Source organism: Podarcis bocagei, assembly GCF_964188305.1.
Source record: "Podarcis bocagei genome assembly, chromosome: 15".
In the NCBI taxonomy this organism is placed as follows: Eukaryota; Metazoa; Chordata; class Lepidosauria; order Squamata; family Lacertidae; genus Podarcis; species Podarcis bocagei.
In genome coordinates, this window is record NC_138141.1 from 46,217,603 (window position 1) to 46,496,493 (window position 278,891).

Consider the following 278,891-nt stretch of genomic DNA (forward strand, 5'->3'; position numbering starts at 1 on the left):
CCTACCTCACAGGGCTGTTGTGGGGATTAAACAAGGGTGGGGAGAACCAAGGACGCCATGCAGAAAAAGATGGACATAAATTCCTGCATTGCAGGGGGTTTGACTAGATGACCCCTGGGGTCCATTTCCAGCTCTAGAATTCTATGAAATGCAATCAGTAAATAAAATAAAAACCACACACACACACACACACACACACACACACACCCTCATTCCTTCCCTCTCTCATTCCTATGGATCCAGGAGGCCTTTCGCACACAGCCTGGCTGGCCATGATTCTGTTGAGGGTGGGAGCTGTCCACCCAAGAGGGCGCCAGGTTGGGAAAGGCTGAGCCAGGGAAACAGGGGTGTGTGTTCAAGGGACAGTAGAAATAAATGGAACAGAAGAGCCTGCTGGATCAGGCCAAGAGCCCACCTAGTCCAGCATCCTGTTCCCACAGCGGCCGACAAGATGCCCATTGTGGGAAACAGACCCCCAGCTGTTGTTCCCCATCCTCTGGTATTCAGAGATAGACTGTCCCAGGGCATGGAGGTTCTGCTATCACAATAGACCTTTGTAAGAAGAGCCCTGCTTGGTCAGGTCAAAGGGGGCCCGTCTAGTCCAGCATCCAGTGGCTGAACAGATGCTCATTATGGGATGCTCGCAAGCAGGATTCAAGCACAAGAGCTCGAACTCTCCCCTCCCGCGATTTCCAGCAACTGGGATTCAGAAGCATCGCTGCCTCCGACTGCGGGGGCAGAGCGAGCCATGAATGAATCTGTTGCTCATTCTTAAAAACGAATAACTAAACCCCACAAAAGCGCAGGGCGTTAGAGAAGGCAGGTGTCTCGAACTCTTCGCTTCCGGTTGTGTGTGTGTGTGTGGGGGGAGAGCCGGGGGGGGTATCAAAGGAAGGGAGAGGTCCCTCTCCTTCTTCCACCCCCAGATCTTCCTCTTATATTCAACACCCACCCCATCAACAGCCCCCCGTTGAGGAGATTCTCTCTTCCTGCTTTCTCGTTGGGCATCTCGGAGTGGAAAGGGAGGGCGAAGAAAGAGATTTTTTGGGAGGTGGGGGTCTGGTCTGACGGATGCTTATGCCTAGGGAGTTGGGGGGGGGAGAGAAAGGCAGGTCGCTGCCGCCCTGCGCCAAGCCAGCCCTCCTCTTCAGCCAAGCGGACACGGGCGGGGGGAGGTAGAGAAGCGGCTGGCTGGCTGGCGCTCCCCCCCGCCCATCGCTTCCGGCGGCGCAGCAGCCCCTTCCAGCCAGTTCTTGTTCCGGCTCAAGGTGAATGGAGCGGCAGGTAGGCTGGTGGGGGCGGAAAAGAGAGGGAGGGGGGAGAGAGAGAGAGCTGCAGCAACGTCTCTCCCGCCCCCCCCCCCGCAGGAAAAAGAGAGGAGCGAACGCCAAGCAGACGCAATGCAACAGGTGGCGGATCCGCAGGAGGAAGAAATGGGGGGGGGGGGGAGTCAGAGGCATCATCTAACCAGCTCCAAGCTCATTTACGTGGAGGGGGGGCGATAGGGATGAGCCAGCCTCCTCTGCGCGCCCCGCATCCAGGCGCTCCTCATCCGTCCCCCCCTTCAATGCCAGCAGCTTCCCCTTAGCTGGGCTTTTTGCGGGAGAAGGGAAGTTGGCAAGGCACAAGGTGGGGGGGGCAACGCCCGAAACTCTGCCGTGTCCCCCCCCCCCGCCCGCTTATTATAATGGCCAATGCCTCTCTGGTCCCATTCACGTAGGAGGGGGGTCTCTGTTCCCTCTGTGCCCCCCCACCCACTGAAAAGAGACGCCCCCGACACATCCCTGGTGGGGAAAGTCGGTCCCGATTCAATACCTACTTCCTCTCCTTTGATGGGGTGGGGGGGGAGGTAGGCAGTCCCTGTCCGGACAAGCGCCACGTGTTTGGCACGGGAACCAATCGACTCCGGGCGAGTCACGCTGCGGGACCCCCGCGCACCTCTCCCCACAAACCGCCTGGGACGGGACTCTGTTGGAGGCGAATCTACGTCGCGGAGCAGAGAGAGAATAAGTGGGGACCTCCTGACACACACACCCCACTCTTGAAAGCGGCGATTAGCCCGTCTTGCAATGGGGAGAGAGGGGCAGAGCTGGATTGGTAGGGGGCAGCCCATTCTCCGCTTACCTGTGCCTCGACGGGGCGTCCTTCTCGTCCATCCGCCCGCCGGCCCTTCTCCCCTCCATCCCTCCGCGCCGGAGCCCCCTTTTTCTCTCCCGGCTTTTGGGGGAGAAGCGCCGGACTCCGTCGGCGGTGCAGGTTCCGGAGCGGTGTCTGCAGCCGTCGGGCTTTTTATAGAGTCCGGCTCGTAGTAACGGGGACCTCGCGGCTCATTCATAGAAAAGAATCAACCTACACAATGACGTGAGCACGACGTCAGCGGGAAATTTAGGGAACGGGCAGAGGCAGCTATTTATATCACGGGGAGGGGGGGAGAGAGAGAGAAAGGGAGAGAAAGAGGGGCGGGGGAGAGAAACTAGCCAGCCAGAGAGGGGGGATTTATGGGGGGGACGACTCTAAGTGGGTCTCCTTAGCATCAGTTTGCTACATGACACTCCTGATGCCCATCGAAACGACGGGGGGGGGGAGAGAAAGCGAGAGCTTTATAGACCTCTGAAACTGCCCGATTCCCCGGTCTTGGCACACACACACACTCTCCAGGGGGGCATCCACCCCCCCTGGCATGTGCCAAGATGTACCCGAGTGGCAAAAAACTCACGAAGTCTTCACTCAGATCTAGGAACACAGGAAGCTGGCGGAGGCTGAGTCACCAACTGGTCTATTAAACTCCATATCGTCAACACGGACTGGCGGTGTCTCCCCGGGGGTCTCCAGAAAGCGGAGGTCTTACCGCCAGCTAAGCAAAGATTGAATCTGGGAAAGGAGGTGCCGGGACAGTAAGCTGCAGCCCATCCCCTAAAAATAAGGTAAGTTTTTGATCTTCATGACTCTAAATAAAGGGCTGGTTTATTGCAAACCGCCTCATATACTGAGTCCAATCAGTCGGCTCAGTATTGCCAGCACAGACTGGCAGCAATCAGTCAATCGATCGTTTTATTTTTAGGCCGCCTTTCCAAAGTTAAAGCTATGCTCAAGGTGGTCGACAACATATAAAAATCACATAATTATGAACATAACAAAAGTAGTCTGTGAACAATGAATAAAACATCAGAAAGCACGTAGCCAAATTGAACAACTTCCACATAAATCATAAGAAGATGGAAAATAAAGATACAAGAAGAAGAAGAAGAGTTTGGATTTGATATCCAGCTTTATCACTACCCAAAGGAGTCTCAAAGCGGCTCACATTCTCCTTTCCCTTCCTCCCTCACAACAAACACTCTGTGAGGTGAGGGAGGCTGAGAGACTTCAAAGAAGTGTGACTAGCCCAAGGTCACCCAGCAGCTGCATGTGGAGGAGCGGAGACGCGAACCCGGTTCCCCAGATTATGAGTCCACCGCTCTTAACCACTACACCACACTGGCTCTCTACAAAAAGTATCAGTAACAACAACACACACACCCCAACCCCCCCTAAACAACCTTCCAGCCCAAGAGTCTGTTCGGCATTCTCAGCTTTTGCAGCTGGAGTCAGTCCAAGGGCTGCCCTCCCAGGCCTGGTAGGAAAAGGCTTGCAAGGCAGAGAGCAGGTCTCCCAGGACTCGCAGCCAAGAGCAGCCGCTCTTCAGGGTTCCGGGCAGGGGGGGGGGACTCTCCCCTGGCCCTGCCTGGAGATGCCACTGGGAGCTGAATGTGGACCCTTCTGCATGCGAAGCAGGTGTTCTGCACCCCTAAACTACAGCCCCTCCCTACGTCAACACAGGAAGTTGTGTTGTGCTCAGCCTGACTACTAGTCCATCTAGCTCAGCACTGCCAGCACTGATCGGCAGCAGCTCTCCAGCGTTTCAGACTGAAGTATTTCTGCAGACCTACCGGGGGATATTGGGGTTTGCAGTGCATGGTGAAGCTGTGGAACTCCCTCCCACAGGATGTGGAGGAGATGGCTTTAGAACAAATTCATGGGGGAAGCGAGGGCTGTGGAGGGCTCCTCCTAGCCAGGCTGGCTCTGCTCCTCCATGGTCTAAGGCAGGCACCCCCAACCTGCGGCCCGCCAGATGTTTTGGCCTACAACTCCCATGATCCCTAGCTAACAGGACTAATGGTCAGGGGTGATGGGAATTGTAGGGCCAAAGGTTGGGGATGCCTGGTCTGAGGCAGCAGCGCTTCTGCATCCCAGTGGCTGAAACCCACAGGAGGGGAGGGGGTTCCTGGGCTTGAGTCTTGCTTGGGGGGGTTTCCCTTGGTGGCATCTGGCTGGCCCCTGAGCCGTGGAGAGGGGCATGGGGGCACTGGTGGGGCAGGAGAAGAAATGCCCTGCCACACGAAGGGCACAGACATTTTGGGCAAAAGATTCCCGTGCTGCAGGAGGTTGGACTAGATGGCTCTTGTGGGCCCTCCCAACTCTACCAGTCTATGATTCCAGCCTCCCCCCATTTCCTCCGCTCAGGATCACACAGCTGAACAGCACTGGGGGCATGGAGACTCCAGGAAGCCGCCCAGGAAGCCGGCTGCAGCAACCCAGCCAGATGGGCGGGGGATAACTAATAAAATTATTATTATTATAAGCAGCCCTATACCAAGTCGGGACGCGGGTTAAACCACAGAGCCTAGGACTTGCCGATCAGAAGGTTGGCGGTTCGAATCCCCGCGACGGGGTGAGCTCCCGTTGCTCAGTCCCTGCTCCTGCCAACAGTTTGAAAGAACGCCAAAGTGCAAGTAGAGAAATAGGTACTGCTCCAGCGGGAAGGTGAACGGTGTTTCCGTGCGCTGCTCTGGTTTCGCCAGAAGCGGCTCAGTCCTGCTGGCCACATGACCTAGAAGCTGTACGCCGGCTCCCTCGGCCAATAAAGTGAGATGAGCGCCGCAACCCCAGAGTCGGCCACGACTGGACCTAATGCTCAGGGGTCCCTTTACCTTTACCTTTATACCAAGTCAGCCCATTGGTCCTTCTCACTCACTGCCTGCACGAACTGGCAGCAACTCTCCAGGGTTCTAACCCTACCTGCAGATGCCATTGGGGATTGAACCAGGACCTTCTGCATGCAAAACAACTGCTCTCCCACTGATGTGATGCAATGGATCATCTAGGTAAGCTTTCTCTATATTATGTCTGGGGCTCATGGGAGTTGTGGTTCAAAACCTCTGGAAGCCAGTCGGTTGGCCAAGGCTGATTTTGGTCCACCTCAGTCTGTTTCCAGGCCAAGAAACCGCCTGAGTCATCCGAGTGGGTGATCAAGACTCCCAGCCCTTCTGTAGGTTCTGGATAGCTCCTCCAAGATGGGAGCTGGAGGGGTCATGTTTGGGTGTGGCTCTGCTCCTACTTGCCGGGGGTTCCAGAAAGTGGTGCTGGGCCTGGTCTTGCTGCTGCTGCTCACCCCCAAGGACCTGTTGCTATGGACCTCTGCAGGATGCCACCCCCCCCTACATGTGCATGAGACCTTGTGGAGTGCCTGTCCAGTGTTTGCGGCTGAGCCATCAGCATTTCCTGCACTCCCACACCTAAAGGATCAGATCCGCCATCTGGAGGCACCCCTACATCAGAGGTGGGAAACCGCCTCTGATGTCGGTTCGGAAACTTCAGCTGGTGCAGAATTTGGCAGCCAGGTTGCCCACCAGGGCGAAACGGTTTGAGCATATGACCCCATTGCTGGCCTGGCTGCACTGGCTGCACGTCAGTTACTGGCCCCCATTCAAAGTGCTGGTTTTGACCTATAAAGCCTTAAAGGGTTCAGGACGGCAATACCTCAAGGGCCACCTCTCTTCCATATGAAACGCCCTGGACCATGAGATCATCTTCTGAGGCCCTTCTCCATGTGCCTCTGCCACAAGAGGTCCAGAGGGTGGCAACACAAGAACGGGGCCTTTTGTGTGGTGGCTCCCCCTTTGTGGAATGCTGACCCCCCTTTGGCTGATTAAACTGTCTATGAACTTTTAAACGGGTGGGTATTGTTTCTGTTTGTTGCTATTGTATGTATTTTTGTGTTTTTATATTGTAAGCCACCTCAGATGAAGAGCGGTATAGAAATTTAATAAAACAAAAATAAAAATCTGGCCTCCAGATGTTGTGGGAGTTTGAGAGGAACTGGAGGCAGCCACAGGTCCCGCGACCCCCGTCCTTCATCACTGGAGACAAGAGCAGCCTCTGTGGCATCCAGGAGCATTTGTCAGATAGGACAGCATGGTGTAGTGGTTAGAATGTCAGAATAGTACCTGGGAGACCAGAGTTCAAATCCCCTGGGTGTGGCCTTGGGGAAACAGGCACTGCTTCTCAGCCAAACCAACCTTGCAGGATTGCTGTGGGATTAAATGAGGAGAACCATGTACACCATTTTGAGCTCCCGTCAGGGTGGAAATGTGGGATATAAATGCAATCAATCAATCAATCAATCAATCAATCAATCAATCCAAGATGAGGCCAGTGCAGCTGTTGCGGCCCTTTTGGGACAGCGATAGCCTGACCACAGTAATCCAGACTACTGCAATGCATGTCATGTGGGGCTGCCCTTGAAGACTGCCTGGAAACTGTCACGAGTTCAAAACACAGCTGCTGGACTTCCAGCTGGGAATGGACTGAGTGGGAAGGTGGGAGGCTGTGCTCAAAAAACTGCACTGGGTTCTTGCCCGTGGCAATAATAATAATAAATTTTATTTATACCCTGCCCTCCCCAGCCAAGACCGGGCTCAGGGTGGCTAACACCAGGTATAAAAACAATTGATTAAAATACAACTTAAAAACAACATTAAAATGCAGCCTCATTTCAGTTGAAACTCAAATAAAAAACTTTTGGGGGATGAAAACGTCAAATCTTCACCAAGGCCAACTATCCAGACTGGTCCTACGTGGGCCAGAAAAAAGCCAGGGAAGTCCCCAAATAGGAGTTCCAACACAGAAGGAGAAAGGGGAAGAGGATCAAGTTGATTCCAAGCCAAAGGCCAGGCGGAACAACTCTGTCTTACAGGCCCTGCGGAAAGAAGTCAGATCCCACAGGGCCCTGGTCTCATGAGACACAGCGTTCCACCAGGCCAGAGCCACAGTTGAGAAGGCCCTGGCTCTGGTTGAGGCTAATCTGACTTCCTTAGGGACCTCTAGGGTGTTGCTAGTTATGGCCCTTTTGGTTCTCCATGGGGCAGACCAGGAGAGGCGGTCCCGTAGGTACGAGGGTCCTAGGCTGTGAAGGGCTAGATGTTGGTGCTTTTAAGCCCCCACACAGCTTGGGGTCATTGTACCAGAATGGAGATCTGCCACTCCCAGCTCAACCCAGGTCTTGTGGAAGTGCTGTGCTGCTGCCCCAGTTGCCATGGGTGTGTGAGAGGCAGAGCGAGGGGTACCTGGAGAGAAGGTGTTTTGGGTGACGATGCTACCTGGTTTATGGGCTCTCAGCCTGGGTGCCTGCAATGTCACTATCCGGCCACCAGGCGATGAGTTCAGAAACTCCTTTAGAACAATGCATTTACGCTGCTGAGTAGTAATCCTTGTACTGCGTTCATTCACTTACGTATTTATTTAAAACACAGCATGCTGGAAGGTTCCGGAAGCACTTTTTTTTTACACAAACTCTGGAACTCCCTCCCTCAGGAGCCAGTGATGGTCAGAGGCAGAAATGCTGCTGAATGCCCATTTCTGGAAGCCACAGGTGGAGAGAAAGTTGGTGGGCTTGGTCTCCTACTTGCAAGTTTCCCATTAAAGGCCTCTGGTTGGCCACTGCGGGAAGAGGATGGTGGACAAACAGGGCTCTTCTGAAGTCCCTCTGCCCATCTTTCCTTCAAAGGCCTGGAGGGCTAAAGGAGCCCGAAAGCGACAGCAAAACATGGTAAGGGTTTGTATTTTATTACAGACATAGTCCACCCATCCTGCCTCCCTGAGTGAGACTCAGTTTTACTATGCTGAGAAAGGGACTTAAACCTCCCTATCCTCACACAGTCCAAGGCCCTATCCCTGTCTCTCCCAACATCCCAGTTCATCTCTTCCAGAAGTGGAAGGTTCCCAGAGAGACAGGCCTTTAATCCTGGTCCTTCTCCTGCCCACCATAAATTCATAGGATTGCAGAGTGGGACCATGAGGGCCATCTAGTCCAGCCCCTTGAAACACAGGAATCTTTGGCCCAACATGAGGTTCCAACCCACAGTCCTGAGATTAAGAGTCTCGTGCTGTACCATGTGCCTCTGCATGGCAAGCATGCCTCTGAGAATGTGTCAAGTGCAGTTTCTGTGCCACGAGGAAAACGTGACTAGCTCTCACTTCAGAAGTGGGGTGTTTGGGGGCAGGAAACGTGGCTCGTAAGATGCTTTAACCCCCAAACCTCTTCTCCTCCCGTTCAACCCTGACGGAGCCTCTGAAGAATTGCCAGCTGCAAGGCATTTGCAAACATGGAAGCCGCTTGGTATAAACCAAACAGAGCGCCATTCTCAGGGCTGGGGAACACCTGCTCCCCTAGATGTTGCTGGACGACGACATGGATGGGCAGCATCTCTGGCTTGCCAGATGTTTCTGGAGTCCCATCATCCCCCTGGCCAGCTGTTGGGAGTTGGAGTCTAACGAGATCTGGAGACCCCACTTGTGTTCCCCATCCTAAGACTACAATGCCCATCATCCCTGGCTATTGGCCATGCTGGCTGGCACTGACTGATGGGAGTCGGAGTCCATCAACAACATCTGGAGGGGGAGGCATGAACTCACCACCCCCTGTTATATATGGACCTTCTCTCCTCTTGTCTACCCCCGCCTCCCCTTCTCCTCGCCTCAGCTCTTCCTTTCCTGTTGGCCTCTGAAGTGGTTCTGTAAGACGCATTATGTGGGAGGCAGAGCCCATTATCTCTCAGATAAATGCAAGGCTCAGAGGCGGGAGAAGACAGTGATAGGCAGCAGGGAGGTGCCCTCCCCCCAGCCGCCTATTGAGAGAGGCAGAGAGGAACACTGGAATCTGCACCCAGGCATCTCTTCTCTCACGCTTTCGGCTTGCTTGGCAATATCTGAGCCTGCCTCTTCACAAAGACTTCTTTTGCAGGAGGAAATGCTTCCCATTTTAAAGATGGGGAAGTGGAGGCCGAGGCCGAGGGATGGACCCAAGGCCACAAAACGAGGCCGTGTCCATGGTGGGGGGCATAGCTGAGTGGTAGAGCACCTGCCCGCATGCAGAAGGTACGAGGTTCAAAGCAGGAATTGTCAGACAGCAAGTTCAGGCCTACCTGGAAGCTGCGTGTAATTTATTTCTGCAAAATTCTGAAAGAGCCCACATGGAAATAAAATGTGAGAACATGAGGATTTCTGGGTGGTCTCTCCCCACACCCTGTGAGATGTTTGCCCTCCTGCAATTTCTTGTGGAACCTCCAGGTCCAGAAGCAGTCTATCTAAATTCCTAGGTTATATGCAATATTTGGCCACTATGAGGAGACTGGACTAGATGGGCCTAAACCAGTAGGCTCTTCTGACATTCCTATGGAACCTCCAGTTTCAGAGGCAGTCTATCGAGATTCCTAGTTTCTTAGGGGCAGTTGGCCCCTGTGAGAAGAGGGTGCCGGGCTAGAGGGGCCCCCCCCAGGTCCTGATCCAGGTGCTGCAAGGCTCTGCTCTGATGTTCCCGCTGTTATTTCTTAGTGAGCCTAAGGGGGGGGGGAGCCTGCCTTGGGGCTTCTGGAATGGAAGGAGTCTGTGGGACATGCATTGTGTGCTGGGAGTTGTCATGTGGGCTGGAGGTTCAGGTGTGGGACTAGGACCAGGGAGAGCCAGGATCAGGACCCCACCAGGTGGCCTTGGACATTCCTAGTCCTGCTTAGAGATGCTGTCAGGGGGCGAACCTGGAACCTTCTGTGTGCAAAGCAGGTGCCTGAATTCCAGTTCTCGTGGCTTTGAATAAGGGGGTTATTTAAACAGGAACTTAGAAAGTCACATCTAGCTCAGTTGTGCACACACTGACTGGCAGAGGCCCTCCTGGCATCTTCTGCACTCAGGTCCTGCTTGCGGGTTTCCTACAGGACGTTGGGCTTCCTCAGAAGGTGGCGGACTTCACTGCTTCACTGGAGCAGAGATTGGATGGCCATCCCTCAGGGATGCTTTTACTGTGATTCCTGCATTGCAGGGGGTTGGACTAGATGACCTTTGGGGGACCTCCTTCCAACTCTGCAGTTCTAGGATTCTGCGATTCTACCAGCTGCTGCAAACTGCAGGAGGAGAGAGGGCTCCCATGCTCAAATCCTGCCACAGGCAACTGTTCAGCCCCTGAGAGATGGGGATGCTGGACTACATGGGCCCCTTTGTCCTGACCCAGCAGCCAGGCTCTTGTTCTCACGTGTGTGTGTGTGTGTGTGTGTGTGTGTGTGTGTAGTGGGAGTTCTGTTAATAAAATCGAACAGACCTCCCCTCATCACCTCCTACTTCCCTTCCAGCCACAGCGTGACCCTTGGGTAAATACAGTTGCTAATGGGCGCCCAGCAAAACAGAGACTCGGGCTTTAATCTGGGATTAATATATTCTCTTTTCTCCAAGTTACACGTGCCAACTCAACAAGGTGAGCGCTTCCTGCCTCTGGCAAAAGCTGCATCAACCCACCCACTGAAACCCCCCCGCCAAAAGATACCGGTTCAGCGGAATGGTTTGTATGGCACTGTTACCGGCTTGGCTCCAAATGCAGCCAGGCGGCTGCTTTTCTCAATCTGGATCGAAGCCAGTTTGCATGCAGGGTGCGGGGGAAGGCATCGAAATGCAACGTTTCGGAAGAGCCGGCAGGGGAGGTACGGGATACATGCGAGTCGTGCTTAAAGCCGTGTGCCCAAACCAGCGGCGGATGCGGAATAAACCCGAGTGCGCGCGTGTGTTTGTGTCTACACGGTCGAAGAGGACTCTCTCCTTTTGGGGTTTGACTTCGCTTAGCCAATGACAGGCTGGGACAGGATTCTGAGGACAGAGTAAAAGGGGTTACTGATATCTAGATGACACCCCCCCCCCCACACACACACCCAGCCTGATCCTAAGGAAGAGGCTCTTTTGAGGAAGGGCGGGGGGGCAGAGTACTTAGAAGTAGATTAAGATGCCGTGGGGGGTGCGTTACGTTGCTAGCCTCTCATTATGCCTCATTCTTCACCCCCCCCCCCTTCTACTCTGCATGAAACACGCACAGCGGTTCTGAAAGGGGACTTTGGAGGGTGGCGGCAGATATTCCAGGAATCTTTTCTCTCTCCAGACACAACATCTTCTCCTTCCCCACCCAGGGTGGGGCGCCCACCCACAGCCCCGGGCAAAGCGGCAGCAGGAAGAAAGGGGCCGAGGTGGAGCACTAGCGCCCCCCCCCCATAATCCTTAAATCGGAGAGCACACACCGTGGGGATAAGTCAGCGTGGGAGAAGGTGGATGGGCAGCAGGGCGAGGAACTGTCAGCGCCACCCGAGGGCCATCGCCGGCTGACTGACTGTGGGAGGGGGGTCATCACAAGCCAGCCCCCTCCTGAGAAAAACTGGCGCTTTCTTCTCCCCACACCCAGCTCCAAGGGAAGCGTTAAAAATGCGCCCTGGGCTCTTAAAGTCGTGCCAAGGTGCTAGTCCGTAGGGGGGCTAAAAGTGCTATTTTACTCCAGCTCTGTTAACCCAGAGCGTGGGATGAGGGGGGGGGAGGCTTTGTCAGCGGGCTGTGACCTCCGCTCCCCACAGATAACACCGAAAAGGACAAATCACAAATTCCTGCCGTCGTCCCCCAGCGCCACAAGGGTTCACCTTCCCAATTCCAGCTTCATTCTCATACTGCAATCTGCAAAAAGAAGCACCCCACCCCCCATTCCCGGCGTATTTACTGCCTGGAAACCATATCCGAGCGCCGCCGCCCCCCCCCCGGCAATTGCCTTCTCCCCCTCCCGATCTTGTTTGTGTTGGAAGCTGCTCGTCCTCCTCCCACCCCTCTCCCCTGACCTCACATTCTGCCCTGGAAAAGCATCATTGTAGTCTCCATGGCAACCAGGGATGAAGGCTGCTGCTGATGCAGGGAAGATGCCTGGGTCCCTCGCCTCGGGCCAAGGTGGGGAGGGCCCCCCGCTGAGCTGGTCCACCCCTCCTTGTCGGGCTTTGGGCTCCGAGTCCAAACCCGCTCCCCAGGTGAAGGCTCCAGCTCACCCCTCTCTCTGCCCATGCCCCGGAACTGCTGCAGCGCTAGGAAGAGAAAAGTCTGGAAGAAACGGGTGGATGGAGAGAGAAATAGAGAGAGGGATGCGCGAGGCGTGGGGAGTGGGGAAAGGAAGCGTGGGGTGGGTGGGTGGGCGCAGAGATCAGGTTAGTCACCTCTTCCTCTTCCTCCCCCGCAGCAGCCCACACACCCAAGGACGCCCCCTCCCAACACTCTGCGCCAGCTTTGCAGGCGCTTCAACCCCTTACAGGTATTCCCATCGCGCTCTCGAGCTCTCAGAGAGGCTCATCTCTCTCGCCCGGGACTGAAACAGTCATTTTGCCACCGCAACTGCTGCCAGAGCTGAGCGTTGGGAGGTGTCCTCTGAGCATGTGCAAAGCGCATTTTCCTTCCTCTACTCGTGAGGGACGCAGGAGTAGCCGGACTCCTCGCTTTCTCTCGGGGTGCGGGTGGGTGTAAAGAAAGAGTAAGTGTGTGTGTGTGTGTCACACACACACACACAGAGAGAGAGAGAGAGAGAGAGAGAGAGAGAGAGAGAGAGAGAGAGAGAGAGATCATGGAAAGCAAAGCCAGAGGTTGCTGGACCACATCTTCGTGGTGGTAATATCACAGGAACCAAACAATTTTGCGGATCACAGAGAAACCTCAGCATCCCTCGCGCCCAAGACTACCCCCTCCTTCCACCCTGTGCCAGACAGTCGGGAACCCCTTCTCATTTCCACTCTATAGGAATCCCCAAGGTTCTAGTCCTCATGGCTTTCAGAGGAGCATTTGAGGGTCGGTGAGGATTGGCTAAACCAAACAGCTGCTCGTCTCAGGAGAAGCAGCTTCTCTCAGGCCCTTCCCACGCCCCTTTGAGGAGGCTCAGACCACCACCCCATTTTCTCGCTCTTTATGGTGGTCCTCGCCACCAGCTCTGCGAGGTCCATTTTACTTCCCATGAAGCGGATTGAAGCTCCTGAAGGTCTCGCGTCTGGAAATTCGGGGGGGGGGGCTGATCCTGAGCGCAGTCCCTGCAGAGTTAGCACCCTTTTGCTCAGCTGGGCTTCCTTCTGGGTAAACTGTTGTTGGAAGAAGAAAGTTAAATTTATTATAGGAAATGCGTATTTGGATAGGAAAATAGTTCCCAGTTCTGGATGATTTGGCAATACAAGGAAGCCACGTTTGCCGCCTTTGTTCTCCCCGCAGGGATAGAGCCCAAAAGGCAAGAACTCCCCCCAAGAGAAAGGAGGGGGAGGCAGGAAGGGAGAGCTGCAACCCGAGAGTATCAGTCTAGCGTTAAAGGAGAGGTCAGCACGGAGATCAAAGGACAAGAAGACAGTTTAGGAATTTGGGAGTTCCCTTCTCTGTCTGCTTTAACCCTTTGCAAACCGCTGTACGCCAACACATGCAAGGCAAAGATTCCTAGGTTTGGACTGCGCATTATCCAGGGCCCAGCAGGGGGTCGTTAACATGGGAGGGGGGGCATCGGTTGCCATTCACGAGATGTTGTTGGTCCCCAACTCCCAGCAGCCAGAGAGGATGATGGGAGTTGCAGTCCAGCAGCGTCTAGAGAAGACATGCGGGGGAATGTTTGTTCCAGCCAGTCGAAAACTTCCTGTTTCCTCCTGACTGGAGCAGCCTTCCTTTGCATGTCACCAGAGGTGGGCGTGACCTTACCTGTCCAGGTAACAGAAGGACAAGGCATGCTGCCACACTGTCTCTTTTTCACTTCCTCTGTCGCTGGACCAGCTTCTTAGCTAGAAATGCTCTGGGATCAAATCTCCCATATGGGGTAGATGCATATGTATATACTTGTAACTAAATCTGCCATCAGGGATCCAATTGTGAACTGATGTGAATAAACAACTTTTATTGACTTTAAGATTGTCATGTCTTTATTCTTTTAAGAGGGATAAAAGGGAACTTACCAGGAATATACAATTCAATATTGAATTGTATAAAACAGTGAGAGGCTTACACAAGCCTGCAACCAGCTATCTGCTGTGCATGCAAAAGGGGAATGTAAACTCTGCTAAGTAAAGGAACTTGCTAGCACAAAGTTAGGAAGGATATTAATAAACAATATATCCTCTCCTGCCTCCCTGAACATTCCATATATATATAATAGCTCACCATCTTACTTTAAAAAGTGTGAGATAGGAAGTGCAATGGGCAAGGTCATGGAAAGGGAGACAGCATGGTGCAGTGGTTAGGGTGTCGGACCAAGGTTCAAATCCCCACTCAGACATGAAGCTCTCTCTGGGTGACCTTGGACCAGTCACAGTCTCTCGGCTTAACCTACCTTGCAGGGTTGTTGTGAGGGAAAAATGGCCCACTGAAGATTTGGTCGCTTCAAGCAAACTTATGCGCTGCTGGGATCTGAAAGCCCAGGTTGGATTTTAAAATTTTCTGGCGCATTTTATTTATTGCTTGCCATGTTTTGCTATGTTGAGTTTAGCGCTTACATTTTTGGTTATAGATCTGATTTGTTTCATAAAATGTATTATATGCCGCTTGACTGTAAAAACAACCTTCAAAGCACTTTACAAAAGCTATCAGTTAAAAAGCAATTAAGAACAACTATTTGAAACCTTCAAAAACAGTTAAAATAATGTCTAGGTAAAAACCAGATTAACAGAATCACGGGACTGTAGAGTTAGAAGGGATCCCTAGAGTCATCTAGACCAACCCCCTGCGATACAGAAGTCTCAACTAAAACATCCATGCCTAAAGCACCTCTCAACAGTTCATGTCTGGAGAAGCTCTGCCTAAACAAAATTGCTTTGAGCAGGTCCTGAGCTGTTAAGGGCTTGACTGAATGATCGGTTGGTCGCATTTATATTCCCCCTATCCCTCAAGGACTTGGGGCGAAGTACACAGTTATCCTCGCCACAACCCTGTGAGGTAGGGTCTGGTCCTAGCAGTCCATACCGGCTCCTTATAATTAAACACACATTAGTGATGCAAGATTAGGAGGTCAGGAACAGGAAGCCGCCCACGTGTCCTAGCCAAGGTTTTGGGTACACAGTAGGTGGAAAACCAACAGGTGTAGCTTGCTGCGATCAGCACAGCGCCCCCTGTTGGATATCTGCCTGTCATGCAGCTGGCAAAGGCGGAAGAGCTCCTGCTTCTGTCTTTGCAACGAGGCTGGGAGCTGCCAGCTGCCTGCCCCCGAGGTGAAGGGGGCCAGTGTTTGTGGGGCTCCGTGGCATTCGGGGCACGTCCTTCCCGACCCACCGGGCAAGGCAAAGCCAAGCCAAGCCAAGCTAACCCCCCAGATCCTGAACACCCCCCACCTCGCCCCGGCTGCTACCTTCGTCACTCGCTGAGCAGCGTCAGCAAGCGTCGCTGCTGCTCCGGCAACGGGCGCGCTAGCAGGGGCAGGTGCTGCCACCCGGTGGCCACAGGAAGGTACTGCAGGGCCAGCGCGGGCGTGACGCAAACACGCGGCAATTATCACGCCAGCAGCACCAAGACTAGCCGGGCACACTCAGCCCTCCAGAGGGATGGCGAAGAGGCCTTTTCCTTATCGGGGGTGCCAGCAGGATCTCTGCTGTACCCACAGAGGATGGCCCTTTGGGAATGGGTGGGATGGTTTTATTACGCGGGGGGGGGGGAATTGGGGGGGGGGTTACCCAGCCAACACATCAGAAGCGTTGGCCTCCTGATCTCGTGTGAATTTGACAACATCCATTTCCAGAGCAGAGGAGCTCGTTCCGCCGCACGGCGTCACATGCAAATACCACCACTGATTTCAATACATTCCCCTCCATTGGACAACCTGCCCTGGGCAAGGAGACCCCGTTCCCAAACATAGAAATTCACCAAAGAAATAGCCCAATAGATGGTTTCATTTAGTTCCAAAGGGTAATAAAAATTGTGGTCCAGGAATGGAGGGGAGGGGACCTGACTCATGGAACGAATGGAACTGGGACGCCCACGCACACCTAGGATATGGAGATATTTTCATTAACTCGCGTGAAGTGTGCCCTTGAACCACGCATGATGGACAGGGGCATGTCTGGATCTCAAGGTTTCTGCCTGGCGCCACAGCTTTTTCCGTGACATACCGATGATGTTTTGATGCTGCTGTGTTAAATGTATCATGGGGAAATGTGGGAACTCTTGTGGGAATTTTTCGAGGATAGTAGGGGAGGATATATTGATTAAATACTATCCTTCCTCACTCACGCGAGTGAGCTAGTAGCAGAGCACATTCCCTTGCACATTGCAGGAAGCTAGTGGATGGATTCATGAGAATCGTTTGCTTTAAGCAATCCAGTCTGGCTTGTCCAGATTGGATTGCTCCTGGTAAATCCCCTTTAGTTCCCTCTTAAAAACAATAATGACACAACAGTCTTCTTTTAAAAGTAATGATAAGGTTTACTTGCATTCAGTTCACAGTATGAAGGCAGGCTTTAGCTCAGGGGTCAGCAACCTTTTTCAGCCGTGGGCTTGTCCACCGTCCCTCAGACCATGTGGGGGGCTGGACTATATTTGGGGGTGGGGAATGAAAGAATTCCTATGCCCCACGAATAACCCAGAGATGCATTTTAAATAAAAGCACACATTCTACTCATACGCTGATTCCCAGACCGTCCAGGGGCTGGATTTAGAAAGCAGTTGGGCCAGATTTGGCCCCCGGGCCTTAGGTTGCCTACCCCTGCTTTAGCTTGTAGTTACAGTTACAGAGAAAAGTGTGGGTTCCTCCTCTGTGAGGGATGAGCCCATGTGCTGCTGGCTGAGAGCCCGCAGACAGCAAAAGGAAAAATGGAGAGAAAGGATCAAGAGAGAACAATGGCTGCGTGACTGGCCCTTTTGTAGGGTCTGCCAGCGTCCCGCCCATCTACCTGGTCACACGCAGGGGGAGGATGCTCCAGGTGTGACAGGAAGTCCTCCTGGCTGGAGCAACATTCCCCTGTGTGTACACTCTGGGCAAAAAGGAAATGTTGTATTTGACTGTTTCCGTGATATTATATCCCACAACTCTTAAGAGCCCGTATGCCCTTTGTTCTGGGCTTTTTCTTCCCTGTTTTTGCTTGGGAATTGGGAACCTTATTGCAACAATAAAATGATCAAGGCTTCCTAGCTGCTGTTTTGCTTTGATTTGCCGGGCTGAGGTCTCCTGCTTGAACCTGATCAGTTCTGAACCCGCAGGTCTCTAGACCCTGGAGAAGTTGGGAAACGGTTTAAGTACCATACCCCAATATTTTGTCCTTATCAGCCTTTCTGGGATCCTTTCCAACCTCACAATTCTAGGATTCTTTGCTTCATTGGAGGTTTTTAAACATAAGGTGGGTGGCCACCTGTCAGGGATCCATTAGCTGCATTTCCTGTATTTCAGGGGTTGGGCTAGATGACCATTGGGGGACCCTTCAAGCTCCAAAGGTCTATGATTTTGTGTGCACACAAGGGGGCACCCCTTCTCTCGCTTCCTCGCAGCCCTTGTCCCTCCTGGCTGTTTCCCACCCATCATAAGCCGCCCATCTGCCAGACCTTGGCCAGAGCCTCCCTCTCCGGCTCCAGTTCTCCTTTGTCAGTCTCCTTTGCCCAGTGAGATGGGCCTCTCTCTCCCTGGAGAAACTGGAGGGGTCTGGCATCACGGCAGGGAACGTCCCGTCCCCCCTTCCTTCCTTCCTCCCCTCCTCCCAGACCCAAAGGAGACTTTACGGTCCCCCCACTTTCCTCAAATCCAGAGCCACTTGCAAAAGGATTAAGTCACAATTATGGGGAGGGAGGAGAGCAGGATGAGGCCTGAAGGTGCGAATGGGCTGAGAGGAGGGACCCCTCAGATGAAGAGGCTGGAAGTGGGGGGCGAGGGCTCTCTGGGTTCTCGAGGAGGGGGGATAGGAAGGCTTCTTACCACACCCCACCCTCCGAAGCCCGGGTGGGGATGTTGCCAGGGAGCTTGGGAGAGGGAGAGAAACCAGGGCAGGGTAGCTGGGCCTTGGCCCCCCATCTCCCCAGGAAGGGATTCCTTCGGCCCGGGTCCTCTGGCCTGGCACGGGGGAGCGAGGAGGAGGATTAACAGTTCCCTGCGCCTCCAGCGTGGCGTCGCGCTGAGAGTGGTTTGGAGCGGGCAGCCAAGGCGCTGCTAATCGAAGCCAGGTGTGGGGGGCTTTTTTGAGGGGGGGAGGCTCGGAAATGGGGGCTTGTATCCTGTCCAAGTCAGGCCGGTCCTGGGCCCACCGCTGAGCATGCGCCAAAGCCGCAGCTGCTGCTGCTGCTGCTGGAGGAGGAGGGAGAGAGGCGCTGGCTCCCCGCATCTGGCCTGCCTCTGCCTGCGTCGCCTCCTCGCGCGGTGATTAATGGCGGGGAAGGGAGGGGGCACCCAGACCCCCCCCCCTGCCGCGCCAATGAGTTCACCAGAGCCTCGCTCCAATGTGCGGAACTCGTTGAAAGGAAAGGCGACCTCTCCGCGCGCGCGCGCGCGCCACCCCGAAATGCGCCTCGCGATGCCCGCGCGCAGCCAGCAAGGGGCCACGAAACCAGTTTCTCGCCCTTCCTCCCCGGTTCCCGCTTGGGCACGGCGTGGAGAGCCACCCGGAGAGCCCTGTAGAAGCAGGATCAGGCCAGAGGGGGCCCGTCTAGTCCAGCCTCCTGTCCTTGCCAAGTGCCCCCGAGATAAAGTGCCTTTGGAGGTTCCATAAGCAGAGCCTGGGGGAGCTGGAATCGGGCAAAAAGTGGCCCCTCTAGTCTTGTATCCTGCATCCAACCAGATGCCTCAAACGGGAAACCCACAAGCCAGACATGGAGGCAACAGCGCTCTCCCAGCTTGCAGTTTGGAGGTAGGCTGCCCCTGTGCCTGGAGGTTCTGTTATCACCAAAGGGACCTGAGCAACTCTCAACTGTTTGTTCCCCATTGCCTGGTATACAGAGGTAGACTGCCTTTGGGCGTGGAGGTTCTGCTATCACAGCAGGCCTCCGATTGGAGGTTCTCTTTTACAATCCTGAAGCCTCCCTGAGTCCAAATTCCTGTTCTCTCAGTGGCCCAACTGGGGCAAGAAAGGAGGCCTGCAAGCAGGACGTGAGTGTGCCAGCTCTCCCCAGCCCAGTTGGACTGGCATGCAGATACATTCACTGCCTCCGCCAGGGCGGGGAGAACAGAGCCATAGCAGTTACAAGCCACTGACAGCCTTACCTTCCACTGTGAATTTTCATAATTCTTTACAAGAGCCTTGGAAGAGCCTGGCTGCAGCTGGGTCAGGCCAGTGGGGCCCATTCAACCCACCTGAGGGATGTGGCCCTCCAGACCTCCCTTATCTGGCCCTTGGAAATCTCCCCAGGGTGGCGAGAGGGGTGTGTGTGTGTAGAAAGCAACCTATCCTGGGAAGGCAAAATTTGCATATGTTGCCCCACCCACTTTTGCCTCTGGCCCCACCCACCACTGGCATGCGGCCCCCAGCAGCTGCCACAGAGGAGAATGTGGCCCTCAGCTGGAAAAGGTTAAAGCAGCACACCTTGACCTCAGATCTCAGAAAGGTTTCCCAACTGAGAACAGGATGTTGGCCTAGAGGGGCCGTTGGCTTGATCCAGCAGGGCTATCCATATGGATGTCTACTGTGATAGCAGAACCTCCATGGCCAGGAGCAGTCTACCTCTGAATACCTGATGATGGGGAACAACAATTAGATGGGTGGTGTTGTGCTCAGGGACTGCTTGGGGGGCTTCCCAGTGGGGCATCAGGTTGGCTCCTGTGAGAACAGGATGCTGGACTAGTTGGGGCCCCCACCCAGGCCTGATCCTGCAGGCTTTTCCATTCTTATGTTCCTGCAAAACACCACCTGTTGATTATTGCCGATCAGGCTGCCGATGAAAGCAGACGATGTTTTCCTGCCTAGCTGATTTCACAAACCTTACTTTGTGCTTGTTAGGAGTGGGGTGTGTGTGTGTGAGAGAGAGAGAGAGAGTGGGGGTCTTTGCCCCACACCTTGTGGCAATGTTCTCTCCCCCCTCCCCCTGCCCCTTTCCTCTCCAGGAGGGGGCAACCTCAGATGTCAGTCAACACAAGGCCTCAGGGACTCAGCGGCTTGTCTTCAGGTTGCCTGGAGGTGGGGAGGGGGCTGCCTGTGTGATTTATACATAACAGACCAATAAATTACCTGGATGAGGCCTGGGGGACCCATTCCTCACACCAGCCGTGCAGAGTCTGATGCCAGAACCTCTCCAAAAAAAAAGAGAGAGAGAAAAGGAATTGTTTCCAACAATTAGCTGAAGATGAGGCAAAGAGGAGAGAGGAGAGTTAATTCTGGGGGGATGGGTAGGGGGGTCTCAGTACCCCCCACCCAACCCCACACTCCTTCTTACTTAAGTTTGTGCCTTTTGGGGTCTCTGATGGTGCCCCCTTTTGTAAGTTTGGTCAGGAAGGAAATGCAATACGAGGGGAGCCTTTCTTTGCAATGCACGGTATTTATTCGTTTTGTTTTGAAATTCATTTATTTATAAGTTCAATGGGACACAGATACTTCTTTGTCTCACCATTTGCTCCTCAGAGCAATCCTACAAGGTAGGTTAGAAGAGTAAGAATTGTTGGAAGGGGGTCCCCCAAGGGCCATCTAGTCTGACCCCCTGCGTTGCAAGAATCACAGCCAAAGGATCCCTGGCAGGTGGCCACCCAGCCTCTGTTTAGAGACCTCCAGGAAGCAGAGCCCACCCACTTCCAAGCGAGTTTGTCCCACTGACTGTCAGAAGGTTCTTCCCGATGTTGAGTCGGGCCAGGATGAGAGATGGCAACTGGCCCAAGGTCACCCCAGTGAGCCTCTTGGCTGAGCAGGGACTTGAACCCAGGGCCTCCCAGGTTCTAGGCTGGCACTCTGACCGCTACACTGCCACTGCCTCTTTGCCTGGCATCCTGACTCAGAAGTATGAGTCAAGTTTTGTGTCTGTGACGCTGCCTCGCCAAGTCCCGGGCCGTTTTGTCCTGCTGGCTCAAGCGGCTGCTTCTTTGTTTTTGGAAATGTGGGAATGGAACCAGGGAACTTCTGGATGCAGGACCAGACTCCTTGCTTACCCAACCCAGTACTGTCGGCTCTGACCGGCAGAGGCTCTCCAAGCTCTCAGGGCAGAGATGTCTGCCTTTTGCAGCACCTGTTGCTCCTTGAGCCTTTATAACTGGAGACACCACTGGGGATTGGACCCGGGATCTTCTGTCTGCAAAGAGGGTCCATGCAACGCAATGCAATGCAATGCAGGAACAGGGCCTTGTGTGTGGTGGCACCTCCTCCTTGCAATATTAGACATCTCTGTTGCCATTTTGCTGCCTCCTGAAGGTCTCCATCTGCACTGGAACAAATTTCAGACTGTTTTCATACGTGATATTTTTTGGTAAAAAGGTTTGTATCATTTTCTATATATGGAATCATTACGGAAGTGGTTTTAATTGGATCTAAACACTTGTTTTACATTTGTGCCTTTTTTCTGTTTTACAGTTGCATGCTTTATTGTTGTCGCCCATCCCTGGGACCTTGGGGGTAAAGGTGAGAAAGCAAATAAAAGTAAATTAAGAGCAGCTTCTCCACTACTGAGATGTGGCTCCGTCCCCAACAGCATCTTCAGGTAGGGCTGCGAGCGTCCCCTGCCTTAAATCCTGGAGAGCCATTGCTGCCGATCACTGTAGGCAATACTGAGTTAGGTGGACCAGTGGTCTGATTCAGTATAAGGCAGCTTCCTCATAGAATCAAAGGAATGCAGAGTTGGAAGGGATACCCAAAGGTCATCTAGCCCAACCCGCCACAATTGCAGGAATCTCAGCTAAAGCATCCAAGACTCTGCTTTAAAACCTCCAAGGAAGGACTTGGGAGGGAGTCCGTTCCACTGTCAAACAGCTCTTACTGCCAGAAAGTTCTTCCTATGTTTCTATTGAACTCAGTCCTTCATTAGGAACCATGAAGAGTGGAAGCCTACCTTGTTCTGAAGGAAAGGAGTGTTGCCTAGTGGTAGGAGGTCTCAAGTTCAGTTCCTGGCAGCATCCCCAAGTGGTGTGGGATGTAACATAAGCCGTCAAGTACAACGCTTCCTGTTTGCCTAGAGTGGACACAGATAGGGGGGTGTTGATCCAGCCAGTTGAACTTCCTGTTCCACCTGGAGCATCCTCTCTCTTCATGTGACCAGGTAGGTGGGCGTGACTTCTTATTACTTTTAAAAGAAGCTTGTTTTGTCTTTATTCTTTTTAGGAGGGACATGAGAGGTCTTCCCAGGAACAGAACCCAATCTGAACAAAGCCATATTGGATTACTTAAGAGATTCAAACGAATCTACCAACTCGCTTCCTGCTGTATATTGGGGAATGCACTCTGCCGTTGACTCACAAGCGTGAGCTAGGAAGGATACTATTACATCAATATATCCTCTCCTAGTATCTACAACATTCCCACAGGTAGGACTGGGAATGTACCCTGCCTGAATTTCTGGAAAGCCACTCAGGGGCAGTACTGAGTTACACGGACACAAGGACCTGATTCGTATAGACCAGCTATTCTGATTTAAACCCCGCCTTTATTTGGAATTGCGACTCGCTTCCTATGCTCCAGACGAAACCAGCCCTTCATTAAGAACCAGGAGGACTGGAATATAACTACGGAAAGGGACGTTGCTCAGAGGCCTCAGTCTCAACCCCTGGACTCTCCCGAGTGCAGCTCTGCTGAAACTCTGGAGACTTGAACTCTGGATAACGCAGCTTCCTCTGATCAGCCGCCCTGGTTCCCAGCCATGCATACAGAACCAACAGTGAGATCATCGGATGCCTTCAAAGCTGGGTTCTGCCTCCTGCCAAATAACGTTCCTCCTCTCTGCATATTTGGCAAACTCCTCGCTTTGCACCCATTGCTGAGCATGGGGGGGGGGAGTGGGGGGAGCATCCCATAATCTCTGGTTCGGAAAAGGACTTTGCCTCCAACCTGTCCTCTCCAGGTGGCCCAAAGGAAATGGAGCATCATTTGGAAAAAACCTCTTCCTCCATCTCCTTCCATCATCCCAGAGAGATTATCACAAAAGGCGGTCGTAGCCAGAGAGGAAGAGGGCCAGCTCTGCCTGGTGAGGTGGTCCACAATTCAGTCTCTGGCAGGTAAGGTTGGGGAAGAATAGCAGAAGAGCCTGCTGGTCCATTCAGTCCTATTCTCACAGCTGCCAACCAGGTGCCCACCTGGGAAACCCCACCTGCAAGCAGGATTTGAGTGGTTTCCATAACTGGTACTCAGAAGTGTGGCTGCCTCCATCCAGATCAGTGGCCATCACTGCTTCCTGTGGCAGGGAGTTCCACAGTTCAACTCTAAAACTGCCCTGAATTTTCCAACATTCCATTTCACTGGATGACCCTGCTGAGTTTTAGTATTACAGTGAGAAGTCTATGCACTTTCTCTACGCTCTGCAAAGTTTTATATTTCAACTAAACATCCGGAAGAACTTTCTGCCATTAAGAGCTGTTTGACAGTGGAACGGGCTCTCACGAGAGATGGTGAACTCTCCTTCCTTGTGGGTTTTTAAGCAGAGGTTGGACGGCCATCTTTCCTGAATGCTTTAGCTGAGATTCCTGCATTTCAGGGGGTCAGACTAGATGAGGCTTGGGTCCCTTCCAGTTCTACAGTTCTCGGATTCTAGGATTCAACAGGTACAAATATTATCACATTTATTATTATTAACATGAAATTAAGACCACACATTCATTTCATACCCTGTGTAAAGGTTTTCAGCCGGTTTGCCCCTTGCTGGGGGGCCCAGAAAAAAAATTCACTGGGACTCGAGCCGACCCTTGTTGGCCTGGGAGCGCCTTCCTTTTAATGAAGGGGGCATTGGGTCAGAACAAAACGTCATTGAAGATCTCTCCATTGCAACAAGATGAAGAGGAGGAGGGTGGAGGTCCTCCTTGCGGAAGGCTCAGTGAGAAAGGGAAATGCAAGAATCTGAGATCTGTCCTGGAAACCTCACCGGCATCAGAGCCCTGCTGGGTCAGGCCAAAAGGCCCCTGAGGCAAACTTCCTGTTTCTCACCAGACGCCACAACAGGAAGTCCAGCAAGCAGGACAGGCAAGGCCTCCTCACGTCACCCGTCCCTAGAAAGCGCAAAGCCCGCTTTCAAAGCCATCATGTGGCAGTGAATTCCATAAGTTGGCTATGCAATGGGGACAGGAAGACATCCTTTGGCCTGTCACAAGAAAAAAAAACCCTACCATTGTTTCACAACAACATTATAGCACTGGCTGACCGTCAGGCAAATAAATTCGGCCACCATCTGTTTGGCAGTATGCTGAAGATGCAGTCTCTCTAATGGGGTCTCTTTAACAGAGGCCAGATTTGCCCAAAATTGAGGAGGAGGGCTATTAGTCCAGAAGTGGGGGGGGGGGGCTGGCTGCCTTCCCTTCTAGGTCCCCTCCCAGGGGCCCATATGTCAGTGGTGGGCGGGACGACAAAGGCACATTTCACTCTTTAAAAAATGCATTTTCATGTTTTACTTTAAATAATCTCGACAATGCATCAACAATCAACATAATACACAAATAAGTGGGTGTCACAACTGGAACATAAGTACAAAAACAGGTTTGAGATTGTCTGTTGGTTTTTTACAATCAGAAGGTGCTAAGTGCCTTGCTCTGCTTTCCTTTGGACCATATCAGCCAGGCCGAGGGGGGGTCTTGTCGTCTGAGCAGCCCAGGACCTCCAGACACACTGGCCAGGCTTGTGCCTCAAGGAGGTCACTGCGCTGCAGTTTGACCCTTGGAGGTGCACTCCGTTGTCTCTCGAGACAGATGGGTGTCATCAAGGTGCATAAATGTTATAGAATGATAATTAAAAATCAAATAAGTGTCCCAGAGCAAATTTTACCTCTGTACAGCAGGCAAGTTTCTACCCCCACTCACCCACCCACCTGTCTCTCTCCATCCTCCTTCCAGAGAAGAAAAGGATCAGAGTCCAAGGAGGGGAGTGGCCTGGGGAGGGTTCCGAGGGCCGGAGAGAGAGGCCTCTGGAGGGCCGCATTGGGGCTCTGCCCTGGAGGCTCCCTGGCTCAGTGGGTGGGCGCCAAGCAGGGGCATAGGAAGGGGGCGGGCGGCCCCGGGTGCCATCATGGAGGGGGGGGGACGACAAATTATCAAGGAACAATTACTGCCCTACTAGGGCAGTTCATAAAAACTTTTTTTTTTAAAAAAAAAAAAGCCTGCTCCAAAGGTCTTCTCTTACTACACTAGGGATTACATAGCTATATATGAAATTTCATGCATATCAGTTAATATCTTGACCCTCCTCCACGAAAATAGCTGCTTACTTGGCCGTTTTCCTATGTCATGAAGGCTGAAATTTCAGTTCAGTGGAGCACTTACTGTTCCCAACCCTAACCCTGCAGAAAGCCATCTAATTAGACTTTAATTTGATTTTGACATGTTTTTAGGATTAATTTAATTATTGTTTGATTTTATACCAATGTTATGTATCTGATGTTAGCCGCCCTGAGCCCGACTTTGGCCGGGGAGGGCAGGATATAAATAAAAGTTGTTTATTATTATTATTATTATTATTATTATTATTATTATTATTATTATTATTTCCTTTGTAAGAAAATATGACATAACGTAAAACCATTTTTGCAGGCAAAAAAAATAAATAAATCAATGGGGGGGGTGTGACAAGAAATTTTCCGCACTGGGCACCACCTGACCTTCCTACGCCTCTGGCACCAAAAAGTGCAGGTCTGGGTCTTCTATATACCAGTTTGTATGCAGGTGGGTGGTAGAGCCCTCTAGAAGCAGGGTTGGCAGTTAGCAGAGCACCAGGCACATTTTGCACCTAAAGATTCTCCATTTGTGAGCACCTCAAAGAGTCTGAGTGCCATTTTTTATTTTTTTTTTGGACCTGGCTGACACTCAAGGATTCCCGAAATGTATGTGCTTTGAAGCCTCAAAGTATATGCTAAAGATAGACAATATGTTAAGGAATGTAACAATAAAGAGTAGAGTGTTTTGAAAACTGAAGTATGGTACCAATATTTTTATTGTCAACACCAAATTAAACATGTATTAACAATTTCTGCTAAAAATGTGATATTAACAATGTGTTACTTATGTGAATTGCATATTACGGTAATTCATGCTTATCAAAAGTAATAAATAAGAAGTGGCAACTAGACATTCTCTTTTGGTGTCCACAACCAGCACCCAGGAGCCATTCGGCTCCTAGTTTTTCTATCCCAGTTCCTAACGCTGCCTGGAGAGGGTTACCTGGGGGGCTGCTAAGAGGCAGGGGGGCTGGAGGTGTTAGTGACTATCAGACTTTGAAAAGTTGGACCGATTTCACCTGCTGTGTTGAATTAATCAAACTAAATAGTTCTCATTGGCTTTTGAATAAACGTTCAATTAATTGTTACTGTTCTGATTTTTACAGCATTCTGGTCTTTCCTCCGTGGGTCTTGCAAACCACTATTCTGAATAATTCTTTTAAGAAGGCAGGGGATGAAGAACTTAGGCAACCAAGTGGGTGGGGTGGGGGGAGTGTGGCCCATCACAAAATTTGGGAACCACTGGTTCTCAAAGGACATGCAGGCTGCAGTCTCCGAACCAGAGGAGCAGACGTTCTTGCGCTCAAATGCTGCTTGTGGGTTTCTAAAAGAGGCACCTAGGCGGCTACTGTGAGGGCAGGATCCTGGACTAGATGGGCCCCCTCTGGCCTGATCCAGCAGCCATGATCTTCTGAGGTTCTTAACTTCTTAAGCAGGGTGCAAACCATGGTGTCAGGTTAAGTCCTGCAGCCTCACAGCCTCGCAGGGACTTCAGGGCCCTTGTGGGCTTGGAGACCTGTTTTTTGTGCTTTGTTTCCCCTTAAGAAGCAGCCCTGCAGGGGTGCGACTCTGCACAGAGGCAGGGGGAGCTTGGACAAGGCTGCAGTCGCGTGTGGCGCAGTGGGAAAGGGGAAACGAAAGCTGTCAGCCTCCACACATTCTTTCTCTCTCGGTCCAGACCCCACTCCGTTTCCACAACAGGAGAAAAAGCCAGCCTGACCTTACCTTGGGCCAAAGCCACCCCCAGCCTCATTTGTGGCACTTCTGGGCAGGCAACCAACAAGGGCTCATCCACAGTGGCGTAGCGTGGGGGGTGCAGGGGGGGCCGGCCGCACCGGGCGCAACATCTGGGGGTTAGGGTTAGGGGGCGCAAATCCACGGGTTAGGGGGCACAAATTACTTGCCTTGCCCCGGGTGCTGACAACCCACGCTACGCCACTGCTCATCCAGCCTTGTTCCTGACCAGGAAACTACGAGGGAAGCGTGGGGAGTTGTTTAGGATGGATGTGTGTCAGGAAGGATTCAGCAGGACAAGGGTCATGGGGTGGGGGGTTTTCAGACTGAGGGCCACACTGCCTCGCTGGCAACCTTCTGGGGGCCACATGGCAGCAGTGGGTGGGGCCAGAGGGAAAAGAGGGAGGAGCCACAGGTGTGATTTGTACTTTTGTATACAAAAACAGAGGTCCTGCACATAAAACTCTCCATCTTCAATTCAGGCAAGCGAGTGAGAAGCAGAATCAGAACTGTAGACTTGGGAGGGACCCCCAAAGGCCATCCAAACCCTGCAATGCAGGGCCAATCAGAGGCTAGGGAAAGAGGGTGTGGCCTGGGGCAAGTCCCAAGGGCTTGATGGGAAGCCCTTGGGGGCCGAATTTCTCCTCTGGGTCTGAGGTTTGCTCTCCCTCCTAGATAAAAGTTTTATAAACATATGTATATTTTTCTCTCCTAATATTTGAACTTTGGGATTGTGTGGCTGACAGGGGATTTTAAATGGATCTGAGGAACTCCCTGCTTATACAGCCCAGAATAACACAACCATGTGATAGTCTTAGGTGCCTCTGAAAGGGGGATTAGGCACATTTGTGGTGGAGAGTTCTGTCAAGGACTATTAGACGGCACGGCTAAATCTGGCTGATGAGAGTTGCAGTCCCAGAGGGCAGCAGCTTGAAGAAAGCTCCCATATAGGAAGATAGGAGGGTCAACGTTTCCCTCATACCTTGGCATTTTAAGGTGCAAGCTTCTGAGTCACACAGGACCCTATTTCTCTCTTTTGAGGACTCATCCTGAAGCAAGAGTCCTATGTGACTCCAAAGCTTGCATCTGGCAATTTTATGTCTTTATTTCTTTATATACAGCTTGGTTGTCAACAACCTTGAAGTGGTTTACGTTTAGGTACTCTGGGGACATTTCCGCCTGCCAAGATGAAGCCAAGTGACCTGAGCTATTATGGGTTGCAGGGAGCCCATTTTGAAACGGGTAGAGCCTCTTCCTTAAACTGAGGCAGCAGTCAACAATGGGCATTTGAAAAGACAGCAAAATGAGAGTAGGGAAGGCAAGCTACGGTTCATAAAGAACCATCTGTATTTTTGCTTGTCTGCAAAAGTCGCCAAGCCGGAGCCACCACAGGGGAGGCCACGCTCCTTTTCTGGGGTATGAAGATGTTGGGACTTTCCCTTCTGTCCCCAAGAGACAGGCAGGTGCCCAGACCTAAGTCTCCAAGTTCCTCTTGGCCTCTCCTGCTATTGTAGACCTGCCCATGTCTGCCTGATGGTGGCTTAGACCAGCATTTCCCAGAAAGGACAGTAGCACCTTGGGGGGGGGGGTGGCAGTGAGATCGTGTGTGTGTGTGTGTGTGTGTGTGTGTGTGTGTGCGCGCTAAGAGGCAAGGGGGGCACCGGAGATGACAATCAGACTTTGAAATGCTGCTGTCACTGTATCAGGCTCATCCATTTTGTAGCATTGATTAAACAAAATTTAATTGGATTTTGACTAAACGTGCAATTGATTGTTACTGTTTTTCATTGCATTATGTCAGCCTGGACACACCGTTTCTCCGGACGTACCTCTGAAAGCCTACCGAAGGCATCAGAGAACCCCGAATTAAAATAAGCCGGACCCCCACTAAAAGTGGGTGGGGGCGCCGAGGAGGATAGTGAATCGGGTTTAGCAGTTTTTAATAACAGAAGCAGGGCCACGAGGAGTGATCCCCAACTCAGCTCTAGCCACTGCAATCATTAGACCTAAGTTATTCATGCCAGGTAATACGTCTACTCCGAGTAGGACTAGCCCCGCCTGCAGACTCCGTTTCTGTTCCTTCCTGCCTCCTTTCGTTGTGGGTACGTGAGTGCTGCTTTTGCTTTCGAGCAGCTGTGTCACACACCTCAGACTTTCATATTTGCTAAGCTTCTTATTTGCGAATCTTCCGGGCGGGGGACAGGCGGGGGAAGGGGAGCGGAGCCCTTTCAAAGCGGGATAAAAGCGAACTTCGTCTCCCCTCGTCCCGGGGCGGGGCAGCTCCCCTAGGGCAGACAAGTTACCTCGCTTTCCGGGTTTCTTCTCATTTCTCTCCCCCCCCCACCGCGAGATGGGAAGGGGTCCGCGGGCCGGGTGGTGTGGCCCCTGGGCGCCTTTCGGCAAAGGGAGCGGGCGCCAGAGCAAGGCGTTCTATCCCACGGAAATAATCAATTAATATTATTCATTGGAAACATTCTGAAGTCGCGAAGAGGTAGCATAAAAATAAATAAATAAAACAAATACGACCTAGATTCCTGTTGGTGTTATTAATAGCAACAGCAACGGTTATTACAATAACTAAATTAAATTCGCATTTAATAAAATAGTAATAATAGCAATAATAATTATAAACTGGAGTGTGGGGATTTTCACATGCTATTCCTGAAATGCAATTGTTATTCTCGCTCAAAAACCGGGAGAAATCCACGGTAACGACCTCGAAATTCGCCTCGCAAAGCGGCAAGCACGCCAGACTTTTAAAGCCCCGGAGGAGATGAAGGCTGGGCGTGCGCCCTTGTGGGGGGAGGGGAGAGGGATATTTTCAAAAGTTGAGTGGGGGGAATCTCCTAAACAGCGATGGAAAGGAGAGCCGTCCGCCTGGGCTTGCGACGCAAGAGAGGCGAAAATGAAACCAGCCTCCGGCGCGCATCCCCGGGGCGGCGGGCCTGCGATCTCCAAACGCCTAAAAAAGGGCCTCTTCTCCCTCTCCAAAGTTGGGCGCGCCTGGGAGGCTTCCAGCAGAATCCATCGATCCTTCCCCAAAATCCCCTTTCGGGCGTTTTTGTTGCGGTTGTAAATTCAATTGCGTTGTGTTGTTTTAAGTTGAGAAGTTTTTGTTATTAATTCGTTAACGCGTTTCTTGTCGTTTTCAAGCCTTTGAAAAGGCGGAGAAAAACCGTCTCGCTCCTCCAGCCAAGGAAGCAAACGATCCCATTCGGTTTAAATCCTTTTTTGGAAGAAGAGGCGCAATAAAAAAAAATATATTGCCTTATATTCCTCGGGTCCATTTTTGTTCCTTAATCGAAATCGCCGGCGGCTAAGCTTAACCCTCGATTTAACCCGGGGGGGGGCAGAGCCGGAGAATCTCTTTCGATCAAGCGTTTTATAAATCTTCGAAATAAATGAAAGAAGCAAGTAGTTTCACCCGTCCAACCTTTTGTCAATCGGCGACGAGGGGGCGGGTTCGCCTGCAGGGAATATTAGTAGAGATCCCCTCTCCCAAAAAAATCCAGTCTCCAAGTCCTAACCCGTGTTCAGAGAGTGGAGGGATATGGTATTTAGAGCGCTACTCATGCTGGTTTTTATGCCGTGGTCGTCTGAACACGGACTCCTGTATAATATTTTTATTCCTCGCCCGCCTAGAGAAATGCACTGAGGTTTCGAAGGCGCGGGGAATAAAACACGGATCTTAACATCTCTTTCTCTCTTACATGCACGCTTCTGGGTCTGGGTCTCGTGTGGACGATCCCTCCCCCTGCTCTCCCGGTTCAAAATCATATCGCGCCTGAACTCCGTTGTCAAACCGCTTTGGGATGTGACCCCTCTCTACTCGAAAAGCGGTCTAAATCCCACCCCCCGCCCCCCAAATAATGAAGAAATGGGAGAAATGCCCTTCAGGGCCCAGAAATGGATTTCACATAATTTGTGAAGTGGGTCTGATGGCCTGGAGCGAGTCAGAAGGGACCAAAATGGAAGACATAGAGGAGCGGGAAGCAGGGAGAAGGAAGGAGGGCCCCGTCGATAAGATTCTGAATTACTTTATTGTAACTTGTCAAAGAGAATTCATTTTGTTTATTTACTTATTGCATTTCAATCCCACCTTTTTTCTCCAAGGAGCTCTAGGTGGCTCTCTTCCCCCGATTTAATCCACCCAGCAACCCTGCGAGGTAGGCTAGGCGGAGAGTGACTGACGGGCCCCGGGTCACCTGGTGAGCTTCATGGCCGAGTGAGGGATTTGAACCCTGGTCTCTCCCAGGTCCTAGTCCGACACTCTAACCACTAGGCAACACTGGGTCACTGGAAATGGAGGGGGCGGGAAAGGAGCGGGGGGGGGGTTAGCGCGGGAAGCAACTAAGGAGAAAACAGGACTCTGGTCCCAGTCTCCTTTCGAAATCTCATCGTGCAAAAACAAGGTGCTCGCTCTCTCACACACGCACGCACGCACGCACGCACACACACACACACATGCACACGCATGCACACATGGATAAACATCACTTTCTCTTTCACACACTTTCCCTGGCCGGTTCCTGCCCCCGGCTGAGGACCACAGCCGTCGCTTTGATAGCAACGGGGGTCCGAGTTGGTTTTGGCTGCAGGAGAAGACCCGACGCGGCGGAGGCTCTTTCCCAAATTTGAGAGAGGCTGCAGAGAAAGAACCCGAGGAAGCAGGAAGGGAGACCCACTGTCCGTGCAAAACTCCCGGTTTCTTTGGCTTCCCAAGCCCTCGCCCCCCCCAAGCCACTGAAAACATGCGAAGAGAAGATCACCCGAAGGACCCTGCAGTGCAGGACTGGGCCGAATGACTTCGCAGCGCCCGCCTCGATGCCCCAAATGGGAAGTCCCCGAGCAGGACTTGAGCGACTGACTGTGCGACTTCTGAGTGAGGAACTGGGTAGAATCCTGCTTGCCTGCTCAGTTCAGAGCGGCTGGGGATTTGGGTGTTGTGTTTTAAAAGAGTGAAAACTGGACATTGGTGGAGAGGGGGGCTACCATAAGGATCGGGCCGGGCGGGGCATCGAGCCCAGTACCCAGTTCTCACAGTGGCCAACCGGACACCCCCAAAGCGAAGCCCCCAAGCAGTACCTGAGCGCACAACAGCAACCCTCTCTGGTATAAAAACATATCTCTGTAACGAAAGAGACGCTATTTATTCAGATTGGGAGTGCTACTGGAAGAGTTCAGGATCCCAACTCCTCCGCTGCGAACTCCCCGTTTGGACTCCTCTCCCCCGGCCCTTCAAAGCGGTCCCAGGCCTCCAAAAAAGCGCCCGACGGGACCCCCGGAGCCGCGCGCCTGAATGAAGCGGAGCGCCGCTTTGTCGTTCCCGCGGCGACCGCCAGGTGTCGCCAGCCCAGCAGGCTCCTTCAGCACCCGCGGAGAGGAATTGGGTCCGTGTGTGCGCGGGCGCGCGCGCGTGTGTTGGGGGGCAGCGCGGGATTCCTGGAGGAGGAGAGGAGAGGGGGCTGTGGCCAGGGGGCAGGAGAGCGGCTGGGGAGCGAAGTGCGAGGAAGGGCTATTTACCCCTAGGATCCCCCCCCCCATCACCATATCCCGCGGAGACATGGGGGCGGTGCGGGTGGGGGGCAGAGGAGAAGCAGAAGTGGGGCAGGGGAGGCGCAAGGAGGGGCGGGCGCTGGCCGCCTGGCCCCCAAACCCGCAGCACCCACCTCTTGGACGAGAAGCGCTCCCGGGGCCGGACGGGGAAGGGGGCGCTCGCCAAGGGCCAAAGACGGAGCTCCCTCGACGGCGGCGGCGCTCCCTCTTCTCCTTCCCCTCGGGGTAGCCGGAGCCGAGGAGATCCCCGGCAGCGTGCAGCGGCGAGGGACCCGCCCCGGCCTGAAGGTCCTCCCTCCCACCCCATCCCACGGCGGGTGGGGGGGGGGGCGCGGCCGCTGCTTCTCCTCCTACCTGGGGCGATTCCTGCGGGAGCCCCGTCGGCGCGGCGGCTCCTCCTCCTCCTCTTTCTCTGCCCCATCCGTCCCGCCCGCCCCGTCCTGCTCCGCTTGCTTCTCTCTGGCCAGGAGGAGGAGGAGGAGGAAGCCGCGGCGGCTCCTTGAACACGCCCGAGTTCAGCTCGGGGTCAGGCGGAGTTCGCGGCCCGGCCTTTACCTTTTCCGCCGCCGCCGCCGCTGCGCTCCCGGCACATGGGGCTCAAGCGCAGCAGCAGCAGCAGCAGCAAGAGCGAGCAGCGGCGGCCAAGAGGTCTGAGGCGCCGGTGAGGGGCGGGCGCCGCCGCCGCCACGGCAGTAGCGCAGCCCGCTAAGCCATGCGCGTCCACACGGACCTCGCCTGCCTGGCTGACTCGACGGGGCTCCCGGGTAAGACGGCGCGGCGGGCTGGCGGGAGGCACTCCAGATTGCGCGCCCTTTCCGAAGAGACCCAGCGAAAATACTTCACTGTCCCGTCCCCCCCAGGAAAAGAAAAGTCCTTTCTTGCCGCCCCCTCCCCCAGTCCCAGGCGCGGCGCTTTTTCGCGCGCCCGATCCTCAGCTTGAGCTGCGCAGCGGCTCTCCCTGTTCGCTCCGCCAAGCTAGCCTGCCCTGCCCGACATGTCAACCCGGAGCGGGAGGCACAACCGAAGGCGACTTTCCTTCGGAAGAACTTGGAAAGCAGAGGATGGCTTTTGCCCCGCGACCGGGGGCGCCTTGGAAATTTTTTCGGGGGGCTCTTACGTCCTTTCTCGGTCCTCTACTGAACCCCACTTCCTCTCCCGAGCTCGCTCTTCGCTCCGCAGTCGGTGCTGGGGCGGAAGATCCCCCTTCGGCCGGCCGAGCGGCCTTCCCTCCTGTCTCCTCCGAGGCCAGCGGCTTTGGAAGCGCTTTTCCCGGCTGCGGAGCGGGCTCTGTCGGGCTGTCAACTCTGCAGCCCAGAGAGCGTGGCGGGCGGCTCCTTCTTCTCTCCCCGTCAAATCTCTCAGCTTTCTCTTTCTCCTCCCGCCACTCTCCTGCACATTTTGGAATTTGTTTTTGTTTTTAAACTTTCCCGAAAGGCATTTTTGACATTTCCGTGGCCTTCACCAGATCGCACATAATGTCTCCCCTTTTTTTGGCAGGGACCTGTGACTAACAAACACCACAACTTAGGCATGGTTCACCCTGCCCTCAGCTCCGCTTATGCACCCCGCACCTCACCCCGGGGACGGAGCTGACCCTCCTAACTGGGGCTGGTGAGGAGTTGGAAGAGGCAGACCAGGCCTCGCCCTGTTCGCGGCTGGAAGGGAGCGCAGGGCCGCTTTCGCTTCGGCCTGTGCGCTCCCTGCAGATGGTGCCTCGGATCCCAGCACCAAAGTGGAGCAAGGGGAACAGTTTCCTGGGCCCAGAAGGCTCCCCAAAACCTCTCAGTTTTGTTTTGCCGGACCGCTAGCTGGGTGCAAGCGGTGCCTTCTGCTCCCGGGGCCCGGACGGATCCCCGCGAGGCGCGCTTGGAGAGACGGTTGGAAGAAGGGCAGGGACGTTGCAGGGCTTACTCGGAAGCCGGTCCCGCTGCATGAAACGGGGCTGACTCTCTAGTAACGAGGCTCGCTTAGGATCGCAGCCTTTAAGGCTCAGGGCTAGAAAGCGCGCAGAGAAAAGGAAGGGGTGGGGACTGCGTTTTGACGCTTAGGGCAGCCGCCTCTTGGGGACCTCCGGAGGGCAGAAGACCGGGGCTCGCTGTGCTCTCTGGGGTCTCCGAGGCGGCATCCAGAAAGCGAGCCTTCTGAAAGCCGGATCGTGGCCAGAGGGAGACGAGTAGAGACGGAGAGGCCGGCGGCTGCATCAGTGCTTTTGGCCGGTTGGCTCCGCAGGGTGGTTACACTGGGCGAGGGGAGAGACGTGGAGAGGCGCTGCCCCCTCCAGGTGTGAACGTTTAGCCCTGCCCCCCCTCCCCACCCGGAGGGGGGCGTGGGATGCGATCGGCAACGGCGGAGATACCGGGGGGCTGAACATCCCCTCTTTCCGCCGCCGCCTCCTCCTTCCTTGAGAGGGAAACCCCTCTATAAGGGCAGACTGGCGGGGAAGGAGTCCAGAGTGCCCTGCGAGGAGCCCGGGGCCGAGGCAGAGTCACACACGTTCCGAGGGGGCGTCCGCGCCGTCGTGGGACAGGAGAGGGCAGCGGTGCGGGCAGGCTGGGCCCCCCGCGCTGACGCTGCCCGCCGGGCTCTCTCTCTCTCTTTCCGTGCGTGTCTTTCTGCAGGAGAGCGCGGCGCAGCGATGCTGGACGCCTCGTCGGAGTCGGCGGGCCACTCCCGGCAGCTGCTGCTGCAGCTCAACGCGCAGCGCACCAAGGGCTTCCTGTGCGACGTGATCCTGGTGGTGCAGAACGCGCTCTTCCGCGCGCACAAGAACGTGCTGGCGGCCAGCAGCGCCTACCTCAAGGCCCTGGTGGTCCACGACAACCTCATCAACCTGGACCAGGAGATGGTCAGCCCGGGCGTCTTCCGCGCCGTCCTCGACTTCATCTACACGGGCCGCCTGGGCGACTCTGACAGCGGCGGCGGAGAGGGAGAGCCCAGCCTGGGCGCCGTGTTGGCCGCCGCGAGCTACCTGCAGATCCCAGACTTGGTGGCCTTGTGCAAGAAGAAGCTCAAGCGCTCGGGCAAGTACTGCCAGCTCCGCGGCGGCTACTCGCCCTTCGGCAAGCTGGCGCGCGGCCTGCGCGCAGCCACGCCCGTCATCCAGAGCTGCTACGCGCCCCCGGGGCTGCCGCCGCGCCCCTCCGAGCCACTCAGCACCCACTGCGGGGAGCTGTACGCCGCAGCCTCCGCGCACCCTCATGGGGCCGGTCTGTGCCCCCCGGAGCGCCTCTGCTCCCCACTCTGCGGCCTCGACCTCTCCAAAAAGAGCCCCAACGGGCCCTCGCCGCAGCTGCCCGCCCCGCCGCCGCCGCCGGAGAGCCGCCTGCGGGCCACCATGGAGGGTCGCGAGAACGCCAGGCCCGAGAGCCCCGCCATGCTGCCCAACCACTCGGCCTTCGGGGAGGCGGCCCCTTCGCAGCTGCAGGCGCCCTTCCACCACCTCCTGCACCACCACCGCGGAGGCAGCCCCGGGTCGGAGCCGTCGGGGCGCGCCGGCGAGGTGGCGCCGCCGGAGTTCTTCTACCGCTGGATGAAGCACGAGCCGCTGGTGGGCGGCTACGTGGAGGACGACGAGGACGACGACGACGAGGGCGGGGGCGATTGCCGGGGAGGGCGGCGGGACAAGGAGGGCGAGCTGGACCACAAGCCCGAGTCGCCCTCCTCGCAGGAGCAGCCGCCGCGGCGCTACCCGAGCTTGGAGAGCGGCGGTGCAGGCGAGCCCGACGGGGAGGACCTGGAGAACGACAAGAGCACTAGCGAGGAGACGGGCTGCAGCAGCGGAGGGCCTTCCCCGGCCGGCGGCAGCCTGGAGCGGTACCTGGGCTACGAGCCGGAGAGCTTCGGCGGCGACAACCTGTACGTGTGCATCCCCTGCGGGAAGGGCTTCCCGTCGTCGGAGCAGCTGAACGCGCACGTCGAGGCGCACAACGAGGAAGAGGAGGTGTACCGCAAGGAGGCCGCCGAGGCGGCTGCCGCCGCCGGGCAAGGCTCTCCTTTTCTGGACAAACCTCTTCCGCCGTCGTCGCTGCCGCAGCAGCAGGGGCCTCCGCCACCGCCGGTGCCGTCGGGGGCGTGCGACCTGCTGCGCCCTTACCGCTGCTCGTCGTGCGACAAGGCCTACAAGGACCCGGCCACGCTGCGGCAGCACGAGAAGACGCACTGGCTGACGCGGCCCTACCCCTGCTCCATCTGCGGCAAGAAGTTCACGCAGCGCGGCACCATGACCCGCCACATGCGGAGCCACCTGGGCCTCAAGCCCTTCGCGTGCGAGGCCTGCGGGATGCGCTTCACGCGCCAGTACCGCCTGACGGAGCACATGCGCATCCACTCCGGAGAGAAGCCCTACGAGTGCCAGGTGTGCGGGGGCAAGTTCGCCCAGCAGAGGAACCTGCTCAGCCACATGAAGATGCACGCGGCGGCTGCGGCGGCGGCTGCAGCGGCGGCAGCGGCGGGCCCCGACGGCAAGCTCAAGCTGGACTTCCCCGAGGGCGTGCTGGCCATGGCGCGCCTGGCGCAACAGCAGCAACACGACAAGGAGCTGCTCAGCCACACCTCGCACTTCCTGGCCGCCGCCGCCGACCCCAAGGCCGCCATGGAGGGCCTCTACCTCGGGCTCAGCCCCGACAAGGCGGCCGAGGTGCTCGCCCAGGGAGCCGCGGCCGCTGCAGCTGCTGCCGCCGCCGCCGCCGCCCACCTGCACAACGACCACCACGCCCGGACCATAGAGCGCTTTTCACCCCCCTGACGACCCCCGCATCACCCCCCTCACGCTCTCACGCTCTCCCTCCACAGACCGGGGCTTGTGGGGGAGGGAAGGGGGCTCCCCCAAGTTGTTTGGGGTGTGAGAGTGCCTTTGTGTTCTGCCCAGGAGAGGGGGTGACTCTTGCCCCCACTGCGGGGGGAAAGGACAGCTTCCTCCCCAAAAGTGACCAGCGCAGGGCCCCCCCCAGGGAACAGTTCAGCCCCCTCTTATTTGTGACGAGGGAGGGGACGTCATGGAGTCGTCGTCCTCTCCCCACAACCTCTCGTGAAGCCAGAGCTCACCCCTCTCTCTGTTCTCTATTTCTGTTCTCTGCCAAGCTGTGGAGCTGCCCCCAAAGCGGAATTGTGAATTTGTCCCTACCTCAGATACACCCCCCCCACCCGTAGAGTTGGAAGGACCCAAAGATTAATCGAGTCCAGCCTCATTGCTGTTTTTTTCTTCTTGTGGGGAGGGTGAGAATAGTCTCCCCCTCCCAATGGCCTCTGTCACCTGTCACCTGATCTCGCCATTGGGCAAAAGGAACAGGTGTCCTGTTGGGGCCTGACAGCCTCTGCAAGTCTCAGTGCTCTACCAGAAAGGAGCCTCGCAGGGGTGGAAAACTAGCGCAGCGGGGAAAAGGGCTTTCTCCTAGTTTTCTATGTGCAGGGAGATTATAATTTGACACGCTTGTGGGTTTTTTTGGGTGGCCTAGAAATGTTCCCCCCACCCTTAAATTTGAAGTGGTGCAATTCAGCTTTTTTGGGGGGAAATATGGAAGAGCTCTCTCCTCAAGGAGAGAAGGGAATCTTGCCTGCCCAAACTGCAAAAGAGCTCCAGTTGTCTGACTTGTAGGGATCTGCTCATGAAAGGGGCCTTGGTGCAATTCTCAGGAATTGGGACATGTGGGGGTGTGTTTTTTGCAAACCCTGACTCCAGCTCTTAAAAGCTTTAACAACAAAGCAACAGTCAGTGATGCTCCCCCCCCCTTGAGTGCCCAGGGTTTTGAGTTGGAAGGAAAAGAAGCAGGCTAATAAAGTCTATCCAGAGAGCACCTTGAGGACTGTCCCCCTTGCTTGGGAGGTGAGGCCTGTGTGTCATGGGCCTGATCCCACCAACTCCATTCCTACTTCCCTTTCAGGAGTCAAACCTCGAGGCTGCCCTCTGGCCCTCCAGAAATGGCCGCAAGGTTGTGCTCCTGACTGCCTCTCCCTCCGCCCCAAGCTTTTCCTGTGGGGCAGACCCACATTTCTACCTGCCTCAATTGGGGGAAGCCCCAGAGGCGTCCTCTGGGCAGGTCTGGGCTTTAGCAAAGAGGGCAGCAGCTCTGTTGGGTCTACAGGGACAGCTGAAGAGTCTTGTGGCCCCCAGAAACCTTGGTGGACTCTGGTTCCCAGTGCTCAGTGGGGTATCAGTGGCCAGAGAAAGGAGGGTGAGAGGGACTGCCCACAGAATGCACAGAGAACCATATCGGTGGTCTCTGCTTATGCTGCGTACATTTCAGCTGCCCACAGACAGTCCTTTTTGCATCTTATAGACATCTGTCCCTCTATACCCAGATATCTTGATGCACTGAATTGTCATCCTATGCCTTCAAACCCCCACACATGTTGATTTTCTGCCTGTCACAATGGGTGACAGGCAGGACAACAGGTGTGGAAGCCTTAAATCTTGGCATGGGACCCAACCCCTTCAGGTTCAAGGTTTACACAGAGCTCCACAATGTGCCTTCCTGCAGAACTAGGGAGTGAGAAACTCCTGGCTCTACAGATGTCGCTGGACACCCAACTCCCCTCATCCCTTTCCAGGCTGGCTGCTGTGCAGTGACTTTGGGAAGGTGGTGAAGCTCCCAGTGCAGCCTGGCTCACTGGCACGAGCTGAGCACGAGTCCAAGTGTCCGGAGGTTTTTTTCACAAATCCTGTGTGGTGACTGTGGGGGCAGAGCAAGGGGCACGGTGTCCTTAAGTTTCCTGCATCCCTTTTGCCACAGAGATAACAGGTGAGTGGATGCCCTGGGACTCACCTGAGCAAGCACTTAACTCTCCCCTCAACCTCTTTTGCAATGTGAATAGGAGGGGGCCCTCACTCCCCCTACTAAAGACTCCACACGGCTGTGACCAAGGGGTGGCGATGGGTGTGTGTGTGTTCCTTCTTACCACAACGGGGTCCCTCTCCCTTTGAATCAGCTCCATCCCAGTCTTCCAACCCCAAGTCCCATCTTCCACTTTCTCACTTTGAGCCAAAGATTATTTTGGGGTATTTGTGTGTGGTTTGGGGGATGCCCTCCTTCTCCCTGCTTGTCCCTCCTCCCCAAGGACTGTTTGACAAAGACAAAACACTCCCCAGATTGTCAGCTCTGTTGGGGGTGAGATGGGCATCCCCACGGGGTGAAAGAGGGCAACCCAAGCTTTGACCAGTGCACGTATTGCCAGACTCTTTGCACTTATGGGGAGAGGGTGGGGTGGGGGCTGTGGGGCAAGATGTGCCCTTTGCCTTCAGGCCCTGCCAGAACAGCTGCCCCCCCTTTCCCTCCAACTCTTTTTTAACCAAAGGTCAGGTTAAGATGTGAATCTTCCTTTTACCTCTTTTTGCACACACAACCTCCCACCTGCCCCCCCCCCCAAGCGTGGGGCTGGGCCTTCTTTGTCTGAGCCAGCTGCCCCCCAACCCACCCACCCTACCAAGTCCTGGGAGGACACAGCAAGACACCCCCCCAACATAAAGTATTCAAAAGGGGGGCAGCCTGCTGTGCCCACCGTAGCATTTTGTACATGGGATGTGCCTTTCCCCCTTTCGTTTTATACCGGAAATAAAAAATAAATAAACATGGGGGAAAAACCTCAACAGCAATAAAAGTTTTCTTTTGACATCACAAGGCTGCTTCTGCTTCCTGGGGGGGGGGTCTGGAGTGTGTGTTTGATTGAGGTGTTGCAGACTGGACTTTTGGGAGACTCAAACCTGCCCCCCCAAAAGAGCTCTTGATAGCCACACCACTTGGGGAGGGTAAAAGCAGCAATAGTGGCAACCTGGGGGTGGTAGTGGAGAGAGCAACTTGCGGGTGACTTGCGGCCAAGATTTAGTGTCTGTGCAGAGGAGAACCAGTTTAAAACAGGCCTTACTGGGTGCCTGGCCATTCAACATGATGAACATGGAACCAACAGAAGGGCCTGCTGGATCAGGCCAAAGGGGCCCCACCTTGGGGCCCACGATGGGAAACCTGCAAGCAGGACTCAAAACACAAGAGCCCTCTCCTCCATTAATTTCTCTCATCTTCTTTGGAGCTGTTATGACACCATTTATTGGCCTCCTGTATTTTTGTTTATTTTTAAAAACGTGAAATGACTGTGGAAAACTAGTGTTAAACTGGCTCAGTGAAATCTTGCCCCCCCCTCCAAATATGATCTATGGCTGGGCCGGAATGAGGCCAACTGAGCTGTGGGTGCCCCCCCAATGTCCTGAGCCCTGGTGGTCGGTGGTCAGGGAGATGGGAACTGGAAGGCCAGCAACCTTGGGAGGGCACCGCATTGGAGACTCTGGCCATAGACCTCCGCTTCCCCGCCCTGATTCCTCAAAACCTGACCCGCTTCTCCAGCCATGGTCCCGGCCAAATTCTAACCCCACTGAATTCAGGGGCACTTACTTCTGGGTAGCGAGATTCCTGCCTTGCAGGGGGTTCGTCTAGATGGGGTCCCTTCCAACTCCACAGTTCTATGACACAAACCATTATGGGCATAATGGGTGTCCTGAAAAGAGATGGGTCATTTAGCTACCACTCTGCCCAAATCAGTGCCATCTACACCCCTCCTCAGAAACCCCATTCCAGGCTGATGGTTCCCCAGACCACCTTCTCCCCGACCCCACAAAATGAGGCAGCACAGAACAGCATTTCCCTACTAAAATTTTTATTAAGAAAACAAAGGAACATTTTTTTTTTTTTACTTTGTCTGTCACAAGCCCTCCATCAAACCCAGGCAGGCCAAAAAGCAGAACAAAAGGGGTGGGGGAAGAGACACACCTGCCTGTGGGAGGGCCGCCCCTCCCCATATCCATGGGGCTGGGTCCACGCCTGTTTGGCGGGCAGGTGGGGCTGACGATCTTGAGTGCAGAAGACCCCAAAGGTGGAGGCGGGAGAGGTGATTCCCCCTCTCCAGACCAAGAAAGGCAGAATTGTGCCCCCAAACCATCTGGCGTGACCCCCTCCAGAAGCAAAGGGTTTTATCTAAAAAGCGTCCTTCGAATGCAGGACAAGTCCATTTCCATGGCTGGCTCTTTTGGTTTTCTGTTTTTGTTCCCAATCCTGCCCCCCCCCCCGCCTGCCACTGACCCAAAGGGCCTGGGGATGGCCAACGATGCAACTGACTGGGGCCAGTTAAGGCTCCCCCCCATTTAAATACAAGCTCCCAAGGGGACAATTCTTCTTTTTCACGGCAGCCATTCTCTGTGTGAGCTCCAACTGCCCTCAGAGCTCCTTCACGGGGGAACCTGCTTGCCTGTTCTCTCCACCCCCCAGCCCTGACACCGCACTCCCCAAACCCTGCAGCTTAAAGGTCTGATCCCAATGCCCAGGCCTCCCTCTGCAACCCACACCACTGGACCAGGAGAGTGTGTGTGTCTGGGAGTGATGAAAATGGATGGGTGCAAGCTCAAGAAATCTGTGACGCAGGTGTCAGGGTGGCAAAAGGGAAGGATGAGGGTCCAGGAGGGGGCTGGAAGAGAGAGGATGTCAATGTGGGGGGCAGCAGGGAGTGGATCGGGGCTCACACACTTCCACACAAAGGGTCCTCCCCTCGCCCCACCTGGCCAAGTAAAAGGAATATGGGGGTGCCCACTTGAGACCTCTCTGGCTGTCCTATCCTCCCCCCTCGGCGGGGGAACACGACACGCACCTATTCCGCCCCCCCTCCCCGGTGGCCTGTGCGGACACAACACTTCCCTCTCTCTCTCACACCCACAGCACGGCCATTCTGGGCGGGTTGGAGACACGTTTATTGTTCATTGGTGGGTGTCAGCCGGGACCGTTGGTGCGGGCGGCAGTGGCTTGGCGCAAGGGCCCCCCCTCCGCGTCAAGGCTGCCCCCTGCTGGTGGCACAGAGCGGCACAGCTTCCTGGGGACGGCGCCCCCTGCAGGCTGCCTGGCTCAGCCCTCCTGCGCCCATCGCAGGAAGGTGGGGATGTCCCGGACGGGGACGTTGCGGGTCAGCGCCTTCACCCGCAGGTTGCGGTCGTCCGTCAGCAGCACCACCTCGCGCAGCAGCCGGATCGGGTCGTCTGCAGGGAGCGAGAGGAGGCGGGAGTCAAGAGCGGCTCAGAAGAGGGCGGGTGCCTGCGTCCGTAACAATAACCATCCCCTTGCTGCGCTCAGGGCCAGGCGACTGTTACAAACCAGAGGCTGTCACGTTTGTCAGGCCTCATCCGCCATAATCCCCTGATCGCCTGGACTGCACCCCAGGCGAGGCATAAACACTCCGGGAACGCCTCCCTCCGTCAAGATGACAAGTTAAGCTGAGGAGGATTTGGCCCAAGGAAGATGGAAACCGGGGCCTTGGTGGTGGGTGGGGTGGGGGAGATGGCCTGTGCGCCTCCCTGCCAGGAGAGCTGGTTGGGGGGGGTGGAGGAGGAGGAGAGGCCCCCAGGCGATGCAGGAAGGCAGGGCAGGAGGCGGCCCGGCACTTTCTGGAGGGACGAAGGAAGGGGTGTGCCCGCGTGTTCCCTGCCGTGGCTTTCATACTCTGAAAGGTACTCCAGGTGAGATGGCCGTTTTTTGCTTTCTTTGCATCGGGCGACGGAGTGAATATTTGCCCGTTCTTGCTTGGGAATGAAACGGTCCTACAATCCTAAGGACGTTTACTAGGGAGTAAGCCCCACCCCTGATAATACAGGAGGACTTACTGCAGAGTAAACATGGAGAGTGTTGGGGACGACTGCAAGGAGGGTCTCCTCCCTGGCACGGCAGACCCCCCTGCCCGCCCAGGAGGGGCATCTTAGTGCCTCCCCGAAACATACCTTTGTTGGCCGGCATGAAGTCCTTGGCCTTGTCGTTGCAGTAGTGGAGGCAGCAGGAGAGGATCAGGTCGTCGTTGTTTCCCTGAGGAGGAAGGAGAGTGAGTCCGGGAAAAGGAAAAGCTCAGCTTGCCCTCTCTCAGCCCCAGGGGGTCTTTTGAAAATACAGGCTGCCTATTTGCCTCCTCTTGGTGTTATGGGTGCAGGTGGGTGTTTTGTGTGTGTATCTATATTCCTGCACTGCAGGGGGTTGGACTAGACAACCTGTGGGGGTCCCTTGCAACTCTACAATTCTATGGGATGAATCTGATGGATGGCATAAGGTATTCACGTTCATGTTTCTATCTGTGTTCTAAGAAGTTGCTTGGAGATCTTTGGCTAATGAGCCAAATATGAGCCCGACAAGTCTAAATATTGGGAATTAAGAAAATAATAATAATAAGGTTGCATCCAATTAGGTTCTACTCAGTGCACAGGCATTGAAATTAGTGGATCCAAGTTAGGTATGTTCTTTCATTTCAGTGGGTCTACAGTGAGCAGGCCAAATGTTGGATACGCTAAAGAGCTCTCTGTCAGAGGAAATGTAGAGGTCACAGCAGCTGCTGTCGCCAGGCAGAGACCCCTCGGGGAAACCCCAAGCCAGGAATATGAAGGCGATACCCACCCCTGGCATGTAGGCATGCCGCAGGTAGACTGCCCTTCGAAGTGGAGGATCCCATCGAGCCATTGCGGCTCAAGGCAGATGATAAGGACCCCCAAACCCTTTGGAAAAGCGAAGGATGCTCAGCGCCTTCCCAGGCAGAGATGGGGCTGATGTCCTCTGGGGTCTCAACCCAGAACCTTCTGCACACCAAGCAGCTGTCCTGCTAAGCCCCTCAAAGGCTGTAAAGCTTGAACCCAGGACCTCCCTGTTGCCCCACTGGAAAGTGGGAGCCCCCTCCCCTCCACCTGTTGCCTGGAGATGTCCTCGCTGCGGAAGGAGATGGACTCCAGCTCGTTGCCGCGGCTGGTGAGGGCTCGCATGTAGCTGTCCCGCTTCTCAAAGCGCGCCTCCAGGAACTCCACCGCCTTGCGGGCCCGCTCCTGCAGCAGCCGCGCGTAGCCGCCCCCGCGGTGCTCCGACTCGGGGCCCTTGGCCAGCCCGTCCAGCTCGTTGATGACTGGCAGGGAGGAAGGAGAGAGAAGAATGTGAGAGGAGCCTGGGGGATTGTGCCGATGGCGCTTTGAGTCCAGCAATCAGGATAGACTGCCTCTGGGCCTGGGGGCTCCGTAAGAAGCAGAGTCTCCTTGGCCAACCAAGTCCAGCCTCCTGTTCTCACAGGGGGTGAGCAGGTGCCCATTATGGGAAACCTTCAAGCAGGACCCAAATGCAACAGGGGCATCCTTCCCAGCACCCGCCACTGCTGCCTGACTGTGGGGGCAGAGTACGGCCACCCTGGCTAGTAGCCATTGGCAGCCTGCTCCTGCTCCATGTGTTTGACCCACCCTCTGTTAAAGCCTTCCAAGCTGGCATTGGCGGTATGATTCCTGGGTGGGAGGTTTCTGCCTTGGGAGACCCCTGCGCCTGAGGCTGGCCGTTTCCTCTGGGCTTGGGGGCAGCAGGTTCTGACTCTGGCTATGAGCGGAGAGAGAGGAACCCAGAGGAGGGAGGGGCAGCACTGGTCTGTCTTGCCTGGCTAGAAGCAGCCAACGCAGCTCCTCTCCCTGCCTCAGAGGGAGCCAGGCAGAAGCTGCCAGAGGTCCCTGGGAACGGCTTTTTCTTTCTTTGCAGCGGGCAGGGTGACAAATATGTCTGGGAGCCCCAGGAGAGCCCGAGGGGGCCTGGCAGCACCCCCAGCAGACATATGCGAGGCCACGAGCGCAAGGGAAGTCCCGGAGCCAATGTGGAACCTAGGAACCTAGAGTGAAGTAGCTTCATGCTGTCTGCACTGACTGGCAGCAGCGTTCTAGCATTTCCAGCAGCGTCTCTCCCCACCCTACCTGGAGATGCCGCTGGGACCTTCTGCATGAACCCCCTTCCGCTAAAATCGAAGCAGGAGTCCAGCTCTTACGGTTCTGAATCAAGGGGCTGATTTTAAACAGGAGCATAGGAGCCAGACTTTGGGCCCACCTGGCTTTGTGCTGCCTGCACTGGCTGGCAGCAGCTCTCCGGGGTTTTGAAAGAGGGGCTTTTCCCAGCTCCCTTGGCAGATGGATGGCACTGGGGGGCTGAGCCTGAGGCCTCCTGCGGTGCCCTAATCTACTGCAATTCCTGCCCTGGAGGGGGGCCAGGCTAGATGCGCCTTGAGGGTCCCTTCCACTCTCCACTTCTAGGATTCTATGGGGCTATGGCCCTTCCCGCGTTGGCGGGCACCTCTTCCCAGGCACCCAGCCCCACCGGCTCCCTGAGACGGTTAATCTGGCTGCTCTTTTTGGCTTTCCTCGCCAAGAGCTGAGATCAAGTGGGAAGTATGCATTCCTCAGAGAGGCTGGGGGGTTGGATGTGCAGAGGGAGAGACAGAGGGGGACTGTGGGGTGAGGCCTCTCCCCGCCGCTATGAGCCCCCCTGGCTTTTCCAGCGCTGGTGGCAATTCTGGCCCTTCCTGGGACATCCGGCCTGGTACAGTCCCCATCTGGGCCAAGGCCTGCTCTCCCCCCTCCCCCGTTGCTTTGCTCTGGGGAGGATGGCCTGGGAGGGGGAGAGAAGAGCCCAGCGCAGGGAACATCAAACAGGAGGAGAGCGGCTGGTACTCCGGGCCGAAATCCGCCGCTCGCAGCCGCTTCCAAGCAAAACAGCCTTCAAAGAGGAAGCTTGTTTGCGCTCCTGCCCAAGCTGCCTGGCTGCTTCTCCCCACGCGGGTCGGGTTCAAGGAGCCGGGCGCAAGAGGGGGAGCTTTAACCCCTTCCCTGCTCCATAACAAGTGCCTGCTGGTTATTGCAGGGAGCAACTCAGGAGGAGCCGTGAGGGCAAGTCTGGGACTTCAGTCTGGGACTTGGGTTCAAATCCCCCACTCGGCCACCAAACTCTCTTCTCTCAGCCTAACCTACCTCGCAGGGTTGTGGTGGGGATTTACAGGAGGAGGAGAACCGTTCACACACCACAGTGAGCTCCTTGGAGGAAAAGGTGGGATATAAATGCAGGAAGTAAACGCTCTTCTTCTCCTCCCTGGTCTCTGGCTGATTGAACAGCCTATATGGCCTTTAAAACTGGGCGTTTGGGTGCTGTTATTGCTTGTTGTTATGTATTTTTGTGTTTTTACACCGTAAACTGCCCTGCGATCCTCAGTGAGGAATACCCTCAGTGGAAGAAGCTCAGGCGGTGTTCCCAGGGGAGCTGGGCTGCCGTCTGAGCTGCAGCAGCACACCTCGCTTTACCCCCAGGAGAGGGGTGGGAGGGCGATGCTACACTGACTGGCAGCAGTGGCATTTGGGGATTTCAGTCTCTCCGCCGCCCTTGCAGACCCCACAGGCGATGGGACCCAGGACCTTCTGCCTGCAAGCAGGATGCCCTCCCCCCCCAAGCTGCTTCGGTCCTTCCGTGAGGGAGGGGGACGTGAGTGCCCAGCGCCTCCACCCTCCTGCTGGCCCGGCCAGACCACCCAGCAGCAGCAGCAGCAGCAGCAGCCGCCGCCTGTTATCTGCCAGGGCCGAGTGTTTACCAATAACAGGAACCAGCTTTGCTGAGTCGCCGGACTGCAGCTTTATAAGGAGAAAAGGGAGAGCCAGGGCCAGGCAGCTGGGACAAGCGCCCTGGCTCAAGACCTCGCCCCCCCCCAGTACAGAAGTGCTGGCTGCCCTCCCGGGTCAGACCCCCACCTCCCTCACCCCAGAAGGCCTCTGTGAAGGCCAGATGCAGGATGCCAGGGCCATGGGACCTCATCCCCCTGCCTGCTTCTGCCTCCCTGCGCCTCGGAGGTAGACTGCCCTTGAGTGTGGAGGCTCCACTGATGCCTGCTGCTTTGCTGGAGCCCTGGGAGGTGGCAGCTCAAAACAGGGCAGTCCATTGGGAGGAGAGGAGAGGAGAGAGCCTCTCCTGGAAGGGATGAGTGGCAGGCTTCTCTGGCAAGGAGTTCCAGCGGTGAATGATGCACCGCCTGAAGAAGAGGCTGTATGCTTTTGAGGGAACATGCTCAGGAGGTCCCCAAACCCACTGCCTTAGTTGGACGGAGGGAATATAAATCAAATCAATATACCCAAGCGTTTCCTTTGGGTCCCAAAGGATGCAGAGAACAGGTGGGGCTAAGCAAGCCCTTCTTGTGGGCCCTGTGATGTTTGCAGCCTTTATTTGTAAGGTGGGGGAGGGACGTGGCTGCTCCCCGCTTGGAGACAGCGCACCGGGTCCATCTCTGTGTCCGTGAGCGCACACACGCAAGCGCACACTCACCAATCAGGGGCACCACAAGGATGAACTGCCGGCAGTCCAGGAGCTTGGCCAGGCTGCCCAGATGGTCAATGAAGCCGTTGGTGTCCGGCACCAGGAAGACGGGGCGGATCTCCAGCTCCATCTGCCGCACTTGGGCCTGGTCCTTCAGCACCGCCTAGCACACAAAAATCCCCGCCTTTGAGCCGAGGGGAGATTCTCCCAGCATGCACCAGGGGGTCCCCCCTCCCCAAATTCTGCACAGCCTGAAGCATGATGGAAACCAAGCAGCTTGGTGCTGAATCCTTTCCCTCCCGCACAGACCTGCCTGGGCCTTTCAATCAGCCTCAGAGATGTCAAAGTAGAATTGGAAGGGACCCCAGGGGTCATCTAGTCCAACCCCCCCTGCAGTGCAGGAATCACAACTAAGCTTGCCCCAGGGCCATCGCCTCAAGCTCTCAGGTGAGTGAGGGGCCCTTTCAGTGGAGCCCCCTCCCAGAAGAGACATTTGTATGTGCGTGTGGGTTGCCACTGGTTAGAAACATTTATGTTTTGAGGGCCTTCTGGCGGTTCCCTCCCTGCGAGAAGCCAAGTTACAGGGAACCAGGCAGAGGGCCTTCTCGGTAGTGGCGCCCACCCTGTGGAACTCCCTCCCACCAGATACAACTACCAGACTTTTAGAAGGCATCTGAAGGCAGCCCTGTTTAGGGAAGTTTTTAATGTCTGATGTTTTATTGTATTTTTAATATTTTGTTGGAAGCTGCCCAAAGTGGCTGGGGAAACCCAGCCAGATGGGTGAGGTATAAATAAATAAAATAATATAAGAGAGTCTCATGCTTCTGTGATGCACTTCTAAGAGGTGACCTGACTGCAGTTTATGAAATGATGCCTGGCCTGGAGAGAGCGGATAAAGGAAAGTTTCCCTCCCTCTCTCCTAACACTAGAACTGCTGGACGTGTGGAGTGTCGGGAGATTCAGGGCAGATACAAGAAAGTCCTTTTCATGCAGGAGGGAGCGATGGCCGCTACCTGGGATGGCTTTAGAAGAGCATTTGACAAATTCACGGAGGAGGAGGAGGAGAGGGCTACGGAGGGTGGCTAGCCACAAGGGCTGTGCTCTCTCGCCACAGTCGGAGCCTGAATCCCAGCTGCTGGAAATCGCAGGAGGGGAGAGCTGTGCTCAGGCCTTGCTTGCTGGGGCATCTGACTGGCCACTGCGAGACCAGGAGGCCAGAGAGGATGGGCCGCTGGCCTGATGCAGCAGGCCCTGCTCAGGTTCTTCCGCTTTTTATTTTTATGTCACGGGAGCCGAGGAGGCGGCACTTGCAAACCCACCCACCCTGAACTGCTCCGTCAGCCCTGTCCGCATTTAGCTTTGCAGGAACGGCACAGCGAGGAATGTAAAAATACTGCCACGACGTCACGCATGTTCCCGGTGGGAGGAGCTGCTCCTGCAGTGCCCCTGACATGCGCATCCGGTGCCCAGGAGGTGCCGCCCTCCCTCCCCAGGCTCCTTGGCCCAGACTCCCGGGCTCCTGGCAAGGCTGAGCGAGGCCTGTGCCGGCCGTCACGTCCCATCCTGCCCCCCTGGGCTGGCCAGGGAGAGGACGACAGGATGCGCATGGTGGTGGTGCTGGGGAGGGTGCCAAGTCCCCCCTCCCCTGCGTTCAAGGAGCTGGAGGGGAACTCGCCTCAGCAGGGTTCAGAGGCCAGGAGGAGGTTTGTTTGTGTTTGACAGGGGCTGGCCGAGGGGGTACGGGGGGGGGGGGGGAGCGGCGACATCCGGCTGGGCCAGAGAGAGGGGCGTCTGCAAGAGGGGTGGAAAAGGCTGTGGAAATGCGGGCAGGTGGCTGCAGGGGCACCCAGAGGCAGCCGGGTGCCCCCTCTGCTAGAACCCGTCCCCAAAAGGCTTCCTTGAGAAGAATGGCAACTGAGGGCGTGCAAAGCTGCTCTGCCCTTCCTGCTGCAGGTTGGGGAAGAGGGAAAACAGTTTCCTGGGGAAGACTGTCCCTGAGCGCGTGCAAAGTTGCAGGCGTCGCTGGGGAAGAGAGGGAAGGGGCGCAGAGGAGGCCAAAACTTCAACGCCATGGGAGAGGCTTGGCAACTGGCGAGGGGCAGGTTCCGCCGCCCTGCCAGACGCCCCGTGGCGCTTGTCGTCACTGCGCCCGCCCTGGAGCCGCCTGGGTGGGGGTTGCCCTTCCGCCGCTGGCAGGTGCCTGGCTGTCCGTCCGCGTGCGCACGTGCTGGACGACTCGGAGGAGGGCTAAATATAGGCAGAGCGTCTCCCCGCAGCCCACCCGCCCCACCCGCCCGCAGCTGGACCTGGCGAGGGGGGCGGGAGCGCGGCTATTCCGGGCAGCCCCCCTGGGGAGAGCGGCTGCCCTGCTCCGCAGTGCCCAGAGGAAGAGCTTGTTATGGTTCAGGTGGGAATGTTTCAGCTGGGCAGGAAATGCCTCCACTCCAGGCAGACAAAGGACCGGGCAGAGGGGTGGGGGGCAGAAAGAGTGCAAAGCGCTCCTTCTGTTGGCTAAATGACCCCCCCCCCACCCAGTCTGAGACAGGTTTGGATGGCCAAGATTCTGGCTCAGAACGCATGGGAAAGACTCACACGGTGCCTCTGAGCTTATGGGGAGTTGAGTGTCCTCCCACGGCACAAGAATATCAAAACAGCCTGGATTAGAGCGGGGGGGGGGGGCATACTACTCCAAAATCCTGTTCTCAGAGTAGCCAAGCAGATGCCCCACAGCGAAGCCCATAAGCAAGCAGGACCTGAGTGCAAGATCAGCTGCTCTCCCCATTTAAAGGTAAAGGGACCCCTGACCATTAGGTCCAGTCGTGGCCGACTCTGGGGTTGTGGCGCTCATCTCACTTTACTGGCCGAGGGAGCCGGCGTACAGCTTCCAGGTCATGTAGCCAGCAGGACTAAGCCGCTTCTGGCGAACCAGAGCAGTGCATGGAAACGCCGTTTACCTTCCCGCCGGAGCGGTACCTATTTATCTACTTGCACTTTGAGGTGCTTTTGAACTGCTAGGTTGGCAGGAGCAGGGACCGAGCAACGGAGCTCATCCCGTCACGGGGATTTGAACCGCCAACCTTCTGAACAGCAAGCCCTAGGCTCTGTGGTTTAACCCCCAGCGCCACCCGCGTCCCAAATGCTCTCCCCATTTACAAATCCCAAAAACTATTATCCGAAAGCATTTACTGCCTCCGACAGTTGCCTGGATTTGGGGCCAAACTCTGGCCTTTTTGGCCTGGCCACCAGCCCTGCTGCTGCTGCTGCCTCTCCTTCCGTGGCCTTCGCTGACCTGGCAGTGGTCTTTACGTAGAGAATGCTCCCCCCGCCCCGCTTGCTGTGCCGCTCTCATTTGGGTAAGGAGGAGAAACCTGCGTGGCATTTCTGCTTTCTCCTGCTTCCTGCTGCGGAGACGAAGCGGAGCCACTGCGGTTAGGAGCCATCGGCAGACCTCTCCTCCGGCACGAATCTATCCTGCCCTCTTTTAAAGCCAGCCAAGTTGGGGGCCATCCTGCAGGAAGGAGTTCCACAATTTTAACTAGGCACTGCGTGGCTTGCCACCTTGGGTGCCCTCCTTGCCTTGCCTGTGCCAGGTCCTGCTGCCCTCCCAATCTCTTGCTGCTTTTGGAGTGGCCCAGGATGGCAGAGCCACCCACCCAGAGGACGCACGGCTCCCTGCCGGCTCTCCTTGCTGCCTTGGCTCCAGCCAAGCGAGCTTCACGCTCTCTCTCCCCTGTGCCTCATGTGCTGGGTCGCTCTGGCTTGCCAGAACGCAGGGCCCTTTCTTCCTCTCCTCTCCTCCTGGCAGGCAGGCAGGCAGGCAGGCAGAGCGGCTGGCTGGCTGCAGCCTCAGCCATTGGGCCACGGTGGGCCTGGAGAGGAGAGAAAGAGAGAGCACAAGAGAGAGCGCTGGTGGTTCTGGGCCCGCAGCCAACAGCCGGCGGGTACACATGTGCGCTGCTCTCCCAGTAGGGCCTTCAGCGGCCCTGTTTTACAACCACCTCGGCACAGACTCTAGAGTTCACGCATATGGCTAGACAGATGTGTTTGGCTGGCGTTCAAGGCTGGGAAATGAAGAGTTATGGAAGTGAAGAGGGCCCTGGGCACTGCAAGGAGAGAGAATTTGGGGCGGGGGGAGAGAGAAAGGAGAGAGAGAAAGAGAGAGAGAGAGAGAGAGAGAGAGAAGGAGGGAGGAGGAATTTCCCTTGGCTGTAGGGAGCCAGCCAGCCAGCCCGCCTGCAGGCTCGAGAGGCAAGCCAGCCAACGCCCTAGGGCACACACACACTCTCTCTCCCCTGCAGTTGGCACAGTGGTGCTTCGAGCTGCTGTCTATTTCATTCTATTAATTAATGAATGAATTAAATTTGCCCACCACCCTTCATCTGTAGAGGTCGGTTTACAGCAGAATCAACAGGACTACGAATGGGGGGGATGTCGTGGTGAGCTCTGCTGCGGTTTGGGGGATGTGGGACTCAGGCGCAGCAAAGCCATCCAGTTCAGGTCCTGTCCCACGTGAGATTTACGATGCAGAGGCGGTTAGGGACTTTAGGAATGCCACCTTGGTCCTGAAGGCTGCTGCCCCCACTTGCCCAATGATCCGCCTGGCCCAGCAAGGGGGGAGGGTGTGCCGCCCTGATGGTTCCTGGGACTGCGCTCCCAAAAGCTTCCCAGAGATGTGCGCTTGGCATCATCACTGAGGCTGATCTACCCATTTGTCTAATTCTCTTTTAAAGCCATCCAGGTTGGTGGCCATCGCTGTCTCCTGCAGGAGAGAGTTCCACAATTTAACTTTGCATTGTGTGAAGGAGGAGTTTCCCCCCAGTGTCCTGAATCTCCCCACATTCAGCTTCTCTGGATGCTCACGAGATGCAGTGTTAGGAGAAAGGAAGGAAAGCTTATTTCTAGCCGCACCTCGTGTATTTTATGTTTTTTGTTCACAGCTTATTTTTGCTGTACGTTTGTTAAACTCATCTGTTGGGTTTTTTTAAAAAAAGAATTCCACTTATATGTTGCATGAAACATGTGATAGGCCACCTTGGAACATTTTCAATGAAAGGCTGTTAGGAAATATTTAAAGCCAGGGGCAGGGAACCTTTTGCTCAGGCCTTAGGGCCACATTCCCCTCCAGGGGCCTCATGTGCAGGGCCAGAGGCAAGGGCAAATTATGCACATTTAATTTAGCTTTCTACACTAGGCTAGCTTCTGCAGACACTCAGACACCTCCCCAAACCACGTGAAGTATTAAGCAGACCTAGAAAGGGGCTTGGGAGATTTCCAAGGGCCGGGCGCTGAGGCTTGGAGGGCCGAATTTGGAGCTTGAAGCTTCCTACCTCTGCTATAAGTAAATGGATACAGGCATACAAGCTGAGATTCCTGTGCTGCAGGGGTTGGACTAGATGACTCTGGGGACCCCTTCCAGCTTTACAATTCGACCACACGCCCCAATGCAAACCTGGATCTTGTCTTGCCGGCGCTGCTGTTCGGCCACTTTCCTGGTCAGCGCTTGCTTCTTGGCCCGCAGCTCCCTGATGTCCAGCTCTCCGCCGCTGCCGTCGGCCTCCGAGTCATCCTCAAAAGCCTCGATCCGGACATCGTCCTCCTTGTCACCAGCCAGGAGGAGGGGAGGAAGAAGAAGAAAAGAAAGGGTGGTTGGGAAGGACAATTGTAACAAAGGAAAGCTAGCAAGCTATATGCAGCGCTTTTGGTCCCCCCTCCCTGTTCCGTCTTCCCACCATGAACACTGGGAATTGCACGGCTGATCTCACTGCAGGAGGATGGGAGCCCCTGTAGGGAACTACAATTCCCAGGGATCCTTGGGAGCAGGCGCTGCACCGTGGCTCACCCCTGCAAGAAACTCCTCCTGCTGCTACTGCTGGGGAAGGGGTGGAGAGGACCAAGGGCGGGGAGACGTTGCCCATCACAGAACTGCAGAGTTGGAAGGGACCCTGAGGGTCATCTAGCAATCGCAGCTGAAGGATTCCTGACAGACTCCACCACCTCCCAGCCCCTGGGCTCCTGCACACAGGGACACACAAGATATTCTGCTCCAAACCCCTTTTGAAAAAGGGGAAAGGAAGCAGCAGCAGCAGCTGATTGGAGGTCCTTGGCTCCTCGGCCCAAGGCTGGGCAAAAGGGTCTCCCCAGCCTCAGAATCCGAAGCCTCTCCTCCTCTATCCTGCACAAGAAGCTCAGAAGAGCCAGATGGATCAGGCCAGGGGCCCCTCCAGTCCAGCCTGCTGTCCCCACAAGCAGGATCTGAGCACTAGAGCCTTCTCCCCTCCTGCAGTTTCCAGCAACTGGGATTCAGAAGTATTGCTGCCTCTGACCGTGGAGGCAGAGCCAAGCCCCTGGGCTAGTAGCCACTGACAGCCCTCTCCTCCTCTTTGAATCTGTCTGATCCTCTTTTTAAACCTATCCATGTTGGCGGCCATCCCTGCCTCCAGTGGGAGGGAGTTCCAGAGTTCAACTCAGCACTGCGTGAAGGACTCTCTTTTATCCACCCTCAATTTCCCAACGTTCAGCTTCAACACATATCCTTGAGTTCTCACGTTATGAGTGACTTTTCTTTATCTGCTTTCTCTATGCCATGCGTGACTTTTATAAACTTCTATTGTGTTGCCTCTCACTCGCCTTTTCTCTAAAGTAATCCTCAAAGCTGCAACCTTCCTTCACGGGGGAGTCTCTCAATTCCCTCAATTATTTGGGCTGCCCTTTTCTGATCTTTCTCCCTGCTCTACAAGAACGGTCCTCCTCTGTGGATTTTATCTGTAAGCCGCCTTGTGTCCCGGTCAGGGAAGAAGGAGGGGTGTAAATAAACAAATCTGCCCCATCCTCTTTTAAAGCCACCTAGGCTGGTGGCTGCTTCCTGTGGGAGCGAGTTCCGCAGTTTAACCCTGTGGAGAACGAAGGAGGGCTTTCTTCTGCCTGCCACCCGCTTCCCGCTCTCTGACCCCCTGCGAGATCCTCCTCAAGGCAAGCGCAGCCTTGCAGAGCAGCTGGCAGGGATGCTGAACGAACACCAAGCGCTCACACACTCTCACACACGGACGGCCTGCAGAGAACCCCGGGCTACAGGAACAAGCCGGGGCAGAAAAACAAGAGGAGAAATTCCTTAATCACATCAGGATGTGTGTGTGAAAGAGAGAGCGCGAGAGGCAAAGGGAGGGCAGGGGAGAGAAGAGCCAGCACCAAGCCCCTCTCTTCCTGTACGTGGGCTGCTGCTCAGCGCTGCTTCTCACCCCCCCTCCACCGCCCCAATAAACTCGATCCTGAGCCTGAACCCTCACCCTGCTCTGCCTCCCACCCCCAAACCCTTTCCTGCTGGGCCTGAGCTGCACGTTATTAAAGCTGTGCCCCCCCACCCTGAAAGGAATCGTTATTTGGAAAGCGCATCTGGAACTCATCGCTGTTGCCAGAGAGAGAGAGAGAGAGAGACAGAGAAATAAAGGCTGCTGGCAGGAAGGGGCACATATGAGTGCAGCGGCGGCAGCAGCAGCAGGACCCCCCCAAAGGCTGGTCTTCCTCCTCCTCCTCCTGGCCAGCTATAAATAGCGGGGAGCGCGGCCAGCCCAGGCCCCGCTGGGGCAATTGCTCCTGCTGCTGCCTGCGCTGATCTCTCCCCCCCCCCCCGCCCTCCGGTACCTGATCTTCCAGTTGTTTTCCCTCTTGGCTGGCTGCTTCCTTTCCCATGGCGTCTGGGACGGGGGCCACTGACACATACTTTCCACCCTTGAATGCCAGCAATGGCTCTTCTTGGCCACAGAGGGCTTCCAGGAAATACTTCAGCACAGTGACCCGCTTGCAGTCCGCCGCAATGACCTATGGAGGAGCCAGGATGAGAGAGATGGAGGGGGTGGGGACACACAACAAGATACAGAGGTCAGAGGGCATTGTCTGGGCAGGGGGGGGGGCGGGACAGGGCGCAGGCACGTAGCAGATCCAGAGGGAGACCCGGGTTTGAGTCCTGCTGGCAACACGGGAGCAACCAACCTCTCTGACACTAAACAGGCTGCTGGGCCGTTGGCCAGGAGAGGGGAGGGCATCTGTGGCTAAGGAGAGAAGCAGTGGGGTGTAGTGGTTAGTGTGCTGAGCGAAGGCCTGGGATCAAATCCCTGCTCAGCCAGGAAGCTCACCAGCCGACTTTGCCCTGGTCACTTGTCTCTCAGGCTCACACTCTACAGGGTCGTTGTGGAGATTGAAGGGAGAGAGGGAGAAGGCGCACACCATTGTGGGCTCCTTGGAGGAACAGCGGGATATCCTGTTCTCCAGATCCTCAGAGCTTTAAGTTGGAGATGCCAAACCTCCGATGGAGGGGGCGGCTCTTGTGGCATTATGAGAACATGATCCGAGAGACTTCTCTGCCCGCTGTGACTGCTCACGACAGCAAATGGGCTTCCGAGCTGGACTCCGCTCTGGGACCTTCCCGTTTATGCATCTATATTTAAACCATCATATCTCTCTTTATCAATTTCTATTTTTGAACCATCATATCTATATCAATCTCTAAACCTGGCAAACCTTTGAAGCAGTTGAAACAATAAAAGAGTTCAATACAACAACAGGTGTGAATGTAGATACAGAAAAGGGGAGCGTTTTAGGGTGCTCCAGCATGAGGGCCAGTTCCAGCCACATGTTGGATCCGCCCAGGAAAGAGGCTTTCCAGGTCTGGCAGGGCAAGCCGCCAAGGTGCCCCACTCCTGCAACCCGCAGGAGAGCCTCTGATGGGCACCAGGATGGCCAAGGCTGGCCAAAACTGTGCCACCCTTTTCCTACTTGCGGGTTTCCCTTTGGGCATCTAGGTGGCCACTGTGAGGAAAGGATGAGGGGACAGATGGGCCACTGGCCTGATCCAGGAGGCTCTTGGACCAGACCAGCACCCTGCTTTCCACAGTGGCCAAGAAGACACCCACAGCAGGGTTCGAAAGGGACGCCCCTTTCCTGCTGCAGCTGCCCAGTGAACGGTGCTCAAGAGGGTAGACCGGGTGCCAGCAACCTTTATCAGCCGTGGGCCACTCCACTGTCCCTCAGACCATGTGGAGGGCCAGATTATTATTAATTTTTTTTGGAGGGGGGGAAATGAACAAATTCCTGTGCCCCACATATAACCCAGAGATGCATTAGAAATAAAAGGACACATTCTACTTATGTAAAAACACGCTGATTCCAGGACTGTCCACAGGCCGGATTGAGAAGGCGATTGGGCCACATCCGGCCCACGGGCCTTAGGCTGCCTACCCCTGGGGTAGACTGTGCCTGGATGTGGAAGCTCCATGTGCCCATCAAGATCAGCAGCCCCTGCCAGCCCTCTCCTCCTCCTCCTCGGATATGTCCAATCCTCTCCAAAGCCTCTTACACCAGCAGCCATCACTGCCCCATGTTCCAAGTCAGTGACGCACCCGGGTGAAGAAATCCTTCCTTCTCTCGCCAGCCTGGGAGGGCTGCGATCCTTGACAGGCTCGGCTCTGATGGACAGGGCTGCCGGCAAGCTTCCGAGAGAGAGCCTGTAGGGCGGTCGAGCCAACATCCCTCATTGCTGAGGGAAGTGTGAGGAGGGAACCTGGGCTGGGGAGGGAGAGAAGGGAGGGCAGGCATCCCAGCATTGCTGGCGCAGACTCCTGCTCCTCCATGCCCATTTCAAAGGCACAAAAAAGCTGCCCTCCTTCACTTCAGGGAATTGGTGCTTCTGCTGTGGCCAGGTCCCCCCAGAAGGGATTTCAAGGTGAAAATGTAGACCCACCCACCCCACATGGCAAGTGCCCACGCTGGCTGACTGCAATGGCAGCCAGACAAAGGAGTCACAGAACTGTAAAACTGGAAAATACCCCCAAAGGTCATCCAGTCCAATCCCCTGCCATGTAGGAGTCACAGAAGCCCCAAGAGTCTGAGAAAAAAACGAGATGGGAAGCCGCAGGATGGAAGACGGCTGCCGGACAGCTGTTCCCTCTGTGTCCTCAGCTCCTCCCGTCTTGTCCCATTCTGCGCTGCATCCTTCACTGAGCTACAGACCTTTCCGTGAAACTAAAGGAAGATTCTAGTCCTCATGGCTCTCAATAAAAGGCTGAAACAGGAACCTAGGAAGTGGCCTTATACCCAGTCAAACCAATGACTGTTTCCTGCTTGGCACTCGATGGCCCTTGTGGTCTCTTCCAACTCTATGATTCTATGGTTCATTTAACACAATAGTGTCTACACTGACTGGCAGCAGCTCTCCAGGGTTTCAGGCAGGAGTCTCTCCCAGTCTAGGAAATAAAACAACTATTTGACTTTTAGAAGACGCGTGAAGGCAGTCCTGTACAGGGAGGTTTTAAATGTTTGATGTTTTATTGTGTTTTTAATATTTTGTTGGGAGCTGCCCAGAGTGGCTGGGACAACCTAGTCAGATGGGTGGCATATAAACAATAAAGTTATTATTATTATGACCTGGAGATGCCTTTGGGGGTTGAACCAGGAACCTGCTGCCTGCAAGACAGATGCTGTACGGCCCTCCCCTGCCTGCAGAGAAGACGGTGAGCCCTTTGGGCACAGCTGCCCTTGACCGTGAGCACTGGAGGCCTGGCCTGCGAGAGGGGATGCCTGCTGGCCAGGAGAAGGATCAAGGGGGAAGAAGCGTGCCCCACAAGCAGCACCAGCAGGGAGGCCCCCAGCACTCTCTGGGCCAAGAGGGAGGGGGTGAGGGGTGCTGGCCTAGCCCAGGTGGCTCCCTGTGGAGGCTGACTCAGAGCTGCCTGGGCTGGTGGGGAAAGGCAGCTCTGCTCTGCCCGGGAGAGAGGAAGTGCTTGCACTTCCCCTGCCCCCTCGAGCTGCCAGCTTCCTCTCTGCCGCAGGGTAATCGGAGTCCCCTGGCGCATGGGCCATCAGCTGCCTCACCCCGCCGTGACCTCCATGGCCTGACATTGCCCTCCACCCGGCAGGAAGCAGGGAACAGGCTGCAATGGGGGGGGAGGGAGGAGCTGCTCACCCTCCCCAACAAGCGTGGGTCTGCCGGTGTGGGCAGAGAGCGAGCAAGAGGGGGTGTCTGTGGGACGCAGCTGAGGCGGGGAGGCCTCGGACGTGCCACAACTGGCCAGCACCCCACCTGGCCCGCCTTAAAGGGTTGGGGTATGGGAGCACCCTCTGAGCATCCAAGTCTGGGCACGGGCCTTGCATGAAGGAGATGCCAGGTTCAATCCCCAAGGGCATCTGTCGGCAGGGGAAAAAACCACTCCTGTCTGAAAAGTCGCCCTGTGAAAGGGATCCTAGAAACAGAGCTCAGAGGGAACCGTGTGGGGTGCTCAGGATGGAACTGGTGCTGCCAAGGTCCTCTGAGAGTTCACTCCCCTTCTGGATCACTCTGGGTTTTGGGCAGGGACTGCGGCCCACCAGTTCTGGTGCTGGCCCTTTGTGGCTCCTGGCTTCTCCCCCTCCGCCCTTGCGAGCCGAAGCCCAGCTCCTAAAGTTTCGATCCTGCGACTGGAAATGTTTCCCCTGCCCCACCCAGTGGACCTGACAGGAGACGGGTCTGGATGGGGGACAGAGTGCTGACTGGATGCTGGCAGGCCTGAGCCCCTGGCAAGACAGCGTGGCTCGCCCTGGCCTACCTTGTGGCGCGGCCGTGAGGGTGCGAAGGACGATAATGCACTCTTTGGCACCAGGTGCGTCATAAATCCCGCGACTGGGTTTGTGGGACGTACGAACATGAGAAGAGGCTGCTGGATCAGGCCAGTGGGGGCCCCTCGAGTGCAGCGTCCTCTTCCCAGAGTGATCACCCAGGTGCCTCTTGTGGGAATAACCTGTGTTCAAGGGGTTTCTCTGGGTCCAGGGAAGCATTGGGGTGTTGCTGCAGAGAGAAGGCTGCGCTGGGAGAATCTGTGCATGGGGGGAAAGAGGTGGCAGGATCCGGCCAAGACTTGGGGCTCTGTGCCACAACCCCAGAGGCACAAACTTCCCCTGCAGCTCACATTCCCTGGACCACCTCGAAAGGAGGCTTGATTTACTGATCGCCTCCCCTCTGCTAATTCCTGACACCTTTTGGCTGGCTTTCACAGTTTGTCTGAAGCGCTTGGGAGCGAGAGAGCCAGCCCAGGGTTGACACCAGCCTTGACTGGGAAAGGTCAACCTCGCCAGCCCCTTGGCAGCTGCAGCACAGGACCCGGTGGGGGCAGGAGATGAGGTGGGGCTCAGGAGAAGGGCCAAAAGCTCTCCTGGCAAGGAGCTGGTGAAAGTGGCTGCCAGAGCCTCCCTTCCTCCTTTGCTGGCAGAGGCTCCTCGGAGCACCTAACAGGTGATTAAAACATCAGGACAGGAGAGACCCTGAGCCAAGCGCTCCACTTGGCCACACTTGCACACCAGGGGAAACTGGAGGCAGCCCCATCTCTCTGCTCCCCTGACCATGCAGCTGCCCCTGTGGTTCCCAAAGTGGGTGGTGTCACCCCTTGGGGGCAGTGAAGTTTCCTGGCAAGGGGGCAGCAGGGGGGCACTGGAGGTGCAAAGGACTGTCGGACTGGGAAAGCTGGTTTCACTGCATCAATTTCACCTGTTTTGTTGAATTAAGTTACAATAGTTCCAACCGGATTTTGAATAAATGTGCAACCAATTGTTCCTGTTATGAATTTCATTGTGTTCGGGAAGACCACTATGCTGAATAATGCTTTTTACAGGGTAGGGGGCTCTGGGGAGGAGTTTGTGGAAACAAGGGGGTGGGGGCCTGAAAAAGTTTGGGAACCCCTGAGCAATAGGCCTATTTGCCGCCCACTCCTGGCTGGAGGTCTGGCCCCTGAGGTCATGGCAGGGCTTCGGGGCTCTGCGGCAGGAGTGGCGCAGGGGCTGGCAAGCTGGCCACCCTGAGCTGCAGGGCTGGGCTGAATCCCACCTGCAGGAGGAGCACCAGGCAGCTGCTCTGTCCCTGGGGGAGGAGAACGTGGGTGCAAGCCTGGCAAAAGAGGTGGGCAGGATGATCTGGGAAGCAGGAGAGCGGCCTCATCCCCACTGGCGCTCTGGCTCGCCCACTTCCAGGGCAAGTCCCTGCCAGAGAGGGCACCAGAAGGTGCAGGCTCAGCAGAAGGGGTGGAGGCGTGGCATTTGGGGGCAGCGTTCCGCTGAGCTACCAACAAGTCATCAAAATGCTGTTCTGCAAAAAAAGGCTGAATCCTCTGCAACCGTTTTCGAGTCACGCAAACAAAGCAGCACTTGCACAATATGCAATGGTGGGGGAGGGCCAAAGAGCCACTGCAGGCAAGCACAGGCTCCCCAGCCCAGCCACAAAAGCCTCGCTGTTTTCCACGACTGTGGTGGCTGCTGCCCACATGCTGTCAAACCTCCTTGGCAGACTGAAACAAACCCAAGCTTCTAATTCTGCTGCTGCCAAAACCTGAAACAGATGCAGAATCCTGCAGTGGCAGGAAGTGCTTGCGGCAGACATGGAGCAGCACCCACCTGAAAATGTGAGAACCTAAGAAGAAAGAGCCTGCTGGATCAGGCCAGTGACCCATCTAGTCCAGCATCCTGTTCTCGCAGGGGCTGACCAGATGCCTGGGAGAAACCTGCAAGCAAGATTCGAACACAGGAGCCTTCTCCCCTCCTGCCTGCTGTTTTCAGCAACTGGCATTCAGAAGCATCGCTGCCTCTGGCTGTGCAGAGCTGAGCCCTGGGGGCTAGTAGCCTCCTCCAGGAATGTGTCTACTCCTCTCTGAAAGCCATTCAAGTTGGTGGCCATCTTTGCCTCCTGAGGGAGTGAGTTCCGCAGTTTAACTGGGCACTGCGTGAAAAAGGACTTTCTTTTATCTGTCCCAAATCTTGCAACTATGGACAACCTCGGCAGAACAGGAAGAGTCGAGGGTGACCTGGGGAGGCTTTACAAGGGCAGAGAGAGAGAGACCGAGGGAGCTTTCACTTCCTGTCCGGACACTACAAAAGTGCCTCGCTGCTGCTCCAGCCTTGGGCAAGCGGCACGTCCTAATCTGGGCCCTTGCTCTGCCTCCCTCCTATTCACAGGCGCTGGGACGTGTCTTTTTCAAGGGCTGAAAGCCTTCCGAAGGTGGCCGGGGCCTGTCCAGGGGCCTGGATCCATCCCTTCTGCGCCTGTTCTTCCTCCTCCCTGGTTCCTCCGGAGGAGGAGAGGGTCGGAGGGGAGGAAGCCCCCGTCCTTCCCCTCCCTCCCCTCCACGCCCTCAACATGATCTAGCTCTTGGCGGAACCGCTGGCCAGACATTACCCGTGCTGGTGGAGCAGGAGCAGGAGCGTTCCAAGGAGTTGCTGCAGGGACCCAGAGAGGAGGAGGCGGGGGCACCAGGAGGGTGGGGGGAGCAGGCCAGAGAAACGGGGAGAGGCTCAGCTCTGGGAGTTCAAGGCAGGGTTGATGGGCTCTCTCGCTGGCTCTCTGGCTTGAGAGGGACATCCCACATTTCAGGGAGCTGTGACTCCGCAATCCATCTCCAATCTGCAGAGAGCCCAGCTGGGCAGGCACCTCTCCACGTCCTCTTCCCCCCGCCCTGCACCTTCAGCAACAAATCTCAAGCCTTGATCGGAGTTAGCTCAGCGTTTCCGAGCCTCTGACAGGAGATGGGAGGTGGGGATGGGCCACAGCTGGCCAGCTGCAAACCTGGGCGTAGTTTGTTCCGCTGCCCGTGGGCCAGGCAAGACCTCTCTCTCTCTCCAGATGAGGCTTCTCCTACCGGCTGCCTCCCCAGGCAGGTCCTCCTGCCAGCAAAGAGCAGGAAAGATTTTCCAGCCCATTGTCTTATCCGCCCCAAGATGCACATTTCTCCCCACTCGCTGCTGCCAGCTGCGTCTCTTCCCCAGGCACGGGGCGTCCTGGAAAGAGAGATACTTGCCAGGGGAGGAATGTTCTGCAACTCTGCTTCTTCTCCATGTCACCCCACAACAGGGCACCCCAGATGAAGGGGTGGGGAGGCAGCAATGCTACCGAATGCCAACTGCTGGAAACCACAGGAGCGGAAAGGACTCTGCCTGTGGGTTTTCCATTCAGGCATCTGGTTGGCCAGTGTGAGAGCAGGATGTTGGACTAGGTAGGCCGCTGGCAAGGTCCAGAGAGCGAGCAGAGAACCAGGCTCAAGCCCCATCTTGGAGGGACTATTGTGGGGCAGATCTGTGGAGCCAGAAGGAGCCAAGCGTGCCACCCTGGCCCTGAGAGAAAGGTGCCCCCAAGCATCCCCGGCAGACGTCCTTTGAGGAGGGAACTGTGGCTCAGGGGTAAGGCACCCTCCTCTCCTCCCACCCCAACGGAGAGGGACTCTACCTCCATGCAGAAGGGTGTGAAAAAGGGAGCCTTTGCCAGGAGGAAGAAGAGGCGCTCACTCCTGGCTTGACGGCTCATTCATTACAACAGGGAGAACCACCACCACCACCAGCAGCAGTGCTATAGAGCAAGTCCCTGCACAAAGCCCAGGGAAGAAAGGGGGGGCTGTAAGGGGGCTGAAAAGAAATAACAGAATCATAGAGTTGGAAAGGATCCCCAAGGGTCATCTAGTCCAGCCCCCTGCCATCACAGCTAAAGATTCACAGAATTGGAAGGGGGTTCCTGCAGGGATTGGGGCTGCTCTGGGTTGCTTCTGCCCCCGGGAGAGAGAGACAGTTCCCCTGGATGTAGGAGGGAGGCCCAACTTGCGGATGCCCCTGGAGGACTGAGCCTGGGACCTCCTTCTGCATACCAAGCAGGAGTACTCCGCGGCACCTTCCTGCACCCTACACCCCAGTTCACCTTGAATCTTGGGGGAGAGGCGTTACCAGAAACCATTTCCTTTTCCAGAAGCCAACCATAGGAAGGGAGGAATTTGGAGGACAAACCAGGTCACAGTCCTGGATGCTCTGCGTGGGCTCACGAGCGTTGCCACAAATGGCGTTGGGCGTTCCACCTTTCTACACCTCATGTTCATAATATTCTGGAGAGGGAGGGAGGTCAGGTGTTTGTGCAGAGTCAGTGGCAGGGTCAATGGCCCACCTGGTCCAGCATCCTTTTCTCATGGATGGCAGCCAACCAGATGCCCCCAAGGGAAACTCACAAGCAGGATCTGAGCCCAAGAGGCGCACTCTCTCCTCCTGAGGTTTCCAGCCACTGGCACTCAGAAGCATGGCTGCCTCTGACCGGGCAGTCAGAGCAGAGCCACCACAGCGAGGGAATATCAACAGCCCTCTCCTCCTCCATGAATATCTCCAATCCTCTTTAAAGCCATTCAGACTGGTGGCTTTGACTGTTTCTTGAGGGAGGGAGTTCCACAGTTTGCCTGTGCCGCGTGAAGCAGTCCTTTATCTGACCGGAATTTGCTCAGAGAAAAGCTGAGGAGGTTTGGGCCCAGGGCCTGCAATAAGCCCTGTCCTCCTCCTGCTCCTCCATGCTGACAGGGTTGTTCCCCCCAGCAAGAGGCCAGCCCTCATGGAGGTGCCGGCTTCTCCCTCTCTGCAGAGGGAAGCTCACACCTTCTGCCTGGAGGGCTGCCTCTCTCTCCCCCCAGTTGCCTCCTGGTGACCCTGCTCTTGACACCCCGGCAACCAGGTGCAAATATTTCCCCACCAAGCCAGAGGCTCTGCTTTTCTCCCCTCGGGAGGCTCCTTGATGTAGATCCAAGGGAGGTGAGGACATCAAAGGGACTGTGCAGGTTCCCTCAAGAGAATCAGAGGGGGACTCACGCCAGCTTTCAAATGCAAATTTGCTCCAATTTCAGTACTTTTTTTAAAAAAGCAAACCCCAAACCAGCACCACCACCAGCTTATAGATGCTGCTGGAATCTAAAGGAAGCCAAGCTTGCCTGGAGGCACCTCTTTTGAGACAAAGCCGTGCAAACTCTCAGGAGGGGTCATCCGAATGGGGGATGTTGGGCACCTTCGCCCACCCTATGCAGACCTCGTGCAACTTGCCCATTGCACAACAGAGCTTGCTGCCCCTGGATATATTGTCAATGCTGTAAGGGGGCGTATTATAAATGAACAGTAACATTTCATGTCCCCAGCCCAAGAGCATTCTCCCCTTCTGTGGCTTCCATAAGAAGAGCTTGCTGGTTCAGGCCCATTGAGTCCGGCATCCTGTTCTCAGAGGATTATGAGGACTAGGAACTTGCCTCTTAAAAACAGCCCAAGAGGAGACTGCTGGGTCAGGCCAATGGCCCGTCTTGTCCAGCATCCTGTTCTCACTGTGGACAACCAGATGCTCATTATGGGAAACCTGCAAGCAGGATTGGAGCACAAGAGAAACTCTCTGCTCCTGTGGTTTCCAGCAACTGGTATTTAGAAGCCTTGCTAGCTCTGACTGCAACACCTCTCTCCTCCAAGAGGACACTTCAAGAGCAGTGGCTCTTGCCCTCTGCAAACCCAGGGACTGTCTTCAGCCCAGATGTGCAGTTCGGCAACCACTTCTTAATTATTCTTTTTCAAACACAACGATTCTCCCACCTTCAGAGGTGGGGAACACCAGCCTAGGAGAGGGGCTTTCTCTGCAGGACCCCCTAAATTCTGGAAGTCCCTCTCTGCAGAGATCTACCTAACCATTGGTGGTTGGACCTTCTGAGGGACTCAACTCTATGGGTGCAATTTAGATGCTGCTCTAATCTATTTCGCTTGTTCTCTAATTGTAACGGCTTCATAAACGTTTTGGTAATTGCATAAATATAGGGTTGAAACCTGCCCCGGGACCTTATGGTAAGAAATCCTATTAGCAAACAAATGTATTTGGATGGAGGTTAAGTGCTGCTGTTAAAAAGCCACCTCAGGTGACTCTGCAACCTGAAGGCTGCAGGCAGGGACTCTGGAGCAGGGGCAGCCAACGGGGCACCCTCCGGGACTACAACTCCCAACTCCATCCCTGCCCGAGGCCGTGCTGCCTGCCAGGGCTGGTGGCCCACTCTGGAGTCTGACAGTATAGTCATGCAGTGCACACCCCAAGGCACCTCCAGAGGTCTTCTGTCCAGCAGTGCCAGCACAAAGGGAGGCTCCTTCCTGGTCCTGAGCAAGGACTGAGAGAGGATGCAGAGGCCGGTGGTCAGGATGGGCATAAGAGGGGAAGCCGGGACGTCCCACACACGGTCCAAAGTTGTCCAGGCCACTCTCTCTCTGGGCAGGAAGTTGGCCCTGCCTTGAGCCTCCAAAGAGGCATGGCTTGCAAGCCCAAAAACCAACTGCTTCCTGCTGGAAGGACCAGGGAGGGGTGGTCCTGATCCTTGTGCCCCCCTCCAAAAGCATAGGTGGGGTGCGCCATCACTTCCGGGGAGAAGCTGCATCCCCAACCTTGAGCACATGCCCCCCACAATTGTGGCCACTCCATCAGCTCTCCTGGGGGTGGGGGCACCTCTGGCTGTGCCTTCCCAGCTCGGCCCTCGGATCCTTGCCACGGAGCCGCATATTTTTTAAATTTGATGTTAATTATCTCCTCGGAATTACCGTACGCAGCCTCTCTCTGGGGATCCGAGGCAATTAAGGGGAGATAAATTTCGTTCCGCGGAGCGAGCTGTCAAGCGGATGAAGCAATTCCATTCCCCCATTTGAAGTGGGAGCTCTGGGTCATGCCTGGTTTATTTGAAACGGTGCCATCACCTCAAGCGGCTGATCTTATCTCGCGCCTCCCCCCCCCAACGGCAGGGGCACTGCCGCAAGTGATGACACCTGGCCGGCCGCCAGCTCCTCCCAAGATGCAGCTGACACAAGAGAGGGGCCGCTGGGTGCTCCGATCCAAAGGAGGTTGGGGGGTGGGAGGAGCGCTGGGAAGGCTCAGGGCCTGAGTAAGAAAGAGTCTGCTGGATCAGGGCAATGGCCCACCGAGCCCAGCCTCCTGTCCTCACAGGGGCCAGCCAGATAGATGCCTGGAAATCTGTGAGCAGGACCAGAGCCCCAGAGCCCTCTTCCCTTCTGAGATTTCCAGCGACTGGTTTTCTGAAGCATGGCTGCTTCCAACCATGGTGGCAAAGCCTAGGCACAATGGCCAGTGGCCATCCATAGCCCTCTTGTCCTCCATGAATTTGTTGAATGCCATCCCAGTTGGTGGCCATCCCTGCCTCCGGTGGGAGGGAGTTCCACAGATTAACCGTGCCCTGCTGCATGAGGAAGCTCTTCCTTCTATTTGTCCTGAATGTTCCAACTTTCCGCTCCTTGGATTTTCGCGAGTCATGAGAAGAGCAAAACTTTCCCCTGCCACTTTCCTCATGCCTGGCATAATTCAATGCACTTCTGTCATGTCAGCTCTTGCCTTTCCTCTAAATTAAAAAGCTGACCTTTCCTCCCAGGGGAACCGCTACATCCCCTTGATAGTTTCAGTTGCTTTTTTCCTGAAGCGTCTCCTTGGAGGTTTTTAAGCAGTGGGTGGATGGCCCTCTGTCTTGGATGCTTCAGCTGAGATTCCCTTCCAACTCTATGATTCTTTGATTCTGTGAGGGGCCAAGCAGACGACCCAACGGGAAGCCCGAGAGCCACCAGGACCAGAGCTTAAGAGCAGGGCTCTCCTGCTAGGGATTCCCCAGCAACAGGCATTCAGAGGAATGGGGCCTCTGGTGCTGGAGACAGTATGCAGACAGCACAAGAAGAGCCTGGCTGCTGGATCAGGCCAGAGAGCCCATCTAATCCACCATTGCCATGGCCAACAGGATTCCCCCATGGGAAGCCCGCAAGCAAGCAGGACCTGAGCGCAACAGCAGTCCCCACTTGGGTGTCCCAGAGGCATTTACATCATCTGGCGCTGGAGGGAGAAGAGAGCCCTTGGGGCTTGGGGCCGCTGAGAGCCTTCCTCACCTCCATGAGTGTGCCTGGGGATCTGCCCTCTGTGAGGGATGCCTAAAGGCCTTTGGAAGGGAAGTCGATCCCTTGGCTCCTTTGCTCCCTGCAAGGAGGGCGAGTGTCTGAGCAGCGCCTAATCCTGCTCCTCTCCACCTGCCCCTCACTGGTGCTCACTGCCCCTCCCCTTTCACCACTTCATTAAGCACTCTGGGATCCCCTAATGATCTTTCCAGAGGACCAGCAGCCCCTGGAAGGGAGAGGGCAGAAAAGCTGCTGAGTCCAGCATCATTCTTGGCCAAGAGGCTTGCTGGGATCCAAGCTGGCAAGGTGAGCGAGCTTTCGTGGGGTGGGATGCCACACTTTGCTAGTCCTCAATGACATTCCCTCCTGCCAGATTAATGCCAGCTTGGGCACCCATATGTCCCCAGTTGCTTCTACTTAAAGACACCTGAGTTTGAAGTTTCAATCTGTATATACCTGCAGAGCCTCTCCACCTGCCTTGCGGAAAGCAGGACCAGAGCCCCAGAGCCCTCTTCCCTTGGCCTCCTCGTTTTCTTGAAATCTCTCCATTCCAGCTGGCCATGACATAAATTCTGTAACTTTAAGGCACAGTGCCTGGTGCCTGCTTTTTCCCTCCTCCCTTCTGACAGCTTTTCCTTTCATGCTGTGACTTTTTAGATTGTAAGCCTGAGCGGAGGGACCATCTTATCACTGACATCTGCAAGGTTGCTCTGGTGGTTTCTATGAAGTAATGTGCATTTGTTGCCTGATTAACCAGGGGCGCCTTTTTAAAAGCGCATTATGGGGCTTTTGTTTTAGATTAAGCAACCAAACATCCCAGCCCTACAGTGTTCCCTCTGTATGCTAACTATGCCAATAGCAACCTGCCCTTAGATGGCCAAGACAGGACCAGGCAAAGCGAAGAGGGAGGGGGGATGTCAGCCGGCTCAGACAGACCAAGGCTTGCAGGGGTACCAAAGCCAACAGAATTTCCCATACGAGGCATCTGGTTGCCCACTGTCAGGACAGAATGCTGGCCTAGATGGGCTCCCTTTGGCCTGATCCAGAAGCTAGACTCTTCTTTGGTTCTTAAGAAGTCAGCAGGTGAGGCTCCGGAGAGCCACCGCAAGGCTGGGATAGAAAGAGGAGTCCACAGCCTGCAAGGTGGGCAAACTGGAGGGGGACTCAGCCCCTCCTCGCCACCCCACAATTCCTCACAGTGCAAGGGGGCTCTTCCTCGTGGGCGCATGCCTGGCTGGGTGCCCCCTGGCAGGCACCCAGCCATGTGTCATCGCACCTGGGTGCAAGAAGCACTCCGTTGCCGCTGGGCCGTTTCCTCCCCCCCTCCCCGTCGTCTTCCCGTCTTTCTACCTGCACAGCTGTTTCCTTCCTGGAGGCTGGAGCAGACCCCCCCCTGCCTCAGTGGGACGCGAGAGGCTTCTGTAGGTGCTTGGGAACAAGACGGAACAGAAATCGCTTCACACCTGGCTCCGAAATTACAGAACGCTGGCGCCCGGCCAACGCAAGCCTGGCAGAGCCCCAGCTCCAGCGGACATCAATTACGAGGGGCCGACAGAGCCTCTGCTTCCCGCAAATCTGGGGCGCCCCAGAAAGGGAAGCTTCGGCAGCCGCCCGAGACTTCCAGGTGGGAGCCTTTTCCCTCAGATTCCGCACCCGAGATTTATGGCTCAGTTCAGTCTGCCCCCCCACCCCAATCCCAGCTCCTCTTTCTCCTCCAAGTCAGAGACGCTCCTGCGGGTTTTCTCCAGGGCTCGCCTCTCCTTCGTCTCAATGCAAGGCTGGCCTCAGATTTTAAAAATTTAATTTTCATAGAATCACAGAATTGTCGAGTTGCAAAGTATGTCAAGGGACATCCAGGACCACCGCCTGCAATGCTGGAATCCCAGCTAAAACATCCATGATTTTGATGGAAATGATAAATATTACAAAACAAACGATTGTCATCCAGAATTAATATTGCTGAACACTGTCAAAAGAATTGATCTCGGCAGCTGAAACAGTCATTGCAACTCAACAGAAAGCAGCCCAAAATCTTATATTTGGTACCCTCTGGAACAAAGCTGGAATGGAGAAAATTAGGCACAGTTTGAGTTTTTGAGAAAGGCTAGAACCTCTAGATGCTTTGAATATGGTTTGGAATTCCATTGTTACATATACAAGGGAAGTATCACTTTCAGGACAACTCTTGGTCCAAGCCTGGCAAATCTAGAAGATCAGACAAAACTGATATTCTTTACTTGGGACTGTGCAATTTTCACCCATGTGCAACTGTACTCATTCAAAGTGCCTGTTTCATAGTTTTGTTTTTCATTTTTTCATCTTTACCCATTGTTGTAACTGTTCTCTGTCTTATATACATTATATAAATAAATTAAAGCTTTACAAAAAAAAAAAAGGTTCCACTTGCCACAAGTCACCCCTTGCTGAGTGCACAAGAAGTATTTGCCAGGGGTGTCATCCTGCCTCCCCCAAGCCGAAAGCAGGGACAGCGCACTCAGAGGCTGCAGCATTCCCTGTAAGGGACACCTGCATCACAGAGGCAGAAAGGGCACCCCAGAGTTCATTTAGTCCAACCCGCTGCTGGAGAGAGGGACCATATGCAAGGCGCTTTACAAGCCGCAGAAACAGCGAAATACACAACACAGGTTGTGTACCAGTCTGATCCAACTAAGTCATAATTTAAAAAGGTAACATTAAAATAAACAACTTCATATCAAATAAATGTAATATTCCATAATCCATTCAGGATATAATATTGCACAGGCCAAAAAATAAAAGCAGAGAGAGAGGAACTCTTGCTTCCACCCTGGATCTGAAGGAGGCAACCCCATCCCTGGGCGCATTGCTTGCGACTGCACAACGAAAGGGGCCTGGTGCATGAAAAGGAGACCCCCCCCCGTTGCCCCCCGTAGCAGATACAGCAGGAGAAACAGGCTGCTGCAAGGATATAGGGAGGGGGAGGAGGGGGGAACTCTCCTCTCTGGCTGGTCCTGCAAATGAGAAAAACACAGCCTGGTTTCTGCTGGGGGCCTTTGCTGGGACCTCGGGGTGGGGTGGGGGGAGGGGCTCCTGGCCTTTTTTATTATGGGTATTTAAAAACCTCTCTTTCCTTTCTTCTTCCTTTTTTTTGCTATTAACATGTGACATGCTTAGGGGATGGTTCGGGTTTCAAGACCCCCTGTGCTCCAGTGTGCAAAAGGCATTAGGCCTTCCCGTTCCCCCGCACCTTGCCAGCTGGACTCTCGGTAGCCAAAGCCAGGGGTCTGCAGCCCAGAACGGGGCAACCGCCACTGGCTTAGCCTCCTGCCCAAAGGCTAGGATTCGAGGGGTAAAGCTCTTGGGGGCAGCATATTTTTTTTACGTACAGAAGGCAGGGACATGTGATGAAGTTGAGAGCTGGAAGATTCAGGGCAGATGAAAGCAAGTTCTTCTTCATGAGCTATGGACCTCTCTTCCACAGGAGGCAGAGATGGCCACCTGCTTGGATGGCATTATAAGAGGATAGGACAAATCCATGGAGGAGGATAAAACTATTGATGGTTATTCACCCTAATGGCTCTGATCTGATTCCACGGTCACAGGCGGTGATGCTTCTCAGTCTCAGGGTTTGCCTTTAGGGCATCTTATGAGTGAGAAGAGGGTGCTGGGCCAGATGGGCAATGGGCTTGATCCAGAAGGCTCTCCTTTTGTTCCTATCCAAGGTCCAAAGAGGAGAGCTCCCAATCCCAACTCAGGAGGTGTCATCTTCATAGGACGTGGGTGCTAAGAGAGGCCCAGTAGTGATGTATGGAAGTGAGAGCTGGACCATAAAGAAGGCAGATCGCCAAAGAATGGATGCTTTTGAATTCTGGTGCTGGAGGAGACTCTTGAGAGTCCCATGGACTGCAAGAAGATCAAACCTCTCCATTCTTAATGAAATCAGCCCTGAGTGCTCACTGGAAGGACAGATCCTGAAGTTGAGGCTCCAAGACTTTGGCCACCTCATGAGAAGAGAAGACTCCCTGGAAAAGACCCTGATGTTGGGAAAGATGGAGGGCCCAAGGAGAAGGGGACGACAGAGGACGAGATGGTGGGACAGTGTTCTCCAAGCTACGAACAGGAGTTTGACCAAACTGCGGGAGGCAGTAGAAGATAGGAGTGCCTGGTGTGCTCTGGTCTAGGGGGTCACAAAGAGTCGGACATGACTAAACGACTAAACAAGAAGGAACAAAGGTGCTGGACACCACAAGAGGGGAGGGGGGCTGCTCTCGTGCTCAAGCCCTGCTTGAGGGTTTCCTATTGGGGAATCTGGTTTGCCGACATGACAACAAGATGCTGGACGAGATCAGGCCCCTTTTATGTTCTACAAAAGAGGAAAGGGAGAGGTGACACGAGAGCCAGCTTCAAATAAGGAAGGGCTGTCACATGGAAGATGGAGCAAGCTTGTATTCTGCTGCTCCAGAGGCGAGGACGAGTGACAAGGAAGGAGATTCTGACCAAACACCAGGAAGAACTTTCTGAAGTGAAGAGCCATTCAGCAGTGGCTGAAGGTCATGGGCTCTCCTTCCTCGGAGGCCTTTAGATGGAGGTTGGGTGGCCACCTGCCAGCGATTCTTCAGCCGTGATTCCTGCTTTGCAGGGGGTGGGCTAGAGGACCTTTGGGGATCCCTTTCAACTCTACAATTCTATGAACCCCAGAGAGCTGCTGCTGGTGGGGCAAGGGAAGCTGCAGGAGATCTGGCAGCCCCCCCCCCAATAACCCTCACTGGGTGCTTCTTTTCACTTCCCCGCCAACCTTCTTTATCGCCCGGTCTTTAGAGGAAGAGAGATAGATCTGGCCGGCTTCCTCCTCACGCAGGGCTCTGTAGTCGGGGCGGGGAGGGGGGAGAGGAGGAGGCTGCTCGGAGGAGCGTGATGCAAGCCATTTGGAGGAACTGCAGAGAGCTGCCAACGCAAGCTGCGCTCTTTAAACAAGGGAGGAAATGACCGTATCTACGGCATGCCAGCGAGCGCACTCACAGACACACTCTCTCACACACACTCTCTCTTACACACACACACACACACACACACACACACACACACACACACACACACAGCAAAAGGAAGTCAAGAGGGTTTTTCATGACACAGAGCGGGATGTCAGCGGCTAAAAGGTCGATATTTTCCCTTAACACCCTTTTCTCAATGACTTAATCGTGTTTCGTTTGCACAAAAATGCTTCCCAAGAAGAAACGGCCTGGAGGGTTGTGGAGGGGGGAGACAGAGAGGAGGAGGAGGAGGAGGGGCGTCGTGCCCCGGCCCTGACCTTGTCCGAGGATTTCTCCACGTAGCAGGGCTCCTGGGGGGCGACCAGCAGTGGGACGAAACCCGAGAGCAGGCGGTCCTCCTCCAGGCTGAGCAGGGCCAGGTCCTCGTCCGGGTCCTTGTAGAGCGGCACCTCCGACTGGTTCACGGCCGTCAGGATGTTGCAGAAGTCGGCCAGGGTGGCCCACACGTCCACCGAGACCCTGCAGGGTGGGGAGAAGGAGGGGGGAGCTGAGCAAGGCAGGAGAGACCCCCATCCCCAGGACACCGCAGACACTCTTGCTCAGGAGATGCAACTTCCCTGCAGGGCTGGGCACTCTGTTGCAGGCAAGGCGTGGGCACCCCTTCCCCTTCCCCTAAAAGATGCCTGCCCCCCATGTCACATAGGCTGGAGAGGCCTCTATTGCCTTTCTACCCCACTGTCTTCTCCAATGAGCTCAAGGGGATACATGCCATTCTCCTCTGTCCCAGAAAGGTGGCTCAGGATGAGAGGCAAGAGGGGCTGGCCTCCAAGGTCACCCTGTGAGCTTCATGGCCGAGCGGAGATTTGAACCCTGGTCTCTCCCAGGCCCCAGTGCTGGACTCTAACCACTACACCACCACTGTCTCTCAACTATTGAGCTCAACATGGACTCTACAGAAGACAGCAGAGAGGAAAGGGGGAGGCCCAGGGACACAAGGGGCACACACACACGCACACCTTTAAGGCTAAAGGGGCCAAAACTAACAGGCTTTGTCCGGTTGGGGAAGGATCTCCCACAGAGAGCAAAGGGAAAGCACAGCGAAAGGAAGGGTAAGTTACTCCGAGTCTGGTGGAGAGTGCCAGGCTCTTGGGCACCCACTGGGTGCCCACTCTCACTTGCTATTGGAGCCACGCTGGCTCCTGGGGGAAGCATGAGGACAGCTGTGGGAGGGCCAAACTGGGCCGGCCGTGGCCCCCGAGTACCTGCTCTGCATGCAGAAGGCTCCAGCTTCAAACCCCAACTGCATCATCCCTGGGGAGGGCTGGGAAAGACACCTCCAGGGGATGCTGCCAGTCCGTGTAGGCAAAACTGACCTGGATGGTAGCTTCCTATATCCAGCTTCAACTCCTGGAAGCATCCCCATTAAACTGTGGGTAGCAGTAGCCAGCAACCAGCATTAGGAAGCACCAGTTTCTGACGATGGAGGCAGAGCACAGCCACCTTGGCAAGGAGCCTTCCAAAGCCGCCTCCTCCTCTTCCTCCATGTGTTTGTGCAATGCTCTTTTAAGGCCATCCAGGTTGGTAGCCATCACTGCCTCCTGTGGCAGGGAGTTCCACAGTTCAACCCTGAAGAAGGGCTTTCTTTCGTCTGCCCTGACTCTCCCGACATTCAGCTTCAGGTATGTTGTGAGAGAGAGACACGAAAGGCGGGGTGGGGGTGTTTGCTGGCATCCTGACACCAGTTTCGCTTCTGGCCGCAGCTTCACCCTCAAAGGCACCCTGGGGAGGAGGGTGTGTAGCGTGTGGGTGGCTCTCACACCCCGCAGAGCCGAGGGTGAGAACAGAGAGTGCCATTTGGGAGCTCTTTCAAGTGGTGCAAAGAGGGGCCTGGAAGAGCATGTCACCATGGCTGGGGAAACCTCAGAAGCCAGGCTGGGCAGGGGAAGAGGAAGCAGAAAAAATGATGCAAAGCAGTCAAAAAGGGTGGAAATGGGCCAAGCAAGTGGTGCTCCCTTTGCAGCACTTTTCGCAGAATTGTGGTGTTGGAAGGGACCCCCGAGGATCATCCAGCACAACCCGCTGCAACACAGGAATCACCGCTGATGCAAGCTCTGTTTAAAAGCCCCTAGGGAATCCAAGGGTCGTGAAGGACCCCAAGGGTCCTCTAGACCATCCCCCTGCAAGGCAGGAATTGCAGCTAAAGAACCCCAAGCAACAGACAGCCATTTTTTATCCCAATTCTCAAAGCAATCTCGCCTGGTTGCACAACGCCGGTGGTGTCACCTGCAGCTGCCATCTTGGGCTCCAGAGGGAGCTGGCACAGGAGCTCAATTTGAGGGCTTGCTCCCCAGCATTAAGGATTGCAGCCCCAAGAGGGAGTTGTGGACGATACTGACACCCTGCCCAATGACAAAACGTTAACTGGGTGCCTTGTAAAGAACTGTATTCTTGAGGGGCAGAAATGAAGTGATGAAAAGCAGGAGGAGTCTCAGTGGTGCAGGACATGGCAGTCATTCCTAAGGTGTAGCTGTGCTTGGGGGTGGGTGAGCAGGGAGAGGAAAGGGGCACAGCTGGGCATGACCTTGGGGGCCGGTCACTGCCTCTCTCAGCTCAACCCACCTTGCAGGGTTGTTGCCAGGATTAAAATGAGGAGGGGGAGAACCAGGGACGCTCCTCAGAGAAAAAGGTGGACCAGAAATGCCAAAAATGAATGAGTAAATAAATATTGTTGGAAGCAGCTGGCCAAGGACAATGAGGGTCAGTTTGCAGAAGCAGGGGGTCATGTTCTCATGCTCACTCCTCAAACCTCTTTTCAAAAAGTGTTCGCTTTCAAGAGGGACGTTTTTCGCCGTGGGACCAGAGAAAAGGGTCACTCCAGTGGTGGCAGGGAAAGGGAACCCCTTCCTTGCCCTCTCTCTCTGTGCCCGCTCACCCTGGGACCAGGGAAGGTCTTCCATCCTCGGGGCCTACGACAAGCCCCCTACCCCAACACCTCTCCCCCCCCCCAGCAAGTGGCTCCAGGTGGACAATCTGCACTCATTTATTTGCTGGAATCAACATGCGGGGAGGGGGGAGGAGAGAGAAAAGCCTTGCATTGAAACGAAACATCTTGTTTTCAAGAGTGTCCTGGGAGCTGGGCGGAATGAGCTGCCATTAATCAAAGCCCAGCACACCATCAGCGCCTGCCTGCGCCCCCAGAGCCTTGGTCGGAGGGAGGGAGGCAGGGAGGAGGGGGCCCCCAGATCGTGGCTCCCCCTCCCCACTTTGCCCCGGCCAGGTCTGGCTGTCAGAAACATTTAAAAGGTGGAAAAGGCACACAGAGAGAAACAGGAGTAAATATGTCGGGCTTTTGGGGGGGGGCGTGCGCGGGCGGACGATGTCCAAGGGTCCCCCATGATGTAATGGGAAAAGGCTTGGCTTGCGCTACCAGCTTGAAAATAAACAGAGCCTGGAGGGTTAAAAGGAACTGAACTTTCCACGAACTGCCCCCCCTCCAGATCCGCACCAGAGGAAACGTATATGAGCAACGGTGCTGCCCCCCCGCCCTGCGCTGCCCCACGGCCCTGAGCTTATCCTCGGGGCCTTGGCTGCAGAGACAAGGGCCGGATGCAAGAGGACAGCTCTGGGCCACCTCCGACGTGCGACGCTGCTGCCCATGGGCCGCGGGGAGGAAGGATTTGGCCAGGCTTTAGGCGGCCTGATGCTCCCATCTCCGCTGGCAGCCCCCACCAGCAGTGTGAGTCACCCACCTGGGGCAGGAGGCTGGGAGGCGGCAGCAGAGGGAGGCAGAGACCCCAGGCTACTTCCGAGGCTCCTGGGCTCAGATCCTGCTTTCGGATTCCTCCCTGAGACGTCTGGTTGGCCATTGGGAGGGCAGGAGGCTGGGCCAGGTGAGCCACTGGCCTGATCCGGCAGGGCTCCTCCTATGCTGTCATTGCCTATATGGACTGGCAGAAGTGCCTTTCCAGGGGTCTCTGGCAGGGGCACCCCCAGCCCTTCCCAAAGCAGACTCCTCCGTGCAATTCAGGCGCTTCGTTCCTGAGCTGCACCTCCTTCCCTCAAAAGCAAGGTTCCGGGCCTGACGGTCCTGAATTCAGGGTGGATTTCACAAGAACAGCTGCTTGACCCCCGGCTGGACTGGACTGCCCCACCGAGCGCAGTACTTTGGCTGGCAGCAATGGCTCTCCAGGGGTTCGGGGGGGGGGATACTCCACTAGCCCTTCCCGGAGCTGCCCCGGGGGCTGAGCCTTGGGCCTTCTGCGCACAAAGCGGGAGCTCTGTCCCCTGGGCCCCTGCTCACCACCTGACCTTGAGAAGGGTGTGAGAGCAAGGAAGGGCCCCCAAGAGCAATGCTCTAGGCCACAGGGCAGTTCTCCTTGGGGGAGGATGCTGGGCAACCCCAAACCAGGCAGGGAGAATAGCCGCCTTCTCCCCAAAGCACGCCCTCCTGGACAGAGCAGCAAAGACCCCATTTGCTGGGATTGCCAGGCTGCAGGAGGAAGGGCCCGGGTGGGGCGAGGACTGCCCACCTTTATCTGCCGCCCTTCTCCCAGCAAAGCCAGGCAATGTCTTTCCTTCCTTCGTCTTCCTGAACTCCTGGGCTCCAAGGGCAGGGAGACTGCCCAGCCAGAGCAGGTCAGGGTGACCGGGAGGCTGAAATGGGGGCACAGCCTGGAGACGAAGGAAGCAGGGCATGGATGGTCGGGGTGGGGGTAGGGGGAAGGACTCTCTTCCAAAACTAACCTGAGTTGGGGGTGAGGCCTGGGCTCCGGAGGCTTGCAGGAAGGGACCCCCGAGTGCCGTGGGGCTGCCTGGGGCCTCCCCGCACGCACCCCCCTTCCCACGCGCTGAACGCCAAACACAATGACCCCATGTTCCAGGCCTGCGGGGGCCCCACGGAGGTGGCCGTTTCCTGTGTAATACCAGCCTGTTTAAACACTCGCACTCACCAGCCCCACAGCTGCAGCTCAAACCCGGAAGGAGTGCGGTGGAAGGCGCCCAGGGCTGCGCTCCAGATGGCAAACCGCTCAGGCCTTTTGCTCTTGCTTTGGGGGGGGGGAGGGAAGGCAGCTCAGCCCAGCCGCCTCTCCCAGCAACTTATTGCCAAGCCCCCATCCTGCTAAAAGCAGCCCCTACAGACAGGTTCCCGCCTCCCAAAAGATGGCAAAGGTCAAAGAGCAGGAGGTGGCAACTGGGGGTCCTCCCTCCCCACAGCTCTCCTGGGGGCTTGTTCCTTGGGCCACAGGCAAGTCCAAGGCGGAAGGGAGAGAGAGCTCTTCTGAGTGGGGCAAGGCTGTATGGGGGGGTGTGTTTCTTATCCCTTCTTATCCCTTCCTTATATTATCCCTTCCACCTCTCCATCTCCCTGGCGCATCTCCTCCTCAAATTACGTCCAAATAGTCAGTGGTGCCCCGCAAGATGAATGCCTCGCAAGACGGAAAACTCGCTAGACGAAAGGGTTTTCCGTTTTTTGAGCTGCTTCGCAAGACGAATTTCCTTATGGGCTTGCTTCGCAGGACGAAAAACGAAAACGTCTTGCAAGTTTGTTTCCTTTTTCTTAACACCGTTAATACAGTTGCGACTCGACTTCGAGGAGCAACTCATAGAACGCGGTGTGGTAGCCTTTTTTGAGGTTTTTGAAGACTGGTGATTTTTGAAGCTTTTCCAAAACTTCTTTTAAACTTTTAAAACTTTTTTGGGGGGGGGGGTTGGATTTTGGGTTGGGGTGTTTGGAATTCAAGGACTTGGTGTTGGGGAGGGGTTTGCAAGAATCTGGAAGCTTGTGTGGTTTTTTTCTGCATTTTTATGATTTTCTGTGACAATTGGGCCACTCTGCTGTTTTTTAAAAAAAATTCTGTATTTGAATTTCTGTGTGGTGGGTGGCTGGGGGAACAGTTGAGGAGGGGATTCTTCAGCAAGAAGCAAAGAGTGGACGAGGAACCTTCTTCGAGTTGTCCCCCAGAGTCTTAGAAAATGTACTGTACACTTTGTTGATTTTTAAATGTTTTTCTGTCATGTTTAGAAACTTAATTTATTGTTCCTTCAATTTTTGAAATGCTCTTTACAGTATGTGTGACTTTAAAGAGCACTTAATAAACTCTTGTTGTACCAAATTTGGCTTTGTTTGGACTTTTTTTGACCATAGGAACGCATTAATTGGATTTCAATGCATTCCTATGGGATTTCGTGCTTCGCAAGACGAAAAATTCGCTAGACGAAAAAACTCGCGGAACGAATTAATTTCGTCTTGCGAGGCACCACTATACCTGCATTGTTCTAACCTTTGATAATAAACAAAAATATCAACAAATACTACGGACCGGCAGCAAAAGATCCGTTTTAGCAAGCAGTCTTGTTCAAGCAGTTGTTTCATCGGACGGCTCACTCCCAAAGTAAGTCATCACTTGATGCCAGCCATCACTTGATGCATTCCAGCACTGCAGTGCGCTGGACTAGATGAGCCTGGGGGTCTCTTCCAACCTTACAATTCTCTGGTAAGAACGCAAGAGGGGTCTGCTGGATCTGGCCAAAGGGGTCCTTCGAGTCCCACCTGCTCTCACAGTGGCCAAGCAAATGCCCCAACGCTCAAGCAGCATTCGAATTCAGGGCCACTCTTCCTCTTCCCCCAGGGAGCTTTGGCCAGGGCAGGAGGCATCCCTGAACGCTGACCATCCCTCTGGGTTACCTGGGTGAGGAGGGTGCATCCCTGTCAAGTATCCTTTCACTGTGATTCTTGCACTACAGGGGGCTGGATTGGATGACCCTCGCATGCCCCTTCCGACTCTACCATTCTATGTGCATCCGAACAACCCCCTGGCTGAAATGTCACTGTACCAAAAAGCCACATCTATTGCTCTGGCCACGCCTGCCATGAAACCCCACCGCATGGGGACCGTATGTGGGATGTGACATGGCGCTCCAGTCTTCCCTCTGCCCCCCACCCCAAGAAAAAGCCACTGCCGCCCTTGGGCACAAAGGAGGCGTCCTTTCCTCTTTTTTCCTAAAGGGGTAAAAACAGTTCCCGGCTCTGGGCTAAGCGAAACACTGGCTGCCGGACACCGGCTTCCTTCCTAGGCCCTAGGAAATGCCTGCTTCCCCCCAGCGCGTTCTCCCCCCACCTGGCCCGAGCGCCAATGCCACATCCTCTGTCCCTGCTCCCCCCTCCCTGCAAGAGGGGAAGAGGAGAACGCCGTCCCGGTTTCCACTCGGAGGACTCTGGCGTAAAAGCTCCAAGCGGGTGATAAATGCATCTGAGGGCCAATTAGGAAGATATATGGCGGCAGAGGCAGCGGCAGGAGCGCAGGGGAATGGGCCTGGGCAGCCTGGCGAGGAAGAGGAGGGGGCAGGCGGAGGGGGGGGGGAGGCGCGGAGGGCTCTCCAGAGTCCCAGCTATGTTTCCCATTATGTAACCCTGGTCATGGGCAGGCCGCCAGGCGCTCCAAATGAAAAAGAGACTCTGGCTTGGCACCCGTTCTATTTTCCTATCCTCATTCAGGGTCAGCGGAGTGTCATACAGCTGCGGAGAAAGCTCCGGGGATTAAGCCTGGGAAGGGCTCCAAAGCCCGGGACCCGGGTTCAAGTACCAGCTGAAAGCAATAAACCAACTGCCGCAGCTGGGCTGAGTTTAGCCGGCCTCGGAGCCTGCGCTGGCTCCCTGGGAAACAGGCCGCCTGCCTGCTGGGGGGCAGAAAAGAGGGGTACCGGGGTGGAAACAACAGAGGTTGCCACAGCTTGGGCCTGGGGGGCAGCGGCTGGAGGGTAGCAGGGACCTGATCCTCCTTTAGGGCCCTGTTCCTGTGCATCAGAAAAGGGGTGTGCATGCTCAGACTCCCCCCGGTCAGCAAAGACAAGTTGTTTGCGTCCAAATTGTTTGGGAATCTGGATGTTTCAGGGTATGTGTGTGTGTGTGTGCGTGCGTAAGGTGCCATAAGTCACACCCTGGCAGATTTTGGCAGGGGGAGCGTCAATCCTGTGCTCAACTGGAGCTTCCTTTACCAGAAAGGCCCCGCAAACAAGTCCTGGGACGTGAAGCCCAGCCCTGTCCACCCCCATGAGGCTGACGCATGGTCAGTGGTCCTGCCACTCGCCTAAGTCCATTAGCTTCACCACCTGGATGGGGCTCCTCCCACCTGCGCTCCTGAGCAAAGTGAGGAGGATGGCCTGTCAGTGTCCTGGGGGGCCTCCCTGAGAGGAGACGGGACAAGGGGCCCTCCACCACCCATTGGCCATGTGTGGAGAAGCAGGGGCCAGAAGGGAGGAGGTGTCTCTGGGATCTGCCCCTGCTGCAAAGTCACGGGGAGGCAAGCCTCAAGTTCTATGCTTTGAAAAAATTGGGATTCCCTCGTGGGGCTGGTGCCCCCCTTGCCCCAAAGAGGTCAGGCACAGGCTAACATACCGCCCCAAACAATGCTGTTTCCTGCACTGCAGGGCATCGGGCTAGATGACTGTTGGGATCCCTTTCGACTCTACAATTATATGATTAGGCACACAGGGAGCTGCCTTATATGGAGCCGCACCACTGGTCTACCCAGTACTGTCTACACTGACTGGCAGCAGCTCTGTAGGGCGTCAAGCAAAGAGGCAGAGGGGTGTCCTTAGCCCGACTTGTGGATTCCAGCAAGGATTGAACCAGGGACCTTCTGCTTGCAAGGGAAGCTCCACCACTGAGCTATGGCCCTTTTAGTGACCAGGGATCCTACTGTGTTGAAGGGAGAGCAGCGAGGCTGGAAGAGGAAGAGGAGGAGTGGATTCCCACTGGGAAAGGAGTCGGGACTGGCAGGAGGTGGGCTCCTGTGAGTGCCCTCTCTGGGGGTCTGAGCTGCTGTCCAAAGATGGGCAACAGTTCACATAGACAGGCAAGCGCCCCCTCCCCCCGCCAGCCTACCAGCCAGCAAGCCAGCCGGCCCCAAGCAGGCAGCAAACAGAAAACAGACTCTTTTTCCCACTCCCCCAAAATGGGGCCCGGCACTTCCTGTGTGAGATTTCCATTTCCTCGGCCAAAATGAAGCAAAAAAAGAGAGAGAGAGAGAGAGTAGTAGCCATAAACGAGGGAAGAGGCTGGAGATGGACGGACATCCTGCCTCCTTCTGCCCCTGTGCAGCAGGAGTGCTGGGGAGCCATCTTTGAGCTGCAGCCTCTTTGCAGGATGGAGCCCCCCTCCGCTCCCGGGAGCCTCGTCTTCCCCATCATCACCCTCAGCCCTGGCTCTGACAGATTAATAGGACTGGGGAGGAGGGGGAAGAGGCCGAGGGGATCCGGATCTGGGCGCAAAGGCCTGCAGGGAAGGGCGGAAGGGGAAGAGCATGCTGGGAGAAAGGCCTCTGGCCCCACCAAGAGCCTGGCTCCCCAAAGATGGGGCAAGAGTGGCTCAGAAAGATGCAAGCAAAATGTGCATGGAGCTGCCTAGGGGGTCGCAGCTCAGGGAAACGGGTGCCAAGGGGTGGGGCTGGGGGGGTCAAAACAGCACACGCCCCCAGGTCCTGCTTGCTTCTGGCTTCTTTCCATTGGGGCACCTGATTAGCGGCTGTGAGGACAGGATATGCTGGGCTACATGGGCCCCCTTGGGGTCTGATCCAGCTACAGGGCTCTTATGGAACCTCCAGCTCCAGAGGCAGTCTATCTAGACTCCCAGATTCTTAGTGGTGTTTGGCCACTGTGAGCTCAGGATGCTGGACGAGATGGGCCCCCTTTGGCCTGATCCGGCAGCCAGGCTGTTCTGATAAAGGATTAATTCATAATTCAGTTAGTGGGCGCCCTCTGGATGATGCCAGGATCTGCCAGCCTCCATCTGCTCCAGGGACTGTGGCCGATGGAAAGGCGGTGGGAGTTGTAGCCCAGAACTTCCAGGGTGACATCGTGCTGGGTGACATGCCAAAGTAAGACTGAGGAGACCTGGGTTCAAATCCCCACCCACTGTTAAGCTCATTGGGTAGTCTTGGGCCACCCACTGACTCTCAGCTCAACCTGCCTTGCAGAGTTGCTGGGGGGGGGGGGCAGAATTGGGGAGAGCATAAGCCCCACCCAGGGCTCCTTGGAGGAATGGCAGCAAGCAAAGGTCATAGGTAAGATAAACGGAGGCTGAAGGTGCTTAGTGACTTACAGCCACCCGCATACATGGCAGAGGGCAGAGGGCAAGTCCCTGCCTGGGTGAGGAGAGGAGAGAGGAGAAAGGGGCGCATAGCCCCCCAAGGGTGCTGACGTACAATCTGGGCAGCTCCAGGGTGCTGGGCGGGGGGTTCCAGGTGTCCGAGTGGCCCAGCATCCAATCCGACCAGACCTTGATGCTGGGCAGCAGTTCCTTCAGGTCCTGCGGCAAGGAGGAGACTTTGATGTCATCGTCCTCAGAGCCTTCCTGGCCCTGAGCAGCTGCTGAGAGAGAAAGAAACGCAGAGTGGGCTGGGCAGCTCCTCTCAAGAACGCCCCTCGCCTGCTCCTCTGCCACCACCCCCTCTCTTGGCCCTCTGAAAATCCTCTGGGAAGGAGCCAGATCTGAACCAGGGACAGAATCTTTGCTGGAAGATTCAGGGCAGGTAAAAGAGGGCTTCCTCTCGCAGTGCACAGCAAAACTATGCAACTCCCTCCTGGACACCAACCTAGATGGATCGGCTTAAAGGGAGGACTAGACAAATTCAGGACAAGGCTATCGGTGGCTACTAGGCAGGATGGCTCTGCCGCCGCAGTCCAAGGAAGTACATGCCTCTGAATATCAGTTGCTAGGAAGGTTTGACCATGGAACGGACTCCCTTGAGAGGTCGAGGTCTCTCCTTCCTTGGAGGTTTTTAAGCAGAGGTTGGATGGCCATCTGTCTTTGGGTGCTTTAGTTGAGATTCTTGCATTGCAGGGGGTTGGACTAGATGACCCCTGGGGTGCCTTCCAACTACACACGATTATGTGAATCTCATAGGAGAGTTGCGGCTGCTGGTGGCCACTGCAAGGACAGAATCCTTAGGGCTGATCCAGCGCCAGGCTCTCTTCTGGTGGTCTCTGCCCTTCAGAGCTTCAGCCTGGCCTTGCTCCTTCCTCTCTCAACTTGCAGAAACCATCCCAAGGACAGTCTAAGGACGCTCTGGGTTTCCTTGATGCAGCTGTGACTGCAGCTGAAAGGGGAGGGGGAACGGCAGAAGGGCCCCACAAAGGACAGGGACAAAGGACCTGGGCTATCTACCAGGTGGGCAGAGGGCACCTGCTTTGTATGGCGATGGTCCCAGGTTCAGTCCCCAACTGCCCCTCCAGGCAGGGCTGGGAGAGGTCCCTGCCCAAAGCCCTGGAGAGCTGCTGCCCATTAGAGAAGACAATATGGAGTCGGCTGGAGAAAGCCCCCTGGCGTAAGGGAGCTTCCCACCAGCATAGCCAGGAAACAGTTCCTAAATAGAGGCTGAGCGTCAACTCCAAATCCGGGCGCTAAGAGCTGCGAAATTCCACAGACAGCGTAAAATCAGGCACACGTGCTGCGTCTTTTCTTAGTTTCACCCAGTGGATTCTGCCTCAGCTGGTCGCAGGGAGAGGCAGAGCGCTGAAGCCTCTGCCCCGCCAATGAACAGCAAATCTCCTCCTCTCCACCATCTGCCTTCTGCCAGTCCATTAGGCTTCTTCACAGCCATGTGGGCTGGGAACTTCTACATTTTAAAAAATGAAAATTTAAGGCTTCCCGATGCCAAAATGGGGGGAAGAGGGTCCCTGAACACTCTAGGAAGACTGCAAGCTGCCTTGGGTCCCTCTGATGCAGCGCTGTCTACTCTGACTGGCAGCAATGGCTCTCCAGGGCTTCAGAGAGGGAGTCTCTCCCCACCCTACCTGGAGATGCCTCTGGGGACTGAGGCTGAGACTGTCTCCACCACAGAGCTATGGTCCTTTTCTCTGAAAAGAAGAAGATTCAAGCCTCATGTTTCTAAATACAGGGACAGCTTAAATGGGAGCAGAGGAAGGTGCCTTCTACCGAGTCACACTGTTGATCCACCTGGCCTAGTACTTCCTGCACTGACTGGCAGGGAATCTTTCCCAGCTCGATGCTCTCCCAGGAGTGAACCTGGGGTCTTCTGCCCTCCCCCGAGCTCTCCTGACCCTCCAAGGCAGTTGCTGGGGAAGCCCTGTTCCATTAGCAAGAGTCCTTGCACTGACTTCTGCTAGTGCCCTGGGTTCCCTGAATCTAGCCTGATTTCCCGTGGGTCTCCTCAAAGGCGTGTCGAGGGAGGGAAACGAGGAAAAAGCAGCCCTCCTTGGCAAGGGAAATATATGCCTGCTTCTGCTCACCTGGGGAGACGTCCCGCAGCAGAGCAGTGCAGCGCTTGACCAGCATGGCAAACATGGAGAGCCCCAGGGCCGTGGCCTGCTCCTGGATCACCGAGCGACAGTCTTCAGAGAGGCACTCTACAGGGAAAAGGGGAAACGAAAGGAAACACGGTCAGCGCCCTCCCGTGAAACCTCGGACAAAACCCCCACCAAGGTAGCAGCGACAGAAGTGCTTGTCCAGGGGGCAGTCTGGAAACCAAGCCTTATGAGGAACGGTTGAGGGAGCAGGGGGTGTTGAGCATGGAGAAGAGGAGCTCGAGAGGAGAGATGAGTCACCTTCAGATATATCAAGGGCTGTCAAATGCGGGAGGGAGCAAGGGGAGAGGACACAAACCAATGGATCCAAATGACAAGGAAGGATATTCTGACCCAACATTAGGAAGAGCTGTTCAACAGTGGAACAGACCACCTCAGAAGGCGGCAAACTCTCTTTCCTTGGAGGTTTTTAAGCAGAGGTTGGATGGCCATCTGTCAGGGATGCTTAGTTGAGATTCCTGTGTTGCCAGGGGTTGGGTGAGATGACCCCTGGGTTCCCTTCCAACTCTACCATTCCGTGTTTCTATGAACCTCACGCCTGACTGATCCACCAAGGGAGCCCTGGAGAGTTGGCGCCAGACCACCACCATTGCCACCAAGCACGCTCTGGTTGCAGGGATGCAGAGCAATGATGTGGGCTAGGAGCGGGGGTGGCATTGCCTGACCTGGACAGGAGGGCTCATCTGAGGCTCTCAAACATAATCAGGCCAAAGGGGGCAAATTTAGTTCAGCATCCTGCTCTCACAGGGTCCAAAGATGCCTGAACGCAAAACCCGCAAGCCCAAGAGCCCTCTCTCCTCCTGCGGTTTCCAGCAACTAGCATCCAGAAGCACGGCTGTCTCTGACCGTGAAGGCCAAGCCGAGCCATTGTGGTTAATAGGTATCAATTTGTCCTCTTTTAAAGGACAACTGGTGACCACTGCTGCCCCCTCTCCTCCATGCCCCTCTGCAAATCTGACAGAGGCCAGTCTGGGCTGCCATGGAGAGTCTGGTGAAAAGGCAGAGAGTCTTAATAGACTGACCCATCCCGCTTTGCCACCCAGGCCCTGGTGCGCCAGCGGGGAAGGGCGGCCACTCAGCCCGGCCCCTTCCCCTCATGCCAAGAGGAGCTCTGCCGAGTGTCAGAGGGATAATTAGCGGCGCAGCCTGGCTCCGTCTCAAGTCACAGCTGCCAAGGCGGGAGGGGCAGCTCCTTCACAGCTGGACTTGACCAACGCAGATGCCAGGCAGCTTGGGCACTTCTGGAGGGAGGAGGGCAGGGAATCACCCCGCTCCGTCCCCCAGAAGCTGACAGAGGTGATGAGGGGGAGGATGCCATGACTCTGAAGCCGTGAGTGGAGGGCAAGAGCCCAGCAGTATCTTCGGAAGTGTCCAAATGCACAGCGGATAGGCAACTTTACAAAAGGCACAGCAGGCAGCATGGTCTGTCCTGTTTACGATACGATATCTTTATTGTCACTGTCCCATGAAATTGAAAAATCTACATAAGACATTCAAAAACCCCTAAAAATTCTGAAACCCCATTTTAAAATACAATATACTATAGAGACTCTTTATACTGCATTTAGAACCAGAATTGCATTTGGGTAGAAACTGTTTCTCAGGCGGCTAGTCCTAGTCTTTATAACCCTGGACCTTCTTCCAGAAGGCAGAAGCTGAAGGAGATCATTTCAGGGGTGCGTACTATCCTGCGCTATCTCTGCAGCTTTCTTATGGCACCTGACAGTTTGTCACTGAGAGCCAGGCAGGGCTTAGCTACGCAGGTCCTTAATGGCTAGTAATCCACGGAGTCTTCTAAGACCCACCAGGTTTTAGGCCGACCAGTCTCACTTCGCAGCAACAGGGTCTAGGCACTTGCTGCTTTCTCTCTCGCACTCGCTCTGAGGAAACTGAACTTGGGTGTTCAGATTCCACTGACCCTGCAGTTTTGTGCAGGAATCGCAGGACCCCCGCAGAGCGATGCAGGGGGGCGGCCTTTGCTCTGAAGCTGCTGCTCAGCCCAGAAATCTCTTCTCCTTTGCTAAGCGATTCTAAAGGTGGTGCCTGAATTTCTCACGCCTACGAACTGAAGGGGCGGCCAGGGAAGCCAAGCTGGGTGGGTGGCTGCCATTTATTTCCCTTAGGCACTAAAGCTCACCAATAATATCCCAATAAAGTGAGGCGGGGGAACCAGACATTGCTTGCTCCCAACAGGCGGAGATGATGGGAGCTGTAGTCCGACAACAACCTCTTGTCCAGTGTTCTAAAGTGAGGCTCATTTGTAGCACAACTCTGAATATTTATTTATTTAAAAAGTAAAGGACCCCTGACAGTTAAGTCCAGTCGCGAACGACTCTGGGGTTGTGGCGCTCGTCTCCCTTTACTGGCCAAGGGAGCCGACATTTTGTCCGCAGACAGTTTTTCCGGGTCATGTGGCCAGCATGACTAAGCCGCTTCTGGCGAAACCAGAGCAGCACATGGAAACGCCGTTTACCGTCCCACCGGAGCAGTACCTATTTATCTACTTGCACTTTGATGTGCTTTTGAACTGCTTGGTTGGCAGGAGCTGGGACCAAATAATGGGAGATCACCCCGTTGCAGGGATTTGAACCACTGACCTTCCAATCAGCAAGCCCTAGGCTCAGTAGTTTATAGACCACAGCGCCACCTGCGTCCCCTATTTATTTATTACTTTACATTTATATCCCACTTTCCCTCCACAGAGTTCAAGGTGGCTTCCATGCCCCCCCCCCATTTAATCCCCACAACAACCCCGCAAGGCAGGTTAGGCTGAGGGGGAGGGATGGGAGCAAGGTCTCCCCGTGGGTTTCATGGCCAAGTGAGGCTTGGACCCCTGGTCTCCCCCAGGTCCTAGTCTGTTGCTCTAACTACTGCACAACTTTACACTGCCCCTCGCCTAGCACTGAAGGTCCCACTTGCCAGGCCTAGGGGGTTGCAGGGTCCAGAAGCAGCCTGAGATCAGCTGGGCAGAGGGGCAGCTGTGAGGACATCCTTCTAGCACCCATAGAGCTGGTCTCTCTGGGGTGCCAAGATAGAAAGAGAAGACAACCAGGTGACCCAAGAAGAGAGACCAAGAAGGGGCAACAGATCAAAGGATAGTCCTTCTTCACGCAGAATGGAGTTAAATGGTGGAACTCGCTCTACCAGGAGGTAGTGACAGCCACCCACTTGGATGATGATGATAACAGTAATAGTAAATAATAATAATAATAATAATAATAATAATAATAATAATAATAATACACCGCCCATCTGACTGGGTTTCCCCAGCCAATCTGTGCAGCTTCCACCAGATATAAGAACACAACGAAACATCAAACATTAAAAACCTTCCCTTTCCACGGCTTCCTTCAGATGTCTTCCAAAGATTGTATAGTTACTTATCTCCTTGACACCTGATGGGAGGGCGTTCCACAGGGTGGGTGCCACTACCGAGAAGGCACTCTGTCTGATTCCCTGTAGCTTCACTCCTTGCAGGTGACTTTTGAAAGAGGATTAAACAAATTTGGGGAGGAGAGGGCCATGGATGGCTACTAGCCACGCTAGCTGCACTCTGGCTCCACGGTCAGAGGCAGCCAGGCTTCTGAAGCCACAGGAGCGAGGAGTGTTGCTCTTGGGCTCAAATCCTGCTTGCAGGTTTCCCATAGGCATCTGTTCAGCCGCTGGGAGAAGAGGAGGCTGGACTAGACGGGCCCCCTTTGGCCTGATCCAGCAGACTCTCCTTATGTTCTCAAGTGGCAGAGGGGGCCTTGTGGGCGCTCCTCTCCCAGGTTCGCCCCGGCCAGTCTGCTCTCCAGAGCACAGGGGATGCTCTGGCACTCACACGCACGCCCTGGTGTCCGTCTACCTGGGAGCTGCCTCCCACTTGGCCGGGAAGGCCGCTTTCGTTTCCCAGAGAACAAAATATTCGTGGAAAACATAAACCAACTGTCGTCAAAGTTGTCGAGGCTCAGGAAGCGGAGAGGGGCTGCCATGTGGCCGGATGTTATGCCTTTCCAATTAGCGCTATACATCTTTCAGCGGCGGGAGAGTGTCCCCTTTTTCTGTGCTGGGAAACCGAGAGCGCGGCCCTTGTTATTGTAACTGTCAAGGAGTGCTTAAAACAGATAATCTCCAGGAAAAGTGATAAACACCCAGCGCTCCCCGCCAGGGTGTGCTGGACACCATCGGCCAGGCCTGAAGGGCAGCGAGAGAGGAAGGAGGTGGCCATGGAGGAGGGAGCCAGAGGAAGAGCCTGGGAAGAAGAAGCAGGAGAAAGCAGAAAGTGCCAGCTTCCTCCTCAAGGCCCGGATGGGAGCAGCAAAGCAAGACGAGGGAGCTACGTGAAGGCCACTGCCAGGTCAGGGGAGCCAGTGGAAGGAGCGAGAGCAGCAGCAGGGCTAATGCCCAGGCAGAAGGGGCCAAATGGCCCCAGATGGAGACAACTGCGCAGTTAACCTATGGAACTTGCTCTCACGGGAGGCAAGGGAGGGCCACCAAGCGAAATGGCTTTAAAACAGGGTTGGACAAATCCACGGAGGAGAAAAAGGCTACGGAGGACTAAGAGGCACAATGGCTCTGTCCTGCCTCCACGGTCAGAGGCAGTGATGCTTCTGAATCCCAGTTGCTGGAAACCACAAGAGGAGAGAGGGCTCTTGGGCTCTGGTCCTGCTTATGGGGCTGCCTCTGGGGCATCTCATTGGCCACCGTGAGAAGAGGAGGCTGGACCAGATGAGCCACAGGCCTCATCCAGCAGGCTCTCCTTCGAGAGTCCAAAGAGGAGAGTTCCCAACGCAGGAGGCATCATCATCATCTACCTGACAAAACACACAGGACGTGGGTGTTAAGAGAGACCCTGATTTCGGGCCAAGGGAGGCCAGTGTTGGCGGGCTGTGAAAGGGTCCAAAATTGCACCAGACCATTTGCCAAGACAGAAAAACCTTCACCCAGTAAAAAAGAGGATGGTGGCCTAGATGGGCCACTGGCCAGATCCAGAGTCTTGCACAGCCCAGGCTGAATGAGACACACCTTTCCAGATGTGATGCCAGAGAGCTTGGCCTTTGAGAGCAGAAGGCAGCAGCAGCACTCTGTTCCCAAAAGCCAAAAGTGGATGTGTCCGGATGGCCAGCCAGGGTGGGGGAGTCACCCCAGGAGGCAACCTCTTGATGTCTCATCGACTGACTCTGCGGCCGCCACCACCACCAGACCCCTCTCCACCAGCTGGCTGGCAGGAAGGCTGTGGGGCTGGCTCCCCCCCCATCTCCCTCCCAGCTGACACCACCTGGAGGCGATCATCATTTGCCTCTTCCCTTATCACTGCTGCTCAGACACTCGCTGAGTTGTTGCCTTCTGAGTCACCCTCAGCCAGACAGTCCTGGCACCGCACCCTCCGCCTCCCCCCTTCCCAGCCCCACGGCTGGCCTTCTTGCAGGAAGTGGGCAGCCAGAGAGGAGGCAAGCACCCAGGAGCGCCTGCGGATGCTTCTAAGCCCCCACTGGGATGCAGAGGGATGGGGCGGCGGGGAGGGGTGAGAGGCTGGTATGTCAACCAGACAGGAATGCAAATCTCTGGGGTGGGATGTTGGGGGGGGAGGAGGAGGAAGAGTCCCAGCTGGGGGGCATTCCTCCAAAGCCCTAGCTTAATGTGTGCCTGACACATGGCTCCCTCCCACCTCCTCCCAAATGACAGTCTCCTGCCAGACTCAAGCAGCATGCGCACACGTTGGCTGGAGCCAGGAATACCCATTGAATGCAAAAGTCTTGTAGCCCCACTGTCCAAAGAGGGGAGGGAAAGAGGAGTGGAAAGGGAAATAGCGCCTGCATGGGGTGTGTGTGTGTGGGGGGGGGTATGTGTGTGTGTGTGTGTGTGTGCAAAAGCCTTCACCAAAGATTCCCAGTCCCACTAAGTTCACCTGGCTAAGTTACTCTTAGAGGGAGGAGGGAAGAGAGAGAGAAAGACAGGATCCTTGGAAGTTCAGCTGAGCCCCTTCTCAATCTATTAAGACTTGAATAGGTCTTCCAACTGGTGGCCCAGGGCCTGATCCAAGGTGGGCCACAACAGGAGCACCACCGCCCAGCAAATATATGGGATAAGACCAATAAATGGGTCCCCAAATGCATGTCTGGGTGAGAAGTGGGTCCTGGGTCTGAAAAGGTTGAAGGTACCTGATCTATCAAGAGCAGAGGGGGTCTACTTATCATAGAATCATAGAGTTGGAAGAGACCACAAGGGCCATCGAGTCCAACCCCCTGCCAAGCAGGAAACACCATCAGAACACTCCTGACATATGGCTGTCAAGCCTCTGCTTAAAGACCTCCAAAGAAGGAGACTCCACCACACTCCTTGGCAGCAAATGTCAGTGTCCTTCTTGAACTGTGCTGCCCAGAACTGGACACAGTACTCCAGCTGAGGTCTGACCAGAGCAGAATACTGTGGCACTATTACTTCCCTTGATCTAGATGCTATACTCCTATTGATGCAGCCCAGAATTGCATTGGCTTTTTTAGCTGCCGCGTCACACTGTTGGCTCATGTCAAGTTTGTGGTCAACCAAGACTCCTAGATCCTTTTCACATGTACTGCTCTCAAGCCAGGTGTCACCCATCTTGTATTTGTGCCTCTCATTTTTTTTGCCTCATTTTTAAGAGCCTTCCTCGCCAGCCTGGATCACTGGCCTTAGAACAGAATGATAATATTATTATTATTAATACGTTACACATCTGACTAGGTTGTCCCAGCCACTCTGGGCAGCTCAGAAACAAAATATTAAAAACACAGAATGGATCCTGGTGGATCCACAGAATCTCCCCTCCTGTAACTTTCTAGTCCTCTGGGGCATCAGAGGACAAAAGCTCTTCTCTGCTGGGCATCAGGAGATTGGGAAAAGGGCCTCGGTTTTCTGCGCTGGATTTGCACAAACACCCCCCCATGTCCTAGGACAGCGTGCTTTCACGGACAAGGGGGGGGCAGGTGTGGCCTTTGAGAGCCTCCTTTGCAAATCACTCTTTCTTGGAGGGAGGGGGAGAGAAGGACAAGGTAAGGCCTGGTGGAAAGTGTGGAGCAAGGGGTGGGGGAGAGAGAACAGAGGGGCTCTCCCCATGGAAGCCATTAGATACTCAACACTTCATTTGTTTCTGCCCCCCCCCCCCAGCCCCCAAGCCGGGGAGCATAGCTCTCTCTTTCGGCTCCAGGACGGGAGGCTCTCCTCTGACGTAACCAGGAAGCAGCTGCAGAATTAAGGAATCCCTCCTGACATCATAAAAAGGGTCGGTGGTTTACAGGGGAAAGTATAAAAATTAATGGCATATTCCCAGACGGGGCCTTGGGCCTGCGCGGGACTCGCACAGGAAGCCCGGCTACGAGAGGGGCTTGCCCTGGCCAGGGTCCTGAACCCCACGTCCAACCCCTGGAGCCCCACACGCTCGTCCCCTTTGGCCTGGAGAGCCAATAGGAACAGGCGGCAGGAGGGAGAGGTGACTCTGAGGACGGCCTCTGGGTTTGGATCCATGGAAGACCAGACCCGTTTCCCCTCTGCGAGGTGACTGAGCAGCGCTACAGCCTTGCGCACACACACACACACCGGGGTCTTCAGCCTCGAGCTCGCGTCCCCCCTGAAAGCGGAAAAGGGCGCTGTAGCAGCTAAAATTAACTCGGCCCCTTTCCCGGAAGCTATCTGTGGAAAGCGGTTCTCCCATTTTTAGAACGTGTTATTCTCAGAAGTTTCCTGAAAAGGCCCCTAATGACCAACAGGCGGAGAAGCCATTTCCACAGGCCCGCCATGGGGCAGAGCGGGTGCCGCCTATGGGGTGAGCAGGGAGGGCACGATGGCTTTGCAGTCCCCCACCCGTGCCTCTCCGGAGAGCCTCCCCGCCTGGGGGACCCTGCATGGACAGAAACACCCAGGCACCAGGAGCTCTCGGTGGCAACCCTCCAAGGCCCAGGGCGCAGCAGCGTAACAAGCGCCTGCCGGGTCAGGCCGATAGTCCACCTGGCGCAGCCTCCTGTTCTCACAGTGGTCAACTAGATACTTCAGTGGGAAGCCTGCAAGCAGGACCAGAGCACTACAGCAATTCTCCAGTTGTTGTTGTTCTCCACCATCTGGTATTCAGAGGTAGACTGTCCCTGGGCATGGAGGTTCTGCTAGCACGACACTTGTCCATAACCAAGCCAACGAGGGCCCATCTAGTCTAGCATCCTGTTCTCGCAGTGGCCAAACAGGTGCCCTCAAAGGGAAGAAGCCAACATGCGAGAACTGAGCGCACCAGCAACTCTCTCTACCTGCGATTCCCAGCAACTGCCATTCAGAGGCATCTGCCGTCTCCAACAGTAGAGACAGAACAGAGCCACACTGGTGTCTGTGCACACCTGCGCTATTAACCCCACAAAACTGCTCTGGAGGGAATACAACCGCTGGGGTCTGGGGTTGGGTCTCCCATGGCAACATCCCTCACCAGGACTAGCAGAAGCAGCAGATTTTGCCAAGCTGCAAAGAGCAGAGACCTCTGCTCCCCCAGGGCTGCACAACTCATAGAATTCTGCTGGAGATTTGGGGCCAGTGTTTTAGTGCCGTCTGGGGCCTCTTCCAAGGAGGTGCTATTTGGGGCCCTTGCCGCCTCGCCAGCTCAGAAGAGGAAACACACAGCTCCCGTATTTGAGCAAAGGGCGTCCACGTTTAACTGCAGGATGGCTAGAAGTGGGGTGGGGGGGCAAGTTCCTGATGCGCTTTCCAGGGGGAAAGCGCAGGGGCTTCCTCTGGCAGCCCAACTGCAGAGAAAGCTGCCGGCCTCTGCAGGCTGCTTGGGATCACCTGCAGCCAGAAGGGAGCACCCATTCACCCCGCAGGAGGCTGAGACTCCATCGCTGGGTGGGAGAGGCCAGGCAGGATTCCCCCAGCCCTGCGCCAGAGGCTGTCTGGAGCCTGGCAGCCGTGTGTGAATGTGCAGGAGGGAGACCCAGTTTCCTTGGAGACTCCTTTGTGTGTGGCTGGTGGGGTGGCGAGGAGGTAGAGGCGAGGGCCCAGGGAGAGGGGCAGCTCTGTCATCAAAGCCTGCAGGGCAAGGGCGGCCGCCGCCGCTCCTGTCCATCAGTCCTTCCTTCCTCACCCGCAAGCCCATCTGCCCTACCAGCAAGACTCTTCTGGCGACATGCCCTGCACCCTCCGCCTCTCCTGGAATCTGTGTCTATTTTAAACGGCGTTCAGAAGCCACCTTCGGCGATGCGAAGCAGCAAAACAGTTCAGTGCCAAAGACGGACACAAAAATACAGTGGGGCCTCGGGTTACAGACGCTTCATGTTACAGACTCCGCTAACCCAGAAATAGTACCTCGGGTTAAGAACTTTGCTTCAGGATGAGAACAGAAATCGTGCTCTGCACAGCGGCAGCGGAAGGCCCCATTAGCTAAAGTGGTGCTTCAGGTTAAGAACAGTTTCAGGTTAATAACGGACCTCCAGAATGAATTAAGTACTTAACCTGAGGTACCACTGTAGTCAAAACTGACAAAAGCCGCTACATCGACGTTCAGAGGAACCCAGGAAGCTGTTCTAAAGGGAGGTCAGCCACGGGAAGCAGCAACCCTGGGCTTCAAAGATGCCACTGGGGATCTTCTGCTGCAAAGCAGGTGCCCCCTCAGCCCTCCCCCTAAAAATAAAGCAAGATCCCAGCCCTCATGGTTCTGGCTTAAGGGCCGATTTCAACAGGAAGCTGGTGGGAAAGGGCTGGATCTCAGAAAGTCCCAGCAGCATCTCCAGGTGGGGCTGGGAGAGCCTCCTGCCAGCCCAAACCCAGCGGGTCATAGCTGCCAGTCAGTGCAAGCAATACTAGGCCTGACTCGGTATACGGCAGCTTCCTATGGGAAGTGCCTCTGGGACTTCCTGTGCACACCACATTGTCTATACCCGACGCAGACTCTGGACTACCTGGGGTGTGTGTGTAATTTTAATAGCCCCCCTCCCCGCAGAAAGCCCTGCAGAGCAGACTCATCTCAGTGCAGATTTGCTCTTAAAAGCCCCACCCCAAAGTGCTGATTTGCGGCAGAGTCTCTCTTGGGCCGGCCGCAGGGCCAGTAGCCGAAGGGGAACTCCTCTTCCTCCCCCCCCCCCGGCTTTCCTTTCTGGGAGAGGAGAAGCTGCAGAGGCACTGGGAAAGGCCCAGCAAGCTGCCTGGGGTTGGCAGCTGCGTCTCCTAGCAGGTTTGGGGGGAGCCTGATTCCGAGCCGGGGGCTTGGGTTTCAACTCTGACCAGCCGCTCCGAGGCTCCTCTCTCTTTCTGGAGCACACGGCCGAATAAAACATTTTTTCATAAATTTAACGCCAGCATGTCTGTGTTTGGAAACTCTTGAAAATCCATGTTGTATGGTTTACTGCGCTGGAAAAGGTGCCAGCAAGAGTTTCAAAGGAAGGGAAGTGTATAACTGTTTCCTTTCAAAATGCTTTTTGTTTTTTTCCAATGGGATCCATTGAGGGAAAAGGGCTGGAACTAACTAAAACATTATTAAAAACTGTTACGAAGAGAGACAGAGAGATGGAAAAAGATAGACCGGGGCGGGGGGGGGGGAGAGAAAAAACCCCAGTGTGGAATTGAGGAGGACTGCTGGGGGCGGGGGGAGAGCAGCAAAGGAAGGGCAGATGCCACTAGGAGGGAAAAAGAAGTCAAAGCCCCCCGGGCAGGGGACATTTCTCTTGGCCCTGGCACCCATGCCACAGGACGCCAGCACAGGGCTAAGCAGAAGGCCCCTCTGGCAGGCACTTCTGACCAAAAGGGTTTTTCTTTTCTGCAGGAGGGGAAGGCTCCCCTACCACCCTAACCCCCACCCAGTGCAGGAGATCCAGCCAGCTTTACTAAGTGGCACCCCCCTCCAACAAGCAGCCCCCCGTTAACTCACAAGCACAATGCCAAGGCTCATCTAGTTCCAACTGAGAACTGCAGAGTTGGCAGGGTCCCCCAAAGGTCATCCAGCACAGCCCACTGCAATGCAGGGAGCACAGCTCAAGAATCCCCAACAGGTGGCCGTCCGACCTCTGCTTAAAAACTCCCCCCCCCTTGCTCCAGCTTTGAGACTCCCCCCACTCGGGAGAGCATCAGACTGTAGCCAAGGAAACAGACCGGTCTGGTCTGTGGCAAGAACTTCTTGAAGGAGTCAGAATCCTGCGCCGCGAGAGCCGCCTTGCCAGAATGACGGCTCTCTCTTGCACAGCTTTTCAGGGATGGGCTTATTCTAAGCTAGAATTCAGGGCTCCAAAGTCCTTTGGGCGCGCGCGCGCGCACACACACACACACACACACACACACACGGATACACACACACAGCTTGCTGCCCACCTGCTTGTGTGGCATTACTGCTGCATACTGATCAAGGTCTTTGATCCACCCGCTTGGGCATTTGGGGTTTCCGCAGAATCATAGACTTGCAGAGTTGGAAGTGACCCCAAGGACCATCTAGTCCCGCCTCGCAATCCCAGCTAAAGCATCCCTGACAGACGGCCACCTGGCCTCTGCTTAGAAACCACCAAGGAAGAAGAGCCCACTAACTTCTGCCTTTTGCTAAGCCTTTCTTCCCACCTTCTGCCCTCATCTTCCCCTGAAGGCAGGGGGGATCCGCACCGCAGGACTCAGGAGGACACTTGCCTTCCACAAGCCTGACTGGCGGTTGCTATTCATGCAGCCGGTGCTGCGTTTGGGCTGGTGCACAGAACACTGCGTCCCCGAGCAGAGCAGACTTCAAAGGCCAAGTTCCTAGTCCTCATGGGACGGCACTGCAGCATCCTGCTCAGTCCCCCTGATCACAGAGCTTCCTGCGTTTGTTACTGGGGCTGTGGATGAGTCTCAGCCTCCACCAGCCTGGCATTTTGGGACTGCTCCCTGGGTGACCCCGGGGGCTGATCACTCACTCTCAGCCTCTCCCACCTGACAGGGCTGTTGTGGGGATTAAATGAGGGCCAGAACCATGTACCTTGAGCCCCACTGAGGAAAAGGTGGGATATAAATGCAGTGGATTTATATATATATTTAATCGATTCACGTTGGTGGCTGGGAGTTGTAGTGCAGGACACCTGGTTGGCAAAGGCCGGTGCAACAGTCCTGGGCACTTGGGTGAGGGCCAGGCACCTTTCCTGGGTCTGTTACAGCTAACAGATATTGACAGACCAATTCCCCACCAGTGTGAAAGAAGAGTCCGGCTGCTGGATGAGGCCCAGAGGCTGGGGGGCCAATGGCAGCCTGCACTTGAAAACATCTCCACTTGGCAGAGCCTTGACCCTTCCCAAGATTAAACCTAAGCTGAGCTGGCTTCTACTGCCCAGTCCTCCTCACTTGCAGCCTTGGGAGCCGCTGCCCGGCTGCGGAAAGAGGGGGTCCTGGCACGGCCTCCGCACCACGTTTTCCCAGCCTCCGGGTCTTGGGGGTGCCTCATCCGTGGGCTGCCGAGCACATGTGGAGGGATGAGGGGAAAAATAAACAGGCAGACAAAAGAATGAGGACACCCTGCCAATTCCAATCGAGCGGCGTTGCGTTCAAATGCTTATCAAGCTGAGAAAGAGCAGAGTTCTTGGAAAAACGGGGCTGCCTTTCTTCTGGTGCCAGCGTCAGCCACCTCTCAAGGATGGGTACAGGCCAGGCACAGCGGCCAGTGGGCCCACCCTCCCCAAACAGCCCCTCCAGGGGGGCTGGTAAGCATGCAATTTTTAAAAAAGTTACCTAAAGGAGTGGGGGACACACATTTTTTATTGTTTCGAATATCGGATCCTGTGCTGCAGGAGAGCCAAGCAGCCCGCCATCAGTTTGTACAATAAAAAGATTTTTTCTTCCCCATTTTTTTTTCTTTTGCTAGCCCCCCTAATTAATGGGAGGGATGTCTGCCCTGCACCAGATGTCAGCCCAGGGTGCTTGGGGATGTTTGCCGTGCGCCAGTGGCTGCCTCTTGCCGCTCTAGCCCATAGCCCAGTGTATATTGGGGGTGGGGAGAGTATCCTGTGTGACCCTTCCTGAGCGCCAGTGTTTCTCTGCCCCCCCCCGAGCCACACAAGAGACACAGGAAAGCATCCCAGGGGGCCACACGCACATGTAATGGGTTTCAAAAAGAAAAGGGGAAGAAAATGTGCCTTTTCTGGAAAGGAGTTGCATGAGCTTCTGAGAAATCTTCCCCCCCAAAGGGGCAAAAGACCTAAAGCTCCATTACTAAGCTGGCAGGGGAATGGACTCCCTTGGCAGCCCTGTATAGGGAAGTTTTCAATGTCTGATGCTTTATTGTGTTTTTAATATTTTGTTGGGAGCAGCTCAGAGTGGTGGGGACAACCCAGTTGGATGGGCGGCGAATACTAATACTAATACTAATACTAATATGAATACTAATTCCTTGGAGGCTTTTAAGCATAGCGAGCGTGGCCATCTCCCAGGGAATATTCAGTTGCGGTTTCTACATTGCAGGGGGTTGGACTAGATGACCTCTGGGATTCCTTCCAAGGCTACAACTCTATGGCAGCCTAGGGTGGTGCAGCGGAAGATCCTGTCTGACCATCCAGAGGGAGGGAAGGAGTCTGGGCACTGCAGACAACGGCCCTCAGCTTCTTGCAACTGTTTAGGGGGCTGGAGGCAGGGGAAGGGGCTGCCCCCCACGCCCCTCTGCTCCAGCCCCAGATGGCTATCTTGGAAAGGGAAAGAAGGGGGCCAGCCCATGCTCGCTGCCCTCCTTCACACGCATCCTGAACGCAGGGCCCAGGGCACCCAAGGCGGCCTTCTTCTTGACCAGGATTACTTCAATTTGCAAGCTAACCGTCCCCAGCTGCGAGAGGGGCAGGAAATTTAACAGTAGTGCAAAGGCAGCCCTCTAAGCGCTGGTGTGAAGGCTGCTGAAGCCACACACACACACACACACACACACACACACACACACACAAAAGGAGGGTGTGCTATAAAAAGAACAGGCACAGCCATTGCAGCCCCTGTTAATTCAAGCCCTGAAGACGCAGGTCTTTGCAGAGCTGTCTCTTTCTTCCCTCAAACCACCCGCCCCAAAATATTCTGGCTTCTTCAGTGCCTTTGGGTGGGTGTCTTTTTTGTGATGGTCAGAGGGAAGAGCAAAAAACAAAACAAAAACAAAGCACCCCCCCCCCAGTTGATAAAAGGAAACGAGGGAGACGCGGACAATTGAAAACTACCTAAAAGCTCGGGGAGAGGTTTATTTTATTAGTTCTTAATAAATATCTTGCAGATTTCCTGCAGGAAACACACCAGATCACATGTAGAATAGTTTGATACTGATGTCAACGGCATCGACATATGAAATCTATTAGGGGCGAAGCCACAGCAGGGCGATCAGCGAGCAGAAAAGCTTCGCGGCACCAAGGCGAAAAGGGAGGGGGGGGAGGAGGGACTCTCACGGCCCTTCCAAATTCTTCGAGAGGTAAAAAAGTCAGCCAAGACACAGAGAGAGAGAGAGAGAAAGAGAGAGAGAGAAAAATCCCACATCCTGCTTTGGGCTGCCAGCAATCTGAAGTGCCCAGAGATTAATTCTATGTCTGGCCTGGAAATGTGACTTTAAAGCATCAGTTGGGGGGTTGGGGGGGAAGGTTGGGGGGAGGCCAGGCTAACTGGGGCTGGCATGGTGCCACCGGCTCCCCCCACCCCATTCTGAGCCCCAGCCCCCCCCCCCCAGCCCCAGCCATGTTTCAATGTAGACAGCAGTAAACCCCAACAGACAGCAGATCTGGCTCCCTCCCTCTCTCTTGCGCTGCGCCAGCGACTCGGAGCAACAGCAGCTGCGCTGCGTCTCCCTCGGCAGGCGCAGATGGGCCGGAGTGCAGGGCTTCCGCTCGCTGGCTGCTGCAGGCTTTTAAGAGGCAGGCGGGCAGGCAGGCTCAGCGGCCTGGGACGCAGCTCCCTCCCCATCCCACGTCCCCACCGGAGAGCTCCCCTCACGCTGCCCAGAGGATGCTCCGCTCAGGCAGGAAAACGGAGAGAGGAAAAGTTCAGGGGAGGCAGGGCAGGTTGGATGCTGCACTAGGAGGGCCTGATCTGGGGGGGGGGGGGAACGGGACTCTTTTCTTACAGAACCTCCAGGCCCAGAGGCAGTCTATCTAGACCCCCAGGTTCTAAGGAGCACTGTGAGGCTAGGGTGCTGGGCCAGATGGGCCCCCTTGGGCCTGATCCAGATGTGGCATGGCTCTTGGGGGTAGTGGTCCTGAGTTCTAATTCTGGCCCAGTTCTGAAGCTTGCTGAGTGAGGGATCAGGCAATATGACACACACACACACAGCATGGGATGGCGGTGAGAGAAACTCCTTCACAACAACCCTATGAGGTAGATCAGACAGAGGAAGAGCAGCCTCCTCCCAGGCCCTCCTCTGACACTCTAACCCAGCAGTTCTGAACCTTTGGCTCCCCAGATGTTGTTGGACTACAACTCCCATCATCCCTGAGCTCTGGCCTTGCTAGTTAGGGGTGATGGGAGTTGTAGTTCAACATCATCTGGGGACCCACAGGTTGAGAAAGGCTGCTCTAACCAGACAGGGCTTGCAAGGCAATCTGCCATGGCTTTTCAAAGGGGCCACCACAGTTCAGACTCTTCTCTGCCTAGCCCAGCATTGCAGGCTCTGACTGGCAGCAGCCCACCAGGGTCCTCAGGCAGAAAAGACCCCTTTCCCTACCACCAGCTGCCGAGTCCCTTTTTGGCCGGAAACGGTAGGAATCAAACTCAGGAGCTTCCACGTGAAAGGAAGCTGCTCTGCCAGCCCCTCATAAGAATGCAGCTGGATCAGGCCAGAGGGGACCCAGCGCCTAGTCCAGCTTCCTGCCCCATGCAGAAGCCCACAAGCAGGAGCGGAGCACCACAGCAGGATTTGCCCCCCACTCTTGCTCTGCTCAGCAAGATGTGAGATGATGGCAAAGGGTGGCCCAGGAGGGTTCTGGGAAACAGGCCCCGACAGACAAGGCAGGATTTAAGGGAGTCAGCCTGGCTGCTTTGCGGACCCCAAAGGGGCTGCTGCCCACAACCAGCTGGCAAGCGGACTCAGGGGGCACCCCCTTCTCACAGTCACACGATGCAGGTTTACTCCTCCCAGACAAATGTAGGAAACGGCCTTCCTACTGAGACAGGCCCACAGCTCATTTAGCTTGCAAGCGTTTGCACTGACTCTCCTGTATTTCTCAGCTCTACCTGGAGAGGCAGAGGACTGAACCACTCCCCCCCCCCATTATCTTTTTAAAGCCATCTAAACTGGTGCCCATCACGAGCTTTCATGGGAGTCAATTCCATAGCTTAACTACCCAAGCGCTGCAAGAGGGACAGGTCTTCCAGTCTGAACAACTGACGGCCTTGTGGGCACCTTAAAAGACGGTGGCACGAGCCTCTGTGGGAACAGCGGGTGTGAGAGAGGAACCTCCGCAAATAGAGCCTTTCCTTCCGTCATGGAAACAAGCAAGGAAACCTTTGTTGATTAGGGGTTTTTGTTTTCAGATGCATCCCACCTTTAAAAAAAATGGTTTCAAGGTATCTCAGACCTTGAAAAATGAAATGCAACCTAGAAAGCAAAAAATAAGTAAAAATGCAGCAGGCTTTGCCACCCTGGTGAGCTGCCCATTCAGATATACTGCTCTGGCCGCCCAGAACTTAACTGATGAATCAGCCTTTGTCAGCCTGGTGCTCTCTGTCTGCCCTGGGCTAAGGCACTGCTGGCCGGGGCTGGTCAGAGGTCATTTGGAGGGCACAAGGACTGAAACTTCTTCAGCACCTACTTCTGCATGCAGAAGGTCCCAGGTTCAGCCACCAGCATCATCAGTTAAAAATGGATCTTGAGCACATAGGAAGCCGCCTGATGCAGAGTCCATCGAGCTCAGGCTGATCTTCACTGACTGGCAGCAATAGCTCTCCAGGGTTTTAGGCAGGAGTCTTTTCTTCAACCCTACGCAGAGATGTTGCCAGGGATGGAACCTGGGACCTTCTGCAAGCCAAGCATGTGCACTACCGCTGAGCTACGGATGAGCAAGCTTCCAGGAAGTTAGGGAGCTGCCGTATACTGAGATTGTTGGCTCCCTTTAGCTCAGTACTGTCTTCACTGGCTGGCAGCAATGGCTCTCCAAGGTTTTAGGCAGGGGACCATTCCCAGCCCTGCCTGGAGATGCTGATGGGGACTGAACAGGGGACCTTCTGCATGCAAGGCAGATGCTCTGCCACGGAGCTTCCCCGGTGATGGAAGGGTTCTTCCCCTCAGCCTGAGACTCTGGAGACCAGCTGCCAGTTGGAGCAGAGAACAGGGGGCTGGATGGACAAATAGCCCAACCAGGTATAAGGCAGCTGCCTCGTCTGCTGGCTGCAAGCAGGCGGCCCCAATCCCCGGTTACCTGCAAACACTCGGCATCCTCCCTGCTCCCAACCCAGTCCCACTTTGTCACTGCAGCTTTTCTGGTCCCCCCCCCCCCCCACGGCTCACCTGGGCTGTGGGTGAAGAGGTGCAGCGTGGAGACTGGGGTTTGAGAGCGGGGTTGGGGGCCACTTCCCCATGCGTCTCTTTCTGCTCCCAGGAGCCTGAGGTTACACTCAAATACTCCAGAGGGGCTAATTTTAAAAGGCCACTAAACCAAGGCTGCAGCAGATGAGCCGGCATTATTTTTATAGGCGGCTGAGAAAACTGGACTCGGCTTGGGGCTTTCCGGTCCTGGTAGATGCCGCGTGGTTTGCACATCGAGGAGGCACTGGTAAAAAGACGTTGCGGACAGGCCTCGGAGGAACTCTGGGGAACCACAAGGGCCCTTCTGAAAGGGTCCGGGAGTCGGGCCTCGGTTTGGTGGGCAGGCTGTTGATTTGATTTATTTCATAAAATTAATGCGCAGCTTAACTTTTTTTAAAAAATAAATCTCTCAAAACTATTCGCAAAAAGAAATGTTATCAGTAAAAATAGTTAAAGCCAACTATTTAGTTCCAAACCTAGACAGCACCTTAAAAAGCAGAGACATCACCTTGCCAACAAAGGCCCGTATAGTTAAAGCTCTGGTTTTCCCAGTAGTGATATATGGAAGTGAGAGCTGGACCATAAAGAAGGCTGATCGCCGAAGAATGGACGCTGTTGAATTCTGGTGCTGGAGGAGACTCTTGAGAGTCCCATGGACTGCAAGAAGATCAAACCTATCCATTCTGAAGGAAATCAGCCCTGAGTGCTCCCTGGAAGGACAGATCCTGAAGCTGAGGCTCCAAGACTTTGGCCACCTCATGAGAAGAGAAGACTCCCTGGAAAAGATCCTGATGTTGGGAAAGATGGAGGGCACAAGGAGAAGGGGACGACAGAGGACGAGATGGTTGGATAGTGTTCTCAAAGCTACCAGCATGAGTTTGACTAAACTGCAGGAGGCAGTGGAAGACAGAAGTGCCTGGCGTGCTCTGGTCCATGGGGTCATGAAGAGACGGACACGACTAAATGACAACATTTAGTTCCAAGAATAAAACCAGCAATGAACTGAGAAGAGATTAAAATGTAAATCAACGTTTTACATGCCTGATATTACAGGGAGGTGCCCACACAGGGGCAGCTGAACTGTGGAACTCACTGCCACAGGAAACAAGGATGGCCACCAACCAGGATGGCTTTGAAAGACAACTCGTGGAGGGCTCCTAGCCCTGATGGATGCTCTCTCTACCTCCGCAGTCGGAGGCAGCAACGATCCCAAACGCCAGTTGCTGCAAACCGCAAGAGGGGTGTGTTGCTGTGGAGCACAGGCTTTCCACAGGGACACCTGGCTGGCCCGTGAGAACAGGTTGCTGGGCTAGACAGACCCATCTTGGCCTGATCCAGCGGCTGCTCTTCAGAGGCTCCTTCTCCACGTAATACAGAGGGAGGGAGGGTCACCTGCTAAGCCACATCGCCAGAAGGCCAGTGCAAGGCCTGTCATTTGTGCAACAGGGCTTCCCAACCCTGACCTCCCATAATTGGCTCAGGGGAGAAGCTTCAGAGGAGTGTATGGGGGGGGGGGTTTGTTCTGCCCAACAGGCCAAAAAGCTCGTGAGCAGCCAGATGGAGCCACAGCCTGAAGTTGGCTGGTTCGGGGGGGGGGGGGAACTGTTGCCCTGCTCAGCTGGGAAGGGCACAAAAAGGCCAGAAGACAAACTGCCTGGATATGTGTGTAAGACGTGCCTGGGGCGGGGGGGGGGGGGGGTTTGCGGCGAAGGGAAGTGATCCCGGCGGTGGCCCTATGAACATCCCTCCAGTGATTTATAGGAAGTATAATCCAATAATATAGTAAAACAGAACAGTGTGTTTGAGATGGGTTTGATTCCAGGAATTATAAAACAAATTATTAAAAGGGGGAAAGAGAGAGAGAGAGAAAGGGGGTGGGCTTTGGGGGTGGGAGAAAAGCCCCACCGAGACCAGATTGGAGTAAATTGGGCACAGATGGGTGGGGGAGGGGGGGGAGTCCTGCGAGCCGGAGATGCCCTGCCACAAGGCACGGCTTCAATTAGCTCGCTTGCAAACTCCGTTCCAGCCACCCCTCTCTCCCTGTGCCCAAATTACAGATTCCCCCCCTTTAAAAAAAACCCCACCAACCACATTCTCCACGCGTCTGCGGTCAGGATAAAGGCACCCGGCACTTCCCTGCCAGGCGGGTGTGCAGCTGGCTACCAAAGCGCCCAAGGAGGACACCTGGGGCAAGGTGTTGCGCTGGCCTCCTCCTGGTCCTCCTGGGGGCAAAGGGAGCCCGCCAGCACCTCCTTCTGGAGAGAGACGGCATGCAAGGGACAGAGATCGCAGCTTCTGGGGTGGTGGGGGGGGGCTGTTCCGGACTGCCAAGGAACTACCAAAAGGGGGCTGGCCAGGCATCACCTTCCCCTACAGCACTTCCGAGGCAGAGTGGGGTGGGGGACAGGATGGGACTGTCAGTCAACAAGATGATAATGAAGGAGCAAGGAAGACCAAGGCTCAAAGGAAAGAGAAAGGTTGTGCAAGCAATGCTTTCTGGGTGCCATAGAGGACATCACAGCAGGAGAGCCACAGATCTGACCTGCTGGCCCCAGGATCTGCTGGCACTGCTCTCCCATGAGGATGACGGCCACAGCAGGAGGGCTACAGGGGGAGAATTTAGGGGAGGCCCAGGCTCGATCACCAGCACCTCTAGGCAGGGCTGAGAAAGACTCTTTCGATGTGTCAGAGACAAACACTGAAGGGGCAGGGGGAGAAAAGGAGGCCCTTCCTTGGACCAAACCCACTGGCTGCTTCTGCCCACCAGGAAGGACAAAGGCAGCCTGCCTAGAGGTACTACATTGGGAATGGCAGGTGGGGAGTGCCCTGCTGTAGCCCTCGGGTTCTGCTGCTAGCTTCTTCCCCTAGGGGGCACCTGGTTGGCCACTGAAAGAATAGGATGCTGAAACAAGGTGGGCCCCCTTTGGCAGGGGGGGGGGAGCAGGGCCAATTGCGATAGCAGAACCTCCATGCCCAGGGACAGTCTACCTCTGAATACCGGGTGACGGGCAACAACAACTAGAGAGCTGTTGTAGCGATCAGGTCCTGCTTGCAGGCTTCTTCACATTGGCTGGCCATTGCGAAAACAGGCTGATAAACAAGCTGGCCTGATCCAGCTGGCACAGGGCTCTCCTTAGGCTCTTATAAGCGCCTCTCCACACAGGAAGCAAATGGTCCCATGGGAACCCTGAGCTGGACGCTAACCAGCAAGAGTTGCTCTCAAGATCTCAACTCTGCCCGCTGGGGTTTTGGAATTCAGCAGTTTTCTCAACCTGCGACTTCCAAAGGGCCTCCTGGGCACCAGAGTTGCATCCCGCTCACAAACCCAGCGCCTGAGGACCAAGGTCTGGGGCTCCTTCCTGACTCCTTCCCCCACCTGCCCCCCTCCAGTACCTTTGGGCTGTGAGTTGTAGACAGCAAACATGTTGATGGCCATGAGTTGCAGCAGGCGGGTGCTTCCGATGGGCGAGGGGCTGTGCCCCAGCAGCACCCGGAACTCGCTCAGGACCTCAGCAGCCACGGCAGGGAAGGTCTCCATCCTGAAGAAACCAAGGAAGGAGGGGAGATATTGTTTGCGTTGCTCATTATTTGCATTGCATTATTAACAACTCCGTTTGCATTGCATTGCATTGTTATTTCTTTTACAGGCATACCTCATGTTATGTTTGCTTCACGTTACGTTCTTTCAGCTTACGTCCCGTGGCAACCTGGAAATACTGGAAAGGGTTACTTCCAGGTTTCGCCACTCGTGCATGTGCAGAAGTGCTAAATCGTGCTTCGTGCATAAGCGCCAGATCGCGATGCGCACCTGCGCAGATACGACACTTCAGGTTGTGCTCTTTTCATGTTGCGAACAGGCCTCCGGAACGGATCCCATTCCAACCAGAGGTACCACTGTATTATTATTATTATTATTATTATTATTATTATTATTATTATTATTACTATTATTATTACTATTATTATTAACCTATCTCCCAGTACAATTGCAAATAGACAGTAATTATCGTAACGACAACCTGAGAGCAGAGGAGCGCAAGCAAGATGATAGAAAGGGGCAGGGAACCAAGTCATGTGAGGAACATTTTAGGGAGCTGGGGATGTTTAGCCTGGAGAAGAGGAGATTCAGAGGAGAAAGCATAGCCGTCTTCAAACACCTCAAGGGCTGTCACATAGAAGAGGGAACAAACTTGTTTCCTCCTGCTCTGGAGGGCAGGTCTCGAACCCATGGCTTCAAGTTACAAGAAAGGAGATTCTGACTCAACATCAGGAATAACTTTCTGACTGTAAGAGCCAGACGACAGAGGGATGGAGTCCCTCAGATGGTAGTGGCCTTTCCTTCCTTGGAGGTTTTTAAGCAGAGGTGGGGGGGGGGGCTGTCAGGGATGCTTTAGCCACGATTTGTGCATTGCAAGGAGCTGGACTAGATGAAACCTCAGGAGTCCCTTCCACCTCTACAATTCTATGGGGATGAAAGATAACGGCAGAATTTGCTAGAAAGCCAGCTGTTGTGGAGACGTGGAGAGGTGTCGAATTAAGTTCCAGTCCCCACTCTGCCACGAAACTCCCTGGGTGGCCTTGGGCCAGTCACTGCCTCTCAGCCTAGCTCACCTTGCAGGGCTGTGGATAAAATGGGGAGAAGAACCATGTACGCCACCTTGAGCTCCTTGGCAGCAGGGTGGAATATAAATGTAATAAATAATAATAATGGGGTGTGGGGCAAGCAGGGGAGGCTGTGTGGGACTGAGAAAAGCCGCTCTTTCTCAGCAACACTGGCCTACTTTATGGGGCTGCCGTCGAGATTTGCCGAGCACAAGGAGACAAAGTCCTTTGGTGAAGAGAAATTACCACTTTGACCCTACACGTGGTTACCACTGGAAAGTGTGTGTGTGTGTGTGTGTGTGTCTCAGTGAGTGAAATCGCTTCCGTTGTTTTGTCACAGGAAACATGAGCACCTGCACTCTCATTCACAGCAGAGGGAGCTCTGCAGGTCACCCAGTTACGAAGCCAACTCAAACTCGGCCCTTGCAGGAGCTGACGTGAACCCGTGGCCCTGCGGCCATTGTTTGGACTCCAACTCCCAGCACACCCAGCAGCCAGCATGGCCAGTGGTCAGGGATGGTGGAAGTCCGAGAGGGCGCAGACTGGAGCTGACTTCTTGGGCATCCTTATGGGAGGCTCCTTCTTCCTCGCACCCAGGGAGGCTTCCCAAGAGGGGCAACGCCAACTCCTCTGCCATCACCCAAGAAGCAATGGCCACCTGAGGGAAAACCTGGGAGCCAAATGCTGTCCGGGGACAGCAGAATGAATGCTTGGCATGGGGGAGGTTCAATCCCCAGGCTTGCTACCCAGAATTCGGTAGCAAGTGAAAATGGGGGAGAAAGATGCTTCTTTGCCAGAGATCCTGGGAGGCTCAGCCGGTCAGAGTGGAAGATGCTGGGCTAGGTGGACAAGATAAAGCACACAGCAGAAGGGCCTGGTGGATCAGGGCCCTTCTGGTCCAGCGTCCTCTTCTCACAGAGGCCAACTAGGTGTTCCCCTGGGAAACCCGCAAGCAGGATTGAAGCACAAGGGCAGCAGCCTCCCCTCCTGCGGTTCCCAGCAAGAGAGACGCAGAAGCATCCCCCATCTCCAGCTGTGGAGGCAGAGCAAAGCCCTCGATAGCCTCCTCCTCCTCCTCCATGAATTTGCCTAACCCCTTTAAAAAGCCGCCCAAGCTGTTGGCCATCATGGCCTCATGTGGGAGGGAGTTCCACAGTTTAACTCTGCGCTGCACTAAGAGGGACTTCCTTTCCTCTGCTCGGCATTTCTCTGACAATCTGCCTCAGTTTGTCAAGAGCCAATCCCTGGAGGACACGATTTAGATCGGGGGGCATCAGACCTCCATGCTAAACAGAACCTCCACAGGCAGTGGCAGTCTAGCCCTGAACTCCGGGCGGCAGCGGGAAAATGGCACGAATGGACTTGGCTGGGGACAAATTTGTTCTGATAAAGGAGGGCAGCTGCTGTGCTGGACGAGGAGGGCCAGACCTGCGTCACTGCTGCGGTGGCGCTCCCAGCCCCAGCCCCGGCCAGAGTGCTGACCCTCTCCCTCGCCCCCACCCGCCCCACCCTCCAGAGCCGGCCTGGGAGGGGGAGGGAGGAGGAGGAGGCGGCTTCACACCCTGTGCCCTCCGCTCCAAACACAAGCCCAGTTGCTAACAATATTGGAATTCCAAAAGGCCTCGTAATGTAGGAAAAATAAAACAAACATCCTGCAGCCTTACCCAATCCTGGTAAACAGCTTCCCATGGGCATGGAGAAAACTCAGGACGAACCTTTTGTTCAGCTGCATGGGAAAGAGGGGGGGAAAGCAGAGAGAGAGAGAGAGAAAAGATGATGTTGAAGAAGATGAGAAAACAATTCGAACGCTCCCTTTTCCTGTGAACGAGCCCAGAGTCCCGGGTGACAGGATAACCTGGCCTGGGATGTGCAGAGGGGGGTGGAGGGGCGGCAGATGGGAACCAAATGTCTGTGCCCCGGCCCTCCAAGCGCGAGGGCAAGTGCCAGACAGCTGCATTTTTTGAGGGGGGAGACGTGCTAGGCCCACGGCACCCTCTGCTGGCGGACAAGGTTCTCTGCAAGCGATGGGAGCATGTGTGCAAGGAATCCCAGGGGTGCCCACCTACCGCCACTTTCCAGAGGGGAATGCGAGGGCAACACGTAAGGACCTAAGAAGAGCCTTGAAGCTGGGTCAGGCCAGTCCAGCAACCTGTCCTCAGTGGCCAAAGCAGGACCTGAGCCCAACAGCAGCAACTCTCCAGTTGTCCCCATCCTCTGGTTTTCCGAGGCAGACTGTCCCTGGGCATGGATGGAGGTTCTGCTTTCACAATAGGGCTTCCTAAGAGCCTGGCTGGAGCAGGCCAGTCCAGCCTTCCCAGTGGCCTTCTAGATACCCCAAAGGGAAGCCCGAGAGTGGGGCCTGGGCAACGACAACTCTCCCCCTCCTGTGATTCACACCATCCCCGTAAAGCATTCTTAAACCACTTGGAAAGTCACGGCTTCCCCCAAAGTATCCTGGGAACTACAGTTTGCTGGAGGGCATCCTACAGGGTTGGCCTGAGGCGAAGGTCATTCTTAGGCTGAATGGGAGGTGCAATCACTGTAGAGTTGGAAAGGACCCGAGGCACATCTAGCCCAGCCCCTGGCAATGCAGGAATCTTTTGCCCAACGTGGCGCTCAAACACACAACCCTGAGATTTAAGAGTCTCACGCTCTACCAACTGAACTAAACAGAGCAATGTATTAAAACCAATACATTCACTGGAACGACAACAAACTGCACATGGAGGAAAGGCTGCCAGACAGAGAGAATCAAGGTGGCTTTTCCTCTGTTTTTGACATACTCTACCACCACCAACCCCCCTTTGCTTTGCCAACTCTCCTGCACTGACCCAACTGTGGCACAAATCCATTTCCAAGACAGTAACTGGCCCAGGAATCCCATATCCTGCCCCTCCTCGATTTTGCAAACAGGTTGCCATGCAATGCCTGAAGCATGGTGGCAGGGGGTCGGACCCAACCAATCCCTCCAGTAGGGAGGGACACACACAGAGCATGCAAGTCCTGTCAATGCGGCTCATTGCGGGGAAGACCCGAGTTCAAATCCCTCATCTGGCCACAAAACTCCTTGAGTGACCTCAAGCCATCCACCAGCTTTCTCCTTTGGCCAGGCCTACCTTACAGGGGTGGTTGCAAGGAGAAACGTGGGGGACAGGTGTCCATTGCCCCAAGTGCTTTGGGGGAAAGGAAGGGGATGTAAATTAAATATAGGTGAAGCCTCAGATAGTTGGGGTGCAACCTGGGAAGAATGGAAGAGAAGCAGTGCAGAGCAGTGGTCAGAGCAGGGGGGTTCAGGACTACTGCATTGGTAAGCTTTTAATGTTTGACACTTTATTATGTTTTTTATGTGTTGGAAGCTTCCCAGAGTGGCTGGGGTAATCCAGCCAGATGGGTGAGGTGGTATTATTATTATTATTATTATTATTATTATTATTATTATTATTATTAACTCCTCATCACTCCTGGATGCTGGCTATTCTGGCTGAGTTGCAGTCCTAAACACCTGGAGGGCACCAGGTTGGCTACCCCCGGCGTTAGAGCGCTGGGCTAGGACCTGGGAGGGGCCAGGGTCCAAAATCCCCTGACACTCAGCCTCCTGAAGTTCCCTGGGTGAGTCCCTGCCTCACAGGGTTGTTGGGAGGATAACATGAGAACTTGTGGACATCCAACAAAGCGGAATGTTGGAAGATTCAGGACAGAGAGAAGGAAGTCCTCTCTGCTGCAGGACGCAGCGGCGATGGCCACCGACTTGGATGCTTTTAAGAGAGGATTGGACAGATTCACGCAAGAGGAGAGGGCTAGCGATGGCAACCAGCCATGAGGCTTCCGGACAGCAGCTGCTGAAAAGTGCAGGAGGGGAGAGGGCTCCTGGGGTGGGGTCGTGCTTGGGGGCTACCCCTGTGAGAAGAGGAGGCCGGGCTCGGTGGGCCACTGACCTGATCCCGCCGCCAGGCTCTTATATTCCTATGCTAGTGGGGGAGATTCGCGCACACCACCTTGAGCTGCTTGGAGGAAAAGCAGAATATAAATGTTGTGATGATGGTGGTGGTGGTGCTCTGGGGTGGGAACAGAAGGGCAAGGAAAGCCCCTTCCCGGCTCCCTCTGAGCGTGCGTGCCTGCCTCCTGCCTCCCGCGTGACCCCGATGAGCTCAGCCCTGGGAAGAGGCCGGTGGGAAGGTTCAAGGGCAGGCCAGCGGCTGCTCTCCAAATGACTCTCTGCGTGGTTGTGCTCTTGGCGTGACTCACCTGCCGGCAGGGCCCCCCCTGGGAACCTCCTGCTTCTCACAGCCAGAGGGAAACGGAGCCCCCGGGAGAGGAAGTGGCACCACCTGCTGGTTGCGGCGGCTGCGCGAGGCGAGGGGGAGGAGGTGGGGGACACATGCACTTCCCCAAAGCGGCGGAGGGATGAGAAATGCGCCCCCTGTGCCCTCCTTCGCAAAACACGAAGAGCAAAGAAGACAGCCCAGTGGCTGCTCTTTCTCATTGCCTCAACAACCCATTTATGCAGAGGGGGTTCCCCCATCTCCTGCTACCCCATACAGAACACACCAAAGCAGACTAGTCCTCAGTGAGGAAGAGGTCACGGGCGGCACTTGTTGTTTGGGCGGGGTGTACGGAGGGGCAGCTCGGCTGAGCCCAGGCCTGGACATTTGTGTGGCTTTTTGTTTACATTGCGCTTCGCTTTGCAACTGTTAATGCATTATCTTGGAATGTTGTTTTATTTAAAATCTGTGCGTTCTCATGAGCTGCTTGCGCGTGGCTCCATCATGGGAAAGCAGCATACAAACAAAGACATAACGATAAGGCTGAAGATCGTTCACCCGCTCACACGTTTCGATCTGAAACACTTGGGTGCCGCCCCGCAGCAAAACTTCCCAGGGAAAGCTGATTAGGGGAGGTTTGTACAATCTTGAGTGTGACTGATGGTGATAAGAGCGCCGTGAGCTCATTTTCTAAGTAACTCTGATTCTGGGGGTGGGGAAGCGCCCAAAGCAGGCATTATGAATAAAAGGAATGCCATATCTATGGGAAGGACATAAGGACACAAGGTCAGCCATCACATTATGAATTTACCAAATGGTTAAGTTGCTCCTGAATGTGGTATCTAGAACTCTTGCTAATAATAATTTTATTAATTATATAGCCTGTCCATCTGACTGGGCTGCCCCAGCCATTCTGGGTGGCTTCCAACAAAATACAAAAACACAGTAAAACGTCAAACATTAAAACCTCCCAATAGCTAAATGGTTATCAGACTTCAAAAGGCTGCTTTCACAAGATTAGGTTCATCAGTTTTGTTGAAATAATAATAAACTAGCTAGCTGTAATTGGATTTCAAATAAATGCACAAGCAATTGTTACTGCTTTGAATTTTATTGTGTAATTATCTTCCTGAGTATGTTGTGCGTGTCACTATTCTGAATAATGCTTCTTACGGGGTAGGGTAGGGGGCCTTGAGCTTATGGAACCAAGGGGGCAGAAGCCCCCCCCCCATCGGGAACCACCAGCCTAATCCTTTACAGGAACCTAGGAAGAGTCCTGCAGGAGGTCCCCCGAAAGGGGACCATCCAACACAACAACCTCTGATTAGCAAGAAGGACCCGAGTCAATCAGCAACACTCTCCTCGCCTGCGACTCCCAGGAAGAGGAATATGGAGGCGTCTGTGTCTCCCACAGGGGAGGCAGAGCACAGCTATTGTGCCGAGGAGCCACCGACAGCAACAGCCCCGGCTCTGAGCACCGATCCATCTGGCCCCAATCCGGGGGGCTGGGGCTCTGCGCTCGGCACCTGAGCCCCAGGATCCCTGGTGGGAAGGAGGGCAGGCACCAAATAAGGGCAGGATTCCAGCACAGCTGCTCTGGTAGGGCTGGGATTAGGAGGAGGAGGAGGAGGAGGAGGAGGAGGAGGAGGAGGAGGAGGAGGAGAGGCTGCTTCCAGTTAAAAATGGTTACTTCAGGTTTGGAAGCAGCACTCTGGTATCTGTTCTTTATCAAGCGAGGAGGCAAACTTTCCCCTCGGCAGCCGCGACGCATCTGCGGAGCAGAGAAGGGTCGGCGGAACCAGCGCGGGGCAGCGGAAGGACAAGGCTTGTTTCTTTGCCAGGGGACCGGATGCGGGAGGGGAGGGAGCAGCGCCACGGATGTCACGGTGGGGGGCAGTTTGGGTGGCTGCTAAAAAAAAAAGTAACAAGGAGGAGCGAAGGGAGCAGATGCACCCAGGGACAAACCCGGCCGGGTTCAGCGGAGAGACGTGTTTGTCTGACCGGTTGGCACAAGAGCCCCCTCCAGACACCCTTTCCCAGAGCAGGCATCAGGCCTCCCTTGGGAAATGGGGGGGCCAGGAGAGCAGCGCTTCCTCCAACCTCCTGAATGCTCACAAACATCAGGAGAGGCCTGCTGGAGCAGCAGCCGGATCAGGCCCTCTTACCCAGCATCCTGCTCTCACAGTGGCCAAGCAGATGCCCCCAGGGGGCATGGGGAACCGGAGGCAACAGCCGCCGTGTTCTTCCCACTTGGAATTCCAAGCCCATTTTCACAAATGATGTTTTGGGGGGGAAATCAGAATATGCTGCATTTATTGTCACCCATCCTGATTATCCTGTGATGAAGGGCGGGGTGCATATCTTTTAATACATAAATTAATAAAGCCAATGTATCGTGATTTAGTTATTCACTTTTTAAAAAAATCAAACTGTAGCACTTCCACATTAAGCAGAACAACCTGCTACTGGCCCTAGAATGCAACATCCTAAACCTCTTGGTTCCTTCTTTCAAAGAAAAAATAGGCTCCTAGTCCTGATGATTATTGATAAACTGGGGTGCATGTGGGGAACATTGAGGGAGGGAATGGAATCAGAAGCCAGAGAGGGAAGGGGGAGGATCCTGAGTGGCTGGGGCTACAGAAGGGAGGGATTCTGTGATCTACAGAGTACTCCCCACAAGTTGATGCAGAGAAGAAACGAGCAAATATAAGCCAACAACCAGGGCACAAAAATGGGACAGTTTCTCAGTTTACACACATACACACAACCACAACACAACCACAATGCAAGTGGCTGTAAATGCCTGCACAGCCCTTGGAGCTGAGGGCCTCTGCAGAATGGGATCCTGCCTGGTCCTCTCCTGGGTCAAGGGAGCCTGGCACCCTCCTGCCATGCCCAGCGGCCCACCTCTCCAGCCAACCAGCTCCCCAGTAGTCACAGCAACCTGCCTTCTCTCCTCACTTTTAAAATTAAGACGCTGAGCCTCTTTTCTCTTTTTTGGCCTTTGCGTGCCTGGAAACTCTCGCTTCACCTCACCCCGGCCTCCTTGTGGGTGGCAGCGAAAGGTCAAGTGGGGCCGGAAGGAAGGGGAAGGGGGGCAGGCTCCACGCAAGGCTGCCCTGAAGAGGGCTGCAGGCAGCAAGGAGCTCAGCCCCAGCAGGGAGCAGGAGCGGCGCTCGGTGGGACAGTTTCCCCAAAAGCCTGTTTCGCTCCCGAGACGCAGAGCACCAGGGAGGAGGGGTGGGTGCAGCTGGTGGCTGGGAGGTGGAAGGGGACAGGGGTGAGCCAGGCGCCTCCAGCACAAGGCGCTGCGTGCCGAGAGTCACGTCCCCAAGCCCGCGGGGGCCGGGCATGTGGTTTCCGCGTCTAACCAGCCCAACTGCAGCCTGGCACCCGCGGCTTCCTCCTCGGAGAACTTCTCTCTCCGTTAGAGGAAAGAGACCAAACCTCAGGGCTCGAAACAAAAACGGGCCGGGCGTAAAAATAAAAGCTGAGGGGTGGTTTTGGTGACCGGGTCAAAGGAGCTCGAGGAGGAAGAGGGGGAGAGAGAGAGAGATGAAGCACACACAGCAGCATTCTGGGTTGCCCGTCACGGCACCAGCGAAGGAGGCTGGGGGGAGCAGAGTCTTTCTCTCTGCCTCTCTCTCTCGCCTGGGAACCTGCTTCGCAAACAGAAAGGAGGGGGGATCCCCCCAGTGCTCGCTGAGTCAACCTCCAGGGCTTTCGGCAACTGCTCTCTGCAGGCCTGGCACAGCAGGCCAAAAGCAGTGCTGGCCCTGCCGGCAGGGCGCCCACAGGGTGACCCCGAGTCAGTGGGATCCCAGAAACGCGCAAGTCTAGGCAGGTGGGGGAGTGAAGGGGAGTTTCCCCCCCCCCGAGGTCGGGCTCCAGTGCTATGAAGAAAGAGGTGTTCAAGTGTGGAAGGGACTCCCCTTGGGAGGTGTTTGACTCTCCTTGCTTGGTGGTTTTTAAGCAGAGCTTTGCTGGCCATCTGTCAGGGATTTTTTAGTTGAGATTCCTGCATTGCAGGGGGCTGGACTAGATGGCCCCAAACGGTACCTTCCTACACTACAATTCTATTGTTCTATGAAAGCCAGGCACCCCAGGGAACCTCCATGAGCCCAACGGGCGAAAGGCTTAAAGTGACAGTTGAGCACCGACTCCTGTGTGACACTGAGGGCCCCGGCAGGAGGCAGCTGCGCTCTGCCGTTGGCAGAAGAAGGGCTAGAGGTCAGGGGCAGCTGCGCTCTGCCGGGCATGCAGAAGATCCCCGGCTCAATCCTTGGCAGTATCTCCAAGAAAGGCTGGGAAATGCTCCTTGCCTGAAACCCTGCTGCCAGTCTGTGTAGGTGACACTGAGCTAGTTGGAATAGGAGCCACTAACCCGTCTTCTTGCCCAGCTCAGCCCATGTGCCTCCCGGGACCCTCTGTTTGCCTCCTTCCTGCCAACCTGCCCCTTTGCTTCTGCCCAGATGCTTCCTTGGAATAGGGCAACGTATTGGCAAGGCCCCGGATCTCTTAGGCCAAAGCACCCACAGCAAAGCAGCCCACCCACCCAGCACCCATAGTGCCAGCACAGCCCATGGCTCAATTAACACTGTCGTTCCAAAGGCTGGAAGGGCCAAGGTACTCCCCACCAAAAAACCACCCTCCAGCCATCACTGCAAGTTGTATCCTCATTCTCCTCATCGCCCCCCGCAACATGTCAGCCTGTCCTGCATAGCAAGAAGAGCAGCGCCATCCAGTGGCCAGAGGGAGCCCGGCAACATAAGCTCCTCTTGGCCGACTTGCACACGTATTTATACACGCTCATCTACCCGTCCTGGGAAGTCGTGTGGTGCAGCGGTGAGAGTGCCAGAGGACGAGGGCCTGGGAGAGACCAGGGTTCAAGTCCCCACTCAGCCACAAAGCTCAGCCCGAGGCCCTCAGGCTAACCCACCTCACGGGGTTGTTGCGGGGATTAAATGAGGAGGGCGGGGAATCCTGGGAGCTCCTGGGAGGAAAAGGCGAGGCATAAATGCAATAACCAAACTAATTCCACAAGGGGCAACACTCTTTACATGATGCTACACGGATTTCAGCCGCACGGACGGTACTCACGTCGCTGGGGCTGAGGCTGCCGAGGCCGTTGTCCTGCTCCGAGTCCCGCCCGGACTCGTGGCCCTGGCTGGCGTGGGGGTGCGAGGGGTGGATCCAGAGCTCCAGGCGGGTGGCATCATCCCCAGAAGGCCGGAAGGCTGACTTCTTGCCTTTGCTCTGCCGGCTGGGGCTCTTCTTCTGCTCCACCTGCACAGGGAAGGACAGGCGCCGTGGTCAGGGTGGGTGCTCCTGGGCAGAGAGGGAGGCTGGGGGCAAGGAAAGGGGTCCGCAGCCCTCCCCCCACCCCTTACCTTCCGCTTGGTCTCCTCGAAGAGGCTCATGAGGCTCTCCTTGGCAGTGAGGATGGGGTTGCTGGCCGCAAGGCTGCGCATGTAGTAGTAGACCGCATCCAACTTCCTCCTCTGCGGAGACAACAACAGGAAGATCCCCTTACAAGATAGTACCCTAGAGAGGGGCGACTGGGGGGATCCTAAGGGAACACCCTCCTTCTTGCTGAGAAAGGGGAGGTGGCAATGGAAGGAGAGGGGCAGATGAAGCTTCTAGGACTGCAACAAACACAAGCCCCGCAGCATTAAGGTCTTTGCCAGGGGCAAAACTCTAAGAACGTAAGAAGAGCCTGCTGGATCAGGCCAATGGCCCAGCATCCTGTTCTCGCAGGGGCTGAACAGCTGCCTGTAGGGAACCAGGAGGCAGGATCCTCTCCTGTAATCTCCAGCAAGTGGAATCCGGAAGCATTGCTGCCTCTGACCGTGGAGGCAGAGCAGAGCTATTGTAGCTAGTGAGCGGCTTTACATTGAGAGTTTTGCTGCTATTTCTTTTAGCCACATTGGTCTGGATTTACAATTCTGAGTTATCACAAGATGGCCAATGATTGGTAATTTTCCTATGCCTTAGTTACCGGACGTCTGTGGTAGGTGGAGCTTCATGCTCTTTTGGTGAATAATAATTATAATTTCTTATTTATACCCCACCCATCTGGCTGGGCTTTCCCAGCCACTCTGGGTGGCTTCCAACAAAATATTAAAATACAGTAATACATCAAACATTAAAAGCTTTCCTAAATAGGGCTGCCTTCAGATGTCTTCTAAAAGTCTGCTGGTTGTTTTTCTCTTTGACATCTGGTGGGAGGGCATTCCACAGGGCGGGTGCCACTACCGAGAAGGCCCTCTGCCTGGTTCCCTGTAACTTGGCTTCTCGCAGGGAGGGAACCGCCAGAAGGCCCTCGGCGCTGGACCTCAGTGTCTGGGAGAACGATGGAGGTGGAGATGCTCCTTCAGATATACTGGACCATTTAAGGCTTTCAAGGTCAGCACCAACACTTTGAATTGTGCTCGGAAATGTACTATATTAATATTATATAGTAATATTTTATGCTATAAATGTTTTTGTAAGGATGCGTAAAAAATATTTTTCATGTGATATTCTTTAGTGAATTTCATTGTGTTATTATCTTCCTTAGTGGGTTGTGCAAATTCTGAATGATGCTTTTATAGGGTTGGGGTTCCTGAGAATGAGTTTTAGAACCAAGGGCTTGGGGCCCTGAAAAAGTTTGGGAACAACGGATCTAGACTCTCTTGCAAAGGAACTCCTGCTAGCTCAGAGAATGGAGAGTAGTCTCTCCCAACCTTGAAACCCTAACAAGTTTTTGGACTACAACGCCCATCAGTCCCACCCAACGCTGATGGGGGTTGTAGTCCAAAACATCAGGAGGGACGCCAGGTTGGGGGAGACCGACACAGAGTGTTTCTGTTTTCCAGTGGTGCTAATAAGGACCTCAATCAGAAATGAAGTGTGTGGCTCCTAATAAATGGCATATATATTCCTGGGACACCCCTTACGATGATCGGGGGGGGGGGGAGGAGCAGGAAGCCCCGTCTGTCAAAGTCACACAGATGTGACTCAGTCACATCTAGGGCTGCATCCTTTAGAGCAGAAGAAGTTGCTTTATACAGAGTCAGACCACTGGGTCTGCTTAGCTCAGTGCTGTATACGCTGACTGGCAGCCGTGGCTCTCTAAGGTCTCAGGCAGGGAGTCCTTCCCAGTCTTTGAACCTGGGACATTCTGCACACAAACCTGGCACCTTGGCTACCCAGCAGCTGGTCTAGATGGTTTAATTAATTTAATAACAATTAGATACTCCTTGCTTTAAAAAAACCAAAAGATTTATAAAAAAGGGGGAGAAACAAGAAACTTATCAACAAGAAAAAAATAGTAACAGTAATTTAAGACTTTTTGAAAAGCTAAAATAATGAGAGACTAAAACCGCATGAAAACTCATGCCAACTTAAATTTCAAAAATCAGTTTTAATCATTGGTTAGCCTTCCACAAGAACAAAGACACGCCTTCCTAGCACCATGGTCTATCTACACGATGTACGATTTGTCCACGATAACCCTCACCCGGCGAATTTATGTCCACAGACGTGGAGCTTCCTCATGCCAAGGCACCTGCAAGGGGTTTTGAGGCCTGAAAATAAACGAGGGGTTCCATCCTGAAGGGGTACCTGCAGCACTCTCAGATCTTTGGGCCAGAAGCTGTGCTGTGTGGTCACACTGCAGGAACAAAAAGCTAGCAAACTCTGTACATCTAATGAACCTTATTGACAGATGTTTGAGGAATTATCCATTTCAGTCAGTAAGTGAAAAAGAAGCGATGCCCACATTTTCATAAATGCTTATAAAGTCTGCTAGTAATTATTTTTGACAGCTGAGTTAATTCGTCTAACGAAATATTAGCAATTTGGGAAATAGCTGCCATGCATCTGAAACACTGGCAAAATAATTAAGAAACGTAAGCATTTTTCACGAGTGAAGCGAGCCGATGCCTCTCCTGGTGCCGTGAGGCTCACAACCGTCCTGTGCCTGGACCACCCCGGCTCCCTCCCTCCCTGCGTCTCTCTTACCGTGTAGACAGCCAAGAGGGCCAGCTGGTTGTACGGACGTCCGTTCTTGGGGGCGATGTGCTGGGCCTTCAAGTACCAGCTGGGGAGGCAAGAGAGCAGAGTGACTGACAGGCTAGGCTGCATCGGGGCAGGAGACCCTGGAGTGGAGAGGCTGCCACTGGCAGAGTCCTCTGCTAGGTCCTGCCAGTGGCTGTGGCTGAGATGGGGACAGCGTGACCCTGGGGAGCTGGAATTCCAGCTATATCTGAAGTGTGGCCACACGGACCCCGTCCCATGCAGAGAAGTTCCCCAAGAACCCCTCTGGGGTGCTATAGTTCGCTCTCCTCTCAAAACCGACGTTTGTTATCCAGCCTTATCCCCTTCCCCACCACTGGCACAAAGTCCCAAAAGTATGTTGTAACTGCACCTGCTCACATCAACCCTTTTGCCCCTTCCCTTCTGTCTACTCAACTTTCTCAACGTTTAGACTGCAGACTCCTGGAAGGAGAGAGGGAGGGGCTCCTCAGGACGGTTTCAGGCGGGGGAACAACCCCAGCCCTGCCTGGAGATTGGACCTGGGACCTTCTGCATGCCAAGCAAGTGTTCTGCAGCTGAGCTACAGCCCTTTCCTGAAGACAGAAAATTGTAGGAATCTGCCTTGTACTGAGATGGACCAGATGAATATTGTCCACACTGACTCTCCAGGTTCTCTGATTAGGAACAGTCACAACCCGACCTGAACCTTGGGTTTTCTGGACACAAAGCAGGTGCTCTATCCCATGAAGCAACACAGTCCCTTCGCCTCCAGAGGGGCCTGGCATATGACGTAGAGAGGAAGATGCCCTCCAGGACTTCCTCCCTCCTTACCTGCGTGCCTTCCCGTAGTTGGCTGTGTCGCTGCTTTGCTCTCGGTATCTGCAGATGTCTCCTTGGCAGATCAGGCTCCTCTGGGCGCTGATGAGGGCATATTTAACCTGGGGGAGAGGAAACAAGCCCATCAGTTGCAGGAAGGAAGGAGGGAGAGCCAGGGAGAGGCCTCTGCTGGAATCCAAAAACTCTTCCCTCGTATTTTAGATGGAGGCTGTGAGTGGCAAGTCAGTTGTCCCAAAGGATATTTGCAACCCACACAACCCACACATACAGTTATTTTTAAAAATGAAGCCAATCTCCTCTTTACAGGTCTCGGCTGTGACACTGTTCCTTGCCTCCCTCGCAAGATTGAGCACCTGCCCCTTGCCGAGTGATGGGAAAAGGCAGGACTCCCCCCCCCCCAGCTCCAGCATCCTAGTTCGTTTTTGACAAGGGCAAAAGGAGATTTGATCTCCAGCTTAAAATGGAGACACAGCCGGGCTTCAGCACACCTGCTTCCTTTGCCAGGGAAAAGCTCTGAGCTCCCCTCTGCCCAAAGAGAGGGTCTCCTTTACCACCCGTCTTCCAGGGACCCCCAGAGGGCCTGATCAACAAAACTTCCCCGACAGACCCAGGCCCTAGCCAGGACTCACCACCTTCCGCAGGGGCTTGCTGCGCACAGCCATGCCGTCCATGTAGTCCTCCAGCTTGAACTGGTACGTCGCTTGCAGCTTCTGAAGCAAACTGTCGAAGAAATCACTGCCCTGAGACCCAGGAGAGAGAAAGTGAAAAGGGATGGGAGAGTGAGTGAGTGGATGTGGAAGGAGTACTTGAAGAACACATGCCCCGGATTCAGAATCTTCTGATGGAATAACAGCAGCCATAAGAAGAGCCCTGCTGGAGTTGATCCAAAGCCTGTCTAGCTCAGCATCCAATGCATCTGTGCTTCCCGTATTGCAGGGGGCTGGACTAAATGACGCTTGGGTTCCTTTCCAACTCTTTTAGTCTACAATTTTACCTCCAGTTCAGAGCAATCCTGACCTCCTTGGATCCCACCACCACCACCAGTAATAGACTTGGGGGTGAGCTGGTTCACTAACCAACTCCTGGGATTCCACCACGGTCCTTCTGGGTGCCCACAAACAAGAGTTCAGCCTTGGAATCACCCAACACAGGTTGTTTATGCCATAAAGTGGGAAGGGATCCAGAGCCTTTGCGCGTTCAGCACTCGTCAGTGGGCCACAGGAAGCTTTGTGAACAGCTTGGAGCTGAAGTCATCAGAATGTCAGAAATCCATGCAGCTGGATCGGGTGAAAGGGGGCCCAGCTCGTCCAGCATCCTATTCAGAGCAGACAAGCAAATGCCCCCAAAGCAAAGTCCACCAGCAGAACTCCCTGCACTCGTGAGCCCCTGCAACTGGATTCAGAAGCATATTGCCTCCAACAGAAGAGGAAGAAGGCAGGCTTCGCCACCCCTGTGAATTTGTCTCATTTTATTTTTTTTAAAAAGCCATCAGTACAAATGTAATAGGAGCCCTAGAGCAGCCGGATTGGGCCAAAGGGGCCCCATCAAGTCCAGCCTCCTGTTCTCACAGTGGCCAATCAAAGGGAAGTGCGCAAGCAGGAGCTGAGGGCAACAGCTGAGCTCTCCCCGCTTGTGGTTTCCCAGGAGCTGGTTTTGAGAGGCAGGTTGCTGGTGACAGTGCAGAGGGCACATCAGGAGGTTCTGCTTGGGCTACAGCAGCCTGGCCTAGCCTGTGGGCCTCCAGACAGTTTGGGCTCCGATGGCTATGCTGGCTGGGGCTGATGGGAGTTGTAGTCCAAAATATCCAGAGGGGTGCCCGGTTGGGTAAGGCTAGGCTGCAAAACATTCTGACTTTACACACTATTTGCTATGTGTTGGGGGACAGACACAGCTTTTTCTTCCTTACATAAGGGGGTCATCATGCTAACATAATGTCAGGGCTGCTTCCAGATCCTAGCTCACAGAGGATCACGTTAGCCAGCGTTCACTTTATAAAAGTCTTTATTGAGTTACAGTTTCCAATTTCAAACTGCCGCAGGCAGCCCTACGTCTTATCAGCTAGACCGGCGAAGCTCCGTCTGAGTCCCCGCCTCCTGTACACCAACTTAATAACCTCGCCTTACTCCACCTTTTCCGCCTTCCCCTCCTTCTCTGGGTCCCTCTGCCCCCCGTGGTCTCTTCCTTCCTGGATTCTTCTGACGCTGACCCCCCCGGACCCTTCTGTCTCCTTGCGGCGGGCTTTAGGACCTGGCTCCCTTTCCGGGATGCTTACTCTGCCGCCTTCCTGTGCATTTGAACTTGGCGCGCGCGCCCAACCTCCCACTTTCCGCTTGACCGTTCCTTCGCTCCCCGATGGGGGTGTGGCCACTCCTGACTCATGCCCTCCCCCCTGCGGCGAGTCGCCGGATCCCGATACCTGGCGCCCTTCCTCCTCACTGCGCTCTGTTGGGGACGTTGGCCCCGATTTCCAACTGCTGCTCTCTGAACCCCCTTTTGTCCCTTTTTCCTGGGGTGTCCCCTTGATCTCCCCCCTCGCTCTGGCCACTGGCGCTCCTTTCTGTGAATCTTCCGATTCACTGGAAAGACTCGGAGATCTCGGGTCGTCGTCATCGCTCATCTTTCCTTCGGACTCCTCCCCCTCGCTCTCTGTTTCCTCCCTTGCCCTCGCCTCTGCTCCTGAACCCCTGACACATAAGCTTTTCATTTCCGTGTGTTTTTAAAACCACTGTATTTGGGGTCAGGCGTACCACCCCAACCCTTGGGACAGTGCCCTCCCCCTGGCGCCAGGCCACAGGGCTCAGCCTCAGGCATCCTTACCTCGTCCAGGATCTGGAGCAGCTTGGTGCGGATCTCCTGGGCATTCTCCCCAAGGGGATCCTTGAGCAGCTGCCGGAACTTCTCGATCACCTGGTAGAAGGCGTTCTTCCACAGCAGCTGGTCCACGTTCTGGGCGTCAGCAAACTCGATGTCGGTCAGCAGGCAGCGCTTGTACAGCTGCAGCATCTCCACCCTGGAAAGGGGCACAGCTAAGCCCAGGGGCTTCCGCCTCAAACACTCCCCCCCCCCGTTACAGTTCATCTCTTCCACAGGACTCTACTCAGACCCACAATGATACTTGGGGCAAATGTAAGAGGAGCTCGGTAGCTGAGTTGGACCAAAGAATCACCCGAGTTCAGCACGCCATTTCCCCCAAAATGGCCTACCAGAGGCCTCTTCTGGGAAGTCCATTAATAGCACAACCCCAACTGTTGTGACTCCCCAGGCAAAAGCAGAGATTCCACAGACAGGACTTCTCGTCTTCCACTAACCGGCTTAACCCCCTTTTAAAGCCTCCTTGGACATCTTCTGACAATGAACCCCATTAATTAGCAATGCCCTGTTTTGGAGTACAGGCAAAATACATTATTCGCCTAGGCTTCTGGTTTTTAACTGGGAGGGCAGCTGGATACGTCTGTGACCTTGGTGGTTGTGCGCATCCTTTAAGAAGAGAGAATAGGACTTGTTCCTTTTGAATGGATGCATGGACCAGTATTTTAGGTTTCATTTACTGTTGTTTTTCTATCTGATCTTAATGTCTTTATTTCTGTTGCGTAAGTCACTTTAAGACACACAAATGCAAATATGCAACTAATGAATATAAAAGCAACAATGACCTGCGAAAAGGCCTTCCTTTCCTCCTTTTATGTTCTCTTAAGGATCCGACAAATGAATGGAGGGTAAGGCTACCAATGGCTACTAGCCGCCTTGACTATGTTACAGAGGCAGCATTATTGATTTGTATTCTGCCTTTTTCTCCACGGAGTTCAGGGTGGCCTACATGGTTCTCCCCCTCCTCATTTAATCCTCACAACAACCCTGTGAGGCAGGTTAGGCTGGGAGGCAATGACTCACAGACTGACTCAGTCAGTGAGCTTCATGGCTAAGAGGGGATTTGAACCCTGTTCTCCCAGGTCCTAGTCCAAGGCCACACTGCCTCTTTACTAAGCGCCTGGAGGCCAGTTGCTGGGAATCTTAAATGGGGAGAACGCTGCTTTTATGCTATGGTCCCGCTTGCTTTTGGCCTTCTTCTGGTGGCATCTGGGTGGCCATTGTGAGGAGAGGGTGGTAGACACAATGGACCCCTTTTGGCATAATCCAGCAGCTAGGCCGTATCCTTATGGCCAAAGTTAAAGAGCACCCACTGTGGTTTCCCCTGCAAGCTGCCCAGCTCTTAGAGCAGCAGGTGAAAGCAGCTGTGATGCCAAGACCCCTCCCCCAACCCACCTCTGGCCAACCAGCTCCCGCCCTCTCTGCCAGCGCCCACCCTCATCCAAGCCCTCGCACCTGAGCTGCCCCATCTTCTCCAGGCCCTCAGGGCTGAGCCGGTCCCGGGACAGGAGGTTGCTCAGCTGCTGCTCCAGGTTGCTGGCTTCGCGGAGGCTCTTGCTGAGATCCTGCTGCTGCAGGCTGCGCACCTGCTGCTCCATCTCGGGGCTGAGGGGCCCAGCCAGGAGGGGGCTGCACAGGTAGGGCTCAGCCTGCCCCGGGTAGCCTGGCGGGTAATAGGTGCCCGGGTAAACCCCGTTCATGGCACCGACCTGATAGGGCAGGGAGTACCCGGCGTAGGGGTAGGAGGGGGCTTGGCCTGCCGCCCGCCCGTAGTAGTAGGGGTTGTCCGAGTTCTGGAAGCGGTAGTAGGAGGCCTGGGCCTGGCGGGTGTCCCCCCGGGGTGGAGGGGCCGCCTCGTCGTCCGTGTCGAGGAAGTGCAGCTGGGAAGCCTGGCTCTTCAGGGCTGGCTTCTGCTCGGGGTTGTTGGGGTCCCACAGCCGGCGGGCGGTGCCCCCTCTGCCCCTCCCCCTGGTCCCCTTGCCCAGGCCGCCGCTGAAGAGGAGCCGCGGCCCTGAGTGGGGGGCTTCGGGGGAGCCGGCACCACTGGCGGTGAGGTCCGTGTTGGCCGGGAGGACCAGGATGCCGCGGCCCCTGCCCTGGGGCTCCCGGCTGGAAGAGCCCTTCCCCACTTCGGCGGCCTCCGTGGAATCGCTCAGGCTGGCCTCTGAGGGCTTCCGCTTGCGCCACTCTGCCTCGGAGGGCTCCCCCCGCCCGCCGCCCCTGCCGCACGCTGGGGCTCCCTTGGCCTCCCGCCCACCGGCGCCCCGGGAGAGCCAGCCGTGCTCCAGGCGCCTCTTGGCTGCCTCCGAGTCCCTGCTGGAGCCACGGGCTGCCTCGGCCTCCTCCTCTTCTGCCTTGTCTTCATCCAGCGAGTCCGTGGAGGAAGCGGAGAGCTGCTTCCGGGGACGGGGCCTCTCCTTGGGTGGCTCCTGGCGCTTTCGCCCGGCCTCTGCCTCCCCGCGGGCCCCGTCGGCGCTGTTGTTGCTCCCGGCTGAGCTGGTGCTGCAGGTGCGGTAGCGGTTCCGCCGCTTGTCCGAGCGCGAGTAGCGCTTCGGGGTGCTCTGGGCCTTGCTATGGGCAGCTGCCTCCTCGCCGCCTTTCCGGACCCGCTCGGCCCGCCTGCCCTTCTCCCCGCCACGGAGGAGCTTGGCCCCCTCCTGGCTCAGGCCCCCTTCCTGCCCCTCAGGGGCCGCTGGCTTCCTGTAGCCCTTCCCAGCGTCCTTTTCGGGCTCTTCATCCCGCTCCCCCTTTGCGGGGGGCTCCTCGGCCGCCAGCTGGGGGGCAGCGGGCTCCTTGGAGGGGACCTGCAGGCGCTTCCCTGGCTGGTAGATCTGCTGGTCAGGCTTCTTGGCTCGCCGGATGATACGAGGACACCAGTCCTCAGGGGAGACCCCCGGATCTTGTGGGGCCCCTGCCTCAGCAGCGCCTTCCAAGAGGCCATTGGGCTGCTGCTGGCTGCTTCCCCTGGGAGGGTCCTGAGGGGCTGGGGGCTCTTCCTTGCTGGGAGCAAGGGGAGCTCCTCTATCGCCAGCCAGGGCGCCTCCTTTGGCCTCCTCCTGCTTGGCTGAGAAGCTGAGCTTGTTCCGCAGTCGGGAGAGGCCTGGCTTGTAGATCTCGAGGTCAGGGCGCCGATTGTCCTTGCGGTGGCGAGGCTCCTTTGTGGTCTCTGCAAAGAAGGAAAACACAAGGAGGTGGTCAGCCTCGGAGCGGATAAGAAGCACCAAAGAGGCAGGGGAAAGAGTGAGCTGTGACCAACACATATCAGGACCAGCACAGGGCCAAGAGGAAGATGTCTGACTGAGCAGACCTGGTGCCAATTCGCTTCCCTTCGGAGTCAAATCGCTGGCCCACCCAACTCAGTACTGCTAAGACATACTGGAAGAGCCTCTAGAGCAGTGATGGCCAAACCTGGCCCTCCAGCTGTTTTGGGACTACAATTCCCATCATCCTTGACCACTGGTCCTGTTAGCTAGGGATGATGGGAGTTGCAGTCCAGAAACAGCTAGAGGGCCAAGTTTGGCCACCACTGCTCTAGAGCATTTCAAGCAGGACTCTCTCACAGGGCAGAGAGCGGGAATGTTATTTCTCAAGCAGCACAGCTCCCCATCGCTCAGGGAGGACGGAAAGCATCCCCTCCCTGACATCCTGGAGAGCTGCTGCCAGCCAATGTCGGCAATACTGAGCTGGATGGACATTTTCCTACGGACATGAGTGTGTTTCCTTCTGACCCACCCTCTTGGTCCCCACTTCAGTTCTTTGGGGTTCACCAAGTGGCTGCTTGGCCACCTCACAAATCTGACATTATCAGTCACAAACTTAGAGTTTCTCTTTTAATTTGCCCACCCCCCATGCATGGCGCTTCCCACCACATCCCACCCAAACGGCCACTTCCATGGTGACGTATTGTCATAAAGCTTCCCGGAGACGCATCAGGATGCCGCCTCTGCCCTGCCAGGTGCTTTTTTCAGACACAAAGTATTTTTCACGGGCTTCTCCCCACATGCGGCCCAAAGACGACACGCGCAGCCCCCACCCCACAGGAACCTCTTTGTGCCAATTCATTCAGGAAGCCAGAACGGACCTCCCACAGGGGAGAACATCCTGAGAGTAGCAGGGGGCTCCCACTGGTTGGCTCCCTGTGCCATTGCCAGCTCAAAGGCTGCCAGGAATGCCAGGTGGCCCTCCTCAGGTGTTCTGAGCTGGCAGGGATCGGAACCCCAGAGGAAGCAGTGCCCGTGGCAACAGAGCCTTGGTGGGGCGGGGTTCCGGAACCTTCCAGCCAAGGGGAACACTGGGGAAAAACAGGACTGCTGGTGGGGAAAGATGGCTCAGCTTCTGGAGTATTGGCTGAATGTGAGAACGCAAGACTGTAAGAACAGCCTAGGGGGTCAGGTGAGTGGCTCATCTAGTTCAGTTTCATCTTCTCATAGCTGCCAACCAGATGCCCCAAAACAGGATCTGAGCCCAGGAGCTCTTTCCCCTCCTGTGGTTTCCAGCCACTTGTGTTCAGAACCATTGCTGCCTCCAACTGTAGAGGCAGAGAATAACCATCATGGCTAGTAGCCCTCTTCTCCAGGAACTTGTCTAATAAAAACATAAGAATCTGCTGGATCAGGGCAAAAGTGGTCCATGTAGTACAGCAACTCAGAAACTACTCCTTCTGGATCAGCCCAAAGGCCCACCCAGTGTCTGGTTTCTAGCTGCAGCCAGCCAAGGTAACGCCAGAAAGTGGGTCATGATGGGACAAACCTTTTCCCTATTAGTCCCTAGATCTGGGTGCTTAGGGGTACCTTGGGTTAAGAACTTAATTTGTTCTGGAAGTCCATTCTTAATCTAAAACTGTTCTTAACTTGAGATACTACTTTAGCTAATGGGGCCTCCCGCTGCCGCTGCGATTTCTGTTCTCATCCTGAAGCAAAGTTCTTAACCCGAGTTACTATTTTTGGGTTGGCGGAGTCTGTAACCTGAAGCGTCTGTAACCTGAGGTACCACTGTATACTGCCTCTAAACAGAGAGGCTCCATTTGCTGCTAATGGCCACCACCACCAGGCCTTAGACTTACAAGTGAAGTATAAGAAAACATTTGTAAACCAGCACAAAGCAAGCAGCCGATTCGGTAGCAATATACTATAATTCTTGTTTTAATGGCTGTAGGATGTGATTTCTTTTGTTCCGTACTGTTCATTTCTCCATTTTGGTTCTTATACTAATAGGAAAAAGTGGGAAGCAAACAATAGTCTAAAATGAACAGTCTCCCCAGCGTTTCCAAACCCAAATGGAAGAACTACCATATTTTTCGTCTATAGGACGCCCCCATGTATAAGATGCCCCCTATTTTGGGGGCCTCAAAATTTAGAAAATAGGGGGGATTGAGCTTTGAGGGATTATTGGGGGGGGATGCCAAAAATCGCTTACCCGCCAGAACGCAGCACACAACTGCTTACAATTGCCCCTTCGAATCTCAGGCTCGCAGTTCGTTCCAGCGGGTGAGCGATATCAGTTGCCCAATTGCAGCCAGCGGCCGCCAATCACACTCTTGCTTGCTGCGACAAGGGCAGCTGTCTATTGGCTGCCACAGCGGAATCAGGCTGGGTTAATGGCGGCCATTGGGCAGCTGTGACATGAGTGGTTGTGTGCTGCGTTCTGGCAGGTGAGCGATTTTCGGCATCCCCCCCCCCCCAAATAATCAAGCGGCCAATCGCTGCTTACAATCTCGGGCTCGCACCAAAAAAACCATTCGCCCATCCCCCCTGAGCACTGCCTGTATATAAGGCAATCCTAAATTTTGAACCTGATTTTTGGGTCAAAAAAGTTCATCTTATACACGGGAAAATATGGTAATAAAAAGCAAAAGCCCAGCAAGGCACCCAGGCTTCCCATCATCCCGTCCTCAAGGAACATTAAGGTGAACACACAACCACTCCATAGAAACTGGCCCCCTGAATGGCAGAAACAACTTTAGGATGACAGCTGAGCTTTGTATTCCAGGTAGGACTTCACTATAGACTGCAGAGGGGAGAAGCAATTTGGTCCACAGGCTGGAGAGCTGGATTCAAGTTCTACCAGCTCTTCAGAGGAGTTCCTGGCTGGCTGTGAGCAACGTCTCCATCTCTCAGCCTCAGTCCTCCATTTGCTGTGAGCCACCATCCACAATGAGAGAATCCTGCGTGCAGCCAGCTTCCATCATATTTACTTGAAAATCATATTTACAGGCCAATCAATGCAAGCACAGTGGTGCCCCGCAAGACGAATGCCTCGCAAGACGGAAAACCCGCTAGACGAAAGGGTTTTCCGTTTTGGAGGAGCTTCGCAAAACGAATTTCCTATGGGCTTGCTTCGCAAGACGAAAATGTCTTGCGAGTTCCTCGGGTTTTTCCCCTCCCCCCCTTTTCCCCAAGCCGCTAAGCCGCTTAACAGCTGATCCGCTAAGCCGCTTAACAGCTGATCCGCTAAGCCGCTTAACAGCTGATCCGCTAAGCCGCTTATCGGCTGATCCGCTAAGCCGCTTAACAGCTGATCCGCTAAGCCGCTTATCGGCTGATCCGCTAAGCCGCTAAACTGCTTATCAGCTGATCCGCTAAGCCCGCTAAGCCGCTAATGGGCTTGCATCGCAAGACGAAAAAAACGCAAGACGAAGAGACTCGCGGAACGGATTCTTTTCGTCTTGCGAGGCACCACTGTATGGCTCTATACGTGCCTATCACCAGTTTCAATACAGACTGCAGCATTACTAAAACTTATGTGAGAGGAAACAGCCACAACCCAATGCAAGAACTAAACGTTCACTGTCTTGGGATGGTGGACAAAAAGTGCATTACATAGTGAGGAGGGTCTTGATCCACAGGACCTCGTTTCAAAACTGATATATGGCACAAACCCACTGTGCAGCCTCAACGGGACACATTCTGTGCCAGCCTGTTTTCCACCCAATCTGTTTCTTTCACTTCCATGCTTGTATCCCATTCTTTCAGCACAATCTTAGGGGGAGGCCCTTCTCTTGACCCTCACAGGCACGCTTTGTGTGGACGCAGGAGAGGGGCTTCCCAGTGGCTGCTGTTCCCCCAGACAACTTTGGAGCTCCCTTCTTAAGAGAGATTAAAGCTGGTTCCCTCCTTGCTGTCCTCCGGAGGGTGGGTGAAGATTTCTCTCCAACCGGCCTTTGGGGATCTGACTGCTTTTAAGGAAACAGCTCTTAATATTATTGATTGGCTGCCCTTTCCCACAAGGCCCCAGGGCGAGTCACAACTCCAAGCACAACTTTAAAACTACAGTACTTGCAATCAACAAAATGAGGCGGGTCCTTATTTTTAAACAACAGCCTTCTGTGCTGTTCTTGCTTTGCTTTGTTACTGCTTGCAGTATAACAGATCAAGTTTCTTTCAAACATTGCTCTAACTCCATTGATGTTTTAACCACTTAAAAAACCCAACAACTATGGTCTTTTATGTTTTTAAAACATAATGCATGTGTTTTATGCACTGGTGAGTTTTTAACGTTTTATGACGTTTTTACATGTGTTGGAAGCCACCCAGAGTGGGTGGGGTATAAATAATAAAAAATACTATTATTACTATCATTATCTTCACGTATTCTGTGCTTCACCGCTGTGTTTTGTTTTTAATCTTTCGCGAGCCGCCTTGAGGGAAACAGAATAAAAACGAGAAACCCCACCGAGATCAAATTAAATATAGAATAACGATGAAGATGAGGGTGACAATGGTGGCGATAACGATCCCCTCACGGTAAGAATAACGGCCGAGGGGTGAGAACCGTGACAACCACCGCCACCACGCGGTGGTAACTGCAAGAAGCTCCCCGCAAACTCGCGTGTCGGCGGGCCGTGAGGAAGCGACGCCGCGCGCCTCCCCCCGACACGCCCCCCCGGGCCCGTTCACACGGAGCGAAGCCCCGGGCGCGCTTCTCCTCCCCCCGCGGCGCGCCCCCGCCCAGCGCGCCCACCTGGTCCTCCGCTGCCCCTGGCCGCCCCCGAGGAGGCCGCCTCCGCCGCCGCCAGGACGCCTCTCCTCAGCTCCGCCGCCGAGACGCGGACGCGCTCCAGCTCCGCCGCCGCCGCCATCTTGGCTCCCCGGGAAACGAAACGGGCGGACGGCGGCCGACGCGGGACAAGGCGCGCCGCGGGCGAGAGCGAGGGGCGGGACGGAACGCGCAGGCGCAGCCTCCACAGAGGGAGGGGCGGGAAGCAGCTCTTTGCCCCGCCCACAGGGCCACGTGGCCTGCCAAGGATGCGTAGAGAAAAGAAAGAGTAGAGTAGCAACTCAGCTCTCAGGATAGACGAGGAAGGGGACGCCGGAGTCTTCGGTTAAATCTCCGACCTCTCTCGCTCCCTAGCCTGCAATCCGAAAGAGCCGCTTTGCTGCTAGACGGGCTCAGTATAAGGCAGCATCCTGCGCTGCTGTTTAAACCAGCCTTATATCTAAAACACTGAGGACCAGATTCCTATTTCATTCCCCCCCCCAACATGAAATCAGATTTTTGGGCAGCAGCACGTTCAGCTGGTTTAATTTTGAAAAGGTGGTCGCAAAGAGGGGAATTCCTGCTCTGTTTAGAGGGAGAACGAAGTAGGAATGGGAAAGTGAGGATTTAAATGCCGTTGCACCTGTTTCCCCTTCTAGCAGGGTGCATGCCCTCTCCTCAAGCCCTCCCAAAGTTTCTGGCGACAGCTCCCATCACCCGTGGCAGCAAACGGGCCAGGCTGACTTGAGCCCATGAGCTGAAGGCCCAAACAGCTGTAGAGCACCAAGTGAGAGCCCCCTCCTCCATGCATTTGCTTGAGCCTCTCTGAAAGCCATCCCCATTGCAGGCCCTCACTGCCTCTGGTGGGAGCGAGTTCCATAGTTTAACTACCGTATTTTTCGCTCTATAAGACTCACTTTTTCCCTCCTAAAAAGTAAAGGGAAATGTGTGTGTGTGTCTTATGGAGTGAATGCAGGCTGTGCAGCTATCCCAGAAGCCAGAACAGCAAGAGGAATCACTGCTTTCACTGCACAGCGATCTCTCTTGCTGTTCTGGCTTCTGGGATTCAGAATATTTTTTTTCTTGTTTTCCTCTTCCAAAAACTGGTGCATCTTGTGGTCTGGTGCATCTTATAGAGCGAAAAATACAGTATTTGGCGCAGCCGAAATGTAATTTTGGAAAACCTCAAGGGCTGATATTTTTACATAGAGATCTGAGCTAAAAAAGTTTTGCTCCTACTTTTTGCAGGGGAAGGGAGTGTGGTAGGGAGATACATGCTGCTACCATCTGAAGGCAGCCCTGTTTAGGAAACTTTTTAACGTTTGAAGTTTTATTCTGTTTAATATTCTGTTGGGAGCCGCCCAGAGTGGCTGGGTAAACCCAGCCATATGAGCAGGCTATAAATAAATAATTATTATTACCACATCCCATCCCCGGATGCCCCCACTGCTGTCACTAACCAAGAAAGAAACAACATGATGTCAGAAGGAGCTGACAAAATCTGGGCTGGAGGCAAAGCAATGGTCAGTCTGAGCTAAGACTTTGGGACATAAAGACATTGGGTCTGGAGCAACTCCCCATGCTGCATTCATGCACACGAAGGGCCACACTGGAAAGGCTGGTCTACCTAGGGCAGGTCATTTTCAAGCTTTTCAGATCCAGGACTGTTTTAACTCAAATCATGCATTTAGAGACCGGTTTCTTTTATCTTTTGCCATATATCAACATGGCAATAGTGATCCTGTTGCAACCCACCAGTGGCCTGGGGACCCCCCACGACACCAGGGCACACGGATTACTTCAACACTTTTTATTTAATAGCATCTTTTTGTTTTTTGTTTACAGTTATTTACATGACACGCCCAGCTCCTCTGCCAGTCTGGAAGCACTAATGAGGCTAAGGAGAGGATTGCCTCGTCTCTTTTAGACGTGGGTGGGGAAAGTCTGCAACAAACACAAGTCCCCTCAGCCCCAGGAGATCTGTGAGTGCCCTCTGCCTATAAATGTAAAACAAAACCCCTGACACTTGGCAGGGAGCCCCCTCACTTCATGGCACTGCTGGCTTCAACACCTCCCACAGCCAGGAGAGGGGCACTTCCCCAAAGGGACTGAGCTTTGCTCCAGTTCTGAGCCTCCGTGAGGTTTTGTTTTTGGGCTTAAACGAAGGTCAGCTGACAGGCAGAAAAAAATTAAAGAGCAGCAGGATAGAAAGCAAGTGGGTGGTGTGGAGGTGGATGGACTCCCCCATTTACCACCAGCCCTCTGGTAGTTGGGAGAATGTTAATTGTGCCTGCAAAATATATAAAACCAGTTGAAGAAATGGGAGAGTGGCAAGGACCAGGTGTGAAGGGAAGCTTGCCCAGCCCCATGCCTGACCTGCCTCCATTTAGTCTCCAACGCTTGCTTAATACAGCATGACTGCTTCTTATGTGTGTCTAACCTGCACAATTTCAACCATCCATGGCTGAAGGCAGGCTGGTTGCAATTGCACAACTGAAACCCAAGCAAGGCAGATAGCTTATAAGCTATTTAGGTGCCAGGTCTGCTTGGGGTTAGCTGGTGCCTAAAGAGCTTTTAAGGTTTCTGCTTTGCTTGGGGGACAAGGCTGGCTCAGTGTATCAGCTCCAGGATGCTCTCGCAGGGCCAGCCAAGTTCCTGTGAGATCTTGCATGAGAATCTCTAGTTTCCCAGAGTTCGCTGGCTGAGTGGGCCTTGATCAGCAAGCAAAGAGTTTAAAAGCTCCTTTGGACCAGGTCCACTTGGCACAAAAGCCTTGTGAGGACTGGGGGTTCTCTCTTTTTCTCCCCACTCTCACCTGCTAGCTACAGGGCAAAACCAAGGGTTTGGGTAGATGCAATTTTCATGTAAACATGGAAATCCTGGAACTGAACTCCCATGTAAGGTGCAATCCTACTGTGCACTCTTCCAGAGACCAAAGAGGAGCTATAAAGCAGCTCTTGCTTTCACAGCTTAAAAAGCTTTGCCAACAGATGTTTGGGACTGAACCTCCTGTCAGTCTGTGCCCCAGGCTGGCTGAGAAACAATTAACCTTCCACAGGTGGCACTGTCCCTGCCAGGGAAGGCAGCACCAGGAGTGCTGTAGCTACGCATCAGCAGAACGAGACGGGAGGGGACAACAACAGGTTGTGGCTCTAACAGGACAAGACGACGCAGCATCACCCAGACGGGCACTGCTGCAGCTCCCTGGCCTGGCTCTCATCTTTGGCCTTTGATTTGGAGCAGACCTCTTGCAATTTCTGTTCTGCTCCTAGCAGGGAGGGGACCAGAGCAGGCCGGATCCTGAGACGAGCATCCCTGAGGCTGCAAACTGACCTGTGGCCCAAGCCACTGGGGTTGGGATGGCTCTGGAGAAGGAGGTGAAGCCAGATGGAAATGGAATCTAGAGGAAGCAACACAGCTGGAGGAGGGGGCGGGGGGACAAAACATGTGATCTGCAACAGACACCATCACTTGAGGGCCAGAGGACAAGGACATGGGGCCTGTGGGGACCCTCTAAGCATTGCCAAACTTCAACTTCCATCAGTTCTGGTGAGAGAGGAGGATGGGGAATCATAGCCTCATGACAATCAGAGGGCCATAAGCTCCTGGCAGAGGCTGCAGGACAGAGGCCTCCCCACACTCCCCTCCTGCTCTGGCCTTTGCCCAAAAGGGAAGCAGGCTCACTGCTGGGAAGGGCCAGGCCTGGGATGGATGTAAATCAGGGCAAGAACAATGGCGGGCGGGGTGGTGAGGATACAAAAGGAAGACTTGGGCAGTTCGCTGGGGAGGGCCTGTTTTATTCAGAGAAAAACACACACTACCTCACATTCCGGGGGGGGGGGGGGAGGAGACGACTCCATGCGACACTCAGCAGAGACCCTTCCCGTGGGCTCCATCAACAGCAGGTTTGTCCCAGGTGGCCCAGTACTCTTGAGTCCCTGGGGAGGGGGGCTGATGGCGCCAAGCGGCCATGAAACAAGCCAGGTTTGAATTCCAAGCAAACTCTCCAGATTCCGGCCATTGTGAAAAAGAAACGGGGGGGGGGGGTGTTTCCAAGTTTTTGTGTTTTCTTAAAAGAAAAACCAGAACTAGCGTCAGCCCCTGAGAGAGGAAGAAAAGGGGCTGTTTGTGGGTAAGTTGGGGGGAAGCCGAGCTGTCCTGAGGGCTGCTCTACCAGTGGAGGCCAGAAGGGGGCGTCTTCTCATCCTTATTGCTTTCCAGGGAAAAGGGTGGGATCCGGACGTCGAAGTGGGAGCCGTCGGGCCGCTCAAAGCGGAAAGTGCCCCTATGGAGCAAAAGCAGAGCTCAGAGTGAGGGGTGACCCAGAGCAGGTTAGGGGGCGGGGGGGGACACACACAACCAAGTCACTCTGTTCGGGGCCATTCCCGTTTATTATATCTTAAAACCTGTTAACTCAGGAGGACTGCACTGCCACAAGAGGCAAGAGAAAATATATCTGTACTGCAATTTTAACTCCACCTTCTTCTTTCAACAAGACCATAAAGAGAGCTCTGCTGGGTCAAGCCCAAAGGGTTTGCCATCTAGTCCAGCCTCCTGTTCTCACAGGGGCCGACCAGATTCCCCCAAGGGAAACCCACAAGCCCCCTCCCCTCCTGGGGCTTCCAGCAACTGATCATTAAAAGCATTCTGCCTCCCACCATGGCAGCAGAGTAGCCATCGTGGGTAGCAGCCAGATAGTCCTCTCCTCCTTGTTATCTGTTAGCTAGTCTCCTCTCCCTCCTCCGATACTTTCCCTCTTTCCTTCCTTTGCGCTTCCCAGCGAGTCTGGCAGCTGATGCTGCACGTTCTTTTTAAAGCAGCTCATCAGAACCAGGGTGGGCTGGAGGAACTGGGATGCATCCAGCTGAATTTTACTCCTAGAGCAGAGTCAGTGAAATTAACAGACCTAATTTCAGCCAGTCTGCTCTGAGTAGGACAAGCATCAGATAAAACCTATTATTGGCAGAGACATCTAACAGCAAAGCTCTTCCGTTTGTGAACACATTTCATAAACACACCAGGCAGGAAAAGGGAAGCCTCCAATTGTGTGGCAGTTAACGTAAGAATGTAAGTAGCGGCTGCTGGATCAGGCCAAAGGAGGCTCAAAACAGTCCAGGTTCCTGTTCTCACAGCATCCTACCAGATCTCTCCCCTCCTGTGGTTTCCAGCCACTGGCATTCAGAAGCATTGCTGCCTCCAACTGTGGAGACAGGGCAGAGCCATCGTGGCTAGTAAGAGGTGATACTGTGCTAAGATTTGATGATCAGAAGTGGCCAGGGCCAACCTGAGGGACCTATAAACACCAGCCCTCTGATTCAATACACTCCCAAGGCATGTTTCTCACCCCACCTGGCCAACCTGCCCGTTCAGCCACCTGGCCGCTGCCACCTTGGAGAGGCTGCCCCCAGGGAAGCTGGCTTCCCACCCTCCTCTCTGGTCTTTCCTGCTGTGGCTCTGGAAGCCTCCGGTTCCTTACCACATGTGGCCGCTGGATGCTTGCAGGGAGACATGGCTGCTGTACTGGAAGGCTGGCTGTTCTTTGGACAGGACTGGCTCCTGGGGAGAGAAAACGAAGCATCACTGGAGAGCTGCCTCCCGCCTCACCTCCTGCTCTGCAATAAGAACAACCTTCACCAACCATCTGGGGGCTGATGGGAGTTGTTCATGCTAAACTGCTTTGTTCTGTTTGAGACTTCTTCCAGGAAGAAGAACATAAGACCGGCTGCGAGACCTGGAAGACCTTGCAGGCCCTTTTCCACCTGGCCTGGGTGGGAGGGGACCTGGCTGACTCCAGCTACAAAAGCTGAGGCCAGAGACCACCTTGGCTGTCTTTCAGTGCAGACCCAGGTCTTCCAGCCTGAGCTTCCACAGCCGCTGCCCGCTGTGAACCACCACTGGCAGGACTGGCAGCAACAGCAGCAGACACATTCTATGCTTAAGACAATATTTCATTCTCTTGCCAATTATGCTGTTTTCAATGTGCATTTTATAGCTGACTTCCTTCAGTAATGTTTTCCTTTGATATGTTAAAGATATTTTTTTTGTTAACTTTGCTGCATTAAATGTGCATTCTGCAGCTGACCTCTTTTGCAATGTTTCATTTTGAAATCTTTAAAGATAGTATATCAGCTTCCTGTATTAGGTGGCTTTGAATGTAGACTTTATATTTGACTTTCTTCAGTAATGTTTTAATGTTGGGTTGCTAAACCACTTTGAGATTTTGTGTTCCTAAAAATATAGATACAGAAACGAAATGAATATTAACAATCATGGTAGGAGCCTGCATCCAACCAGTGGCCCATCCTGTTGTCACAGTAGCCCACCAGTGCCCCAGTGAGTAGACCTTTAGCAAAACCCGAGCAGGAGAGCCCCCTCCCCTCCTGCAGAGCCAGCAAGAGATAAAAGGCCAGTTTTAAACCCCCTCCGGGGGGGCACTTACTCTCCCCACGACCCCTCGGCCGCGGACTGTCTCCAGCGTGCCCGACAAGCTGAATATCCTCCAGTGCCGTTCCCGGAGCTGCACGACTTCGTTGTTGAGGTTCTCCAGGCGGATGCAGTAGCGCCACTTGACGCAAGAAGGAGTGAGGAGTCACAGTCAGAGCAGGAGAGCCAACAGCAAAGGGCTTCCCAGCCAGAAAGGGGGGGGGGGCTGCCCACAGAGGCCTAGACACCCTTGCAAGGCCAGAGCCCTCTCCGCCACTCCACCCTTAGCATGCAAGCCCAGGAGAAAGAGCACTCACCCAGTAGACGTGGGAATTCTGGGCTTCCTGCAGGAGAGAAGAAGAGAAGGCGGCCTTTGTCATAAACAGTGCACTCCATGTCAGAAACCCATGGCTACCGGCCGCTCCCCACGGGATTTCCAAGCCCCACATCCTTGGGAGAAACAAGGAAGGGGTGGCCTACGATGGGCATTGCAATCTTACTCGGCTACAAGTGATCGCCAAAGAGAAAGAAGACTGCCTTAGCGGCTTTTCAAGAAGTCTGGAGGGGTCTCACTCACAGCAGGTTTCTGTTTATTCATGGCAACTACTGGGAATCTCTGTCTAAAGCCCTGACAACTGATATTGAAAAGACTCCTTTTGGTGCCTGCTAAAAGCATTCCTGTTTAGACAAGCCATAGAGAATGGCCAGTGCACTGAAGCCCAACTGACCCTTTTGCCTGACCTAGCACAACAGCCCTTTCTCCTTGCAACCCTGGGACAGTGTGGGAGAGAACCAGTCACACAGGATGATTTCCTAAAGATATGGACCCATTCGCTTTGCGACGCAAGATACAGGCCTGAGGATGGTGTATGAAACCTGCAGGGTCTGCGACACGTTCCCCTGGAAGGGCCACCCAACCAGCTGCTCCCGTTTCAAGGTCCCTGAGGCTTTGGCGGCACCACGACTTGTGTCAGAAGCAATGGCTGCTGCTGACAGGCGTACCCACAGCGAGGCCTCCAAGGGGCACGGGGCCAGGCACCTACCCGCATGCCCATGTAGAAGGGGATCACTGTGACCCGAATGTTCTCTGTGGTTTCCCGGTGCACGTCAGACAGCTCCAGCCACGGGTGGTTCTTCTCCTGCCACGCACACAGTGTGTCCCTTGCCACAAAGGGTGGAACTGGAGGGGAGGGAGAGAGAGAAAAAGGTATTTCCAAGGGAAAGTAAGCACAGAAGGTGTTTACCCACAGAAAGTAACGTGGACAAGACTTTTGGGGAAGCAAGTTGAAGTGGGAATTACAGTATGCGCTTTGCAATATGCGCTTTACAGTATGCAAACTACAACTAATCCAGAATGCGGCAGCTAGACTGGTGACTGGGAGCGGCTGCCGAGACCACATAACACCGGTCTTGAAAGACCTACACTGGCTCCCAGTACGTTTCCGAGCACAATTCAAAGTGTTGGTGCTGACCTTGAAAGCCCTAAATGGCCTCGGTCCAGTATATCTGAAGGAGCATCTCCACCCCCCATCGTTCTACCCAGACACTGAGGTCCAGCTCTGAGGGCCTTCTGGTGGTTCCCTCACTGCGAGAAGCCAAGTTACAGGGAACCAGGCAGAGGGCCTTCTCGGTGGTGGCACCCACCCTGTGGAACACCCTCCCATCAGATGTCAAAGAGAACAACAACTACCAGACTTCTAGAAGACATCTGAAGGCAGCCCTGTTTAGGAAAGCTTTTAATGTTTGGTGCATTACAGTATTTTAATATTTTGTTGGAAGCCGCCCAGAGTGGCTGGGGAAGCCCAGCCAGATGAGCGGGGTATAAATAATAAATTATTATTATTGTTATATAAATTGTACGTGAACAGATGTGGAGGAAAAGAGTGTGTGAGTAATCTGTTTACTCAGGTTATATTAAGAAAGTATCAAGAATGTTTGCGCAGGAAGAACTCATCCTTGAGCTCACCCGATAAGGAGGGGAGGCACCCTGTTCCTCTCGATGAATCAGGCACCCAGCTCTGCTCATGCAGGAAGGCTTTTCCTCTCTCACAATGTGACTTCATTCCTATGGGCTAAGCTAAGGCGAGGGAATGCCTTTTTTTTAAGCCTGCATGGTTTATAGGCCCAGGGACTCCTCATCTGGGGGTCCCCCAGCGGCCACTGTTGCTCCGACCAAGTACAGCTGTCTCAAACGTCACAATGGTGTGTCTGTTGAACAAAAATCTGCCACAAAAGGTTTTTAAAATGTAGCATTCACCTTGCATAAGAAGAAGGGGGAAATCAGAAAAAGGCCACATTTATTGCAGCTTCTGGCTGATCTGGCGCACCACTGAAAGCACTGAGCTGGGCTTCAGCCCATGTCTGCCTCTCTTAGAGGGGGGAGAACATATCGGCCTTTGCAGCCTTTCCCCCCAAGTAAGAACTCACCTTTCGTCTGATCGTACAGGAGGAACCGTTCGAACAACTCGTGCTGGATGGGCACCTGGTCGGTGGAGGTATATGGAAGGATGTCTTCGTGGCTTACATAGTCAAGTCCTAGAAGGGGATCCCAAAGAAAAAACACACATCTAGGTATTTGCAGAGGCCAGGTAACAGCAGCCAAGTGCATCAGTTATTATCCTCAGGTTCAGAATCAGAACACAATCCTATCCAGAAGCCCCAGCTGACACGCCAACAAAAGACAACAAATTATCCTACTCGGAGGAACATAGGAAGCTGCCTTTTGAAATAGTGGCTCTAAAGATTCTAGTCCTCATGGTTCCAAATATAGACCAGGTTTCAAACGTTACATAGGAAACTGCCTTATCCTGAGTCAGACCACTGGTCAATCTAGCTGAGTCCCGTCCACACTGACGGGCAGCAACTCTCAAGGGTTTCAGGCAGGAGCCCTTCCCAGCCCTGCCTGGGGACTGAACCCAGGACCTTCTACATGCAAAGCAGATGATCTGCCACCAAGCAACAGGCTGACCGCTGGTCTAGGTGCCTGATCAGATGGGGACCTATTTGCCGAATTGAATGAGATTTTCATATGTTTGTATTATATAGAACTGACCATAAGCACACAAGTCAGGTAAACATGGAATGAGATTTAAAAAACTAGTCCACAAAAGGAAAAAGGCTAACCTATTCCTTTATATCTCCTAGTAGATATGTGTTGTTTTTTTTTAAAAAAAAGAAGACCACCACTTGATTGTAAAAGAAAACCCCCCGCAACAGTTCACAAAGTAGACCCATTGAAATGAATGGCCACAATTCACATACTGTATTTTCTGGCGTATAAGACTACTTTTTAACCCAGGAAAATCTTCTCAAAAGTCGGGGGTCGTCTTATACGCCGGCTACAGCAGAAGCTCCTGCAGCAACTCCCCACCAAAGGATAAAACGACAGCAAATTAAATCAGAGTACACCAAGCTCTCTAGATGAAGCAGAAATACGCTTGAAAATTGGCCCCAGAGGCCCCCGGCCACTGGGAAGTGGAGCGGATTTCTGAACCGGACTGGAGACTGTTTTTTAAAATTTTTATTTGGTGTGTGTTGGAAGAGGGGTAGTCTTATACGGCGAGTATATCCCAAACTCTGTATTTCAACTGGAAAAGTTGGGGGGTCATCTTACATGCCCTGTCGTCTTAAACGCCGGAAAATACGGTAGATCCATTAATCTAAATGAGTCTACTCTGAGTGGAAGATGGTTGAATAAAACCCTAACAGAGCATGTTTTACCGCTTTGCTCTTTGCCCCACCCTGGAAGTGCAGGGAATAAAGTTAATGAATAATAAAACCAGCTTCCCACTCCCCTGCACGAACACTTCAGGGATTTACACACAGAGCCTGGGGAAATGTTGGGCAGCCTCCTGGACCCTCCCCAGGCAGCCACAGGGAGACAGCTTGCTCACCTGGGATTGCATAGAGGGCTCTGCTGTCATCATGGTTCGCTAAGAAAGTCACTGCTTCCGTCTGCGATCTCTGAGACTGAGGAAGAAATGGCAAAGACAGCACTTGAGAGCTGCTATTATTTTGTGAATCACAGAATGGTTCACAGATTAAAAACACAAAAATACATACCACAATAACAAACCAAACAATAACACCCACCCAGTTTAAACGGCCATGGATTTAATTAGCTAAAGGCGTGGAAGAAGAGGAATGCTTTTGCCTGTCTGCCATCTAAATACCATCTAAATAGGTATCTGAATGCCATCTAAATAGGTATCTGAAGAAGTGTGCATGCACACGAAAGCTCATACCAAGAACTAACTTAGTTGGTCTTTAAGGTGCTACTGGAAGGAATTTTTTTATTTTATCTAAATACATGTAATGATGGCGCCTGACAAGCCTCGCCTACAAATGGAGAGCCACCACAGCAAAGGCCAGCTCTCATATTGCCACCATCCAGAAGTATTGTGGAGAGGAAGTACAGAGGAGGACACTGGATGAAGATTACATGGTCTGAGTCGGTTCATATGGAAAGGGGTGGTCCTGAACACAAGAAGAGCCCTTCTGGATCAGGCCAATGAATCATCTAGTCCAGCATCCTGCTCTCACTGTGGCCAACCAGATCACAATTATGGGAAACCCGCAAGCAGGATTTGACCACAAGAGCAGCACTCTTCCCTCCCGTGGTTTCCAGCAGCTGGCATTCAGAAACATTGCTGCCTCTGACCGGGGAATCAGAGCATAGTCTTCCTGGCTAGTAGCCAACAATAGCCCTCTCCTCACCCTCTTTTAAAGTCATTTAGGCTGGGGGCCGTCGCTGCCTCCTGTGGGAGGGAGTTCCACAGCTTAACTCTTTGGAGGAAGGGTAGGATACAAATTTAACCAACACAACAATTAATAACAAAGGCCATGTGTTAACCACCTCTGATGTAAGGCACCCTTAGATGGATCCTCCGACCGGCTCCCTCCCTGCTCTGTATGGCATCCTAGTCGTGCATGGAGGGGGGGGGGCAAGGGGAGGAATGCTGAAGCACTTACTATATGTGGGCAGTCCCGAGCATCTATGAGAACCTGGTAGTATGTGTGCGTCTTGCCTTTCACTTCCTTGGATCCGTGCCCAGCTGCATTCTCACCCCTGAATCAAGACACACAGCAAGTTTTTAGAACCTCTTCTGTTAATATTATTACAATTGTTATTGTTATTAAAATTTGTGTACTGTCCTTCACCCAGAGATCACAGGGTGGTTCACAACATAAAAATACAAAATGAGAACACAAAATACATAACAGAGCAAAAACCAAACCATTAACACCCCCCCCCAAACACATTTAAAAGGCTACAGAAGGCTCGATCAGGCAAAGGCCTGGTTATATGCTAAATCCACAACAGATTTCACATTTCACAGAGCAAGTGTGGATGGGCCGTCTCTGACAGAGGGCGACAGCTCAGCCTCATTGGGGAAGAAAAAAGCCTCTTGTACGAGAAAGGAGAGGAAATGTTACAAACCGGAAAATCTCAAAAGTCACATATATACAGTGGTACCTCGGGTTACAGACGCTTCAGGTTACAGACTCCGCTAACCCAGAAATAGTACCTCAGGTTAAGAACTTTGCTTCAGGATGAGAACAGAAATCGTGCTCTGGTGGCGCAGCGGCAGCAGGAGGCCCCATTAGCTAAAGTGGTGCTTCAGGTTAAGAACAGTTTCAGGTTAAGAACGGACCTCCGGAACGAATTAAGTACTTAACCCGAGGTACCACTGTATTCCACTACCTTGGTGTCTGAAGCTTTCGTAATGAATTTCCTTTATTTTACTTAGGTATGTTTTTACTGTGCTAATGAAATTATTTTATTGCTTATATTAACTGTGTGTAAATATGTCATCATTGTTTTTATACTTTTAAACTGGTTAGAAGCTATTTTGGTGTAAATAAATAAATGCAAAAAACCCCAGTGTCCTTTAATATGGAAGCAAATACAGTTAGGAACTTAGTTCTTGAACGTTTTGGCTCCCGAACTCCGCAAACCTGGAAGTGAGCGTTCTGGTTTGCGAATGTTCTTTGGAGCCCAAATGTCTGACGGGGCTCCCGACTGAGTGCAGGAAGCTCCTGCAGCCAATCAGAAGCCGTGCCTTGGTTTTCGAAAGTCAAACGGACTTCCGGAACAGATTCTGTTTGAGAACCAAGGTACAACTGTATTTTTCAATGACTTAAAAAAATTGTTTACTGTAAACCACTTGGAGTAAGCTGTATATAAATTACATTCAACAAAATGATTAAATAAAGCAGGGCAAGCTCTGCCCACTGCCCACTACTAACCACAACAGCTTCTTAAAGCGCACTGAGCTTCTTAACATGCTCCTCTCCCTCCCCATTTCTGGCTGCCTGTGAGTGAAACACCAATCCTTCCTTACTTTTCAGGCACCGGGGAAGCCACGTCTCTGTCGTACAGCCTGGCTTGCCAAGGAAACAGGACTATCCCCCGGTATCCAAATACACTGTGGAGAAATAGCTGAAAGAAAAGAGCACAGGGGGCAGGACGAGAGAAAGCGTCAAGCAAGGCAGGCCAAGGCAGAAGAGAAAGCAGAGCTTGCTCCAACCATCGCGGTGAGAAATGGCAGCTCCAAGGAACCAGCTTCAGAAGGGAGGGAGGTGGGCAGCTTTAGGGCATCTATTGCTACCTAATCCAGAGTCTAAGGGGGGGGGGGTGTCGTCAAAACAAACGACAAAGGCTCCGGTAAAGGTCATGTGAAGGAAGCCAAAAATGCAGCTGTGGGCAGGACCAAAAAAATGCTACAGGTCCTGGCAGTCTTCACACATCCATACTGTGTCACAGCGATAGCTTACAAGAGCCAACATTCCTTTCCATTGAGAAAAGCTTCTCTGCCTGGTTGCCTTGAAGCAAAAAAATCTGCGTGTTCCTGTGGGCAACCAGACAAGGATCCCTTTATAAGGCTGGGCTTGCAGAATGTGGTCCGGAGGTGTCCCTTTATAGTAGCACCAACTGCAACAGAGATGGGGGCACCAAAAAGAGAGGATCCCAAGCTGACCCAATCCAGTGTAGAGCAAGAGGCTTCCAATGCCTCTGATTCCACCCTGCCACACAAAAAACTGACCTGTGTCATATTTCCCACTTACCTGACCCGTGTCATATTTCCCATGCTGCTTTGGCACTTCAAATACACCCACCGTCTCCAGCACTTTGCCCTCAGGGCGATTCCTAGGGTGAGGGCAGAGAGAAGGCAGGACGTCAAGCTTGCCCAGAGTGTTGGTCACTGAGTTGCAAATCTGAACTGGCTTTGGACGTCGCCCCCCTCCCAACCACAGCTCAGCTTTCAGACTCCTATTCAGCTGGGAGCCCAGTGATGCTGATCTGCCCCACTCACAACAAATACAACAAGAAAGTAACAATGAATAAAGTAAAGCTGCTTGTTTAAAGTTTAACTCCAGAGGTAACTGCAGTCATGATGTCCAAGATCTCAGATGACTTTTGAAAGGAACAGATAAACTTGGGAGGGAAGGAAGTCTATTGATGGATGTTGGTCATGATGGTTAAAAAGAGCCTTGCACATCCCGAAGCAGAATAGCTCTGGGGATAAGAACACAGGGGACTGTGCCTGTGGGTCCTGTTTTGAGAGCTGAATTAGGTGCAAAGTGAAATCTCATTTTGCACTGGCAAAGTCAGGCAGGAGCAAGCAGGCCTCAAAGTGATTTGCAGGAGACCAGTAAGGGTTCCCGACTCCAAATGCTTTAAACCAGACTTCTCCAACCTGGTGCCTGCCAAACGTTTCAGACTACAAGTCCCATCAGCCCCCAGCATCCTACAGCCATGCTGGATGAGAGTTGCGGTTCAAAACATCTGGAGGGCCCTTGGTTGGTGAAGGCCAGCTTAAACAATAGCAACAAGGTAGCGACATCAATGACCAATGATAACTCACGTCATTCTAATAAGAATGGGAGAACTTCTCTCTCACTTAATGAATCCAAATGGTTTCCAGAGAGTGGTAGGGGATGCTTTAGCCCATGTTGATGGCCTTTCAGCTGATTCCCTGGTGGCCCGCTGGAATGCGGAGTTAACCAGGGCTATCGACTGTCTGGCTCTGAAGCGCCCTCTCCGACTGCATGGAGCCCGGACAGCCCCATGGTTTTCTTCGGAGCTGAGGGCGATGAAACAATCGCCGAGATGGCTAAAGCGTCGGTGGCAGAAAACTCACTCCAAATCTGACCGGACACAGGTTAGAGCTCAACATCGAGCCTACCAAGTGGGGATAGCGACGGCGAAGAAGACTTTCTTCACCGCCTCTATTGTATCTGCAGAAAATAGTAGCAGGAGACTCTTTCAGGTGGTTCGCAATTTAACGGAACCACCTTTACCACCGGGGCCTTGTAAAGACCCCAAGATCTGCAACGATTTTGCAAAGTTTTTTGTATATAAAATCACTCATATTCGGAAGGAGCTAGACACCACCGTGGGAGCAGGGCCGGGGCGGGAGAGTGCTAGAGCTCTGTCTGGTCAAGTTGCATGGAATCAATTTCAATCCGTTACCCCCGAGGATGTGGACAGGCTGCTTGGACGCGTGAAACCAACCACCTGTCTCCTTGATTCTTGCCCATCCTGGCTAATAAAAGCAAGCCGGGAAGGGCTGGGCGATGGGCTCTGCGGGGTGGTGAATGCTTCCCTCTGTGAGGGAACATTCCCAGATCCGCTGAAAGAGGCGGTCATTAAACCGCTTCCTAAAAAAACCATCTTTAGACCCGGCCAGTATGGCCAACTATCGCTCAGTCTCAAATCTTCCATTCTTGGGCAAGGTGATTGAGCGCGTGGTTGCTAAACAACTCCAGGCACGCCTGGAGGATGCGGACCATTTGGATCCCTTCCAATCGGGATTCAGGCCTCACCATGGGACTGAAACTGCCTTGGTTGCGCTGGTTGATGATCTCTGGCGAGCTAGGGAAAAGGTGAGAGTTGTTTCCTGGTTCTGCTGGATCTCTCAGCGGCCTTTGATACAATCGACCATAACATCCTTCTGGACCGTCTAGAGGGGCTGGGAGCTGGGGGCACTGTTATACAGTGGTTTCGCTCCTTCCTCCTGGGCCGTGTTCAGAAAGTGGTGGTGGGGGATGAGTGTTCAGACCCCTGGGCCCTCACTTGTGGGGTGCCTCAGGATTCCGTCCTCTCCCCCATGCTTTTTAACATCTATATGAAGCCACTGGGAGAGATCATCAGGGGGTTTGGACTGGGTGTCCATCAATATGCAGATGATACCCAGCTCTAACTCTCTTTCAAATCAGAACCAGTGAAGGCGGTGAAGGTCCTGTGTGAGTGCCTGGAGGCGGCTGGAGGATGGATGGCGGCTAATGGATTGAATCCTGACAAGACAGAAGTATTGTTTTTGGGGGACAGGGGGCGGGCTGGTGTGGAGGACTCCCTGGTCCTGAATAGGGTATCTGTGCCCCTGAAGGACCAGGTGCGCAGCCTGGGAGTCATTTTGGACTCACAGCTGTCCATGGAGGCGTAGGTCACTTCTGTATCCAGGGCAGCTGTCTATCAACTCCACCTGGTACGCAGGCTGAGACCCTACCTGCCCATGGACTGTCTCGCCAGAGTGGTGCATGCTCTAGTTATCTCCCGCTTGGACTACTGCAATGCGCTCTACGTGGAGCTACTTTGAAGGTGACTCGGAAACTACAACTAATCCAGAATGCGGCAGCTAGACTGGTGACTGGGGGCGGCTGCCGAGACCACATAACACCGGTCTTGAAAGACCTACATTGGCTCCCAGTACGTTTCCGAGCACAATTCAAAGTGCTGGTGTTGACCTTTAAAGCCCTAAACGGCCTCGGCCCAGTATACCTGAAGGAGCGTCTCCACCCCCATTGTTCTGCCCGGACGCTGAGGTCCAGCGCCGAGGGCCTTCTGGCGGTTCCCTCATTGTGAGAAGCAAAGCTACAGGGAACCAGGCAGAGGGCCTTCTCGGTAGTGGCGCCCGCCCTGTGGAACGCCCTCCCATCAGATGTCAAAGCGATAAATAACTACCTGACATTTAGAAGACATCTTAAGGCAGCCCTGTTCAGGGAAGTTTTTAATCTGTGATATTTTACTGTATTTTTGGTTTCTATGGAAGCTGCCCAGAGTGGCTGGGGAAACCCAGCCAGATGGGCGGGGTACAAATAATACATTATTATTATTATTATTATTATTATTATTATTATTATTATTATTATTATTATTATCAAGGCACCTTTATGTATTGGGCTCCACCCCCACAAGCCACTATTTTGCCCCTTGGTGTGGTTGGCAAGCCTTCAGGCTCTCTCTTTCTCTCTCGCCGTAATACTGCACACACCCAGCGCTTGAAACTCCCATTGTTCTAGGCACATTTTGCGGCAGGGAATTTCATTAGCACGAGCAGTTTCTGAGCTCTGGGCGCAATACTGTGCCTAAGATTTCAGACTAAAAATGCCGCTGCTGTTTTTCTTCCTCCCCATTTCCAGTCACTCTCTGAAGACTGGAGAAAAGACCCTCTTAAGAATATTATGGGGGTGGGCAGGGGAAGGACTAGACCATTTGAAAAATGAGCAAAAGATTTTAGCTGCAGTTCATTCATTTTCAGCTTTGCATTCTTGTTATTAAAAAGTGCGCCTAGACATTCTGTTGTTGCGCCCATAACCTACGTTTAAGGTGCCATTTAGCTCCTAGCTTTCATATCTCTGTTTCTAACACTCCACACACCCCACAAAGCAGAACCTACAAGTATATTTATGAACTGTTAACCTCCAGGGACAGATTAATCTCTGCAAAACACCTGAGCATACAACTCTGCATGGGCCTCCTTTCTGTTGGCACTCACCACCTACGTTTGCTATTAGAGGGAGCAACGGGCGCAAACACACTCAACAGCTATTTAGGAAGTGACAAACAGAAGGAAGCCCTGGCTGTTGGATCAGGCCAAAGGGGACTCACCTAGTTCAGCATCCTGCTTCCACACAACGGAAGGGCCCCAGTGGGAAGCCTGCCAGCAGGACATGAATGAGGAAAGGGGGGGGGGATGTCCCACCATCAAATGCAAGAGCTGCAACATACCTATGAGAAGCTTAACGGGGTTTACCCAGTTGGCAACTGTTCATGCAAGAATTTGGGGGGGATCCCGATCGGAGCCCTGGTGGAATGTCCTCAGCCTCAATGCATTCCCTCACCTCCACTAATAGATACAGCCAGAAATCGTTGGAATGTGGGGGAGGAGGTCGTCCTGAAAAGGTAAGACCCCCCCACCTGTACCCTCAAGCCCAGGCATCCCCAAACTTGCCCCTCCAGATGCTTCGGGACTACAACTCCCAACATCCCTGACTAGTCCTGTTAGCTAGTGATGATGGGAGTTGTAGTCCCAAAACAGCTGGAGGGCCGAGCTTGGGGCTGCCTGCTCAAGCCCCTCTTCCCAGCAGTGGCCCCCGCCTCACACAAGCTCCCCACTCCCTGAAGCCCCCCCCCCCGCCGCGGCTCCCCCTCCTTCTCCGCTCACCGTGAGGAAAGGGCCCTCCGGGGGACCAGGCCAGGCCACGCCCACAGGCCGGTCCCGCGCGCCGCCCCTCGCAGCGCCGCCGCCGCTCCGCAGGGCAGCCCTGAGCCGCACGAGGACGGGGAGGAGGAGGCCCTGGCCCGGCTTAGCGCCACCGCCGCCCAGCACCGGCTCCGTGCCGCCGCCGCCGCGCAGGCCGCTGCTGCCATCCCGCGGCCCTGGCGCAAGACAGGCCTCAGCGGGCGCCCACAATGCACCGCGCGCCCGCGCCGCCGCCGCAGCCTCAGGCCCCGCTTCTTCGTCTGAGGGGCGGAGAGGACGGGTCGCTCTGGCCCGCGCGTAGGCCATAGAGAGGGGAAGGCGAGGGGGAAAGCTTCCGGGTCACTCGCTCGGCGCCGCCTTCTTCCCCACAGAGATAAGAACGTGTAGAAGGAGCCCGAATAGGCAGTATCCGGGGTTGTTCCTCACCCCCCCCCCTCCACGCGGGTTTAAATGATTATAAACAATTGTGTTTTCGGGAAATAGACCAGAGTTTGCAGAAAGCTTTGGATGACGCAGGCCGCTTATTTATTCGGAGCACTTCTTGCCCGCCTTTTGGCCGCGGAGTGAACCCGGAATATGCTTCTCAGGGCGACCTGGCGCCCTCTCTTCCCTTTTGTTCCCTCTTTGTTCACCTCCCTCTTCGGGTTGCCGCAGTAACCCCAGTCAGATTCTTCCCCGCCCACTTCAGGCCCCGAGCGGTCATATGACCAGCGGCACTTCCAAGATGGCGTCCTCCCTGAAGGTGGGACCTGCGCTGCGGGGGCTCCTGCGGGGCTCCGAGGCGCAGCGGCTGCCGGAGGAGCTGCGGGCCGAGCTGGAGGCGGCCCTGGCCGAAGAGGAGCCCCGCTTGTCCTTCCATTTCGTCCGAAAGCTCCACCGAGCGCTGCGGGAGGCGGGTGAGGAGAGCCCCCCCCCCGGAGACTTGAGGCTGGGGTCGTGATCTTTGACCTTCGAGACGGAGGGGCAGTTCGCCCCCTCTAATCCCTGTCCGAAAGAGGCTGCCTTCTTTCCTCCACGCCCTGTGTGCTTCCTCTCGAGTAAACTAACCAACGCTTAGAAGGGGCGCCTGCATATAATAATAATAATAATAAATTTTATTTATATCCCGCCCTCCCCAGCCAAAGCCGGGCTCAGGGCGGCTAACAACAATAAAATAATCAATCAAATAATCACACAATCTAAAAATATTTCATTATAAAAATTAATTAAATCAAATTGATGGCAACCAATTAAGTAGAAGTATGTGCAGGTTGCCAGAGGAGGGAGTCAGGCTGCGCCCTGACCAAAGGCCTGGCGGAACAACTCTGTCTTGCAGGCCCTGCGGAAAGATGTCAGGTCCCGCAGGGCCCTAGTCTCTTTTGACAGAGCATTCCACCAGTTTGGAGCTGCAGCCGAGAAGGCCCTGGCTCTAGTTGAGGCCAGCCTAACCTCTCTGAGGCCTGGGACCTTGAGGATGTTATTATTTGCAGACCGTAGGTTTCTCTGTGGGGCATACCAGGAGAGGCGGTCCCGTAGGTACGAGGGTCCTAGGCCGTATAGGGCTTTAAATAGATATACAGTGGTACCTCGGGTTACATACGCTTCAGGTTACATACTCCGCTAACCCAGAAATAGTGCTTCAGGTCAAGAACTTTGCTTCAGGATGAGAACAGAAATCGTGCTTCGGCGGCAGCAGGAGGCCCCATTAGCTAAAGTGGTTAGCTTCAGGTTAAGAACAGTTTCAGGTTAAGAACGGACCTCCGGAACGAATTAAGTACTTAACCCAAGGTACCACTGTAATTGTATTCATGTCACGTGTTTCCATAAAGGAGCTCAAGATAATGTACATGGTTCTTCTCCCCACCCCACCCTGGTTATTTTATCTTCAGAACACTCCTGTGAGGTTTCTTAGACAGACAGACAGACAGAGAGAGAGTGTGACTGACCCAGGGCCACCCAGTGAACTTCATGGCTGAGTCGGCATTCGAACCTTGATCTGCTTGATTTCTCTGCCCAAGACTCTTAACCACTACACCACACTGACTCTACACTCAAAACACTACTACACCATACATAGCATAGGGTGCACCATGGTATACACACTTATTGGGGAACAAAATACATTGAAATGGGGGTGAATAGTAAAGGGAAACAGAGCCTATGTGGTGCCCTAGTAGAGTGTTGGACTGGAGGGGGGGGGGTGAGAGAGGCAGGACCCTTTACCATACCTTACAGGCTTGTTAGGATACAAGTGTTCAAATTTCCAACCAGTTATGAAGGGCTTGCTTGGTGACCTTGGAGCCAGTCAGCCTATCTGACCTTACAGGTTTGTCATGAGGATGAAATGGTTTCCCTCCTGTGCACATGTGGAAGGGCAGGATTTCAATCCTAAATTCTCCATTTAAAAGAATCAAGGTGAAAACCTTCTCCACACCTGAGACCCTGGAGCGCAGCTACCAGTCAAAGCAGACAGTACTGGCCTAAGTGGGCAATGAATCTGACCTAGGATAAGGCCATTTCCTATGTGCATAACATTATATCTTTCAAATTCCTTTGGCCCAGAATTCTTATTGGTGACACACCTTTTTTTTACTCCTAGGTTCTCAGGTATATCTTCATGAACTGCTCGAAGGCAGTGAGATCTTCCTTCCTGAAGAGAAAAAGCCTCCCAGGGTTTGTATGAAGTACTTACCTTTTTAATAAAAATAACTAGGTGGTTGGAATCTCTGTGGCTTCTGATGTATAAAAGGCTTTGATAAGGAGATAACTTTGCATCTCCAAACACACAGAAATCTCTAGTTACATGTATCTTAGGAAGCCTAAATCTCTCCACTCTCCCAACAAATATTTGGCATAAAACAGTGAAATTGCTGTTCCATTGCAAGTTTGTCTTCTGTTTCAGAATCCAGAATTAGTAGCCCGGTTAGAGAAGATCAAGGCCAAGCTAGCCAACGAGGAATACAATAAGATAACAAGGAACATCAACTGCCAGGTGAGGGGAAAATATAAACCTGAACTGTCCCACCCTTAGCAAAGATCAGCCTGATCTTACTTAAGCCATCTACGTGATACGGCTCTGCTTTGAGGAAGGGTTGGTGGATGTGGATACAGACCCTCAGTGAAGGGCACAGGGGTTCTGGAACTAAGAATTTGTGTTAAGCATGCAAATGAACATAATAAAGATTAAGCTTCAGGGTGAGGCCCTTTCCTTTGGGGAGGGGACCGGAGCCCCTGCTTTGCATGCAGAAGGTCCCAGGTACAACCCCCAATGGCTCTAGGTAGGGCTGGGAGGACTCCCTGCCTGAAACCCTAGAGAGCCTCTGCCAGCGTATGCAGTATTGAACTAGATGGACCACAGATCTGGGTCAGTATAAGGCAGCTTCCTACTTTCCTATTCATAGAGTTGCTATATAGGCAGCTAATCTCTGGTTAGCATTAAGTATATGTGATGTGACTAGCGCAGTTACTGTAGTTTCTGCTGTGTGATTTGGGTCATAGAGCTCCACATTTTATATCTGACGACCTGGGTGACATTTTCACACCACACCTGGGAAGAAGGGAAGGCCTTTATTTGCCTTGGTCCTGAAGCTGCTTCGTTGCCAAGCAGAACAGAGGAAAGCCCTGTAAGAAGCTAACAAACTCTTCTCCCTCTTTCTTTTAGGAACTGAACCGATATGGCACTTTGGCTGACCTTGGAAGGCAAGGTGGGTTTCTGTGTTAAGAGCAGGTGGCATGTTGAGACAAGGAGAGGACAGATGGACGGGTGGTTGCGAGAGAGGGAAAGTAAGGCATCCGTTAAAGGTGGCAGAAAGGGTGGGGTGGGAACTGCAGGAAGGGGAGAGGAGACTCCCAATTTAACCTTAGTTAAATTGATAGCGGCTCCTATGCATGTCTTTTCAGAAGTAAGGCCCATTCATTGGAATGGGACGTATCTCAAGTAAGTAGAGACAGCAACTTTAGTATTTCAGTCTTGATTTGAAATTTATTCCATAAAATTTATACACCATTTGATTGTGAGAAAAACAAAACTTTAAAGCAGTTTACAAAAAAGGAGAAAACACAAAGAAAAAATAGCAATAAGCACTTTTTGAAAGTTAAATTAACAATAGGAACAGATTAAAACTCACATCAACTTTCCTAATGTCTGATTAGACTCTGGAATGAATTTTGCTTTTATTTAGTCGCTTAAAAAATAAAATAAAGTACAAGTCTTTGCAAACTAAAAGGGAAAACAACCCTTTTCATTTTAGAACCACGAAAATATGTTACTTCAATGTGGGAGAATCTGAGGAATTTCTTCAAGCTGCTTCATCCAAAAAAGGGGGAACCAAGTGCAGCTGCCCCCTATGTTAGATTCTGAGGGGGATGAACTTTCCCCAGAAATCCTGCTCATTTTAATTTCAGGCAAGTTGACGTTGTGGGGGGCAGGAGTCACAGAGAGAAGGGAGCTGAAGAGGCAGGGAAGGCGGCACAAGATGGAAGAAAGAGCAGAGCAAAAAGGGAAAGGGAGAGGGAGACTGAGAGGTGATAGCAGCAGCAGCTGAAAGGAAAGCAGAAGATGCTGAGAGAGAGGGTAGAAATGTTTGAGGAGATAAAGAGAACCTAAGAAGAGCCTGCTGGATCAGGTCAATGCTTATCTAGTCCGGGATCCTGTTCTCACAGTCGCCAGCCAGATGCCTGTAGGAAACCCGCAAGCAGGATCCAAGCCCAAGAGCAGCTCTCCTCGCCTGTGGTTTCCAGCAACTGGGATTCAGAAGCATGGCTGCTTGTGACAGTGAAGGCAGATCATAGCCACCCTGGCTAATAGCCCTCTAGGATTTTGCTCAGTTCCTTTCAATGCCACCTTTTCAATGCCTTGTGGCAGGGAGTTCCATAGTTTAGCTGTGTGCTGCTTTAGGGGTTGGACTAGATGACCCCAGAGGTCCCATCCAACTCTGCAACTCCATGAGAAAGAAAGGAGGCGCTGAAGGTTATGGAAAGTGAGAGAGAAGCTTTTTGCTGTTGTTAAGGAAAGGCAGACATAATGGTGGTGGTGACCTCTTGTCCTCTTGCTCAGTATCAACCATGGGCATAAAGAAAAGGGTTTAGAAGTTTTGGCCAACTACAGTGGTACCTCGGGTTAAGTACTTAATTCGTTCCGGAGCTCCGTTCTTAACCTGAAACTGTTCTTAACCTGAAGCACCACTTTAGCTAATGGGGCCTCCTGCTGCCGCCGCACAGAGCACAATTTCTGTTCTCATCCTGAAGCAAAGTTCTTAACCCGAGGTACTATTTCTGGGTTAGCGGAATCTGTAACCTGAAGCGTATGTAACCTGAAGCGTATGTAACCCGAGGTACCACTGTATTAAATGAAAGATTGGTTAACTTGGTTCAAACTACTACATATAATATTGGAAAAAACAATAGCATGCCAGTACCTCAATATGTGTAATATGTGGTGAGACTCCAGTTAAAACTGAAAGTCAGAATGGGTCCAGCGTTCCTGTTTGGGGGTCAGAGGTGGGTCTCGGGTCTGGATTGGTTAAAGACCAACAGGTGTAGACAATACAGAGCTCTAGGGAACCATGTTCCAACTTGTATTATGGCAGCTGCCTCTGTTCCTGTTGAAAGCCAGTTCCTTTGGTCAGAACCATGAGGGCTGTTAGGGGAAGGGCTGCATGTTCCTGGCAGAGACCCCACTTTCCATGCCTGTGGCCCCAGACTGGGAAAGAGCCCCTGCCTGAGACCCTGGAGAGCAACTTCTGCCGGTCAGGGCAGGCAGTCCTCAACTGGATGGCCCTATTTGCTTATTTCATAATGTTTACACGCTGCTTGATTGTAAAAGAAACCCCAAATTTGCAAGTTAAAACTTTCAAAAAGTTAAAATAACAATTGACTAAAAACTAGCGTAGGCTTGTTTTTAGCAGGCGCTGAAGAGAGTACGGGGAAGGCAAATGCTTGATATCAGCAGGCAGGGAGTTCCCAAGTTTTCAATGTTCTAACCCAGTATATAGCAGCTTCCTGTGAGGCGAAGAGGAGCACTGCAGTGGGGTAATGAGGTGGGGTGGGCAGAGCTCATTTAAGAGGGACAGGGGATTGCATTTCCTTCTTAGGCTTTCAGTCATAGGGAATGGACCTTGCTGGGCCTGGGTCACACACTCTGCCTCTGCTTTTCCCAGTGAGATCCACCAAAGCCTTGGTTGTCACCATCGTCAACTTCCTGGTCACTGTGGGAGCCACGTTTGCCTGCACCTACCTGGGCTCCCAGTACATCTTTGTGGAAATGGCACCGGTGAGTGGCAGCTGGGCCGGGGGGGGGGGCGGAACCATACAGGGGGCAGGGAGAGACCTAAGGAAAGCTCTGGATATTCCGTGGGTGGGGGGTGAAGGGCAGCCCTCTTGAACAACATATAGTTTAACCTTCCAAGGACATTGACAAGCTGGAACATGCGCAGAGTAGGGCAGCCAGGATGGTTAAGGGTCTGGAGTCAAAGCCTGATGAGGAACAGTTGAAGGAGCTGGAGATGTTTAGCCTGGAGAAGAGGAGACTGAGAGGAGATAGGAGAGTCATCTTCAGATATCTCAAGGGCTTTCTCCTGCTCTGGAGGGTAGAACTCGAACCCATGGCTTCAGGTTACAAGAAAGAAGATGGCTGCTAAACATCAGGAAGAACAGTAAGAGCTGATGAGAGGTGACGGACTCTCTTTCCTTGCAGGTTTTTAGGCAGAGGTTGGATGGCCATCTGTCTTGGATGCTTTAGCTGAGATTCCTGCATTGCAGGGGGCTGGGCTGGATGACCTTTGGGAGTCCCTTCTAACTCCACAGCTCTATGATCCTGCAATTCCTCCACTAGTGCATTTTTATGTAAAAGGGGGAGAGGGGAAGCCTTTAGTTTTGAATCCAAAAAAAACAAAGGTTCTGACTCTAATGCTAGACGCAACCCCCCCCCAAGGGTACAGATTAGCCCTGACCCCCAAAAAAGTCCAGAGCGGAAGCAAGGCAGGATGTCTCTTAACTGCAACTCACCTGGCGGAGGTGTCTGCGGCTGAGCTGACTTCCTTTCCCCCCTTCCTTCCAGCGTGTCCTGTCTGCCGTGGTTGTGGCCTCCGTCGTGGGCTTGGCCGAGCTCTACGTGATGGTTCGGAACCTGGAAGGAGAACTGGGGGAGCCGTAGCCAAGGAGCCCTTCCTGGCTGGCCTTTCTCTCGGCCTGCTCTCTCCATCCTTGCTGCTCCCCACTCGTGGCCGGGGAGGTGGGCTCGGCCCCCAGAGGCCACCTGCAAATCCCAGTACAAACTACCAAGGAGGAACAGGACATTCTCAATGCAACTCCTTCCTCTTGCAGCTACAGACAAGTCGGCTCCTTTTCCTTCCCCTGAGGCCTCCCTTTTCTCTGGCACAAGTACCTGTAATCTGGTGTGTTTTCAGGAGTGTGGGGGTTTTTTCCCTGCAGGCACTGAAGCTGCAAAGGGTCCAGGACTAGGGGATAGCAACTTCACACCAGCAAGAGGAGATTTTTCCTCATGTTTCTGTCACACCCGCAAGCTGGAAGGTTGCTGTTTCCAAAGCGTTGGCCACCTGAGCTGGCAGTGCTAGAGAGGGTGCCCATAGCGATTACTTTTGTTGCCCTTTGGCAAACACAAAGGGACACACCATTTTGCTGTTACACCAAGCCCGGCAAGCAACCGTGAACGGCTGGGTCCTACCCCTTACAGTTTGGAGATGCTTCCCCCCCCTCCGCAAACCGCCATCCCCCGGGTGTCGTCTTAATGTATAGAAATCAACCTTTGTTGTGTGCAATAAACGGATCGGAATCTGTTGAAGCTGCAACTCAGGCAGTTCTCTAGTAGCAGGTGTGGGGAGGTTCTGAGGGAGAGGAAGGCTACATACAGTGGTACCTCAGGTTAAGTACTTAATTCATTCCGGAGGTCCTTTCTTAACCTGAAACTGTTCTTAACCTGAAGCACCACTTTAGCTAATGGGGCCTCCTGCTGCTGCCGCACCGCCGGAGCACAATTTCTGTTCTCATCCTGAAGCAAAGTTTTTAACCCGAGGTACTATTTCTGGGTTAGCTGTAACCTGAAGCATCTGTAACCCGAGGTACCACTGTATTCTCATTGATGAAGGGATTTTAGATGGAGGTACTCCTTGTCTTCTATTTGCTGTGTAATGGTGACCAATATATATATGGGATAACAAACTGTTTTGAGGCTTGAGCTTCGTCCTGTTTTAGATCCCTAGAAGCAAAATAATTGTATGCTTCACCTTCGTTGGAAGATTCAGAGCAGACAAAAGAAAGTCACGCAGCGCATAGTTGAAAGGATGGAACTTGCTCCTGCAGGAGGCAAAGATGCCCATCAACTTGGATGGCTTTCAATGGGGATTAGGCAAATTCAGAGGAGGCTCTCATGATGGCTGTGATCTTCAGAGGCAGTAATGCTTCTGAACACCATCTTGCTTGAGGGCATCCCATAATTGGCCACTGTGAAAACAGGATGCTGGGCTAAATGGGACCCCTTTGGTCAGAACCAACAGACACTTCTTGTTTGTTTGTTTGTTTTGTTAAATTTCTATACAGTGGTACCTCGGGTTAAGAACTTAATTCATTCTGGAGGTCTCTTCTTAACCTGAAACTGTTCTTAACCTGAAGCACCACTTTAGCTAATGTGGCCTCCTGCTGCCGCCGGAGCACGATTTCTGTTCTCATCCTGAAGCGAAGTTCTTAACCCGAGGTAATATTTCTGGGTTAGCAGAGTCTGTAACCTGAAGCGTCTGTAACCTGAAGCGTCTGTAACCCGAGGTACCACTGTACTGCCCTTCATCCGAGGATCACAAGGCGGTTTGCAATATAAAAACACAGAAATGCATAGCATAGTAACAAACCAAAACAGTAAACCTCCCACAGATTGTTTTATTAGCCAGAGGCCTGAGAGAAGTCTTCACCTGGCAGCTAAAGGTGTACAATGAAGGTGCCAGGCAAGCCTTCCTGGGGAGAGAATTCCACAAGTGGGGAGTCACTGCAGAAAAGGCCTGCTCTTGTGTTGCCACCCTCTGGACCTCCTGCAGAGGAGGTGCATGAAGAAAAGCCTTAGATGGTGAGTACTTGGATCTCAGTGCTCCCATCTTAAGCATATCATCTCTGAAATAAATCTGTTTGATCATGACAGGGTTAGATTTCAAGTAAGCATGCTGAGATTTCCCCAGGGGTGCTGCAGTTGGGCGAGGGGGTTGTCAGGGATGAGGAGGTGATTAACACGCCCTCTTGCCACCGGCTGGTTGCCTGCTCTGTGTGCAGAAGGTTCCAAGTTCAATCCCAGACAGCATTACCAGGTACGGCCAGGTGAAATTTGAAATACTTTATTGTCACTTGTACAATTACACAAGCCCCCCCCACTCAGCTCTCTTAGTCTTAATTCCCCTCGTTTTCTGACGCACACCCACCAAACCCGAAAGTCAGTTGCCCTGTTGTTATCTTTTCATTCGGCAGCCTAACAGCCCCCAGATAGAAGCTGTTCTTTACCCTGTTGGTGCGACTAATCAGGCTTCTATATCTTCTGCCCGAGGGCAGGAGATCAAGAAAGTGCCAGCCACGGTGTGAATCATCCCTGAGAATATATATTGAGTATATATTGTAGAAATATCTACAACCCTATGATCACTTCCTTTCTCTACAAGCATCACTGTATGTGATTGCAACAGCTGAAATCTACTCTCCAGCCAAGTTCTCAAGCCAGACTCTGCATCCAAAGGGCCTCCAAACAGGTAACAGGCTCACTTTCAATAACAGCTGCTATGGGAAAGAATAGAAGAATTCTGGGCACCACAATTTAAGCAGGATGTTTGACAAGCTGGAAGGTGTGCAGAGGAGAGTGCCCAAGATGATTAGGAGCGGTTGAAGGAGTTGGCGATATTTAGCCTGGAGAAGACGAGACTGAGAGGAGATGGGAGAGCCAAATATCTCAAGAGCTGTCACATGGAGGATGGAGCAAGCTTGTTTTCTCCTTCTCTGGAGGGTAGGACTCGAACCCATGGCTTCAAGTTACAAGAAAGAGTCCAGCTAAGAATACAAAAAAGCTTTCTGACAGAGCTGTTCAACAGGCGGTTGTGGACTCTATTTCTGTGGAGGTTTTTAAGCAGAGGTTGGGAGGCTGCCTGTCATAGATGTGTTAGTTGAGATTTCTGCATTGCAGAGGGTTGGACGAGATGACCCTTGGGTGCCCCCCAACTCTACAGTTCTATGACAACGCCCACCTTGGATAACAGTTGCTCAAAACCATTGTGTCCTTTATGCTCCCGGAGGCTTTAAGCAGCGGCTGCTGGTCAGAGGCCCCTCAGAAGCGTTGATTAATGTTCTGATGTCTGCTAAGCCCTCGCCAGAAACACACACTCCAATATTAATATTGCCGCTATGTGCCATTACAGCTGGCTGGGCCCAGAAGGGGGCGGGGGGGCGCTATGGGAACCTAGACCTTTTCCCTGGGCCATCACTGGGATTAGGTGATGTCGTTCAATCATCCACGGATCCCCCTGGAGATTAAGGTATTTTTCCCCCCCTGGGCAGATTAGGTGGCATTATCAAGCGATTGTGGGGTCTGAGCTCCCCCCGCTTCTGCATTTAAGGATATTGGATAGGCCTGTGGGGTAGAGAGCACACACCCCCCACCGAAATCAGAAATGAAAGTGATCAGGCTAAGCTGTGAGGACATCACAAAACATCTCTTTTATTGGAGTTACAAGAGAGATTTGAGGGGAAGAGGAGAAAAGCCAGCAGATTAATGCGGCCAGGTGCATTTTTAAACGGGGAGGGGTGCGCCCAGATACAATTGGACTCCCAACAGAGACAGCCCTCTCCCCTTCCTAGGAAGGGGCCTGTTACACAAAGGAAGGATGGTTGACAGAGGAGGAGAGACGCTGCTCCAGCCTTCCCCTTTTGCCGCTTCCAGCTCCCAACCAGCCAGGCCTCCAAACATCTCTCACCCAGCCAGATCTTCCCCGACGGTGCGCCCACGCGGGCGTCTAGAGGTCCCCGAAGTTGGCCACCAGGGCGGCGCTGTAGATGAGGTCCGAGATGCTCCCCAGGGAGGTGCGAGGCGGAGGAAAGGCGTCCCAGCGGCCCGACAGGGCGGTCCACGCCACGGCCTCTTCCTCTTCTCGGACGGAGCTCCCCGGCCACCGAGGGGGCGCCGCCGCCGCCTCCTCCCAGCCTAGGAAGACAGAGGCGCTGCCGGGCGGCGGCGTGGCGCTCAATCCCGGCTGCCCGTCGGGCTTGCTGCCAGCCTGAACCCGTCGGGGCGCGGCGCTGCTCTTGATCCTGCGGGCGCGGCGGTTCTGGAACCAGACCTGGGGGGAGAGGGAGCCGATGAGAGAAGGGGCATTGAGAGGCAGGGGCCCTCCCCAGGCGGAGGAGCCGTCGGGGCTCACCTGGATCTTGGCCTCGGGCAGCTGCGTGAGCTCGGCCAGGCGCTCGCGCGTCCCGATGTCCGGGTAGGGCAGGGCGGCGAAGACGCGCTCCAGCTCGCTCAGCTGGCCCCGACTGAAGGTGGTCCGCTTCCTCTTCCTGGGGCCGCCGCCGCCTCCCTCCGTCCGGGGACCTGCGGGGGTGCGAAAGAAGGCAGACGGGGCGGGCAGTGCTCGGGAGGGAGGAGGCGGCTTCTTCCTAGCCTCCCCCTCTCCAGGTCCCACCCCCATCCCCCCAGCACCTAGCGTCCCGCAACCCACCTCCTCCACCAGGCTGCTCCCCGCGCTCTCCGGCCGCCCCGTCGGGGAAGAGAAAGGGCGGCGGCACCCGCAGGACGCGCGCCCGCTCCCTGCTGCCCATCGTGGCGGCGGCGGCGGCTCCTGCGGCTGCTCAGGCTGGTCGTCTAGCTTTTATCCCCTCGGAGACCGACCAGCGTCATTTCCCCCCCCCTCGGGCGGGCTCACATCTGGGACCAGCCCCCCCCCCCACACCTAACGCAGTTCGGGCACCTGGAGACGGGAGGGGGAAGAGAAGGGAGCGCCCGTCGGGCGCGGGATCTGTCCTTAGTACTGAAGTGCCCGCCTCGGGCAGCGCCTCTAGGGACCAGCCTGGAGTCCAGCCGAAGAGGGGCGCTTTCCTGGAGTCCAACTTCTCGGGAGGCCTGTCTTTAGAGAGGCTGTGTGGTGTAGTGGTTAGAACCAGGACCTGGGAAACCAGGTTCAAATCCGCAGTCTGCCATGAAGCTCACGTTTATGGAGACAGATGAAAGGATAGCTTCTCTGGTCAGAGGCTGTTTTTTGTTTTTCCCCCATGGTAAATCTTTATTGGTTTAAAATACAGACGTAAATGATCATTTACAACCAAGGCAAGTATAGAAAAATTCAATACAGAAGAAAAAACATCACGACATAGGAGTAAGAAAAAAGTTAAAAAGACGAAAAAGAAAAGAAAGAAAAGACAAAGGAAAAAAGAAAAACCCCAAAATTTATACAAAATCATGTTCATCAAATAGAAATTTCTGCTTAAAATTTCCAATCGTTCTCATTATACCATTTCTATTATCATGGTTTTGTTGCACAGCTTTGCGTTATATCCTTTTTCATATATTCCACTAAGGCATTTGTTTCATTTATTTTTGTTCACAAGTATCATTCAAGTTCTGCTAAAATGGTATCACTAGTACAATATAATCTTATATATTCCTTAAGTATTTTCCATTCTCCATATGTTTTCTGATTTAAAGCTCCCCTGACTTTACCCGTCAGTTTTGCTAGTTGGAAATATTCTATCATTAGTGTCTGCCATTCTGTTATCGTTGGTGGTGTTTCGCTTTTCCAGTTTCTCGCCACGAGTATTCTTGCTGCCGTGATTGCATACATGAACAACGGTCTTATATTTTTTTAAAAAAATTATTGGCAATATTCCTAATAAAAAAATCTCTGGTCTTTTTTTGACGGTAAATTTGAATAGTTTCTTGAGTTCGTTGTAGATATTATTCCAGAAATCATATATGATTGCACAGGTCCACCACAGATAATATGACCCTATCTCCTTCTTACATCTCCAACATGTTGGTGACCTGCCTTTATACATTTTAGCAAGTTTTGATGGGGTATGGTGCCATCTGTATAACCTCTGGTTAGAGGTTGTAGGTTCAATCCCCGTATGAGATGGCTGCATATTCCTACACTGCAGGGGGTTGGACTAGACGATCCTTCTAACTCTATGATTCTAAGTCCACACAGCACAGAGTTAAACAGCGGAACTCCCTGCCACTGGAAGCAGTGATTGGCACCAACTGGGATGTTTTTAAAATAGGATTGGGCAAATTCATGGAGGAGAAGGTTAGTGATGACTACCAGCCAGGATGGTTATGCTCTGTCTCCAGTGTCGGGTCCAGTGATGCTTCTGAATACCAGAGGGACCCTGTGCTCAGTTCCTGCCTGTGGGTTTTGCATTGCGTTGCCCACTGTGAGAAGTGGATGCTGGCCTAAGTGGGCCAATGGCCTGATCCAGCAGGCTCTTCTGGTGTTATTATGAGGGCTTAACGTGCAGCTCTGGCCCCCATGCATTCAGTTACTCCGAGAGCTAAACCTGAGTTCAGTACTCCATAGTTTGTGTGCATAGAATATGCCTGGCAGTGATCCCAGAAGCGTCTGCTTCAACAGCAAAGCCACGCTTACTTCCAAGGAAGTGTGCATAGGATTGCAGACTAAACCCTGTGTCAACTAGAGCCAGGCTTTTTCGGCTGCGGCTCCAATCTGGTGGAACGCTCTGTCACAAGAGACTAGGGCCCTGTGGGACTTGACATCTTTCCGCAGGGCCTGCAAGACAGAGCTGTTTCACCAGGCCTTTGGCCAAGGCACAGTCTGACCCCCTCCTGTAATCCTCATAGAACTCTAGCCCAGTGGTTGCCATCAATTTGATTTTAATAAATTTTTATAATGAAATGTTTTTAGAATGTTGCACTATTTTATTGTTGTTAGCTGCCCTGAACCCGGCTTCGGCTGGGGAGGGCGGGATTATTATTATTATTATTATTATTATTATTATTATTATTATTATTATTATTATTATTTTCCCATTATATCTGATTGACCAGCCCCATAAAAAGCCCTTAATATTATGTACTATTAAAGTTGGAAGAGACACTTCAGAGGCCATAGAATCACAGTCAGGGTAGAGTCAGGGCTCCCTACAAAGGGTCATTAATCGAGTCCAACCCCCTGCAAGGCAGGACTCTCAGCTAAAGCATCCATTGCAGAAGGCCACCCAACCTCTGCTAAAAATCATCCAAGGAAGGAGAGTCCACAACTTCCCAAGGGAGACCGTTCCACCGTTCCACCGTCAAACAGCTCTTCCTGTCAGAAAGTCCCTCCTGATGTTTAGTTGTACTCTCCTTTCCTGCAACTTGAATCCATTGGCTCTGGTCTTCCCTTCTGGAACAGCAGATCACAAGCTTGCCCCCTCTTTCATGTGATGGCGCTTGAGATATTTGAAGGTGGCTCTCAGCTCTCCTCTCAGCATGGGCGCAGCCAGGGAGGGGCAGCTGCCTCCCAAAATCAATAAAAATACATAGCTAACTGAGGTTCTGCCCCCCCCCAAAGGCCTGTCCCCCTAACAAAAATCCTGGCTACGCCCATGCCTCTCAGTCTCCTCTTGCCCAGGTGAAACATACTCAACTCCCTCAATCGTTCCTCACAGGGAACCATTCCTCATGATTCCAGTCCATCTGCTGGAGTAACAGTGAAAGAGTCTGTTCCGCTTCCTGCTCAACAATAGTATGGTGTAGTGGTTAGAGTGCTGCCTAGGGTTGCACCATGCATTTAAAGCACCCCCCCCGAATCTTGGGGACTGTAGATTGGGGTGCTGGGAGTTGTAGCGCTGTGAGAGGGAAACTACAGTTCTCTGGATGGGGGGGGGTTTGCTTTAAATGTACATCCCCAAGGACCAGAGAGAATTGGGCTTCAAATCCCCCAGTCAGTGGCTGATTGGTGACCTGCGGCCGGTCTCCCTCTCTCAGCCTCAGCTGCCTCACATGGGTTATTGCATGGATAAAACAGAGAGGGAGAGCCATGCCTGCCACCTTGAGGAAAAGTGTAGAAATCAATAAAACCCTCTCTTCATCAGGCGAAAGGTCTCTTTTAACCAGTCCTCATTGGACTTAAGGCTTTCCAGACACCCCCACATTCCTAAATTATCATCATCTTGATCACCCTAACTCTACGAAAGGGCTTGGCTACCTTCTGGCCTGCTTCTTGATGACTGTGTGGGGCAGACAGAACATCTGCCCCTCCCCTCCACCAGCCTCAGGCTCTGGAGAGAGACTGGTTCCCCCCTCCCCCCCACTTGCTGGTCCCAAAGCTGACAAGGCATCCTTATTCCCAATTCCCCATGTTTGAAACAGAGTCATTTCAGATTTAGGTGCTGAGAAATATTTGCCCCCCTGGGCTCCGAAATTAGTGCTGGACCAACCCTGGGGAATATTTTCCAGTTTGAGGGCCAACCCTGGCCTTTAGACAGCCTTCCAAGGGCCATAGGCCAGGGGTGGGCGGAGCCAGAGGCAAAAGTAGACAGGGTAATGGAGGACCCCACCCCTCTTTGAGCAGTAGTCTAGTTTCTACACTGCTGACCCTTGATCCTCCATCCAGGCAAGCAAGAGGGGCGTGGCCAGCACTGAAGGGGCGTGGCCCAGACAGAGGGGTGGCTGGGAGGAGGCGTGGCCTTGGAGAGAGGGCGTGGCCTGGTGGTAATTTCAAGGGCTGGCTGGAAGGACCTGGAGGATTTGGGTTCCCTCACCTCATGCATCACACATCTCCAGGACCTGAGCAAAATGTTGCTTTTGCACAATGCAATTCCACACGTTACAACCCCTGATCCTGACTATGGAGTTTTAAATAAACATTGAGTCATTGCCAAATGACACGTGTCCCCTGTGACGCGGTTTAGCATCACCGTTCTTTGTTTTGGTCCCCAAACTACCAGGTGAAACAGGTTGTCCAAACTTGGGCCTCCCCACAGGCCGCTAGTCCCAAAAAACAAGCAGGCGGGTACGGTCTTTGGAACTCAGGGCTTTATTTGGCCGCTGTCGACAGTGTGGAGGGCTTTCTGGCTGGGCTCAGGCAAGATCCTCATCGGACGGGCACCCCAGCCAGTACTTGGAGATGGGGCGCGGGTACCTGGGGTAGACGAAATCCACACGTCGAGTGTTCAGGTTCAGGCGGTAGTACTTGTCTGAGAGGGAGGGAAGGAGGGAGGTACAGAAAGGGAGGAAGAAATCATGTTAATTTGGCTTCTCACTTCTCCAACCTTAAATCCAGCTCTCTGGATTTCTGCAGCAATTTGAGTCAAAGTTCACCAGGCGCAGATCACTTCTGTTTTGACCACATGTGCACCTGTTTTGAACCCACAAGTTTTTAAAGTTCTAACTGCCTGTGTTTCTAAGCTTTGCCTTGCTGCATATTCTTCAATTTCAAAACTGGACTGGGGTTCTCTCCCTAAAATGTGCTTGCCCCAAACCTGGATCTTGGCATCCAGGGAGTTCTCTTTTTGTGTCTATTTCCCCCCTCACCAGCAACAGCTGCAGCCCTTCCTCCATGCCATGTACTTACTGCCAACGAAGAAGTAGACGCTCTGGAAGGGCTGGCAAGGGGTGGTCCCGCCCAGCAGCCAGTCCAGGTCCGAGGACTCTGAGCTGGGTTCGCCTTGCCAGTCCCATGCATTCCAGCGTCCCCAGCGCTGGCGCTGGCGGTACTTCCTGCGGTGCCGGCGTGATGACTTCCTTGCTGGGCGGCGCTGGGCGGGGCTCTGTGCCACGTAGATCCGGCCGAGCATCACAGCGTCCAGGCCGCTGGGCACGCCTTTCCAGTCGCGGCTGATGAAACGCGCCCTGCTGGCCCCACCTGGAAATGGGGAGAGGGGACGTCAGAAGAACTGGGCAGCAGGCAAGGCCAGGCTTTCCTCAGGCCATCCCCATGGGCAGAGGAGGGTGACCAAGTCAATCGTGAGACTGGCAACCAAGCCTTACGAGAAAGGGTTAAGGCCGATGGATATGTTTGGCCTGGAAAAAAGGAGACTTGTTGCGGCAGCAAGTTCCCTAGTTTAACTGCGCACTGAGCCAACAGTGTGTTGCAGCAGCAGAAAAGGCTCATGCAATCCTAGGCAGCATCTGCAGAAGTCTAGCGTCCAGATCAAGGGAAGAGATATTACTGCTCTATTCTGCCTTGATCAGATCCACCTGGACTCCCATGTCCAGCTCTGCACACCCCAGTTTAAGGAGGATATTGTCAAGCTGGAATGTGTGCAGAGGAAATGGGGTCTTCTTCTGACTTTTGACTGAGCTGAGCCCCTTCCCTTACAGAATATAGTAAGATTCCAGTCCTCATGGGATGGCCTAAACCGCTGGTTAAAATCGGAAGGTGCCCTAGACCATCTTGCTCAGCGTTTTCCACACTGACTGGCAGCAGCTCTCTGGGGTTTCAGGCAAGGAGACCTTCCCAGCCCTACCTGGTGATGCTGGAGCCTTCTGCATGCCAAGCAGGTGCTCTGCCACTGAGCCACATCCCTCCCCAAATGTATGAACAGGGCAGGAGTCCCGTCCTCTCTTGCCCCCGGCGAGCACATTGGGCCAGCTCAGCAGGATGTGGCCCAGCTGTGGGTCCCTGCGGAGAGAGGGGCTCAGCCCGGACACCCCACACCCTCCCGCTGCTGCCCTACTCACTGCGCCGCGAGCCCCCGAAAAGCGCTTGGAAGATATCCTCCCAGCTGTCGCCCTTGAGCACGGCGTAGTGGTCGAAGACCAGCGAGGGGGACGTGGCCTCACAGTCCTCCCGTGTCGGCTGCTTGGAGAAGTCGTAGGACCAGTATTTCCGCCCTGGGGAGGCAGACGGAGAAGGGATTCAGCACCAGGCAGGGGAGAACAGATTTCACAGAGGGCTGCGCCAGGATCCCACTGCCAACCTCCCTTGTTCCTGGTGCAAATCTTCCCTGAACTCTTCTTCAATGGCAGGGAGGAGAGTGCCAGCCCTGAGATGGGTCTTGCAATGGGGGCCCCAACTTCCCATCATGCCGGTGCAGGGGGTGTCGGTTCTAAACTTAAATTTATAAGGCATCAAGAAAAGGTTCAGAAAAGGCTCTTCCGTTTAGAGAAGGTCAGGAAAAGATGACGCGTTAGGCCATGTCAGCCGGGAGAAAGGGGACGGAGAAGAGTTTTTCTCCCTGTCTCCTGACGCTAGAACTCGTGGACGAAGCTGAATGTTAGAAGATTCAGGGCAGAGAAAATAAAGTCCTTCTTCGTGCTGTGCAGTGTTAAACTCTGGAACTCCCTGCAACAGGAGCCAGCGATGGCCACCATTGTGGATGGCTGTAGAGGAGTATTGGACAAATGGAGGGGAAAGATACTGATGGCTCCGAGACAAAGGGGTCCTACTTTGCCTCCTGGCTCAGAGGCAGCAATACTCGCTAGAAACCGAACTTATGCTCGAATCCTGCTTGTGGGTTAAACTGTGGAACTCCCTCCCACAGGAGACGGTGATGGCCAACGGACTAGATGGCTTTGTAAGAGGAGTAGACAAATGCATGGAGGAGGAGGAGGAGACAGGCAGTCAGGTTGCGCATCCACAGCAGTGACCAGAGGAGGAATGACCGCTGGGAGGAGCCCAGAGACAAGAAACTCCTTGGCGCATCTGCAGCAGCACAACCGGACGCTTTCCTTTGCCCCAGCTGCAACAAAACATGTCTTTCCTGTATCAGTCTTTACAGTCCCAGCAGGCACTGCAACTATCCAGCCGCTTGACCTCGCCCCCAAAGACACACTTCTCCATTGTCTCCCGAGACAGACGGATGTCAGTCATTATTAAGCAAATCCATGGAGGAGGAGAGGGCTTCCAGTGGCTCCTAGCCAGGATGGCTCTGCTTTGCCTCTGAGTTTGGATTTGATATCCCGCCTTTTCACTACCCGAAGGAGTCTCAAAGCGGCTCACATTCTCCTTTCCCTTCCTCCCCCACAACAAACACTCTGTGAGGTGAGTGGGGCTGAGAGACTTCAGAGAAGTGTGACTGGCCCAAGGTCACCCAGCAGCTGCAGGTGGAGGAGCGGGGAAGTGAACCCGGTTCCCCAGATTACGAGTCCACCCCTCTTAACCACTACACCACACTGCCATTGGAGGCAGCCATGGTTCTGAACAGCAGTTGCTGGAAACCCCAGGAGGCAAGAGGGCTCTTCGGCTCAGATCCTGCTCGAGGGTTTGCCATGGGGGCAGCTGGCTGGCCACTGTGAGAACAGGACGTTAGACTAGATAGCCAACTGGCCTGATCCAGCAGCCTCTTCTTATATTTCTTACGCTCGTTTGTTAAGGATTCTGGGAAATGTAGTTCTGTGTCGCCTCTCAGTTGCCTTTCCTCTAAACTACACTTCCCAAGATTCTTTGGGGTTGGGGGAAATGCGTCTTAAGCACGCTTCAAAGGCAGAATAAACTCCCTAGTGTTTAGGGACCGCACCCCCAGCCTCACCTTGGAAGAAGTAGACCCTCTCGCTGGAGAAGTAGCTCTGGGCAGGCAGGGCAAAGGCAGCGTCCAGGTCATCAGGGATGCCCTTGAACCCGTCTGAGATGTTACGGGGGAAATCTGGCTCCAGGACTCCGTCAGCAAAGCGCCAGTATTGGCTGCCCTGGAGGAGAGAGGAAGCCATGGGCAGGCGAGGGTCAGGGATGCATGTCAGCTGAGGTGGGGGGCTGCCTGAACCCAGGGCTTTCTTACGTATATCCAGCGCCGTGGTGCAAAGATCCCTCTGGCACACACACACACACACACACACACACACACACACACCCCGTTTCCCAGAGTTGCTGACCTTTTTATGGCGCTGCCGGCAGCTTTGCGGGGCTGGAGGAGGCAGGCAGCGGCTGGAGGGCGGCTCCTCCGGTGGGGAAGAGGCAGCGGCCCCGGGCGCGGTGCTGCTTCAGTGAGGCGGGTGAGGGTGGCAAGCTGATGCCAGGAGGCGCTGCGCTGTGCCCAGCCTCCGCCTCTTCCCTGGCACCCTCCAGAACTTGGCGCCCTGGCGCTCCACGCCACTTGCCTCTGTGGGCAAGACGCCCCTGCCTGATCCACAACCAAGTTCAGAAAAATCTGAAAGCCCCCTTCTCTGAGCTGGGACCCTCCAGAGGCATAAAAGCTGTCTGGGGTTATCCCTCGTTTAAAGCTTGATAGGGGAAGGGCTGAGGCCCCACTTACTTTCCAAGCTCACATTAAGTTCTCTGCATTTCCAAATCAGTTTTTTTTTTTGGTGGTGGTGGGGAGAAATCATCATGAAAAGTCCTCAGCGTTTCAGGGTGATTTTCTTCCACTCTACACCTTTTAACATGGAGTTTGGACTGAGAGGCCCATCTCTGCAAAGCGATTTCCCCCAAATAGAACACATTTTTGTAAGTTCCCCACTACTGAGATATGAATTTTTGCGTACTGTGATGTGCACTTCTGTGCAATTATTAATTATTATTATTTAAATCTATATGCCGCTGTTCTTCAGGAGACCACAGGGCGGTTTATAATATACAATTCTATTCTTTTCTATTTAATTTGCTCTAATAATCTCAATTCCTGCCAACCTAGCAGTTCGAAAGCACGTCAAAAGTGCATGTAGACAAATAGGCACCTGTCAGAGCTGCTTGAAGATCCTAGCTCACAGAGGATCACGCTAGCCAGCAGTCCTTAAGTAAAAGTCTTTATTGAATTACAGTTTCCATTCTCACGCTGCTGTCCGCAACTCTACGTCTAGTAGCTAGATCGGCGAAGCTCCGTCTGAGTCTCCGCCCCGTGCGCACCAACTTAATATCCTAGCCTTGCTCCACCTTTTCCGCCTGACTGTCCTCCTCTGGGTCCCTCTACCCCCCGGGGCTTCTTCCTTCCGGGATTCTTCTGACGCTGACCCGGACCCTCCTGCCTCCTTGCGCCGGGCTTTAGGACCTGGTTCCCTTTCGGGGCTGCTTACTGCGCCGCCTTCCTCTGCATTTGAACTTGGCGCGCGCGCCCAACCTTCCACTTTCCTCTTAACCGTTTCTTCGCTCCCCGATGGAGGTGTGGCCACTCCTGACTCATGCCCTCCCTCCTGTGGTGAGCTGCCAGCGCTTCCCCCCTGGCTCCCTTCCTCTTCCCTGCTTCCTGGCGGTGACGCTGGTCCCGATTTCCAGCTGCTCCCCCCTGAGTCTCCTCTGGCTCTATCTTCCTGGGGTGCCCCCCTAGACTCCCCCCTTGCCCTGGCCACTGGTGCTCCTTTCTGTGAATCCTCTGATTCACTGGAAAGACTGGGAGATCTCGGGTAGTCGTCATCACTCATCCTTTCCTCTGCCTCCTCCCCTTCGCTCTCTGTTTCCTCCCTTGCCCGTGCCTCTGCTCCTAAACCCCTGACATCCATCCCCCCCTCGAAGCCCCCCAGTCCCCCTTCCCCTCCTTCCGGTGCTGGAGCTGTGGGCTGCTGTTGCAAAGGGACGAACGTCGGATATCGGTCGCTTCCCGTGGCAGGCCTCCATCGGAACTCTTCCGGGTCTTCCTCCCTGCTCTCGTCGACGACGGTCACCTCCGCTTCCATCTCTGTGCCGCCGTGCTCGAAACCAGGGTCATCCCCGAAAATGTCCATGTCCGTCTCTCCCTCACTTCCTCCTGGCGGCGTTGCTCGTCCTGAGCAGTCCAGCCACTTTCTGCGGAACTGCTCCTCTGGCCTATCGTCCCACCAATACGAGGGTTCTGAGACAGATCCCGAGGGTGACCCCTCCGGGGAACGGACGTCTCGTGTTGGTTCCTCGTCCGAGTCGAACCCCCGGAACGTGCTGGCCGAAAGCGTGGGCGTGAAAAGCCAGTCGTCGAAAAAGTCTGCTGGCATAGGTCTATGTGGGAAGAGGGCATGAAACTCGTCTTTGAGCAGAGGTTCGTCTAAAGCGTAGCCCGGCACCCAGCTGTTCGCACTGGCCGGGGTGCCCTCCCTGGCGAGAAAGTATTCTACCCCCTCTTCCCCCCATCTGGAGTCCAAAATCTCCGTGACGTCGTTGATGCGCTCCTTCTGTGCCGCTCCCGCGTGCCCTGTTCTGTCTTTGGCCGGACTCGGCGCCGTTCCGGGTTCCTGGAACCTGTGCGGTGCCTTGTAGGGAGTGAGCACCGATCTGTGGAATACCGGATGCATTCTGGAACCCTCCGGAAGTGCCAGTCTGAAAGCTACCGGGTTGACCTGCTCTTCGACTTGGTAGGGCCCCAGTTGTTTATGCCCTAGTTTCTTCTTGGCCAACGACCTGGCCGGCACTGCGTGGGCTGCTAACCAGACCCAGTCTCCCACGTGGAGCTCTTCGCCAACCCTTCTGTGCCTGTCCGCTTGTACCTTGTATGCGTGTTTGGCCAGCTCCAGGTGGCGCCTCAGCTGATCGTGGACTTCCTGCAGCTCCGACGCGAATGCATCTGCTGTCTGCGGCTCCCCTTCCCCCATTCTTTCCAGTCCCGGGAAGGTTCTGGGGTGCCTCCCGTTGTTGGCGAAGAACGGCGTGACCCCCGTGGATACGTGCTTCGTGTTGTTGTAGGCGAAGTCTGCAAGCGGCAGGTAATCCACCCACGTCGCAGGCTGTTGATTTGCATAACATCTCAGGTACTGCTGCATGATGGCATTGACCCGCTCCGCTTGCCCGTTGGTCTGCGGGTGTCTCGCCGACGCCAGGTTGATCTTGACGTTCAGGAAGCCCATCAGCTTCTGCCAGAAGTTCGAGATGAACTGCCGCCCGCGGTCGGACAGAATAGACCGTGGCAGACCGTGAACCTTGAACACGTGGTCTATGAACAGTTTGGCGGTTTGCTCCGCCGTGGCCACCTTAGCACACGGAATGAAATGCGCCATCTTGGAGAACAGGTCCACCACCACCAGCACTGCCGTCTTGCCCCTTGAGCTGGGCAGATCCGTGACAAAGTCCAGAGCCACCCTTTCCCAAGGTTCGACCGGAGTTTGCAGCGGCTCCAACAGTCCGGCCGGCGGTTTGTGCACTGGCTTGGCCCTCTGGCAGGTGTCACACCTCGCCACGTAGTCTGCGACCTCCCCTCTCATTCCAGGCCACCAGAAATCCCTGGCTACTAATTCCACCGTCTTCTCCTTGCCAAAGTGCCCGGCCGTGGGCGCGTCGTGCAGCTGCTGCAGCACCTTGGCTCGAAGTTCGTCTCCCGGCACGTAGATGGCCCCTTTACGGATGAGCAATCCATCTCTTAGCTGGAAACCGTCGGCCGCTGCTTTGCCCCTTTGCACCTCTGCCATCTTTGTTTGTGCGAAGGAGTCCCCCTGCAACGCTCGCCGCACCGCCTCTAGGTCCACGGTCGCCGCGGCGCACGCCCACACTGTCGGTGCGAAGATGTGCATGGCGGCCGCTGGTGTTGCGTCCTCCAGATACTGTGGCTTACGGGAGAGAGCGTCTGCCATGATGTTGGTGTCCCCCGGGACATACTCTATTCGGAAGTCGAAGTTCGCAAAGAACTCAGCCCAACGTATCTGCCTCTGGTTCAGGAACTGTGCCGTGCGCCAGTGCTCTAGATTCTTGTGGTCCGTGCAAACCTGCACCGTGTGCTTGGCGCCGACCAGAAAGTGCCTCCACGCCTTGAACGCTGCATGAATGGCCAGCAACTCCCTGTCCCAGATGGTGTAGTTCTGCTCGGACTTGCTGAGCTTCCTGGAGTAAAACGCTCCCGGTCGCCACACCCCCTGCGGGTCTTTCTGCAGCAGGACCGCCCCCACGGCTCTGTCCGAAGCGTCTGTCTCCACCCTCATCGGCTTGCTGGGGTTGACATGAAGCAGCTGCTCTTCCGACGCGAAGAGACGCTTGAGTGCCTGAAAGGACTGCTCCGCCTGCTCTGTCCAGATGAACTTCTTTTTCTTGGAGCTAAGCGTGTCAGTGATGGCCGCCGTCTGCATCGCGAAGCCCTTGATAAACTTGCGATAGAAGTTCGCAAAGCCGACAAACCGTTGGACCTCCTTCCGGTTGCGCGGGCTCTTCCAATCCAACACTGCTCGAACCTTGGCGCTGTCCATGGCGAGCCCCTTGTCAGACAGCTTGTAGCCCAGAAAATCCACCTCCGGCACGTCAAATTGGCACTTCTCCAGCTTGGCGTAGAGCCTATGTTGCTTTAGCCTGCTCAGCACTTCCTTGACGTGCTTGTCATGCTCCTGCTGCGACTCCGAAAAGATCAGGATGTCATCTAAGAAACAGACGCACGTCTTGTAGAGAAGTCCCGCCAACACGTGATGCATAAATGCTTGAAAAACGTGGGAGCCATTTTGCAGTCCAAAAGGCATAACTCTGTATTCGTAGGTACCCAGTGGCGTGAACATGGCTGTCTTCCACTCATCACCCTCCCGCATGCGAATGAGGTTGTACGCCCCCCGCAGGTCCAACTTGGTGAACACTTTTCCCTTCCGCACCTTCGCCAGGAGGTCGTCGATTCGGGGCATGGGGAAGTCCGACGGCTTGGTCACACTGTTCAAAATCCTGTAATCCACCACGAGTCTTTTTTGGGGCGTGTCTCGCTTCTTAACAAAGAATACAGGACTGCCCCCCGCTGCCTTGGACTCTCGGATGAAACCGCGCTCCAAATTATGATCGATGAAGTCTTTGAGTTCCTGCAGCTCGTCCTCCGACATGGAATACAGCTTCCCTTTAGGCAGCGCCGCCCCCGGCAGCAGGTCAATTTTGCAGTCATATGGTCTGTGAGGGGGTAGCCTGTCCGCCTCCTTCTCGCAGAAAACTTCCAAAAATTCTGCGTACTTGTGGGGAATCGCTTGCAGCGTGCCTAGCAGCAGCTGTGACTCCTCTTCCTCTCCTTCCTGCCTGGGCACGATGCAGTGTTCAGCACAAAAGGAAGAGCCGAAGACCAGCTGCCTCTGGTACCAAGCCATCGTTGGGCTGTGCTTGTCCAGCCAACTCATGCCCAATACAATGGGCGTGTCAGATAGTTGAGTGACGTTGAAGCTGATGATTTCTCTGTGATTCCCAAGTCGCATCACCATTGGTGGCGTCTGCTTCACCACTTGCCCCCCGAGCAGCTCCCTGCCATCCACAGTGACAACCTGCAGGGGCAGTGTGGCCGGCAGCAACTGCACAGCGTGCCTGTCGACAAAGTCCTGCCCTATAAAGTCTGCATTGCTGCCTGAGTCGATGGTGATTGGCACGTCCATGGTGATTCCATTGGGCAGCTGGAGAGATGCTGTGAGCCTCACTACTGGTTTGGGCGGGAGGGGGTTCACTGGCTGTAAAATCTCTGGGGACTGCGTCACTAACACGTCTGGCTGGGCCCCAGTGCCTCTTCCTCCAGCCAGACATCGTCGTTTCCCTGCTGTGGTCCTCCTTGCTGCGTTGCTGCAGTCACCATTGCTGAGGCTGCAGTGAGCTTGTGGGGCCTCTGGGGACACTCTTTCGCATATGCCCTGGCTGCTCACAGACGTAACACTTCCTGTTCCCTCTAGGAGGCTTCGCTTTCACTGTTGTCGGTGCTAGGGCTCTGGTTGCTGACTGAGCCCTTGCACCTCCAACCTCCATAGGTTCGGCTCCTCCTCCTGGCGGAGGCGTGGATTGCGCCCGCGCTGCTTCTCTGGGAAGGAAGGAGGGGCCCCCGGCTGGTTCGCGCCCTCCACGCCCTTCGTCCTTGCTCCACGGACGTCCTTCCAGCCTCACCCCCACTGCCAGTGCCCGCTGAACGACCTCCTGGGTGGTTCGGGGTCTCTCCCCCCTGGCTATCTCATCTTTAATCGAGTTGTGCAGCCCCTCCCAAAAGAGGTCTCTTACAGGAGCCGAATCTCTGTCCCATTCCAGGGCGCTGACCAAGGCGAAAAAGCGGGCATGATACTGTCTGACGCTGGCCCTTCCTTGTCTCAGCCCATGCACCTCCTTCCGTGCAAGATCCACGTCAATACTTGATAAAAAACACCCATCCATCGCTTTAATAAAGGCATCCGCATTCTGGAGCGCCGGATCCTTATCTCTCCATAAATTGCGCAACCATGCTTTCGCATCCCCATGCAGATGGGACATGATGAACCCCACTCTCTCTTGTTCATCTCTAAAGTCTTTATGCAGCAGTTGCAGTGCGCACAGTACGTCTGCTCTAAAGTTGGGATACTGTTGCAGGTTCCCATCGAAGTGAGAGAGCAGCCCGCCTGTCCGTCTCGCTAACCCAATTCCCTCCTGCCGGGGTGTCTGCTTTGCCAGCACGTCTAACCTGACCTGGAGATCCCTGCAGGCGGCAGCTGCCTCCTCCTCTCTCTTCCTGGATGCTAGAACCTCGGCGTTCAGTTGTGCCACTGCTTTTCTGAGGTCCTCTATCTGCTGCTCAGCCGTCATGTCGTCTGCCGTTCGTGAGCTCGCTAGTAGGCACCTGTTTCTCTCCCCTCCTCGAGGCTGTAGATGCCCACAATGGTGTGACGGAGCTTACTGTCAGAGCTGCTTGAAGATCCTAGCTCACAGAGGATCACGCTAGCCAGCAGTCCTTAAGTAAAAGTCTTTATTGAATTACAGTTTCCATTCTCACGCTGCTGTCCGCAACTCTACGTCTAGTAGCTAGATCGGCGAAGCTCCGTCTGAGTCTCCGCCCCGTGCGCACCAACTTAATATCCTAGCCTTGCTCCACCTTTTCCGCCTGACTGTCCTCCTCTGGGTCCCTCTACCCCCTGGGGCTTCTTCCTTCCGGGATTCTTCTGACGCTGACCCGGACCCTCCTGCCTCCTTGCGCCGGGCTTTAGGACCTGGTTCCCTTTCGGGGCTGCTTACTGCGCCGCCTTCCTCTGCATTTGAACTTGGCGCGCGCGCCCAACCTTCCACTTTCCTCTTAACCGTTTCTTCGCTCCCCGATGGAGGTGTGGCCACTCCTGACTCATGCCCTCCCTCCTGTGGTGAGCTGCCAGCGCTTCCCCCCTGGCTCCCTTCCTCTTCCCTGCTTCCTGGCGGTGACGCTGGTCCCGATTTCCAGCTGCTCCCCCCTGAGTCTCCTCTGGCTCTATCTTCCTGGGGTGCCCCCCTAGACTCCCCCCTTGCCCTGGCCACTGGTGCTCCTTTCTGTGAATCCTCTGATTCACTGGAAAGACTGGGAGATCTCGGGTAGTCGTCATCACTCATCCTTTCCTCTGCCTCCTCCCCTTCGCTCTCTGTTTCCTCCCTTGCCCGTGCCTCTGCTCCTAAACCCCTGACAGCACCGCTCTGGCAGGAAGGTAAACGGCGTTTCCGTGCGCTGCTCTGGTTCTCCAGAAGCAGCTTAGTCATACTGGCCACATGACCTGGAAACTGTATGCCGGCTCCTTTGGCCAATAAAGTGAGATGAGCGCCGCAACCCCCGAGTCGGCCACGGCTGGACCTAATGGTCAGGGGTCCCTTTACCTTTACCTTAATAATCTCAATAAGATATAAGTATTAATACGCAACCCAAAGGTCATAATGTAATATCTGCGCAACATAAAAAAACCAAAACTGTGATATAGAAACACCCTTATGGGAAGGGAGGATGGTGGGAGTTGTAGTTTGAAACGTCTGCAAGGCGCCAGGTTTGGCAAAGGCTGGGCAGGGGACCAGGAGGGGAACTGGGGTGTGTGAGCCTCTCACCTGGAAGATGTAGGTCTTGCCCTCGCAGTTGACGCGGGTGAAGGCGGCATCGATGGGCCCCTCAATGCCCCACACTTCCTTGATGAGCTTGGGGTACCCCGGCCTCACGCTCTTCTCGTCCAGCTCATAGAAATACTTTCCTGGACAAGGGCGGGAGGGAGAGGAAGAGACAGGCAGAGGAAGGTGAACATTTGTTCCCAGAATCCCTAACTTTGGAACTCCCTCCCTGGAGAAGCCAGACAGGCTCCCTCCTTGCTGTTCTCCTACCGGCATGTGGAGACCTCCTTGTTCCTACGGGCTTTGGGGAAGTCACTGTTTTTAAGGAAATGGATGGTGCTGTGATGTTTTAATGTAATGATCTGCATGTTTTAAAAGATCACACTTGTACACATAATTTGGGGTCACCCAGCCAGATGGGTGGGGTATAAAAAATCAAATTATTTATTATTATTATTATTATTATTATTATTATTATTATTATTATTATTTGCTATCTAAAAAATAAATGGTCTTTTGAAATTTAAATAAAAAACCTCTCCTTTAAAGGTGTACCTTGTTCTGCACTTTGGAACTCAGTTTCCCCCGTGTTTTCCCTCTTTTATTGCTGGATTGTGCGGCAATGATTTATGTGCCTGTGTATAATTGTTGTGCTCCTTGCAATAAAGTCAGCTAATTATAAAAATAAAAGATAAATGGCTCCGTTTGCACCTTGGGCTCCTGCGAGATCCAAACGCCTGGGGAGCAGCGGAGCCTGGGGAGTCATGCCCCCCTGCAGGTCTCCGGGCCCCTCAGAGCCACGTCTGGATTGTGGGTGCTGGGGTCAGCTCCCCGCCCCCCTGACCCAGACTGTACCCCGGAAAGCGTAGATGGAGCCGTTCTTCAGGCTGGTGAAGGCGTCAAAAGGAGCCCCGCTGCAGGCCTCCTCTTCTTCTGGGGCATCGGTCGGGGCCTCTGTCTCGGGGGGCAAGGGGGCTTCCTTGGTGGGCTCGGCCACACCCCCGTCCACCTCCCCCGGCCACACATCATCGTACTCAAACCACGTGGTTGACTCGGGGGCTCTGCTGGTGGGCGTGGGCTCGGGGGTCGTGGCGTTGGGGAGGTCGTAGTAATCCTGGTAGTCATCTTCCGGCTGCGTGAAAACGTCTCCGCGGGTCACTGGGGGAAAAGGAGAGACGCCAGGTGAACGTTGGCAAATGGATGGGGGAGGGCACTCTCCATTACTTCCTCTCAGAAGATCCCGGGAACTATAGTTCACCCCTTGCAAAACATTTCCCAGCACCCTTAACAAACTTCCCTTCCCACAATCTCCTGTCTTCTGTGCAAATGTGCTTTTGTTACAAGGGGCGCTTGCTCATTTAAAGTGCATAGCTTCCCCTCGGGGAATCCTGGGAACCGTAGCTTATGCCTCGTGAAGCTACAATTCCCAGCAGCGGTTATCTCCCGCTTGGACTTCTGCAATGCGCTCTATGTGGGGCTACCTTTGAAGGTGACCCGGAAACTACAACTAATCCAGAACGCGGCAGCCAGACTGGTGACTGGGAGCGGCCGCCAAGACCATATAACACCGGTCTTGAAAGACCTACACTGGCTCACAGTACGTTTCTGAGCACAATTCAAAGTGTTGGTGCTGACCTTTAAAGCCCTCGGCCCAGTATACCTGAAGGAGTGTCTCCGCCTCCATCGTTCAGCCTGGAGGTCCAGCACCGAGGGCCTTCTTCACTGCGAGAAGCCAAGTTACAGGGAACCAGGCAGAGGGCCTTCTTGGTAGTGGCGCCCTCCCTGTGGAACGCCCTCCCACCAGATGTCAAAGAGAACAACAACTACCAGACTTTTAGAAGACATCTGAAGTCAGCCCTGTTTAGGGAAGCTTTTAATGTTTGATGTATCACAGTATTTTAATATTTTTTTGGAAGCTGCTCAGAGTGGCTGGGGAAGGCGAGCCAGATGGGCGGGGTATAAATAATAAATAAATTATTATTATTATTATTATTATTATTATTATTATTATTATTATTATTATTATTATTCCAAGTCTGACCCGTGGTCCTTCTAGATGAGTGTTGTCTCCACTGTTTGGCAGAAGCTCTCCAGGATTTTGGGAAGAGCTCTCCGAGCTGGAGATGGAGCCAGGGGCTGAATTTGGGGCCTTCTGCATGCAGAGCAGGTGTCCCATGCCCCTGTGCTGCTGACGATACCTTTGGATTTGCAGGCAGTCCAGTAGTCACTGCAGCAGCTCTGGTAGTACATGCAGAGATCGTCACACTGGCATTTCCTCTCCTTGTTGAAGCCGTCATTGCAGCGCCCCTCGCAGGTCTCTGGGCAGGGGGAAAGGGAACCATCAACAAGGATGGAAGGAGGAGGAAACCCCCACAAAAGAACAGCAGCAAGAGAAATGGGTGAACTATGCAGAACTGGCTAAAATGACACACAAATGGCGAGAGAAGGACAACTGTGACTTCAAAGGAGAATGGGAACTTTTGGCAGGTTTTGAATATACAAATTTATTGATTGTTAACATAGTATATAGATAATATAAGGATTTATACAATTTTACAGTATGCAGAGAACAATATGAGTTGAGAAATCAGAGAGAGGAGCTGAGGGAAGTCTTGAGGGGGAGGGAGGGGGGTTTGAGGGGGAGGTGGGGGGGAAGGGGGAAAATAATGAATATGAGATGTTTTGATATTTTGTTATGTTGAAATTGTTAATTAAAAAATTTTTAAAAAGAAAGAAAGAGAACCAGCAAAACAGCAAGGAGTAATGGGAAGAGTTAGGAGTTAAACTATGGAACTCCCTCCCAGGTACATATTGATATAGGAATGTATTAGATAAAATGGAAAGAAATATACAATAATAAGAGTACATTCATTTGTAAAAAAAGGAATATACAACGGGATAGACAGGAAGTCCAAAGTGTTGGTATATATATGATTTTGGAATAGTTTTTTGTCCTTTTGCTTTGTTTTCCTTTAAGTATATAAACTTTGTATACGTGCTGGAAATTGCAGTATAATAAGCCTTGTGATGTAATATGATAATGTTTACCGATGTAACATAAGAACTTTAATAAATAAATAAAACTGGGGGGGGGGGGACCTATGGAACTCCCTCCCACCAGAAGCAGTAATGGACACCAACCTGGATGGGTTTAAAGTGTCCTGAGGGTAAGAGCCATTGGGCGGTGGGGTGGACTCCCTCTGAAGGTGGTGGGCTCTCCTTCCTTGGAGGTTTTTGAGCAGAGGTTGGGTGGCCCTCTGTCAGGGATGCTTTAGCTGAGATTCCTGCATTGCAGCAGGGGGTTGGACTAGATGACCCTATGGGGTCCCTTCTAACTCTACAATCCTCTGATTCTATGAAAAGAGGATTGGACACATTCCTGGAGAACGCTATGGATGGCTCCTGGCTATGATGGGTCTGCTCTGCCTCCACAATTTCTGGAAACCGCAGGAGGGGAGAGTTGCTCTTGGGCTTGAATCCTGCTTGTGGGTTTCCTATGGGTGTCTTGGGTGGCCAGTGGCGTAGCGTGGGGGGTGCCAGGGGTGCCGACCGCACCGGGCGCAACATCTGGGGGGGGCGCGAGTCCAGAGGGAAGGGACAAGTTCCTTCCTCCGCCGGGCTCCCCGCCGCCACCGCCAGCCTTGCGCCCTAGCGCGCGCGCCCCCCGCCGATGCTGTGGCTGCGCTCCGCTCACTGCTCGCAGGAGGAGCAGCCGCTGCAGCAGCGCCGACGCCGCCACCGACGCCTGGCCGGGCACGGGCAGCCTCTGCACCCTGCCGCCGCCGCCATCCCCTCGGCCCAGCCACAGGCGGCGGCTGCTTCTGCCTCCATCCTCCTCCGGGCAAGCAGCGTTGTTTGCGTGGCAGCGCCAGCGGCAACTCGCAGGTTAGGGGTTGGGGGGGCGCAAATTACTTGCCTTGCCCCGGGTTAGGGGGCGCAAATTACTTGCGTTGCCCCGGGTGCTGACAACTCACGCTACGCCGCTGTGGGTGGCCCCTGTGAGTACAGGATGCTGGATCCAGTGGCCCTGACCTGATCCTGCAAGCTTTTCCTAGGTTCTTACTTTCCAGAGACCAAGGCAGGTGGTCTGTTTGTCCCCAGTCAGGGCTGGCACCAGGGGGCACCACACAGCAACTCCACTGCGACTGCCATTTGCACAGGATAGGCACTGCATGAATTAGGTAAAGGTAAAGGTAAAGGTAAAGGTAAAGGTAAAGGTAAAGGTACCCCTGACCATTAGGTCCACAACTCTGGGGTTGCGGCAGGAGGAGCCAGAGTACAGCTTCCGGGTCATGTGGCCAGCATGACTAAGCCGCTTCTAGCGAACCAGAGCAGCGCACGGAAACACCGTTTACCTTCCTGCCGGAGCGGTACCTATTTATCTAGTTGCATTTTGATGTTCTTTCGAACTGCTACATTGGCAGGAGCAGGGACCGAGCAACGGGAGCTCACCCCATCGCAGGGATTCGAACCGCTGAGCTTGTGATCGGCAAGTCCTAGGCTCTGTGGTTTAACCCACAGCGCCACCAGCGTCCCTAATAAACTCAGTACATGCCATCTATAGGGGGTGGGGATGTAAGCTGCTTCAAGATTCTCAGAATTTAATCTTGACAGAAATGAGAAATGTTACCAAAGGAACCAAGGTCCAAAATTAATGAGAGTGGGGAGGCAGAACGGGGTCAGGGAAGCAGCCTTGGAAAGAAGTGGAAAGAAGGCCCTTCATCACATGGCCCAGAGTTAAACGGCGGAACTCCCTGACACAGGAAGCAGGGATGGCCACTAACTTAAAAAGGTAAAGGGACCCCTGACCGTTATGTCCAGTTGTGGCCGACTCTGGGGTTGCGGCGCTCATCTCGCTTTATTGGCCGAGGGAGCCGGCATACAGCTTCTGGGTCATGTGGCCAGCATGACTAAGCCTGGCGAACCAGAGCAGTGCACGGAAACGCCGTTTACCTTCCCGCCGGAGCGGTACCTATTTATCTACTTGCACTTTGATGTGCTTTCGAACTGCTAGGTGGGCAGGAGCTGGGACTGAATAACGGGAGCTCACCCCGTTGTGGGGATTCGAACCGCCGACCTTCTGATCGGCAAGTCCTAGGCTCTTTGGTTAATATGTGCCAATTCAGGCTTGCTCTGGGGAGAAGGGAGAGGGAACCGACTCCATCTCTTGCTTTCTGGGCTGGTTGGCGAGCTGCTTTTGGAGCCTGGGAGACTCGCACAGAGATCGGGGCCTCCACTTGGCTTGCAAGCCGTGGGCAAGATTTGCTGTAGATTAAAACCAAAGCAAGATTCATCCGGTGGATGGAAGGGTTTGGAAGAGTCATCTGGTATTGAGTGAGAAAGTGACACCACGGGGGCCGCGGTATCAAGGATAGAATCACAGAATTGTAGAGGGACACCCAGAGTCATCTAGTCCACCCCCTGCAATGTAGACCCTCTCCCTTTCTCTATTCCTTTAATGGCAGAGAAGTGGGGCCGAAATCCACCATCCCTCCTGCGCTTTAAGGGGAAATTCTCCATTCACTTCTGGCAACAAACAGATGTGAATTGCAAGCAGATATCAAGCAATCTGAATGTTTGCTAAGCGCACGTGAAATAAAATTGCAAAATTAGATTGCTTCCTAAGGCAAGGACAGGGAGGAGAATCTTTTTCAGGCCTGAGGGCTGCAGTCCCTTCTACTTAACTTTCCAGGGGCCACGTGACGTGGTGGGAGGGGTCCTCAGTGAAAGTGGGTGGCGCAACACAGGCTCTGTGCTGTAGGCTGGTTTCTACACAAACACCCCTCCTCCCTTATCCCCCATCCAGGGAAACTAAGAGGCAGGATCAGGGTTCAAGGACAGATTCCCAGCTGGGCAAAGACCCTCACGCGGGGGGGGGGGGCAGGGCAGGGCTGGTGAGGGCTGTGGCGAGTCCCAGGGACCATATTCAGGAAACTTTTTGATGCAATTTTGACATTTCCCAATGCAATTCAACCTGCCCCTGCCCCCCCGAAAACCACATTATTGCCTAACAGGAGGAATTTAATCAATCTTTCTGTTTTTTCTTTTGTTCTTTCTCATTCTGATTGTTCCCAGTATCATCCGTGTGTGCGTGCGCACAAATTGTCCCTGAAACCCATAGGGGGGGCACTCAAAGAAGTTTTACTCAGAGTAGAAACCCTGAACATTAAATGAACGTGACTCAGATAGAGCCACTGACCTCAACAACTCTGAGTAAAACTCTGTTGGAAGGCACCCCACTTCCAAAGCTTCCCCAGCAGATGGACTTGGCAGCCCCTTGTGGCGGGGAGTTCCAAAAGCTAACGCTCCCTCCCACTCTGAACAGTTTTATCATGGAGACGCACCTAGGCTGGTTGCAAGTTCTCTTGGGATTCCCCAGTCAAGAGCTCAAATGGGGGGGGGAGTTATTGGGGGGGTTATGGTACTCACCCTCGGCAGCAAAGCTCCCCCACAGGCAGCCCAGCAGCAAGACCAGGCTGAGGAGCTTCATGGCGAGTGGCTGGGCAGGCGGGTGGCCGTCCTCCTCTGATGGGACCCCGGGGGTTGTGCCAGGGATCCTGTTTGCTCAGCCCAGCCTCCCTGCTTCAAAGGGAACACGCAAGGTCACTGGGGTCACCAGCCTCCTCCTCTTCCTCCTCCAACTATCTCTTTCCCTTTGTCACCAACTTTCCCTCCAAAGTCACGGGGGTCGGCGACTGGACGGCTCCACGGCTAAGCCTGCCCTCCTCCACCCTTTCAGCCTTCGAGGGCAAGACGTGCAAAGACGCACTCTGAGTATGGACACATGTTCACACCAGATGTTTAAAGAGCTGCAATACCCCTTTAAAGGAGCCACGGCTCTCCCCCCCCCAAGAATCCTGGGAGTTGTAGTTTGCTCAGGGTGCTGAGAGATGTTAGAAGAAGAAGAAGAAGAGTTTGGATTTGATACCCTGCCTTTCACTCCCTTTAAGGAGTCTCAAAGCGGCTAACATTCTCCTTTCCCCTCCTGCCCCCCAACAAACACTCTGTGAGGTGAGTGGGGCTGAGAGACTTCAGAGAAGTGTGACTGGCCAAAGGTCACCCAGCAGCTGCATGTGGAGGAGCGGAGACGCGAACCCGGTCCCCCAGATTACGAGACTACCGCTCTTAACCACTACACCACACTGGCGTAGGGGAGACCAGGGGTGCCAACTTGAATAAAACAGTGTGGGAGCCCAGGTAAGCCCCACCCTGAATAACTGATCATATGATGCAGTGCACACACACCATTTGAATGGGAATGCCCATCAACTTTGAGGGGCCCCAGGACCCACAAATATTTTATACCTTCTCGGTAGTGGTGCCTTCCCTATGGAACACCCTCCCACCAGATGTCAAAGAGAACAACAACTACCAGGCTTTTAGAAGACATCCGAAGGCAGCCCTGTTTCGGGAAGCTTTTAATGTTTGATGTATTATAGTATTTTAATATTCTTTTGGAAGCCGCCCAGAGTGGCCGGGGAAGCCCAGCCAGATGGGCGGGGTATAAATAATAAATTATTATTATTATTATAGGAGTTGGCTCTTATGGGGGCTATTCCTCTGCTGGAGCTACAATTCCCAGAGCAGTTTAACAATCAATCCCCCTTCACAAGGAAGTCTGGGAATCGTAGTTCTGTGAGGGGAAACGGGGTGTGTGTGTGTGTGTGTGTGTGTCTCCCAACAGCTCATAGCACCCTTAACATACTACAGCTCCCAGAATTCTCTGGGGGAAGCCATGCCTGTATAAAATGGTATCATCGCGCTTTAAATGTTTGGTTGTGCATGTGACTTTCTTTTGCTTTGAGGAACGTGAGTAGAGTCAGCTTCCCAAATATCTGACGCAGTTTTACAGCCACTCTTTCCCCCGATGGAGCAGCCCTGGAAGGGCCTGTCAAAATGCAGGCAGCTTGGGGCAGAGCCCTACGAGGGCCACGCCAGACTCCCCACAACCTGGTCCCAAATTTGGGGCTGACTCTAGAGCTTACGCCCCCCGCAAGAGCAACCCCACAACATGTCTAGCTTCTGGGAAGCCACCAACCCAATATCAGACCAATGGTGTCCGATTGGCTGCCATTATTAGACACACAAGGAAGGCACTTGGCACATGCTCAGAGGCACCTCCGGGATTCAACATGCTGCTGTGTGGTATAGTGGTTGGAGTGTTGGACTAGGACCTGGCAGAGACAAGGGTTCAAATCCTCACCTCCCCCCACCTCAATCATGAAAGTCACTGGGTGTGATCTGGGGGGTTCGTCAATGCCTCCCTTGGCCTAACCTGCCACACAGGGTTGTTGTGGGGGGTTAAATGAGGAGGTGGAGAACCATCTAGGCCACCTTGAGCTCTTTTGAGGAAAACGGTGGGATATAAATGCAACCAATGGATAATAAGAGCTGGGAGCCCTAAGTGTGACACCAGGTCCCACCGCGGTCTGGATTCAAATCCAGCCCTTGGGTCCGTGCCATTCCTAAGGAGCCCAGTTGAGGTGTGTGTGAAAAAACTGGGGGGAACTCAGGGAAGTTCTTTCTCTGCAGTTCTTTTGCCACATCCTGATCCCAGCCATAAACGGATTCACTTTCCATGGAAAAACATCCCTCCCTGCTCTCTCCCACTCTGCAAACAAAACCCGGTGGAATTTGCTCCCTGATTCCGCCTGGTTACTAATTAATATGAACTCCATCCGGGAGGCTCCCCCCACCCCACCCCCTGATGTGACTCTGACTCAATTAGGGGGCAAAGGGGACCCAGAGAAGCTGGGGCGACTCTGGGCCCCAGCTGGGCAAAGGATCCCCTCTCCCTGTGTCCATAGAATTGTAGAGTTGAAAGGGACCCTAAGAGTCATCTAGTCCAGCCCCCTGAAAGGCAGGAATCCCAGAGAAAGAATTCCTGGACGGAATCCCAGACAGGAAGAGCTGTTCCACAGAGGAGCAGACTCTCCTTCCTTGGAGGTTTTGAAAGCAGAGGTTGGATTCTACGATTCTGTGATTCTATTCTATGTGAGCTGAGCTGGAAGATGGAGATGCACAGAACTGCTTGCTCTGTGCTGAATCCAAAGCTGTGGCTGATGGAGATCTGTTGGTTGTTAATGCTGTGAGCGCCTCCATCCTATGCTCATCTTGTGGGGTGTAGGGGTTAGAGGGCTGGACCTTGGGAGACCAGGGTTTGAATCCTCTCTGTTGGCCGTGAAGCTCTCTGGGTGACCTTCTGGGGCAGCCAGTGTTTGTTGTGGGGGAGAAGAAGAAGAAGAAGAGTTTGGATTTGATATCCCGCTTTATCACTACCTTTAGGAGTCTCAAAGCGGCTAACATTCTCCTTTCCCTTCCTCCCCCACAACAAACACTCTGTGAGGTGAGTGGGGCTGAGACTTCAGAGAAATGTGACTGGCCCAAGGTCACCCAGCAGCCGCATGTGGAGGAACGGAGACGCGAACCCGGTTCCCCAGATTGCAAGACTAATGTTCTTAACCACTACACCACACTGGGAGGAAGGGAAAGGAGAATGTTAACCGCTTTCAGACTCCTTAAAGGTAAAGGTAAAGGGACCCCTGACCATTAGGTCCAGTCGTGACCGACTCTGGGGTTGCGGCGCTCATCTCGCTTTACTGGCCGATGGAGCCGGCGTACAGCTTCCGGGTCATGTGGCCAGCAGGACTAAGCCGCTTCTGGCAAACCAGAGCAGCACACGGAAACGCCGTTTACCTTCCCGCTGGAGTGGGACCTATTTATCTACTTGCGCTTTGACGTGCTTTCGAACTGCTAGGTTGGCAGGAGCAGGGACTGAGCAACGGGAGCTCACCCAGTCATGGGGATTTGAACCACCGACCTTCTGATCGGTAGTGATAAAGCGGGATATCAAATCCAAACTCTTTTTCTTCTTCTCTCAGCCTAACCTACTTCACAGGGTTATTTTGAGGATTGATTGAGGAGTGGGGGAGAACCATGCATGCCACCTTTAGCTCCCTGAAGAGAAAGACGATGGGATATACAGCCATACCTTGGGCTACAGACGCTTCGGGTTGTGTGATTTCGGGTTGCGCATGGGGCCGAAACCAGAAGTACCAGAATTGGTTACTTCCGGATTTCGGTGTTTGTGCATGCGCAGAAGTGCCGAATCGTGATCTGCACATGTGCAGAAGCGGCGCTGTGGGTTGCGGACGTGCTTCCCACGCGGATCACATTCGCAACCCGAGCATCCACTGTAAACACAATAAATGGGGGAAATAAACATATATGCATCAATAAAACCATATACCCTATGTAGCTCCGTCGGTTTAGACCACGGTGCTGATAACGCCAAGGTGGCTGGTTCAATCCCCGTATGGGGCGGCTAATAATAATAATAATAATAATAATAATAATAATAATAATAAATTTTATTTATATCCCACCCTCCCCAGCTGAAGCCGGGCTCAGAGCGGCTAACAACAACCTGCATTGCAAGGGGCTGGACTACATGATCCTTCTAGTTCTATGATTCCAAGACCACACAGCACAGAGTTAATCCGTGGAACTCCCTCCCACTGGAAGCAGTGATGACCACCGACTGGGATGCTTTTAAAAGAGGCCTGGGCAAATTCAAGGAGGAGGAGGAGGTTATTGATGGCTACTAGCCAGGATCGTCTGCTCTGCTCAGGGTCCCTCCCAATGCGACAATTCTATGCCCCGTTGACCATTGTCCCATGGGAGCCAACAGCCCCTCTCCCCTTGCAATGTGGACTGCCCACACCTGGTGGGGATCCCATCTGGCATCAGCGAGGGAATTGAGCGAAGGGATTTACACACCACCCTGATTCTTTAATCGGCAGGTGCCAAAGCCGGCTTCCCTCGCCCTCCCCGCCTCGGAATCCACTTAAAGGCTCTGCCTGAAAATCCTCTCTCCTGACACTCATCCTCCGTTCTGCCAAGGAAAGCCCCTGCCTCTGCCCCCCCCCCGTTCCTCCCACCTGGTGGCTTGCTGCTACTGCAGAGAGAATTGGTGAGTAACTCCCCCCATTAAAAGACTCAGACTTGGGAAGGGGAGTTGGAAAATATTGAGTCAGACCGTTGATCTATTTAGTTCAGTAATGTCTGCACTGGTTGGCAGCAGTGCCTCCCCAGGGCTTCAGGCACAGAGTCTCTTTCCCAGCCCTGCATGGAAATGTCAGGGACCAAGCCTTCTGCATGCAGAGCAGGTGCAAAGTAGGATTCTAGACCAAAGGGTTGAAACTGGAACATGGGAAGTGGCATTGTCTCAGCAGGTCGGTCTCGCCTGGCACTGACTGGCAGCAATAGATTGCCAGGGTTTCGGGCAGAGAATTTCTTACGAGGGATCGAACCTTAGATCTTCTGCCCCTGAGCCAGAGTCCTTTCTGAAGCACTTCCCCCACATGACAAAGACTCTCCTGCTCAGAGAGGTGGAGGGGCAGGGGCGGGAATCCCTGCAGGCATAAGGCCCCGCATCTCTTGCTTCAGAAACCCAGAGGAGCAGCCCCCAGAGACCTCCCTACAAAGCCCCCCTCTGACTGCAGCAGACCCCACCCACAACCGATGGCCAGAGGCCAAACCTACCTTCTCAGGTGTGGCTTGGGGGACCTGCCGTGTCTCTGGGGTTCAGACTGCCACCTTCCGGGTCTCCCACCTTGCCACCTCTGGGATCTCTTTCTGCGCAGACGGGAAGAGGATTAGTGTCTTTGCAACGGCCGCCAAACACAGGCTTGGCTCTAAAGCTGCAGAGACAGGCAGGGAGATCTTGAATGGACAGAGATAAAAATAAGTTGTCTGTGTCTGAGAGAGAGAGAGAACGAGGCTGCATTACACATCGTACGTTGAAAGTGCATTATTTCCCCAATGGGAACTGTAGTTTCTGCTGGGAACTGCAGTGCTGTGAGGGGTGAACTACAGTTCCCAAGATTTTCTTGTGGGAAGTCATTTTATTTTTGTCTTGTTTTTTAAATTCATGTTATGTATGCAGCCAGAGTCCTCAGAACAACAGGCCATTTTTGTGTTGGCAACAGCTACAGAATAAGGCTGGGAAAATAATAATCTAACTACAGATACCTGAAGAGTTGTTTGGATGGAGCAAACTTGCTTCCTGTTGCTCCAGAGAGCAGGACCAGAACCAAGGGCTTCAAATCACAAGAAAGGAGATTCCCACTCAAGCTTAGGAAGAACGTCCTGACGGTTTTGGAGGTTTTATAATAATAATAATAATAATAATTTTTTATTTATACCCCGCCCTCCCCAGCCAAGGCCGGGCTCAGAGCGGCTTACAAGCAATAATAAAAACAAGATGAGTGATTACAACTAAAAACAAAAATAAAATACAACATTAAAATAATGGAACATTAAAATATTAAAATGAAGCCTCATTGCAGGAGAAGGAAAAGAAAAAAGAAAAAGGGGGCGGAGGGAATCAAATTGGCTCCAATCCAAAGGCCAGGCGGAACAACTCTGTCTTACAGGCCCTGCGGAAAGAAATCAGATCCTGCAGGGCCCTGGTCTCATGAGACAGAGCGTCCCACCAGACCGGAGCCAGAGTTGAAAAGGCCCTGGCTCTGGTTGAAGCCAATCTAACTTCCTTAGGGCCTGGGACCACTAGGGTGTTGCTATTTATGGACCTTGAGGCTCTCTGTGGGGCATACCGGGAGAGGCGGTCCCGTAGGTACGAGGGTCCTAGGCCGTGAAGGGCTTTAAAGGTCAAAAGCAGCACCTTAAATCTGACCCTGTACTCCACCGGGAGCCAGTGTAGCTTGGAAGCAGAGGCCAGATGTCCACCTCTCAGGGATCCTTTAGCCGTGATTCCTGCCTTGCAGGGGGTCGGACTAAATGACCCTGGGGGGGTCCCTTCCAACCCTACAATTTCATGACGGTGGGGCTGGGAAAGACCCCTCCCTGAACCCACGACTTGCTGCTGAGGAGCGCATACTCGCTGAGGCTGATGGGAGTCGTAGAACTGAGTTGAGGAACGATGATGACCTAACCACAAGTCAAACTCTCGTCCAATCGCCGCTCTCCGCCAACTTCCCAAACGCTCCTTCCCCTCCCCAACCCCACACCTGAATCCCTTTCCATTCCCCTTAATTGCTTCATTATTACTGGGAAGGGGGCGTGCAATGTCATGTACCTAAAGCCCGGAGCGTCACCGAGGACGCGACCACCATGCCTCGTCCTCTTTGTCTCACAAGGAGGAGAGGAGAGAGGGAAGGAAGGAGGAAGATGCAGTTGCCACGGCGACAGGCCCTCCTTTCAGGGGGAGGTGACTTCATTCCGGCGGGGAAGGCGAGGCATCGCCGGAGGGGATGGGCTTGGCCGCCTCTCTGCCGGCAGAGAGCTCTGCATCCCACATCAGGAGGACGAACAGCTCAGCTGCCCGGCAAGTGGACCGCTGCGCTGCCAGCTTACTGCTGGTACCCAAGAACGCGCCCGACTCCTTCCTCCAGCCCTGTATCTCTCCATCTCTCTCCATCACTTCTTCTGCCGCGCCCAGACTCACCTTTGCCGCGCCTCGCTGTGCCAGCCTCCTGCCAGCCGGACCCCAGGCTCCCAAGCCCGCCCTGGGGACACCCCCAGATCCGGGGATGCAGCTTTAAGGTGCCCCCCCTTCCCTGACGCCCACCCCCACCCCCGATGGTGCTCCCTCTCCTCGTCTCTGCCTACAGACTGTGCCGCTTAGCCATGTCTGACGCGGAGAGGCTGACGGTCGACTGGTGGGGAGACAGCCCCCGGGCGCCCCAGGAGAGCTCTCCGGGGGCCAGCCCGGCCATCCAAGCGGCCCTGAACAGGATCCTGCCCGACCTGCACCAGGCCATCTCGGCCACCAAGCAGGCGGCCGGCCCCGAGGACCTCCGCAGCGGCCTGGCCGAGATCCTGGCCCTGGTGGAGGAGGCCTGGCTGATGCCCACCGTGGGCAGGGAGGTCGCCAAGGGCCTGTGCGACGCGATTCGCCTGGAGGGGGGGCTGGACTTGCTGCTGTCCTTGCTCCAGACGGCCGACCACGAGACCAAGTGCCAGGCGGCCAAACTCCTGGAGCAGATCCTGGTGGCGGAGAACAGGTGAGCCAGGCAGGGGGACCGGGGAGGGAGTAACGGGGCGAGGCGTCTGCAGGGGGCCAGGGCTGGCGAACCTTTGCTTCCAGATCACGGGCCACATTCCCTTCCTTGCAAGCTTCCAGGAGCCGCATGCCAAGGTGGGCGGGTCCAGAGGCAAAAGGAGGCCAAGCAATGAATGCCAGGGGTGTTTTTTGTGGCGGGGGGGGGACGGGGGACGGACAATGAGCTAGTGATTCCTTAGTTGTGATACCTGCGTTGCAGAGGGATGGCCTTTGATCATGCTTAAGGGGAAGGCACAGTCCCCACCAGAGAAGAATGGCAGATTAAGCTGATGCAGAAATGGCAAAACTGACCCAAAGAATTAGGAATCGGAAAGACCAATATTTCAATAAGGAATGGGGAAAATGCATAGTTTATTCTAAAAATCATTGTCAACAATTAAAATTATTAGTAGGACTGGAATGATGCTTGTAGTCAAAAGTTCAACTATGGTTTTATTGAAGATTTAGTAGAAGTGGATTAACAGAGAAGTTGCAGGAGGAAAAGTTAACAGAAGAACCCACAAAAGGGGAGGAGGGAAGTCAAAGGGACCTCATAGGAAGCAGAAGTTGGACAGCTGTCTGTCAGGGATTATTTAGCTGTGATCCCTGTGCTGCCCCTGGGGGGTCCCTCTCAGCTCTGCCTTTCTATGTTTTGATGAGACAGGAAAGGGGAATGGGCATGAGGATGTGAAGCAAGGGCCAGGCAGGTATGTGGCCTAGGGAGAGGGGGTGTGGTTTTGGATGGGGGAGTTGCATTTGGCCCCTGGACCTCCAGTTCCCTGTCCTTGGCAACGGGGCAACATTTGTGTAGGGAAGAAGTGACACACTCACTGAAATTCCTCCTTCCTATACTCCCTTTCCGACAGCCTTTCTTCCCCAAAGGGATTTTCCCACCTGCTTTTAAAAGGTTTGCTTTTTGAGTGTGCAGGAAGCCCCAAAAGGAGCCCACCCCTGTGGTTCTCTGCATGAGTCCCTGTTCTGGGCATGCCCTTGCCTGAAGGTGGGCGATCGCTGTGTCCCTGCCTCCAGAGAGATCCCCACCACCACCCACACCTCTCAATGGCAGAGGGACAGCAGAGGCGGGCTGAGAAGGAAGGCAGGGCAGGTTTTCGTGCAGAGACACAAGAGTGGTTTTATAGTGGGGGCTCCCAGGGGCCTTCCCGCTCCTGTGAGGGCTGTCGGTGGCACTACAAATGAAGGCTTGCCAAGAGAGGCACCCGCCCCTCCTGCCAATGGTGCACTTAGGCCATGCATAGTTAAACTATGGGACTCAGGAGGATTGGACAAATCCATAGAGAAGGAGAGGACTACCAGTGGCTCCTGGCCACAGTGGCTCAGCTCTGCCTCCACAGTCAGAGGCAGCAGTGCTTCTGAATCCCAGTTGCTGAAAACTGCAGGAGGGGAGAAAGGGCTCCTGTGCCTGGATCCTGCCTGCCAGTTCCCCTTTTTGAAATCTGTTTGGCCACTGTGAGAACAGGATGCTGGACTGGAGGGGCCATTGGCAGGCTCTTTTAGGTTCTTAGGGAACCTGCCCTTGATGGTCTTTCAGGGGTGGCAACATGTAACGTGAGCACATCAATGCTTTGCTTTCCATGAAATGGGCCAAGCCAGGCCTGTTGCAAATCCTGCTCATGCCGCTGAATGAGACCCCGGATTTTGACCCTGTCTTGCCCAATGCAAAATGGTTCTTTTAAAATTTAGATTCAGAAGCAATACAAGCGCAATTGGGTGAGGAGATTAAAGATTTTATTCCAAAAATATACATTACCAAGCAAGCACTTCAATCGGCCATTGAGGAGCCCAGAAATGGTGAAGCGACTCACAGGTTGCCGTCTTTTGCACAGCACTCTGGCCACGAGTTTGTGCTGAACTCCTACTTGGCATGCTCCAAAACTAGATATTTTATAGACCTGTGTCCTATTGGACTAACACCGGCTCAAGCAGAGCTACTCTAAAAAGGCTTTGCTGGACCAGTTTCATCAACACAACAAGGGCCTTCTCACAAAGGATATTGAAAGCAATAAAACACAGTAACCAGAGGCAGGAAGGAATAACCAGAGTTGGAAGAGCTGACCAGGCCAGATCACTATCTCCTCAAATTATAATAATCTTCTGCGATAATTATCCCATACACCCCCCAAGTCCTGGCCTGACCGTGCTGCTGACTCCTGCCCCCCCCCCCAATTCTGGAGTCATGTCAGCAGCCATAGCTGCCCTGTGTCATACCAGGCTGACAAACTATTCGTTGTTGATGTTCATTCAACTTGTTGATGTTGTTTAATCATTTAGTCATGTCCAACTCTTCGTGACCCCCCTGGACCAGAGCACGCCAGGCCCTCCTGTCTTCCACTGCCTCCCACAGTTTGGTCAAACTCATGCTGGTAGCTTCGAGAGCACTGTCCCACCATCTCGTCCTCTGTCGTCCCCTTCTCCTTGTGCCCTCCATCTTTCCCAACATCAGGGTCTTTTCCAGGGAGTCTTCTCTTCTCATGAGGTGGCCAAAATATTGGAGCCTCAGCTTCAGGATCTGTCCTTCCAGTGAGCACTGATTTCCTTAAGAATGGAGAGGTTTGATCTTCTTGCAGTCCATGGGACTCTCAAGAGTCTCCTCCAGCACCATAATTCAAAAACATCCATTCTTCGGTGATCAGCCTTCTTTATGGCCCAGCTCTCACTTCCATACATCACTACTGGGAAAACCATAGCTTTAACTATACGGACCTTTGTTGGCAAGGTGATGTCTCTGTTTTTTAAGATGCTGTCTAGGTTTGTCATTGCTTTCCTCCCAAGCAGCAGGTGTCTTTTAATTTTGTGACTGCTATTTCATTCAACTAGCTAGGAGAAAAAGCCATCATAGCAGCTGCAGGTGTCTCTAGGTAGGGCTAGAGAATAAGACCCCTTTGCCTGGACTCCTGGGGAGCTGCTGCTGCCAGTCTGTGTGGGCAATACTGAGCTAGGTGGACCACTGGTCTGCACCGTATGAGGAGGCTTTGTATGTTCTTATTTAAAGCACTGTTTATTTACCGTATTTTTCGGACTATTGGACGCACCGGTCCATAGGACGCACCTAGATTTGGGGGGGGGAAATAAAGGCAAAAAAAATTTATTCCCCCCCCCCGCCAGGCGCGGGGCTGGGGCGGGGAAGCCCGAGCTTCCCCCTCCCCCAGAACGGGACCCAGAGCCATGCCGAAGCTGCGCGCAGCTTTGGCATCGCTCTGGGAGCTTGCGGGGCTGGGGGAGGAGGAAGCCCTCCGCCAGCCTCCAAACCATGTCGGGAGACAGCGGGATGGCGCGCTGTGCCTCTCCCGCTGTCCCCCGAGTTTGCGGGGCTGGGCCAGCCTTCTAACCAAGTCGGGGGACAGCGGGAAGGGCGCGCTGCGCCCCTGCCGCTGTCTCCCGAGTTTGCGGGGCTGGCGACGGGGAGGAGCAGGCTCCCCCCCGCCAGCCTTCTAACCAAGTCGGGGGACAGCGGGAAGGGCGCGCTGCGCCTCTCCCGCTGTCCCCCGAGCTTGTGGGGCTGGCGGTGGGGCTCTCCTGAAGCCTGGAGAGCGAGAGGGGTCGGTGCGCACCGACCCCTCTCGCTCTCCAGGCTTCAGCGAAAGCCTGCATTCGCACCATAGGACGCACACACATTTCCCCTTCATTTTTGGAGGGGAAAAAGTGCGTCCTATAGTGCAAAAAATACGGTAAATTTGGAACCATGAGGACTAGCATCTTGCTTTATTCCTAGGGAGAAGAAGCTGCTTTGGTAGAAAAGACCTTTGCAGGCGGAAGGTCCCAGGTTCAACCCTGCAGGGATTAAATGAGGATTTGGACCCGGGAGAGACCCGGGTTCAAAGCTCACTGGGTGTGACCTTGAAACCCAGTTGCTACCTCTCAGCCTAAGCTAAATCACATGGATGTTGTGGGGATTAAAGGAGGACTGCGACCTGGGAGATCTGGGTTCAAATCCCCACTTGGCTATGATGCTCATTATAAATGAAATACAAAATCAAAGTTTGCCAGGATCTGCTTGAGAACAAAACAACCTGCCCTGGGGCACAATGTCCTTTCTGGAGCCCCACAGGAAGGGCGGAGGCAGCCTCTCCCCTCTGCCAGGTGGGCTTTTAAGGGCCCACCGGGGCTTCTAATTGGGAAAATGCATTAGCCGAGACCCAGAAAGACGTTGGATCCATCGGATGAGCTTCCTGGCAGGAGGGAGCGGCTCCTGGCCTTTGCATCTCTCCGGATAAACCATACACCTCTCCCCTTCCTACTGCCAGCCTGCCTCGCCAGGGTGGGGATCCAAGGCAGGGCAGGGGGTGGGCGGAAGCCGCCTTGTTCTGTTCCATGTGGCCAGGACAAGCTGTGCTGCTGCTGCTGCGTGCTGATTGCTCATCACCACTCTGGAGGATGAATCAGCTGGCCGCTGTGCCAAGATGAGGTGGTCTCCAGAGGGAGAGGGGCCCTGCCAGTGTGTCCCCCGATGGGAGCAGGGCAGAGAAGGAGGGAGCTAGAAGCCACAGGAGGGGAGAGTTGCTCTCGTGTTCAAGTCCTGCTTGCGGGCATCCCATAATAGGCATCTGGCTGGCCACTGTGTGAGAGAACAGGATGGTGGACTAGTTGGGCCGCTGGCTAGATTAACAGAGGCAATCAGAGATCACACTAGACAAGAGTTTCAAAAAGCATGGGGGAAATGCAGAGAATACTTTGCAAAACAGGGCCCTAAAATACATACTTGGACTTGTTTTGATTAATGTCTGCAGGAGACTTTGTGGATATTTAAGTTATAATTAGAAAAATCTTGATAATTATTCATAAAGGAAACAGTTTATAAGAAGTAAATAAGGAGGCCAGATACAGTATAAAGAAAGTCTTTTATTTGGTTCTTTGTATTGTTGTATGTTATGCTTATTGTATGTTATGTTCATACAATATGTTATGTTAATGAGGGTGGAATTCTGTATTGGGGGTTTATGTTATGTTGTAAATAACATTTCCAATAAAAATTAAAAATAAATAAATAGATGGGCCGCTGGCCTGATCCAGCAGGCTCTTCTCATGTGTGTTTAGCCTGGAGAAGAGAAGACCGAGAAATGATACAAGAGCCATCTTCAGATATCTCAAAGGGAAGAGGGAACAAGCTTGTTTTCTGTTGCTCCAGGACATGAACCAATGGCTTCAAGTTACAAAAAAAAGGAGATTCCAGCTAAAGATTAGGAAGAACTTTCTGAGTGTCAAAGCTGCTGGACAGTGGAACAAACTCCTTGGAAAGTGGACAACTCTCCTTCCTTGGAGGTTTTTAAAACCATCTATCCTCTGCTTAAAAAACTGAAATTAATAATAATAATAATAATTAATAATAATTTATTTATTTCCCCACCTCCCAATGAAGGTCAAATGACTCTTGCCCTCAGAGGCGTCTTTCTAAGGTTTATTTGGGATTTTCTTCCTTGACACTTGAATCCCTTGGTTCTCTGGAGCAGCACAGAACCAGCTTTCTGCATCTTCCACGGCACAGCGATTCAGGTACCTGAAGATGCAGAATTTGGCAGGGCCAAGAACATAAGAAGAGGAGCCTGCTGGCCAATGGCCCGTCTAGTCCAGTCTCCTGCTCTCACACTTGCCTCTGGGAACCTGAGCGCAAGAGACTTCTGCATCAGCTTAGGAGTCCAGCGATAAAAGGAGGATGACGAAACTGGGATGAGTTCGATCTGGCACCACTTCCTGCTGGGCTGCCTGCCTTCTGCCCCAACAGTCCTCTGTTGCCACCCCATTGCCCCACACTAATGGCCGTCCTTCAGAGATCCTGCAGCTCTCTGGATTCCCTGTACTGAACGGGGACCACGTGACCTCTAAGTCCCTCTCTAGCTCTTACGGTGACACTTCTATTATCTTATAATTTATCTGGGGGTGGCAGGTCCAAGCTCTCCACTTCCTTGAGATAGGCCCATCTGGCTGGGCCAGGCAGGTCCTGAGTGCAGGACCCAGCCTCCTGCAGAGATGGCATGGGAACCCTGCCAGGGCTGGCAGGTGCAGCGGCTGCCAGATTTTGACGGAGGCCGACGTCAGTCGCTCACAGAGGGAGCCCAAGTTTTCCCAGAACGGGGCGCTTCGCTCACTTCCTGGAACAAGCCAGCCTGGCAGAATCTGATGGGTGAGGGGGGTGCTGTTTAGCCTTGCAATGCAAAAGCCCCCCCCCCCCGCTGGCATTGATGCTCCCCATGCCGCCCCAGCTATGGGTCCAAGCAAAGTCCCTCCTTCCTTCCTCCACCCCCATAGATGCTGTCTTCTGTATGGCAGCCACACACACACAGTTAACATAGAATATTCTACAGAGCAAGTGGTGTCAGCCCTGGAGTCTGAACATTTCTGCATTGCAGAGGGTTGGAATAGATGCCCCTTGCGATGCCCTCCAGCTCTGCAGTTCCACAATTCTGTGCTACCTGCCTTCCAGTCCAGCTGATTTGTGATTGTTCCACCCACTCAGGCGACGTGGGGTGTAACAAGGAAGTTACCTCTGAGTACTTATTGAGTGCATTGAGTGCATAAGTCCTTTTTGCAGTTTCCAGCAACTGATATTCAGAAACATCCGTGCCTCTGACTGTGAAGGCGGAGGATGGCTAGGAGCCATTGATACCTCTCTCCTCCTTCCTGAATTTGTCTAATCCTCCTTGGCGCAGTGGGTTAAACCATAGAGCCTAGGACTTGCTGATCAGAAGGTCGGCGGTTCGAATCTCCATTATGGGGTGAGCTCCCGTTGCTCGGTCCCTGCTCCTGCCCACCTAGCAGTTCGAAAGCACGTCATGTGCAAGTAGATAAATAGGTACCACTCCGGCGGGAAGGTAAACGGTGATTCTGTGCGCTGCTCTGGTTTGCCAGAAGCTGCTTAGTCATGCTGGCCACATGACCCGGAAGCTGCATGCCGGCTCCCTCGGCCAATAAAGTGAGATGAGCACCGCAACCCCAGAGTCAGCCATGACTGGACCTAACGGTCAGGGGTCCCTTTACCTTTACCTTTTTAAGTTAGTGGCCATCCCTGCTTCCTGTGTCAGGGAGTTCCGCCGTTTAACTCTGGGCCATGTGATGAAGGGCCTTCTTTCCACTTCTTTCCAAGGCTGCTTCCCTGACCCCGTTCTGCCTCCCCGCTCTCTGCCCCTAGGGACCGCGTGGCTCGCATCGGCCTGGGCGTGATCCTGAACCTGTCCAAGGAGCGCGAGAGCCTCCCTCTGGCGCGCAGCACCTCAGGGATCCTGGAGCACATGCTCAAGCACTCCGAGGACACCTGCTCGCAGCTGATCTCCGACGGCGGCCTGGACGCGCTCCTCTACTGGTGCCGCTGGAACGACCCCGTGGTCCTGCACCACTGCGCTGCCGCCCTGGCCAACGCAGCTATGCATGGCGGGCCAGCCAACCAGCGGCTGATGGTGGAGAAGAAGGCGGCCGAGTGGCTCTTCCCGCTGGCCTTCTCCAAGGACGGCTTCCTGGTGCAGTTCCACGCCTGCCTGGCCGTGGCCGTCCTGGCCACCAACAAGGAGGTGGAGAAGGAGGTGGAGCACTCGGGGACCCTGGCGCTGGTGGAGCCCTTCGTGGCCACGCTGGACCCGGGGCACTTCGCCCACACCTTGCTGGGCAGCAGCGACAACAGCCAGGGCAGGACGGCAGAGGACCTGCAGCGCCTGGTGCCCCTCCTGGACAGCTCCCGCCCAGAGGCCCAGTGCCTGGCTGCCTTCTACCTGTGCGCAGAGGCCGCCATTAAGGCCCAGCAGAAGAAGATGCAGGTAGATTGTTTGCATGCAGAGCCATGAGGACTAGCACCTTACTTCCTCTCTTAGTTCAGCGGCAGAGCCCCTGCTTTGCATGCAGAAGGTCCTGGGTCCAATCCCTGACTAGAATCTGGGTTCAAATCCCCATTCCGCCATGAAGCTCACTGGCAAGCTGGTTGCTCCCTCTCGGGCTAACCTACCTCGCCAAATGGGGAGGAACAGGAAGCTTAGAGGACAGGAAGCGGCACCAATGCACAAAATGAATAAATGCTTTGCTCTGCTCAGATTTTCACAGAGATCGGGGCCATCCAGAGCTTGAAGAGGATCGTCTGCTACTCCCCGGACGGCACCACCTCCTCGCTTGCCAAGAGGGCGCTCTGCACGATGGGCGAGGAGGTGCCCCGGCGCCTGCTGCCCACGGTGCCCAACTGGAAACCCCTGGAGGTGCAGAAGTGGCTCCAGCAGATCGGCTTTGTCAAATACTGCCCCAATTTCCTGGTAGGGCTTGCAAGGGGGCAGTGGTTGTGCGGGGAATGGGGGTCAGGGCTCCTGAAGAGAGGAGAGGGCCCCTGAGGAGACTGCAGGTGTCTGTTGGGGGGTTCACAGCTCACTCCCCACGCAGGCCTCCCCCAAAAGCTGCCTCCCTAGCCCACCCCTGGCTAAGACCCCTCATAAGAACATTATTCTTACTCTTACTCACTTTTTCTACCAAACACCACAACCTTTTTTCATAGCGGAGTCCCTCCACCCCATGGATCATGTTGCTTTCTCTCCCCTTGCTCTTTGGATGTGAAACTGACCCCATCCTTCCTCTCCCCCCAGGAACACCAGGTGGATGGCGATCTGTTGCTGAGGATGACGGAGGAGGATTTGCGGGTGGACCTCCAGATGACCTCCAGCATCACACGCAAGCGGTAAGGAGCTCTCGGCGCCCAGGAAGGAGGAGCTCCTGAGCCGAGAAGCGGGGTTGAGCTGGATGATCTCTGAGGGAACCCATCAGATCAAAAACGGCAGCTGTCCTATTGCTCCCTGAGTACATACAGCAGTGCTATAAATCTGCTCATGTTTCCCATTCCAACTTTTTTTAAAAGCACACACCATGTTTGCAGGAAATGCAGCTATGCAAAAGGGTTTTGAGCACCTTGAGGGCCGCCAGTTCCCCCTCCGAAAGTGGCGTGCCTCTGCTCCAACCTGGCAGAAGGTGTCCCCCCTGCCGCCAGCCCTACTGAGCTACCCCCTCCTTCCCCCAGATTTTTCCGGGAGCTGACAGAGCTCAAGACATACGCCAACTACTCCACCTGCGACCGCAGCAACCTGGCCGACTGGCTGGGCTCCGTGGACCCCAAATTCCGCCAGTACACCTACAACCTGGTCACCAGCGGCATCGACCGCAACTTCCTCCACCGCGTGACGGAGCAGCAGCTGCAGGAGGACTGCCAGGTCCACATGGGCTTCCACCGCGTCCGCATCCTCTCGGCCGCCCGAGGTAACCTCTCCCCCTGCTCTGCGGACCCCCCAGCCCCCGGGAAGGACATCCTGAGGGTCAGAGCCATTTGGCAGTGGAACGGCCTCGCTCGCAAGGCGGCGAACTCTTCACTGGAGGTCTTAAAATGGGGTTGGGCTGGATGACCCCTGGGTGCCCCTTCCAACTCTACAGTATGATTCCATGAAACAATTTGCTGTTGGAAGGGAGGGAACAAATGGATCTAAGGTGGGGAACAGTGGCGGAAGAACCCTCTCCAGCACCCAGGGTGGCACAGCCCATACAGACTACGCATGTGCGGTGACTGTATGGGATGCCGCACCTGCGCAGTCCGTACGGGCTGCTGCTCGCGTGTGGTGGCCGTACAGGATGTCGCTCTTGCATGGCACCGTACAGGCTGTCGCACAAGTGGTATCCCATACGGACTGCGCATGTGCGGTGACTGTACAGACTGTGCATGTGCAGCATCCCATACAGACTATGCATGTGCAGCAACCCATACGGACTGTGCATGTGTGGCGACCGTATGGACTGCGCACGTGAGCAGCGCCCATACAGCCTGTGGGCACCCTCGGCCGCTCTACAGCTGGGGGGAGGCAGGGGCCATCTTGTCACCCCAGAGTGGCCCTGGGGCACCTCGCCCCCCCCTTCCCACGCCACTGGTGGGGAATCTTTTCTAGACTGAGAGCCACATTTCCCTTCCAGGGTGTGTGTGCCTCTGTGTCCACATGCTCACTGTGTGCAGGGCCAGTTTCTCCTCCCGCTGTCATAAAGACACAAGATTCTGGCTGCTGGATCAGGCCAATGGCCCATCTAGTCCAGCGTCCAGTTCTCACAGGGGCCAGCCAGGTGCCCCCACAGGAAGCCAGGCACCAGGGATTCTTTTGCTCAGATACCTGCCTTGCAGGGGGTTGGACTAGATGCCTCTCGGAGTCCCTATGGATCAACCAAGGCCTTTTCTCCTGTCACTCACATACACGCCTGAGGCTTTGTGCCAGGGACCCTGAGCATGGAGTCCAGCCTCCCATTGGTGGGAGCTCTCTCCTCCGGAAGAAAGAGTGGGTGTGCTGGTCCCGTGGGCAGATCGAGAGGCGAGGTCCTAGTCCAGTCTGAGGTCAAAGGAGCAATATGGAGGCAGTCCGTAATAGCTGAGGCTGGGTGCAGGACAGGGTTCAGGCAGGAACTGGCGACCAACAATGTTGCTCCCGCAACCTGGGACTGGGGCTGGCCGGCTTTTATCTGCCCCGAGGCATAGGGCGGCCATGATCCTCAGGTGGCTCGCCTCTCCTGGCCTTGAGGTGAGTACTCCTCCTGGGGAACTTAGTTCCCTCTGCCTCTCTGCCCTGAGCCTCTGCAGCTCAGGAGAGGGTTACCAGACCCAGAGGCAACCTCCTCTTCCCCCTACGGGGCTGAGAGTCCTCCCTCACCTCAGGGGCCAGAGCAGACTCAGCTGGTGCCTGCACCTGAGGATCCAGCACAGGGGAGGACCCTTCAGGCTCAGGCCCCAGCCCCAGCTCAGCTGGTTCTGGAGGCGGGAATCCTGTGCAGGCTGGGATCCCTCCGGTTCAGCCTCCGACTCCGAATCCCAGGCCATCACAGTGGGGAAGGGACCGGGTGCAAGTGCTTGGGAACCTCTTAGAGAAAAGCCTCAGTACCACACTGCCTGGGCCTGCGTTGAAGCTCTTGGGAAGGGTCCTGTGGCCACCCACCCCCTTTCTGTCTCCTCCCAGAGATGCTGCATTCGCCTCTGCCCTGCAGCAGCGGAAAGTCCGCCTTGGAGGGGACGGACGTCTTCATCAGCTACCGGAGAGCCACTGGGGCGCAGCTGGCCAGGTGGGCAGGGGAACGCAGCGTGGACCATTCACACATGCAGGCATGCCAAAGAGAAAAGCCTCCTTTCTCCTTTGTAAAGAGCCAACTGTGTGATGCAGCAGCAGAAAAGCTTAATGCGATTCTCGGCTGCATCAACAGAAGTCCCGTGTCCAGATCAAGGGAAATAGTAGGACCGCTCTATCCTGGCTTGGACAGATCACACCTGGAATACTATCAGGAATAACTTTCTGGCAATAAGAGCTATTTGATAGCGGAACAGACACCCTGAGAAGGTGGTGGACCTTCACTGGAGGTTTTTAAAGAGAGCTTGGATGGCCATCTGAAGCGGGTTGGGCTGGATAACCTTTGGGGGTCCCTTCTGTCTCTCTCAACCTCAACTTCTAATCTCTCAACCTCTCTGTGCAAGGAAACAGGGGTTGGCCCACGGCGGCTCTCCCCAAGCCAATGTCATCCAGAGGGTGCTGGACTCCAACTCCCAGCAACCCAGGTTGGCCGATGTTCAGGGATGATGGGAGTTGTAGTCCACGTGACCTCTGAAAGGCTGCTCCATGGTTAAGGTGGTCGGCAGGATCTCTGACAAGCTGGGCTCAAAGCAAGGCTTGCAGCCTTGATTGGCCAGAAACATGGGACAGTGTAGAATTAACCTGTGGAACTCACTACGACCGCACTTTGCGCTACCGTTAGCAGCAGTGGTAGATTTTTACGAGTTGCATTTCTACAGGAGACCTGCGTTCTCTAGAGGGGACTGAATGAGAATAAAACGCACCCATTAAGACTTAAAAATAAGACCGTGAAATGGATATAATTATCCTTAGCTCTGATATTGTAACACTTTGGAGGCGTTCAGAGCACTTGCTTATTAATTATGCATTTATTATTCTGCTTTCTGAACAATTGTAGTCTCCCAAAATGGCTCATGTTAATTAAAGAAGGGGAAGTGGGAGCGAGCGGAGGGCTGAGAAACCACAAGCACACATAAGCAGGGAGGGGGAGACGAGGGCACACGTACATTATTTCCTTTACAACCGCCCTGTAAGGTAGGCCAGCAGCAGCTGTGGGAGAGTACAGTTTGGACTGAGATTGCAGCCGGAGGGGAAAGGGCGTTCTCCAACCCTTTCCCTTTATGCCATCACCCTAAATCTCTCCGGGGACGCAACCGGAAAGAACCCAATTATGGGTGCCTGGGTCAAACCACCCCTTCCTTTCACGCACACACCCTGCCCTGTTCCCGCCTCTCCAGCCTCCTGAAGGTCCACCTGCAGCTGCACGGATTCAGCGTCTTCATTGACGTGGAGAAGCTGGAGGCCGGGAAGTTCGAGGACAAGCTGATTCAGAGCGTGATGAGCGCCCGGAACTTCGTGATGCTGCTTTCGCGCAACGCCCTCGACAAGTGCGTGGGGGATAGCGAATGCAAAGACTGGGTGCATAAGGTGAGAGGGCTTCCCCCTGCCGGGGATCATAGTGTCTCTGGGTTTGGGGGGGGATGGGGATGAAACTCAGAGAATCCTAGAAAAGTTGGGTGGGACCCCCCAAAGGACATCTAGCCCAACCCCCTGCAATGCAGGAGACGCAGCCCAATTCACGACAAAGGGCTTCTCCTTGAGCTGAGCTGCCAGCCATCTGTATCAGGAGACAACGGAGGAGTGTGCCTTGGGGAGGTGAAGTCAAAACGTTGGAGAGTCGCAGCGCCTGCTGTGGCTGCGGAGGCCGATACGGGAGAGACATGTTTTGTTGCAGCCGGGGCAGAGGAAGGCATCTGGTTGTGCTGCTGCAGATGCACCAGGGCGTTTCTTCTTTCTGCGCTCCTCCAAGTGGTCATTGCTCCTCCGGTCACTGCTGTGGATGCATGACCAGTCTGCCTGTCTCCAGGCGCTGCGGTCATCTGCAAGGGATTTCCACAGGGCAGGGATCTCCTTGGGGATCCTGCCATCTTCCATCCTGTGGACATGACCAAACCAGCATAGATATCACCAAGGCCGGGAACATTTGCTCATTGAGAGGGCACATCTTTTGGGGAGACTTGGTCCTGCCACGTGATGCCCCAAATCTTCCTGATATAATGTATGTGGAAGCCAGCAGGACAAGAGGAAGGGAAACCATATTGAACAAACTCACCCCTCCCTAAGCAAGATTTTCTTCTCTCTTTTTAAATGTATATCCTTCACAGGAAATTGTCACAGCCCTGAGTAGCGGGAAGAACATTGTCCCGATCACAGACCACTTCGAATGGCCGGATCCAAAGACCCTTCCTGAGGACATGAGAGCCATCCTGAAGTTCAACGGGATCAAGTGAGTGGGATCAAGGAGTGTCCCTGGGGATAAGGGGGGGGGGCAATTTCTGGAAGCCAGCTGCTTGTGTGTGTGGGGGGGTGAATCTGGGGAAACGCGGAGAGACGAGGCTGAATCTGAAAGGGTTTGAAACTGATTTAATGCTAATAGTTTCAGGTGCAAAAGACGCTTTGAAGCACCAGGCTTGAAGTTGCACCCTTTCCCCTGCCCCTTTCCAAACCGGTGCTCCAGTTCATGCAGGAAAAAAATTGGGAGCGCTACACAAGAGCTGTAGATTCCCCACGGCCCCTTCCACCCCAAGCACCGCATGGCTTGGGTCAGCTCAGGGGTCCTCAAACTTTTTCAGCAGGGGGCGGTCCACTATCCCTCACCAGAGGCCGGCAAGGTTTACTGGACATGGGCCAAATTATTCCCACGGAGATCGTCCATGGACTGGACTGGCACAGTGCAATGCTGGAAATCGCGTCTGCGCATGTCTGCGGTGCCGAAAACCACTTCTGTGCAGAAGCAATTTCCAGCATCTGGACATGAGCAGACATGATTTCCGGTATCTACGTATGTGCAGACGCGATTTCTGGCGCTGCTCTGAGAGTGCCTGCGCCATGCTGCGCTGGTTTAGTACAGCGCGGAGGGGGGACTCGCCGAGTGTGTGGCTCGGTTCGAGGGCTGCTCATGGGCCAGTAAAACGGTCTTTGTGGGCCGCATCCAGTGCATGGGCCACACATTGCCGACCCCTGCCTCAGACCTTGTTGGGGGCCGGACTATATTTTTTAGGGGAAATGAAGAAGGGACGATAAGCGGCGTGCGAAAGGGCTCCAGAGAGGGGCTGCTTAAAATGGCGGCTGCTTGAGCGCTACTGCTGGCATCAACCAAGCCCAGCCCCCTGCCTCCTCTAGGCAGGGCAGGGAAAAGCCAGGAGGAGGGAGGGAGGAGGCGCCGCCGCCATAGGAGGGAGAGGGAAAGAACACGCACTGGCAATCCATGCAGCGATTCCTGGACCGTCCGCGGGCCAGATTTAGAAGGCTATTGGGCCTGATCCGGCCCGCGGACCTCAGTTTGCCGACCCGTGGTTCAGCTGTTTCATTTCCACTTCCCATGCAGATGGTCCCACGAATACCAAGACGCCACCATTGAGAAGATCATCCGCTTCCTGCAAGGCCGCTCCTCCCGGGATTCCTCCGCTGGCTCGGAAAACAGCCTGGAGTGTGGGCCCCCTCAAAACTAGGGAACTGGAAGGTGCTCCCCCCAACGGAGCAGAGGAAGGGGGTGGTGGGTCGGAGTGGGAAGAAGAGGGTGACCTTTTGCTTCTGTCCCCAAGTCTGCACTGCCCTAGAGAGGGGCCTCACCCCCCTGCCCCCCCCAGCTTTTGCAGGCTCAGCCACCGCTGCGTCGGTGCCCCCTGCTGGCTGCCTTTGGGATATGCCAATTAGGTTATGCAAAATTCCGGAAGAAACTGCCCTGCGAGGACAGTTGGAGCAGCAAACTTTCTCCTTTGCTAGTGGCCTTTCACCAGAGGCTCTTAACTCTTTGTGTGCCTGGGTAAGATTTTTGGTTTCTCAACCAATTAGGTTATTACTTGGCTGTTGGGAAGGTGGGCTTTGTAGTGTTTATCTTGTATTAAAGTATTTATCAGATTCTAGGCTCCAGAAGCTTCCTTAGGTGTCTGCTCATCTGTTTTTTAAGCTAAGCAAATGGTCAGAGGTTTAGGAAATGACTGCTTTTCAAACTCCTTCATAAACCATCTAGAGCTGGGAAGGAGCAGCAAAGTGGACGAGTTTACTGACGGTGGTGCTCAGTTGTTCAGGGACGTTTAAACACAAAAGAGATTGCAAAGAGCTCCGAAAGGGCCTCTCCAAATGGAGCAGATGGGTGGCAAAATGGCAAATGCAATTCAATGCAAACAAGTGTTAAATGATGGGTGCCAGGTCAAAAAAGTCTTAATTTCATGCTACCTGCTCATGGGGCCCTGAATTGCAGGTGGCAGACCTTGTGGTCCCAAGAGACAGCTCAGTGAGGTTACCAAGCGACAATGCGCATTCCTTGCAAGGGATGGTTACGAAAGGAACTGAAAACAAAATGGCCAGGATCATGATGTCGTTATAGAAATCTATCATGCGGCCACATTTGGAGAACTGTGTCCAGTACAGTCCTCAAAAAGGCGATGTTCAGGAAAGGGCAGGCAAAACACCCAAAGGGGTGGAACGACACTCAATGTGGAAAAGGTTGCAGCATTGGGGATGTGAGAAAGAGGTGCCATGATAGAAGTTCATAAGGTTATGCGTGGCCTGGAGAAAGAGCAGGGCTGCTCACTACTCCTGGAAGGGGCCCCCATCTAGTCCACCCTCTTGCAATGCAGGAATCGCAGCTAAAGGATCCCTGACTGGTAGCATCTGACCTGCTGGAAAAACCCCAGTGTGCCTTAGGAGTAGCAGCAGAACAAGCCAGGCTTTGCTGTGGCTGCACACAGCCCCTTATTCTTCCTTGGCTTTTATATATCTTCTTTTTTCGCTTTCCGGGGTGGACTGCTCTCAGCCGCCATTCCAGCACCCAGCCTTTCCTCCCCATGCCAGGCTTGTGGACGCTTGGGTGGGAGATGGGTAACCGAGTGCCCAGGGAAGGTTCCCCCTCAGTCACCACCCAGTTCCCCCACTCAGGGCCTTGGTCTTGATGACCCCCATAATTGCAGTTTGCACCCCTGCCAGACAATTTTAAGGACCAGATTCATGGGTCCCTTGGAAGGTGCCTGTGTACTGAGCCAGACCACTGGGTCTGCCTGCACTGACTGGCAGCAGCGGCTCTGCAAGGACATCCTTGAGAGTCAGTGTGGTGTAGTGGTTAAGAGCGGTAGACTCGTAATCTGGGGAACCGGGTTCGCTTCCCTGCTCCTCCACCTGCAGCTGCTGGGTGACCTTGGGCCAGTCACACTTCTCTGAAGTCTCTCAGCCCCACTCACCTCACAGTGTTTGTTGTGGGAGAGGAAGGGAAAGGAGATTGTTAGCCGCTTTGAGACTCCTTAAAAGGTAAAGGGACCCCTGAACATTAGGTCCAGTCGTGGCCAACTCTGGGGTTGCGGCGCTCATCTTGCTTTACTGGCCGAGGGAGCCGGCGTACAGCTTCTGGGTCATGTGGCCAGCAGGACTAAGCTGCTTCTGGCGAACCAGAGCAGCGCACGGAAACCCCGTTTACCTTCCCGCTGGAGTGGTACCTATTTATCTACTTGCACTTTGATGTGCTTTCGAACTGCTAGGTTGGCAGGAGCAGGGACCGAGCAATGGGAGCTCCCCCAGTCACGGGGATTTGAACCGGTAACCTTCTGATCAGCAAGTCCTAGGCTCTGTGGTTTAACCCACAGCGCCACCTGCATCCCTTGAGACTCCTTAGGGTAGTGATAAAGCGGGATATCAAATCCAAACTCCTCTTCTTCATTATCCTGCATGCAAACAGGTTGGAAATCACAGGAGGGGAGAGGGTGCTTAGGTCCTGCTGGGGGGCGGTCCCACTGGGGCATCTTGTTAGCCACTGTGAGAACAGGAGGCTGGACTCGGTGGGCCCCTTTGGACCTGACCCAGCAGCCTTTTCCGATGTTCTCATGATGTTCCTGAATCGCCAGATCTTCCTTCTTATCTGTTCTCGGTGCAGAAGGACAGAGGAAGGAGTGGAAAAACACACCCCCCCCCAGGCTGAGATGCATCTTCAAGGCCGCTCTTTAGGGCCCCAGTTGGCACACCTCAGAGTGCCCACATGCCGCAAAAGGGCAAAGAGAGGCTCCAGCATCTTATCAGCGCACACCTCCAACTTTATTGCGACACGTCCTTTGATGCACACCCTCGCCCAGGTGGGTCCGGGAGCAATTTGCCACCAGCAATTTCCCCTTCAAGTACGAATGGGGAAGCAAACTTGAGTGGGAGGGGGGCACCACCTCCCTTGGCACAGGAGGGCCAGCTGTCATCGAGAGACGGGCCGCCTCCCCCTTGGCACCCAAGTCCATCCAAGAGGGGCAGCTGCACCACTGGAAAAGGAAAATACTCCCCACTGCTGGGGTGGGTGATACCCCCAGAACGGGCAAGGAAGAGATATTTGGGAGGGAAAAGGGAGCTTTCTTTGTGATCTCCCCTAAAAGCCAATGTGAATGGCACACACAAAGCCCACTAACACTCTCTCTCTCTCTCTCTCTCTCTCTCTCTCTCTCTCTCACACACACACACACACACACACACACACACACCTGGTTAGGATTCCTACTCCTAGCTCCACAGATCTGAAGAAAGGTTCTAGTCCTCATGACACACCCAATCCAGTAACACAGAGATCAAAGCATGTCTCAGAGGAAAGTTAACCCCCCCCCCCCAGTTATATTAAAAGGCCAAATGTGAAGAGCCAAGAGGAAATTGTTTTCAAGTCATTGGAGAGGCACCTGCAGAAATCAGCTGCTGCTTTCCGGAAGGGTGGCAACTCAGGTTCAGCAGGTCATTGTTCTGCCTCCTGCAGCGGACCAGGCATGTCGGCAAAGTGGCTGTAGTCAGGTTTTGAGTCCTGGATTTCGATCCACCTGGGGTAGGGAGGGGGGCAGAGAGAAAAGGGGCAGAGTTAAGGACCTCCGAGGAATGGAGCCGATAGAGCCCAGGGTGTGCAGCAGCTGTGGAAAAGGCGACTGCCATACCAGGCATCATTAGGAAAACAAAAATTAAAACTGCAGCTCTTATAATGCCACGATATAACTGCATTTGGAATACTATGTACAGTTCCGGTTGCTCACCTCAAAAAGGACATTGCAGAGTTGGAAAATGTTTCAGAAAAGGGCAACCCAAATGGATCAAGAGGGGTGGAAGAAAAATTGCGGTGTTTGGGACTTTTTAGTTTAAATGGCGACATTACAGGAATTTATAGAATTCTGCATTGCAGGGTGAAAGTGAATAGAAAAGACTGTCCCTCCCTCTCTCAGCACTGGAACTAGTGGAGATCCAATGAAACTGATTGATGGAAGATTTGAGACTTCTTCACACAGTGCAGAGTTACACTGTGGAACTCCCTCCCACATGAGACAGGGATAGCCAACAACTTGGATGGCTTTTAAAGAAGATTAGACAAATTAATGGAGGACGAGAGGGTTCTGGAGGGTTCCTAGCTAGGAGGCTCTGCCTCGCTTCCATGGTTGGAGGCAGCTGGAATCCCAGCTTGCTGGAAACCGCAGGAGGGGAGTTGCTCTTGTGCCCGGATCTTGCTTGTGGGTTTCCCATTGGGGCGTCTAGTTGGCCTCTGTGAGAACAGGAGGCTGCACTCGATGGGCCCCTTTGCCTGAACAAGCCAGGCTATCCTTATACACTTATCCCATTTCTTCCTATATAAATAACAACGGAAGGCTGTCGTCACGCTGCAGTTTGAGTAGCTGCCACTAGGGCTCCCTTTGGCCTGACTCAGCCACAGCCAGGCGGCTCTTATGTGACCGTGTGATGCAGGAAGCCAGGATGGTCAAGATGGAGAGAGGAGGACTTACCCGATGATGGCGGCTGGAACGAGGAGGACGACGGCCCCAAAGAGGAAGGGGAAGCCTTTCATGAAGGAGAGGCTGGCGGGGTAAAGGGAGTTGAAGACTCCTGTGGCCACCAGCGAGCAGAGACCTTCCACGCAGGCCACGGCAGCAAAGAGAGCGCCTGGAGGGGAGAGCAGAGAGCTGAAGCACGCATGGGACACCCAAGGGGCAATGCCCCCAACCCCAAACGGTGGGTGTTTTCATAAAATCATAGAGATGGAAGGGGTCCCCAAAGGTCCTCTAGTCCAACCCCATGCAATGCAGAAATTGCAGCTCAAGGATTCGTGACAGGTGGCCCACCTGACCTCTCCAGTCAAGGAAAGACCATCTTATGAAGGAGTCTGCTCTTCCCAGGGTGCTGGGAACTGTAGTTCTGTGATGTCCAGACCTTCCTAGCTGGGGATTGAACTTGCTCTTTGTCCCCAGCAACACACACACAGAGGGAGGTGTCAGCTGATTTGGGAGCCTACCCAGGAGGGGTGTTTGGGAGTGAGGTGAGGTCCTCAAGGCAGCCAAACAACGCCTGAAACTCATGTCGTGCTTCTCCAGTAAATGCACAACTGCTGATTCTTGCAGCTCATTACCAGTGCAATTATTTAAGGATTTTGCTCATGGGAGGTGTGGGGCAAGGGATCTCTGCCCTCTGCCACCCCCTGCAAATCTTATATTCTGCCACCTGAGCAGGCATGCTCCCGAGTGCTCCTTGCGCCCACAAGGCGGGAGTGGGGACCCCTTGCCCCTTCCCAGACATTGCTGGACCGCAACGCCCGCCATCCTCTCTGTCTTTTGGCCAGGCTTGCTGGGGCTGGTGGGAGTTGTAGTTTAGTAACAGTTGTATGGAAGTGAGAGCTGGACCATAAAGAAGGCTGATCGGTGAAGAATTGATGCTTTTGAATTATGGTGCTGGAGGAGACTCTTGACAGTCCCATGGACTGCAAGATCAAACCTTTCCATTCTGAAGGAAATCAGCCCTGAGTGCTCACTGGAAGGACAGATCCTGAAGCTGAGGCTCCAAGACTTTGGGCACCTCATGAGAAGAGAAGACTCCCTGGGAAAGACCCTGATGTTGGGAAAGATGGAGGGCACAAGGAGAAGGGGCCGACAGAGGACGAGATGGTGGGACAGTGTTCTCGAAGCTACCAGCCTGAGTTTGACCAAACTGCGGGAGGCAGTGGAAGACAGGAGGGCCTGGCGTGCAACGAACAGCTGGAGGGCCAAAGCTTCCCACTCCTGCCACGAGGACTAGAAACTTTTGAGTTTGTTTTTTTCTAAGTCTCTAGTCCTTATGGTAGCAGTGGGAAGCTTTGGCCCTCCAGATATTACCGAACTACAATTCCCATCAGTCCTAGCTGTCGGCCATCTTTGCTGCATGTTGCCCCAATGCATTCTGGGTCAGGTGATCTGGCTGTGGGTCACTGAACCCTTGCTCTGCTTACCTTGCTCCTTCTCATCAACCAGCCTGGATAACTTGGAGCGGATCACAGGCGTGACAGTCATGGAGAGGAAGAGGAGGCCATATCCTGTCGGGGAAAGGAGGAGAAAGAAAATGAAGAGACCCACTGAAATGAACTAACATGGCGGACTTCAGTTTGGGGCAAACTTAAGTGTCCTTGGATGTCCCAGCAACTGCCATTCAGACGCACTGAATGTCTCTGACACTGGAAGGGGAACACAGTTAGTACTCTCTAGGAATACAGATAGACTGCCTCTGGGCCTGGAGGTTCCACAAGAGCAACATAAGAGCCTGCTGGATCAGGCCCAAGGGGCTCTGTTGGCAGGAGATGCTTAATCTCAGGGTCCTGGGTTCGAGTCCCACATGGGGCCAAAAGATTCCTGCATTGCAGGGGGCTAGATGACCCTTGCGTTCCCTCCAAACTCTACAATTCTGCGATTCTAGCACAGCTTCCTACGCCAACCAGATAGCACAAAGGGAAAGCCGCAGTTGCACTCGGGTCCTGATTGTGATCTCCTCGCTTGCGCTTCCCACCCACCGGGGCGCATAGAATCTTATAATCTCCCGAGGTGGAGGCACACCCAGGGGTCATCTAGTCTCACCCCCCGCAGTGCAGGAATTCAGAGGCACACTGCCTCCCGACACTGAGGGCACGTAGCACAGAACGAAATGGATCAGGCCAGTGGCCCCTCTAGCCCAACCCCCTGTCCCCACAGTGGCCTACCAGTTGCCCCACAGGAAGCCCACAAGCAGGAGCCAAGGGCAACGGTTCTTCAGTTCTGCACCGCCTGGTTTTCAGGGGTAGGCTGCCCCCGAGCATGGAGGTTCTGCTCCCACAGTAGGCCTCCATGCGGAGAGCCCGGCAGCAGGATCAGGCCAGGGACCCATCTGGTCCAGCTTCTTTATTCTACACAGGTGCTTGGGAGATGGACTCCCATTCCCTGGACGTTTTTAAGCAGAGGCTGGGTGTCCATCTGCCAGGGACTCTTTAGCTGCGACCCCTGCGCGGCTGGTGGGTTGGGCTAGATGACCGCCGGGTGTCCTAACTCTCCAACCCTCAAGGAACGCCTCCTCTCCCAGGAGCAGCACCTGTGAACATCAGGGGTGTGGTGCTCAACGTCTCCCACCTGTGAACATCAGGGGTGTGGTGCTCGCCAGCGTGATCGTCCCCAGGCCCAGGACGTTGGACAGCAGGCCAGCTTCGGCCACCCAGCCGTCCTTGAGGCAGGTCTGCAGCAGCCGCAGGCCCAGCAAGCTGGATAGGTAGACCAGGTAGTGAGCAGCCGAGCCGTAGCCGATGAGCTCCGAGCCCCAGCAGAGCGGGGTGCTCAGCTCGTACAGCACCAGCAGGTCCGAGGCCCCGAAATGCACACTGACCACCAGGAAGAAGGCAAGGGAGTAGAGGAGCAGCTTGCGCCACTCCCAGCCCTGGGCGCCGGGCGCATAGAGGCGGAGGACGGAGGCGTAATGGCGGAGGGTGAGGAGCCTCGCGGGACGCCTGGGCGCCACTGATTCCCGCAGGCAGGCGGCGGCGTAGAGAGCGGCGGCGAGGCTAGCGGAGAGGGCCAGCCAGAAGGGAGCCGCGTAGCCTTGGGCATGGCGCCACTGCCCGCCCAGGAGGCTGGCGCCCATCCCCGCCAGGCCCAGGCAGGCCTCCAGGACGGCCACGCGGAAGGTGCGCCCTCGTCGGTCGCTGACGTCGGCCGCGTAGGCGAAGGAGGCGGCCAGGATGAGGTTGTAGTCGCCCGAGAGGCCGGCCAGGATGCGGCCGAGCAGCAGCCAGGCCACGGGGAGCTGGAGGGACATCACCGCCAGGAAGATGGCCGCCTGCAGAGCCATGCCCAGAGAGGCGATGGCGAGGGCTGGGCGGCGCCCCGCGGAGTCGCTCCAGGGGCCGAGCAGCGTGACGGAGAAGAGACCCACCAGGAAGCCGGCCAGGTTGAGGTAGAGGTTCCAGTGAGCCACCAGGGTCTCCAGCTCCTGAGAGAGAGAGGAAGGCAGAGGGTTGTGAGGCAGGAGGAGGGAGCTGGACTACTGCAAGGCGCTCTTCGTGGGGCTGCCCTTGGGCCTGGTTCAGAAGCTACAGCTGGCGCGGCTGGATTGCTGGCAGGAGCTGCTGGCCAAGAACAAAGGATGCCCACCTGCTGCCGAGCTGCGTTCGAGGGTCTTGAGTTAATGTACAAAGCCCCGAGCGACTTGCGTCTACAATCCCTAAGGGGTCGCCTGAGCCCTTCTATCCTAGCTTGCTCACTGAGATCACCCGTGGTGCGGCTCACTTGACAACAATGAAAAACCAAGCCTCTAGGGTCATGGACCCAGTCTTGTGGAACTCCCTGCCACTGGAGATGCAGCGGGCACCTACTAAAAACTTTTCTATTCCGCCTGGTCAAGGCAGGCCATGAAGAATACAAGGGTTGGCTGGTGTTTGCTTCTAATTCTTTGTTTGCTTTTAACTCAATTTCATTTTTTTACTATTTTATTGTATGGTTTTATGTTTTTACATTGTTGAAAACCGCTGTGATATATTTTTAAGATACAGCAGTATATAAATATCTATTATAAATAAATAATTTAGAACTGGGAATTTCCCCTGCCTGAAACCCCGCAGAGCTGCTGCCAGTCAGTGTAGGCAATACTGAGCTGGGAGTCCAGAGGGTCTGACTTGGTCTATACGTCTGCAGTCTCTTAGGTATGCCATAAAGGCTGCTGCTGCTGCTGCTGCTGCTGCTGCTGTTGTTGTTGTTGTTGTTAAAATTTGCAAACCGTCCTTCATTCATAGATGTCAGGTTCGTTCCCAGCATTAAAATCCAAGATAAAAACATGAAATACAGAATAAAAGTAAGAACAGAAAAAGCCACAGACCCCCTATTATCTTTTAGACACACAAACATTCTTCTTCATTTTCTTTTAAATATGTGGTTTCTATTCAATTCCTATTTAAAAACTTTTTAATGGCTCTTTCCTATTTTATCTGTGTTTCTGCGCTTGTTTTTCTCTGTAGTCCCACCTCGAGTCCCAACCTGGAGCAAAAGGTGGGAGAGAAACAAACGCAGCAACAACAACAGGACCCCCAGCCTGAAACCCAGAAGAGAACTGCTGCCAGTCTGTGCAAGTGGTCCTGATCCTGATGGAGCAAGAACGTGCCTGGCTCTAAGGCACCTTCCCGGCTGCAGAGAGCCTGCCTGTCCGGTGAGCTTCCCCGTTCAGGCGCAGTCTACCCCAGCCAAGCCCCGTTGCCGCTGGGCACCCACCGGGGTCCCTGGCCCTGAAGGCGCCCGGAGAGCCCCTCGGGGCCCGGGGGCCTGCGCCTGGAAGGGCCACGCACCTCCTCCTGCTTGGCGGAGCCGCTCCCGTTGGCGCATCCTCCTCCCTGCCGGGCGGCGCTGCCATTCGCGGCGCCGAGGCGCTCCCACAGGTACTGGGTGCAGAGCGGCCCCTGCAAGCCCATGGCCAGCGTGGCCAGCAGCAGCACCGGCTCCACGGCCCGCGGGCGCGCGCAGCCGGCCCGCCGCGCCCCCTCCTCCGGCTCCGGCTCGTCCCCGGGCGGCTCCGCCGGGGGTCCCGCCGCCTGTTCCGCCATGGCGGCGGCGGTAGCAGCGACCAAGGGGCGGAGCGGCCACCAGCTCCTCCCGGCCCGACGCGGGGGCGAAGGGCGGGCCATGGCCAGGTCGGCAGGAGGGAAGGAGGCGGCCGGGGCGCGGAAGGCGGAGGAAGGGGCTGCTGCCGCCGCCGCCGCCGGAAAGGGAAGCGCCGCGGCTCTCGCCGACCTGCCGTGACGCCACGGCAAGACGGCGGCGTCCAGAGAGCCTGGGGAACTGGGAAGAATCCTGCCTGCGTGCTTGGCTTGGCTTCCTCTCTCCTCGATTAATAGGGACTAGACACTTGGCTACATTGTTGTTGTTGTTTAGTCGTTTAGTCGTGTCCGCCTCTTCATGACCCCCTGGACCAGAGCATGCCAGGCACTCCTGTCTTCCACTGCCTCCCGCAGTTTGGTCAGACTCATGCTGGTAGCTTCGAGAACACTGTCCCACCATCTCGTCCTCTGTCGTCCCCTTCTCCTTGTGCCCTCCATCTTTCCCAACATCAGGATCTTTTCCAGGGAGTCTTCTCTTCTCATGAGGTGGCCAAAGTCTTGGAGCCTCAGCTTCAGGATCTGTCCTTCCAGGGAGCACTCAGGGCTGATTTCCTTCAGAATGGAGAGGTTTGATCTTCTTGCAGTCCATGGGACTCTCAAGAGTCTCCTCCAGCACCAGAATTCAACAGCATCCATTCTTCGGCGATCAGCCTTCTTTATGGTCCAGCTCTCACTTCCATACATCACTACCGTACTGGGAAAACCATAGCTTTAACTATACAGTGGTACCTCGGGTTAAGTACTTAATTCGTTCCAGAGGTCCGTTCTTAACCTGAAACTGTTCTTAACCTGAAGCACCACTTTAGCTAATGGGGCCTCCTGCTGCTGCCGCGCCGCTGGAGCACAATTTCTGTTCTCATCCTGAAGGAAAGTTCTTAACCCGTGGTACTATTTCTGGGTTAGCATAGTCTGTAACCTGAAGCGTATGTAACCCGAGGTAACACTGTATGGACCTTTGTTGGCAAGGTGATGCCTCTGCTTTTTAAGATGCTGTCTCGGTTTGTCATTGCTTTCCTTAAAAATAATGAAAGCTGAACATTTAATGAACAACATATGCCCCACTGGATCAGGTCCCAGGGGTCTCCTCTAGTGCAGCCTCCTGTTCTCACCGTGGCCCTTGGGAAACGCTGCGAGCCGGATCCCAGCGCAAGAGCCCTCTCCTCTGATGCGCCTTCCAGCGCCTGCTCTTCAGAAGGGTTAATGCTTCTGCAGGTGGAGACTGAGCATAGAAATCACGGCCAATAGCCCTTGATTGCCAAGATCAACATCCCAAAATGGTTTTCGACCACTGATTTTCACCGCCCCACAGCTTCAAGAAAAACGCAGAGAGCAAAACCAACCCCTTGATAAGGAAAAAATCCTGGGGTGCGGATTTACTCCCCTGCCCATCTGGTCGGGGTGCAACTTCCCGCGGATCTCTCTGGGTCAGCAAAGAAGGAGTCTCCAGCCAAGTTAAAGAAGCAAATAGTGGTCAGTAGATCTGATTTTTATTTGTCGCAACAAGGTTCAAACACACAAACCCCTGAGCATGGCGTTGCATGAACTTCTAAGACCTCTCCCAGAATACATTTTTCAACAGCATCATCGAGACATCACAAATATGTCACAAAGTAGGAGTGTTTGCCATGTAGAAACATGAGCCCATCACCCAACCCTGTCAATCACCCCAGTTCTTCCCAACACCTTTTAACCACATTCTTCCCCAAAGAACAATAAAAGTGTTTACATATTCCCCTAGTAGCTGCGAGGCTTTCCTGCGCTTCTCCTTTGAACATATCAGGATTCAATCAACCATGCCGATGGATTTCTTGCTTAAAAATCAGGTGTGAGGAGGGGCCTCCGTGTGGCTTTGGAGCCTGTTCTTTGCCCTCTGAGGAGATGCGGGTGTGCTGGGGGCAGAGCCCAGTGGTCGTGCCCTCCTTGTTCCTTGGGGCTGTGAACCCAGCTGAGGCTGCAAGCAGGACCAGGGTGCAGAGAGCCCCTCCCCAGCCTCAGCCAGTGAACCCGACCAGGCGTTTATGACCCATAATTGCAGATTGCAGGGCCTGACTTTTGCCAGGGACTCTATGTGCTCCTCTCAGCGCTTCCGAAGAGGACAGGAGGTTGAGAAACAGGGAAGCAGCTGTTCCTCTCTCTCGGGACAGCTAAGGGTTAAAAGGGGTCAGGCAGATCCGGCTGTGGAAAATAAGGCTCTGTTCTCCAGGCTCTGTTCTCGGAGTCGGTAAATGCTGGGAATCTCAAGTGGAGAGAGTTTCTGCTGTTGGGCTCAGGTTGTGGGCATCTGGTTTGGTCTGATGCACTCACAGGGCTCTCCATATGGAGGTTTACGGTGGCAGCAGAACTTTCACACCCAGGGACAGTCTACCTCTGAATTGCTGGTGTGATAGGAATTTTGAGGTCTTAAAGGGTAAAGGGACCCCTGACCATTAGGTCCATTTGTGGCCGACTCTGGGGTTGCGGTGCTCATCTCGCTTTATTGGCTGAGGGAGCTGGCGTACAGCTTCTGGGTCATGTGGCCAGCATGACTAAGCCGCTTCAGGCAAACCAGAAGAGCACATGGAAACACCGTTTACCTTCCCGCCAGATAACTACAGTATTTATCTACTTGCACTTTGCCGTGCTTTCGAACTGCTAGGTTGTCAGGAGCAGGGACCGAGCAACGGGAGCTCACCCCGTCGCGGGGATTCGAACTGCCAACCTTCCAATCGGCAAGCCCAAGGCTCAGTCTTAGTTATATGTTAAATGTTTATAAGTGTACCAACCAAGCACGTACATAGATCAGCACAGGAAGACCGACCTGGAACCATTTTTTATTCCCAAACTGTCCCAAACTGACCAAATGTTTTCTCTGCAAGGTCAAAGGAAAATGGGCAAGACTCCCCATTGCTTTTCCTTCACAAATCCTGTCTTAAGGGTATGTCTGTGTTTGAATAGGGTGTGAGCCTGTGACCTGGCCCAGGAACTAAGTATTTATCACTACAAAAGAATGGCCAGGCTCCCCAGGCAATTCAATCAAGTAACCTGCCAGACAGGAGATAAATGACAAGAGAAAAACAACATTCAAATTTCTGTTTTAGACCACCTTTTCTGTGATGTAGGTATGATGTATCTGGGGGGTGGTCTTAGGTTACACCCCTTTCTGTGACGTAGGTATGATGTATGGAGGGGTGGTCTTGAGCTCCAGAGCGGGCAATTTAAAATGTCTATATAAGGCCTTGCGCGCCATTGTTCTGGGTTCCTCCTCTCTCCTGCGGGTGAGGGGAGCACCCTGTTGCAACAGATCAATAAAGATCAGGCTCACTAGCTGCTTTGCTTCTCAATATTCTCTGGTTGGCCTCTGTTATTTTCTCCTACCAATAGGGAACCTACGTAAGGACTCTATATGGGCTCTTGGATACCCCATAAGGGAAAAGGGCATTTTTTGTTTACAACACCGGGAATCACAAGTGGAGGAAGTTGGTGCTGTTGAGCTCAGGTCCTCCTTGCTTGTGTGCTTCCCACTGGGGCAACACTCCAACCTCCGCTTGTCAATGGGGCCATTTGGCCTTTGGCCTGATCCAGCCAGGCTCTTCTTCCAGAAGTCTGCTGTGACAGCAGAACCTCCATGCCCATGGGCAGTCTACCTCTGAATGCCAGTTGACAGGGAACACTTGCTGCTGTTGCCCTCAGGCCTTGCTTGTGGGCTTCTTCCCTCTGGGACATCCTGTGAGTCACAGGGAGAATGTTGGCTGAGACCCTTTGGCCTCATCCAGGTGCAGCCAGGTGCTCTTCTGGAATTCTTAGAGCGATTTCCCCTTGGTTTTATTGTTTAATCTTCTCGTAAATCGCTTTGACGACTTTAAAAAACAAAACACAAGCGGCATATAGGTTTTACGAAATAAATCAATACTTCCGGGCGGTGACTTTGCTCCTTGGGCCTGCTCCCAGGTGCAAAAGATAAATGATCCCTTTTCAAGGTTTGATGGCCCTCCGCTCCTTCTCCTTATTATTCCCAGAAGTAATTTATGAGGCTGATTTATGATGAGGTTTCTTGGCTTCTCTTGTGGCTGGCATTGTCCTTCGGAGAGCGCAATGTTCGGAGGGGAACAGGACTGCGATAATTGCTATAGCAGCAGAAAAGGGCTTCCTCCTAAGCAGCCCTGAAGGCACAGAGTTCATTTGGAGGAAATCAAAACCATCACAACCACCCCATTACCGGCTAGGATGGGCTGGAGACGGATGTTTGTGCTTGTGACGCCCTCAAGAGTGGAGGGCGCGAGCTCTGGGATCCTTTTCACAATGACCGGCCTTGTGCACGCCCCACGTGGAGGGCCCATGTGGGGCAACTGCTCTGGGGCTGAGCCCTTGCTTTGCAGGTCAAAGTCCTTGCTTTGCAGGACCCACGTTCCTTCCCTGGCAGTATCTCTGGTGACAAAAGGTGCTGGAAAGGAGAAAACATAAGGAGGTTGTGAACTCTCCTGCTCTGAATAAATAAATAAATAAATAAATTTTTATTTATACCCCTCCCTACCCGGTTCAAAAACCTGGCTCAGAGCAGCTAACAACAAATTTGAAACACTTAATTATAAAAGCAGCATAAAATACAGTGCAAAAACATGAAAAACAATAAAATTCAAAAATCAATTTAGGGGAAATAAGCATTAGATAGGGACGTGGGTGGCGCTGTGGGTTAAACCACAGAGCCCAGGGCTTGCTGATTGGAAGGTCGGCAGTTCTAATCCCTGTGATGGGGTGAGCTGCCTTTGCTCAGTCCCTGCTCCTGCCCACCTAGCAGTTTGAAAGCACGTCAAAGTGCAAGTAGATAAATAGGTACCACTCCGGCGGGAAGGTAAATGGCGTTTCCGTGCACTGCTCTGGTTCGCCAGAAGCGGCTTTGTCATGCTGGCCACATCCCTCGGCCAGTAAAGCAAGATGAGTGCCGCAACCCCAGTCTGCCATGACTGGACCTAATGGTCAGGGGTCCCTTTACCTTTAAGCATTAGATAATCCCCAGGGCTAGCTGGCTGAATTGGTCCCACTTGGGCCAACAAGGAGGCCAGGGGAGAATTAGCTGTGGGGTCTCAGAGCGGGTGATCTTCATAAAAGGGGAGGGGGAGGGAAGAGAAGGAAAATGAAAGATCAGGTTGAAATCAAATTAAAGGCCAGGCGGAACAGCTTTGTCTTACAGGCCCTGCGGAAGGAGGTTAAATCCTGCAGGTCCCTGGTCTCATAGGACAGAGCATTCCACCAGGTCGGAGCCATCACTGAGAAGGCCCTGGCCCTGGTGGAGGATAGTCTGACTTCCTTAGGACCTGGGATCTCTAAACTATGGTTGTTCATGGACCTTAAGGTCCTCTGTGGGGCAGACCAGGAGATTTGGAGGTTTGGAGATTTGCTAGCCCTGATCTAGTTGCCATTGCCACCCTGGAGCACCAGAGGTCAGGTGGCAGCCAGTAATGGCAGCAGGCTGTGAGTGGCAGCGGTGGGGGGCGGATGCCAGGCACCCACAAAAAAATGGTGGGTGCCCAGACCCCCAGAGCCACCTGGCTTTGGCACCACTACCACACATTAATTATTATTTCTTTGTTCAGTAATCAAGCTGCAGAGGCCTCTGTGGTTTCCAAGGTGTGGCTGCAGAGGAGCGGGCGAGGGGGAGCAAAAGCAAAAAGCCCCCCCCTCTCCCCAGACAATCCATGACCTTGGCCATGATCCAACTTCCTGCTCACCCTAGGGATGGCAGGTTTTGTTTCCCTCCCTCTTCCCTCCGTTTGCTTCTTGAAATATCTCTTTGGAACGTGAACCTCAGCCAAGCAGAGCAAAGGGATGCGATCTCTCTTTCTCTTTCACACACTCACAAGTTTGATGGTTTAATTATTACAGGGATATTTTTAATGGATTTATGATCTTACATAATGTGCTGACTTTGCAGCATAATGTTGCAAAAGGCGTCAGATAAGGAAATTATCAGATCAGAGAGAGAGAAAGAGCTCTTGCAATGGGAAGCCTCAGTCCTGGAAGTCAAATCTGGCCCCCCAGGCCCTTCAGTCTGGACCTCAGCACTCTCCCTAAGCCACACCCCTTCTCTCCAGACCACAACCCGGTCGCCCCTGCTCTGCTCTCTTTTTGAATGTTTTTGCTGGGTGGAATGCGGCCTTGAGCTGTGATCATGCCTCTTGCGTTCCTGGAGATGTGCCTCTCTAACTTTCCTGCGGCTGGAAATATAATCTAACGTACAAAGGTTAGAGTCACATCCGTTCCTCTGCTGCTTTTGCCTCTGGTCCCACCCACTTTGGCCCCCAGCCCATTCATGGCTGACCCCTGGCCCCCAAAACATTTCCCGTGAGACAATGTGGCTCCCGGACTTAAAAACAGAGCCAGTGGGGTGTAATGGTTGGACTCCTGGACTAGGGACCCGGGAGAGAGCAGGGTTCAACTTCCTGCTCAGCCACAAAACTCACGCTCCAACTTTTCCTAACTAAATTTGGGACACCCCCTGCCCACTCTTGCCACTTGCCCTCCCCACCCTCCCCCCCTGCTCGCCCGCTCTCGCCTGGCGCTCTGGCAGAGTCGTGCCACAGCTCCGGACGGGGAAGTGCTTTGATGCGACGCTGCTGACGACCATCCGATGGAGTGTCTCTTGGTCCAGGACTTGCACCAGAGCCCTGGACCCAAAAACGGGACATTCTGGGATCAAAACAGAAGCCGGGATTGCCTTCTGTGATCCAGGAAGACCCGGTAAAGCCAGGACAGGTGGTGGGTCTGAGCAGGGGCGAAGGAAGGCGTCGTGACGCCCGGGAGGATGCTCCGTTCGCACAGGATCCCGGCGCCGCCGGCAAACCGCTATACAGTTTGCTGCAGTTCCTGGGATTATTTGAGCGTGCGTTGAACGCGCTTTAGGTGCCGAGCGGGGCGATGCCGTGAGAGGGGAGGCTGCCTCTGGGTATTTAGTTTCACCCTTTACAGAGAAAGCATGCAGCCGTGTTTCACTTCCTTGTCCTTCTCCCAGGAGTTGGCACACAGGGCCTTGCGACACCCGCTCCACTCTGCACGTGCGCCCACACCCCGAGGATCAAGTGTTGGGGAAGGGTGTGTCTTTCTCTGGGGATTAACCCCCTCCTCAACCTTCCTTGGCTGCAGCAGGAGCACAAGGAAAGGGAATCCCCAATTTGGACCTCCTCCCACCACGAGCAGATAGAGTCACTGGGAGGCCAGATGAGAAGGGCAAGCTCTGAGTACATTGGGAGCTCTTCCTCCCCAAAACAAGAACTACAGGGTGCTGGGAATTGTAGCACAGTGCAGAGTGAACTATAGTTCCCAGGATGGGTGGTTTTTTTTGGGGGGGGATGATAAGATATGGTGTGTATGCAGCCCTTCAGAAGTAGAGCCAGGAAGCTCCACCTTTAACCCCAGCCTGCAAAATGGGACCCTTTTAGCCGATATTCTTGCATTGTAGGGGTTGGACTCGATGACCCTTGGGGTCCCTTCCAACCCTACAGTTCTATTATTTTAAATTTAGTCTTGGGGGTGGAGGTGCTTCCAGAAGGGGAGTCATTCAGAAAATTGCAGAGCGGGTTTGGTTTGAATTTTTAAATTTTTATGGCCAATGGTTTCTGGCCCCGATGGCTCTGCTCTGCCTTCGTAAGAGGGCTTGGATCTTGCTTGAAGGTTTCCCATAATAGGCATCTGGTCGCCTGCTGTGAGCGCAGAAGAATGGGCTGGAGGAGCCCCAGGCCAGATCCCGCAAGACTCTCCTGGGGTTTTCCTGAGTTTGCAATCTTTGCTATTTTATCTCATTTTATCTCACTGTGCCCTGCTTCGATAACTTGGTCATGAAGCAGATAATTAATAACAATAATAAACATTGGATTTTTCCTCGAAAGGTTAGTTTTAGGTTAAATTGGTGGGTAGGTGAAGGGGAGAAGGCAGGTCGCCATTCTATGCCATCCAGGGCGTGCAGATGCTGTGATAATATTTTCTGCATGATCACCCATCCCTCTCCCTCCCCTACCTATATTACAGACATCTTGGTTTAACCCATTCCCAGAAACCTGGAAACTGTAGCTTTGTGGGAGATGGGGGACCGGACCAATTCCAGTTCCAAAGTTTTGTGGTTGGGGCCGAAAGTTAGACTGGCGCAGAACCAATACAAATGCGTAATGTTGGTAGAGGTCGGACCAGATTCTTGTATCTGAACTTTGCCTACCTCCCAGGGTTGTTGTCAAACAGGGAGGGGACTTTGGAGAAAGAGCAAGGGGCTCTGCAAATATCACTAGCAGTGTCGCTCCTCTAATCTGGGGGGGGGGGGGAGTGGCAGCTGATTCCCTCCAGTGAATGAAAGCATGCAAAAAGGAGGAAAACAGATGCCCCTAAAAAATAATAATACAGAAAGCCTCTTGCAGCCCATTTTTATTTTTAATTTCAAATTACACGTGCAGAATTTTAAATAAGCAAAACAAACAAGTTTCGTACATCTGGAAAGCATTCCGGAGTTCACGATGGAACTGAACGTGTGAAAATGCAATGTAGACCCTCCTTACCCCCGCATTCACTGCCTCCAACAGTGGAAGGAGCAGAGCCATTGTGGCTAATAGTAGCCACTGATGGCCTTCTCCTTCCGCACGAATCTGCCCAATCCTCTTTCAAAGTCCTCCAACTTGGTGGCCACCGCTGCCTCTTGTGGCAGTGAGTTCCACGGTTTCAGGCCAAGGCGCTGTGTGTGTGTGTGTGTGTGTGTGTGTGTGTGTGTGTGTGTGTATGTTGGGGCTGCAACTCGGCTTACAGGCGCATCCTCCCCATCGAGCCTGCCCCCAGCCTGGTGGTGCGCCTCCCGATATCTTTGCGAACACCTCCCATGCGTCTCGGGGAGCATCTGCAGCCCCAAACTTCTGGAGGGCGGCACTTTTTGGGGGCGGCAAGTCTGGCCTAGAAGTTGCTGCCAGCAGACGCCCACAAACTGAAGCGGCCCCGCCGCCGCCGCCGCCTCGCCGAGTCTCTTGCCGGCTGCCGCGCGTGGGAACTTGGAGGCGGGTTTCGCCAGCCCGACCTGGAGAACGAGATCGGCGCACCTGAGTCACAGGTGTGCGCCGGAGAGCGTTGAACTGGGAGGCTGCCAAAGAGTTAACTTGGCGAGCGCGCAGGAGTTTCTCCCTGGGAAGATTTCGAGCAGCTCCTGATTCTTCTTCCTTGGCAGGAGGGCGCTCAGGTGCCAAGGTCGGCTGCCAGGTGCCCCGGAGCCTTTATAAAGCCTCGGAGGCGAGATCGAGAGCTCCTTTCGGCCCCAGGCAGGCAGCGTCCCCCATCATCATGTGGAGGGAGATTCTGGCGCACAGGAACTACCTGATCGTCCTGCTGACCCCCTTCCTCTTTCTCCCCCTGCCCCTGGTCCTACCTTACAAGGTAAGTCGCTCTCTGGGTCCTGTGCCCCTCGCCATGGAAAAGGAGAGTCGTCGGGGATTCAGAGAATCCTAGAATTGTAGAGCTGGGTGGGACCCCGAGGGTCATCTATCTCAACCCCCTGCAATGCAGGAATCTCAAGCATCCATGACAGAGGGCCACCTGTCACCCAACAAAGGAGAGATTCCCTTGCCCTGTCCCAGCAGCTGCAGGATCCAAGCAATGAAGCCATCAAGACACAATTTTCTTTTATGGGCAGTGCTTAGGGTGAAGGAACAGCTGTTGAGCTGCACAGGGTTTTGCTTCCAGAGGAAAAGTGGGGGGTCGAGGTTGTGACACCAGAGTCCCTTTGCAGAGGGAAACACTCCCCCCCCCCATCTTCCAGGCGGTCCCCAAAGACGGCAATAATAATAGAGAGAGAACACCATGTCCCAAAGAAGCAATGTTTCCTTTGCCGTTTCCGGAACACGCTGAAGAGGCGAGCCACCTCAAATTGTGGCACCTGAAAAGCAGCTTGCCTCTTCAGCAGGAGGAGCGACTGCTGGGGACGCTGCTGATAAGCCCCTGTTGGTGTTGCGCTGTACAGAGGGCAGATGCGACAGGTAATTTAACATAATAACAGGAATTGGAGGCCCTCCAAGCATCTTCTAACCCAGGGGTCAACTGTGGGCTGGTCCACCGTCCCTCAGACCTTGGGGGGGCAGACTATATTTTGAAGAGGGGGGGGGAATGAACAAATTCCTATGCCCCGCAAATAACCCAGAGATGCATTTTAAATAAAAGCACACATTCTACTCATGTAAAAACACCCAGACTGTCTGTGGGCCGGATTGAGAAGGCGATTGGGCCGCATCCAGCCCACGGGCCTTAGGTTGCCTACCCCTGTTCTAACCTGATGGCCACAGCGTGGGGGGCCAGGAATCTAAATGAAATGGGAACCAACAAGGTGGAAGAGCCCTGCAGGTGGAGCAAAGTGTCTTTAGTTGTGATTCTTACATTGCAGAGGGTTGGACTAGGTGAACTTTGGGGTCCCTCCCACCTCTATTATGAGTCTATATGAAGTGGGAGAAATGGAAGCAATAGCTTTCTCTTCCTCCGTGGATTTGCCCAGTCCTCTTTTAAAGCCATCCAAGTTGGAGGCCATCCCTGCCTCTTGTGGCAGGGAGTTCCACAGTTTAAGGTCAAGCCTGGGTTTCTGTGTGCCTTGGAATGCAACTCGGAGGGTTTGCATGCAGTGGCCTTCATATTGCAAGCTCCAAGGAGGATCCAAGGAGAAAGTTTGGCAGCTGCAGGAGCCATTCAAATTGCACACACCCCCCGGCATCTGTGGAACCGTCTCCCATAACCTGCTCCAAGGGCTGTGTTGCTGAGTGGTGCTGAGCACCGGTTTGGCATGAAGGAGGGTGTCCCAGGTACAATCCCCAATGGCAGTGCTGGTAACAACGCCAGGTATTCTCCCCAAAGAGTCACTGCCTCATTCCCAGGCAGGCAGCTTCCTATGCTGGAACCTTCAGAGAGAAGTAGAGAAAAGTTAAGAGGCTTTTGGTGAGGAAAGGAAAGGAAAAATAGCTTGATGCCTGGAAAAACAGGTAAAACCCAGCTGTTTTGGAGAAGATAAACTACACCATTCATTGGTAGCAGATGATTGGTAGCACGATCGTTGGTAGCCTCTCATTAAGGAATCCTGGGAACTGTAGTATGTTAAGAATCATAGAATGGTAGAGTTGGGACCCAAGGGTCATCTAGTCCAACCCCCAAAGCACACACAAATCCGACATTTGTTCCCCACCCAGTGGTGCTTGCACTGGCTGGCAGCAGCTCTCCAGGAGACAGCAGTTTTCCCCAGGCACTCCCTGCCGCCAGCGACTGACCCTGGGACCCTCTGCAGGCAAGCAGGTGCTTTGTCACGGAGCTGTGGTCCTTTCCTTTGAAACCCCACCCCTTGCAAGAGTCTAGTCCTCAGGGATCTGGAGCAATTTGGGCACAGGATGGCATTTTTAGCAGGACCACCTCCTTCTGTCGAGCTCTGCTGCTGCTGCCGCCTTCATGCCCATTTCCTAGTTACGTAAGCAGCCTGGCCCCGGAGCCAAACGGCAGCAAGCTCCCATTCTGGACGCTGAGTTTCCTGCTTAGACCCCTTCCAGCTCACTCCCCGTCTTGCCCTCCAGGTGTGAAGGGACTCCAGCCGCAGGGAAGGTGTCAAAAGAAATGAATGCTGGGCAAATGGACTGGAGAGAGGGTTCCCTGGGCCAGATGGGCCAAGCCTTGATTTGGAGGACACTCCCACCCCCGACCCACTGCAAAATCCTGACCTTTGGATAGGAAGGTCCCAGGAGCGGAGATTGGGGACTCTGGTCTCCCAGGTCTCAGTTTGACGCCCCTAACCACTAGACCACACTCCTTGCATGGCAGAAGCTGTGGCTTCTTCCTCACCTTTGAGATGATCACCTGAATATTTCTGAAAGCACGACACCCCCACTTTGGGAAGCTTCTTCCGTGCTGAGCTACAGAGCAGAGATGCTCGCTTTTTCCACCTCCCCAAATTGGTCCTCAGGAACATTGGAATCTGCCTCACACCGAGTCTACCAGGGGTCCATCTAGATCAGGGGTCAGCAAACTTTTTCAGCAGAGGGCTGGTCTACTGTCCCACAGACCTTGTGGAGGGCCGGACTATATTTTGGAGGGGGGGGAATGAACAAATTTCTATGCCCCACAAATAACCCAGTGTTGCATTTTAAATAAAAGGACACATTCTACTCATGTTAAAACACGCTGGTTCCCGGACTGTCCGCGGGCCGGATTTAGAAGGCGATTGGGCCAGATCCGGCTCCCAGGCCTTAGTTTGCCTACCCATGATCTAGATTATAGATTTGGGGAAGATGAAAGGAAGGTGCGTCGTTCACACGGAGCATCGTTGAACTGTGGAACTCCCTGCCACAGGAGGCAGTGATGGCCACCAGCTTGGATGGCTTTAAAAGAGGATTGGACAAATTCACAGAAGAGGAGAGGGCTGTTGAGGATTGCTAGCCAGGGTGGCTCGGTTCTGCCTCCTGAATACCAGTTGCTGGAAACTGCAGGAGCAGAGAGTGGCTTTTGTGCGTGGGTCCTGGGGGTCTCCTATTGGGGTATCTGGCTGGCCACTATGAGGACAGGAGGCTGGACTAGATGAGCCACTGCCCTGATCCAGCCGGCTCTGCTTATGTTCTTAGGTACCAGTATTGTCTGCACAGACAGGCAGCAGCTCCCCAGGATTTCAGCCAGGGGGTCTCCCCCAGCCCTACCTGGACATGCCATCAGGGACTGAACCTGGAGCCTTTGTGAATGCTCTAGCACAGATGTCTGGTTCATCCCACTAGAAATACAGTAAGATTCTAGTCCTCATGGTTCTGGATAAATGGATGGTTTCAATAGGAACATAGGAAACTGCTTAAGGCCAAATCTGGCAATTGGTCCATCTACCTCAGCATTGCCTACACTGACCGGCAGCGACTCCCTAGGCTTTCAGATGAGAGATTTCAGTAGTCCTGCTTGGAGACGCTGTTGAGAGTTGAACCTGGGGCCTTCTGCATGCCAGACAGGTGCTCTAGCATAAAGGTCTTATTCACCCTCCTAAAGCTTTAAACAAGTCAGCCTGGATAGCTCAGTTGGTTAGAGCATGCTGCTGAATAATGCCAAGGTTGCAGGTTCGATCCCCATAAAGGACAGCTGCCTATTCCTGCATTGCAGGGGGTTGGACTTGATGATCCTTGGGGTCCCTTCCAACTCTACGATTCTTTGATTCTAAGTTTCTGGTCCTCATGGTTCTGGTTTATTTTTACTGATATTTATTAAAGTTTCAAAGAAAAGAATTACATGAATTAAAAAAAGAAGAAAAAGAAAGACAAAAATAAAAATAGAGGAAAAAATACAAAATACAAAAAAGATAAAAAACACTTTAAAAAAATACATCAGTCTTTCATACCTTACATTCATTTCCTTGTTTCCCTGACCTCCTCACGCCTCCCTTTTTTGTATTCCAATTCAGTTAGTTAATTCAGCAATTTCTTTCCCTCTTTGTTTTTATCTTAATCCTTTAACTTAATATAATATAACTTTGAGTTCTCACCTGTTAATAGTCCATTTTTCATACACCTTTAAAACATTGCTGCTTAAACCACTTAACTTCATTCTGACATCATTCTAACATTCATTAATTTTGCAATATTTCTGTAAATAGTCTTTAAATTTCTTCCAATCTTCTTCCACTGACTCTTCTCCCTGATCTCGGATTCTGCCAGTCTCATGGTTCTGGTTTAACTAGGAATCTGCTCAGCGGCGTAGCGTGAGTTGTCAGCACCCGGGGCAACGCAAGTAATTTGCGCCCCCTAACCCGGGGCAAGGCAAGTAATTTGCGCCCCCCCAACCCCTAACCTACGAATTGCCGCTGGCGCTGCCGCGCAAACAACGCTGCTTGCCCGGAGGAGGATGGAGGCAGAAGCAGCCGCCGCCTGTGGCTGGGCCAAGGGGATGGCGGCGGCGGCAGGGTGCAGAGGCTGCCCGTGCCCGGCCAGGCGTCGGTGGCGGCGTCGGCGCTGCTGCAGCGGCTGCTCCTCCTGCGAGCAGTGAGCGGAGCGCAGCCACAGCGACGGCGGGGGGCGCGCGCGCTAGGGCGCAAGGCTGGCGGTGGCGGCGGGGAGCCCGGCCGAGGAAGGAACTTGTCCCTTCCCTCTGGACTCGCGCCCCCCCAGATGTTGCGCCCGGTGCGGTCGGCACCCCTGGCACCCCACACGCTACGCCACTGAATCTGCTTTATACCGAGTCAGAGCCACTGGTCTGTCTTGCTCAGTACTGTCTGAACTGACTCTCCAGGGCAGGCATAGGCAAACTCGACCCTCCAGATGTTTTGGGACTACAACTCCCATCATCCCTGACCACTGGCCCTGTTAGCTAGGGATGATGGGAGTTGTAGTCCCAAAACATCTGGCGGGCGAGTTTGCCTGTGCCTGCTCCAGGGTTTCACACGAGCGCTCTCCCCAGTCCTACCTGGGGAAGCCATCATGGGTCAAACCTTCTACATGCAACTGGGTGATGGCCTTCCTTAAATCAAAGTCCTGCATGGTCTCTTTCAACCCACAAAGAAGGTAACGAGGGAGCGTGGGAGAGTTGTCTATCAATTTTTAAGCCTGAGATGCTTTGACCCCTGGCAGGGGTCAAGAGGGCAGCAGCTGGGCAGACAGAAGTTACACTTTAAGGGGCCAGAGTTCGCCTCTTTGCTCCAAGGAGACCAGAAGAGTCCGTGACTAACCTGATCTCCTGTTTCCACGCCAGCAGCGCCAGCAATTGGCCCAGAACTTTCGTCCTTTATTACCTGCAGGTTCTCCTCCGCCCCATCCCAACTCAAGTCCAGATTCTGGTTCTGAGTTCAGGTCTGATTCAAATAGGGACTGAGGAAGCGGCCTTATTCCAAGCCAGACCCTTGGTCCACTCAGCTCAGTATTGCAGACTCTGGCTGGCAGCAGCTCCCCAGCCTTTCAGGAAGAGAGTCTTTCATCGCTGGCCCTACTTGGAGATGCCACCAGGGACTGAACTTGGGACCTTCCGTACGCAAAGTTGGAGCTCTGCCACTGAGCAGTGGGCCTTTTCCTAGAACTAAAGTAAGATTCTAGTCCTCATGAGTTCAGATAAAGGGTTGGTTTCAAGAGGAAGTACCTGGGGGTATTTAAGGACCTTAGCTCGGTGTTAGAGCCCCTTGCATACAGAAGAGCCAAGGTGAAATATCCTCAACACGTCTAGTTTTTTTAAAAAATAATAACCCAAAGAGATGGCTTCTGACTGAGACCCCAGAGATGTGCTGCTAGCCCTAAATTGTTGATGAGCTGCAATTTAGAAAAAGACAATTAAAAAGGGAGCCATGGTACATGTTTACTTTACAAGATGAGGTTCTTCCTGTGGCAGGGAGTTCCAAAGTTTAAAGCCATGCTGTGTGAAAAGAGTCCTTTCTTTTGTCGGTCCTGGATCTCCCAGCAAGGGAGGTTTTCTTCTGCCTCTTGTCATAGAGAAAAGAGAGACAGATAAAACTTTATTCGCGTTAGCCAATGGCTATAGCAACCATAAAACATTACAGTATATGCAGAAATTTGATGTAAAAGCACAATTTAAAGTCCTGAATCAGCAGTCAGTTAGTGGCCCTTATTCTGATTGCCCCCGTCATAGCGAAAAGCAAGTTTTGCACAAGGCACAGTAAACAGTCCCGTTTTAAAAGCAAACTCAGAACTGCTCATTACTCATCCACCACAGGCTGCATCTGCCAGGGTGATAAAGCAGCCATAAAGCGGTGATGGACCATAAATGAGGGTGTGTAAATCAGCGAAAGTTGTTTCTGCCTTGAGCCAATTAAACTCGCCAAGCAAGAGGGCGAAAACAGCCAGGCAGTGCCTCCTAAACCACGTCCACGAGACACAATTAAAATCCACTTGCAAGCCTGCTTAAATATCACAGCCATCAGCCAAGGAACGCCTCCGACCTTCTTTCCTAGAGGCAAAGTGGCCCCTCTCAGGATAGGACCACCCGCAATATCCTTTGGAGGGAGGGGGGAATCCAATTCCGTTTCCATTTACTGTATCTGTTGCATTGCAGGGGGTTGGACTAGATGACCGTTGGGGTCCCTCCCAACCCTACAAGTCTATGATTGTGTGATTATCGATTGCATTTATATCACAGCTTTTTCTCCAGGGAGCTTTAAGGTGACATACACGGTACTCCCCCTCCTAATAATAATAATAATAATAATAATAATAATAATAATAATTTATTATCTGTACCCCACCCATCTGGCTGGGGTTCCCCAGCCACTTTGGGCAGCTTCCAACAGATTAAAAACACGATAAAACGTCAAACATTAAAAACTTCCCTGAACAGGGCTGCCTTCAGATGTCTTCTAAATGTCAGATAGTTGTTTATCTCTTTGACATCTGGTGGGAGGGTGTTCCACAGGGCAGGCACCACCACCAAGAAGGCCCTCTACCTGGTTACCTGTAACCTCACTTCTCGCAGTGAGGGAACCACGAGAAGGCCCTCAGAGCTGGACCTCAGTGTCCGGGCTGAACGGTGGGCATGGAGACGCTCCTTCAGGGATACTGGGCCGTTTAGGGCCTTGTTTAATCCTCACAACAGCCCTGTGAGGTAGGTTAGGCTGAAAGGCAGCGACTGAGCCCCAAGGCCCACCCAACATGACAGAGCGGGAGGATTTGAACCCTGGTCTCTCTCAGCTCCTATTCCAACACTCTAACCACTGCACTACACTGCCTCTGGCTCCAGTGGAGTCAAATTACAAAAAAAGGGAACTTTCTAACGGTGAGAGCTTTTCAGCAGTGAAACGGACTCCCTTGGAAAGTGGGGGTCTTGCTTTCCTTGGACAATTTTTAACTGAGGACGACCATCTGTCAAAGATTCCTTAGCTGTAATTTCTGCATTTCAGCAGGTTAGACACTTCCAGACCTACAGTTCTATGATTCTGTGGCTGTTTAGCCTCGATGGCATTAGGCATCGGCCGGCCCTCAGGGTTTTCTTCCAGCAAGAGACCCATCTCGGGTGGCAACAGGGGAGGAGAAACACCAACCCTGCGGGGCGGGCAGTGAACTCTTCTGCCCTTGGCAGCACGCTCATGCCACAGAATGGGCAATAAAACAGAGCATTGTGCTGAAGTCAGCTGAGGAGGAGGAAAACAGAGATTAATGGGGATGATGTGGCCGATAAGAGGCTGTTGGTTTCAGGAAGTTCTTCACCTGTCTCTCGCTCTGTTGCTATCCAGGAAGCAGGATCCCGAGCCAAGGCAGAGAGCACAACAATTCAGAGGAACAAAAGAGGCTTCATGGTCCACAGCCCAAAGAAAGGGCTGGATCTGCCTTGTTCCAGAGGTTTCAGAATACCAGTTCCTAGAAACCGCCAGAGAGGAGAATGATGCTCTTGTGGATTTCCCTTGGGGGCACCTGCTTGGCCACTGTAGGAAGAGGAGGCTGGACTAGGTGGACCACTGACCTGATCCATCTTTCTTAAGGAGGTCCATTGTGACAGCAGAGCCTCCATGTCCAGTGGCAGTCTACCTCTGAATACAAGATAGTAACATCTTGGAGGTCCTGGGCCTCAAGGAAATAAGACTGGCTTCAACCAGGGTCAAGGCCTTTTCGGCTGTGGCCCCGGCCTGGTGGACCGCTTTGTCACAAGAGACCAGGGCCCTGTGGGATTTGGCATCTTTCCGCAGGGCCTGCAAGACGGAGCTATTCCGCCAGGCCTTTGGCCGGGGTCCAGTCTGACTCCCCCTCTCTCCTTATAAGAACTTGGCATGAGAGTGGGCCCCCAAGCTTTCTCACAGGCTCATATGAGATCAGCATAAACAGTTAGGCCTGGTGAGCATTTAAGGTCCTCATTCCTATTTTGCGGGTTGCCATATGATTGGATTTCACTTTGATTCTGACTTGATTTTAAGATGTGTTTTAACTGATGGCTTGATTTTATGGTAATGTGTCATATATTTGATGTTAGCTGCTCTGAGCCCGGTTTTGGCAGGGAAGGCGTGGTATAAATAAAATTTATTATTCTTATTATTATTGGGAACAACAATTGGAGCATACTGTTGCACTCGGATGCTGCTTGTGGGCTTATCTTTGGGGCACCTGACTGCCCACTGTGAGCGCAGTGCTCTTATTACATTCTGATGGAACCTCCAGGTCCAGAGATAGTCTATCTGGATTATTTGGAGGTATTTGGCCACTGGACCCACCACCCTGATCATGATGTTCATAGAAACGAGAGGCCCCTCCTTCCTCGTCAAAAGAAACCAGAACACGACCAGCAACAGCAGGCAAGCAGCCTTGTCCACCTTTCCTCTCTACCCAGCCACGTGTGGGTAGCTGGCCATTGGGGCTCACCCTAAGCCACCCCCCTTGCAAACAGGTACATCAGAAGAACCCAGGAATCGTAGGTGGAAGAGACCACGAGGGTCATCTAGTCCAACCCCCTGAAATGCCCAACGTGCCCAACGTGGTGAGACTTGAACCCATGACCCTAAGATTAGGTGCCTCATGCTCCACCCTCCAGGATCAGGCCAATGGGAACTTAACTAGAGAAGCATCCCGTCCTCACAGCGGCCACCTAAGTGGTCACAAGCAGGATATCTGGGTGCAAGAGCAACTGTCTCCTTCTGCAGTTTCCAGCAACTCGTGCTCAGAAGTGCTGCTGCCTCTGACCACCCAGGCCCCCCCCAATAGCCCCCTCCTGTCTGAAGGGCTCCAATCTTCTTTCCAAGCCCCGCAATCCTGCTCCACGCTCTCCCTGAGTGCTCCTCCTGCTTGCAATGGTGAATTCTTGAGCTTCTGAAATAATAACCTGGGTGGAGAAACAGAGGGATGGGTTGTATTGCATCTGAGGGGTCCCTTGGACAAAAAACAAGGACACCAGCCAGGAATACCAGAGCAAAACAGCAGCCAGTAGGCTTGGTCTTTATTGAAGACGGTCATGAAAGGACTCCCACCTGCCACCAGGTGGAACAAGATGGAAGCCCCAAACAAAAGAGCCCCCAAACTTTATTAGCTGCTAATCCCCATGTTACACCCCCCAAACTACATCATGGTTACATCATGAAAGGGTCTGGTGGCAGGAATCTGAGCATCCTGGACCCTGCCCCATGGTTCCCCTTGCCCTCCACCAAACACCCATCAAGTGCAACGAAAGAGATATTTACATTTCCCTGTTTCCCAGCCAAGTTCATCCCACCCTTTTGTCTTCATCTGGGTTTGGTATTTCTGGATTGGCTACCTGTCTGGCACTCAGGTATCAGGATGCCAGGGATTATCCCTCAGGCAGAGGGGCTGCTGAGTAGCTGAGCTCATATGTCTATATGAATTTCTGAAGTTTTTCCAGTGAGCCAGTACATAGATACATTTATCAGTGAATTCTTACATTTGGTATCGTGCTGCAAAGGCTCTTTGAATAGATAGGAAGAAACTGCGATGAAGTGTTTTGTGGAGACAAATCACAAAAGTCACAAAAGTGATTGTGCTGCTTTTGGTAGTGGGCTGCATGTGTGTGATATCTGCTGGAGGGGCACCCCCCTCCCCCAACCTGTACATAAATTCCTGCAATAGTATGTATAGAGACCTTGGACTTTTGCGTGGCTTGAATGAGGGCAAGGAATGCAGGACCGAGTCAGGCCATCCATTGCTTTACCTGTGCTTGTCTGCAGCCCTACCCACACCAGGCATGCGGCCCCCGGAAAATTCCCTGGGAAGGAAAGTGGACCTTGAGGCAAGAGTTTTCTCGCTCATGCTCTGCATTGTTGACACAATCTCCAGCTACAAACCTTAAAAACAAATTATGCAGTCAAGCCTTTCGGGGGGGGGGGAGTAGAATCTGAGGCACAGCTGAAAACAGAGAGAGCTGGCAACTTCCTTCTCTCTGCCACCCACCCCCCTTCAAGCAGAGCATGACATCCTCAGGAAAGCCACACCCTCTCATTTGCCAAGAAGGGGACTCACTCTACCTTGCAGGGTTGTTGTGAATGTGGCACCCAAGAAAGAAAGAAAGAAAGAAAGAAAGAAAGAAAGAAAGTGTAATAAACAAAAATCTGCCCTTATTCCCTTATGGGGGACACAAGAGCCCTTATAGAGTCCTTTGTAGGTTCTCCATCGGTCGTAGAAAATAAGAAGCCAACCAGAGAATATTGAGAAGCAAAGCAGCTCGTAAGCCTGATCTTTATTGATCTGCTGCAACAGGGTGCTCCCCTCACACACAGGAAAGGAGGAGGACCCAGAACAAAGGTGTGCCTGCCCTTATATAGATATTTTAAATTCCCTGCCCTGGAGCTCAAGACCACCCCTCCATACATCAAACATACATCACAGAATGGGTATAACCCAAGACCACCCCCCAGATACATCATACCTAAATCACAGAAAAGGTGGTCTACAACAGAAATCTGAGTGCGTTGTTTATCTCCTGTCTGGCAGAAAGAAAACCCTCCTCTTTAACCCCCACCCCCAATTTCTGGGCCATTTCAGGGACTCCCCAGTTATTTATTTTAACCAAAGCAGAGTTAGATGCAGCAAGATCACCACCTGCAGGCCAAATTGGCCACACACATTTATAATCAGAGGGTAATAGCCAAGAAGCCCTACTCTACACATTTCAAGCACTTGTATTCGTATTCAACTCCTCCCACAAGAATCCTGGGAACTTTCATCCCCAAAGGTACTGGGAATGGTAGCACTGTGAGAGGTAAACTATAGTTCCCAGGTTCCTTTGGGGGAAGTCTTAAATAGAGTGTGCATTGGTCACACCCAGTGAGAGCTTCGCGGCCGAGTGGGGATTTGAACCCGGATCTCCCAGGCCCTAGGCCAACACTCCAACCACTATGCCATCCTGGCTCTGCAAAGTGTATTTCTTTGCAAAATCTCCTGCTTCTTCTTCTCTCCCAGACACTGATACAGACATGGACCCTTTGCAAAACTCCCTTCCCCTCCCCACTTTTTTTGGTAAATATTTTTTTTAAAAAAAAATTCATTTTATATTGTATATAAAACAGAGAGAACGGTTATGTCAACAGGTGAAAAGTAAAGGATGAAAAACAAAACAATAAAACAGGCACATATAAAACAGAGAGAACGGTTATGTCAACAGGTGAAAAGTAAAGGATGAAAAACAAAACGATAAAACGGGCACATAGAATGAGCACAGTTGCACGCGGGTTAGAATAACAAAGTCCAAGTGAAGAATATCGGTGTTATCTGATTATCGAGTCAAGTTCCAGATTTGCCAGGCTTGTGCCAACAGTTATCTTGAAAAAGATGGTCCCACTGTGCATATGTCACAAAGAAATGTCCTCACCGAAATTGCAATCTTTGTGTGATTTTCTCCATTATCGTTTTGTAATGACCAGATCCAGGTGCTGTTGGCGGAAATTGATTTTCTAGATCGATTTCATTTGGGGTTTCAGCCTGGCTTTGGCAAAGAAACTGCCCGGGTTGCCTTATATAATGACCTCTGTCTGGACAATCTTTGGCTAAAGGGTGGTATATAAATTCAGATAAATAATAATAAATAGAGTCATAGAATTGTAGCGGTGGAAATAAGAACAACAATATTCCCAAGTGAGTGCTACCAAATGGTCAGTGTAATATTTTGGGCTGTTTTCCATTGAGTTGCGATGACGATTTGTGCTGCCCAGATCATATATGAGACCAATTCTTTTGACCGGTGCTTTTTTTCCTGGGGGGTACACAGGGGTATGCATACCGCTAAACATTTTGTGAATCTAAGTTTGGCCTCATTGAGGGCCAGAATTTCAATATGAGTAGGAAAACGCTAAACATTTTTCTTTTTTTTAGGAAAAAAGCACTGCTTTTGACAATGTGCCCCCAAAATATCCAGTAACATAAATTTTGGACCTTGGTTCCTTTGGTAACATTTCTCATTTCTGTCAAGATTAAATTCTGAGAATCTTGAAGCAGCTTACATCCCCACCCCCTATAGATGGCATGTACTGAGTTTATTAGGGACGCTGGTGGCGCTGTGGGTTAAACCACGGAGCCTAGGGCTTGCCGATCACAAGCTCGGCAGTTCGAATCCCCGCGATGGGGTGAGCTCCCATTGCTCGGTCCCTGCCCCTGCCAGTGTAGCAGTTCGAAAGAACATCAAAGTGCAACTAGATAAATAGGTACCGCTCTGGTGGGAAGGTAAACGGCGTTTCCGTGTGCTGCTCTGGTTCGCCAGAAGCGGCTTAGTCCTGCTGGCCTCATGACCCGGAAGCTGTACGCCGGCTCCCTCGGCCAGTAAAGCGAGATGAGCGCCGCAACCCCAGAGTCGGCCGCGACTGGACCTAATGGTCAGGGGTCCCTTTACCTTTACCTTTTTACTGAGTTTATTGCAAACCCCTCCAGCAATGAGCTCATGCAAAATGGTCCTTCTCATTTCTTCTGCCTCTCCCTTGCAGGAAGCGCAATGTGGCTACACCATCATCTTGATGGCGCTCTTCTGGTGCACAGAGGCTCTGCCGCTGGCTGTCACCGCTCTGCTGCCCGTCATCCTCTTCCCGCTCATGGGCATCATGGACTCCACCACGGTAAGGAGACGGCCGGACCAAAGAGGCTCTCGGTTTTGCAACTGGCCAGCCATGCAGGGCTGACATGACCTGGCGCCCTCTGTTTGCACCCGGACCACAACTCCCATCAGTCCCAGCCAGGGGAGAACAAAGCATGGCCCTCAATAACCCCTCAGGGGCTGCAGCTTAGTGGGAGAGCGTCTGCTCGGCATGTAGAGGGCCCAGGTTCAAGCCCTAATGGTGTCCCCAGCTGAGACTGGGAGGGACCCCTGCCTAAAACCCCTGCCAGTCAGTGGACACAAAACTGAGCCAAGATGAACCAATGTTCTGACTCAGTCAGCTTCAAGTGTTTCTATTTTAATTAGGCCTTCAAGAGGACTAGAATCTTAATTTGTTTTCAGAATAGCTGTAGCTCTGTGGCAGGACAGCTGCTTTGCATGCATAACGCACGATCCCTAGCGTCTCCAGAGGGGCTGGGAAGACCTCTTCCGAGCAACCCTGGAGAGCTGCTGCCGGTCCAAGTGGACAATACTGAGCTAGATGGACCACCGCAGTGATTAAGCGTAAAGGCGGCTTCCTCTGTTCCTCTTTAAATCAGACCTTCAGTTTAGAAAGCTGGTGTGACTTTTAATCTGTTTTTAGTTTGCTGTTCTTTCACTTTTTGAAAGTGTTAAATTATTGTTGTTACTTCTTCTTATGGGTAATATTATTGTCTTATTGTTTTTTGGAAACCATTTTGAGATTAGTTTGGTTTTCTTCATTATCAAGTGGCATCTAAATTTCAGTATTTTTATTAATCAGTAAGTGGCCTGGAAACTCTGGCTCAGTGCTAAGAGGGCGAGAGAGAGGCTTATAGCAGGGGACAGCAAACTTTTTCATCAAGGGCCCGGCCCACTGTCCTTCAGACCTGGGGGGGGGGGGCGGACTATATTTTTTGGGGGGGGGGAATGAATGAATCCCTATGCCCCACAAATATCCCAGAGATGCATTTTAAATAAAAAGACACATTCTACTCATGTAAAAACACGCTGATTCCCAGACTGTCTGCGGGCCGGATTTAGAAGGCGATTGGGCCAGATCCGGCCCCCGGGCCTTAGTTTGCCTACCCATGGCTTATAGCCTCTCCTGGCTGTCAATGCCCCTACCCCCCCCCCCTGCCGCTGCAAATTGAATCCCTGATCTGGACCTTGTGCAGAGTAGAAATGAGTGCTCTCCACCACAAGAAAAAGTTCCAAAAAGTTTTACTGCAAAACAGTCTTAAACTAGTTACAAAACAGAAAGTTGCAAAACGCAAAGTAACACATTGCTCTAAACAAACTAGCAACGGGGTCAGTCTTCTTTAATTCAGTCCAGGATCTATCCTCTCTCTGGTCTCAGAGGGAGCTCCTAAACAACTTCCTTGTTCAACACTGCCGCTGCTGGTGGTGGTTCCATCTCTTGCTGTGACGCCACTACTCAGCATGCTCATCGAGCCTCTCCTTGCCGCATTTACCTAGAGTGTAACCTCCTGCCTGATGCAAAGCTCTCTGCAGAGCATGTTAAATACAATGCATTCAAACATAGGCTTTATTAAACTTGTATATTTAACATCCCCCTCCTTCCCCACAGGTTTGCATGGAGTACCTGAAGGATACCAACATGCTCTTCATTGGGGGGCTGCTGGTGGCCATCGCAGTGGAGCACTGGAACCTGCACAAGCGCATCGCCCTCCGCGTCCTCCTGCTCATCGGGGTCCGGCCAGGCCTGTGAGTCATGCTGCCTGATGAAGTGTTTTGTGGGGACAAATCACAAAAGTCACAAAAGTGATTGTGATGATTTTGGTAGTGGGCTGCATGTGCATGATATCTGCTGGAGGGGCAACCCCCCCCCAACCTATACATAAATTCCTGCAACAGGCTCTAATGGCTTTGTTCTGCTGATGCACGGCCAAAGCTGGGGAGGGAGCCATTTCTCCAAAGCCCGACACTTAAGGGCCATGGCAGGCGGCCCCTTGGCCTCCACCCTGCACCCTCCCCAAGGAGGGCTGAGCCGCCCTGCTCTGGTGGCGAGAGGAGCTGAGTGCCAGCCTTCTGCCCACCCTGTCTCAGGCACGGTCTCCATCCATGGCAGACGTTGTAAACAAAAAATGTCCTTTTCCCCCTTATGGGGTATCCAAGAGCCCATATAGAGTCCTTACGTAGGTTCCCTATTGGTAGGAGAAAAGAACAGAGACCAACCAGAGAATATTGAGAAGCAAAGCAGCTAGTGAGCCTGATCTTTATTGATCTGTTGCAACAGGGTGCTCCCCTCACCCGCAGGAGAGAGGAGGAACCCAGAACAATGGCGCGCAAGGCCTTATATAGACATTTTAAATTGCCCGCCCTGGAGCTCAAGACCACCCCTCCATACATCATACCTACATCACAGAAAGGGGTGTACCTCAAGACCACCCCCCAGATACATCACAGAAAGGTGCGTTGTTTATCTCCTGTCTGGCAGACCACCTGTTAATGGTCACTTGATTGGATACCCTGGGGAGCCTGGCCAGTCTTTTGTAATGATAAATACTTAGTTCCTGGGCCAGGTCACAGGCTCACACCCTATTCAAACACAGACAGACATACCCTTAAGACAGGATTTGTGAAGGAAAAGACAGTGGGGAGGCTTTTCCATTTTCCTTTGACCTTGCAGAGAAAACATTTGGTCAGTTTGGGACAGTTTGGGAATCAAAAAATGGTTCCAGGTCGGTCTTCCTGTGCTGATCTATGTACGTGCTTGGTTGGTACACTTATAAACATTTAATATCTATCTAAGACCTCGAAATTCCTATCACACAGGCTTCTGATGGGCTTCATGGGCGTCACCGCCTTCCTCTCCATGTGGATCAGCAACACGGCCACCACCGCCATGATGGTGCCCATCGCCCAGGCCGTCCTGGAGCAGCTCCACAGATCCGAGCTGGAGCGGCTGCAGGCCAAGGAGGCCGTGGCCAAGAAGGGGACCGTCAACGGAGGCTTTGAGCTGCAGGAGACCGTCCACCAGCAAGGTAGGTTCGGGCTCAGGACCGTCACTCAGCCCTCCTTCCTCTGAAGCCACCGGAAGGATGTCAGAGGAGCCCCGGAGAAGGATCAGGCCAAAGGGGGAACATCTAGGCCGGCAGCCGGCACTCCCCATTGTCTGGTATTCAGAGGTAGACTGTTCCTGGGCATGGAGGCTCTGCTATTGCAATGGAGCTCTGTAAGAAGAGCTGGATTGGGCCATAGGGGGCCTGTCTAGTCCAGCCCCCACTTCTCACAGGGACCAACCAAAAGAGAAGCCCCAAGCAGAATCTGAGCCCAAAAGCCCCCTCCTCGCCTGTGGTTTCCAGCAATTCGCATCCGGAAGCATTGATGTTTAGGGAAGCTTTTAATGTTACATAGACTATTGTACAGTGGTCCCTCAGGTACATACGCTTCAGGTTACAGACTCCGCTAACCCAGAAATAGTGCTTCAGGTTAAGAACTTCGCTTCAGGATGAGAACAGAAATCGTGCTCCGGCAGCGCGACAGCAGCAGGAGGCCCCATTAGCTAAAGTGGTGCTTCAGGTTAAGAACAGTTTCAGGTTAAGTACGGACCTCCGGAACGAATTAAGTACTTAACCCGAGGTACCACTGTATTTTAATATTCTGTTGGGAGCTGCCCAGAGTGGCTGGGGAAACCCAGCCGGATGGGCGGGGTATAAATAAATTATTATTATTATTATTATTATTATTATTATTATTGTCAGGGCTGCCTCAGGTCTCAGCTCACAAAAGACCAACGCCAAGTTCTTCTTATATACAAGGATGTTTATTGCAGTTCATAGTAAGTTCCACAACCGAGGCGTGCAGCCCCACGTCTGTTAACCTTAGACGGTAGAAGTCCCCTCTGAATCAGTCCCTCCCCTGCACCAGTTTAAGAGGCTTACGCTGCTCCACCTCTTCCTCTCTTTCCTTTTCCGCAGGGTCTTTCTGCCCGCTGGGGTTCCGCCCCTCCTGGATTCCCCTGACGCGGAATCCCCAGACTGCTCTTCCCCCCTCCTGCGGGCTTTGGGACCTGGCTCCTCCTCCGGGCTCCCTGTTCTTCCGCGCGCCTCCTCATTTGAACTTGGCGCGCGTGCCCAACCTCTAACCTGCCTTTTGACAGTTACGCTACTCCCCTCACTGCCCTCCTCCCCTTCCGGGAGAATGGCTTGCTCTGAGCCCTCCTCTTTCTCTGCTGCCGGAGCTGTTTCCCCTGACACACTGGAACCTCCCCCCCCCTTGGCTGCGCTCTGGTGGGGAGGCTGGCCCTGATTCCCAGCTGCCGCTTTGGGGTCCCCTGCTGGCCCCCCGCTCCTGACACTCTCCCCCTGGGGCTCCCCTTGCCCTGACCACAGGCACCCCCTTCTGGGAATCCTCTGATTTGCTGGAGAGACTCATGGAATCCCTTGCGTCATTGCCATCCTCTCCCTCGCTGTCCTGGGATTCCTCTCCATCGCTCTCCATTTCCTGCCTTCCCTGTGCCTCTGTCCCTGTACCCCTGACAATTATTATTATTATTATTATTATTATTATTATTATTATTATTATTATTGGTATTTACCCTGCCCGTCTGGCTGGGTTGCTCCAGCCACTCTGGGTGGCTTCCAACACACACACACACACACAAAATAAAAATCAAACATTAAGAGTAACAATCAGATCCTATATAAAAAGTCACGATAACTTTAAAATAAACAACTTATACCAAATAAAGCAATATGCATTAGAATCCCATAGTAAACACTACAATTAAACATCAGTAAGTAATAATTGCACCGTTTACACTTACCAATTACAATAAAAAATTACTCATCTATCATCGATAAAAATAGCACAAAATCTGAATACATAAAATACCACAAATCATACAAAACGATGTAAAAGGGTTACCGGTAAATGAAGAAACAAGGTCCTCACCCAGTGCTCCAAACACTAGGCTACCGCTGCCTCTCACCCAACCTTGCTTGGGCCAGCCTTACTGCCCCTCACCAACCCCTCTCTCGCCTCCCGCAGTGAACGGACACGTCGTGACTGTGGAGAAGGAGAAAGTGTCCCACGAGCAGCAGCAGCTGGAGAAGAAGCACCTGACCTTGTGCAAAGGAATGAGCCTTGCGGTGTGTTATGCGGCCAGCATTGGGGGAATCGCCACCCTGACGGGGACCACGCCCAACCTGGTGATGAAGGGGCAGATGGACGAGTGAGTACCGAATCAGGCTCTGGCCTTAGAATCATAGAATCATAGAATCATAGAGTTGGAAGAGACCACAAGGGCCATCGAGACCAACCCCCTGCCAAGCAGGAAACACCATCAAAGCACTCCTGACATATGGTTGTCAAGCCTCTGCTTAAAGACCTCCAAAGCAGGAGACTCCACCACACTCCTTGGCAGCAAATTCCACTGTCAAACAGCTCTTACTGTCAGGAAGTTCTTCCTAATGTTTAGGTGGAATCTTCTTTCTTGTAGTTTGGCTCCATTGCTCCGTGTCCGCTTCTCTGGAGCAGCAGAAAACAACCTTTCTCCCTCCTCTATGTGACATCCTTTTATATATTTGAACATGGCTATCATATCACCCCTTAACCTCCTCTTCTCCAGGCTAAACATGCCCAGCTCCCTTAGCCGTTCCTCATAAGGCATCGTTTCCAGGCCTTTGACCATTTTGGTTGCCCTCCTTGGCCCTGGGGGAGGATAGTCTGACTTCCTTAGGGCCCGGGACCTCTAAACTATGGTTGTTCATGGACCTTAAGGTCCTCTGCGGGGCAGACCAGGAGAGGCGGTCCCGTAAATACGAGGGCCCTAAGCCACAAAGGGCTTTAAAGGTCAAGACCAGCACCTCTTGTGGCGAGGAGGTTCCTTCCGATTCTATTCATGGAACTTTGAAGTGTCAGGCATAGCCCTACTGGCTTTAGCCCAAACGTAGCAGAGTTTTCCTGCACAGCGAGGAAGCTAGTTGCGGCAGTAATGACTAGTCAGCTAGACTCAGAATAACTATTTACAGGATTTATTAAAAGGAAAAATAAAACCAGCAGAGTTTCTGCATACAAATAAAAGCAAATAAATCCTTTCTTTCTCTCTCTCTCTCTCTCTCTCTCATAACCATACACAGCACTTCTAACTCCTAACACACCTCACATCACACTGTGCTAGCAATCCCTAGATAACAGAGTTGAGTGCTGCTCGTTAACCAATCAGAGTGAGTAGTTTCTAGGTCAAGCAGACCTGGGCTTTCTGCCAAGAGTAAATTGACACCAGCTTGAGTTAATTGTTAGAAGCTAGAATCTGCAAGTTTCCCACGAGAACCAATTAACAGAAACTGAACACCCCCTCACAGATTCTGCTGAACAATTAACACCAAATACACCTATGTAGGAGATTATTTTCCAGCAAACCTAAACCCTTGCACATTCGCTTGTTCTTTATCTTTGCCAATGGTTTAGTTAACACATCTGCTACATTTTCTTCACTTGACACATAAGTACAGGTGATTACATTGTCTTGTACACAGCAACGTACATTTTGGTATTTTACAGAGATATGTTTGGAACGCGATTTGAAACCCTCTGTTTTACTTAAGGTTATACAAGCCTGATTATCAATGTAAACTTGTACTGGTTCTCCACAATTTACATTTAAATCTGCCAACAAATGCTTGAAATAAATCACCTCGTTGCACAATTCACTCAATGCGGCGTACTCTGATTCCGTTGATGACACACTTACAACGTCTTGCTTGCGTGACCGCCAGCTGATTAAAGCTCCACCGACCATTATGACTAGTCCTGTGACAGATTTTCTATCTGGCAAATTTCCCCAGTCACTATCACAGTAGCAACTCAACATTTCATCCTCAGAAGAATTTAATTGTAACATATAGCCAATTGTCTGTTTGAGGTATCTCAGAACTTGTTTTACCCCTTTCCAGGCATTTAGTGTGGGTTTTGAGACCAATCTACTTAATATGCCTACTGCATAGCTAATATCAGGTCTGGACCACTGTGCTATATACAATAAACTTCCAATTACAGAGTGATATACATCAGGATGTTCAAATTCAGGACTCTCATCTGTATGAAGTGTTTTTATGAAACCTGGATCCATAGGCACCGCTGCCCCTTTGCAATCCTGCATCCTGTATGTAGTCAGTAGTTGTTTAACTTTGTTCTGCTGACTAATTAGGCAGCTGCCATCTTGGGCCCAGCACACTTCCAACCCTAGATATGTCCTAACCGGGCCTAAGTCTTTTGTACACCCACCTGCAGCCTACAATCTTTGCCCCCTCAGGCGCTGCTACTGGTGTAAAAACCTTGTGCTCATTCAGAGAGGACATCTCTTCCTCCATTGCCTGTTTCCAGAGCTCTGCCTCCTCTTTTGGTAACTTTAACACCTCCTGAAAACTCTTGGGTTCTGCAATTACACTAAACACATTTGCAGTATCTGGAGAAAAACGCACCGGAGGCACTCCTTTGTTTTGTCTTTTAGATCTTCTGGGAGAAAATTTTTCTTCTGACCCACTTTCCTCCTCAGAACTACGACCTCTCTTTTGTTGCTTAGCAACTGGTCTCTGGTTAACTCCACTTTCTTGAGAGCTCTTATCTGAACTTTCCTCCCCCTCAGACTCTGATTCTCTGTGTCTACCTTCAGAGTCATGGAGCTCCTGGGAAGGTTCAAACCAAACCTCAGTATTGGCATGTAGTCTCTCCCAGCCACTATGTTCACAAAAACTGGCATTCCTGGAGATCACAATGCCATTTGTCCCTTCAGCAAAGCGGAAACCTTTTCCCAGCTCCTGGTAACCCACAAACACTAACTGTTTGGTCTTAGGATCTCCCTTCTTTCTCATTTGTTTCGGAATTAATACCCAGGCTTTTGATCCAAACACATGCAAATGGTCAATTTTGGGTTTTTTCTGAAACAATTTAAAGTATGGGGTTGTACCTATTGTTTGATGAAAGAGCCTATTTTGGAGATAACACGCGGTGAGCATGCTCTCCCCCCAATAAGACATGGGCAAATCAGCATCATCAAGCATGGCAAACATCATATCTTGTAAAGATCTGTTTTTTCGCTCTGCAACACCATTCTCCTCTGGGGAAAAAATGTTCGTTTTCCTATGCCCAATGCCACGCTTTTGTAACCAATCTTTAAAGGCATTTGACATAAATTCGCCACCTCTGTCCGTCTGAATCCTTTTGAGTTTAATGGACAGAAATCTTTCCACAGATGCCACCCAGCCTTTAAACTTAGTGAACACGTCACCCTTATTTTTCATGGGAAAAACCCAGGAGTAACGCGTGGCGTCATCCACAATTGTTAGTGAAAAACGCGATCCACCCCTGCTTACAGCAAATGGACCAATTACGTCCATGTGAACCAGCTGTAGTGGTGACTCACTAACTCTGTCACTTCTGGGGTAAGAGACTCTGTGGGTTTTAACCTTTTTACAAACATTACAATCAAGGTACTTGTTACAACTCTTTAAATTACCCCCATCAGCCAATTCAGACATTTTTAGTACACTTTTCCAGCAAGCATGCCCCATTTTCCTATGCAATAAGTGCACACAGTTGTCATGTATAGCTTTGTTATTCACTGCAGGCTGAGATTTACTGACTACTGCTGCAACTTGAGATCCTGCTTTAAGCCAAAACAAGCCTCCCTCTGACTTAGCAGTGCCTAAAATCTCACCAGCCTTCTTAATGATGCAACTGTCTCCTTCAAAATGCACTTTAAACCCAGCTTTTAGCAAACAATCTACAGACATCAGATTGCTCCTTAATGACGGCACACAAAGTACATTTTGCAGGCATTCACGAAGACAAGGAACAAAAACTGCACCCCCCGAAATCACTTCGGAAGTACTTCCGTCTGCTAGAGCCACCTGGCTGCGCTGTGCTGAGTTATTGGAAACAAACAATTCATCTGAATTCACGATGTGGCGAGACGCTCCCGAATCGACCACCCAGACCGCTTGTTTCTCATCAGCAATCTTGACCTCGCCGGTCACCAGCTGAGCCGACTGTTTTCGTTTGAAGAATTTCTTTTTACGCTGCTGCTGCTGCTGATCTCGTCTCTGCTCCTGCACCGGCAACTGAGACTTGACCAACTCCGGACATTGTCGTTTTAGATGCGCTGAAGACCCACATCGGAAACAACGCCTAACAGCAAACGCTGACTCCTCACCAGTACGCTGCTTTTGCTTCACCTCTGGCACGGCATGAGAACTCCTTCCAAACCGCCCGCCAGTAGAAGTCTCTGCAGCCACCGACCTTTCTTGCCTCTTCTGCCATTCTTCAATCAAACGCCCAGTAACGTAACTGACTGATAAATCACGCTCCTGTATGCCTTCTAGAGACAAAACTAAATTATCCCAGCTTTCCGGGAGAGAACTCAAAATAATAGCCACCTTCTCCTGCTGGTCTAGTGCACAGTCTCTTTCCTGTAGCGCAGAAAACTTTAACTGTAAACTGTGTAGGTGTTCCTGCATTGTAACCCCAGGCTGTAACATTGCCTTGTACAATGCCTTGCGAATGAACAGCTTGGAAACCGCTGTCTCACGCACATGGAGTTCTTTAAGTGCTTGCCACACACCTCTAGCTGTCTTGATTCCCCTCACATACGGCAACTGGGAATCTTCCAGCCCCAAGACAATTGTGGCCCTTGCTCTTTGGTCTTTATCGAGGTCTTCATCATCAGGCTTCGCAGGAAATTTACTCACCACTTGCCAGAGACGATCCCTCTGCAGCACTGCCTGCATGCGTTCCAACCACAGCAAGTAATTGGAGTCATTCAGACGCTCAAAAGCCATCTGAACTGGTTGTGAGGCCATCTTGAGAGCGATGTCCCTGGAACCCGGAACCAGCTACTCACGACCACCGAGAGAGAAAACAGGAACCACAGCACCCAGCACTCACACGCTGCAGCTGTTGTCCTTGTGTCCACTGCGTCACCAGCTCACCACGGTCAGGAACCAGCCAGAGAACAACAACTTCTGGAACTACTGGAACCAACGCCGTTGATGCTGACACCACCACAACTCAGGCTGGCAGCACAATGCCCATAACCTCATGGAACTTTGAAGTGTCAGGCATAGCCCTACTGGCTTTAGCCCAAACGTAGCAGAGTTTTCCTGCACAGCGAGGAAGCTAGTTGCGGCAGTAATGACTAGTCAGCTAGACTCAGAATAACTATTTACAGGATTTATTAAAAGGAAAAATAAAACCAGCAGAGTTTCTGCATACAAATAAAAGCAAATAAATCCTTTCTTTCTCTCTCTCTCTCTCTCTCTCTCATAACCATACACAGCACTTCTAACTCCTAACACACCTCACATCACACTGTGCTAGCAATCCCTAGATAACAGAGTTGAGTGCTGCTCGTTAACCAATCAGAGTGAGTAGTTTCTAGGTCAAGCAGACCTGGGCTTTCTGCCAAGAGTAAATTGACACCAGCTTGAGTTAATTGTTAGAAGCTAGAATCTGCAAGTTTCCCACGAGAACCAATTAACAGAAACTGAACATCTATGACCCCCATTTGTTCTCTGCTTGAGCTACACTCATAAGGAGAAGGAGAAGTCCCTGACTCAGAACCAGGGATGGATGAGACTCTGTCAATTTCAGCTTCTCGTTCTTCTTCTCATGGTTGTATTGGTTTGGTTAAAGAGAGGTTGGATAATCGCCTGTCAGGGAATGTTTAGCTGCCGTTCTTTCCATGTATAGAATTGTTTTCTACACATCCCCCAAGTATTTTTACACTGCCCCATCACAAAGTATCAAAGCAGCGTGCAATTTTATTAACTGCGATTCCTGCGTTGCAGGGATTGGGCGAGATCACCCATGGGGCTGTTCTATTATTCCTCCATATTTTGCGATGCGATTTTGCAAGCGAACAAAATGTACCCACTGCGGGGAGGGGGAAAGTGTGCAATAATTAAAATGCATGGGCTTAACGACATGCATTGCAGACCCGCCTCCAAGCCAACGCCGCTCGCATTTCACGGCTCCCCTTTCTCCTCGACAGCCTCTTCCCCAACAACGGCAACGTGGTCAACTTTGCCTCGTGGTTCAGCTTCGCCTTCCCCACCATGGTGGTCCTGCTGATCCTCTCCTGGGTCTGGCTGCTGCTGCTGTTCCTGGGCGTGGAGTAAGTTGAGACCCACGGGTGATAATGCGGTGGGAAGGTGGGTGGGAGACTCGTGCAGGTGTTAACGGAGAAATCTGAGGGCTCTCTTGGACAAAAAACAAGGACACTAGCCAGGAATACCAGAGCAAAACAGCAGCCAGTGGGCTTGGTCTTGATTGAAGACTGTTGTGACAGGACTCCCACCTGCCACCAAGTGGAACAAGATGGAAGCCCCAAACCAAAGAGCCCCCAAACTGTTATTAGCTGCTAATCCCCATGTTACACCCCCTCCCCAAACTACATCACTCATACATCACGGTTCATCATAAAAGGGGAGGTCTGGTGGCAGTAATCTGAGCATCCTGGACCCTGCCCCATGGTTCCCCTTGCCCTCCACCAAACACCCATCAAGTGTAACAAAAAAGATATTTACATTTCCCTGTTTCCCAGCCAAGTTCATCCCACCCTTTTGTCTTCAGCTGGGTTTGGTATTTCTGGAATGGCTACCTGTCTGGCACTCAGGTATCAGGATGCCAGGGATTATCCCTCAGGCAGAGGGGCTGCTGAGTAGCTGAGCTCACATGTCTATATGAATTTCTGAAGTTTTTCCAGTGAGCCAGTACAGAGATACATTTATCAGTGAATTCTTACATTTGGTATCGTGCTGCAAAGGCTCTTTGAATAGATAGGAAGAAATTGTGATGAAGTGTTTTGTGGGGACAAATCACAAAAGTCACAAAAGTGTTTGTGCTTATTTTGGTAGTGGGCTGCATGTGCATGATATCTGCTGGAGGGCAACCCCCCCCCAGGTAAAGGTAAAGGTACCCCTGCCCATATGGGCCAGTTGTGTCCGACTCTAGGGTTGTGTGCCCATCTCACTTAAGAGGCCAGGGGCCAGCGCTATCCGGAGACACCTCCGGGTCACGTGGCCAGCGTGACGAAGCTGCTCTGGCGAGCCGGCACCAGAGCAGCACATGGAAACGCCGTTTACCTTCCCGCTATGAAGCGGTACCTATTTATCTACTTGCACTTAGGGGTGCTTTCGAACTGCTAGGTGGGCAGGAGCTGGGACCGAAAGATGGGAGCTCACCCCACCACGGGGATTCGAACTGCTGACCATACAATCAGCAAGTCCTAGGTACTGAGGTTTTACCCACAGCGCCACCCGCGTCCCCACGCGTCAACCTATGCATAAATTCCTGCAACACAGGAGAGACCCACATGGAAGAGGGTCCAAGACCAGCATGTAAAAAAGCAGGCAAAGTTCTAGTCCTTATGCCTTATGCAGAGTCAGACCATGGGCCCATTGACCTCAGGGCTGCCTGCACTGACTGGCAGCCGTGGCTTGCCAGGGTTTCAGGCTAGGGAGTCTCTCCCGGCCCTACGCAGAGATGACGTTGGGGGTTGAGCCTTCTGCATGCAATACAGGGGCTCTGTCCCTCAGCTACAGACTTTTGCAGTGCAGCTGGTGTAAAGCAATTTCCTGTGATTCTAAGTCGGGTTGGGGTAGGGGTGAGTCTGAGGCCCCCAAGGAGCTGCTGCCAGCCAGAGCAGACAATGCAAGGTTAAGTGAGCAAAGAGTCTGAGTGGGTCTAAGGTCGCTGCTGAGGTTCATATGTTTGGCCCAGTGACACCCACTCTGCCCAGCTGGCTAGGACTTCTTTTAGGGACTGGTCACAAGGCATTTTGCGATACTCAATGTTGGAGAGACATTAAGCTCTGCCAGCCATACACCAGCTCATGGCTATCTATCTATCTATCTATCTATCTATCTATCTATCTATCTATCTATCTATTATCATCATCTATCTATCATCTCAGTGCCCTCATAAAATTTATACTCTGCTTGATAGCAAAAGAAAACCTCAAGATTCACCTAAAACTTTCAATAAGTGAAAGTAACAATAGACTAAAAGCAGATTAAAACTCGCATCAGATTTCTAAGTATCTGGACAGGCTTCTAAATGAAATTGTCTTGAACAGGAACCAAAAATGTACAGTGAAGACGTCTGCTGGATATCAATAGGCAGGGAGTTCCAAAGTGCAGCCACACTAAAAGGGCAATTTATTTCAAATGCAGAACAGGGAATTCTGTGGCCCAAACCACAACGCAGATCGAAGCGGCCAAACGGGTGTACATGGGTTCAGGTCAACTGGCCCCAAGTTGTGAAAAGGGTTTGCACCCAAATAGGAACACCTTGAACTTGGTCCATGATGAGCAGCCTGTGCAGATCTCAAATCTCACTGCCATCAGCAATTATGCTGCAGCATCCAGCACTAACTGCAGCACATTGCAGCAATCCAATGACTGTGGCAATTTTTTTTGTGGCTGGAGTTGCGCTTGGTCAAAGGCACTTCTGGCCGCGGAGGTTCCCCAAGTCTCTAGGGATGGAGCTGGACCCAGAAGCAGGGAACGGCCCCTCTGAAATGGGTTTTGTCCCCCAGGGGAACCACAACCTGCCCCCATCTTATTTCTCTCTGCCATTCCAGCTTCCGGAAGAACTTTGGGTGCGGCACCAACGATTCGGAGAAGGCAGGCTCTCGGATGGCCTACCGCATCATCAAGAACCAGCACCAGGCGCTGGGGCCCATGAAGTTCTCCGAAATCACCGTCCTGGTCCTCTTCATCATCCTGGTGCTGCTCTGGTTCACCCGGGAGCCGGGCTTCATGCCGGGATGGGCGAGTGCCGCCTTCGCCTGGGATGGGAAGAGGTGAGAGAGGGGCACACCTTCCCTGCTCCTTCCTGGCCTGGCCTGGAAATGTCCTGCCTGCTTGTGGGTTTCCCTTGGGGGCACCTCGTTGGCCACAGTGAGAGCAGGAAACTGGGCTAGAAGGGGCCCTTTTGCAGCTAGGCTCTTTTTATAGAACCTCCAGCTCCAGAGGCAGCCTATCTGGTCCCCCAGGTTCTATGGGGCATTTGACCGCTGTGAGAGTAGAAGGCTGGGCTAGATGGGCTCCCTCTGGCCCGATTCGGCCTCAGCCAGACTCGTCTTCTGATCCTCGCCTGCGATGCCCATCCTTTCCCCGCAGCTACGTCACCGATGCCACGGTCGTCATCTTCATTTCGATGCTGCTGTTCCTCATCCCCTCGGAGGTGCCCAGATGCGGCTTCCGGAGCCGCACCCCACCAGGAGGTGAGCAATGCTGCCCCCATGCTGCCCCCTAACCTGCAAGTTGTTCACAGAATTGCAGAGGTGGGAGGGATCCCCCAAAGGCCATCTAGTCCAGCCCCAGGGGCTCACAGACCCTTTGCATTGCAGGGCAGATCCGGGTGACCCCGGCCCTCCTGGACTGGCCAACCGTTAATCAGAAGATGCCCTGGAACATCGTCATCCTCTTGGGAGGAGGCTTTGCCTTGGCCAAAGGCAGTGAGGTGATCCCCCTTGGACTGCTGCTATTGTTGTTTTTGTTGTTGTTGTTGTTGAGTCCTTTAGTCATGTCCGCCTCTTTGTGACCCCCTGGACCAAAGCACGCCAGGCACTCCTGTCTTCCACTGCCTCCCGCAGTTTGGTCAGACTCATGCTGGTAGCTTCGAGAACACTGTCCCACCATCTCGTCCTCCGTCGTCCCCTTCTCCTTGTGCCCTCCACCTTTCCCAACATCAGGGTCTTTTCCAGGGAGTCTTCTCTTCTCATGAGGTGGCCAAAGTCTTGGAGCCTCAGCTTCAGGATCTGTTGTTGTTGTTGCTTTTTTCTGGGGAGACGCAGGGGTACGCACACCCCTAAACATTTTGTGAACCTTTGTACTTTTGTCCGTTTATTGTACAGTGATACCTTGGTTTACAACCATAATCTGTTCCGGAGGTCCGGTTGTAAACCAAAACAGGTTGTAACCCAAGGCGCGTTTTCGCCAATAGGGCCTCCAGAAAAAAATTGTAATAATAATAATAATAAAGGGTTGCAATAATAAAAAGGGACACACAGTTCAGGGTTTGATGTGGTTGTAATCCAAAACGGTTGCAAACCAAGGTACCACTGTATTTATTTCCCCTGATTTGAACTATAAAATAGTGATTTTCTTGAGTCAAAATGAGAGTACCCCTAAACATTTTTTAAGAAAAAAAGCACTGATGATGATGATGTTTTTTTCTCTCCCCCCCCCTTTAATCTCCACAACACCCAGTGAGGTAGGTTAGGCTGAGCGGGAGAGGGACTCAGTGAGCTTTATATCCAAGTGGGGGATTTGAACCCTGATCTCTCCCTGGTTCCTAGTCTGATGCTCTAACCACTACACCGCCACCGTCTCTCACTTTCCCACGAGGTCCCACCGAGATGGGTGAGTGACCTGACTCAGATCAACATCAGCAATGACTCATCCAAAGCACTAGGGGGCGCCCAAGCAGTGCTGAACTGGCACGAGCTGCCATTCAAGGGATAAATGAGTGGCTGCTCTATTATCCCCTGGGAAGCTCAGCTGCAACAATATTATTTTAGGAGCCCACCCTATACTTGGGGCTGCAGGTTGCTCTGAAGTCTTTTTAATGCTGCGGGTTTTTTTAATTACTGCAAGACACCGCAGAACCATATTGTGATGAGTGGTTAAGAAATAAGAATAAGAAATACAAATCATAGAACAAGAGCGTTGGAAGGGACCTCCAGGGTCTTGTTGTTGCCTAGTCATTTAGTCGTGTCCGCCTCTTCGTGACCCCCTGGACCAGAGCACGCCAGGCCCTCCTGTCTTCCACTGCCTCCCGCAGTTTGGCCAAACTCATGCTGGTAGCTTCGAGAACACTGTCCAACCATCTCATCCTCTGTCGTCCCCTTCTCCTTGTGCCCTCCATCTTTCCCAACATCAGGGTCGTTTCCAGGGAGTCTTCTCTTCTTATGAGGTGGCCAAAGTCTGGGAGCCTCAGCTTCACGATCTGTCCTTCCAGTGATCACTCAGGGCTGATTTCCTTCAGAATGGAGAGGTCTGTTCTTCTTGCAGTCCATTTCGACTCTCAAGAGTCTCCTCCAGCACCAGAATTCAAAAGCATCCATTCTTCGGCGATCAGCCTTCTTTATGGTCCCGCTCTCACTTCCATACATCACTACTGGGTCTAGTCCTCCAGGGTCTAGTCCTGCCCATACAGGAATCTCAGCTGAAGAGGAGTCGGGGGGGGTAGCGTTTGTGTGAGAAGCCAGGGTCTGTGCCCCTCTGTCTGGTCCTCCATCAATGACACCCCCTTGTCCTTTTTCCTTCCAGGCGTCTGGTCTGTCCAAATGGCTGGGAAGCAAGCTGACCCCCCTGGAGACCATCCCTCACCCAGCCATCGCCTTTGTGCTCTGCCTGCTGGTTGCCGTCTTCACCGAGTGCACCAGCAACGTGGCCACCACCACGCTCTTCCTGCCCATCCTGGCTTCCATGGTAAGTGTGGCAAAAAGGAAGGGCTCTTCTTATGGAAGTCTCTTGTGATAGCAGAACCTCCATGCCCAGGGACAGTCTACCTCTGAATCTCAGACAATGGGGAATGACAGCTGGAGAGTTCCTGCTGCTTGTGGGCTTCTTGGGCCCATTTGGCCTGATCCAGCCAGACACGCCCCCATCTCCTCCTGCCTTTTGTTGCCCCCAGTCTCAGGCCATCTGCCTCAACCCCCTCTACGTGATGCTGCCGTGCACCCTCTCCGCCTCGCTGGCCTTCATGCTCCCGGTGGCCACCCCTCCCAACGCCATCGTCTTCTCCTACGGGCAGCTGCACGTCATCGACATGGTGAGTGAGTGTCACGCCGTTGTAATAGTAATAATAATAATAATAATAATAATAATAATAATAATAATAATAATAAATTATTTATACCCCACCCTCCCCAGCCAAGACCGGGCTCAGGGCAGCTAACACCAGATATAAAACAAATTGATTGAAATACCACTTAAAAATGAGATTAAAAGACAACATTCAAACATTAAAATGCAGCCTCATTTCAGTGGAAACTCAAATCAAAAACTTTTTGGGGGATAAAAATGTCAAGTCTTCACCAAGGCTAACTATCCAGACTGGTCCTACATGGGCCAGAAAAAGCCAGGGAAGTCCCCAAATAGGAGTTCCATCACAGAAGGGGAAAGGAAAAAGGAAAGAGCGGGAGGGGATCGAGTTGATTCCAAGCCCAAGGCCAGGCGGAACAACTCTGTCTTACAGGCCCTGCGGAAAGAAATCAGATCCTGCAGGGCCCTGGTCTCATGAGGCAGAGCGTTCCACCAGGCTGGAGCCAGTGTTGAGAAGGCCCTGGCTCTGGTTGAAGCTAATCTTAGGGCCTGGGACCACTAGTGTGGTGCTATTTATGGACCTTGAGGCTCTCCGTGGGGCAGACCGGGAGAGGCGGTCCCGTAGGTACGATGGTCCTAGGCCGTGTAGGGTTGGAAGGTACCCTCTGGGGTCATCTAGTCCCGCCCCCGCAAAGCCAGTGTCATCACCTCGGGCTCTGCCCATCCAGGAGCTTCCCTGGGCAGGGGGTGGCAGAAAGAGATGGGTGGTTGTTGACTCCAGCACCCCCCCAGTGGCCCCTCCTGCAGTGACGCCCAATTGCCTATTCAGACTGGTGGGGAGGACAGCAGAGGCCAACAGTGGGCGGAGCTAAGGCCAACGAGAGGCGGAGCCAACTCATTCCAGCTTTGCCCCCATCCTCCGGCGGAGAGGAAGGTGGAGGAAGTACAGTGATATCTCAAGGCACATCTAGGATAGCTGCTCTTTCTTGGGGCAAGGGGGATAGAGCCCCTGCTTGGCATGCAGAAGGTCCGTGCTTCAGGAGCAGGTTCAGAAGGCCCCTTTCCTGAAACCCTGACGAGCTGCTGCCAGTCAGTGCAGGCAGAACTGAGCTGGAATCTGCCTGCCTCGCTCTACGGCCTCTTCTGGCATCCTGATCTCCTTTCTTTGTGTCCTCAGGTCAAAGCCGGCTGCATGCTGAACTTACTGGGGGTCTTGACCATCACCCTGGCCATCAACACCTGGGGCTTCCCCATCTTTGACCTCCACAATTTCCCAAGTTGGGCAAACGGCACCGCAGGTCAATGCTGAGCCCGGGGAAGCGACTCTCTCGCAAACGCCCTTCGGATCCTCGAGCGGCAACTCCTACGCTCCGCCGAGGGGCCGGCTTGCTTGGGGGGGCCATGGAGGCGCAAACGCAGCCTTCCCAAGCCGGTAGCGGCTATGGACGGGGCTCCCCTCCCTCCCTCGCTGGGATTTCTTCTGCCCCAGTTTTAGCACCCGTGTGGAGCTTAGCAGTGGGGCACCTCACCTCACAGACCCAGCGTTGTGGGGCAGGAAAGAAATGGCCCCCTCCCAGATCTCCACCCAGCACCATCTTCCCTGGGCAACACACCACAGGATCATAAAGTTGGGAGGGGGACACCCAGAGGCCATCCAGTCCAGCCCCTGCAATGCAGGAATCACTTCTCAAGAATCCCTGGCAGGCGCCTGTTCAACTTCTGTTTAAAAGCCTCCAGAGAAGGAGAGTCTGCTCCCTCCTGAGGTCATGGAATTGTGGAGGAGGGAGGGCCCCCCAAAGGTCTAGTCCAACCCCTGCGATGCAGGGTCGTTTCATCAGCCGGCATGTCTGGGTGTGTCTTTCTGCCGCTGGTCTTTTTTACAGGTTGCTGCTGAGTAGTTCTGTGTGAGCCACAGCAGCGGGCAGGCAGAGCCAAGACACCCCCCCAACCTCCTTGTGACCCCCACCAGCCGCTGGGCACTGTGGGCACCGTGCCCCGTTGGTGCCTCCCATCTTCCAAGGAGGTGGGGGCTTCCAGGCCCCTGGGAAAAACACAACAGCTCTTTTGTGCAATAAAGAAAGTGTGGGCCAAAACTGTATTGTGGTTGTTCTCATGAGTTTAAGGGGATCTGTGGATCACACACAGTCACACACATACACAGAGTCTATTTAAAGCGCCTTTATCTCACAACAGGCCAAAAAGTAATAATCCAAATATCAGTGATAACAGAGTCGCCGAGCTCAAGTTTTAGAGACCCAGAACAGAAGGAAAGAGTGTCCGGAGGGAAGAGGAAAAAAGCAAGCTCTGGCACTAGGTCTTATCTATGGTCAACAGGGCCGAGTTTAGGTTTGACGAAGCCCCAAGTTACTGAAGGTAATGGGGCCCTTTATATGTCCAGCTGTCCTTTGTCAACAACAAATTGTCGCTGTTTTTTGTGTTGAATATATTCTATATGATAATTAGTGGACCTAATAGCTATCTAAAACCATTTGCACATGTTGTTGCCATGCAAGCAGTCCATGCAGAATGTCGGCACCCTATATATAGAAATGAGCAAACCAGCGATATTTTAGGGAGCAGGCTAGCAGGCGGGGCCCATGACTTACATCACAGGAGCCTACACAAAACAAAACACTGTTGCTGTATGTAGGTTTTATTTTATTTGTTTTTTATCTTATATTTTGGAAATTAACATCCAGTGGGTTTTTCCTTTAATTTTTTTGGGGGGGGGCAAGAGAGTGGGGCCTTAAGCTATAGTGTGTTTAGCTTATACGTAAATCTGGCACTGATGGTTATGCATTTCATTACATTCATAGCCCATCTTTCCTCCACGGAGCTCAAGGTGGGATATGTGATTTGCCTCCTCCCACAACAACCCTGTGAGGGAGATGATGATAATAATAATAATAATAATAATAATAATAATAATAATAATAATAATAATAATAATAATTTTATTTATACCCCACCCTCCCCTGCCAGAGCCGGGCTCAAGGCAGCTTACACCAATAAAATCACAGCAAAAACATAATAGGGGGAAAGAGAGAGTGGGGGAAAACAAATTTAATTATGCTGAGAAAGCAAGAGGCTGTGAATGGCCCACGGTCCTCCAGCGGAAGCCACATGGCCAAGTGGGGATTTGAACCCAGATCTTTCAGGTACAGTACTAGTCTGGCCCTCTAACCACTACACCACTGCTGCATGGACCTCGCTCGCCCAGGAGGCAGTGACAGCCAACAACTTGAATGGCTTTAAAAGAGGATGGGACAAATTGATGGATGGAGAGGGCTTACCTTGCCGACAAAGGTCTGTATAGTTAAAGCTATGGTTTTCGCAGTAGTGATGTATGGAAGTGAGAGCTGGACCATCAAGAAGGCTGATCGCCGAAGAATGGATGCTTTGGAATTCTGGTGCTGGAGGAGACTCTTGAGAGTCCCATGGACTGCAAGAAGATCCAACCTCTCCATTCTGAAGCAAATCAGCCCTGAGTGCTCACTGGAAGGACAGATCCTGAAGCTGAGGCTCACCTCATGAGAAGACTCCCTGGAAAAGACCCTGATGTTGGGAAAGATGGAAGGCACAAGGAGAAGGGGACGACAGAGGACGAGATGGTGGGACAGTGTTCTCGAAGCTACCAGCATGAGTTTGACCAAACTGCGGGAGGCAGTGGAGGACAGGAGTGCCTGGCGTGCTCTGGTCCAGGGGGTCACGAAGAGTCGGACACGACTAAATGACTAAACAACAACAACAGCCAGAATGGCTCTGCTGTGACTCCACAGCTGGAGGCAGCAATGCTTCTGAATCCCAGCTGCTGGAAGCCAAAGGAGAGGTGATGGCTCTTGGGTTCGACTCCTGCTTGCCTGTTTCCCATGCGGACGACCATTATACTCCAACAAATCCAAACCCTGGTTCCATCGGAATGCCTCGCTATGAAGCGCTCTTTGTTGGGAAAATGCAGGAACTCTAGGTCTGCCAATCTACTCCCTGCAGAGTGGTTTGAAGCTGAACGAAATTATAAAGCTTTGATCAAAAAGAAAAAGCTTAAGGCCCAACAGGAAGAGTGGCAAGAGGAGAGACGCAGTCACCTTTGGAAAATAGTTGCAAAAGGTTGGCAAGATTCCCCCTCCGAAGGGGAATATACCATCCCTTACGCCCGGTGTCTGCTGAAGAAGCTTGCAGGCCCATTCAGTCCCTTAAACCTGGCAGAGCTCCTGGTGCAGACAATATTTCACCCGAGCTTCTTCAGGCCGATGGAGACTGGTGGGCCCCAGGGCTTGCTGCCTTGTTCACCGGCTTCTGGGCTCCTGCTGGCCCTGTGAAGACAGGAGGCTGGTCCAGGTGGGCCTTGGGCCTGATCCAGCCGGCTCTTCGGTTCTTAACTCCATGACACTATCCTCTGCTTGTGCTCCGCTTCTGAGCTGACCATCCTTAAAGTTCAGTTCTCACCCCTTTTCTTTATTAGCTTGCAATTTTTTAAATCGAGTTTGCATGAAAATTCGCACAAACTTTTGTATGCCTCTCTTCTGATCCAGGCAGGTTTGTTCAATATATTCAGCCCCCCCCCCCAAAGTCATCCTCCCTAATTTAATGGGTGTTTGTACATTGTTTCCCTTAAATGCATGCACTTTTATACAGGTTTAAAAAAAAATTCAAAAGCTACTTTGCAAAATTCAGAGAAGATGGGCCATTTTTTGATGTTCTCATATTTTACATATTTTTTCACTGTTCTGCCCAGTGCTTTAAAAAAAAAAAGTTTAGGGGTACTCTCATTTTGATTTAAAAAAATTAAATCATTTTGTAGTTCAAATCGGGAAAAATAAGTACAGTAAATGGACAAAAGTACAATGATTCACAAAGTGTTTAGGGGCATGCAGACCCCTGCACCCCCCCAGAAAAAAACACACTGGTTCTGCCTATATTTTAAATTTAAAACAAACGCAGCTGCCCATTTTGCGGCTGCCTTCGGTCTCAGGCTTATGACTCCCCCCGCGGAGGATTTGCATGGGGAACCCGCCTCGTTCGGGAACTGCAGCTCTGAGCATCTCGGGGAACGGCCTGGGCACACGCCCTTTCTCTCCCTCCGCTCCAGGCCTGATCCTTATCGTGCGGCTGGTAAAACAAGTACCAATTTGGCAAGGTGCAGAGCATGGCAGGCGGGGAAGAGAGGCAGGTGCTTCCTCGGAGGAAACCCCAGGCAAGGCTCTAGGGATCCCCCTGCCCGTTAGGATCCCAGCCGCTTCACCCCACTAGCTGGGGGGAGGATCATGGAATTGTCGAGTTGGAAGGGGGTCCCCCAAAGGTCATCCAGCCCAACCCCCCCTGCAATGCAGGAATCTCAACTAAAGCATCCATGGCAGGTGGCCATAACTCACCTCTGTCATCTCTAAGCTACGGTGCAATGGTGGGGAACACCTGCCTTGAGTGCAGAAGGCCCAGGATTCAACCTCCAGGCAGGGCTAGGAAAGCCCCCACGGGCCCCTCCCAGGTCCTAGTCCAACCCTCTTGCCCAGCCACTGCCCCCTTGTTTCTGAAAACTCACCCCCTGCCCTGTGAAAAGCGTTATTCAGAACAGCAATTAGCATGACCCGCTAAAGAAGGCAACAACACAGTAAAATTCAAAACAGGAACCCTCTTTCACCCATTGATTCCAAATCCAGTTGAAAGCTATTTAGTTCAGTTAAGTCAACCCAACTGATGAAGGTGATCCAGTGGACTACTGCAATGCGCTCTACGTGGGTCTACCTTTGAAGGTGACCCGGAAACTACAACTAATCCAGAATGCGGCAGCTAGACTGGTAACTGGGAGCAGCCGCCGAGACCACATAACACTGGTCCTGAGAGATCTGCATTGGCTCCCAGTACGTTTCCAAGCACAATTCAAAGTGTTGGTGCTGACCTTTGAAGCCCTAAACTGCCTCAAAGGCCCAGTAGACCTGAAGGAGCGTCTCCACCCCCATTGTTCTGCCCAGACACTGAGGTCCAGCTCCGAGGGCCTTTTGGTAGTTCCCTCCCTGCGAGAAGCCAAGTTACAGGGAACCAGGCAGAGGGCCTTCTCGGTGGTGGCGCCTGCCCTGTGGAACACCCTCCCATAAGATGTCAAAGAGAACAACAGCTACCAGACTTTTAGAAGACATCTGAAGTCAGCCCTGTTTAGGGAAGCTTTTAATGTTTGATGTATTACGGTATTTTAATATTTAATAAAAGTGCATTATACAAATTTGACACTAGATGACGATGGTGGGCAATGGCAAATTTAATATATTTTTCAAAACGCTTTTTTAAAAAAGCATTTTCACAGCGTTTTTTTAATATGTGTCTAGATTCCACCTTTGTTTAGCACCATGAGGACTAGAATCTTGCTTTGTTTTTAGGGGAGGGCTGCAGCTTAGGGGTGAAGCACCTGCTTTGCATGCAAAGGGGCCCACATTCAACCCTCAATGGCCTTTCCAGGCAGGGCTGTGAAGGATCCCTTACCCGGAGAGCTGCTGCCAGTCCGTGCAGGCCGTGCTGAGCTTGATGGATCAACAGCCTTTGTGTCCGAGGTGCAACACAACCACAGACACAGCAGAAACACCACAAGTGTCAAAAAAACACCCCAAACCCCTGTTTTTCTTTCACACACTCAGGCCCATCCCAGCACCCTACAAACTGATCCTCTGTTCCGACGGGGCACCCATAAAAACTGCTTGCAGGCTGACTCACGCCGCTTTACAATGGGAGTCAGCCAAGGCTCAGGTGCCCAAACCAGCGCCCAGGTGCCTGGCATGCACTGATCAGGTGCCAGGAGCCCAAAATAACCCCCGTTTATTGGGTGTTAATCACCACTGCCAGGGCTGCCAGCCCCTGTTAAACACAGGCTTAGAGGGCGGATATTTTAGTCCTTTCCTCACACATCCAGCCCAGCATCCTGTCCTCCCAGGGGCCGACCAGATGCCTCCACGGGAAGCCTGCAAGCAGGATTCGAACACGAGAGCCCTCTCCCCTCCTGGGGTTTCCAGCGACTGGGGTTCAGAACCATGGCTGCCTCCAACCAGGGTGGCAGAGTGTAGTGGTTAGTAGCCATCGATAGTCCTTTCTTTAATCTAATCGTCTTTTAAAGCGATCCAAGTTGGCTGCCATCGCTGCCTCTGGTGGCAGGGAGTTCCATAGTTTAACTCTGCACTGCATGAAGAAGGACTTCCTTTTACCTCTCCTGAATCTCCCAGCAGCTCCGGGGTTAGGAGAGAGGAAGAAAAGCGTTACTCTATCTGCTTTCTTCATGCCAGGCATGAATTTATAAACGTCTATCACGTCGCCTCTTCCTTGCCTTTCCTTCATCCTGAAGAGTCCCAAACGCTCTAACCTTTCCTCAAAGGAGAGTTTGCTCCATACGTGGCAGGGGACCTTTTTTCTAACCTCACCTGAGGTCCAGGACACCCAGAGAAAGATTCCAGCAAATCCCACGCCTTCCTTACAAACAAAGAATTGTAGACGGGGCACCAAGGGTCATCTAGTCCAACCCTCTGCAAATCAGGAATCCCACCTCGAGAATCCATCTTAACCTCAGAAAGTTATTCCTAGTGTTCTGCAGGAAGAGAAGTGCCAGACCCTGGGGCCTCAGGTTTCAGCAGCACCCCTGGGCGACAAAGAAATTTGTCTCTGCTTCCAGGACAGTGGTACCTCAGGTTAAGAACTTAATTCGTTCTGGAGGTCTGTTCTTAACCCAAAGCTGTTCTTAACCTGAGGTACTATTTCTGGGTTAGCAGAGTCTGTAACCTGAAGCGCCTGTAACCCGAGGTACCTCTGTACAACCGAAGCAGTCCTGCTCCTCTAAATCTGCCCCAGAGGAGAGTACAGTTGTACCTCAGGTTACAGACACTTCAGGTTACATACTCCGCTAACCCAGAAATAGTACCTCGGGTTAAGAACTTTGCTTCAGGATGAGAACAGAAATTGCACGATGGCAGCAGGAGGCCCCATTAGCTAAAGTGGTACCTCAGGTTAAGAACAGCTTCAGGTTAAGAACGGACCTCCAGAACGAATTAAGTTCTTAACCTGAGGTGCCACTGTAAAGAGGTTTGATCTGGCAGAGGACCCTCTCTCCAATTCCGCCTGCGTTTAAAAACAAATCTACGAAATGCACACATTCCAAGATTTGTGGGGTGCAAGGCACCCTAAATTCCTGGGTCCAGCAAATGTCAGAATTAATCAAGGTCTGGGGAAATCAGGCTGGCCTGGTGATCTCTTGCGGAGTCCGGTGTTGTATGGGAGTCGGTGGCGTGAGATTCCTGCATCGCAGAGGGTTAAAAAAAAAAGAATTGTAGGGTTGGAAGGGACTGTGAGATCATCCAGCCTGACCCCCTGCAATGCAGGAATCTTTCGCTCAACGCGGGGCTCAGACCCACAACCCTGAGATCAAGAGTCCCCTGCTCTATCCCCAAATGATCAATTCTACCTTTCTGTGATTCCCTGATTCATTTGTACCCTGCTTCAAGACGGGGGGCCGGCCTAGATGGCCCATTGGCCTGATCCCAAGGAAAAAGCACACCAAGACCTCAGGCCAATGTTCGTTTCCGTAGTGGGAGTGGTCCCTACTTGCAAATCAATAGCCAATTGTAACAAAAACGAATCCATTCAAAAGTAGGTATTCTGACAAGGATTACAAACTCAAATAGACATTACAAACTCAAACTCATAAGGATATGTATATCCAATTATGGATCATAGACCAGTAAGTTCATGTTAGTTCATATACACACACACACACACACACACACACACACACACACACACACACACACACACATATATACATACATACATACATACACATATATATATATATATATATATATATATATATATATATATATATATACATATATACATATATATACGACCCTTTAAAAATTAGCTGATGATGAATACATTGAAACAGGGCCCTGTCCTGGTTTCTGTTCCATATTGGCTCCTGACTTCTGCTCAATGATTGAAACTAAGAGTCGAATCGGACTATGGACTAACATGAACTTACTGGTCTGTGATCCAATCCTGCTTGGGGCCTCTGCCTGACCCTGGTGAGGGCAGGAGGCTGTGAGTTCCACAGGTGTCCTAGTGAGTCCCGTGACCAATCACCCCACCACGATCTCACCTTCTGAACGGACAGCCTTATGGAGAGCCCAACTTGGGACTGGATCCTGCCCGGGCAGAGTAAGAAAGAAACAGCGCAGGTCCGTCCTCCCCCCAACTCTGCTCCACCAACCCCCGCTTCGCTACAGGCCTGTCCTGATGAGACTTGCAAGGGAATTCAAAAGGATCCCCCCCCCCCCGCCACTGCCGCTGCGAAGGTGCCGTGTCCCCCAGAGCAAAGTCGGCTCTCTCTTCTTGCTGTTTCATTCCTGCCATGGGAAACATGAACACTCATAAATCACTTGTCTTGTTGGGGAATGGTGGCTCAGCCCCCCCCTCCTGTCACCGTCCCCCTCCAGCCCCTGCTCACACCTGGGACCCCCCCTTTCCTGATCCACCCTCAAATGGAGGCCATGTGGGCTCAAAACATCAGAGCAGCCCAGCAGAATCAGGCCAATGGTCCGTCTGGTTCAGCGTTCTGCTCTCACAGCGTCCAAATGCCCCTGAGAACCTAGACTGCCCCTGCACCTGGAGGTTCCACAAGGACGTCAGAAGAGCCTGGTTGCTGGATCAGGCCCAAGGGGGCCTGCCTAGGCCAGCATCCTTTCCTCACAGGGGCCAAGCAGATGTGTTACAGCAGGCAGAGGCAAACTCAGCCCTCCAGGTGTTTTTGAGACTACAATTCCCATCGTCCCTGACCACTGGTCCTGTTAGCTAGGGATGATGGGAGTTGTAGTCCCAGAACATCTGGAGGACCGAGGTTGCCTATGCCTGTGTTATGGGAAACATTCGAGCGAGGCCTGAGCACAAAGAACCCCTCCTGCTCTTGCCAGAAACATTGCTGTCTCTGACTGCGAAGGCCCAGCCCAGCCCTCTCCTCCTCCATGGATTTTTCTCATCCTCTTTTAAATCCATCTGGGTTGGTGGCCATCACTGCCTCCAGTGACAGGGAGTCCCATGGGCTCATTCAAACTTCCTTTCGTGCTGGATTTCTAGGCACAGGTCTGTGCTTTCAAGTGCTGTCTCTGAGCACCTTCCGTGGATCACCCATACTGCTGTTTGTTGTGATTCAGCATTAAAGGCCGGGTTTTCGCGGGGAAGAGCCCAGGCAAAGACAAAAAGCACTCTGGCATGGTGCTTTAAACTGCTAGAAGGAATCATAGAGTTGGAATGATCCCCAAGGGTCATCTAGTCTTCAATGCAGGACAAAGGGTAAGCGACCCTGTATGTTCCATGAAGAAGGACTTTCTCTTATCCATTCTGAATCTTCCAGTACAGTGGTACCTTGGCTCTCAAACTTAATCCATTCCGGAAGTCCGTTCCAAAACCAAAGCGTTCCAAAACCAAGGCACGCTTTCCCATAGAAAGTAATGCAAAACGAATTAATCCGTTCCAGACTTTTAAAAACAACCCCTAAAACAGCAATTTAACATGAATTTTACTATCTAACGAGACCATTGATCCATAAAACGAAAGCAATAAACAATGTACTGCAGACACGCAATCGATCATCTGAAGGCAGCCCTGTTTAGGGAAGCTTTTAATGTTGACTTGATTATTGTATTTTAATATTTTGTTGGAAGCCGCCCAGAGTGGCTGGGGAAACCCAGCCAGATGGGAGGGGTATAAATAATAAATAATAAATAATAAATAATAATAAATAATAATAATAATAATAATAATAATAATAATAATAATAATAATAATAATAATAAATCAGTAGCTGAACTGGGTTCCACAGAGTTACAAAAACAAAACAAAAATAGCAGCAAAAACAAAAACGCAAAATAAAGAACAAAAACAGGCAGACCTCAGCGTAACACTCAAAACGGAAGCGTGGCACTCAAAATGGAGCACGTTCGGCTTCAGAAAAATGTTTGCAAACCGGAACACTTACTTCTGGGTTTGCAGTGTTTGGGTTCCAAGTTGTTTGAGTACCAAGGCGTTTGAGAACCGAGGTACCACCGTATTCAGCTTCATGGGATTCCCGGGAGTTTTCATGTTATGAGAGAAGCCAAAAGTTTTTCTCTCTCCACTTTTTTCATGCTGGGCATAATTTTAGAAACCTGTCATGTTGCCTCACCTAAAAAGTCCCAAACCACTTTTCTTCATAAGCAAGCCCCTCCATTCATTCCCTGAAACATTTTGGTTCCCCTTTCCTGATCTTTTCTCTGCAATCTCCTTCTTGAGGCGACTGGAACTGCACACAGTTTCTCCAAATGCCACAAATTTGTATAACAGCATCATGATAGTTCACACACACACAATGCGTAAGCTTTTGAGTTTCACTGAACTGTTCAGCCTGCGGAATCTCTGGTATAAGCAACGTAGGGTGTAGCACCTGGCAGCCTGAGACTTTTTGAGGTGACGTTGCAAACGTCAGCCAATTCCACTTTCTTGACCCCCTCGCCCTAATCTTAAATCCAGTCATTCACATTTCCACACCTGCTTATGAATTATTATTTTTAATGCCTCACGAAAACTCACCAGTGTTTCCATGTGAATTTATCATAGTATACAAAAAAAGCACATAGATTCATGACCGCGGACATAAAAAATGTTTTATATTATGGAGAATGGCAAATATACATATTTGTACCGCAGCCAAAATCACATGCAAAACTTCTTTGTCCTGTGTCTGGAGAAGAAATCAACCCACAAATTGTTTCCAGGCTGCCTATGATACAGAAAATCCGTGCTAGAAAGCGACGGAGGTTTTTCACGAGGACTTTTTAAAATTGCAAAATGATGCAGGAAGGTAGAGGTTAAGTTAGAGAAGTCAGATAAGCCAGATATGTAGATTAGATAAATAAAGTAGTGGAAGCAAATAAAGTACAGTGAGCAGAAACTGCAAATGTGCTTGCGGCAAGACTTGTGAGAGTTATGTGATGTCGCCACAGCAGAAAGGGAAGCAGCCCTGCTGGGTGGAAAGGAAAACTGTGGCCCCACAGTGCAGCCTGGTTCTCCCCTTGAGATCTCGGAGCTGCTGCCAGCCAGAGCGCGCAAGGTGACGGGCAACAGATCCGAGCAGAGGCGGCCATTTCAGACGCTCTGAAGGCTTTCAGGGTGCTGCTGTGGGCAGGAGGGCATGCCAGGATCTGAGAGAAAGCAGGAGGGCAGTGGAATGGGGGGGGGGGAGAGACCCAGAAAGCAACCCACCCTTTGTTGTGGCAGGGATCTCACTTGACACACCAGAAAAAGCAGCCTGGCACCGCCTGGCAGGCGCTTAATCACAGTAATTACAAAGGCAATAAACTGTTTACTGAGAAAGCAACAAATTGCTGAACCTTTGAACGTCACTCGGGCCCCGGGCAGGACACACCACAACTGCTGCTTCCCAAGGGAGGCGCCAGGACATAGGTAAACTGTGGAACTCCCTCCCACTGGAGGCCACCAACTCAGACAGCTTTAGAAGAGCATTGGGGCAGGTTTGTGGAGGGTAAGGCTTATAGGTGGCTACTGGGAACCCTGGCTCTGCTCTGCCTCCACAGTCCGAAGGGGCAATGCTTCCAAAGACCAGTGGCGGGAAACCGCAGGAAGGCACAGGGCTCTTGTGTTTGGATCCTGTTTGTGGGCATCTCATTGGCATCTGGTTGGGCTCTGTGAGAGAAGGAGGCTGGACTAGAAGGGTCATTGGCCAGGGCCAGCAGGCTCTTCTTACGTGCTCATGGAACATCCAGGCTCAGAGGCAGTCTGTCCAGAATCCTAGGGTCTTGGGGGCATTTGGCCACTGTGAGAGCAGAATGCCAGGCTAGATGAACCGTTGGCCTGATCATGCAAGCTCTTCTTAAGTTTGAAGCAAGCCAATTTCTTTGCATAGCACATCAGCCAAGGCTCTCCATGCCCCCAAAGACCTGCACCATTGCTCTCAAGTAAGGTGCTGCTTAAAGGACGTGGGTGGCACTGTGGGTTAAACCACAGAGCCTAGGACTTGCCGATCAGAAGGTCAGCGGTTCGAATCCCCGTGACGGGGTGAGCTCCCGTTGCTCGGTCCCTGCTCCTGTCAACCTAGCAGTTCGAAAGCACAAAAGTGCAAGTAGATAAATAGGTACTGCTCCAGTGGGAAGGTAAACGGCGTTTCCGTGCGCTGCTCTGGTTCGCCAGAAGCGGATTAGTCATGCTGGCCACATGACCCGGAAGCTGGACGCCAGCTCCTGAGTGCTGCAACCCCAGAGTCGTCCGTGACTGGACCTAATGGTCAGGGGTCCCTTTACCTTTACCTTTACCTTTACACATTCATTCATTCATTCATTCATTCATTCATTCCATAAAATGTATATTCCGCTTGCTCATTAAAAAACAAACAAACAAACCATAAAATAGCAAAGGTTTATCAAAAGGATTTAGAAACAAAAACATTACCCAAAAAGAAGAATTAACAAGTATCATGTAAGACCTCCAGCAGCTAAATTAGCAACCGGCTGAAAGCAGAGCAAAACTCGCACCAGCTCTCTAAACATCTGGACAGGATAAAATGTTCTTGGTGACCAGCGAAGAGAGTTCAGGGAAGGTGACCATCTGCTGTCAAGTGGCGGGGAGTTCCAAAGTATAGGCATTGCCATCTGTTGATGGACTGCAGCTGCCATGCTGGCTGATGGGGTGTGTAGTCAGCAACAACTGGAAGGGCACCAGCTTTCCCAGCCTGCCCCAAAATGGCAGGTCAGGAGGCTTCAGTTTTTGCTTACGGATTCAACGCACAAAGCAGCACGCCCCGTCAGAAGCAGAATCACTAAATGCACCATTAAGAGAAAACCATCTGATTCCAGCTTAGCTTTGGAGTCGCCTGCGTTTCCGGTCCTCCGGGTGCCTTCCTTCACCCTCTCCTCTTCCTCGGGCAAATCATCTGAGGAATTAATTTCGATTCATTAAGACAGGCAGGAGTTCTCAGGGGAAGAGGGGAGGGTGGGGCCACATCCCCTCCCTTCCCTCCATCAGGCGGTCGGGTTAATTTTCTCTGCAGGAACACAGTGCACAGAACATCAGAGGATGTGTCTGGGTGCAGGATCAGGCCGAAGGGGCTCAGATCGCCCAGCCTCCTGTTCTCACTGTGGCAGATGCCGCAACAGGCAAGGACTTCAAAAGATGCTCAGGCTATGAGCTACAATGGCTCTGTTCTCCCCTCCACTGTTGGAGGAAGGATGTCTCTTAGGAGCGGTCCTTTTTTTAGCCCCCCCTTTGCTTTTTTCACATTTGCCATTGAGCTTCAGAAATCTGGTGTCCTTAAGATCGCTCCAGCAAAAAGGCAGCACCCTCAGAACGTAGGAAGAGCATTCTGGATCAAGCCAGTGTCCCATCTAGTCTAGCATCGGAACATATACCACCAAGGGAATCTGCAGGATTCAAGCAAAAGGATGATACTCTCCCCTCCTCTGGTTTCCAGAAGCCTTGCAGCCTCCAGCTGTGGCTCGTAGCCATTGATAGCCGCCCTCCTCCATTAATTTCTCCAATTGCCTCTTTAAAATTTCCAGGTTGGAATCCATGGCTGCCTCAGTGGCAGTGAGTTCCATTGGTTAACCATGTGCTGCATGAGTAAGGACTTTCTTTTCTCATTCCTGAATCCCCCAACATTCAGCTTTATGGGATGCCCCCTGTCATGTACTGAGTTGAATAGGATCCAAAATGCAGCAGTCTGATTGGTCCTAGAACAATAGGATCCAAAATGCAGCAGCCTGATTGGTCCTAGAACAATGAAGCAGTATGATTGGTCCGCAGGAGCCACCCAATCCAGCTCCAGGTGGAAGTGAATCCACAACCTGATTGGCCTACAGGAGAATTCCGGAATTAGCCAATCACGTGCAGCCCATTGTGTAAATGATGTGTATAAAGCAGATACTTTGGGGGAACTTTCATTCCTCCTCACCACTATGAGCTGAATAAAGAGCATGAAATCCACTCTCGACTCTGAGTATATTTCACCCCCAAACTAGGAGAGAGGAAGGAAAACTTCTCTCCACGACTTTGCGTCATTTTGTACATTCTGTTCTCACCGGAGCCAACCAGATGCACATTATGGAAAACCCACAAGCGGGTTCTGAGCACACAAGCAATTCTCCCCTCCTGTGGTTCCCAGGGACTGGGGTTCAGAAGCATCGCCGCTGCCTCCAGCTGTGGGGCCAAGCAGAGCTTTCCTGGCTAGTAGCCAGCAACACCCCTCCATGAATTTGTCTAATCTTCTTTTAAAGCCAACTTGATTGATGGCCATCACTGCAGGGCAGATGATGGGGCAGTGCATTCCAAAAAAGCCCAGGGTCCAGCAGGTCCAAAGCATGACCTACAGGCAAGTCCAGGGCCGACACTGCAGGGATGGTGTAGCTCAGCCACAGGGAGTGGCTCAGTGTGGAGAGAAGGAGACTCCAATCTGTGCCATTTCCAGAAACTGAAAGGTTCAAGAAGTAGACCTTAGATCAGCCTTTCTCCACCTGTGGGTCCCCAGATGTTGTTGAACTACAACTCCCATCACCCCTAGCTAGCAAGGCCAGAGCTCAGGGATGATGGGAGTTGTAGTCCAACAACATCTGGGGACCCACAGGTGGAGAACTGCTGCCTTAGATACGCTGTCCTCCTAAACCACACCTGAACCACCAATGGCGGCTGTGAAGGAGATCCAGGGATTGCTTCCTCATGAGGAAACCCCCTGAATCCTTAGGGACACAGTGGCTCGGAGACCACAGACTCGTGTTCCAAACCTGGATCTTTTGGTACCACCGTTCTTGAAGACAAGGCGGGTGCTGATCCTTCTCTGATGCATCTAAAGGTCTCACACACCAGTCCTCAAGGACCTCCCCTCTCCCTCCTCCTGAGTTCACCCTCACCCAGCCCAGCAGCTCAGCTGAAATATCAGGACTCAGCACCAGAGAAAACTGTTTCAAAATGCCTGCAGTGGGGCCAGTAGACAAACCCCGGTGGCGACTCGTAACGTGAACAAAAAGATATAATTCCCATGGTTGGCAGGGTCACAAAGGAAGGAGAGATTTCTATCCGTGGAAATGCAATCACGATAATAGCAGTAATAATAATAGTAATGTCATAATGATAGACCAGAAAATATATTTGCGCAGGAGGTTCTAGGACATAAAGGGGAAAATTGGATCCTTTGTTCTTTCAATTAGCATACGTCGAGGAGAGTATATCTCAAGGTCAGAACATCAGAAGAGCCCTGCAGGGCTGGATCAGGCCCGAGGGAGGCACCCCTAGTCTGGCCTCCTGTTCCCACAGAAGTCACATGCCCCTGAGAACCTAGGAATCGAGATAGACTGCCCCTGGAGCTGGAGGTTCCATAAGGACGTCCGAAGAGCCTGGTTGCTGGATCAGGCCAAAGGGGGCCCACCTAGTCCAGCATCCTGTTTTCACAGCGGCCAACCAGGTGCCATCTTGGGAAATCTGAAAGCAGGACCAGAGCCCAAAAACAGTTCTCCCCTCCTGCCATTTCCAGCAATTGGCATCCAAAAGCATGTGCAGAGCACAGCCATGAAAAGCCCTCTCCTCCTCCACGAACGCCATCACGGCTTCCTGTGGGAGGGAGTTCCACAGTTCATCTCTGGACCTGGCATCTTCTCCATTTCATCCCCACTGCTTCTCAGTGGTCCCATTTGGTTTCCAGGTCCTGTTGGCGCACAAACTGGCTGTGAATGTTAGAAGGAGTGATGTTACTTAGTTATTTTTGTGCTGCATTTCTCTCCCACGTTTCCCTCCCAGGAGCTCAAGGTGGCTGGCCTGCAGTTCTCCCCACCTCCTCGTTTAATCCCCACAACAACCCTGTGAGGCGGGTTCAACTGAAAGAAGAGCTCACCTCCAGTGAGAGCTTCATGGCCAAGAGGGTGTGGGATTCGAACCCTGGTCTGGCACTCTCACCACTTGGCCACCACTAGCTCTCATTACAGATAATGCAGCTCCTCACCCACAGAGACTTTTCCCCAAGCCGTGCAAAGGCACAGCAGACAACAATTTGGGTTGTAATCCCCTTTTACACCTTGGAACTCCCTGCCTATTGATATCATGCAGACACCTTCCCTGCCCACGTTTCAGCACCTGCTAGTTTTAATGTGTTTCTTTTTTTAACATATTCTGTTTCTTAAGTTGTTGTTCATTCTTCTTCTTGATAATCTCACTGTTTTCTATCCTTTTCATGAACCGCTTTTGTTGTTTACAATCAAGTGGTATATAACTTTTTATGAAATGAAATAATAAGTGAACCATTTCCCCCCACTGACACGGAGGGCCAGATTTAGGTTTGATGAGGCCCTAAGCTACTGAAGGTAATGGGGCCCTTTATATGTCCAGCTGTCCTTTGTCAACAACAAATTGTCGCTGTTTTTTGTGTTGAATATATGCTATATATATGGTAATTTATGGACCTAATAGGTATCTAAAGCTATTTGCACATGAAGAATGTAGGAACCCTATATATAGAAATGAGCAAACCAGTGATATTTTAGGGAGCAGGCTAGCAGGCGGGGCCCATGACTTACATCATAGGAGCCTACACAACACAAAACACTGTTGCTTATGTAGGTTTTATTTTATTTGGTTTTTATGTTATATTTTGGAAATGAACAGGATTTTATTTCTTTAATTTGGGGGGCCCCCAAGATAGTGGGGCCTAAAGCTATAGCTTGTTTAGCTTATACGTAAATCTGGCACTGTGGGCTGGGGGGGAGGCTGGAAAAGACCCCATTTCCTTTGGGGTTTGTGGCCTCTGTGACCATGGCAGCCGCCCCTTGCCCCCAGATCAGTCCCTTCGATCCCCCGCGCCCTCCTGGGGGGTTGTTTCCCGGGGACCCAAAGGGCCAGCGCAGGTGGAGCAATGTGGGGCGCACCTTCCCCGGAGGACGTTGCGCGAGAGATAAAGGGCAAGCCCCAACTCCTCTCTCAAGGCACAGCAGCAGACGGTTGAGGGAGCTACGCCCAGGCGTGTTTCCCTGGAGGGGATCCCAGGCCGCTGCTCCGCAAAACACACACACACACACAAACACACACCCCGTGCGCCATTGCAAGGGTGGCAGCAAAGGAGCAGCAGCAATGTCTCGTTCTCCCTTCGGCAGGTCTGGATAGCTCAGTTGGTTAGACCACAGTGCTGAATAACGATACTATATTCTTTATTGTCCTTGTCCCATACAGAACAACGAAATTGAAAAATCTACATAAGACATTCAAAAACCAACAAGCCTGCTATCCCAGCTATCCCAACCTGGTTAGCCCCCTAAAAACTCTGATACCCCATTTTTAAATACAATATACTCCTATACAGATTCCTTGCAATGTGTTTAAAACCAAAATCTCATTTGGGTAGAAACTGTTTCTCAGGTGGCTTGTTGTTGCTGTTGTTTAGTCGTTTAGTCGTGTCCGACTCTTCGTGACCCCCTGGACCAGAGCACGCCAGGCACTCCTGTCTTCCACTGCCTCCCACAGTTTGGTCAAACTCATGCTGGTAGCTTCAAAAACACTGTCCCACCATCTCGTCCTCTGTCGTCCCCTTCTCCTTGTGCCCTCCATCTTTCCCAACATCAGGGTCTTTTCCAGGGAATCTTCTCATGAGCTGGCCAAAGTCTTGGAGCCTCAGCTTCAGGATCTGTCCTTCCAGTGAGCACCCAGGCTTGATTTCCTTCAGAATGGAGAGGTTTGATCTTCTTGCAGTCCATGGGACTCTCAAGAGTCTCCTCCAGAATTCAAAAACATCCGTTCTTTGGCAATCAGCCTTCTTTATGGTCCAGCTCTCACTTCCATACATCACTACTGGGAAACCATAGCATTAACTATATGGGCCTTTGTTGGCAAGGTGATGTCTCTGCTTTTTAAGATGCTGGCTTTAAGTCCTAGTCTTTATAACCCTGTACCTTCTTCCAGAAGCAGAAGCTGAAAGAGATCATTTCCGGGGTGCGCACTATCCTGCGCTATCTCTGCAGCTTTCTTATGGCACCTGGAAGCGTAGATTTGATCCAAGGTGGGAAGAGTGCACCCAATTCTTCTCTCCGCAGTCTTTACAACCCTGGACAGCATTGTTTTTCCCCTGACCGTGCAGCTCCCAAACCACACACATGGACCATAAGTTAATACACTCTCCACAGTACAATGGTAAAATGCCATCAACAGGTCCTTTGAGAGACTGTTTTTCCAGAGGATTCTCAGAAAATATAACCTCTGCTGTGTTCTCTTCATCAGGTCTTTGCTGTTTTCTCCCCAGGTTAGGTCATCTCTCAACTCCATTCCCAGAAATCAAAATACTGAGACCTGTTCCATGCACTCCCCCTCAATAATAAGTGGCTGAATATTCAATTTACATTTCCTAAAGGTTGCAGGTTCGATTCCCTCATGGGACAGCTGCATATTCCTGGGGGTTGGAGTGGGTGATCCTCAGGGCCAGCCCTACAGTTCTATGATCTAACCCAAATGTCAGGACTGGCTATTAGACACAATGCCTCTGTTCTCCACCCTCTGAATGGCAGTTGCAAGTGGGGAGAGTTGCTGCTGTGCTGGAGTCTGGCTTGTGGGGCAGGTAGGACTGGGACAAACTCTGGAGAGCTGCTGCCAGTCAGTGCTGATAATGCTGAGCTAGATGGTGGTCTGGCTTAGTATAAGGCAGCTTCCTGTGCTTCAAACCTCCATTCAGAACCACGAGGACCAGAATCCTGCTTTATTTTTAAAGGAAGGGCCATAGTTCAGCGGCAGAGCCCCTGCTTGGCATGCAGAAGGCCCTGGGCTCAATCCCCTGGCAGCATCTCCAGGTCCCTGCCTTCCCGCTGCTCTTGCCTGCTTGCACCAGGCCATCAGAGTACCTTGTGTCCAAAGGGGACAGCTCCCTGCCCCAAGGAGCATACAGAGCTTCGAGGAAAGGCTTCATAATAATCGTAGTTTCCCCAGCCACTCCGGGTGGCTTCCAACAAAATACTGAAACAAAAACTGCAAATACAAACTGCACATTAACAAATAGCCCCTAAGAACAATTTTAAACAACCCCACCCACCCCAAATAAAACAAAACACCCACCTGAGTTAAAACCCCATCCCCATTAAAACCATCATTTTAGCGCAGGGGGTCTGACCCACACCCTCTTTCCACCCCCAAAGTTGTGGGACGCCTAAGCTGCGATCCCTGAATTGCAGCGGGTTGGACTAGATGACCCTCGGACCCCTTCCACCGCTGCAATTCTGTGATGCTATGGGAAGGGGGAAGGAGGTGCGCAATTGCCTCTGCCAGACGCACGCAGGTTTAGCTACAGGCTGGCCCCGCCCCACGCCTTCTCCCCATCTGCGGAGGGTCGAGCACCTGCCCAGGTGACCCTCGGATAGCTCATCCCCACTCCTCCCGAGTCGCACCTAGGAAAGTTGAGAGGCAGGGGAAAGGGGCGCGTGGAGGCGCGCGGAGAGCGGGAGCCTTCGACTTCTCCGTCACTTTTCCCCCGGCCTTCTGAGAGGCTCGATTGCCCAAGGCTAGGAGTTGCTGATATCATAATTGCCGCCTTGCCTTCTTCGCCAAATGCCTCTCCGCCTCACCTGCAGAGCGCAGCAGTCTCCGGGCTCCCACAGCGCGGAGAGTCGCTGAGCCGCGCGCGCCGCAGCAGAGCCACCCAAGGGCGCCTCACTCCGCATGACCTTTCCGCGTCTCGGAGGTGCTGCTTCGGAGCAGAGAGGTAAGCCGAGACCTCTCCGCCGTCCCGTCCCCAGCTCCACTTAACCCGGGCAGCGCTCAACTCCCGGCGGAGGGAACGGGGCCCCGAAGCCTCTCCAGCTTCCCGGCGGCGAGGTGAGCAGACCTTGGCACTCTGTGTATGCTTGTGAGACATGTTGCTCGCTAACGTCTATGAGGCGGGAGAAACTGATCTTCCGCTTTCTCCAGGAAGATCCCCAAACTCTTCCATAATTCTAAAGTTTGGCTGTTCCCCTCACTTGGGGAAGGAGCCGGTGTGACGGATGGATGGGGCATCCCCGTTGGTAGTTATTATTCACCGCGGTGACATTCTTGGAGGTTGCTGTCAACTGGGCATTTGACCTCGCGTTCCCAGAAATTTGCGGATGGAAGATCCGGCAGCGGTTGAGTGTTGAGGGGTGTTTTATTTTGGTGGGGAGGAGGAACGACGGCGCAAAGAAACAACTTTTGGACTTCCAGAGTTCCTCCTGGGCAGGAGTCACAGAACTGGAAGGGACCACCAAGGGTAGAATCACAGGAATCACAGCTCAGAGACGGGGTGGGTGGCGGAGGCAGAATGCCCCAGCTGAAAGATTGCTGCCCCTTCCTTCATCCCCTCATCATGCGATGGACTTGGGGGCGCCCTTCAGCTGCTTTGGAGGCCCCAATGCAGCTACCCAGCAGTTGTGTTGGGCCCAGAAACATCTGGAGGACCCCAAGACGGCAAAGGCTGCCTTTGAGGAATTCTCTGAGCAAGCGACAGAGGAGTGAGGTGCCGGCAGGAGGAGACCATTCTGGTGCAAAGGGGCAAATGAAAGCTTGGCATGTTTGGGCGGTCACTTTTCTTCTGGTGACCATGGGGAACCGATTTGACCAAGTCAGACACTTGGCTCCATTCAGGGCAGTGCTGCCGACTCTGACCAGCAGTGTCTGCCTCCAGGCTTTCAGAGGCAGGTTGTTTTTTCCTCAGCCTGCTTGGGACGGGACGGGGAACCTTCTCTGCATGCAAAGCAGGTGCTTTTGCCATCGAGCTGCCACACTTCCCTGAAGCATAAAGTAAGATCCTAGTCCTCAAGCTCCGGAAGGAGAGCTGGTTTAATGAGCCACACAGGGAAGTGCCTTCGACTCGGCCTCTGGGGTCTTCCTAGCCGTACCTGGGGTGGTCTCTGTGCAAAGATGGCACTGCCACTGAGCAAAAGGAAATATTCCCGTGCAACCTCCTACCTGGGCAGTGTCCAGGTGCCCACCCCTTGACTTGGAGAGCGCTAGAGCAGCAAGGGCCAGTGGTGGGCTTAGCAACATTGCCAGCTCCTCAGCCAGCGCCCAGAGGTGAGCTAGTGTGGTGTAGTGGTTAGAGCATCAGACTAGGACACAGGAGAGACCAGGGTTCAAATCCCCCACTTAGCCATGAAGGTCTCACTTTGGGGGCCAGGCACTGCCCCTCAGCTTCACCCACCTCGCAAGGTGGTGGTGGGGATTAAATGAGGAGGGGTGAGTCGTGAATGTCACCTGGATCTCCTTGGGGGAAAGGACAGGATATAAATGCCACCAGTCCCTCCTTGCAGCTGCACCAGTTGCAGAACGACCCTCAAGCTCTGTTGACTTGGAGTCGCTTGGAGGATTGATTGATCGATGGGTGGCTTTTACTTGTATACCTCTTTTCCACAATGAGCTTTGCCCAGAACAGCTTACGCAGTGGTGTCCAAACTTTTTTCAAAGAGGGCCAGATTTGACGAAGTGAAGGGCCGTGGGGGCCGACCAAAGTTGTTGACCTTTTTTTAGGATTGAAGTTGTTGGTTGTTGTTTTTTTACAATTTTACTCCAGATTAGATTAGGCCCCCGAAACAGACTTTGGACATGCCTGGCTTAGAGCAACCTATTGAAATATTGAAAATACAGATATACAAAACATGGAGCCAATCAGTAAATCCAAAAACGACAAAAGCCAATACTTTGGAAAACAGAATAAATTCAGTATTGCAACAGATAAAACAGAATAAATTGCAACAACAAAACAATCCAGGCTTAAGTACATAAATGCAAAGCAAAAGAGAGTTAACTTCCGTTGCGACTTCGGATGCCACGGAGCACCTCAAAGCGGGCAGGTGCCTGGTGAGGCAGCTGCCAAACCAATGCACCTTGCTCTCCACTGGCAGCAGCCTCGCCACGCCAACAGGTGCACAGAGTACCAGGGCAGCCTCATGCCACACCCCACCTTTCGCTCGGCTCTTCATCCAGAGGGAAGGAGGCAGGCCCAGGCAGGCATCGGAAGCATGCCTGGTGCGGAGCGCTGGTGCGAAGGGATGGGAGGATTGCAACAGGGGACCCAGAGGCAGGGCTGGGCAAGCACCTTTTCGGCAAGCTGGAGCTCTGCAGGTCTCTAGCCCATATCGGGGCAAATCGTGGGCAGCAATCGTTCCGTGGCTTCCCAAGCCCTCTCTGTTAAGTGACGGAGAAGGGCAGCTTAAGTGATTGACAGGGTGGAGCAGCTCCGCTGTGAAAAGAGACTGCAATAGTTTGTAGACTTGTGGAGTTGAGAAGGGAGGCAATGCAGGAATCTCAACTAAGGCATCCCCACCTCTGCTTAAAAACCTGCAAGGAAGGAGAGTCTGCCATCTTCCGAAGGAGTCTGTTCCATTGTCAGGTGGCTTTTGCCATCAGAAAGTTCTTCCTGAGCTTTAGTCAAAATCTCCTTTCTCGTCATTTGAATCCATGGGTTCGAGTCCTCCCCTCCCGATCAGGAGCGAACAAGCCTGCTCTACCCTCCATGGAACAACCCTCTAGATATTTGGAGATGGCCATTGTGCTGCCTCTTGGTCATCTCTTCTCCAGGCGGAAACACCCCCAACTCCCTCACGAGGCTTGTGGGGTTTTTGCTTATTAGTTCAGAGCAAGTAAAAGAGGGCATTAAACGGGGGTCTAAGGCAGGGGTCAGCAACCTTTTTCAGCTGTGGGCCGGTCCACTGTCCCTCAGACCTTGTGGGGGGCCGGACTATATTTTGAAGGGGGGGGGGAAATGAACGAATTCCTATGCCCCACAAATAACCCAGAGATGCATGTTAAATAAAAGGACACATTCTACTCATGTAAAAACACGCTTGTTCCTGGACCGTCTGCTGGTTGGATTGAGAAGGCGATTGGGCTGCATCCGACCCCCAGGCTTTAGGTTGCCTACCCTTGGTCTAAGGCAGCCTTTCTCCACCTGTGGATCCCCAGATGTTGTTGAACTACAACTCCCATCACCCCTAATTAGCAAGGCCAGAGCTCGGGGATGATGGGAGTTGTAGTCCAACAACATCTCAGGTGGAGAACCGCTGGTCTAAGGTTACACACGGTGGTGGTGAGAAGTGGATTGGCCTCTCTCATCATACGGGAGCCCAAAGGCGTCACTTGCCAAAGCTGAACATGGGAAGATTCAGGACAGGCAAAAGGAAAGAGTTCTTTCCAGCGCTGGAACTCACTGCCACAACAGCAGCACTCTCCTCTCTCCTGAGTGTTGTGCTCAGGTCCTGCAGGTGGACCTTCCCATCTGCTTGGCTGCTCTGGGGACCGGATGAAGCCCTTGCATTAACTAGAGGATGCAATGTCCTTCGTCAGGGTTGTATCCAGCATGAGTCATACTCAAAGTAGACCAGCCGAATTGTTGTCCCAGAAGGCAGTGGACTCTCCTTCCTTCGAGGTTTTTAAGTACAGGTTGGTTGGTTGGTTGGTTGGATGGCTGTCTGTCTGTCAGGGATTCTCTAGCTGTGACTCTCGCATTGTGGGGTTGGACTAGATGGCGCTTGGGGGTCCCTTTCAACTCTAAAAGTATCTAATTGTATTAGTATTAGTATTTCACTCCATTAGTAGCTAAAAGACTAGCATAAAATTAATAGATTCAGGTAGATAGCCGTGTTGGCCTGACACAGTCAAAATAAATAAAAAAAATTAAAAAGATGTCCAGTAGCACCTTAAAGGTAAGGGTAAAGGGACCCCTGACCATTAGGTCCAGTCGCAGCCAACTCTGGGGTTGCGGCGCTCATCTCGCTTTATTGGCTGAGGGAACCGGCATACAGCTTCCGGGTCATGTGGCCAGCATGACTAAGCCACTTCTGGCAAACCAGAGCAGCACACGGAAATGCCATTTACCTTCCCGCCAGAGCAGTACCTATTTATCTACTTGCACTTTGACGTGCTTTCGAACTGCTAGGTTGGCAGGAGCAGGGACCGAGCAATGGGAGCTCACCCCGTTGCGGGGATTTGAACCACCGACCTTCTGATTGGCAAGTCCTAGGCTCTGTGGTTTAACCCACAGTGCCACCCGCGTCCCTTTAAAGTAGCACCTTAGAGACCAACTAAGTTTGTTCTGGGTATAAGAAGGGTAGTAGGAGATGGGTGATTGACTCAATGGGTATGGTAAACCAAAAATAACTTTAGCATATGTACAGATGGGTAGCCGTGTTGGTCTGCCATAGTCAAAATGTGCCAATCTCCGATTCCCACCACCCTTCTGAGTAATACCCCTCCCCACCTTCTCTATATATAGAAGGATCCGGCAACTTATGTTTCAGTGTATCTGAAGAAGTGTGCATGCACACGAAAGCTTATACCAAGAACTAACTTAGTTGGTCTTTAAGGTGCTACTGGAAGGAATTTTTTTATTTTTTCTTTTTCCTGTAGGACTAATTGCAGTCA

The 278,891-nt window shown here is 53.2% G+C and overlaps 10 protein-coding genes and 4 long non-coding RNA genes across 17 annotated transcripts in view; 7 read left to right on the forward strand and 7 right to left on the reverse strand.

Annotated features, from left to right (window-relative positions):
- The first annotated feature begins 1,169 nt into the window (after window positions 1-1,169).
- LOC308574518 lies at window positions 1,170-5,143 on the forward strand. Its single transcript, XR_014002516.1, has 3 exons — window positions 1,170-1,284; window positions 2,732-2,924; window positions 5,065-5,143. It is a non-coding gene; the product is annotated as an uncharacterized lncRNA (long non-coding RNA).
- Window positions 5,144-12,756: 7,613 nt separating this feature from the next.
- LOC308574516 lies at window positions 12,757-33,064 on the reverse strand. The gene is made up of 3 exons (XR_014002514.1): window positions 32,808-33,064; window positions 22,048-22,167; window positions 12,757-13,223 (listed from the first exon to the last, which is right to left on the reverse strand). It is a non-coding gene; the product is annotated as an uncharacterized lncRNA (long non-coding RNA).
- On the forward strand, window positions 20,075-22,936 carry LOC308574517. Its single transcript, XR_014002515.1, has 2 exons — window positions 20,075-21,699; window positions 22,317-22,936. It is a non-coding gene; the product is annotated as an uncharacterized lncRNA (long non-coding RNA).
- Window positions 33,065-33,180: 116 nt separating the features above from the next.
- Window positions 33,181-40,307, forward strand: HIC1 (HIC ZBTB transcriptional repressor 1). The gene is made up of 2 exons (XM_081171577.1): window positions 33,181-33,458; window positions 35,313-40,307. The coding sequence occupies exons 1-2, from the start codon at window positions 33,407-33,409 to the stop codon at window positions 37,436-37,438; spliced, it is 2,178 nt and encodes a 725-aa protein (XP_081027703.1). The 5' UTR covers window positions 33,181-33,406; the 3' UTR covers window positions 37,439-40,307.
- Window positions 40,308-41,317: 1,010 nt separating this feature from the next.
- Window positions 41,318-130,898, reverse strand: SMG6 (SMG6 nonsense mediated mRNA decay factor). Of its 2 annotated transcripts, none has more exons than XM_081172345.1 (19): window positions 130,751-130,898; window positions 124,247-125,957; window positions 122,741-122,933; window positions 120,553-120,663; window positions 119,918-120,024; window positions 119,072-119,150; window positions 116,458-116,568; window positions 116,168-116,353; window positions 108,470-108,531; window positions 105,597-105,742; window positions 84,713-84,829; window positions 82,666-82,828; window positions 72,781-72,982; window positions 55,425-55,601; window positions 53,236-53,382; window positions 47,796-47,949; window positions 44,381-44,592; window positions 43,436-43,517; window positions 41,318-42,700 (listed from the first exon to the last, which is right to left on the reverse strand). In XM_081172345.1, the coding sequence occupies exons 1-19, from the start codon at window positions 130,866-130,868 to the stop codon at window positions 42,570-42,572; spliced, it is 4,209 nt and encodes a 1,402-aa protein (XP_081028471.1). In that variant the 5' UTR covers window positions 130,869-130,898; the 3' UTR covers window positions 41,318-42,569. The 2 variants fall into 2 exon arrangements, with proteins under 2 accessions (XP_081028471.1, XP_081028470.1); XM_081172344.1 differs by having other exon boundaries at window positions 82,666-82,831.
- A 1,662-nt stretch (window positions 130,899-132,560) lies between these two features.
- On the reverse strand, window positions 132,561-148,859 carry POLDIP2 (DNA polymerase delta interacting protein 2). The gene is made up of 11 exons (XM_081172396.1): window positions 148,639-148,859; window positions 144,257-144,338; window positions 143,533-143,630; window positions 142,160-142,256; window positions 141,082-141,157; window positions 139,616-139,723; window positions 138,232-138,368; window positions 137,506-137,532; window positions 137,205-137,330; window positions 136,242-136,321; window positions 132,561-135,050 (listed from the first exon to the last, which is right to left on the reverse strand). The coding sequence occupies exons 1-11, from the start codon at window positions 148,842-148,844 to the stop codon at window positions 134,936-134,938; spliced, it is 1,152 nt and encodes a 383-aa protein (XP_081028522.1). The 5' UTR covers window positions 148,845-148,859; the 3' UTR covers window positions 132,561-134,935.
- Window positions 148,860-149,047: 188 nt separating this feature from the next.
- VMA12 (vacuolar ATPase assembly factor VMA12) lies at window positions 149,048-156,457 on the forward strand. 2 transcript variants are annotated; one of them, XM_081172410.1, is made up of 6 exons: window positions 149,048-149,573; window positions 151,256-151,329; window positions 151,559-151,648; window positions 152,318-152,360; window positions 152,907-153,064; window positions 154,819-154,927. In XM_081172410.1, exons 1-5 carry the CDS (start codon window positions 149,381-149,383, stop codon window positions 153,014-153,016), a joined length of 510 nt encoding a protein of 169 aa, XP_081028536.1. In that variant the 5' UTR covers window positions 149,048-149,380; the 3' UTR covers window positions 153,017-153,064; window positions 154,819-154,927. The 2 variants fall into 2 exon arrangements, with proteins under 2 accessions (XP_081028536.1, XP_081028535.1); XM_081172409.1 differs by lacking the exon at window positions 152,907-153,064 and adding an exon at window positions 155,714-156,457 and having other exon boundaries at window positions 149,122-149,573; window positions 154,815-154,927.
- Window positions 156,458-158,591: 2,134 nt separating this feature from the next.
- SEBOX (SEBOX homeobox) lies at window positions 158,592-160,485 on the reverse strand. Its single transcript, XM_081171481.1, has 2 exons — window positions 160,353-160,485; window positions 158,592-160,225 (listed from the first exon to the last, which is right to left on the reverse strand). The coding sequence occupies exons 1-2, from the start codon at window positions 160,450-160,452 to the stop codon at window positions 159,651-159,653; spliced, it is 675 nt and encodes a 224-aa protein (XP_081027607.1). The 5' UTR covers window positions 160,453-160,485; the 3' UTR covers window positions 158,592-159,650.
- A 4,162-nt stretch (window positions 160,486-164,647) lies between these two features.
- VTN (vitronectin) lies at window positions 164,648-182,782 on the reverse strand. Its single transcript, XM_081172391.1, has 8 exons — window positions 182,622-182,782; window positions 178,391-178,510; window positions 177,048-177,350; window positions 176,196-176,335; window positions 168,103-168,259; window positions 166,313-166,465; window positions 165,204-165,494; window positions 164,648-164,826 (listed from the first exon to the last, which is right to left on the reverse strand). Exons 1-8 carry the CDS (start codon window positions 182,680-182,682, stop codon window positions 164,711-164,713), a joined length of 1,341 nt encoding a protein of 446 aa, XP_081028517.1. The 5' UTR covers window positions 182,683-182,782; the 3' UTR covers window positions 164,648-164,710.
- Window positions 182,783-189,293: 6,511 nt separating this feature from the next.
- SARM1 (sterile alpha and TIR motif containing 1) lies at window positions 189,294-205,266 on the forward strand. Its single transcript, XM_081172376.1, has 9 exons — window positions 189,294-190,219; window positions 197,399-198,017; window positions 198,288-198,500; window positions 198,825-198,916; window positions 199,253-199,488; window positions 201,216-201,318; window positions 202,559-202,748; window positions 203,486-203,607; window positions 204,709-205,266. The coding sequence occupies exons 1-9, from the start codon at window positions 189,795-189,797 to the stop codon at window positions 204,830-204,832; spliced, it is 2,124 nt and encodes a 707-aa protein (XP_081028502.1). The 5' UTR covers window positions 189,294-189,794; the 3' UTR covers window positions 204,833-205,266.
- Window positions 205,267-207,382: 2,116 nt separating this feature from the next.
- SLC46A1 (solute carrier family 46 member 1) lies at window positions 207,383-214,251 on the reverse strand (the record flags this gene model as incomplete). The annotated part of the gene is made up of 5 exons (XM_081172386.1): window positions 207,383-208,156; window positions 209,102-209,258; window positions 210,574-210,657; window positions 211,718-212,570; window positions 213,916-214,251. The coding sequence occupies 5 exons, from the start codon at window positions 214,249-214,251 to the stop codon at window positions 208,075-208,077; spliced, it is 1,512 nt and encodes a 503-aa protein (XP_081028512.1). The 3' UTR covers window positions 207,383-208,074.
- A 2,767-nt stretch (window positions 214,252-217,018) lies between these two features.
- LOC308574519 overlaps window positions 217,019-278,891 on the reverse strand; it is a 160,848-nt gene continuing 98,975 nt past the window's right edge. Inside the window, exon 2 of the long non-coding RNA XR_014002517.1 lies at window positions 217,019-217,100. This is a non-coding gene — a long non-coding RNA (uncharacterized lncRNA). The remainder of the gene's footprint in view (window positions 217,101-278,891) is intronic.
- SLC13A2 (solute carrier family 13 member 2) lies at window positions 223,384-255,580 on the forward strand. The gene is made up of 12 exons (XM_081172388.1): window positions 223,384-223,599; window positions 236,561-236,689; window positions 238,277-238,413; window positions 239,485-239,693; window positions 241,702-241,885; window positions 247,703-247,825; window positions 250,295-250,516; window positions 250,836-250,939; window positions 251,066-251,178; window positions 252,990-253,151; window positions 253,357-253,494; window positions 254,665-255,580. Exons 1-12 carry the CDS (start codon window positions 223,507-223,509, stop codon window positions 254,794-254,796), a joined length of 1,746 nt encoding a protein of 581 aa, XP_081028514.1. The 5' UTR covers window positions 223,384-223,506; the 3' UTR covers window positions 254,797-255,580.
- The window catches only part of FOXN1 (forkhead box N1), a 48,570-nt gene continuing 43,566 nt past the window's right edge, over window positions 273,888-278,891 (forward strand). Inside the window, exon 1 of one of the 2 annotated variants that reach the window (XM_081172375.1) lies at window positions 273,888-274,334. The gene's annotated coding sequence lies outside the window, so the exon portion shown is untranslated. The remainder of the gene's footprint in view (window positions 274,335-278,891) is intronic. The other variant, XM_081172374.1, reaches the window with a different exon arrangement.

Bases quoted from the DNA above. Each gene is read 5' to 3' on its own strand.
- SMG6 (XM_081172344.1), bottom strand. From the start codon at position 130,868: ATGGCGGCGGCGGCGGAGCTGGAGCGCGTCCGCGTCTCGGCGGCGGAG. The intron at 82,832-84,712 runs GTGAGCAGAAGC...TTTCTCTCTCAG, and splicing joins GCTGCGGGACGTCTCCCCAG to CAGCTGCTCAGGGCCAGGAA. The intron at 55,602-72,780 runs GTCAGGGCCGGG...GCTCCTCCATAG, and splicing joins TGGAGAAATCCTCGGACAAG to GTCATTGCGGCGGACTGCAA.
- POLDIP2 (XM_081172396.1), bottom strand. From the start codon at position 148,844: ATGGCAGCAGCGGCCTGCGCGGCGGCGGCGGCACGGAGCCGGTGCTGG. The intron at 143,631-144,256 runs GTAAGTGGGAAA...CTTTTCTTTCAG, and splicing joins GGAAATATGACACGGGTCAG to CTATTTCTCCACAGTGTATT. The intron at 137,533-138,231 runs GTAGGTGCCTGG...TCTCTCCTGCAG, and splicing joins CCTTCTACATGGGCATGCGG to GAAGCCCAGAATTCCCACGT.
- SEBOX (XM_081171481.1), bottom strand. From the start codon at position 160,452: ATGGGCAGCAGGGAGCGGGCGCGCGTCCTGCGGGTGCCGCCGCCCTTT. The intron at 160,226-160,352 runs GTGGGTTGCGGG...GCACCCCCGCAG, and splicing joins GGAGCAGCCTGGTGGAGGAG to GTCCCCGGACGGAGGGAGGC.
- HIC1 (XM_081171577.1), top strand. From the start codon at position 33,407: ATGCGCGTCCACACGGACCTCGCCTGCCTGGCTGACTCGACGGGGCTC. The intron at 33,459-35,312 runs GTAAGACGGCGC...GTCTTTCTGCAG, and splicing joins TGACTCGACGGGGCTCCCGG to GAGAGCGCGGCGCAGCGATG.
- SARM1 (XM_081172376.1), top strand. From the start codon at position 189,795: ATGGTGCTCCCTCTCCTCGTCTCTGCCTACAGACTGTGCCGCTTAGCC. The intron at 198,917-199,252 runs GTAAGGAGCTCT...TCCTTCCCCCAG, and splicing joins TCCAGCATCACACGCAAGCG to ATTTTTCCGGGAGCTGACAG. The intron at 199,489-201,215 runs GTAACCTCTCCC...GTCTCCTCCCAG, and splicing joins CATCCTCTCGGCCGCCCGAG to AGATGCTGCATTCGCCTCTG.
- VMA12 (XM_081172409.1), top strand. From the start codon at position 149,381: ATGACCAGCGGCACTTCCAAGATGGCGTCCTCCCTGAAGGTGGGACCT. The intron at 151,649-152,317 runs GTGAGGGGAAAA...TCTTTCTTTTAG, and splicing joins CAAGGAACATCAACTGCCAG to GAACTGAACCGATATGGCAC. The intron at 154,928-155,713 runs GTGAGTGGCAGC...CCTTCCTTCCAG, and splicing joins TCTTTGTGGAAATGGCACCG to CGTGTCCTGTCTGCCGTGGT.
- SLC13A2 (XM_081172388.1), top strand. From the start codon at position 223,507: ATGTGGAGGGAGATTCTGGCGCACAGGAACTACCTGATCGTCCTGCTG. The intron at 223,600-236,560 runs GTAAGTCGCTCT...TCTCCCTTGCAG, and splicing joins CCCTGGTCCTACCTTACAAG to GAAGCGCAATGTGGCTACAC. The intron at 236,690-238,276 runs GTAAGGAGACGG...CCTTCCCCACAG, and splicing joins GCATCATGGACTCCACCACG to GTTTGCATGGAGTACCTGAA.
- VTN (XM_081172391.1), bottom strand. From the start codon at position 182,682: ATGAAGCTCCTCAGCCTGGTCTTGCTGCTGGGCTGCCTGTGGGGGAGC. The intron at 177,351-178,390 runs GTATCGTCAGCA...CTTTTCCCCCAG, and splicing joins GACTGCCTGCAAATCCAAAG to TGACCCGCGGAGACGTTTTC. The intron at 176,336-177,047 runs GTACAGTCTGGG...GCCCTTGTCCAG, and splicing joins CTCCATCTACGCTTTCCGGG to GAAAGTATTTCTATGAGCTG.